The 228,009-nt window shown below is 42.4% G+C and overlaps 9 protein-coding genes across 17 annotated transcripts; 2 read left to right on the forward strand and 7 right to left on the reverse strand.

The window, feature by feature from the left end:
• Positions 1–93,045: 93,045 nt before the first annotated feature.
• Positions 93,046–129,416, reverse strand: LOC128755651 (RAS guanyl-releasing protein 2-like). Of its 2 annotated transcripts, XM_053859525.1 has the most exons (17): positions 129,167–129,416; positions 111,049–111,160; positions 110,866–110,968; positions 110,735–110,791; positions 110,425–110,556; positions 109,164–109,314; positions 108,622–108,795; positions 106,355–106,471; positions 105,352–105,633; positions 101,893–101,967; positions 101,691–101,813; positions 100,504–100,619; positions 100,287–100,428; positions 99,402–99,438; positions 96,049–96,207; positions 94,980–95,042; positions 93,046–94,351 (listed from the first exon to the last, which is right to left on the reverse strand). In XM_053859525.1, the coding sequence occupies exons 2-16, from the start codon at positions 111,149–111,151 to the stop codon at positions 94,984–94,986; spliced, it is 1,830 nt and encodes a 609-aa protein (XP_053715500.1). In that variant the 5' UTR covers positions 111,152–111,160; positions 129,167–129,416; the 3' UTR covers positions 93,046–94,351; positions 94,980–94,983. The 2 variants fall into 2 exon arrangements, with proteins under 2 accessions (XP_053715500.1, XP_053715499.1); XM_053859524.1 differs by lacking the exons at positions 110,866–110,968; positions 111,049–111,160; positions 129,167–129,416 and having other exon boundaries at positions 101,691–101,810; positions 110,735–110,813.
• Positions 129,417–130,211: 795 nt separating this feature from the next.
• Positions 130,212–138,216, forward strand: alpk1 (alpha-kinase 1). Of its 3 annotated transcripts, none has more exons than XM_053859689.1 (15): positions 130,212–130,253; positions 130,373–130,451; positions 131,121–131,277; positions 132,011–132,165; positions 132,242–132,440; positions 132,723–132,782; positions 132,856–132,942; positions 133,026–133,102; positions 133,179–133,274; positions 133,351–133,455; positions 134,426–136,058; positions 136,137–136,284; positions 136,923–137,085; positions 137,159–137,345; positions 137,410–138,216. In XM_053859689.1, the coding sequence occupies exons 3-15, from the start codon at positions 131,175–131,177 to the stop codon at positions 137,619–137,621; spliced, it is 3,225 nt and encodes a 1,074-aa protein (XP_053715664.1). In that variant the 5' UTR covers positions 130,212–130,253; positions 130,373–130,451; positions 131,121–131,174; the 3' UTR covers positions 137,622–138,216. The 3 variants fall into 3 exon arrangements, with proteins under 3 accessions (XP_053715664.1, XP_053715663.1, XP_053715662.1); XM_053859688.1 differs by having other exon boundaries at positions 130,226–130,297; positions 130,373–130,717; XM_053859687.1 differs by lacking the exon at positions 130,212–130,253 and adding an exon at positions 130,264–130,297.
• A 1,212-nt stretch (positions 138,217–139,428) lies between these two features.
• Positions 139,429–141,289, forward strand: epdl1 (ependymin-like 1). Its single transcript, XM_053860382.1, has 6 exons — positions 139,429–139,561; positions 139,636–139,670; positions 139,756–139,890; positions 140,029–140,215; positions 140,292–140,379; positions 140,636–141,289. The coding sequence occupies exons 1-6, from the start codon at positions 139,489–139,491 to the stop codon at positions 140,760–140,762; spliced, it is 645 nt and encodes a 214-aa protein (XP_053716357.1). The 5' UTR covers positions 139,429–139,488; the 3' UTR covers positions 140,763–141,289.
• Positions 141,026–143,046, reverse strand: cskmt (citrate synthase lysine methyltransferase). Its single transcript, XM_053860380.1, has 2 exons — positions 142,921–143,046; positions 141,026–142,236 (listed from the first exon to the last, which is right to left on the reverse strand). The coding sequence occupies exons 1-2, from the start codon at positions 143,000–143,002 to the stop codon at positions 141,563–141,565; spliced, it is 756 nt and encodes a 251-aa protein (XP_053716355.1). The 5' UTR covers positions 143,003–143,046; the 3' UTR covers positions 141,026–141,562.
• A 134-nt stretch (positions 143,047–143,180) lies between these two features.
• otub1b (OTU deubiquitinase, ubiquitin aldehyde binding 1b) lies at positions 143,181–151,938 on the reverse strand. The gene is made up of 8 exons (XM_053860379.1): positions 151,835–151,938; positions 151,116–151,157; positions 149,552–149,613; positions 148,623–148,721; positions 148,429–148,547; positions 147,014–147,098; positions 146,176–146,370; positions 143,181–144,155 (listed from the first exon to the last, which is right to left on the reverse strand). Exons 1-8 carry the CDS (start codon positions 151,875–151,877, stop codon positions 143,958–143,960), a joined length of 843 nt encoding a protein of 280 aa, XP_053716354.1. The 5' UTR covers positions 151,878–151,938; the 3' UTR covers positions 143,181–143,957.
• Positions 151,939–154,502: 2,564 nt separating this feature from the next.
• Positions 154,503–176,784, reverse strand: nectin4a (nectin cell adhesion molecule 4a). Of its 3 annotated transcripts, XM_053860800.1 has the most exons (12): positions 176,412–176,784; positions 176,166–176,254; positions 168,715–168,894; positions 167,690–167,857; positions 164,893–165,171; positions 164,306–164,423; positions 161,151–161,305; positions 160,922–161,072; positions 160,762–160,837; positions 159,826–159,888; positions 156,913–157,104; positions 154,503–156,666 (listed from the first exon to the last, which is right to left on the reverse strand). In XM_053860800.1, exons 2-12 carry the CDS (start codon positions 176,245–176,247, stop codon positions 156,280–156,282), a joined length of 1,851 nt encoding a protein of 616 aa, XP_053716775.1. In that variant the 5' UTR covers positions 176,248–176,254; positions 176,412–176,784; the 3' UTR covers positions 154,503–156,279. The 3 variants fall into 3 exon arrangements, with proteins under 3 accessions (XP_053716775.1, XP_053716776.1, XP_053716774.1); XM_053860801.1 differs by lacking the exon at positions 176,166–176,254; XM_053860799.1 differs by lacking the exon at positions 176,412–176,784 and having other exon boundaries at positions 176,166–176,404.
• A 1,775-nt stretch (positions 176,785–178,559) lies between these two features.
• fcer1g (Fc epsilon receptor IgFc epsilon receptor Ig) lies at positions 178,560–183,158 on the reverse strand. The gene is made up of 5 exons (XM_053860823.1): positions 182,975–183,158; positions 181,021–181,112; positions 180,690–180,755; positions 179,157–179,174; positions 178,560–179,078 (listed from the first exon to the last, which is right to left on the reverse strand). The coding sequence occupies exons 1-5, from the start codon at positions 183,039–183,041 to the stop codon at positions 179,025–179,027; spliced, it is 297 nt and encodes a 98-aa protein (XP_053716798.1). The 5' UTR covers positions 183,042–183,158; the 3' UTR covers positions 178,560–179,024.
• A 162-nt stretch (positions 183,159–183,320) lies between these two features.
• Positions 183,321–190,294, reverse strand: ndufs2 (NADH:ubiquinone oxidoreductase core subunit S2). The gene is made up of 14 exons (XM_053860822.1): positions 190,130–190,294; positions 189,409–189,512; positions 188,940–189,130; positions 188,704–188,824; positions 187,231–187,343; positions 187,070–187,144; positions 186,081–186,158; positions 185,915–186,000; positions 185,717–185,836; positions 185,353–185,482; positions 185,177–185,272; positions 184,953–185,036; positions 183,531–183,588; positions 183,321–183,459 (listed from the first exon to the last, which is right to left on the reverse strand). Exons 1-14 carry the CDS (start codon positions 190,234–190,236, stop codon positions 183,422–183,424), a joined length of 1,401 nt encoding a protein of 466 aa, XP_053716797.1. The 5' UTR covers positions 190,237–190,294; the 3' UTR covers positions 183,321–183,421.
• A 719-nt stretch (positions 190,295–191,013) lies between these two features.
• Positions 191,014–226,737, reverse strand: kirrel1a (kirre like nephrin family adhesion molecule 1a). 4 transcript variants are annotated; one of them, XM_053859741.1, is made up of 15 exons: positions 226,355–226,737; positions 206,227–206,376; positions 201,028–201,177; positions 200,812–200,969; positions 200,588–200,738; positions 200,332–200,437; positions 200,115–200,263; positions 199,681–199,808; positions 199,149–199,275; positions 198,365–198,465; positions 196,884–197,100; positions 196,278–196,382; positions 195,479–195,606; positions 195,161–195,274; positions 191,014–193,168 (listed from the first exon to the last, which is right to left on the reverse strand). In XM_053859741.1, the coding sequence occupies exons 1-15, from the start codon at positions 226,395–226,397 to the stop codon at positions 192,503–192,505; spliced, it is 2,493 nt and encodes an 830-aa protein (XP_053715716.1). In that variant the 5' UTR covers positions 226,398–226,737; the 3' UTR covers positions 191,014–192,502. The 4 variants fall into 4 exon arrangements, with proteins under 4 accessions (XP_053715716.1, XP_053715718.1, XP_053715715.1 ...); XM_053859743.1 differs by having other exon boundaries at positions 195,161–195,238; positions 226,355–226,736; XM_053859740.1 differs by having other exon boundaries at positions 196,275–196,382; positions 226,355–226,712.
• Between the last annotated feature and the right edge of the window lie 1,272 nt (positions 226,738–228,009).

Here is a 228,009-nt window from a genome sequence, read left to right on the forward strand (position 1 = left end):
TGACCCTTAACATATGCACTGGTACTTGCCCCAAGTCTCGAGGATAGGTCCCAGTCCTGCTGAGAGAATAGGAGAAAATTTATGAATAATAATTGAACGATATAAAAACATCATGTTTAATTCAGAAATGACTTTTTAAAGCCCAAGACATCCAGGACTGCCAAGTATTTGATGACATTGGCTATTTCTGGGGCTTCATAAGTTGTGTTGACTGCAACAAAAAGAGAACGGGGAAGTCAGAAGAAAATGTGGGCTGGCAGGGGTCTGCAGCTGAACCCTGACTTGTAATGCATGAGGACATAGTATGCGCCTTTGCCCCAGGCGTCGGCAAAGGGCCCAGAGAGTTGAATATTTGAAAAAAATATATATATGTTTGAAATGGCACAAGTGGAGCCTCATTCATTCTGCATGAGCTGAACTGAAGTGGGGGAGGGGGGGATTATAGTTTGTATTAAAAATTGAATATAAGAAAGAAAGCCCATCTTCTGGGACGTCAGGTGGAGTTTGAAGTCCAACTGAGGCAACTGTGGCACTTGGCTTTTATCTTAGAATATAGTCCCGACTTTTGGTTGCACTTCAGGCCCAATGTCAAAGTTGCACAATCAAAAATCAAAAATAAAAAAATGAAGAAAAAAAAGAATGAAATCCCTGTGCCATATGTAACAATTAACTTCAGACTAAATATTTCTTTCAACCCAAAGCAGAGCACTAAAACAGAGAGAAAACTGAGAGTCATTTGCAGTCAGCACACAGAGGATAAAAAAGACTAATATTAATAAAATGTTAACAAATCGAAGCATTAGGAGAGCACACAGAAGAATCTCAGCTGGAACAGTGTGATCTTTGCTCCGGGCGACAAGGTCGACTTAGTCTCTCCGATTAGTGTCGACGAGAAAAAATGTATCCAGAGTAAAAGCATAACTGTTAATTGTAAGACTGAAGTTTTGCTTACAAAATCTGAATTAAAAAAATATAGGAATGTGAAAGTGGTGGATATAACTTAACAAAGCACATTGCACACCGCATTTGATGAAACTGAATCCTAGTCTCTTTCTGCCTGTATGCGATAGCTCTGCGTTCCACAGTTACAGCTGCTTTTGGGGTGAAACCTCAGGGGTATATTCCAGAGAACCCTTGATTTTGACAATAGACACGCTGAAGGGGTGAGCTGTGATGAACGTGGGTCACATATCAAACTGTGTGGTCATCTTGTCAGAGTAGTACAGTAAGTTTCCTGACAGCCATGCCAATGAATGTCACAGCTGCTGTGAAGAGAGACAGATGACGTAGCCATCCGAGCTCTTGACTGGCAACTATCCTAACATTACACATTAAACACTGAAATCCTTTGCGTCACAAATATGTCAAATGTGAAAAATATTCATAATTTACTGCTCGAGTTATTTCATTCATTTGGAAGTGACCCTGTGATGATACGTTCGCCATCTCCGAACATGAAATGTTTATTAAGTAGGAGATGAGAGGATAAAATATGATCATGAATTCTGTCTTCATTATGCAAGGACGTGTTCAGTGCAAATGAACGCCTTCAGTTGCACTGCCAATTCCTTGTGTCTTTTTCCCTCCATAGAAAAAACTTTTCCATTTGAGCCACATTTCATCAATGGGCTGTTTGAATGAACATTCTTCCTGTTGTCTTTCTACTTGAGAATATGGTTTTACTGTTGTTTTGAGAGATGAATCGCTGCAGTAGTTAACAATGTTGTGTTTTATTCAAGCTACAATCTTATGTATGATAATCATTTTTAAGACACATTACAAAAAATGTGTTTGCACTCCACAGTGCTCTATATATGCTTTGGATTTCATACTTTCAGAATAAAGTCACAAAGAAAGGTTTGGAGACAACGTTAGGGTGGCCAGACTCAGATGGTTTGGACATGGGACGAGGGGAGATGAGGGACTGGGTGGCTGGACAGTGTTGGGATAAATGAGGGCATGAACGGGATAGGGATGATCTGGGAGGTTGATCACAATAGTTCAAGGAGGCGTACGCTGACTTGCAGTGGCAAACCCTGAGAGGAAATGCAGAAAGACCTGGGAGAAGAGCCGAGACAGGTTAGAAGGGATGTAGTGAATGAAAGAAAACTGGTTTTCGAGATTGATGAGAAACAAGGCGAACACACAAGACAAAGACCCATCATGACACATCCTTACTCCCATGAGGTAAAGTTCACCTCTGCGTCCAATGCTGACTACCAAGGCAGCCTTCAGTGTTGCATGTTGACACAGCGCAACCTGCAATGAAAATGGAGGAAGAGGGGCTAACTTAGCCATGGGATGGTGCTCCTTTCATTGTATGTTTCCCAACTGACGTCGGGGTTAAGTTGTACTGAGCTTCAACTCAAAAACACATTACTGCATGACACTCCAAGTGAATTAAGGACATTGGGGTTTACGAACTGGATCAGTTCTTGATACCGATCCAGTCATTTTGCCAGGGTGGGACACGTTTATGATCCAGGCCAATACCGATGACCATCCCTGTGGGTGCCTTGTCAAGTTTTCTGTCGATCTAAGACTTAATATTTGTCAACGTATCTGTGTGGATCCAAATATGAACTAATCAACAAGCAGCACAGTCTTGTCAAAACTATGTTAATGCAGTAGTCACTTCCATCTGTAAAGACACCAAGCAAACACTTGGCGCCGATTCATATCAGACACATGGATAAAAATTAATACTAAAGGAAAGTGTTTCTTGACTTTACATTTCCCTGGAAGCTTTTCATTATGCTGTCAAATAGAGCAGGATCAGACTTTAATATTCGTAGCAGAGACTGGATTTCTCCTACAAGAAGATGAAAGAAAAAAACTAGTGCTTCAGTGGCGCCCGGAGGTGCTGAGGACCATCGTCTGCCTCTCTGCTCCCAGCTTCAGTCAGACATTTCATAGCCTCATGCCGCATCTCTTTGATCAGACTTTCTAACAGGTTTATCTGTCGGAGGGCAGCTCAGCCTTTATTATTTTTATTATTATTATTTAGAGCCTCTGAGTGCGCAGAGCCACGGCGCTGTCAAAGCACTTTGCGACCATAACTGTTTAATGCCGGGGATCTCTATGAAAATGTCAAGGTGCTTAGATTTTATTATGCACTGCCGTGATCGGCCTGTAATCAGTCTTCGGAGGTGGAGATGGAATTGACAAGTTGCTGACACGTAGTTCGTTTTTATAACTAAGCACTTGCCAGCAAGGATGTTAAAGCACTCTTGTTACCGAAGCTCACTTTAAATTGATAGTTCCTACCAACACTTCTGCCGCCTGCCTTAGTGCGACATATCTGAAGCAGCTTGTAGGGCCAAGGACCTTCCCTCTGGGGCCACACTGCTTACCAGAGAGAGAAGACTTCCTGCGCCAACTTCTGACTTCTGCAAACTGGTTAGTTGACAGTCGTCCCCTGCTGCAAACACAGGGACAAGATGATATTTTATGAGTTCATGTCCTACAGTTCCATGTCCTTACATAATGAATGGGAGTCATACACAGCAACATGCTTCAATGGAAATGTCCCGAAAGCTGACATTGCTTTAATGTCAAGCAAGCACTAAAAAGAATCATGGTTATCGGCCATGTCTTTATCCTGTTCATCAACTTATTTTGATGCTATTTGTCGTTGTGTGAAAGTGAATGGATTTAATTCAAGCGCAGTGAAATAAAAAGTGTTTATATAACAATATGTTGTGAGCAGGACATGTCAAACTAAAATGCTGTTGCCTTGTATGAGCAAAGGATTTTTGATTCCTTTTCATTGTTCTATTTACTATTTGGTGAAGACATTTTTATTGAGATTTTAAAGGCCGGTTTGGAAATCAATGTGTCTTCAATCGTTTCTTTGAAGTGTATTGACTAAAGAATTTAATAAAACATACAAGCAAAAAATGTTGAATTAACCTTGTCTGTAAAGTGAATGAATGGAATATTTTAGTTTTTGTTTTTTTTACTTTTTATATACAGTGTGAAAATAAGGTATTTGATTTCCTGAAGATGTGGTCCCTCCCTTCAGCGGTTTTACTAACTGGTCATGGACAAATTCCAAGGTTCAAGTGGGTGAAATAAAGGTCACTTTTCTTTGTATAGCTAAGCACAGTAAGTCATACAGTACACTGGAACATCGAGCAACAGGCTGAATGCAGCGAGGACCCTGCAGGACTTGACCTTCATAACAATGGATCTCTCTTGATCTCCAGCCAAGTAGACAATACTTTTCATTTCCTCCACAGGATTAATGCCAGATCTATAAGGTTGGGATCAAAGCGACCTCCTTTAGGTTTGCCTCTCCACTAAAAGTGACCTTATTTAAGGACTTTCTTTAATCATTGTATTGATCTACCCACTGTCGTAGGACGAATTGTCGCACCTCTCCTCCGTCCGCATGCTTCAACTATTCGACTGAAAACATTTGTTGGTTTATTTTTAACATGTACTGTACGAACAAACAAAAACCAAATTCTTAATCATAACTATAAAAACAATTAGGACCAGGCAAACCTGGCTTCATTCTGTGTCACATATTTCATGAAAATACTTATTTTTGTATTTTGATGGACAGTAACCATGTGCACTTCGAGATCCAATGTCTGGAAGCAAATATTCACATGGGGCTCCTCATAAGCATGTAATGCTGCACCATCTAGTAATGATTGTCCAGGTAGTGGTATAACAACATGCTGTCAAAGTAGTTCTTTAAAGAATAGCCATTTAAATTCAGTACTTTTGAGTAAAATGCCTAAACATGCTGGCTTAGTGTAGTGTTAACTGGTGCTGTCATGCTATTAATCCACTGGGTTGTTGTGGATTTGTTTAGACAAATCACATTTAAATGTCAATCATTTTCAAACTATTTTAATGGTGTTTCCTTACACATGAACAAAGCAAGATTCATGATGGTGCTTCATTTATAGACAATTAATAAAATCATTCCCAGTTGAATTCTGCCTTCTTTCATGGCAAGCCTCACTGTGATGCTCGCAGCAATGTAGCCCCAGTGACCTGGAGGCTTGCTCTTCCCAAACCTCATGCTCGCCCACTGTCGGAGGATAGATCACGTGTACAAAAATTGTTAGTCAAACTGATGGTTAACATCATCACATTAAAAAAAAAAATTCCACCAAGAACTCATTCTTCACAATTCTGTCAATGTTTTATGACTATAATAATATTAATAGGACACTAACATGCTTACATGACTACATTGTGCCAGCAGAGAAATGACATGTCAACTACTACCGTTTTGGATTGAGCGCATTACTGAGACTGATTTGCGCATATTAATTTTCTTCTCCTTGAAAGCGTTAAACCAAGAAGCTCAGAAGGCGGGAAAATAATGGGATGAACCTGAGATTTATGTTGGCGCATAGAGAGAGAATTTACGACAGCGTTGACACGCAGCAGCACACCACCAAAAAGGACAGAAATGGATTCCTTTAATTCTCTTCTAAACACTTACATGCACACACAGCTTTGGTGTGGAACGGCATGCTCAAATAAAGAGCCAGAGGGACTGATGGACTGTCTTTATTACATCGCTGCTCCCTCCTGAAAACCCCTGAAAAAGAGACATGGAGGAGGAAGAGGTTTTAAATCACCGTAATCCGTTCTCAGTGCTTCCTCTCGCTTTAAAGCCCCGCTCTTCTTTCGTCACATTCCTTGCACTTATCTGTGTCACACAGTGAGAAGGGGACGAAATCATAAAGAATTTGAGAGTCAAATGGGCCCACTCAGAACCCCATACAAGGTCATTCATACATTTATAGGTGTTCCAGATTCAAAATATATAATTATCATGATGTCTCTTAAATGTTCTTTCCCGGTCTTTCTGCCTTGGCCATCAGGAGATGCCACAGCAAGTCTGCCTCCTCCACCAAAACCGTCTTGTTACATGTGTCCTCTTGAGGGGTTTAAAGGTTTTCTTATTACAAGCAGCTAGCACCTTTCCAGTCTCTGCATTTGACACAATTTTACATGTACAATTCGAGAAGGTCATCTTGTTCTGGCATAGAAATCAAAATTTACTGCAACAAAATGTGACCAAATACTGACTCATAACAAAGAAAATGCAAGCATTACACAGTGTGAAATGTTGTCCGACGAACCAAGGATCAGCCACACTACACCAATCGTCTTGTCAATTCTCTCCTGTTCCCCAAATAGTCAAGCATACATTGGGAATCTTACATCCCTGAAACAATGTTGCCATTACACTTACGTGGTAGTTGTTTTATTCATGTGATCCGACATGCTACTTGCTGTATTTTATTCAGTCTTGATTAAGTTTTTTTTTTTTTTTTGGTAAGTTCTTTATGGTCCACGGTACGTGATCTGCACCAGACAAAGTCAAAGACAATGATTGAAAAACGTCATCATTTGTTTTTCGATTATGAATCTGATTTCCTTTCAGAACTCTCTTCATTACCAGCAGATGATGGATAAAAATCACATAACTGCCTTACAGTTGCTTTTCTTGGAACTCTGGGACATTATACAGATAAATACAATATAATACTTAATGAAATACAAACTTTCTGTCTTCTTTGTTCTGCATTTTACATCAGGGGTGGCAATATCAAGTCATCCACTCTGGTCACACATGTCCTCTTTAAGTCATCATCTACCACATCCATGATCCTCATCGATTGTCTTCCAGTCATGGTTACTCCATCTCAGACAGTGAAGAAATGGGACATTTGTGCACAATGGGCTGAAGAGAGCATCAAAAATGGCATTAACAGCAGGCTTTATTTATTTTAATTTTTTTTTACCTATGTATGGCGAAGCAGCACAAGAATTTTACTTTTTACTAAAACATCGCTCTTGACTATCTAAACTGCTCTGGACGAAGTAACTGTTAAAAGAGGAATTACCTGACAGCTGCTGTTGGACACTCATGGCAGTTGATGATGACTCCAGAGTCGAGAAAAGGTTGAACTAGTCTGACGGTTGAGGTACCTCCCAATTATCTGCAGTTAATCCTTTCTACGGTACATGAGAGGAGAGGAAACTTCAGGCAGTTACACAAACATCAAAGACCATAGCTGTACTGTAGTATCAATGCTCAAAAGTTTGACACATGAGCTCAGTGATATATACAGCACATACTGTATATTACATATTATTTACATTCATAGAATTTTATTTCAGAAGCTCTTCGCCTTGATCGAACACTATTATATCTATTTTACCAAATAATAAAGATGAAAAGAATGAATGTCCTTACACGTAATCAACCTCAAAGATATTCACATCTACATATTTCTTTCTCCATTCCTTCTGTGCAGTTAAAACATTGTAAACATCTACATGCTTTGCACTTTCTGCACATTGAAATGAAATCACACACCTGGATTAAAATTAGGATCAAACCACAAATTACATCATATAAAACACTCCATTTCGTAATAAACTGAAACTAAACTATTGAGGTATTTTTCACATTGTCCAGATGGATGTTTTTATTATTTTTATTTTTTTAAGCGATGTCACACTTGTTCATCCCACCTACGTTACCTCAGTCAAAAGTCCTGCAGAAAATCCCTTTTAATTTGTGAAAAAATGTAGCAACTGGCACACTGCTATTTTGGCATGTTATTTGCAGAAACAAATGGCAGAAAATGTATTTGTTTAAAAATGTCTCCAGAAAGTGGTCGGCAATATGGGAAAAAAAATATCATGACTTATTTATTCATGTCTTTTGCATGATTTCATTTTAGTTAGGGGGGATTTCCAGACAAATCTTTCACATTCTTTGCCTCAGCTTGCAGCTTGCTCTTTATTTGGTTCTGCATTTCATTTTTAGCCAATTTTTAAACAATGAAGCAAACTGCTAGTATCAATAAGGTTTTGAAGTGAGACATCACATTAGCTCTGTTAGCTCAGTGGTGCAGACAGTCTTCGGCGCCGTGGGTCCCATAAACAACACACCATCACTCTATCATGCAGGTGTGTGGTCAAGATAGGGGCACATCTGGTTTGAAAACAAGTCAAAGTTGCACATTTGACCAGCTTCTTCACTCCGAGTGTGTGTGGGAAGAGGAGCGCAACGCTGCCGCGACTGATGCACAAATCGCCACATCAGTATAGATCTACAATGTATAGAAAGAATCTCCTCATGTTGGGAGATTGTCAACATCTTCCACCTGTTCATGATTCAATGCCATCATGTCACCCATCTCTACCTGTAGACTAGTGTGCAGCGGCACATCGGTTGAAAAACACTGGTTCATATGAACACCAGAACTGTGACGCCTAAATGTATGTAATAGATAATGTTTGCGGATATTTTGTTGATCAGCTTTGTCTCGGTGTTAAATAACATGACCAAGTTTTGGGGACGGTGAGGGTTCTAGCTGGAGCCAGAGCTAGACTGCTCCATGTTGGAATCCAGCTCTCATCAGAGCAGCTTTTGAGGTGCCAGAACACCACAAATAACATATTTAACTTGGCACCCGGCCAGACTTGGAGAACACCTGCTGTAGTCACACTCTTTTTTTGACATACAGTAATGTCTCATCTTGGATCAATAAAATACATCTATTTGTGCATTGAAAGTGGATTATTCACTGACGCTCGTTCACAGTCACATATGCACGTGTGTAGTCTCTCTCCCTCACACATACCCAACATCCAGGACAAGAGGGATCACTGCACACCTGATGATACATTGACGTCACAACAAAAGAGCACAGTCATATAACAGGAGACGGAGGCCAGCCATGCTACAGTGACACCCTATGGCTGAAAGCTGCATCAGTATGTGGAGCCTTTGAATCTACATTGTTTGACTCTGAATAATCCCAGCAAATTATCTTAACATATCCAAGTAAAAAGATTATTTTATTTATCAATGATTAATTACTGTTTGTTCCTGTATGGATTGTAATTCCTCACAGTAAGATGTACGTTGTCGCATCACTGGACTGCAGAAAGACAATATATACTGACTATCCCAAGCATAATCTAACACTGAATATGTTGACAAAAGAGTTGTTCGTCTCGACGCGCCGCAGGGCTTCTGTTCAACACATTCCGCCAGACTCATCATTACAGGGGAATTTTTTAACTCAAAAACAAAACAATTATGTGATGCCGCCAAGAGCGATTCAGATGTCCCTTTTTACCTCCACACAGTCCTTCATATCAACATTTACTTCGCCGCACCTGCCATTTACACATTACCGCGTTCATAAATGACAGGCAGCACATCAAACACCTGCCTCGGTAACTCAGCAAAAGCGATGCGTGCAAAACAGCCACACAAACAGATGCAAATATTTCTGTTTGATAGCATTAAGGCGTGATGAGAAGAGAGGCAGACCGGGCTGCAGCCCTCTATGGTTGTGTATTAAGTGGAGGTAGCCAAGAGACATCGCCCTTTGGCTTAAATTGATTGCTGGAGACATATGCTGGCAACGCTGTATTTCACTCGGTGTGAAATCTCCCCTGTGGGGCGGACAGAGTGAAAAGAGAGGTTGGAAGAGGAGGGAAGGGTTGTAGAGGAAGCAGGAGGATGAGGAATGATCTTCTGAGACCACAGGTGTGTGCATGCAAAAGCACACATGCAATGCTGTGAATGCGTAATGCGTCCGCATGTCTGGGTGCATTTGGCTGGGTGAAGGAGTATGTCTTTTTCGTCATACTGAGCGCACCATTTGGCAAGACTGTCATCTTCCTAGCCCTGCCACGCAAAGAAATGCGGAAGGCAGTGGAAGCCGAGGGGGTGTGCAGAGCGGGACTGGAGGGGAAACAAAAAACTGCCAGCGGGAGCAGTGAGCCTGTGCATTCATTTTTACTTCTAATGTGAAACAGAACATTCATACATGACTTCAAGAAAAAGCCGGCATGCAAATACATTCACAACCATAAAGAGAAAATCCCACCTCCAGCGAGCTAAATATACAGGCAGTCGTTGAAAGCATTCATGTCATAAAACCCTAAATCATCCCGTCAACTCCGGTCTAATCTGCGATGGAGCGATCTGCTGTAATTGCACATTTCACATCAGAAAATCTCTTAAATATAATTGAGCCAATATGCAAAGTGCTCTTTGGAATGCATGAACACACATGCTGTCATCAGATAATTGGCTTGTTGCATGTAATAATATATATATATATATATATATATATATATATATATATATATATATATATATATATATATATATTTATTTATTTATTTTTTTTTTTTTATATGTATTCTTTTCCATTTCTGACCTTTGACTGTAAACCCAACCAAGGCACAGCCCGGCCCCGGGATACATGCTGCCCTCTGTCCAGCCCCAAAAGGGAAAAAGTCACAATAACAATTCTGCTGGAAATATGCATAAGTTTGCAACATTTGCTTTGTTGTCACTTGTAGGATGTACTGTAGGGCTGACAGCAGAAAAGCACTGGAACAGACAGCTTTAAAGTATCTTGTTTAAACTTTAATCCATTGCATCAATACATAAAAATGTCAGTGCCTATAACCGACTATACCTACTCTCATTATGTATGGACTTGAAGTGCATACATATGTGTAACTGTCCACACATTACATCTATGATACTTTTTAAATCAATGACCAGTAATGTGGAAATGAGGGCTTCCCTTCTGTGGGATGAACAGTTTAACAAGTGAGAGCATCAATTAGTTGTGTTGTTTATAAATGTAGCTGTTGCTGAACTGTTGATTCGTCTCACAAAGACAGCTTTTAATACTTCATTTTTAACATTTTGTGGGCACTAATGCAAGGTCTACAGACCAGAGGCTTGTGTTTAACATCTTCTATAAGCGTGGTTAGTCATGTCTCACAGCATGCATGTCTTGTGTGTCTGAGGCTGGAGTCTAGAATTCTGAATCTTGTTTTTTTTCTTCAGTGCTGTTTGTGCTAAGCCTGGTAAAATTTAAATTCCTGTTTCCATCATTTACATTTTGCTGTCGTGTCTCTCCATACTGCAAATCAGGTGCCTTGCTTTCCATCAGCACTGGAGGATCATCAACTGGCGAAAAGGAAATGTTTCAGTCGCTACTTGACAGGGAACTGGCAATCAAAGTGAGTGCAGCTGCTGATCATGCGTGATAAAGCAGACAGCAACAGACTAGAAACAGAAGACACTGTGCAATTTAAAAAAATGTATATCTTTCGACATATTTGGATTGAACAGCCTCAAGCTTACGCCACCTTTGTTTTATACAGACTGCCACAGTGTCCCTTTTACTAGTTGTACTGCTTGAGGAGTGGACTCTTCTGTTTTATGTGGAGTCCCACAGCAAAGCGTGTTTTTATTTTCATGCTCCCACAGTGAGTCAGTCATATTAATGTCAAGATAGCTTGCTGCATTATTGCAAACCAGAAGAATCACCACTGAAAGAATCAAGAGGACAATGGAGGAGGATTGAAACCACATGGTAGAGGATATCAATGAGTTCATAGGCAAATATTGCAACCAATGTTTGGTCATTTCCCAAAAACTTCTGAGACATATATTGATATTGGTCACGTGAGTCTCATTCTGTGCTTTTATTTGTGTGATTTCCGGTATTACTTGTGTTTTCCGTTTCCTGGCTTTTCCCCAGCTTTCCAAGCCACACGGCTGGCATTCATTTGCTGATCATGCTCCCACGGATATCAACACCTCGGTGCCATCTCATGTCACCAGATGGTTACTTTGCGTTTCAGCGGTAAACTCTCCCACGACTCCACTCTCTCGTTTTGCCTTCTTGAATCTTCTAAATTGTGTGCGTGCACTTGATATCCTTTTCAACCGCCTCCGTAGTTTCATTCTTCTCTCTCTGTCCCTCAAATATTCTCCTGTTGGACCGCATGTGAGTAAAACTCATCTTTTGTTTTCCTATCACTAACGTCATTTACTTGTGTGTGTGTGTGTTTTCCACCACACAGCGTTTTCAGTTTATTGGGCCTTGTGAGTTAATTTCCGAGTTAGTTTGCATTGTCCCTGTTTGCTAGGCTTGATGATAATTCAGCTCTATTCTGCTTCAGGTTCTCCCCCACCCTTGAGTGTATTTCCCATTCCGTGTTCTAGTGTTGGCGCCCTTGGATCTCTGCATCTGTTCGTCTTTGTACTACACATCATTGTCGAATAAATCTGTCATTTTAATCTCGTTCTCCAAGTTTTCTGTCAGTCAGTACACACACTGCACCTGGGTGTGATTCCATAGTCAGCCATGACAACATGATGTAGAACTACAAAAACAATGCTTAATGTTGTGGTAACTTGTTCACAAATCACAGTCCAACTTTCTATTGCAATGTCACAACACATAAATGTACTATCTACATCCTCATGGGATAATCATGTACATTTATTTGGGATTTATTTATTTGAGGCTTGCTAACCTCGGAAACTGAAGTTTTGTGTCATATTAATCTCAGAATTGGAGCATACAGGAAGTAAGTTTTAACCGAGAGAGTCAGGTTTGCATAAGTGACAGTGAGTCATTTTCATCTGGAGGAACTCACTTTTCATGATAAAAAAAAAAACACATCAGCAGATTGTGCATCTGCAAAGGTACAAAATCGTAAGCCAGTGTTGAGAAAGGGTTGCGACTAAAATACGGATGTGAAGAGGGACACCGTGTTCAAGAATCAGCCAAGAGGCTGAGATAGAAAAAGAATCTGTGTAAAAAGGATTGTAAAGTAGTGAGATGTCAGCAAAAGCACTCAGGAGAAAAAAATATATTCATACCATCTCTCCGGCTCCAGCTTATTTTTCAGTTTGTGTCACTGCCTCCTTCTTTTCTGCCAGCGGAGTAATTGAAAGGGCAAGCAGGTGCGAGCCGTGATGAAGACCACAACACAATAGTTTGATTAGTACCTCCTGCAGCTCATTAGTCCCCGATATATGGTTGGCAAGCAGTCGCTTCGTAGTAATCTCTGGCAGAGTGACTCGACAAAAAACATTTCATGAGCTTTCCTCCACAACAAAAGGTGTCCATCGTCTGGAGTCACTCATCCGGAATGAAACATTTCCTACCATTGTTTATTATAGTGGGGTTTAGAGATTTGTCATGGAAGACAAAAGTCTAAAAAGACGGATTCAAGTGAGTAATTCCTGAGTACATGATAAATATGAATTCATTCTTGAATGAAAGCTTAAAACACTACATAACCATTACTCTTAGTAGTGGCACCATCTGGATTGATCTCTCTCCTTGTAATGGGAGTTGACTCAGAAAATGTCTTGCATCATCATTTGGAATTTGTCTTCAATATGGTCTCTTATTTGTTTTTACTGAGAGCGATTAGAATGTTGAATAAGAAACTTCATCCGATAAAGTCTGTTTGAATCTCAAGCGACAATAATGGAAGAAGTACAGAGTGAATCAGCTGGATTTGCTAGAAACTTCAGAGCTGCAAAGACTAGCTGCCCAGTCACTAGGCGAACACGGTAACTCCTTGTTTGTTGTCTATATGTCTACTTTGTAATGTAAACCGACAACCGACAAACCGAAAGCTGAAATCGCCTTCTCCTTTCAATCAGTTTTCAAGGTGTCTCCAATACATCCCAAAGAGTAATAAAAGATTGTTGTGGACAACAGTTGTGACGTGGATTTACTGACTGGCAGTTATACTCCCGTTTTTGGTATTTGTCCCATCTTGCCAGTTGTACTTAGAATGTATGGGCCCAGTGTCGACGCTCCTCACAATGTTGGTTGATGGGCTGTTGACAAAAACACATCCTCACTTCCATGGCGTTATAAATTGACATTGGGAAAGTGGACTTTTGCGTCCAATACTGACAACAAAGACATCCTTCAGCGTTGAACATTGATGCATAAGTGTTTCAGTGGACTAAAAGAATGTTTTCCTTCCCGTGTGCGAGAATGCGCGAAGCTGGCGAGCGTCGTGGGGAGCCGTGCTGAAGCTCTCTTAACTGAATCTGTCCGCCAGTTACTATTTATAACCCCTTATGTGGCTCTCGTGGAATGAATGGAGTGCCCTCCCATGGCTTGCCTAACGCCAGTCTGCGTATTTTTTCACGCCTCACGCTGCCAGTGCGCCAACATGCAACACTGAAGGCTGCCTTTGGACACAGAAGGCAACTTTCCCAACGTCAATATATGACGCCTTGGGAGTGAGGAAGTGTTGGTTTGCGCATCACAATAAATCTGAAAAGTGATTCAATGAAAATGTTTGCATGTTGTGACGTTGGTAGCAGGCATGTGTTATAGACCGCTCATCGATGTTGACTGCTGTTGTTTGGAAGGTGCCCCTTTGCAGTATGTAGTTCCAGATACTCCTATACAGAGTGTTGTTGAAACATGGCCGCCAGGGATTGTTTCGATCAGGATGAGCAGCGTGTGTTGCTTCATTTTGATATAATACAAAGCCATCTCGATGAGGAGTAGAAACGTGTGTCTCTTGAATCATAGTTCATCAGTATTCATGTGTCTGTGATGGGATCACCTCCAAGTGTCACCAATGGACCTGTTGATACTTGCACACACGAGCTCTTCGGAGAGCGAACGCCTCCATTTTGTGCATGAGGTCCTATGCCACTGTTGTGGATGAGTTCACAGCTTACTACTGTCAGACTCAAAATATCACAGCTCTCGCTCCCTTAAGCCTACTGTATACAGAAAAATACAACGCTCAAATCTGTGTCATTTCTATGTGCTTGACAGAGCAGGGTGTTTTTCTGTTTGCAGTACAAATCACACGAATCAGTTACAAGGTGAAGCCTCTTCTGTTTATTTCTCCTGAGTTCACACTCAGCCCTTAAATGCCCATCACACAATCGACAACACATAAACATTAGTGCTCTGTTTGCAACATGAATGTTTGAAGGCAAACTGAAATGTTGCAAATTATAGTTGTAATTTCAACGTCACCTCCTGTGGGCTATTGATGGTACCAGCATGTGGTGCCAGTCATGAAAGCAGGTTCTGATTGAGCTGACACACACACTGCTTTATCATGACTCAATTCTTTGAGCCAGGCGACTTTTGAGAAAGTAATATTTGAAAAAAACAACAAAATAAAATGACTGCACGTGGTGACAGAGGTAAAATCACAGCTCTATTCAGCTTGTTCATCTCTTCTAATGGCTTCCCGCCATTGTCTGAACTAGTTAGCAGTTTGAGGTTTTCACTTTTTCTCTAATTTGAAAAACAGAACAATGTTTGCAAATGGTTCGACATGTATTCTATTAATTTATGTGATGACATTCCCAATTCCCCATGGAGATAAAGAAATGAGGACAAAACCTGAGGGTTATGTGACATTACAATGTATTCATCCGTGTGTGTGTCCGCATCAACACAGCTGTCTAAATCAAGCCGATACAGCTATGAAGCATTGTAAAAATACGACCGCCAAAGAGATGACTTTTTAGATTCAAACTCCTTGGTCCTTATTAAACCTCAGTGTGGGGCAGCCCAAAAGCTATTTCAAAAAACATCTTAGCCTGTGTCATATTTCTTATGAAATTCTAATGAACGCAAGCATGCATCAGATATTTCTAGCTCACATTGACAACTGAGACATATCTTGGAAACAGTTTTGCATTGTAAACGGACGCCCGTTTTCATAGAACCGTTCCACTACATGTGCTGTACTGTAATGTTGCTTGACAGGAAAGCAGTTGAGTTCCAGCAGAATATTTCACACATGCATGCTCATATAGACACCACCAGTCATGCACCCAATTCCCAATGGTCTTTTTCCCACAACACCAACCCCCATATATGCTCACCATCATGCATGAACCAATTTGATGGGAGTTCATGTTTGAGTGGCCACAGCCAGCAGTCAGGTGGCTTCATCATCTGACATAAGTGCTTCCCTTTACGTTGCACACAAACTGCGGCGTTCCAGGAGCCGTCAGAGTGCTGAGCACAAAAATATTCCTTGCTCACCTTCGTCACACATGAATTGGTCAGAGGCCGCTTGTCAGTGATGACCCCTCAGGCAGAGCACGCACCAAGGAGAGATTCATTTGATGAACGCTTTTTACAAGCGGATGAAGGTTGCTCAGGCTTTTACACCTATTCATTCAGCTTCACCTCGATCAGTGCCGTGACTACTGGCAGTTCAAAACATGGAAAACTGGTCCTTTGCAGAGTTTCCTGCTACTTGACATTACAACATACATTTCTTAAAACGTGTTGATGGCAATAACAAGATTTAAAGTTTCATCCGTTTCTGCAGAATGGGGTTAAGAGTGATGTGTAGCTTCTCGTGTAATTGAATGTACAGTACAGAAGGGAAATCTGGGTCATGTCGTGTCACGTCTTGTTCGAGAATCTGAATACATCAGGGTCTTTTTCCTACTATTATTTTATAAAGAAACGTCAATGAATATGCACAATTGAAAGCATTCAGAAAGGGCTCCTCTCGTTACATTTTTGTTCTGTACCATAACTTAGAAATGTCCAGTATGTTTTAAAGACACATATGATGGACATAAACATCCTCAGGAATAAATCTCAATATATCTAGTATATTAAGTATTTCCTCACTTAGCGTTACAGCTGAAGTTTTAGCAGTTGTCTAATGCTATGCATTATGGGGAAGTACGGTTATTTATGGGGTGGTCCAATAAGGATATTTGGCAGATATTGGATATGCCAATATTTTTCACATTTTCTGATTACTATGTGCACGGGGCAGTTTTCCCAAAAATTTGGCCTTTTTGCGTATTCCTTACTTTTAATGTGATGCCCTACACAATGTGATCGACTAGCCACACTGTCTTTGTTTTTTGTTTTTTTTTTGTTTCATCAGGTCCTCAATCCTGCCGATAAACACCTCTGGACTCATCATTTATTCCAGCACATTTAGCAGAACTCATTACATTACATTATCAGGTTGTCACTACAGGTAGAGTACAGGTATCGGTGGGCCAAATGTTATTGGACATCCCCACAAACAATTCATATCAAATTGTGTGGGAACTAGCCGGCTGGAGATCTTGACTTCTATGAGGGTTTCAGTGACGTAATCTGCTGTAAACCAAGAAGCAGTTCTTTTGAAATAGCAAAAACAGAGGCGTTTTCAAGAAGAATCCTCAAAGAATAGCTAAATAGCTAAATGTTCGTAACACGTCTGCGAATCATTGAAGTTCTAAAGGAATGAACTGAAAGGAATGAGACATCCTTCTATTGATTAAAAACTAGCATTTGTATTGCCATCAGTTAAAAAAGTCAACATGTCCTCTTTCTACTTCTTCATTGGCTGCAGTCCATTCCGTGTGACTGGTCAAGCTGGGATCAACCGGCTCTCCCTGCACACATTAAGATTTCTGGTCAAGAATATTGAACATGTATTACAGATACGATAGTCTGCCCTAACTATCCTTGTCATGTGTGCGGTCCCTTTAACCAAAACTGGTGTTGTACACTGAGAATGAGACAGTTCATGCAGTGTAGGCTGAAAAGCGTTGATGCCAAAGTGGCTGTGATATGTTGTTGTAACCACACAGGCGGTGTCACTGTTGTGTTTAAATTGCCATTCAAACTCAGTCCATCAATCATAGCAGCCATTTAAATGTCAATGATTGAGGACCAACGGCGCAAAGCTCAACAGCGCAACAGTGTTTGCGCTTTAATTGCTCGCAAGGCCATGCCGCAAGGAGAAATCCAAGCCCTCCTTAATTTTCTTTTCTAAGCATGGGAGATCAGTGAATAAAAAAATCAATCTTCACAGAGCGGTTTCTGTATTTATCATCACGTGACAGCGATATATGTCATGCAGGGGAACAGTGCACATAAAAGTCATTATCATATGTCACGTCAGAGTGTTGTCTCCTGCGCAGAGTATCACCCTGTGATCTATATTCAAAATATCAAAGGAAGCGGCTGTGAATCACACACTCAGCATGTGGGAGCCAATGGCTATCATACAAAGTCGGGAAATCATACTGATAATTTCTCATTAGAAGCGGACAGCCGTGTCAGGCAGCAGCTCGTGACAAGTGTCCGGGGATTTCCATTACAACGGCTTCGATCATAAATCACCACTCAAGTTCCACTTTTCCTTCCATCATATTCATTTTTTCTTTTCCTTCCCTCGGCTCTCCAAATAAGGGCCTTCCTACTTACACATTAATAGAAATTCCATCTGCATGTTTCGCCTTCATCCTTGTGCCATGCCCGACAGGTTTAAGGTCAGAAGCTGTTCCCCCATCACTTTTGAATAAATCACAGTGGTAAAAGCTGACCCTGAACTCATCACCTTTACATAATCCTTTGGAGGGTCAACCGCTTGGCTTGCTTGTAAGCAGGCCACAATCTGACCCTAAAGCACAGGACACGTTGCCTCTGTGTTATTAAATGCGTCTCTTTTGTCTGAAAAAAAAAAAAAAAACATTTATGTGGTCATGACGTTTTTTTTTTGTTTTTTTTTTTATTAGAAACGATCACACACAGCCAGTCATTTAGTCTGTTGTTTATAGACTGTTGTAGATGCAATACCACAATTTGATTCTTGGCATCATCAATGATGGAGAGATTTGGAAGTTATTTTCAATTGGAAACAAACCATAAATGTTAGTTCTGAAAAAAAAACAAACACATAAAAAACACAATGGATTGAGCATGGTTACATGACGACCCAGAAAACCGAATTATCACATTAGTTTGAAGTGTTCGGTCCGACTATGCAATCTGTATAATGTGGTTAATAGCTCAACTAAGCCAGCGTGTTGCCTCGTAGCCAGCAGAAGTAAGCAAACTGCTCCTCAAAAGTGAAGACGTAATATGAGACTGAGAAGTGTAGCTGTGTGTGTAACTTTCTTTTCACCGCGTGTTGTGTTTCCAGGTTTGTGTGAGTGTTTCCGTTTCCTGTTAGTCTCCCAGCTTCCTCAGGCTGGCTCCGATTCAGCTCGATCCTCCGTACTCCTGTTGTATATATTTCTCTTTGATTGTTCCATGTGCGTTCTTGTTCCTTTTCAGCCTGCTTCTCTGTTGTTCTCCTCGCTTTGTTTTCCGTTTGTCTAACTCCTATATTTGATCGTGTTTTTTGTAACTCACCTTTAGTTTTCGCCCAATGGTTTTATTCCTTGCGTCTGTGTGTCTATGTTGGTTGGGCTACGTGAGATTATTTCCGAGTATGTTTTTGTTGTCCCTGTTAGTCAGGTTTTGTCTTCCTCTCTCCACTTCTGGTGTTGACTCCTTCGGTTCTTCATTCCTGTTTGTGTATCATTTATTGTGTTTTTGTATTAAAACTCATTGTTTAGACCTACTCCCGTTGTTCCAGGTCTTTGGTACATTGGTAACGATTCAGCACTTGGGTCCGACTCCTTGTTGTCACTCGTGACGACGATGTTGGTTTAAGGGTAAAACCGATTACAAGCAACCGTTTGCATGTTTGCTAAGGTTAGTCGGAACCCACATCTGTGACCAAAAGCGCAACTCTGTCAAACTGTTATACAATGCTGAGGATGTTTTATGAGTGGTGGGGGTGAAACTGCACTCCTTTACGGACGGTTATGGAGAGAAGGATGCTCCTGAAACGGAGGAGCATCCTGGACAACATCACCCACCCCCTCCATCAGCTCCTGGTCCAATATTAAAGCACATGGACCAATAGATTGCGACCACCCATCTCAAAGACCGAGCACCACAGGAGGTCCTTTCTTCCTGTGGCAATAAAAACATACAATTCATCCTTGGAAAAATTGCAATGAAGGATTCTTTGGGACACTTTTCTGTTTTTGAACTGCATTTCCTTGCACATTGTTTTTCTAAGCTCTTTTGTATCGCTTTTTGGCACTTTATAATATCATTTCTTTTTAATTTATTGTGATATGTTGTGTACAGAGCATGTTATGGACACAATTTCTCTTGGGATTAATAAAGTTTTCTGATTCTGATTTTAGACACCAGACATGTATCATTCTTGCAATTTAAAGGAAGCAGAGTCTCTCAAATAGCTAATTATATATATATTATAATTTTAATTATATAATAATTTTAGCTAAGTTTAATCACAGCCCCAATAAGGTGGTGGTGCTGTACTGACATTGTACTGCGTATAATATTGCCATTTCTTTTGCTACCTGTCAGCTTCACGTGTTCTACCTTGACTGTCAGTGGAACCAGAAGGACTGAGAAGCTTACGGTGCTACCCGTCATCATGGAGCTGACCTTACAGTAATTTGGCTGTCTGTCTTGAGCATGTAAACCATGAGCATGTAATGATATATCAGACTAGTCGGCCTAATAGTGCTATTGCCTTTGTACTAGTCTCTGAATGTTGGATCACTTATCACACATGACTTACCACTAAAAGCAATCCCCACATTGGGAACTCATGGCAAGATTTTTAATGTTAAATAAAAGATATATAGCCCTTCTATCCTGAGTCTGGTTATGCAAAGAGGCTCATTAAAAATGAATGATATTTAATCGTAAATCATCACTATGAAAATGAAACCCCTCGACGGGTGAAGAACCGTAACCATTTCACATCACTAGTTGAAGAGAGGATTGCAAAGGTCAAGTGTCTGTATATAGAAATTGTTCGATTTCACTCAAATTGATCTTTAGTAGTATTGTGTCATGAATAGTGTTTATATTGGGGAGATAAAAAGGAATAAAAAGTAAATAAGAGTCATGTTACATTGACATCAAGCCACTGAAACTTTCTGTTTGAAATGTATTACACAGTGTGGTATAGCGTGGTTGAAATATATAAAAAGGCACACGCCAAGTCTGAAATCAAACCAGTCTTCTAGCCTCCATAAGAGATCTTTTGGGTCAACACTGAGGACAATGGTCGCTTCTGAACTCATCATGTTTCTCAGTCAGTCAGTTCTGAAGAGGATTGTGTTTTTAATTTCAAGGGGTTGAAGGAAGTCGATTGTCTTCTGCACAACAAAATTAACCACAGCAGTTATGCAATGAGATGCAATGCACACAAGAAGGAAGGCGGCTGAACACCAGGGTAAACAAGATGCAATGAAATACTGGATTGCAAACATCCTTTGGAGGAGAAGAAAGAGCAGGAACAACGTTCAAAGGGTTTTTTTTTTTTCAAGCATTTTGCAAGAGCAATTTACAACAAGCAGACATGCAACATGCTCCAGTGAGGCTTTGAAGTGAGAGCCGACACGTGAAGATACCGGCGCTTACATGCCTTGATTAGCGAGCGACTTTGGCACCTCCCGGCTGCAGATGTTGTTGCTCTGATACCCTCACAGAACAGGGGACCCGGTGATAGCCAGCTGCACAGCTGGAGTCTTCTTCATGGACAAAGGATGTGTAGATGAATGTCTGCAGCCACTGCACAATAATGGTGTGTGCGGGCCTCAGGTATTGCTGCGTCTCAGTGCTGGTGTAATTGAAATGAGAGTGCCGACTGTGAAGGGTACGGCCGAGTCAACTTCTGTTCCCAGCTACCCGTGTTCCGTACCCGTGTACTTTCTTTACAGTGGATCCTCTCCTCACTCCAACATCCTCCCATGTTGTAATCATGAGAGATGTATGTATGAATCTGTCATGGCTCCGCTTCCAGGCTCCGAGTCCTGGTTTTGCTTTTTTCCCCTCTGTTCCTTTGGCACACGGCTGGAACCGATTTACCTCTGATGACTTGCCTACAAGAACACCTGGGCTCCAGCAACGTGTGCCAGACCGTTATATATTGGTTTGTTCCCAGTGTTGTTCTTTGTTTCCATGTTCCTGGTGATGTGTCCACTCGCTCCTGTCTTTTTTGGACTTCTCGTTCCCCTTGGTAACTCCTGGTTCTCGTGTCTCTCCCTCTCTGTTCAGCTTCTTGTTTTGTGTGCTAGCTAGCTCATTTAACTCCTGGTTCTCATTGTTTCGGTCTCTCATGCTAGCCAGCTCATTTAACTCCTGGTTGTCATTGTTTCGGTCTCTTATGCTAGCTAGCTCATTTAACTCCCGGTTCTCATTGTTTCGGTCTCTCATGCTAGCTAGCTGGTTCTCGTGTCTCTCCCTCTCTGTTCAGCTTCTTGTTTTGTGTGCTAGCTAGCTCATTTAACTCCTGGTTCTCATTGTTTCGGTCTCTCATGCTAGCCAGCTCATTTAACTCCTGGTTGTCATTGTTTCGGTCTCTTATGCTAGCTAGCTCATTTAACTCCCGGTTCTCATTGTTTCGGTCTCTCATGCTAGCTAGCTGGTTCTCGTGTCTCTCCCTCTCTGTTCAGCTTCTTGTTTTGTGTGCTAGCTAGCTCATTTAACTCCTGGTTCTCATTGTTTTGGTCTCTCATGCTAGCCAGCTCATTTAACTCCCGGTTGTCATTGTTTCGGTCTCTTATGCTAGCTAGCTCATTTAACTCCCGGTTCGGTGACGCTTTCAGTTGTTTTCTAGTTTGGTTAATTATTAAATGTTATTTATAATTCCCTCCTGCCTCCTGTGCCTATAACCACTCGCACTTGGGTCCACCACGTCCTCTATACGTGGCTTTAGCTCCCTTCGTCTCGTGACAGAATCCTTGATGTTGTTTGTTCCAGTGTTAATATTCTGACCTCCTGACTAATATTCTCGTTCTTTCTATGGTCCAAACTGCAGCTCTTGTAAGGCACAACCAGGCCACACGAGTCAGGATGTGCAGGCAAGATGGTGGCGACAATGCAATGATGGTCATCGAAGCCATTCAGGGTTGCAGTCGGATGTTACCTTCCAGACATGGAACTACTAGTCACAATTCAGCTTTGTCTTGACAAAAAAGGGTCACCCCGACACTTTATGCGGCATGTTCATCTCCATGATGCCGGATTGTGCTACTTGTGTTGCTACTTGTCTTCGATCACTCATCTGCCAGACCAAGTTGACCTCTGCCCAGTCCTGAATGGACCATCAGTGGTAGACTGAGAACAAACCACTGAGTACCACAGTCATGATGCCTCATCTTGTTTTGGATAACGTGAGAGTGTTCAACATGCCGTGACGAACAAATGCCATTGTATGTGTTGTAATGTTTACGCTATATAATGACAATGTGAAACTGTTCGCCATTTTGTATGTGAATGCTTCTAGAAGGCACATGTCACATTTTAACAAGCCATATCTCACAGCAGGGGTCTCCAACTCAGTCCTCAAAGTTTTTTTTTTTTGATCCAGCCGATCAAGCGATCGATTAATCTTCAACCTCAACCTTCAAAGATGAGCATTCTCGCGAGGAGCAAGGACTGTCCCAATTCTTCGGAAGTTAAATTGAGGAACAAGATTGAGGAACGGTCCTCAATCTTGATGACTTTGGGTAGTCATCCAAAAGTTGGATGATTTTCATAAAATAGTTGGAACGTTCCTCAATCTTGAGGAACTGCGCGACCTCTCTCTCAGTATTGAGGAATATCCAGAATCCTTTGTGTAGTGTCAAGGATGGCGTTGACAACAAAGAGATGGCTACAAATGTATTTTTTTAGTTGGAGATATGAAAGACATAAACAGCTGCAGATGTCGCTGATCCTGTAAATGCTCATCCCATCTTCTTCTTCTTCTGAATTGATAGACGGAACGCTGCTTTGGCACAATGCCGCCCCCAACAGGCAAAAGATGCACCTGCATTCCCCATTTCTAAGGAACAGAATTTTCCTAGAGCCTTGGGCTTGAGGACTGAGGTTGAGGGGTAAAGATTGAGGTTGAGGAAGGAATAGGTATTCACCCATTGTTTAACCGATCGCGCGTCATCTGAAACAAACTGCAACAAAATGAGAACCAACGGAGTACAGTCTTCAGGCACCTGACTAGCTTAACTACGGTATGCGTCCCGCTGTTAAATGTGTCCTTCAGTGGTTTTCATCTGTTCTATGTGACTCTGAAAAAAGTAAAGCCACAGTAAAGCGAGCTGAGATTGCAATTGGGATAAAGAAGGTAAGGAGGAAGAAGTAAGTTTGATGCAGCAAACTAGAAAGGCCGTTTGAAGAGGATAATCACTGAGGCAGTGTGGATTCTGATCTTTGAACTCAGTGGAGATGAAATAATGAAGACTATCAAGGTTCTAACCTTCTGAAGGCGTGAGCTCAAAGAAATGAGGATGAACGTTGCTTTGCGTGGCTTCATCTTTGCCTTCGGTTACTTGAGCGAGTGCAACAGACTGTATCTGTCTCCGTGTAGTTAAGGACACTGTTGTAATGGAAGTTGAGCGGCTGGGTGCTACTTAGCACCACAGCGTGTGGCTAATGCATGTGGCCTCCAAGGATCGTGGGTGATGTGAGGTTGGTTTTGGCAAGATCAAGGATTGATTCTCCACTCTGCTGTGTTGTGACCCATTTTAATGATTCTGAGAGTGTGCTCCTGATCTCAACCATGTTATTTACTCAAAAATAAAATCAAATAGTTTATCTATCATTTTTTATTTTGTATCACAGTGGTTTGCTGATAGAAATGAGACTGATTATGATTTTTTTTTTAGACATATTGCTGGTAGCTAATGAAAAGCAATTTGGGATGAGGCAGCACAGAGCAGGAGAGAATGCCTCGTGGTGATGCGGGGTGTTCTGACATCATCACCTACGCTGTCATCCTAATCTCAAGAGAGGCCAGAGAGCAAGGGAGCACAGCGAGATGCCTGCAGTTGCTGCTGACCCTCTGTGCCCGCCTGACTTCCACTTGGCTCCCAGGGCATCAGAGAGAAAGTGGACAGACACTTGATGAAATTTGTCAGCAACCTCTTGCTATTTGTCTGTCAAAAGTGATGAAGTTTGACTGCTAAGGCAAAATGTACGCAGAAGTCAGTACAGTACAGTGTGACTGATATTTTTAAATCATTATTATCCATGACTTGGTGAGGAGAGCATGAGCTATCCTCGCAGCTCTGACCTACGCAATAATGTAATGTAATAATAATAATAATATTCACAGTAATAATGATGATGATGCTGGTGTGTGAATCAGTGTCATCCACGCAGCAGTAGAATGATCCATGGGGACGTTGGATGACTTGACCAAGAAGTAGCATGTAGACTGAAATAAGAAGCGAAGAATAAAAAAAAAACTTAAACAAAAGCTTCATTTTGTGAGTTAAATATTGTAAAAAAGCAAAATGTTAAATCGCAAGTTATTTCAATGTATGTTTTTAGAATTGAGTTGAATATTCTCAATGTAAATGGACAGTCTTATAAAGTGGTGACTATCTCAGCATCAGAACATTTTAAAGTGATTTTAAAAGGCACTTGATCCTCTCGATGTGGAGGAGCAGCGGCTCCACACCGAGCTCCTCCCGGATGACCGAACTCCTCACCCTATCTCTAAGGGTGCGCCCAGCCACCCTGTGGAGGAAACTCATCTCAGCCGCTTGTATCCGCGATCTCATCCTTTCGGTCATTACCCAAAGCTCGTGACCATAGATGAGGGTGGGAACGTAGATTGATCGGTAAATCGAGAGCTTCGTCTTGTGACTCAGCTCCCTCTTCACCACGACGGTCCGATACAGTGACTGCATCACTGCTGCCGCTGCACCAACCCGTCTATCAATATCACGCTCGATTTTTACCCTCACTCGAGAACAAGACCCCGAGATACTTAAACTCCGCCACTTGAGGCAAGAACTCTCCACCGACCTGGAGAGAGCAAACCACCGTGTTCCGGTCGAGAACCATGGCCTCAGACTTGTAGGTGCTGATCCTCATCCCGCTTCACACTCGGCTGCAAACCGACCGAGCGCATGCTGAAGGTCCCGGTCCGATGAGGCCAGCAGAACAACATTGTCCGCAAATAGCAGAGATGAAATTCTGTGGTTCCCGAACCGGATCCCCTCCGACCCCTGGCTACGCCTAGAAATTCTGTCCATAAAAGTGATGAACAGAACCGGTGACAAAGGGCAGCCCTGGCGGAGACCAACATGCACCGGGAACAGGTCTGATTTACTGCCGGCAATGCGAACCATGCTCCTGCTCCGGTCATACAAGGAGCGGACAGCCCCTAGCAGAGGGTCCCGCACCCCATATTCCCGGAGCACCCCCCACAGGACATCGCAAGGGACACGGTCGAACGCCTTCTCCAAATCCACAAAGCACATGTGGACTGGTTGGGCGAACTCCCATGAACCCTCGAGCACCCGATGGAGGGTATAGAGTTGGTCCAGTGTTCCACGACCGGGACGAAAACCACACTGTTCCTCCTGGATCTGAGGTTCGACTATTGGCCGAAGTCTCCTCTCTAGTACCCTGGAATAGACCTTTCCAGGGAGGCTGAGGAGTGTGATCCCCCTGTAGTTGGAACACACCCTCCGGTCCCCCTTCAGGGATTTCAGATACTCCGGACGGATCTCATCCACTCCCGGGGCCCTACCACCGAGGAGCTTACGAACAACCTCGGTGACTTCGGCCCGGGTGATGAGAGAGCCATCCGAGTCCTCAGTCCCCGCTTCCTGAGTGGAAGACGTGACGACGGGATTGAGGAGACCCTCGAAGTATTCTTTCCACCACCCGACAACATCACCAGTCGAGGTCAGCAGTCTCCCCCCCGCTCTGTAAACAGCACTGGTGAGGCACTGCTTCCCCCTTCTGAGGCGACGGACGGTTTGCCAGAATTTCTTCGAGGCCGACCAATAGTCCTCCTCCATGGCCTCTCCGAACTCCTCCCAGACCCGAGTTTTTGCCTCCAAGACTGCACGGGAAGCGGCATGCCTGGCCTGCCGGTACACGTCAGCTGCCTCAGGAGTCCCACAGGCCATCAAGACCCGAAAGGACTCCTTCTTCAGCCTGACGGCATCCCTTACTTTCGGTGTCCACCACCGGGTTCGGGGATTGCCGCCGCGACAGGCACCGGAGACCTTGCGACCACAACTACGTGCAGCCGCACTGACAATGGAGGAGGAGAACATGGTCCACTCAGACGCCATGTCACCTACCTCCCTCGGGATCTGGGAGAAACTCTCCCGAAGGTGGGAGTTAAAGACCCCACGTTCCCAGCAGACCCTCACAATACGTTTGGGCCTGCCCGGTCTGACCGGCTTCCTCCCCTGCCCCTACTTTTGCTCTTGGCTTTTTTAGCTTTAAGTTTTTTCCATTATTTTGTCCAACCCCTGTACATGAAACAGAGCTCATTGGTGGCGCATAAAGTGCCATCTGGTGGGCTCAGAAAATGTGTGCACTGCTTCATGGTGCAGCCCATCACCACATGATGCGGCTTCTTTCAGCGGAAAAAAAAGCAAGTCTACAAGAGTTGGGCTCCAACGAATAAGCCTGCTCACATCATAAACATGAAAGGAAAAACTTGACTTGACTGTAATATATTTTTCAGGTGAGTCCCACCTAAGTTTGTTTCTCCTACTATGAAGCAGACGTATTCCCAGCTCTCATCGTCGCCAGCTGCACCAACAGATTACTGTTTTTCCGGAGTCCTGAAGAAGATAAATTCTGATATATGTATGACTGTGGCCAGACAGAAACGGTTTCACTTGGTGGGACAAATTGAAAGTTTTTAGCATATTGAGGTTACGCGAATGACCAGTTCAGCTCTGCAGCATGAAAAAGTCAATATGCAGCCCATATTTTTGGCAGAGAGGAGCACAGATAGACAGCACGCACAGGTTGTCAATGCCACCAGCTTCCTCTTAATGGCTTTGCTGTCCCCAGACTGTCCCTTTCTCTACACAGGCGTCTTGTGCAGTGCTTATTATATTTCTCTCCCTGACAACTTAATTACTACTTTCAGCAAAACACTGACATACAGATCGAAAAACTGCTATCGGGATTTCAGCTGCTTTCTGACAGAGTCTGGTTTATGAGACGTTCCTGGACTCTTTTGTTTTTCTGCCTTTTGTTTTTCTTCCTCAGTATCACTGTTTATGCCGGCGATATTTATTTATATTGCTTCTGTCTGAGAGGGAAATAAGAAGAGGCATAGCCCTGATTACTTTGTGCACCAATTTACAGAACTGAACCGCGCAGACAGTAGAGTTCCTCTTGACCCCAGCCACTTGGAGATCTCATTATGCTATAATCTAACTTTTGGGAAAGTAAATATCAGAAATATAGAAGTCTTTACACCAATGTGAGAATAAATAAATAAAATAAATGACAATAAATAAAAGTACACTCGAGCAACCCTCCTTGTGAATATGAAATATACAGTGTTAGTATGTTTTTTTTTTAATTAATATTCATTCCATACTAGGCGTCATGCATACATAATCAACGCAACATCTCCACTGTCCTGGATGTGACTGAAAGGGAGGAGAATGGAGACGAATTAGTTCTGCTCCTTTCTAGTGTACCTGGCTATAGCTGCCTTTCAAATTCAGGTAAGCCGTGGTTTATTCCTACATATTGAGACATACATTTGTAATATATAAAGAGATCACGATAAAGTAATATAATGTAATATATAAAAAGATTATGTATTACTTTTTTTGTAATGTCTTACACGTTTATTCCACTCATAATATGCTGAGCTTTAATCATACATTTATTTTGTTGTTATTATTATTTTTATCTTTTACACAATGACACTGTGGTACTGTATAGGGGAATGTGCTGCAGAATAATTCATGAGCATAATCTCTGCAACTATTGCTGCAGTAAGTATCAGATAAGGAAATTGACGATTTATACCCTTAAATTCTTTAAACTATGCTAAAACTATGTTCCTTACTGCTTAATTCAGTGATGAAATGTTTGTAAATGTGCTGTGAAATCACAATAAAACTGATAGCCATTGATATTCAAGGCGCAGATGGAAGTACTTGTCTTCTTTCCTTTCATGTATCTCTTTTTGCTTCTCAGAGTGATTTTGATTTTTTGGACATTGACCCTCTCTTCTTTGAAGAATGTGCAAGTCAAAAGTATTCACCTGAGAAAAACTTTTTTTGATCAATCTTGTCCATTACATGTAGTTGAACATTACAAAAGACTGCTGAGAGATATCTCATCTAACATAATGATAAGATGAGTTGTTTATTTATTTGTATAGTTTATTCATATTAGCAGTAACACTGATCTGCATTCCGTTTTGATTGTTTAATAAAGAACCGTTTGCCTCTCTGTAGTGCCATTAAACACATTTAACTTGCACCCTAGAGTAGAGGAACACAGATACAGGCCTGAAACGAAAACAATGACTTGTTAAAAATTGAGTGTTGCATAGCCAGTTCTCTTCAGAGACGATGAGATCTCTCCCTCAGTGGCAACAATGTAAACAGCAAGCAGCCTAAAATAGATTTTTTTTTTTTTTTTGGATAAGAAACAGAGCAATAGAAGCTGAACAAGGATCAGCTTCTGTTGCTCTTTGTATTAAAATACATTTCTTCTTTCTTCAGTGTTTTTTTCTTCCCCGATGGGTCTTTCGGCACTTCCACCGCATACATAGTCTTGAATGTCACAGAAGCTAGGTCTCTCACTTTCAAACTTCTTTTTGGAGAGCCAGACATAAACATTAAGTCCATCGTGTCAGTAGCTGCAGCAAAAAAAGAAAGAAACTCACTGTGAATTTTGCTCTGAAGTTAACAATATTCCAGTCAAATGACAATTACAGTTTGCCATGGTAAGAAATCGCAGCAGTGATTACATCTCAACATGATGCTAATCTGCACTGGCTATGTGAAACGCCAACCGTAAATAGAGTCTGTATGACATTAAGTATTTCAGCTCTTGTTAATGACCCTATCTGAATATACCAAATTGTCTGTCAGAGGTCAGATGCCTCCCTCGACAGCATCAAGGAAACAAAGGCTGCAGGTTTGGATTGAACACAATGCTGCAAAGGCGTAGTCAGACAACTTCAGGCCCTCGAACCAAATGCTGAAAACAGACTTCTCTGGTCTGTGACCACTCTTTCCTCCTCCTGCACATTTAAGAAAGAAAAGGAAAAGCAGTTTGGACAAGTCGTAATAAGGAGACATCCTGAGTCAACAAAAGCCAAACTTAGTGGGGTGGAAGTTTTGTTTCAGCTGAGCTGTTGGCTCAGTCTTCTCTACTGTGCAATAGTCACTGTTCCGCTAAACCTTTCTGTCATCTCCAGAAGCCTAATATTGTGACCGTATTTGTATTGACCGGCTCCCTCTCCAGGGTGTCCCCCGCCACCACTACTTGGTTGGCTGTTGTGCTGAGAAGCTCACAAGAAAATGAACTCACATCACATGAAATCATCAGCATATTTCAACTTGCATAAACTTAAATTGAAATGCATTCTTTTTTTCTTCTGAAAAACTGTTTATTCATTGAGTAGACATACACATTTTAAACAAGATTACGAGTTATCATATTAGTCCATTCAAACTTAAAATGGAGCATTATTATTATAAGAAACCAGTCCTTGTAACTGCTAACTGAATACATCTTTGTGGATGCACTTTTATTCTGTCCTGATTTAAAACAAAAAAATAAACAAATAAAATGGAAATGGTTTTCCGAGCCTGCAAATGCTACTGTACAATGATATGGTGTATTAAAAAATATTTCGAAACCAAGCTAACCACCACTGCTCCTTCTCGTTTGACTGTTTCCCTCCACATGACACTGAACTGTCAATTTTACACTCTTTCAGGTGGTGAGACAAAGAGAGCGGTGGCTGTAAAGTTTGACAACCATCACTTGAAATATGTAAAGGTCTCACATTTGACATGTGCATTAAATGCCCAAATGTAGAGGATAAGTGTGTAAATAACTGGGGTCTCGTTGAATTATTCCTAATTGTAATACTCATTGATGTATTTACGTAGCGAAAGCCTGTTGTGCTCTCATTTGCACGGTCTCAGTTTCATATCAGAAAGACTCCAATGGCCACAGTTTGCCGACAGAGTAGAATCTCAAATGTTTAAGCCACAGGCTTGGAAAAACAACGCTGAGATATACTATGACATGAGTATGATTATTATATATACATTAAATAATACATTGAATATACATTAAATAATCCATTAAAAATGAAATTCACTTTTGCCATAAATATGCTCATGATTTCTGGTTATGTTAGGCCAGCACAGAAGGCCTTGCTGGCCCTGACGGCCCGCCACCATATACTGTATATATATATATATATATATTACACTTATTACACTTAGCCTGTGTAGAAACATTCCATTTCTTATTGACTCAACCCATCTTTAAAACAAACACAGCATTGTCTGCAGCCACTTTGTACTGCATGCATAACTGCAGGGCCAACAAACTGCATCTAAGTGAAGAACACCAACTTCCCAACAACATTTACAACTAAGTGCGCCACCTATGTGGGTTCTGAAAATGAGGTCCTTATCAACCCATCGCTGTTTCATGAAACCTCATTAGCGCATCACTAACCCATCACAATGGGCTGATGCGGCTTCATGAAACAGTGTCCTCATTTTCAGGGTCCACAAAATGACTCTGTCTGCACTAAAATCTTTCCATGACACCTCAAAATGAGGACACTGTTCTACGAACCCATCAGTCCATCAGGTGCTGTGTTTTCAGTGAGCACGACCAGATGAATAAACTGTCGTGACAATGTTGAACGATAATAATGGAATCAAACACAATATGTCTTGAATGTAAAGCCTTGGCCAAGCAAGGCAAACTTTCCTCAGGGAATATGTTCAAAACACCAACTTGTCAACATACACAGGTGGTCTTGAGATCTGCTCGTATGGTCTGAATGCACAGCTTTGCTGCAACAAGCACATGTGTGTTTGACATGTAACATGAGTCCTTTTGAAGAGCAGATCACAGCATTTCTATTGGCCTACTTTCGCAGGCTTATTTTTAGACACTGAGACTTTAAGGTTATTTGGCGAAGCCTCCAGAAATGAACAAATATAGGTCACCATAGTGTCCTATGTGGTAAGGAAAGCGTGACATTGTATGTGTCTGTGCTCATCTCCGCAATACCTGCCATCATGTATCCGCGGCAGATTTTCCACTCAACATGATAAAAACGCCTTTGGCCAAAAAGAACACATTTATTTTCCACAGAGCCCCAGGCGAAGTATTGGTTTCCCTCCCTGGAATTTATTATAAATAGAAAGACTCAGTGTCCCTCTGTAAAGGAGACACTAGGGATAATTTCAGGGATTGAGGGAAAAGAGTGAGATGCATGAAAAAAGAGGATGTATTTAAACGTCACTAGTGATTTGTGTCTCATTGTTGCAGGAAGATCACGGATGCGCGTGTGTGTTGGAGGCGGCACATATGTATGTCTGGGTGTGGAGGGGCTAATGGAGTGTTGATTGCCTGGCGGGGAGCAGGCATCGCTGGGTAATTGCAGCTCTGCGGTGTAACAGCTCTGAAATGAAGACGCGTTTCACATTCAATCATCAGTATGGATGTGTGCGCACACAGCTGTGGGTGTGGACGGCTGTCACTTTTTGCCATTGATGGAGTGAAACTACGCAGTGGAGCTCATACCCCAGCGATCTGCATCCATACATATCACCTGTGGAATAAAAAGCAGCTATATTTTTCCTTGTGACTTTGAAGATGTTATCTATGATTAACGCTAACCAGGATGTCTGCGTCTTTCTTCATCCTTTTTTTCAGTAGCCTTCCCACTGAATTAAGGACAAACATTACACATAACATAGTCATTGTGTGTATGATCTAATAGAACTGTTTAACAGTATCAAGCATTAATAACACTGACTCTGGGTGTCAGATCTAAATGAACTCAGAGTGTTGTCAAAAGTAGCACATTTTATTTATTTATTTATTTTTGTATAAACCAAAGAGAATGATTACTCTGTGATAGGAGGCTTGTGTGACACTTGAACAACTTGGAGCCAACAGGTACCAGTACCAATTTGATGAGAAGGCACACAGGACTGAACTTATAGTCTCTTCAAACACACTTTCAACCAAAGAAAAATAACATAAATAGAAATCATTTTAAGAAGTTTTCGTTATTTGATAGGTGTTGAAAAACATCTCTTCCAGACATCGTAATTGTATTTTAATTAAAACTGTGTAAGTCATGTCTTCAAAAGCAGCTTCAATCAATCATTCCAAACTTCAGTGTTTTCAGAAAATCATTCAAATCAATCAAAAATGAGCATAAAAGGAACATGTTTTACATCTTCACTGCTGCGCTTAAGTGGGTAACAGCCTAGGAACGTTGCAACACATTCACATTCAAACTCTAAAAACTGTGAACAGAACTACATGCTGACATTTTTACACATCATTTTCTCACTTCAGTCTTTTACCTATTTTATTAACACGTCTATATCTATATCTATATCTTGCCACTCTTTCTATTCCAGAAATGCAAGGTGCAAAATTAACCCCCTACCACGTGCTTAACCGTGGTCCTCAAACTGAGGGTGATGCACAGTCATGGTGCCACATGAAAAAGTTAAACACTACAAATAAGTAGAATGTAACAAGAGGAAAACACTCACACATAACATTAAAGATAACAATGCAAACTCTAAATACTAATAACTGTACAACCCAACAACAAGTGGAGTTCTGCTTGCCTAAAAGCGTTCTGGGAAATCCCCATTCCCTCTGCCACCTCAACATGCTACAATATTCTTTAGAAAAAGATGAAGGATCCACTGTGTCAGGCGCTGTATGGGTAAGGAACATTTGCACGTATCTCACACCAAGAACGAAGAAAGTGAGGTCTTTATTCAGTCCGATAACATGGTAATAAGAACAACAGGCAACAAGTTCAAAGGGGAACTTCTCTGCATTGAGCAGCCAGAATCCAACTGGCGGCAGGGAACCTGTGAAGGAGCCTGGTACCATTTTCCCCCGCAATAGTTTGCCCCCAGTCAAATGATTTAATAATTTAAGAGTCAATTATGATCATGATAATATGTCACGTTACCTGAAAAGTTTTGCTACTCTCAATATTCTTAATGGAAGCCCTGCCTTTTCCTTCCCTGCTGCCTTCTCTCCACTTAAGCCTCGTGGACGTCCCCCTCGGTGAGCTTGCTCTTGTGTTGCCAGGCGACAAGGTTGCCTGGGAGCAGTGTTTTGATGAGCGGCATAAATGATGGTGGCACTGCCAAAATGAAGTTGACATATGTTGAGTCGAAGCGAATATGATAATTTTCACAACACATACATGTGTGTGCGACGCTGTCCAAATGTGAAAATCCTGTTTGCGGCTCATTTATGTTTTATGTGCCTGTTTTAGAACGACGGCATTGAAGTCATTTTAAAACTGACAAATAAAATGTAAGTGAGGCACACACAGGATTTTCTGAATCATTTTTTGGTTGTTTGTCAGAGACCCCACATATGGATTTGAAAAACAATAATAATCTGTACACTAGAACAATTTCCAATTCTGTATCAGCACCGATGGAAAAGTTTGCCCTCCAAGCCAAATTGGCACAAAAACAGCCTGTTTATCGCTATATGCGTGGCACCCTTTAATCACTGGGTCTCTGAATACGATTCCAAGTTCACCCACATCACCTACAGTGCATGCATTTGGGTGTCTGACTTGAATTTGTCACTCAGAGAAAGGTGCTCTTATCAAACTCTTGAAGAAACCTAATAATGGTTTCAAGTGTGTATTCAGGTCCAGTATACAGTGACGGAAATATTTCCTTAAGAACCCTTTTTTTTTTCACGAAAACGTGACAACCTGTATTTGTTGCCGACAATTACGTCCGTGAGTTTTCGTTGACATTCAGACATTCTTGTCCACCACCCGCTCGGCTGCAGTGCTTACTGACTCAAGGCCTGTTTTTAGGTGAGTCACAACACGCTATATGTTGATGCTATCAGTCGAGTATTAGCTGCAATACATGCACAACTTTTCCCATGTACCTCTTGGTGCAAATGAGCTTTTTCTGAGTAATAAGCAAATTACCAAATGTATTGTTAAGGCCATTCGTTTCTGAAAATTGTTGTATTTAGGCAACATTATGTGTTGAAATACATGATGTGATACGTCATAAATGTGTGTGTGAGTGTCATATACATAGTACTCCAATGCACCTGTACATTTTAAAGCTGTTAATAATATAGTTGATGTACCTATATTAATTTGTATACAGTGGTAAACACAATAATTCAAATTATCACTAAAAACTTTTCTCCCTGACTAAAATTGACTAAAATGTTTGAGTTGTAGTTGACTAAAACTAGACAATAACTAATACAAGTAGACATGACTGAAATGTGACTAAGTAGTGTTTTGCAATACCTCATTAAGAGTATTTTCGTCCAAAAGACTAGAACTAAGACTAAGACTGAAACTGAAATGGCTGCCAAAGACAACACTGACAGATAAATATATGACTGACGTGTCGGTCATGAATCCCAAGAATATTTCAGCATCAGTGATTTTCCTCTGTTTGTTTATGTTTTTCTGTCTCAGTCTGTTTTCTGTTCCAAGCCTGCTCTCGGGTGTTGAGGCCGTGGCCTCCATTGTAGGCCAGTGAGATCCAAAAAACATTATTTTCACTTTTTAGAAGGCTCATTTAGCAATGACTCCGCTAAACATTTTTTATTCACTAAAATACCTACATTTGTCCTGCAGCAAACAGAAGAAGAGTTTCGTAGCTTCAGTGACTCAAGAAATGTAGCTCTGGGCTCAGTATAACCGCGTACACCTATTTTGGGGTTTTATGATAAAAGTGTGCCGTGTAAATCATGCGGTTTCTGGTGAAGCACACGCTTATCTCAACCAGTAAGGTTGAAATTCTGCAGCATTTTTAGGTTGTGGGCACACATCGAGGCAAGAAGCTTTTCATATTTTCACATAGTGCAACGTGCATGCCTGCGAGGCAGCAGTTATTTCTGTTGGAATTTAAATAGTGCGTCTTTTGGCAAATGTCTGCCTACCTTTTCCCCCAGCAAAAATAACACTGTGCTTTCACATAACTTACCGTACCATCGGGTGATAGGAGGATGAGCTAAATGTTAGTATGAAGGCACATAAGGTGAACTGGCTCGCAGTTCATATAAGCGTGCCTCAACTGTTGAACACTCCCGAACCTTTGTGCACAAGAGGTGGCGCCCGGGCCATATCCAGCCCGCTGGGGAATTATTTGTGGACTTTGAACTGCTATTCTTTAACAATTTAATCTACATGTTGTCACGGTTGGCTCAGGTGAACAGACCCAAGTGCTCGGTTGCAGCTGACTTACTGAAGACTCGACACAGGCGAGGTTAAGTTTTAATAAGCTTTAATAAACAAAAAACAAAAATAACAGGGCACGGACAGGAAACGAAGAACTAAAGATGTCGCTATCCGAAACGTGGAGCAAGGGAAACACTCAAGGAAGGGGAATAACTGTGGCGAATAAATATTAAGCCAACTAACAGGGACAACAAAAAACGCACTCGGATACATACACGAACAACAAAAAACGCTCGGTGGTAGAACACTCAAACACGCACGCGAGGAAGAAGAAGTCAACAAGAGAAAATAAGACACGAGGAAGAACAACTCTCGCACAATGCACAAACGTGGCTAGAAAAGGGAGAAAATAAACTAGAAGAAAAACAAGGAAGCGGCAGAAACGACACGCACGATAGAATGTTTTCAAAGAACGCAGAAGATACTGATTTCGAGAGGAACTTTACCGGAGGCCGTGGAACAACCATCTGGCAGCGCAGACTGGAACCCAGGTGTAGAAATCAGCACGGCTTGATCATCGGGTGCGCTCTAGCTGCGCTGCCGTTAAGCTGGGGGGGAACAAAGAAAAAGGGAAACACAGACAGGTAATAACAAAATAAAAGCACAAGAAAAACACGCAACATAACACATGTGACACTAGATGAATAACACACCACTCTCAAGGCGTGATGGTGAACTCAAGAAGGAAGTATGTTTTGCAAGTATGTCATTATAATTTATATAGATCATCAGGAAATCAATCATTTTGATCTGCAATACAATGGATAGAATAGAGATGTAAATGTTAAATAGTTTTCACTTTGTTATAGCGAGCAACCCATATAAGGACAATGTCAGTTGTCATACCCATGAAAGTGGAACTGTATTTTGACTGCCGTGTCAACATAAAATAATCAATCCAACCTCTCAATCTCAAGAATCACTTTTGTTACAGAATCAGTTTGAAGTTGCATGTCAAAGTCAGTCAGTAATGTACAGATCCTTCCTCAAATAAATGTGAATGAGCTGCCATTTATTTCATTTCTGTGGTTTTCTCTGCCTGTGTCTGATGAACTCTCTGACTGAAGGACATTCCATTTTCCTTTCTAAGGAGTAAGAAGAAGCACTGACATCCATCATCTACTTGTCTTTATAACATGTCATTTAGAGCTGATTTCCATTCCAACTTCAGTCGCATGTCAGCGAGGCTCTGTTTGAAATTCAGACTGAAGGTTGAGGATCAGGATTAGCACTATATCTCCATGAAAAACCCAGAGTCTCTGGCTACGAAATCAAACCACTTCCGTGTAGAGTTAATTGTTCTTGCTACAATGATGCTATAAAACACTTGCACATGTAACACCAGCCACTGGCAGAAATCCTCCAACAGAGTCCTTGACTTCCTCTATTGCTGATCTTCAGTCTTTTGTCAACTTATAAAGAAAAAACACTCATTTAAATAAAAGAACAGTGGATGAAAAATCTGGTTGAAAAATGGACTCTGCATTCTCATTGTCCAACAAAAACACCACACGTGCACTACAGTAGCTCACCCACCAGCTTGTTCTCCTCAGAAACGTCTGTTACTCCTTTTCTTTCCATCTACATTGTTAAAAAGCCTCATTTAAAGGCCGGAAACAATTAAAAGCTCTCCCCACATATTGAAATACCCTGTTATCGTACTCTTCTTAATTTATATTTCTTTAGAAATTTTGATCTCGGTTGATCACACTACAGCACAGTTAACTCGTGATAAATTTTAATGACATTATACACTGATATCTTCCTTTAAGCTACATAGCAAACAGATGAAAAAAGTGTGATTAATGTCTGTCCTGCTCTATTGCTTGGTTCACTTCACTGTGAATGACTTCAAATACTTCATCGAACTGTTTTGAGCTCATGTGCAACCTATACAACTTTGTTTAACCATTAACTGATATTTCTTCATAAGTTATGACTCGGCAAATTATAAAATATGGTCGTTATTAACAAAGGTTAAAAATGCCATGATAGTTCATTATTGCCACAACAAATTATTATGATAGAAAAAGAAATGGATACTGTTGATAATAACAACCCAAATCACATAAAAATGTATTTCTAAAGTAGTGAAGGATGTTGAAGACAAGGTTTTTGACATATTAAGAGTGACAATGTTTGACTGAAATACAATACAAATAATGTTTTCAAATTTCAATGTACTCCAGTGCATTTCTTCTGCTGTTGAGCAGCAGGTCTGAACACAGACAAGCCTAAATTGCCAGCTGATCCTTGAGACCTTGAGCTGTGTGTCATAACGCGACACTTGCCCCCCGACACTCCAGCATCCAATGACTGTAGCATCTTGACCGATCGAACTTTTACCAGGACCCTGGTAAGGTCAGTATTGCCGCTCCTGAAATCATGTCCGGACTGTGATTTTGCACCATATCTGTTTTTGCTGTTTATTTAGTGCAGAAGATCCAAATGAGCTGTCAGTCACCTGATCGCGTCTTCAGAAGCACCTCATCATTTCCAAATGCGCATCATCTTGCTCCACTGTCGTTGTGCACTAGATAATATACATTTCAGATGCAAATTGGCAGCACTTCTGCTTGAATAATTTGATATTCCTTCCCATTATTGTCCTCAGCCGCCCGACCCTCCCCTGTTTTCCTTCCTCCTGTCGTTATTTGACAGCAACAATAACAGAGACAGACCGCGGCAGCAACAGCAGCAGAAAAGGAGCCAGAGGCCACGCTGCTCTGCCAGAGAGTGTTCTGGCAGTCTGTTGCCGCCTCCTCCTCATCATCATCATCATCATCCTCTTCCTCGTCGCCTCCCGCTCCGTCTTCGCTGACAGTTACCTGAGAAAGACGTGAGGTTTCACAACCTGTTTGATGGAGCATTTGTGCAAGTGTGTGTGTCGCAATGCAATGTTTGTGTATTGTCATTCTATCCTGCAGCCATGTTCGCAGCCATTTTCGCAGCTACAAACGGAAGATAATCTGTTGGAACAAAAAAAAAGACTCTTAAAGTCTCTTAATGAGGTATTGCACAGCAACGAGTCACTGGTTGAAATCCTACAGGCAGCCTTTCAACTGAATGTATTTTTGCAGCTTACCATAACATTATAAGGAGTAGAGTCAAACTCCCGGACTAGAAACACTTTTCATGTTACTCCAGATGGGGGTCATCAGAACAAGACCAAGCCCTGGCTCCATTGACCACAGGACGTGGTGAAACATGAAAACAGCCTCACAGACATGTAGCAAATGTGTTTCATATTTTGACTTGTCTAGCAACCAAATGTCGAGGTGGAGTGTAACTGTATTCTTACGATTTTCAATTTGAATCACATTATTTTTTAAAAACAAATGTTTTTCATGTTATCTAAGACACCCCTGCACTTTCCACCGGCATTTGTTGGATTGCTGTCGTACTTGGAAACAACTGGGAGAAAATTAGCTGTTGATGCCTAAGTGAGCCAGTGAAGTCCCTCAGGAGTCAGTGCAGAGCAGAATCAGAGCTAAACGAGCCTGACTATTGACATGGAATCGCAAACAGGGCTGAAACACAGCAGATCAATGTGACAGCACTTCTGAATCTCTATGGGGTGAGTTAAACCCTGCATCATTAAAGAGCTGCTCAGTGTGTTGCAAAATCAGGTGAAAAGGACAGGGTTGGCTTTGAAATAAAAATAAACACAGCCCTTGTCTTAACGTATACAACAATAATGACAATAATTGTTGACAATAATAATCACGCCAATGTTACTTTTCCGATATTATTTAGTTAGCTAATGTTTCCATGTGAAACAGCTGGCTTTTGCACTCAGGTGCTATTGAACAGGAGACACTTTGCTTTCTGCTAAACTTAAACAGAAAATACATAGGAAATACTGGGAGCAGTCTGTCAACAGTGGCAGGCCGTCGGGGCCAGCAAGACCTTCTCTGCTGGCCTAGCATAACCAGAAATCATGAGCGTATTTATGACAAAAATGAATTTCATGTTTAATGTATTTTCCCAAAATATATTATACATAGTATATATAATAATCTTACTCTTGTCATAGTATATCCCAGTGTTGTTTTTCCAGAGTTTTCATCCATTCAGAACTCAGCTAGCTTGTGTGGTCATGTCCAAAGCCTTCAGCAGCAACAGTGCAGGAGCAGGCGCTCTTAGAGTGAACAGACACATATAGTGGATGGATAGTTGCGATAGCCAATCAGATCACAAGTTGGGGACAGCGAGGCCTTCTAGCTGGCTCCACGTTGAATGTGACTTGTACGTGTCCTGTGATTGGATACTCATCCCTTCATTTCAGGACTAACCGTGACTAATTTCTCGCTCTCTGAAGCCTGTGGCTGAAACATATGAGGATATTTATGGGCAAACTAGCTTCAGATCAATGAAACCACAGATATTTGGTGACATTCCAGCGTGTATCACACTGTTTTCCGTCCCTGCATTTTCCCGGCATAGATAGCCAGGTGGCGAAAGTTCGCCACTTCCAGGCAGCCTCTGCAGGCTTTGCACTTGGTGAGTGCAAACGTTTGAGATATTCATTTTCTTCATGTTTAACATGTCAATAACAAGGCGCACTGGCGCAGCTCTGTGACTCTACTCTGACATGTTTCTTGTACCACTGTTGGCAAACTGTGGCCGTCTGGTTGGAGTCTTTCTGATACGAAACTGAGACTGTGCACACGAGAGTACAACAGGGCATGGGGGTACTTGACTGAAGGCGTAGTTGTAAAATGCATGGCCCGCCACTGTCTGTCAATATTTATGAAAAGGATATATAGGTTGATGAATAATTATGGTTGGTAAGACTTTAATATAAGAGGGTTAACTTGCGAAGACAGCAGCCACTCTGACATCTTAACAGACTGTCTGGTGCACTGATCAATGTATCTCCAAATTTAAGATGATGAAAAATATCAAAGCACATAATTCCTGTCACTCTGCGGTTACGGCTTTGTCATCTTCACACTGTGTGAATCCATTAGTGTCTGAATTTAGTTGCAGGTTGTCCATGAAGATAAAAGCACTATTCGTCTGTCACGCCATGATATATAAGGTACACAGTGGGAGAAACGCACTCTTAACCTGTGGGTCAGCCCTGTGAATCTCACGTTGACACATCTTTGATCAGGCTGCTAAATGGCTGGCTCAGGCAAAAAAAGAAAAAAAACGCTCTCACATAAATCCCATGTAAAAGCGGAGAGATGAGAAGTTGGTGTGTTATGTCTCTCGGCCTAACATCGCTGAAGGGGCCGGAGCCGGCTAGTAAATAATATGGTAAATACTGACGCTTTTATTCCTGAACACTCCCATCTGTCTGGCCCGCGGAGGGAAAATAAATACTGGTGGAGTGGGAAGAAGGTTTGGTGCGGGGGGAGCAGGGGGGTGATGACAGATCCCCCCACGGCGCTAACAACAGATGATAAATGCAAATTTGAGACTAAAACACATTGGTTTGAATGTGTCATCCTCTGGAGACGGCCAGACAAAGAAGTTGAGCTTTGAAATCAGGCGTTGGCAGTTAGTTATTTTCAGCCGTTATTTTTGCCTTACACAATCACATTTAGTGAACAATTCATACATAAGTTGAGACAAATGCATTTCTGATACACAGCAAAGGTTGCAATCTGAAAATAGCCCAGCTGGGTCTCAATATATGCTTTCAGAACATGCATCTCACCGATGCTGAAATGAAAACGGTGTCATGAAATAGTGTCCTCATTTTCAGATGCCACTAGGTGGCACTCTCTGCTCTATAATGTTTGGCTTTGAACAACTATTGAAATAAAACCCCACCATCAACTGCGCTCTGAGTACAGTTCTTTATGAAACATCATCAAATCTTCTCCACTTCTTACTTACTTTTACTTCCTTGACAGAAAACCATTTGTGTGTATTTATGGCTATACAGTACTAGTGATGGGCTGATGAGGCTTCATGAAACTGTGTCCCCATTTCCAGCGGCCAGTAGATTGTGCTCTTTGTTTAAAAATGATGTGAGGTTTCTTTGAAATTGTCTACAAATCCAAATATTTTAGAGCAGAGAGTGCCATCTAGTGGGCTCTGAAAATGAGGACACTGTTTCATGAAACCGTTCTCAGTCCATCATTGGTAGAATGCAGCAGAATTTATGCCTCCATCTTCAAATCCAGCGACATCTTTCTCCTTAATACAGGCTTCTTCCTGTCACGAAAAACCATTTGTGGGCAATCATGATCAAATGTTATCTTTGTCCGATGGTTTCTGGCCAGACATGTGGCCTTGAAAACCTTGAAATTCATCACTTCCGATTGGAATTTTTTTTGGGTTGCTTGGGGCCAGTCGTAGAAAGTGGTAACTAGTGGTCGAGGTTTCACGAAACACTGCAATTATTCTTACTGCTCAATAGGTGGTTTGCTGCATTTAAAAATAAGGTGAGTTTTCAACAAAATGGTCGTTCAAAGCCAGATATTCCAGAGCAGAGAGCGCCATCTAGTGGACAATTGGAAAAGAGCCAATACGGCCTTTTGTCTACTAACCACCTCACTACAGTGTGGTCCATTATCCATCTGTTATCTATTTAAGTTTGTATTTTCATTAATCTGCTCCCAATATGAGTTTCTAATGTCCCATAAATCAGACAAAATCTGAGATGCCAACAATCTTATCTCAATGAAAAATACCAGAATCACTCCTTGGCTTGCATATGTGGAACCCCTCACAATTTGGAGGGTAAATGTGCCTGGGCTCAGATAAAGCAACAAGTGGAGAAGGATCATAACCTTCCTTCTCTCATCAGTTTTCTTTTATAAAGTCCATAACATCCATTACCAAAATAATAAGAACCGGTCATTTGCTTTTCTATCAGATTTGGTCGGTGTGAACTCACAGGGTTTTCAAATCACAGGAGCTAAAGACAAGGGCAGTCCAAGTCAACTTGTTCCATTTATTTGATCAAAGAAGAAGATTCAGTATCTTATTGAGATCTCACTTGCTTCCCATAGTTGTGAGAGCACAAACTGGAAACCAGAGTCACTATCATCTCAGAAATTCAACCATTCACTGACCTCCATAAGTATAACTCACAAATTTGTCCATAGTTGGTTGGAAAAACTATGCCATTTCACTGTGCCATCCACTGAATGTAAAACGTCCATGGCAGCAAAACATTTACTTAGCTCTCTTTGTCTATGTCTCTTATTTCAAATGCCTTTGTGTTTAGTTAGGTGAACAATCAAAACTAAGTGAATATTAATGTGATAAATATCTGTGTATTACAGAGACGTGGCTATCATCGTTAGCACCGCAGCATCGCAGTGGTCGCGTTGGACTGATTCCAACTCCTGCGTGCGGACAGGACGTCAAACATCAGTAATAGGAAAGGAGGGGGCTTAGCTGCATTTGTGAACGATAGATGGTGTAACTCTGGGCACATCACTGTCAAAGAACAGCTCCGTACAAAGGAAAACCAAGCAATTAGCCGTTAGCATGAGGCTATATTACACCTCACGGGAGTTTTCTCGTGTTATCGCAGTGGTTGTTTACATCCCTCCCTCTGCTAATGGTGAAGCAGCTCGTAGGGTTCTGCTGTCAGCTGTGAGCAGGCTCCAGACACAGCGCCCTAATGCCCTTCTTCTTATCTCTGGAGACTTTTAACCGTCATCGGTTTCACCATGCCTTCACTCACCTAGCACGTCACCCTGCAAAACCAGAGACAATCCCTGGGCAAATCTGACCTCAACTTGGTCCTCCTCAAGCCAGTGTATAAACCATTGGCTGAAGAAGCTCAGGACTGTTTTGACTCTACTGTGTGGGAAGTCTTCAGTGATGCCCATGGAGAGAAAACTGTCATTCTGACTGACACCATCACAGATTATATCAGTTTCTATGCGGAGAACACTGTACCCACCAGGACTGTGCAGTGTTTAGCAAACAACAAACCATGGACTACACCAGACATCAAAGCTCTCCAGGAGGAGAAGAAGAGGGTTTTTGTTTCTGGAGACAGAGAGGAGCTGAAGTAGGTGCAGAGACGGCTGAGGAGGAAGATTCATGAGGGGAAGAAAGTCTACGGGGATAAGATGGAGGGTCAGTAGAGGAGTCTGGAATGGCTTGAGGACCATCTCAGGCTTTAATGAGACCAAGACTCAGATTGGGGGGAATGTGGTGTGGGCAAATGACTAGAACTTTTTCTTTATTCGGTTTTACCAGCCACCTGCCTGCAACCCCTCTCAGTCCTCCATGCTGCAGCCTCCACTGCGTCCAACAATGCTCCCCTGCACCAGCGTGCACCTGACTCTCCCCCAGGTGAGGACCCAGATCACCAACAGTTCCAGGCTTCTGAAATCCTGTGTGGACCAGCTGTGAGGAATTGTCCAGTACATGTTCATCCTGAGCTTGAGGCTGGGCATCGTCCCACAGCTGTGTAAGACATTCTGCAGGGTTCCAGTGCCAAAGACCCCCACGGAAGGAGCTAAACCACTACAGGCCGGAGGCACTGAATCTGGATCCTCACCCACCTGCGCCCCCAGATGAGTTCCTCGATGGACCGACTGCAGTTTGTAATCTATTTATACTATACAATTTATTATTTACATAGTGTATCATTATTCTCCCCCTGGAACTGCAACCTTATCGTGGTGGGGGAGTTTGTGTACCTTGAATGATCCTAGGAACTATGTTGTCGGGGGCGTTATGCTCCTGGTAGGGTCTCCCATGGCAAACAGGTCCTAGGTGACGGGTCAGACTAAGAGCAGTTCAGAAGCCCCGATGACAAAACCAAAAACATCGAGGACCGTGACGTCGCCCGGCATGGCGCAGCCGGGGCCCCACCCTGGAGCCAGGCCTGGGGTTGGGGCTCGAATGCGAGCGCCTGGTGGCCGGGCCTCTGCCCATGGGGCCCGGCCGGGCCAAGCCCGAACGAATGACATGGGCCGTCCCTCCTGCGGGCCCACCACCCACAGAGGGAGTCATAGGGGTCGGGTGCAAAGAGAACTAGGTAGCGGTCGAGGCCGGGGGGCCCGACGACCTGGTTCGTGTGGACATTCTCTGGCTCTTGGGACATGGAATGTCACTTCGCTGGGGGGGAAAGAGCCTGAGCTTGTGCAGGAGGTTGAGAGGTACCGGCTAGATATAGTCGGGCTCTCCTCCACGCACAGCCTGGGCTCTGGAACCCAACTCCTTGAGAAAGGCTGGACCCTCTACTTTTCTGGAGTTGTCCGCGGGGAGAGGCGGCGGGCCGGCGTAGGCTTGCTCATAGCCCCGCAGCTCTGCAGCTTCGTGTTGGGGTTTACCCCGGTGAACGAGAGGGTCGCGTCCCTACGCCTACGGGTTGGGGACAGGTGTCTCACAGCGGTTGCGGCTTACGGGCCGAACAGCAGTGTAGACTACCCGGCTTTCTTGGAGTCACTGGGAGGGGTACTCGACAGTGCCCCAACCGGGGACTCCATTGTTCTACTGGGAGACTTCAACGCCCACGTGGGCAATGACAGCAAGACTTGGAGGGGCGTGATTGGGAAGAACGGCCTACCCGATCTGAACCTGAGCGGTGTTCTATTACTGGACTTCTGTGCCACCCACAGTTTGTCCATAACGAACACCATGTTTGAGCACAAGGGTGTCCATAAGTGCTCATGGCACCAGGACACCCTTGGCCGGAGGTCTATGATAGACTTTGTGATCGTGTCATCTGACCTTCGGCCACGTGTCTCGGACACTCGGGTGAAGAGAGGGGCAGAGCTGTCAACCGATCACCACCTGGTGGTGAGTGCGATCCGCTGGCAGGGGAGGAAGCCGGTCAGACCGGGCAGGCCCAAACGTATTGTGAGGGTCTGCTGGGAACGCCTGGCGGAACCCACTGTCAGTGGGGTCTTTAACTCCCACCTTCGGGAGAGTTTCTCCCAGATCCCGAGGGAGGTAGGTGACATGGAGTCTGAGTGGTCCATGTTCTCCTCCTCCATTGTCAGTGCGGCTGCGCGCAGTTGTGGTCGCAATCCCCGAACCCGGTGGTGGACACCGAAAGTAAGGGATGCCGTCAGGCTGAAGAAGGAGTCCTATCGGGTCTTGATGGCCTGTGGGACTCCTGAGGCAGCTGACGTGTACCGGCAGGCCAGGCGTGCCGCTTCCCGTGCAGTCTTGGAGGCAAAAACTCGGGTCTGGGAGGAGTTCGGAGAGGCCATGGAGGAGGACTATTGGTCGGCCTCGAAGAAATTCTGGCAAACCATCCGTCGCCTCAGAAGGGGGAAGCAGTGCCTCACCAGTGCTGTTTACAGCGAGGGTGGGAGACTGCTGACCTCGACTGGTGATGTTGTCGGGCGGTGGAAAGAATACTTCGAGGGTCTCCTCAATCCCGTCGTCACGTCTTCCACTCAGGAAGCGGGGACTGAGGACTCGGATGGCTCTCTCATCACCCGGGCCGAAGTCACCGAGGTTGTTCGTAAGCTCCTCGGTGGTAGGGCCCCGGGAGTGGATGAGATCCGTCCTGAGTATCTGAAATCCCTGGATGTTGTAGGGCTGTCGTGGCTGACACGTCTCTGCAACATCGCGTGGCAGTCGAGGACAGTGCCTCTGGATTGGCAGACCGGGGTGGTGGTCCCCCTGTTTAAGAAGGGGGACCGGAGGGTGTGTTCCAACTATAGGGGGATCACACTCCTCAGCCTCCCTGGAAAGGTCTATTCCAGGGTACTAGAGAGGAGACTTCGGCCAATAGTCGAACCTCAGATCCAGGAGGAACAGTGTGGTTTTCGTCCCGGTCGTGGAACACTGGACCAGCTCTATACCCTCCACCGGGTGCTCGAGGGTTCATGGGAGTTCGCCCAACCAGTCCACATGTGCTTTGTGGATTTGGAGAAGGCGTTCGACTGTGTCCCTCGCGATGTCCTGTGGGGGGTGCTCCGGGAATATGGGGTGCGGGACCCTCTGCTAGGGGCTGTCCGCTCCTTGTATGACCGGAGCAGGAGCATGGTTCGCATTGCCGGCAGGAAATCAGACCTGTTCCCGGTGCATGTTGGTCTCCGCCAGGGCTGCCCTTTGTCACCGGTTCTGTTCATCACTTTTATGGACAGAATTTCTAGGCGTAGCCAGGGGTCGGAGGGGATCCGGTTCGGGAACCACAGAATTTCATCTCTGCTATTTGCGGACGATGTTGTTCTGCTGGCCTCATCGGACCGGGACCTTCAGCATGCGCTGGGTCGGTTTGCAGCCGAGTGTGAAGCGGCCGGGATGAGGATCAGTACCTCCAAGTCTGAGGCCATGGTTCTCGACCGGAACACGGTGGTTTGCTCTCTCCAGGTTGGTGGAGAGTTCTTGCCTCAAGTGGCGGAGTTTAAGTATCTCGGGGTCTTGTTCTCGAGTGAGGGAAAAAGGGAGCGTGAGATTGATAGACGGGTTGGTGCAGCGGCAGCAGTGATGCGGTCGCTGTATCGGACCGTCGTGGTGAAGAGAGAGCTGAGTCACAAGACGAAGCTCTCGATTTACCGATCGATCTACGTTCCCACCCGAAAGGATGAGATCGCGGATACAAGCGGCTGAGATGAGTTTCCTCCGCAGGGTGGCTGGGCGCACCCTTAGAGATAGGGTGAGGAGTTCGGTCATCCGGGAGGAGCTCGGGGTGGAGCCGCTGCTCCTCCACATCGAGAGGAACCAGCTGAGGTGGCTCGGGCATCTGATCCGGATGCCCCCTGGACGCCTCCCTGGGGAGGTGTTCCGGGCATGTCCTACCGGGAGGAGACCCCGGGGAAGACCCAGGACTCGCTGGAGAGATTATGTCTCCGGTCTGGCCTGGGAACGCCTCGGGATCCCCCGGGAGGAGCTGGAGGAGGTTTGTGCGGACCGGGAAGTTTGGGCTTCCTTGCTCCGAATGCTGCCTCCGCGACCCGACCCCGGATAAGCGGCAGAAGAAGGTGAAGGTGAAGGTGAAGGTGTATCATTATTTATGGTTCATGATATTGTCTATTTACTTATCGTTACTTATAGTTTATTTATTTTGTCATGAAATGTGTTTATATTTGATGGGTATTTATTTATGTGTCTTCTGTTGTTTGATAGCATGTGGCTTCCCTTTTTTCTTGTTGATCATTTGTGGACGTCTTTTATGTTTCTTGTGTTTCTTTCATATCCTTATATGTCAGTGTCTTGGCTGCTGTGAATTCCCCTCTGTGGGACTAATAAATACCATCTTATGTGATCTAATATTAATTTAATATCATTGAAATTATTAAATGGTTATCTGAAAACTGTAGTCCATTCTGTATGCACCTATTTTGACTAGCAAACAGAAATAACAATAGGGATATGTCGATATTATCCAAACACAATTATGATTTCCTATACCAAAATGTGCATCTAATTTCAGGCCACATCACGCAGGTACTGTATATGCTGTCCTGAAATTGACACATTAATTATTGCTATTGTAATGTCTATACTAAACATGTATGTCAAAGTGAGACCACTGAATTTACACAAAAACAAGGGTTTCTACGCACAGGGGCCCCCACTTTTTCCGCTGGTGAGCGACTTATAATTGGGATTTTCTACTTCCGCCTGAAGAGCACTTTTTAGCGTCCTGCCTCTAAAAGAGTTTATTATATCTTTAATATACAAAATAAAGCAGACAGGTGAAAAGGAGGAACCAAATGCGTCACCTAACTGTATGGGATAACATGAATGAAACCGAGGGAAAACTAGTGGAGGAACATGGATGGTCTGACCCCACGTACTGGAACCAGGAAGCTTAAATAGAGCTGATACCCAGGGATTGTAGGTTGGTTCCAGTCAGGTGTCATTATCTGTCAACAGAACAGAACAGCAACAAGGGAGCAAAGCCCTTTCACAGTGTGACACTGATGAGGTTTGCTGAAACGCTTGTTTGTTTTCATGAGTGTAAGGTTTCATTGAAATAATTGTTCTAAGCCAAGCATTCCCATCTAGTGGGCTCTGAAAAAAAGGACACTGTTTCATGAAACCTAACTGGCCCATTACAGCAAATCACATTGGCTGCGAGCAGCAGAGCAGGCCAATTACGGCAGCTGCTGCACCAAGGGACAAAGAGGTTTTCACTGACCAAGATGGTGAACCACATCAGCATCTTCAACTGATCACGTACTGATTCACACTTGGGTTCTAAATTCAGAATCATGGCAGGATTGAGTTGTGCACTCCTGTGTGTACAACAAGCATTGGATTCATTCTCTCAACCAACTTCTCACAGGGACTTTAAGAGACTGGATGTTTTTGTTTTCTTTTACAAGAACTGATTCACAGATCATTTAATTAGCTTTGTGTTCTTTTTCTTTCACATTCTTTTATTGATTACAGCCAGAAACTAATTGAGTACTGTGAACTTTTTATCTAGAAAATAAATAATTTCATTAAACTTAAATTGGATTAAAAAACTTACAAATGAGTCCACTTTAACAATGTTCCACATAATCAAGCTGGAACCGAATTATGCATCAACCTGCAGCGCAGAAGGTTGACTTCAGTGTCCACATTAATCTCTTAAGAATGGTCAACAGTACAAAATACAGGATGTAATGTGTCAGGAAAAACAAAGGGACGCCTCATTTTCCAGGTGAGTTTTGACACTGCTGTTTCTCTGATACGTCCTGTTTGTTTACCTGGTGGGTATCGGGACACGTTTCAGGCAAACTTCAGGGCTGAAAGGCTCCTGCCTATTTCTTATGACGCTGTACATCTTTTGAGGAGAACCATCTTATACCATACTTGGGCCTTAACTTTTACTAGTGTTACATAAGCACTAGTAAAACATTGTGCTTGAACATAAACCCTTAGTTCGGCAAGAACCGGGATGTTGTCGATACTCGCATTGTCATACTGATACCACAACAAATTTGGATTATATTCGGATTTGGCATCTTGAGTATCGATACTTTTCAGACTACTGTTTTTGACAGCCTTAATAGCCTCACAGCTTTGATGTAATGTACCACTGTGAGGATCCCAAAATGTAAACAGCGTCTCTCACGTCTATACCAAGGAGCTTTAGGTTTCTATTTCAGAGCAGCAAGTGATGATGAAAGAAACAGCAGCTCTCATAGTGCTCAAAATATTGGTGGAACAATCCAGGGAACACGGGACACGGTACGCTCATGTGATCAAGTGGTTGATCCAGGGTAAATAGCGGATGTGTTCAAAAAGTCGCTAAAATGAAATGGCCTGCGGTGCAAACTGCCACTTCTTCTCAGGTGAATTCTCCATGTAATGTCGGAGGCAACTGAGTGCGCCTGTCAATGTATGTTTAATTGCTGAACGTAAAACCCACGAATAACCTTCAGATGAACCGAGTTCTAACTTGAAACAAAGGTGTGTGGGTGCTTCAAGACAAGTGTGCATAGCTTTGTGATTGGGTGCGTATGATGTCGGGAGTGTGTAATTACAGACAGATTACTGGGGGAAGCAGAGAGCATCAAACAGCTTTTGATGGGATTAAGCTGGGATTGAACACCCTTTTACTCAGTGCCACTGCAACTGCCTTTATAACTCACAGGTTTGAATATTCAAAAACTTTGCACCCTCACAAAAAAGTATTTGTGTTCAGGTCTCAAGGTCACACATAGTAAAGCACAACGGATCACTTCCTGCCAAGGAATTGGCGTTGAATTAACCTTATGATGGGTTTCTTCCAACGGCTTTTCAACACTGCAACTAGGTTTCCCATGGCTGTTAATGAAACTCACTTTGCCCATATGAAACAGTACTTGACAGCCTGGTACGTGATTTGTTAATTTATTCAAATTGTGCTTCTAATGTTAGATGTCTTGGATTCCCTGTCGCGATCTTTTATCTCACAGGTTTTAATCTAGATCCACCTAATGCGTTAGAACAAGTTGTCTGCCATGAGTCTAAATAGTTTCTGTCGTTTTTATCTTTGAGGCCATTCATACCTGGTTGGTTAAAAACAATGTTCTGTTCGGTTCTGTTCCTCAATTGCGAGAAGGAGGCCTCGCCCTAGGCAGCCACTGGTGCATAATCTGCCCTGGTAGAGAATGTGGAGAGCACGCAATTCGTGCTACACATGGTGTAGTGATACTCCCTTTGGATGAAAGGTCAGCTGATTGCTGAATGACATTTACTGTACTGTTATTTCTTGTATAAATTGGATGGTCTTTGGATAATTCTTGTTTAGATCTCCATCAGCAAGCAGTTTATAGTTTTCGTGCTGTGATGAAATAAAACCACAACAAATATTTTTTACAACTAGCCATATGCCACATGCAATACAGATATGCGTATAAAAATAAATGCCAAAACAGCGCTCAATAAAATGACATAAAACCAGGATACTTCACAACTAAATCCCAATTACTCCCAAGCTGTCTGCGGTAATGGGTTTCCATGAGTGTCCAAATTCTTGCCATGGTTGGATAAAACCAAAATGGTCATTACAGCAGCAAGGGGCATTTGTGTTAAAATATCAGTGAGTGAAATGGGAATTCAAACCATTATTTCATCGGTGCATATCCCTGAAACAGTCTTTGGTTCAATTGCACTGGCCACTGCTAATAGAACCGGATTATTATTCGTGAAGTTGGTGTCTGGTTTGGCTGTTGCGTGGTTTTGCTGTTTTAGCTTTCACCTCTTGACTCACAGCTAAATCCACCTTGTTTATGCCCTCAAAACTCCATTGATGTATAAGACGTCTTCTTGCAAAAAATGGTGTGTCTTGTTGAGTGTGATGTTTTAGAAGTGCTTGAAATCGTTTTGACAGGCCATGCATGTCATTGAACTACTAAAATGCAAAAAGTCCATCCTTTCATCTATCAAATCCTCAACAGTGGGAGGAGCAAATGAAGGATATAAGGGCGTTGGACAAAACACCTTAAAGCTAAAATAAGCTTTAAGGTGTTTCCATTATTTTGTCCAACCCCTATATGTAAATGGTCAAGGGTAATAACTGAACACATTGACTATTATTTCACTGCGGCAAAATCTATAGAAAGTGTGTAGAATGTTTTTGTGTTGGTTCTTGCAGAACTGACATCCATAAACTGACTGACACCGAAGGAGGGTGTCTTTCTATTGGCATTTCCGCACAAATCCACTCTCCTGTGCCCCACATTTTATCCTTAACTGTTGTTCTTCAGACACATATGTGTTAGTCTTCAGCTTTACAATGTGTTTGACATTTGCTCACAAGCGCAGTACTCTATATTTGCTCGTGCCTGGCTGTATGTCCGTAAACGTAATGGTAGCTCAAGGGAATGTCTATTATCTGCTACGACAGACCTGCTGTCTGGATATTACAGACGATCAACTATATAAAGGTCATATCTTCACTATGAATGAAGGTTTTACTCAGTTTATCAGAGCGTTTCCAGTCCTGAAATCACAGCAGAACCTCCAGGGTTTTAACCGATCACAAAGGTAGCAAGAGTTGTGCATGAGGGCTGTGTTCCTTTGTTAGCAGAATACCACATGAAATGGGCAAATTTGTTTCTTTCTTCTTTGATATTCTGTATGTTCATTTGGTTTCACGAACATTCTTAAAAATTCTTTAGACCAACAGGCACATCTATTCACCTGCTCTGTTTCTTCATGGTGTCTGGGGATCCTTACTTTTGCAGTATTTGCGTTCCTGTTTTTTACGTTTTAAGCTGCAGTGGGTGACGTTGGAAACACTCCTAGTGGTTCTCGTCCTCTCTGGGCATTTTCTCATCAGACTCGGGCCAGTACCCTACCACTTCTGAAGGCTTCCTACAAGAAGATCTGTTTTATTTTTACAACACAGATTCCCTATTTTCATACATGATTATAATAGAATTCCCTTCCAATGATGCCCCAGTTGTCCTACCTTCTGCAGTCTTAAGGTTGCTTCCAGATGTTCTGTTGCTATAGACAGCATTGAAGTTGTTATACTTCGAGTAAGTTCAACGCTGAGAGAGGATCTACAGGGAGACTCAATAAGTCAACCTTTCAGCTGCACACAGTCCTCAGAAGCTCTGGATGAGCCATGCCACAGTCTCTCATCCAGGACAAGAAGAAAGCAAATATACAAAGACCTCAAACTGGAGTGCAACTTCATGTGGATGGGAAACTCAACCTCTCTTTCTCACCCTCACCCAGGAAGGCAAACCCTGCAGCGACTATGGCTGGTATATAAAAATCGATAGATAAAAGCCAGATTGAAGTGTGGAGGAAGTATGGCTTGGAGACCCCATCCAGGAAGAATCCTTTGTGATAGTTATCTCCCCTCTCCCAAACCTTTTCACTGGGTGCTTAAATAGAATATATTTGAAATATACAGTATATTCTTTCCATAGCTAAAACAACAGAAACAACTACCAGTAAAGCTTCACCACTTCACCACTAGCTTGCAACACAGACTCATTGGTTCATACCATACAATACAGATGTTAACATTTGGACCTCTATGTGTTTTTCGTAGGTGCAAGTGATAATAATATGCCAACTGTTTTTTGTTTTGTTTGTCATTAAATTGGAAAAAAAACAATAGTGCCCAGCAATGGAAAGGGTTGCACAGACCTCTCTATCAACTAGTCTGCTTTTAATAGCAATTGACATGTTGTAATGTAGAATGAAAGGAGCATGATCCCATGTCAATTTCTAACTCCAACCTCTGTCTTTTTTGTTTTTACAAAAGAGATTTGAGAGAGAGGTTACCATGTGGTCGTGAAGCAACCATCTGGAAGCGCAGACTGGAACCCAGGTGTAGAAATCAGTGGAGTCTGATCAGCGGAATGGGATCCAGCTGTGCTGCTGTGAAGCTGAAGAGAGAGAGAGAAAAGGAAATGACGAACAGGAACACTGGACAGAACAAAATAAAAGCACAATAGAAACGGAACATGACAGGTGGAAGTGAACCAAAACCCAGTTTACAAAAGAAAGTACCCTCCTAAAGTTGCAACATATGTCATACTATGTGACGCTCTCTGAGATTTCCTTTTGTCTTCGTAGAATATGACATTAACAAAACGTGATTTCCAAAGTGGAAGCTTGATTGTGAACATCCTTACAGGCCCCCTTAGTTGCTCATATGCACTTTGGTTGTAAATATATACAGAAATATGGCGTATCGCTGGTAGTATGCAATATTTTTATTTTCAGTTATCAGACAGTGCAGGGCCTAAAATAATAAATACCCAGCTTTCGAATCATGAATTGCATGGAAAAAGTCCAGAGAGAAAAAAACACAAAACATCCAGGTTCCTGCTGAGCTGTTTGCACTGTGTTGGCAGGATTTAGAGTAAATCATGAACTTAATAACTAAATCTTATCTGTTTCCGCTAACAATAAGTTACTCTAATTGTTGTGTGAAAGAGAAACAGGGTGTGTAGCCAAACCAGGGTCATTTAAGGGTGGCCAATCTTCCAATTATCTGGATAAAACAGGTGGCACCTCATTGGGAAAGCTCATTAAAACCCTGTCCAATCTTGGCTCTTTTGCAGCCTGTGGAAATGAAAGAGCAATTCATATATTCTGGGCTGTTCTGAGTTAGAGTCGGGCTGGAAAGAGAAGAGGCATTTTCTGATGCAGATTAATTGGATGTTTGGATACCTGCCAGTGGAGGATTACCAACCATTTCTCTTATGCCGAGCTTGTGCTGGGCTGGTCATCATGATGGAGTTTGCTCCCAGGCCCAGTGAGGACAGGAAAGAGATTCCCATCTGTTCCACGGCTGACTTAGCTAACATTTCAGCTCTCTCTGTTCAGTCTTATGAACTATTTCTGCGTGCATTGAGGTTATGTATCGAGCATAAAGGCTTGCTCGTAAAAACAAAAGTCTTTGGTGCGTATTTTGGTGTCACATGATGCAAAAAGTCAAGTAGATACTGTGAGGTTAGTACAGTTTTGATATGGATTGCTCACCGTTGCTGAATGGGGGGACTCATAAGTAAGATCATTGTATGTGCTTTATGGATGGTATGGTTATGGATTGTAGGTTTTCAATGCTGTTGGCAGCAAAATAAGATTTTACAGTCTCTGAGGGAAAGTTAAACCTGCTCCTTTCCCTCTCTACTCTGTCCTATCTGGTTAAAATCATTGCTGCCCACAGCTGTCAACAGGAGTAGACTTTTCAGATGAGTTCTAATGAGTGTGTTGCAGCATATCAATACTGAATTTAAAAGTCCAACAAAGGCCTCAGGCATAAAACGTTTATACTGTAATTCGTTTAAATACTGAGTTATTGCTCATGACTTCCTTCAGTGCAGCAGTTTAAAAATATGCTTGGTAAAAAAGTTTTGTCGTTGATGCATTTATTGAGAAACTATAATGGTAAAGAGTGTCACTGGCTGCTGATAAACTCCACTGATCAATAACTGCCTTTTTCTTCTATTGCCTTACTTTTAAATACATTTCTGATTTGATCTCAGATTTGAAAGCATTTTACAAATGTTCTCATTTTCATTTGAAGCTTGAGTCAACCCCAATAGGTGAGAGTGGACAATCACGGTGACTTAAAATTGCTCATGTACTACATGTTTGAACAAGAAAGTAATGAGGAAAAAAAATTCCGATTGGATCATGCAAAGCATCTTTACATCATTGCACGCCCTTCCCCTCTGTCCCTTCTTGGACAGACCACTTGTTGCCGACCTAACTGATGCGCACCGCTAGATATTGCTGAGTTTTGTTTAGCACAACAGACATGGATGGAGTGGGGATGGACGGATGTCAGAGCACTAAACAGTGCAACACAAACCTGTCCAATGGAAACTAGATGGTGTTGAGAGGTATAAAACCATTATCTCTTGGATACCAAGTTACCAACCTGGTTGTTTTTCATTGAACCTGGAATCAGTGTTCTGCCTACTGAAGCTTTGGCACTACAGCACCCACCCAGTTTAGATTCTACCAGTCCCCAGCAACATTTCTTACAAGGGAAATTTGGAGTGGAGTGGGAATGGGAACTACAATAACTCTTTATGTATCAAGCTACGGGACCCTCTTCGCTACTTTTGCGCTGTATATAACTCAGGAAATGTGAGAGCAGAATCTAGAACCCATGCCTTTGTTCAGTCTGCACCACACTAAACCAGAGATACATAAGCATCAGTGTCATTAAAATTCAACCACCAGTAAATCTCAATTTAATTTTTAAGCTGCAGTACCCAAAGTGACCAATGATGAAAATTCAGCAGTCTCTAAAACTCATGATAGCTGTTCTACTTAAAAAAAAAAACATTTATTTGATCAGCCACATCTGGAAGGGTAGTGCTCCGTCACAATAAAATAAATAAAAAAAACACAACAATAGAATCTGAATGAATGAAGCCCAAACTCAGAGACTTGCAAATCATCATGAGCACATCGCTCATCGTCTTGTACTCCTCAGTGGTCCCGGTTGGCCTTGTTATGTGTAGAACCTATAGAAAGCTGGAGCGAGTCATCCTCCAGAAGCGGAGTAATGCTCGCAGACAGCAGGGAACGGCTGCTATCCCAGCCTGTCACAACCACTCTGGGCCCTCGCGGCTGAGGCCGTCACGCCGAACGCCGGCTTTCTACCGAAAAGAGCAGGACAAGAAAGGAAGGAGGAGGGAGGAATGGATGTGAATGCAGTTGCTCGTAAATGTCATTGTGATCCAGTGAGACATTTACACACCCTCCAAATATGTCGCCCCGGAAGAGTGCTAGTTTCAAGGGTTATCAATTATCAAGCGGACTAATCTCAAGATACTTGTTGGAGGCTTCTACTTAACTATTCAATAGTCCAATTCATCACGATGTCAAAAGGCTGTAGCCTGGAAACGGTTACATATTAAGGCATACTGTAAATGGGAATTATCGTCAAGGTTTGGGATGGCAGCATATTCACTCACGTGATTTCTATATTGTGACATCAACAGGCGACAGCCGTATAGTGTATCACAGAGCTTTTACAGATGTTTATCTGATCTGCTGGAGATTCTCTTGACGGTGATGAAAATGGCTGATCATCATCACTGTTTACACCAGGGTCGTGGACACTGCTGCTGCCTCCAACGCTATTCGCACCGTATATTTACCTCCATATAGCCTCCTACAGAATGAGGATGTTTGTTGACCAAAAGGGGCCAGAAGTTAGGGATTTCAAAATATATTAAATTTGGCGAGCACCAGCAAGATCCATGGGGTCATTTTTCTGACCAAAAAGTTTGTGTTTCAAAAGCTTAACTGATGATCTATTTTCTTCTTTTATCCTTCAGCACAGAGTCACTTGCTTGAGTCTGGGAGTGAGAGCCATCTATTAACTAGTTGCACACGTTGTACTGCTATGGTTCCCATATGGTTGAAGGCGTTTCCAGGGTCTAGGACTTGTAAAGATAGATTAAATGAAATGTAATTAATCTATATAAGTCCAGAAGATGCAGCGAATCTGGTTTCAATTGGTTTGATGTATTTAATGTTTGTCTTGCACAATTGACAATTGATCGTTGCTCTCATTTTTCTTGGTGGGCAGACAGAGCTTTTCCGCTTTCAAACGCTTCATCCGCAAACATTGTTTCTGTCTCAGAACAGATTTGGGACACTAAAAAAGAATGCATTTTTACACTTTTTCTTTTGACCATCTGATAAAAAAATGATAAAGTATAGTAAACTAGGTTACTAGGTTATTTGCATATGGTATCATGATGTTGCCACTCTCAAATTGCTGATTCCACTTCTATTACCACGACTATGGGGGATGGTTCAGATGACTAATCCCAGTATTTTGTGATGTCGCTCGCTGTCTTCATCTGATTTTATTCAAGTCATCAAAATAGTCTTATGGCTGACACCAGCATGCTTTATTTGACTGGGTAGTCAGCTTTAAGTCAACTCAGTGGAATCGTTGCTCTTTCAATGTCGTGAAGTTGGGGGTTAAAATTCGAGTTGAAGTGCATTCATATCCCTCCACAGTTGCCAGTGCATCAAACATTTTACAAGCACTGGTTGAGGTTCAACTTTTTTGCTTAACTATTCTCTTGCTGTTGAGTTTCCTGCTGAATGAAATACAATTGTAGCAGTAGTAATGGAATGTCATGACTGATGTTTTCTGTCATCCGCTATGTTCGAGTTCACTGTTTGGAAGTAATTCGCACCGATAGAAAAGCAACACTGACAAAAATAATAGACCGGACTAACATTTCCACACAGCCAGCAGGAGTAATACCTGCAGCATATCCAGTGAATTTTGGGAATATCGCCTTTGCCCCAGAAGAAGTAATCTGTGCTGTTCTGTCATGCTGGACAAGTACATATTGAAGAGAAGATTGAAAGTGAAGAAGAAGAGATTGCGTGACGAAGCTGGCAGAAGAGAGAGGGCGAGGGAGCAAGGCACGAGTGAGACAATGAGGGCAGAGGATGAATGAAGCGAGAGTCCAGGGATGACAGCGAAGACGGACGAGTGAGTGAGAGAAGCTGCAGAGCTAATAGGAAGCACAGAGAGATGGATTTGACTGAATAAACGATAGATGTGAGAGTGACAGAGACAGCAGAAGGAGAAAGTGGAACCGACCCTGGGGGGCAAAACATGAACTGGAAGACAAGAGGAGGACTCCAACTCTGCTGCTCGCAATTCCAGATGTCATCTTTTCCAGTCCCTGCCGATTAGTGACTGAACATTTCTCCTGAGGAGAAAATTAAATATTGATCTTTTTTTCTTCTCATCGCTTTCAACTCTTGGTCTTTTTTTTTTACATTTATATAACATGGAAAAGCCCCCAAGTAAATGAGTGTGTGAGTTAAGAAGCTTTTCCCAATGTCTTTCATTTTACACGCCCCATCATTTGTCAGAGATGAAGCTGCTGCACCAAACTGGCTGGAGAATCTTCAGGTCACTCAGCTTTTCTTTATTGCATATACATTTAAAACAAATACAAGTCACTAATTCCTAACTCCAGTCATCCTTGATAGAGAGCTCTACTTCATAGCCGTCCGATGCAAATGTAATATCCAGCTAGGACACTTCTGTTAAATTTGAGCAGGAACACAGTTGAATGTTTTGTTTTTGGTGCATAGCAAATGTCCATTCATAACTAAGACATCATCAACTCATCTTAGGTGTGTCACATTTAACGTACAGGACATAATGATAATGTGACCCAGTGGTATTTTTTGGTAAATAAACCTGGAAAAGCACAACCACATATAAGTGCTGAGTTTCCACACTGCTGGCAAATGGAAAGAGATAAGAACTCCTGGGAGAGAGACCACCTTATCAAGTGGATGGAGAGGTTGTTCAAGGTTGATCCTGGCAGTTTCGACAGTAAATAAGCTGTGATGAGCACATACACACACTCACCTTCTCTCGCTCATTCACTAGCTCTCTCTCTGTGAGTGTATGCTGGGAGTGAGGTGTGCGAGTGTCTCGAGCGAGTGGATTTTACCATACTTTATTTCATGCAGTGGTAGTAAATAATTTCACTGGTGTACTAGTTAGACCACTTTACTGGTTAGCTTGGTGTATTCTGTGGGCTGTTTGGTGGGTTACAGGTATCAACTCCGAATGTTGGTGTCTGGCCAGCCGCATTGAAATCTTTAACCCGCAAACATGGGATTAAAATCACTACCACTTTCCCCTACAGAAAGTGGAGGACATTAGTCTGGCTGTGGGGGAAAAGGTTGGACACAGCAGCATTTGACCAGGGAGCTGTCTAGACATGGGAAAGTGATGTGCAGATCCTGTCTGGAGGTAGGTCTCCTCCGCAGACAGCTCTATATGATGCTCAACAACTGGTGAGAGGCGAACCTCCGCTTCCTGGTGAGAGCAGATGATTATAATTACGCCACTGACGGCAGTTCCGCAGTGTTGAGGTGCTGGGGCTGTGGAGAAGAGGGCCACATGGTGGGCTCTAGTCTGAACCGCAGTGCGCCTGACACAGCTGCAGCTCCCCCCACCACTCCAGGTAATGTCAGTGGGTGTGACCGACCGGGATCATGGCTGTGTAACTGTTACACACCGGGTGACTGGGCGAATGTTCTGAATGGGAAGGGTGGGGGTTAATTCAGGAGAGGAATGACAATAGAGAAATGGACCCACTTCCAGAAACTTCCAGAACACACTGCCCCCTCTTGATAAAATTCACGTATCAAGATAAGATAGCCCTACACAAAGCTGACAAGAAAGCAACCGTGTGAAGATCATCTGTCGAACTGAGCACACAGAGTCTCCGCTGTGTGGTCAGAGAAACTGGGAAATGCATGCTGCACACAGTGGAGAACACCATACAAACCCCCCATAAAGAAACGGACAGGTGACCTCCAGTGGAGAATTTTACAAGGCGCGATCACCTCCAACGCTCGTACCTCGGTTATTAATCCTGCCGCTTTTAACAATTGCTGTTTATCATGTTTTTACAGTGTGACAGACTCAGCAGCTTCTGCTATCTTTTAAAACACGTTTTTAATCTCTTTTTAGTAAATTGTTATAATGGGATCATGCTACAATAAGACAGAAAATGGAAAATTCCAACTGTAAAACTTTATTTCAGGTGTGGCAAAGATTGCGATTTATAAAAGCAGAAAGAACCAGATTGAAAGGACGGATGGCAAAGGCAGTGTGGCTCATTCCCAGCAGGGCTAGGCTTTGGCTGGAGTACAGGTTTTATTAACACTCGATTGATCTTAAGGGTTTTACGTCAATGTGCTGTTTTAAAAATATTTTAATACTGACAACTACGGATCCCCAGACCTGACATGGCAAAAAAAATAGTATTTTGTGAGCACGTTTTACTTATTTTGTGGCCATTATTCTATTTTTATTTTTCTGGGGCTCCAAAGAAAACATAACTACACTTGGCACAATTTTAAACAAACAGGATTTTATATTGATTTGATTTTAAAATTGTACCAAGCAGTTTGTGAAAAATGTCATGATGTAACCGTAATGTAAATGAAGTGTGTTCTCTCCCCAGTGACAACATGACCATGTCAGGGTTCCCTTTTACTTTTCACAATGTCACCCCAGCATCCATGCTCCTCTGGAATATTATTAATACCAAAGTGTTTAAGCCAGCGTGTCAGCCGACAGGTGCGTGTGTGCGTGCACAGGTGTCTGAAATGAAGCTCTTGGGGGATGCAAACAGAAGCAAAGTGAAATGGGGAGAAAATGTAGGAAAATAATGGAAATAAATCTCTGAAACATTCTCAACAGCATGATGTCATGTGTCTGACATATACAAAAAAAAGAAAAAAAAAAAAAAAGAGAATTTTTAAACTGAAAAAAACATTTTTTGCACTCACCTCCAAGTCTGAGCTGGTCAGTGTTGAGTCGACGGGCGAGTCTGGATGCACTTGGAGTTCAAGATTGATTTTAAAACAAGAGAATTTGATGCTGATGAGCACTAACTTAGAGGGTCATAATATGAATTAAGTTGGATACAGATTCACATTATGTAAAACTGGGCTGGGGATGGTGACGTGGCAACTCAGCGTCATGTCTTAGCCTACTGTTAATTTCAGTTATTTAGCAACCAGACCCATCCATTTACAGCTACGTTATAAGGTCTTCTGGTGCTACGATAATCTGTAAAGCAGCACGGGTCCAGAGTGATTAGGAAATAGTCCTGTAGAACTTTGGGGTATTTTGATGTTTGATGTTTGGATTTTCATAAAATTGTTTTGGCAAAAATAGCAGATATATGTTTTGGAATTGTTCTAAATCTGTCACACACCATAAAATTGCAATTTTTGAGCTCAGGTTATCTGCAAAGTTGAGCACAAACTATTATGCCAGCAATTTCATACTGAACAATTTCTTGAAATGTTCCAGCAGCTCCAACTTACTGAGACATCATAGATGTTTTTAATAAATACTGACATCGCACCATATCATATTCAATTCTATCATGCTTCATTGTGCTGCAGCCTCACCACTAAGATCATAAATGACCATTAAATATTATGCAAAGCTCCTTCTCTCCTTCTTGCAGAGACAATCTGACTCTCAATGTCACCGACAAAGTCTTAAGAAGACTTCAATTATCTTATTAGCGGTGCAGCACAGATTAATATTCATCCTCTAATGAAGCAAGATGGGGCAGGGAAAGCAAATCAGCTGCAGGCAACAATGGAGTGTCGGCAGAAGGAGCAGTGGAATGACTTCATCCATATTTTGGTGGGCAGCATCATTATACTGTACGTCATGACCATTATGTTGTGCCTGCACATCTTGGGCTGAGGAAATGGAGTGTGTTTTTCTGTATATGGCCTGCGGATCACACAGCTTCTTCTTTTGCCCTTGTTTCATTCCTCTCTTAGTCCAAGGAGTGTTTTGGTTTGGTTTTGGACTCGTCGTTCAACACTTGATCCTCCCTGCCTGCAAGCAAGCCGTGGAACCTCCGAGGCCGTCTTCCTCCGCCTCTTGCAGAATTTTCCTCATCGTCGCCTTCATTCTCCTCTCAGATAATTAAATTCAAAGCTGGTGATCATTCATTGTTGTACACAGCTAATTCTCATTTCATTACCCTTCGGTGTTACCTCTGCCTTCGACTTCTCCTCCTTTTTATCCTTTAATATTGAAAACAAAGGTGTAAATATTAAGAGAAATTGGGCGGAATTTGCGTTTGTGTGAATGTGTGTTTTTTAATGTTTTTATATTTTATATTCAGTGGTACCTCGGTTTTCGAAGAGAGATCTTTTTGCTTCGGATTTCGAACGAAAATCCAGAACTCGAACGCCCCCGAAAAAAGCGGGAAAAAACATAACATGCGCGGAGCGATCAGCTGACCCACAATGTTCTTTGTTATTGTGTATAACGCAGCCTCTGTATGCAGACGTGTCCCGTTAGCTACATTTACTGACTTTTTTTTCTTCATATTGAGGTGTAAAACCTTTCCTGTCTCCGCACTGGACCGTGGTAGAGTGTCACAGGGGAGGTGCTCACTCTCCACACCTCCGAGGCTGGAGCGCTCACTCCAGGGTTTGATGTCCTGTTGTGGGCTGGAGCTCAGACAGGGATGAGGCGAGTCTGGGACAGAGCGTGACTTGGTTTATGACTTTGTCACAGCCAAACTGCACAGAAGCGCACATTCAGAGCTGGACACGCACCGGGCACCTCTTCACTTCTGGAGAGACGTCACTCACTCGGCAACCGTACAATCACAAAGCGACCTAGAAATTTGAACAGATCTAACTATTTTCTTTCGATCTAGTTTTATTTTGTTGTGTTGCAACATAGCAGGTATTGTGTTGTAATTACACATGGGTGTTGTTTTATCTTGGAGGGATTAGTGGTCGTCGAGGTGATGTGTTTCCATTTGTCGAGAGTGGATGGCGTCGTCGTGGTGCGAGGAGGTGTCCCCCAGTGGAGCTTGGATACATGTGGTTGAACCTGATTGTGCAATCCTGTCCAACTGAAGGAGAAAAAAAAATACAGAACTGGAACAAATAAAGTTGCCAGAACTAGATGAAGTCTTGTCTTTAAAGGGGGCAACACAGGCACAAAATTAATGATAAGTGGAAAGCCGGAGTGGGAAAAGTCAGCGCCTCAGATCCATGTTCATGAGTGGAGTGGAGTCATGGAGGGCACTATGTATGTAGTGTCAAGACCAAACTGCAGCTGCAGACATTCAGCTGAAACTTCTCATGACAAACTGCAGAACATTTCTGGAAAGGATGACGGTCACAAAGGTCAAGCAAAACTTGAATAACTATAGACCAGTATCACTGTTACATCAAAAATACAGAATGATAAACAGTTTGGCTTCAGGAGTGGGAGATGAACAGTTATGGCATTGATGATTCCAATGGATCACAAAATGGCAGCTGTTGAACAAGTATGTGAAGCATTCAAGGAGGCATCAGTACGTGGAGGTAGATTATAAAACATCAAGAAAGAGAGAGATAGAATGTGGAGTGGCTCAATGCTCAGTTCTTGGACCCGAATTGCTCATGTTATATATTAATATTTGTGAGGTGACAAATGAATCAAGTGCTGTTTGCTGATGACACAAATTATCAACAGAGGAGAGGATCTGAAACATGAATTGAGAACATGGAAATGAAAATGAAGCAAAAGAAAATTAAATGGCCTTAGTATAAAAAGACTGGTCTTTAAATGTAGTAAAAGCTACTTTTGTGTTTTTTTTCAAATCGAAATGTGGACGGTAACTTGTCCTTGGCAATTAATGGACTGAGCTTAGATCAGAGAAGAAAATTCTGGCTTTCTCTATGGATGAGCAGCTCACGTGGAAACAGCACGGTGAAAATACCCAGACAGCTGTATAGAATGAGCAAATGCAATGCCTTAAGAGTGTAGTCGGTTGACTGGCAGTGTGGTCCTGCTTGTTTCAGCAGACACCTCATCTTAAAATGTGTTTTGTAGCAACAAAGCTCTGCACCACCCCGGCCCCTGAAGGGCCAGGTTGTCCAGGTCTACTGTATGGAGTGGGGGTTATGGGGAGCACCTCTCAAAGTAATGCAAGACCAAGGCTGCTGCCGATGAAGGTCTTATTTAGACGTAGTAATAAAGCAGCACACATTGGTGCAGAGAAATAGTAGTTTACAGAATGTGAGTGTCATTTCTATGAATACATCAGTGATGGGTTGATGAGGTTTCATAAAGCAGTGTTGCAATTGTCATTGCACAGTATGTGACGCTCTTGGTGTGAAAATGATGTCAGGTTTCATAGAAACATTTGAATGAATGAATAGTTTTATATTATTTAATAGTGTTGGGCCAGTAATTTTTAAGCGCATCCCTCATTATTATGATGATGATGATGATGATGATTATTATTATGCATGTATCATTTCTATTGAAGTATTGCAACCACCTACAAAGTGTGTATTCACTTGTGTGTTTTGTCAATTTTGTCATGACAGATAAAGAACTTTATTTTTCTCCTTCACTGCAACTAAAGCATAAATGAACTATGTGTTCCCTTTTTGGACCTAATGTCGTAAGCATAATAATAATAATAATAATAATAACTGTTATTTTTATTATTATTATTATTATTATTATTACATCTTGATGTGTCATAAGAGACAGCATATGTGACGCCACATAAAAATGGGAGGGGACATTTTCTATGAAATCTTTATTGTGGCAGCCATCTTTTTTTGGCTGCTTCTGTCGTACCGCTTTGTCTCCCCAAAACATTTTGATCACTCCGCCCTCTCACTCGCCTTCCCTCTGTTACCCTATGGGTTACAACTATAGGGGACAAAATGACACAGCGGTTGTATTTCGCTGCCCTCTTCCACAGATTCGACCAGGGCCATGGCAGCCTGCACTCTCGTGGTTACGCGGGACCCTTTGCCACAAGAATCGAAACAGAAATCCAAGGGGACGAGAGCATGGGCCTGTCACAAATTTTTAGTCATCTGTGGTGGGTTTCACTTAGACTGACACCGTATCTAACTGGCTGCTCCTGCAATCGAACACCCCGGTGTCATGATAAAGCCTGTTTGGATTCAGAAACAACAGCTGTCAGTAAGCTTCGTCCTCTCTCATCCGTCTCTTCTTCTAATTCCATCTCCCGTTGCTTTCTCCGAGTGGGGAAAAGAGGCTGATGGGATCTTTGCACCCGTGAGCTATTGACGCGAGATTGGACAAGCCTTTCAGACGCGAATCGACCCTGCTTTCTCAGCGAGGGGGTCACGCTTCATGTGCTCCTTTATTACCTGAAATTAGTCCTCTGTGTCTCAAGGAAAGGAACATCCATCTATTTATTCATTTGTTCTCCGTGTCCTATTTATTTACTCAGTAAGCTAGGCAGTGGGCTGTGTGGACATGGAGCAGCAGTTGCCCGAGGCAGTGACACAAATAACGTGGTATGCACATTAGTTACAAATTACCAAGTAAGGGTGAAGGTCAGGAAGCTGGAAATCATCTGTTTTGTTTCATTTCGCCTGATGATATGACTGAAGCCATGACAACATATATACGTTTGCAGATGATGTCATCATCTATGCTCGTACATTCATATAAGATTTTGATATAATGCCAACACAAGGAAGGTTGCACAATATTGAGATTGCATATTTGCACATCTCTAACTGCTCCAATGAAGGATTACTGTGAAAACAAAACCCACAACAGTTCCACTTACCTTGGCTGCCGACTCCAGCATCATTCTCAAGAAAGAACAACATGCACAAGTTGTAAAAGCTTTCGATGCTCATACTACAAAGAAAGCACAAAGGAGGCCTGTTACTCACGGGCTGTTCACTTGTGAAGACGTTCCAAAATGGAGAGTTTTCATCCTTTGAAACCTGATCATACATCTTTTCCCTCCCATCTGCATATCTCTTGCAAAGTCACTGGGTCTCTCAAGAATAGAAGTCTCTGGGGCGAATCACTGATCACAAGTTCTCTTTGTGGCTTGTAGCTAGACTCTGAAAATGTTCACAAAATAAAAGCAAAGAATAATGAACACACAGAGGGAATTATTGCTTCTAAAACAACATGCAGCTAAAGCAAGACTTTAACAGGTGAATGTTCAACAGGATCTCGGACAAGTTGTGCATGATACATGCATATTGAACCACCATGCAAGGCTTTTTTTCCACTTCAAACTACTTACTACCATCATGTATTTTGGGGGGTTTTCTTTCATCAAAGAGTCAGAGATCTCTCTATTGATAAGTTGTCATTAGTTCTTTCTACAGTTGATTTATGACTCAATTATTAGCTCATTAGCGTGGAGCATGGATGTATGGATTGATACATTGATGCCGGGGACCCAGAGGCAGCTGGGAATCAGGTCAAACAAAAAGACACTGTTAAACATGTGCGACACCAGAGTCCTCTCACCTTTCAGTGGAGAAGTGATCTTGCGATACAACCCAAAGGTTGTCGAGGTGAATGGAAGTGAATTTTATGAGGAAAGGACAAACACCTGTCATGACCAATGCAGTTATCGCATTTAAAAAAAGGATTGTAATCAAAGTACTTGCACCATCTATTAATTTCATGAAACTCACAAAAACACACAAGATGGGCTGATGAAGCTTCATGAAGTAGTGTCCTCAAATACCTGGCAATTGATATGATATTGACTGTCACTTGCTCAATTTCAAACTCTACAATAAACATAAATCCTGTACAGGCCAAGACAATGGTTGTTTTTTTTAATTAGTTTTTTGTTTTGACACCTCAGTTCTAAACGTGTTTGATAAGATGCTTCCATTACACATAAGTCGCACCCACATGTCACAGCCTTGTGATATGTTACAAGCCACTCACAAGTCACTAATGCAGTGAAGCTGATGGTTAGTCATTTTTCACTTCACTTTTGATGAGTTGCTATTGCTATTGTGCTACTGTAAATCCTAACCGTCTGCAACTGGTTTCATGTTTGGTGTTTTTCCATTTTCAAGGTTTCATAGATGCAGGCAAAAATAATTAATAATTAACTGTGACTTCTTTTCCATCTTTCAATATTTACATTGCCTCCACAATTTTATCACAAGCATTCAGTGGTTTTCGCGCTGAGGTGCTCAAGAGCACTAAGGAACACTAAGAATTTAGACGGCAAGATGGAATTATGCAGAGAAAAGTGATGGTTATTTATAGAGGCATGTGAAAAAGAGGCTCATCCTAAAATGAAAACCGCAAGTTGTTGTAGTACTCTGGTAGCAGAAAATGTCACCTGGCATATTTCACCCGGATGCCCTTTCCGCACATCAGGAGAGATTGTGTTGCAAATGTCACCTTTGGTAGCTAGGTGTGCGCTTCTTTCCAAAGTGCACACATAGATATGGATGGAACCTGGGGAACGTCTTATCTAAGTCTGGTCTTGTATCAAACCATGACTCACCCGACACCAAAAATGGAGGGAAGCTGAAGCCCTTCGGCAATTTCCATCGTCTCTCAGTTTCCCCCGACTTGTCTGTCTGTTCTCCCGCCGCAGCTGCCTGACTCCAGGGAAGTGTGTTGGCCTTTAAATTGGCAAACTTGTAATCTGATAATTAACAATCTGCTAAATTTCTCAAAAGGAAAACAGTCATGAGAAATGTCTGCCTCATGCCTGTGAGTCGGATGACCTTTTGTCGGGGCTGGAATGGCGGCCTCGCCGACTCACTCAGAAGCATTTAATTAGCTCGGCTCACGGCTGTGTGTGATGCCAATGAACGGAGGGAGGGAGTCGTGGAGGGGAAGGTTAGAGAGATAACTGAAGACCAGCTGAAGAATGAGAAATTTAAACTCTTATCTGTGACTGAAAGACCATTTTCCCAACGAAATTATCATCTCACAAACAGTATCACGCTTTATCTTTTGACATTACTGTTGTTGTTTATTAATATCAGATGCACAATAACACAAAAAAATGTTCATCAATAATCATCATTTCTACATATCTAGTAAAATGAAATGTTACACATACAGACACAGTTCAAGTAATTGTCATCTTGTCAAGGTCAACGGTCCGGTTTTTCGGTGGTTGCATTCACCGGTTGGGAGCCATGACAGGAAATCGTTGTGTACATGATACATGATACACCTGTCCAAACCAGATGGTCCATCAACACTGGTAATGACTGTGAATCGGTGAACCTCTTTTTTTCCGTCTGTTAAATGCTCGCAGACGTTTGCCGCAGAGATCAGGCGCTGGTGGCTAATGTTGGAGCTAACCCCATTATTGGCTATGTGTACACCATACCAGTGATTCTTCACCATAGGGCCGGAGCCCATGGTTCAGCTGTGAGCGCCTCCTAGAGGGCTACTAAAAGTTTTTTGTTTTACACATTTGGGAAGTGAGTGCCGCAAGACGCTCAGTTCTTATACATTAGCCTCGTATAGTAGCAGTCCTGCGTCCATGACAGCAGCAGTTGAAGCAGTTTTGAGAATTAATTGGCACATTTTATACTTTTTTGAATAAATATGGTTATTGATCAGGGTCCATTTGTTCTGGGAGAGGTGGGCCCCGGGATCAAAAACATTAAGAGCCCCTGCACAATACCTTCATAAACACAATAAAATAACAAGTCATTGTCGTAGGTAAACAATCCAGTTTTTCGGTGGTTGCGTTCACCATTTGGGAGCCATGACAAGAAACCGTTGTGTACACAGGGCCTGCAGAAATCTGTAGGAACAAGTGGGCAGAGCAAGGCTGGTGTTGCAGTCGTCGAGTCGCACCTTCATGATGTTCGGAAGAGTTGGTCTTCCAGTTTCATAGACTGCAAGTTGTACACAGCAACCGTGAGGCCGTGGTAATGACAAGCCTTCCTGGGAGACCTGGATGAGGAGCTTTACACCAGACTCCATCAAGGGGAAAAGCATCAATTTACAAACATGGACGTGAGGTCATTTTGATTTCTAAAGCTCCAATACGATGGTCCAAAGAATTTGACAATTTGTGTTTTTAGAAACCAAGATTTATATCTAATGGATTAGTAATGAAGACACAGAGAAACACATTTGAGCTCAGCATTTGACTGGTTGAAGGAAGCTGGGAAGATGGGAAAGCCTCCCATTGTCGTTGACCAATGTTCATCCATGTCTGTCCAAATATGCCGCTGCTCCATTTCACCACTTCCTTTTGCCTGCAGATCTCATTACATAATGATGTCATGAAAGCTCCTGTATGTGACCCGCAATGGATTATGGGATCGATGACGCACCACACTTTAAGGAGTTGTGGAAGTGTTTGATGTCTCGGAGCAGCTTGGTACTGGTCTGCAGGATAGTCCAGGTAGTCCATCAACACTGGTCATGACCGTGAATCAGTTCAACTCTTTTTTCCGTCTGATAAATGCTAGCAGATGTTAGCGGCAGACTTTATGTTGGAGCCCTTTGACTGGCTAATAAACACAATAAAATGACTCGTGGACACAGACACGTTTGATAGCATCTCAAAAATCTGTTCCCCACATTCGATAACGCACCAAATACCCGCGGTAATCACAAAGAATGACTTTCAAGTTCGGTACAAACACTGTTATTTCAGCAACTGAGCTCTTCTGTTGTCCTCAGTTCTCGCCAGGTTGTGAATGTGACTCCTGCGTCCACTTCCTGGCTCACCGGGCCTTAAACGAAAGACTGCCCCTGAGTTAGCTGCCATAAATTAGTCCGGTGGTCACATGGTGGGTGACTGTGGCATCACTCGCAGGACACGCCCACTGTCGAGTCGCCCAGAGAAAGTTCCATTTTCTAGAGGTTTGTCATACTCATAGCTACTGAGCCAGAAGCTATGATTTATAACTGTTCAATCTGAAGCCTACCATCACAGAGAATATGTAAATATATGGATGTTTTGTTGCTTTCATATCTGATCTGTGCCGTGCTTACGACGAGGGGCATTCCAAAGCTGAGGATGAGTAAACTAAAACCTTCACTCGCAATGAAAAGATGTCACAGTGTAAACATTGCCCCGGAGTTTCTCAGTCCAGCCGCCGCATTGATGCCCTATGCTGCAAACATTTCATAGTGGACAGTTTAACAGATATGACCTGCTACATTGCAAGGCTTTTTGCAAAAAAACACTCTTGTTCAGTCAAGGGGCATTTCAAACCCCTTTTATGTCCGACAGAATAAAGAATCCATATTCATTGCAGCAGGTTTTTGAATGCCTTAAAATTGATGGTGGGAAAGGCAGAGTCATGAAATACACTTTTCAAGTTTTAAATGACCATGTCCATGCTTCAGAAGGTGAACAAAGCAACGTGCAGCTACTGCGCTGCTACGAAGTTGGACCTTCTAACAGCTTGAACAACAATTTTTCACACCAGCCCACACAAGACGTACAAGTGGCCCTTAACACCTCCAATCATTCTCTTGGGGACTCATGGCTGCAATCAGTTCTTTTTGTGTTATTGTTGTTGGGGTGTTTGGTAGCACACTGCAGTCTATGAGAGTTTGGGGAAATGGTGATCAAAAGGGCATTCAACTCATTGTCAGTGAAAAAGCTAGCATGAATATCTTTTGTCATCATTGCACTTCATTCTGAAGTGTAAATAAATGTTTGAATGTTTAAAAAAACTGGGCCATTTTAACACCACATCAAGTGAAAGGTGTGGGGAATATGTTTGCAGTCAGCTAAATAGAGAAACGTAGATTGAACTTGAGCAGTGTGTCATGCTGAGCATCGACGAGCAAAGCGAAGAGTAAGAACTGTGTATGGATTTGGTGTTGATCCATGTCCATCCAAATGTGGTGCCTACACAAAACGTTTCGCCAGCTCCTCTTTCCTACTGTTCTCATTATGTAATTAGAATTAGAAGCTAAAGCTCTTTCATGTACGGATTATGGGATCGACTTCTGTGAATTAAGTTGGGTTTTTTTTTCATCGGAGGGAGGAAAAGAATATCTTGGCACATAAACAGTGAGAGCGCGCCTCAAATCAGTGTCTCAGTCAGGAGTGTGACGTCGTGTGGTTTCAACACAAGCGTACGTGGTGAAATGCAGCAACTACCGTCGAGAAAAGAGGGCACGTTACTTACTTACTTTCTGTTTTTATTAGCAGATTTTGTTTAAAATTGAAATGTCGAACAGAACATTTCAAGCAAGGCAGCCATTTTGTAAACTTAAGAAGTCTGCCAGAGTTTTGAGTTTTGTGTGAGAAAATGTGGCTTTTTTTTTTCTTCCTACTTACAGTGAGTCCCACCTGCTGCTGTGTCCCACCAGCAGCTTGTGTTCTGGCCATTCTTTTTTAAATAAAAAGAATATAAATAAAAATAAAAATACCTCCAGAGCGCCGCAAGTATCAGAGCAGAAATGATGAATTGATATTGCTGCGACTTGCTCAGCTTCAGTGCACTCAGCCTTGCTTGTTTCCATTTGTTACATCCGGCAACATCGCAATGACAATCTTGTCAGAATCTCAATTGAAATTATGGTTCAAAATTGTCTTGAATTCGTATTACATTCACACAAAATGAAATTGCAGTATTTTTCCTTCGAATGATGTATTGGCTGGATTGATGATGGTGCGTTGTCATTGAGTTGAGCACGCTGTATCCCCAGCTGCATTGATGGTCGCGACAGAGAGGGTAATGTATCAACAAGCCACACGACAGCCAGAAGAAGGAAGCAGACGTGACTCCAATCAAATCCATAAAGTGACATTATTCCACCTCATTTCAAGCACAGGAAGACAAACTGAAGAAGTGAGACTGGACGACGAAGTCGCGGCTAATGTACTTAGGGGGTTAATCACTGCGTTTGTATGCAAATATATTTAAATGTGTCTGCCCTCGTGGGAGGGTTTCATGAAGGAATTGGGCTCAGGCACTAGGTGACATTCAGCGTCTGTGTAACCTCGGCGGATAGCTTCCCGGACACTATTTGTGAATGTTAATTGCTTTTCAGCCACCGTTGCTGCCGCTCCGTCTACACCTGCCCCTCAGTCCAGCAGAAACATGGGACTTAGGCAGAGTTTTAGCCAAAACCTGCCGCACAGGGAACCAAGATACTCCGAGGAAAGGGATGTGTGTTTATGTGGAGCATTCTCCTGCATTCTCTCTGCATGAGCTTTCCTACCTGCTCTGAGTGAGTTTACATGGGAGACATGTAGATATCCATTTACACCAGAAAGCTAATCTGCCTGACCTTCTTCTGTATATTAATCTTCAGCATAAATCTGGTCCACAAGCACAAGACAAGTGCGATCAGGTGAGCAGAGGTGGAAACAGAAGCCGTGAGTGTGTTCTTCGTGTTTCCGCTTTGAATCAAATGAAGGAATCTCATATGTACAGAACAGATTTAATTCAAGGCAAACCTTTTGATCCAGCTTCTGAAGGATATTGCCCAAACCTCTGAAGATTAGCACTAATATCGTCAGAATTATCTCTCACTTCACACACAGATTTCTGACAATGACTCACTTCTCATGCTTGGTTAAGACTTCTGTTAGGTATTACGCTTTTGCACAGTCTCAGTGGGGGAGAGATGAGATGACAAAATCTATTTAATCTACATTTCCGAGGCAATCAAATGCATTTCTCAGCCTTTAAACACCGTAAAGCGAGCAGAGTCAAATGTGGTCCACATCCTAAGTGAAGAACTTTATTTCAATCCCACATCAAATACATCGCAACAACTCTTCCATCTCAACATGATCTGAGGGATTGAAGAGGGGCAGAGCGAAGAATACATCTTATGATCGCTGCCCCTTTTTTTCACATTGTCTTTTGCCATAGAGTTAGATTTCAATGTTTCTTGAAGAAGCCTGATTTGCAAAGTTCCATAAGATACAATGACTCTAAGAATAAGAGTGAATCATAAGTATTATTGACCATGTGGTTGCCTCCGGTGTCGTGACCTCGCCATCATCACATACTGCTTTTTTAAGAAAGCTTTTCAGTTCATTGTTTTAACTGTGTATTTTAGTATTTGAGATATCAGACACTGGTATCTGCTTGTTTTTATTGGTAGAGAGGAGCTACAATCACATCACATCACTCTATGAATGGCAGATTTCCAAAGAGTAGGAAATACCAGTGTTGATTTTGAACTGAAGAATTGAGTACAAGCACTAACAATTGACTAGTCATCATGCACTGACATGAGTATTTAATATTTCCAAAACAACCATTTTAAATGATGCTTTTTCTGCATATGTTTCCTGAACAAACATGACACCACTACCACACATTTCACTTTGAATGTTTCAAGTTCAAGTTATATGCTGATATATAATACCTGAGATCTTGGTACTGCAAAGTGGATGAAGTATGGGACCCTTACGGGACGGTCCGTGAAGCGCCATAGCGGCACCATCATGTAAACCGGGTTAGTGTGAGGTAGCGCAGATCATCAGATCAACCAGAGTCAAAGACGGTGCGTCTACAGTCAGATACAGTACAGGGGGAGCTATTTTACAGTAAAATGCAAATAATCCTTGGTGCTGCGCAGTACTCCGGGAAAAGTAGAAGCGTCACTGATATCACATGGGTATAGATGGGTAGTCATATGAGAATGGGTGCGTGTGGCATGAGACCTGGCGATCACTTTCATTTTCTGGGGAGTACACAGCCCCACAAAAAAACTGTAAAGCACTGAATCCACAGAATATACCGAATATAGCAAGGGAACACTGCAGTTGGTATCGGGTGTTCATGCCATGCAGCGAAATAGGCCAGTTCTGGTACGAGACATCCCTTCTTACAGGCATGAGGATGAATGCCCAGGAGACTATGTGGTGCAAGCAAACGTCCAGTGTAGCGTTTACATGGTGACCAATCCAGCATTCTGACTAAAAGTTGCGTCTCTGACCCTGTTAGTTGTGGGATTTAGGAGGCAACAATGCCTCCACTGTGTAAACTAATACTGCATCAGGCATTTTGAAGTTTCCATCTCCACGTAAACAACGCTTAATGCAATTTAAGCTGCTGAATACAGTTACTGCAGTTTGTCCTGGTTTACTTGAAGCGTAGAATGAGCTTCCGTGATGAGGGTTAGCGCTGCGACCTTGAGTCTCTCCAGTATAGCAGTGGTCAGCAGTTGATCCGTAGGTACACCTTACTGACATGTTCTGTGGCCGCAATATTCAGTTTGTTTCCAGTGATTTAAAAAAAATACAACAGGCACTGTTGTCTGATACAGTTGATTTCATCACCATGTTTCAGCAGGTGGAAAGGCGGTAACCTTAGCAATGGTGTTACTGTACACACTAACTCACGCATACATTTATATCTCAGTCTCTTGCGATCCTCTCATTGCCATACTACTTTCCCCTGCCTCTCACCCTAAACCTATCTATCCAAAACAAATGGCTAACCTTAACCAGGACTCTGAAACCAAATTTAATAACCCAGTTTTTCAAAACCTTATGAGGACCAGCCAAAATGTTCTCACAAGATCAGCGTCTTGTCAAAGATTGGTGCACACAGGAATATTAATACACACAGGCACACACATTATCAACCCCCAGTTCTTGTTGTGACAGAAATTCCTGTTGAATGTTTTGAATCGCGGCTCAAATTCTGCTCTCTACTTCTACGCAGCCGCTTTGGTTTAAATTGCTCGCCTGTCTGCTTTTGTAAGGCTGGAATATTCAAACAGGAGTTGTATAAATGCAAACAGAAGACGATCGATTTTCCTTTTGAGTGTGTGTGGAGAGATGTGTGAGCCGTCGCCTTTGATATATCAGTTTTGTTTGGACTGCTGGGGGTGGAATGACAATAAAATTGTACATAAAGTGCTGCTTATGCACGATCTAAACATGTAGCAGCTACAATGCTGGAGTTGGTCACTCAGACTGGCCACTTAATCTTCACACTGACTCGGGAAAACGCAGAAGGCACGTTAGCCAAAGCAGGGTCTGAAGACATTCAATCCCCCTTGGACTTTTATGTGTACGCACGGATATTTTCAGAGATCAAAAAATGGCTGCATATCAACTGTGCATACTGATATATGATTAAAATTATTTTTCTCGTGCAACAGGGTATCAGGGTGATTGTCGATGCTGTGGTTTTTGGTGAATTTTGTTTAAGTTAAAATACTTTGCAGTGGTATTTCATGAACAGATTTATCCCACCCATGCTCTCAGTGTAGTTTTATAAGAGTCTCCAAAACTTTTTGCAGTCATTTACACGTCATATCCATCTCTTATCTTCATCCACTAGTTTTGAGGTGAGAGATCATGATAAAGAATCTATGATTGTGAAACTATTCTGTGCTGCCACAGTTACCTTGAGAAAGTATTCGACCTATTCTACCAACCAAGAACTGGATGAACCCTTAAATGGTAACTTACTGGTTACTTTAGTGTTGTTACTTCTTGCCTGAAAGTAAATTGCAAGTTACATTCAACAGACGCCAGCAGTAGCCTCCCAATGCCTCATGACATAAAAATGATGACCAGTCAGTACTCGCTTGAGTGGAGGAGCACTTTGTAACATTAACATCAAAATATATTCTGACGTGATTTTTCAAATTTTGAGGCAGATCTGCTTGTGAATGTAGAGGGAAATTTTCATTTTGTCATACTGAAATAACACATTGGACCCAAAATAACATAGAAAAACACCAACTTGAAAGAATAGTCTAATGCAAAAGCCAGAAATATGAACTATTTTTGATCTACTGCAATGTGAATATGAAGTGTCGATTCAATAAAGATATGCACACATTTACAAAACAACAGCATGTTTAACAGTTTGTAGAGAAATGAAATACAATCTTCAGGTGCTATGTGTATGACTACAGTATATACAAGTGGCAGGCCATGCATTTCACACTTGGGCGTTCAATGATGTCCTGTCATAGTTTTCACTATGTGAACCACAGAGCTTCTCTTCTCTCTGTATCTAACTAGAGTGTATAGGATCGTTCAGGCTGGTCAGATGATGAAAAACAAAATGGAGGCATTACAATCTTAAAGCGAAAATGTATTATGGTGGCTTGAAAACACTCCTGGCAATGATTCAGGACTAATTTCATCCTTCATCCTCCAGCCTGGCAACTCAAGTTAGCTGAATTCTGATTGGATAAAAACTCTAACCTAGAAAAACAACAATGAATATGAAGAGAATATTTAGTATATATTATATAAAATATATATAAAATATTTTGGGAAAATACAATAAAAATTAAATGAACTTTCATCAGAAATATGCTCATGATTTCTGGGCAGAGAAGGCCTAGCTGGCCCTGGCGGTTCCTCTCCAACACAAGACAGCAGCTCACAGCCGCTGGGTGTGTCACATCTCCTATGGGCTGCCTGGAGGAAGTACCTGCACTTTTTGCTGTAGTAAAGCTGGCTTCTCCACTCAGTGCTTGCTCCAGAAGTCTTTTGGACTTGGACAAAAGAAGACACACCGGCACATCTGTCCCATTTCATATCGCACCAAATGATTAGGGTACATGTGGATTGCTTCATTTATCATAGTGCCATTTTACACAGTCGAGCAAGACCATTTTCTAAAAATGGTGTATAGTTTTGAGTCCCCACTGTCGACACAAATTGACATTTTGCGAGGCTGTCTTGAATCAGTCATTTCTATACGTAGTTGGGCTCTGCAGATGTTGTCATCTGCAGCTGACACAGGCTGAAAATAGCGACTGTATTTCTCCCGAGAAAATGCACATCCCTCTCCTCGCTCAATTGTTTACGTTTGTATTGCTGGCTGCTTGGCATGGGAGCTGTCCTGATGCTTGAAACATGGTGCCACGCGCGGGATGCAATTGAAAAATTCAAATGTATATTTTTGCTCAGGGAAAAAGACCAAAACAGGGACACACAGTGACTCGCATTAGTAACCTAAATCTGATTACTGGGTTGGAAATACATTGAAAATGCTATCTGGTAACAAAGAAGTCGCTGAAGATGTGTCAACTAGTAAACATATACAGTGGTACCTCGGTTCTTGACCACAATCCGTTCCAGACGGCCATTCGAGAAGCGAATCGTTCGAAATCTGAATCGATTTTTCCCATTGCAATGAATGGAAAAAGAAATAATGTGTTCCAAGCCTTAAAATAGTCTTTTGTAGGAGTGAATGTAGAGTGTCTGCTGCAGGTGCGCTGTTCCTCTATGTGTGTGGCCGCTGCATGTGGGAGGGGTTGCCGAGTGAGTGAGGTCTCTCCAGAAGTGAAGAGGTGCCCGGTGCGTGTCCAGCTCTGAATGTGCGTTTCTGTGCAGTTTGGCTGTGACAAAGTCATAAACCAAGTAACGCTCTGCCCGAGACTCGCCTCATCTCTGTCCCAGCTCCAGCCCACAACAGGACATCAAACCCTGGAGTGCTCCAGCCTCGGAGGTGTGGAGAGCGAGCACCTCCCCTGTGACACTCTACCACGGTCCAGTGCGGAGACAGGAAAGGTTTTACACCTCAATATGAAGAAAAAACAGTCAGTAAATGTAGCTAACGGGACACGTCTGCATACAGAGGCTGCGTTATACTCAATAAAAAAGCACGTCGTGGGTCAGCTGATCAGTCCGCACACGCTATGTTTTTTCCGGCTTTTTTTCGGGGGTGTTCGAGTTCTGGATTTTCGTTCGAAATCCAAAGCAAAGAAATCTCAAAATTTTTGTTCGAACTCAGATTTGTTCGAATTCTGGGATGTTCGAAAACCAAGGTAGCACTGTACTTCAGTTGTAAGTTTCATATTTTTGCACAGAGTCCGCTTTAGTGCGATTAAATAGTTTCCAATTTTAGGCCGACGTTAAACCAATGACCTAGCGTTTCACTCAGTCACTGTCCCGTCTATGCTCTCTTCCCCATTCCTGCTCAACATGGAAGACGAATGTGTCGCTGCACTCGTGAGGCTTAATATCCAGCATGAGAAATGGCTCACATATCTGTTAATTCTATCACTGCTGGCTATTCTTCCTCATTAGCCAACGCTATCACCCCTCTCCCCGAGCCACACGCAGGCCTGATCAATTCCTCCATCATTGTACGCCAGATCAATCGCTCTACCCTTCCTCCTTGTCCAACTTCAATATCTCCCCCTCCCAAAGAAGCACGTTACAACCTCCAATTAGTCACGTAGCCTCCGGGGAGTCCAAGCGGAGAAGAGGGACAAATCTGTACCTCCAAGCTGTGCCCCTGCTGTACCAGTCTCTATTAAAGAAGCAGCCACCATTTACTCTTGCATGGCAGAAAGGGCAACTACATAATGAAAGTCTGGTGGCGAATCACTTTAATTCCTTTTATCTTGTACATCAGCACCGTGTCAGTTCTTTGACTTCTTTTACTGATAGAATTGATGTCTTTCATATCTCTGGATGCTACTGGGCCCTTAAAAGCTAGTCTATAAAACCAGGGTTATGGTAGATACAAATTTAGACAATGAAGGGCCACTTTAAGAAGGCTGTTCTTCTTCTCATGACATCCTGAACAATATGAATGTTTAACGTGAAATTTGACGGCTGCTAATAAATGTCCAGATTCCATGTAAAAATATATATACAACCCCATTGTTAAAGGTAACGCTGTGCCAAAAATGTTTTCGAAAATGAACTCAGGATGAAAGAATTGTGAATCCCATAAACCAATACATTACTCTCAATTGAACATACTTATGGAAAACATAACCTGAATCACATGACAGCTGAAAAATGCAACAAAGCACTCCAAGGTTCAGAATGCTTCAGAAAAGCAGCTGGGTGAGAAATTGATGACTAAAGATGTAACTTGGCAACAGGTTAGTCATAACGCTTAAAAGGAGCATTTTACATCACTAAGACTTGGAGATGGACTGAGGGTCCATGATGAACAAAAACTGGTGGAAATCGTTCAGATGTTGCTCATGGAAAACAGAGACTTTAATGATCCAACAAGCCACTGTGACCGAGCTCATGAAAAGAATAGGACCGTTGCTGTGCAAGGGATAAGGATGAAGGAAAAAACTGGAAGCTTGTCATCTTCAGGCTCGTGCTTGGTGCTGCCTCATAAAGAGGCGCTGTTCTCTATTGGATGTCACTCTGTGAACAGAGACTGCTATTCAGAAACATTGCACATGAAGAATAAGCCATATGGGAACATGATCAAGAAACACTGCGATCTTCTGGACTGGTCTCCTCATTTACCGTAGTCAAAGCCAACATGAAAGCAGTTCTGAGATTAGGTCAACTGTCACACCACTAGCGGCCACAGCGAATGACTTTGGTTTATCAGCAGTCTCAGGGGAAACCTTTCTAATTTGGGTTAGAGACAACTCAGGTCACAACCAAAAATTTGGCAAGGAACACATTAAGTCCACACATTCACCACTTGTCTAGTCTCACCTTCCCAGGACCCTAATGCCCAGGATGAATTTTCCAATCATCTTTACTGATAAAATTCAACAAACAGATTAGGTGCATGAAGCTTCTGTGCAAGTCAACAAAAGACAACAGGCTCCTTCAAAATGCTTCTATTGAGATCTATTGCTCCCATCATACTTAACATGTGCGTCATCAACATGTCACTTGTGTAGACAGAGAATCTGCGAAGCTCAAAGGCCATTAAGTTCGCATCAGGCTCTAACAAGAAAAGGAGTCATAACACATCACCTTGGCATTAAAATGAGGAAATGTCGCGCGGGACAGGTGTCATCACTATTCACTCCAACAAAGATGTGCGAGGCTGCAAGCCTCCGATGACGACATGACAGATTGCTGCGGAATATATATAGCGCAGTCATTAGGGAGTAATGTACGAGGTTCTCACCCAGCATGTCGCCCACCATGACACCCTGACATGTGGAGCTAGGCCTGGGTTTCATATGCAGAATCAAAACTTTTCAAAAACATTGTTGAGGGAACAACGGAGTTCTTGATGTTTAATTTGTACATAGCATTGATCCTGTCTGACAGCTCACCCAAAACACCCGGCTGGAACACCGGCGAGCGCGTTCTCGACAGGGCTCGATTCCCACTGGCAACCTGTACTCTGTACGCTAATCCCCTCGTCCAGGTGTTTGGGTGAATGTAAGGTGAGACAAAATAAGAAGAAAACAATATTTTCGACAACAGGAGGTAGAAAGCCGCAGGTTTTTCTTTTCAACTGTTCAGCATGTCTCAGTGGGATAACGCTTCTACAAAACCTTCCATGTATAAAAGCCTCCAGAGAGGTGTCCTGCCTGTCCTGAGCTCACGGGAATTTTAAGCAACAGACATGCAACCCTCCCCAGGTGAGACAATTCCCACGTCCCAACAGGCAGTGACACCAAGCATAGAGGATGTCAGTGAACAGCCAAACTGAGCCCTCTCTCAGCTGGACGACCAACCCTCCCTCACTCCCGCCATTGCCCTTCAATCTCCCCTTGCTCTCCTCCCCTCTCTTAGCCTCAGTTTTAATTGCTTTGAAGCCGAGAACTCACCGCTGGGAGCTCAACAGGATGTTTTACAGAGCTTTGGGGAGACGGACTATTAATAAATAATACCTAGCCTGTCCGCCTTCACATTCCACACCACATTCAAGACCGATGGAAAGTGGCACGGCTCATGAGATTTCTAATACATTTTTGCTGCGTCTTCATGGCGGTGAAGGGAGAGTAAGCGCAGGGGTCAGGTCGAGATTGATTTAATCAATTACAGTGAAATATTAACATCCAGCATGTGTGTCACGTTTGTCTCGGAGCCAATACACGCTGGTTAGACAGAATCGTTCGAGGAGAAAAATGGCAAACTCCTCTTGAATTACTATCCAAAGTGTGCGGTTAAAGGTTGGAGGCAAGGTAGGCAGATAGATCCTTATATTACGGTTCACCAACATGAACTGATTCAAAATATACATTGATGTATAAAGGTGGGATTTTAGGCATTATACATACTGTATTATAGCTGATGGATTATCAGATTTATCAATGAACAGTCAAAAACATAACCCATTTTTGGGTTATGGTATGTTCTATGATGACTGGTGAAGGGATGTGGAGGAATGAAAAATTGAGTATTTAGGGATGGGAATGGGAATATTTCACGAATGACTGGAATGTTTGAGTGAATGAACACCTTGGTTTGATAGAAGACTTAGTGCAAAGTGTGGTCCTGAGGAGTCACATGAAATTATTCTTGGCATGGACAAAAAAAAGAGCGCTAGAGGATATTTCGAAAATAGCTTTATTGTCACCAGATCCCAGAACTAACTGGATCCAAATGCATGGTGACTGGAGATTCTGAGACTCTGAGAAGCAAGAGGACTCAATTCAATTACAATAAATATGAACAAAGACGGTTGGGAAGGAGGAACCAAGGGCAACCGTGAGGAGCAGACAAACAAACATCCGTGCGAGAAAACTTGAAACAAACAGAAAAACCGGATGTTAGAGACAACATGGAAGTAAAGAGAACAGAAACCTCAGTGGAACAGAGTACGCTGGGAGAAATAAACAAAAGCAAACAGAGGATAATGTTGTGGTCAAAAACGCACACACAACACAAGAAGAACAGACAAAAGTATGGGAAAGAACAAAAAGTGCGTAGACTGGAAAACAAACAAAAGCTCACAGGACACTATGAGGAGATCAAAGTCAACTGAAGACTGAAACCAAGAGCAAAAGCAACATATTCAAAGTTCATGCAATTCCAGAAGTAATCCATTTAAAACTGGAACATGATGATTAGATAATTACACTACAAAAAAATGACCTTAAAAAAACATTTCACATGGTCATAGCTTCTCGCTGATTCCGCGGGGGTCAGCTAAGGCTAGCATACAGCCGCAGGGCTGCGATACACTAATACATTATAATAAATTCTTCTTGTCATGTATAAATCTCACCAGTAAATAACTGCATATCACAAACCAAAACAACATTTATTGTCTTTCATCCTGAGCTGCAGGGATAAACCACTGCATTGGAGTGATAAAATCGTGAAAACAGTTGGTCTAATCATCATCCCAAAGGAGTATGTCAAAAGAAAAACCTTTGTTGTGCTCACGTGTTAGCAGAGTGCCTCACAGTAACAAGCTCTGAGGGACCTTGTTTGAGATCGCACACCTATGATAAGTGCCTCTATTGCAGGACTGACCTTTCCTGGCAAAATGGAGCTGCAGTTGCTTTTTATTGCCCTTCTGCAAATATACACATTAAACTTTTGTCCACTCAGAAGGCAACACAGTGTTACGACTGAGCTGTATGAGACATGACCCTCAACATCAACCAGGTTCATGGAACCTGCGCAAACACAGGTCACTGCCATTTTAGTCACATTCCAAAGGTGGACAAAAGACAGTTATGATTGAAGCATGTCATATTTGGTTTACTTCAGTATAAATACTTTCGGTTTTGATTTGGCATCATATTGTTCAGCACATTTTTGAGTTGCAATAGAGAATGAAGTCATGACTTGGATATTGATTTGGATCGAAACTGCCAAAACAAATTACAAAAAATATATTTTCTACATCTACATTGAAACTATATCTGCAACGTCATTGTGTTTGTCCATTTGTCCATTTGAAAGAAAATAAGGCAAAGATAAAATAATAAAAAATAATAATGATTAATATAGATTTGAAGGCCGAAGTGTGTCATGATTCACTTGCGGCATGCTTTTAATTTGATAATTCCACATTGTGCTTTTATTCTGTTTTCCAGTGCTTGACCCCGAGTTTTTGGCTGGCAGCAGCTGAATCCACACAATGACTGGGCTGTTCTTAAGATGTCTGGAGCCTTGCACAGGCGTCAGATCGCGACATTTGTCACGCAAATGAAACGTACGCTCATTGTTTTTTGCTCGAATCTTGACTTTTTGTCGTAAATCTTCTGTTTGTTGGAACATATCTTGGATCACTTTATCGTGCTTTTTTTGACTCATGTTTTTGTATTCCTGTCTTAGTATATTCATTTTGGCTTTTATTGTTGTTATTGTTATTTAAACCTTTTCGTTTCGCGCCTCTGGATCTCTGGGGACCGTTTGGACATTGCCCTGTTTTATGTTGTGAATTACTTTGTTATTTTGGACTAGTGATAAGCTGGGACCTTGGACTTTAGATATTAAATAGTATTTTTTGTGAACTGTGCATCAGCCTCGTGTTATCTACTTCTGCTCCTGGGTCTCTTGCCAGCTACAATCGTGACACGGTGGGATCGTGTTTAGTTTGAACTTGCTTCGAGCAACTCTGGTTTTGGAATGAAGCTGAGTTTGTATTGTGTTTGTGCTTTTTGCATGCTTATGTGGGTTTTCTCAGGGGACAGTCCACACACACATCCACATATTCTTCAAACTTATCAAACTTGACACCACAAGGCAGAAATCCAAAGTTTTAAAGCCATAACCTCAAGAGATTATGAATCAAATAAACATTAAAAAAAATGCCCTTCTTCAGCAAACAGGGAAGGTGGATCATATTTCAACCCACAACTGTCTTGTTCACCCAATTTAACCCTCTGTCTTCTGTCCTGATTCTGGAAACCATGACTTATGATCCAATGAAGGTCAAGTATGAACAGGACGAGTCGAGTTTAATGGCTTAATTTTTAACTGTTGTAAATCACTGAGTGGGGCTTTGTAGCTATGAGTGTAACGGTCTCTGGGCAACCCAACAATGGGCGTGTCCTGAGAGTGACCCACCCATGTGACCAAAAGACTACGGTCAGGTCACGGCAGCAAAGCGAACTCAGCGATGATCATTCATTGAAGGGTCCAGGAAGAGTTTGTGCAGGTCTTGTACAGTAAGTCATTCTTTGTGTTTATCACGAGTCATTGGCTGACTGAAGAGTGAGATTCCTGATGTTGAATGATACACTACATGGTCAAAAGCATTTGCTCATTCATCCAAATGATCAGAATCAGTTGACCTGATCACATGGCCTGGCCACGGGTGTATAAATCAAGCACCTAGTTCTTGCCGCTCTCAGGAGCTCAGTGAAGTCCAGCGTGGAACAGTCATAGGATGCCAGCAGTGCAACAAATCCAGTCGTGAAATTCCATGAATTCCATGTCAGCCTTGTTATCAGAACATGGAAGAGTTTGGGAACAACAGCAGCAGCAAGTGGTCGAACATGTAAACTGACGGGGTCAGTGGATGCTGAGGTGCATGGTGCAAGGAGGTCTTTCTGTACAGTCAATTGCTAGAGAGCTCCAAATGTCGTGGCCTTCAGATTAGCCCACGTACAGTACACAGAGAGCGTCATGGAATGGGTTTCCATGGCCAAGCAGTGGCATCCAAGCCATACATCACCAAGAGCAATGCAAAGCCCCGTGCAGTGGCATGAAGCAGCCACCACTGGACTATAGAGCAGTGGAGATGCCTTGTCTGGAGTGATGAGTCATGCGTTTCAATCTGGCAATCTGATGGACCAGTCTGGGTTTGGAGGTTGCCAAGTGTGAAATTTGGTGGAGGAGGACTCATGGTTTGGAGCGGCCCCTTCCTCTTCCAACATCACTGTGCACCAGTGCACGAATCCAGGTCCATAAAGACATGGATGACAGAGTCTGGTGTAATGAACTTGACTGGCCTGCCCAGAGTCCTGACCAGAACACCTTTGGGATGAATTAGAGCAGAGTCTGAGAGCCAGGCCTTCTCGACCAATATCAGTGTGAGACCTCACCAATGCTTTTGGAAGAATGGTCAAAATTTCCTATAAGCACACTCCTCAACCTTGTGGACAACCTTCCCACAAGAGTTGAAATTTTAGCTGCAAAAGGTGGACCATCATATTGAACCCTATGGGTTAGGAATGGGATGGCAGGTGAGCAAATACTTTTGATAATAAAGTGTAGATGTTTCTAGTTCTCTTTGCTAGTATATGCCTGACAGTGTTGTGTATGTTGCCCTTTATGATGAAATTTTTGCTGTTTTGCCACTGTCCTCATGAACAAATAAACAAGGGATGAGAGGTAGGGACCCTGAACCCAGCTTTACGACAGTTAACCCTGTTTTACCAGCAGCACCGCCACCAAAAACATATATTCTTAAAGTATCTGTTGCTGTTTTGAGGCCTAATTTTACTGTGTATGTGTAAGCACTCGGTTCAATGCAAAGTTTGTTTTTCTACGCAGTAAAATAAGCCAACTCGATTCAAGTTTTGACATTGAAAATGTTTCATCTTTATTCCACAAGGCGTCTTCAGGTTGGAATTCAATCCTGTCGCCTGACTTATATCCTCTGAGTATGGTAACCTTGATGAATGAGAAGTTGCACAAGCCAGAAAATATAGTACAGCACATCTACAGCTTTTATTCCCCTTTAAACTGAAACTGTGAATGTTCCAAGTCACCGTGAAGCGAATTTCCACAACCAGTTGGTGGTATTTCACAAAGGCCGCTTTTACATACCACTCCAGCACTTTCTCGTAAAAACCTTTTTATGAGTTCCTTAGGTCTACACGTGCATAATAACCGGTTAGAGAGCTCAGTTAATGTCCTTGCAGGACAGAAATGTAAAAGTTCCATTCATCTTTTGTGGATAATTAATAGACTGCAGTCGGAGTGTCTCGCCGAGGAGAACGTGTAAATACTTATGTTTTTCTCAGCGTCAAAACCATTGAGATGTTGGTGTCACTGTGAAGTTCTCTCTGAATGACATGACTTTAGACATGGTTGATTTTCAAGTCAGCTCCTCTGATATATCTTGTCTGCTTCACTCACTTTCGATTCTGCAACAGGTCATTTCATCGTGTTTATGTTTGAACCTCATTTGTTTTCCTAATGTTCCAAGGTGTTTTGTTGTTCATTCATGACAAAAGTATGTACTGTCTTCGCTGGCGTTGATTTGTCTGTGTTCCAAATACAGTGGCAGCTCGGTTTTTGAACGTCTCGGAATTCGAACAAATTGGAGTTCGAACAAAAATTTCGAGGTCTTTTTGCTTCGAATTTTGAACGAAAATCCAGAACTTGAACGGCCCTGAAAATAGACCGACCAGCTGACCCACGAGGCGCTTTGTTATTGTGTACAATGCAGCCTCTGTGGCGTGTCCCGTTAGCTTTTCTTCATATTGAGGTGTAAAACCTTTCCTGTCTCCGCACTGGACCGTGGTAGAGTGTCACAGGGGAGGTGCTCTCCACACCTTGAGGCTGGAGCGCACACTCCAGGGTTTGATGTCCTGTTGTGGGCTGGCGCTGGGACAGGGATGATGCGAGTCTGGGACAGAGCGTTACTTGGTTTATGACTTTGTCACAGCCAAACTGCACAGAACCACACATTCAGAGCTGGACACGCACCGGGCACCTCTTCACTTCTGGAGAGACGTCACTCACTCTGCAACCCCTCCCACATGCAGCGGCCACACACATAGACGAACAGCGCACCTGCAGCAGACACTCTACATTCACTCCTACAAAAGCCTATTTTAAGGCTAGGAACGCATCATTTCTTTTTCCATTCATTGTAATGGGAAAAATCGATTCAGATTTTGAACAATTCGCTTCTCGAACGGCCGTCTGAAACCGATTGTGGTCGAGAACCGAGGTACCACTGTAAGTTGAAATGTTATGGACGGTTGTGGATGAGATTTTCTGTAAATATGTAAATCGGGACAAGGAACAAAAGATTCACCCTTGGGACTGAGGTTTGATTACTTTCATTGCTTCTGTCATGTCAGTCATTATTGCTGCATGTTGACCGCCCTGTGATGCATTTAATAAGTCGACAAAATGGCCACTCTGGAACTGGTGAGAACCAGTATTGCAGTATAGCCATGACAGAAAACTACACCACGGCGCTCATGGTATATTTGAAGTGAACAAGGAAACAAGACAGGACCCAACTCAGTTTGCATTGACGACTCGCCTGCTTAATTTCAAATCTGCGTGGCATCAGTCGCGTATCAAACAGCATAAGCTAAACTACCTGTCTAATCAGCAAATGGATGGTATTTTTTATTTTATTATTATTATGTATTATTATAACACTTGCTTTTTCCTGTTGAATTAAATATGTTTGTGTCCAATATTCTAAGAGGCATCACAAGACACGGAGTGTTATTGGTCCCCAAAAGAGGTGATGTGTGATCAATGCTAAGTAAATCACGTTCAGGTGAAACCGTCCAGTGTCGCCTGCGACTGTCTATGTTCTTGTCACATCCACCATTGACATGGCATATGAAAGCAAGCATGGCAGCAGCGTGTGATGGGCTGATGAGGTCCTGCTCTGTAGGCTTTCACTTTGAACAATACTGGGGACGGGGACGTTTTCTGTTTTGATCCCTCGGAGTTTGTCACCATTGTATAAGCGGTGACTGTGATGTCTCTTTAACCATTGAGCAAATTTCTAACAGAAGAAAATGCAAAGATTAGATTAGATATTTTTGAATACTTTTGTTTGCAAACAAGTCATGATAGGAGGAGAGACCCAGAGCGCGCTGCTGGATTAGATAGACTGGCTCACTCGCTGAGTCCATTGGTAGGTATTTAACAAGATGTCTCCATTTTAAACCTCAAAATACACACAGAATTCTGAAATGACATACAAAAGTGTGGTCTTGCATGTGTTTTTTGCATGACAGGAAAATGTCCTGTCAGATTATCTGGAGAGGAAATAACAGATTTACTGCTGGAAAATAAGATTAGTAAACTCTGTTATCATTTTGTTATTGTTTTTTTTTTAAGTGCAGTGTTATAGAAGCAACATTATTGTAACACTGGCAATAAACCACTGGCAATAAACAGCGATCCATTAGAATGTTCTCCTCGTGCTTGTGCCGCTGTCCACCGAACTGTTCGGTTTTCTCCCCCTGAGTCCCAAAAAAGTTTTCTTCAAAAGGTTGCTATCTCTTTCTCATCACTTTTAGTGAAATGTATGAGAATTGCACAATGGGTGCCTTTGTTCGGGCTTGTGCACCTGTCCTCCAAGGTGCCCGAGACCATCACAGGCGTGTCCCCTGGCCCGCCCCAAAATCTCAGATTGTCGATGTTTTCTCTCAGAATTTAGAGCTGAACTACTATTAGAAGCTAAGTCAAACTCAGTGCCACTTGGAGCTCGCCCCAAATTTCGTCATCACTTCCTCACACATTTTAAAATATCTAAAAATTGTACTTAGCAATACACAGTGAATCAATGTCCAGACCCTTCTCGTTCTTCCGTGCCGCAACAAGATAAGTCCAAGGTGGAAGGTTATCACTGATGCCCGAGTCACATGATATTATCTCCTGGTCCAACGGTCAAAACACACTTGCCCGCTGCTCAGGTTCGCCTCCCTGTCTCCTGCAGCTTGAGGAATATTAAATATGTGAGCTGTCCCTGCTGCAGATGAGCAGTCATTGATTTTGTGTCAGCCCCTGGAGGTAACTTGATTTGGTATCAGTGATGACTAAATGAGACTCCTCCAAGGCACCGGAGGAGCCTGGTGACTGGAGAATGAGATGCACTGAAGAAAGAGAGGCAGACAACAGCTTCTGAACACGGCCATCGTCTCGGCTCTGCAGTATTTATCAGCCACAAGAAGTAAGACTGGAGTCTTGGCACGCCCACTGTCATGGCCGCTCCTCGCCTTGTACGTGAGGCCAGAGGGAATCATAATTTATGGATCTATAGATATCCTCAGTGCTCTTCTTCATTGAAGAAGCCTTTAAAGAGCATCAATTTCTGAATCTCCACATTACAAAACACTTAGTGTGAGCAGCCAACATCTGTGGAGTGTTTCAATGAGTGCAATTTTTTTTTGTTAAAGCGTAACTAGTGGCATTGAAACTGCTGCTGCAGCAATGATGGAGCTGGTGCAAGCTGACATGTGAGCACTGACTACCAAAAAACAAGCTTGGAAATTACAGCACTGTAGTTGGAGTGACAGCAGTGAGTTGTTATTGGTAGGACTCCAGAGAAGTTTTGAGCTAATAGATAGCCACAGAGAAGTAGACAACAAAAAAAGTAGACAGCAAAAAATCATGTATACATCAAAGATCTCTAAAGGACTCAATATCATGATTGGTTTATATCATATTTGCATGACACTACATTGTCAAGAGACTTATGCTTCCGAGACACATATTTCTAAAGAAATATGAACTGCCATTTTGAATTGACCCATTCAGTCAACCATTTTCAATTTAAGTAGCAATTTCAATAATAAATCAATTTTTCGACCACAAAATACGGTTAGGTCGTACTTGGAAAATACTTTTGTTTTATTTTTATTTTTGCCTTTTTCACATATGGGTTTGAGTAGTATAGTTGTGAGTTATATAGTTTGCTTTGTATCTATTTTTATTTTCTGCACTTCTGGTTATCTGAGCAAATTCAACTGCCACCATTTATTCAATGCCATCACGCTGTTATCAATCAAAACGGAAAGTGAAATGAAAAACTTGTTTAGTCCCATGTCTTCTGTACACCAGCTGTTATCTTTGAAGTGAATAAATAATTATTGAAACCTCTATTGAATGAAATCATAATCACAGAAACATAAAAAATAGATGAAGTAGCAGAGGGAGTGAAAAATGATGTGTAGTGTTTAGGATTGATCATTCAGAGTGTTGGCCAGGAGGCGATGAGGAGAAACTAGAGTGAAAGAAACTGAGTGACCTTGAAGAACAAGATGACAAAGTTGTACATCATATGGCTGCTTATTGTTGGTTGCTTGTTGGCTACAAACAACTATTTCAGTTATAATCCAAGAGAGCCATCTAGTGGCCACTGAAATGAGGACACAGTTTTATGACGCCTCATCTCCCCCGTCACTAACTGAGCTTCCTGGATGTGGAGGACATGAGGAGTAGCTGAGGAGGATGAGCGATTCAGGTTGTCTGAAGTGGAGCAGGCTCGTGTGCTTTTTGTAAATTAGAAGCAAGTGGTTCAGGTAAGAACACTGGGGGTGTCATGACATTAAACAGAAGAATGGAACAATAGTTGTTTTAATATTGCCGTGTTAACTAAATGGTGCTTAAGTCCTGTGGTTTATTAAACAAATGGTTTGTGTGAGTGAAGGCTTGGTTTCAAAACAATGTCATAAACAAAGGGAGAGGATTAAGAACGTCTTCATTTGTTTTATCTTAAGGCCCAGCAGAGTCTAAATTAAAACGGTGTGGCTGTACATTAGCATGTTAAATGAACTGAACTGTCTCAGTTAAAATGTTCAGTAAATCAAAAGATGTAGATGTAGCCTCACAGCTTTGAACGCGCAGAGGAATTGGTTTGGTTGAGAAAAATAGTTTAATTATGCTGTTAGAGAAACCCTTTTTTTAGAAGGAGCGTTTGCCCGGCTGCTGTTTAAATGTGGACAAAGCCGATAAGCTGAAGTGCTGGAGGCTTTTTGCTTGAGCCTATTTGACTTGTTTATTTTAACACAAATTAAAAAAAAAATCCCAACAAAAAACAGGAATTCATTTTCTCGAGACAAAATGAAAGAGACTAACGCAGAAGCGTGATGAGCTGTAGGTGTGTGTATGTGTGAAAAGAGGGACTGTAAGAGAACTGTCAGCTTAAGGAGAAACACTGCAGCTCCACTGAGTATCGGGTTTGTGCATTCGCTTCACTTTGATTTAATCGAAAGCAACGTGGAAGAAACGTGAAAGCGCCGCTTTCTGCGTTGTGTTGCTGCATTGTGATTCACCACAATCCCTGACAGCGCCTCTGTTTCCCGCCACAGCACTGGCAGTGCGCCCACCCCCAGCCCTCCCATCTCCTCTCCTCTGCACAGAGGCTCAACAGTGCCACTCTGTGGTGGACTGTGCTAGACTCTCGCTTCTGTCTGCCTTCACATACTCGGTATTTCCGTCTCACATGCATTCAAGTATTGTCTTTTTCTGAACAATAACCATTTTAATTGTTTAAGAAACGTTACGATTGTCTTTTGAGGTTCACGGATGACTCTGAGAACTGCAGTATTCACGGTGCCGCAGAGTAACCCAGGGGCCGGCTTTGATTACCACGGCTTGTCAGTATCTGAAGAGGATATTCAAGTAACAGCTCCTCACCTCTGCAGTTCCTCAGATGTTCTCAAGTTCCCACGTGAGAGCGTTTAGCAGCATCAAAGTTCTCCGGACGTCTGGCTGCAGCTGGATCAATGCCCTTTTATTGAGCCGGATACCAAGGCGGCGGCGGGCGCCCAGAGGCCGGCGAGATGTTCACGGATGATTATGTGAGGTCTTCTCTGTGAGACATGTTTGGGCCTTCCTTCATTATTTATACATATCTGTGTTATAGACCGAGGGAGGGAAACAGTGTGAAGCCTGAATGTTTCTTACACAAATGAGTCCTGGTGCATGTCATAACCGTCACAGTGAGACAAAATGTAAAACAAAAGCGTCTCTCATGGAGAGGCACCATCACTGAAAAAAAAGAAGAGGTAGTTTTCTCAAGAGTACTTAATTCCATTGTTCACACATGCAGGTGAGTTCACCTCCAACTTGTGTTTTTGTGTTCATTCTTGTCAGTTCTTTTCATGACTCAGCTGCTCATCAATCATCACACTCAAGCGCTCTCCAAGGTCCTGACAGAGGTGTTGCGCAGGGAGGGGTGGTTTATTGTGGGTTCATCACCTGTATCTCTCCAGACTTATCATGCTGCCAAACAGGAAACATGCAGCCTCTGAGTTAAACAGGTTTCTGAGTCTTTGCATCAGTTTATAATCGATTTCTTGGTAAAGCATAAGCAATCCTTTGCACTGACCATTGAGCTAAATTCTGACTCACACTAGCTGTTCAGTTCCTGTCTAGAACTTGAGTGGAAATGTAAAATAATAATAATGCTGAAAACATCTTACAATAACTTGTACATGTGTAAAAATTGGATTATTTATTTATGTTTTATTCTTATTCATTATTTATATTTTTCTCACCTTCTCAGTTTGACTAAACTGCAAAACAGGCAAGTTTGTAACATCATGTGGACTTTTGACAAAGTTGGAGGCGAGATCCTTCCCAGTTGGAAGAGTTCCTGCATCTTTGGGTCACAGGTGAGGGATCGAAAAGAGCATCGGCAGATGGATCAGTGCAATGGAAGCAATGAGTTGAAAGGCACAGCTCGTGACCACCCATGATTACGAGCTGTAGGTAAGGAGTTAAAAAAACAATTTCACAGATAGAAGGACTTGACTTGCCGCTCCCACAAAGATAAGGTAAGAAGCTCAGCAGTCCGAAGAAAGTAGTACCGCTTCTCCCTGGGATCAAAGCTTTAGTTAAGCTGGCTTCAGCAACTGGTCAAGCCATCAACATGTCATTGTCAGTCCAATGAATTGCCTCTAACCAGTATTCTCCTGCTGTGTCTCCCAGTTGGTACAGCAGTCACCCTCTTCTGTGTCAACCAAACCTGGACCCTTTGTTCAAAACTATTTTTTCTATCTGAAAACCGGTAGCATATTATTTCCAATCATATTCATATTATTGTTTAGCTTAATGTTTAGCATATTTGAATGTGAAGGCAATAAGCAAACCCAAGAGGGTCCAAGCCTTAGCAAGCAGATCTGTAATAGAACCTGTCCTGTTGAGGTGTGTGTGTGTGTGTGTGTGTGTGTGTGTGTGTGTGTGTGTGTGTGTGTGTGTGTGTGTTTTTCTTTTGTTTTTTTTCTTTTTGTTTGGAAACTGGTAAGTTTCTGTCACATTTCCTGTGTTTCTCTCAAACCTTTTTAGGATTTTTCTCTTGTCTTGGACAATGCCACAGATACCATCTTGAACAGAGCTTTACTCTTCACGCGGAAACATAGCTACCGTTACGAATACAGGAATAAGTATCAAAATTGGCACACTTTAATGTCAGTGGACAAATTTGTATCCTTGTATCCTTAAAATGAAATTTTAAATCGGCATATGTCACCTGGAAATTACCAGAATCATGCGTGTAAGTCCATATTTTAGGATCAAAGCGGCGGTGGAGAGACGAAAATATCCTTAAATGATGAACAGAAAGATCAAAGTAGAATATTCAATCTGAAGGCGAGATAGTTTCACGTCTCTTTATCTTTCATGATTTTCAAAAAGGCATTACACAGGACACATCAGTGTGACGCCAGATATACTTTAATGCTGGACAGTAACTCAGACCACAGAAGCACCTCACTGAATGACAACATTTACCATCCTCAGACATCTGGAAGCAAAACACAGTAGCCTTCGAGCCATGATGCAACAATAAAAATAAACTATAATAACTATTATGACTGAAATTCATCATGCTATATTTGAAAACTTAAAAATACACAAAAAACTTTGATTTTCATTGATCACTGACACATTCTTGAGTTTTGTTATTATTATTTTTTTAACTGATTCTAAGAATCTACATTGTGACTTGTGATCCCAGGTGAGACAGTCAGTGGATCATGGACAACTAGTCAAGATACTCGATATACATAGAGTGTTAATACTATGCTATGTGTTTTGGCTTTGTACTTTACCCCAGTTTGTTTTTTTTAACCCTCTTTTGCGTCTCTACAGGCATGTATGTGCATCTGGTTCAGCCTCACTTATGGGGATCAATTATTGACAAAACACTTCCCTTGTGAGAACCTTATGCCAATGTGGGGACCATTTGGCCAGACCCTATGAATCCCAGCCTCAATTTGAGCATGAATCATTGGATGGTTAGGCTTAGAGTGAGAGGCTGGGGAAAGTATCATGGCAATGAGAGACCACGCAATGTTTCCACAAGGATAGAAATTACAGTTTGTATGTGTGTGGTTATACGTTCATACTAAAATCTACACCTCTATTCCATTCGAAATAATGTTTGCAAAAAAAAAAAATCATTTGAAAACAACGCAAAATAAAAATACTGACTTCCAGAGTGTCAGTGAGTTCTTGGTCTGCTGGCAGCTGCTACATTCAGAGACATTTCTAAAGATGCAATAATATCTACAGAACAGTCACTGGAGTTCAGGTACACATGACAAAAATAATTTTCTCCAGTTGGATAGAAACAGTCTTCATGCTCACCAAATAATCTGTGTATTAAACATGGCATCAAACTTGGTCCTGTTATTGAGTCAACGAGTGAATCCTACTAAAAAAAGTGTCAACCTAGTTCTTGGCAAGGACAGCACCTACTTGTATTTGACACAAAATAGATGGTTATTCTTGTTTTTGTTTCTCACAAGATTCCACACGAACACTAACACGCACCAGACAAAAAAAAAGCATTCAGGTCGTGTAGACATTGTAGTTTCAGTGCATGTCCACTAGGGGTCAGCCGGCAGGCGTTCTGGCTGAGGTTGTTTGTGACGAGCTGCAGAACATTCTGTTTTCTGGCTGCAGACAGTGGAGGAGCGTTGGAGTGTGGCCCGTCAAACGTAGGAGGGAATCTAAAATAGATAGCAGTTTTGTCAGAATCACACGCGAGTCTTATTGGTGACTCATTGGTATTTTAAACGTTACAGCAATCCAAGATTGTTTAAACCAGTTTGCAAATATGCAAGATTCTGTAGGGAATTAAACGTGAGGAGGGGTCGTGACCTTCCCTCGTTTGGAATTTGCAGCAGACAACCACTCGTCCTTGTACTTGGAAAGTGGAATTAAGTCCTTCCAAGGGCGGTTCAGACAGAAACCACTCCGTTTTGCAACACCGCCTTCGCACTTAATCCATGTTGTGGAGCAGCTTGATCTGCCTATCAAACATCCTGCCCTCGAAATATCACCATCCAGTTTTCCCACCTATAGGTTGGATCTCAAGGCCAGAAGGCCTCACCAGGCATGTTAACAGAGATTCTGTTATTTCTAAGAATGTAGCCAGCAAGCAAGGAAAACAGCTTGCCTTCTAGCAGCTACACATTGTTTCTTTTTAGTTGCAGTTTCTTCAACTAAGACTCTGACAAGTAGCAATGTGGTCAATACACACAATGTTTTCTCCATCATACTCATTGTAACAGCTGAAACACAATATGATTTATGCAGCAACACAAGCTTGATCTTTGCGACTCATCGGTTCCTTACCTGGTTATAGATGGACATCAAACACTCCTTCCTCCACGGCCTCTATGTCCTCTTCCTCTATAACTGAGGAAAGAGTTCAACGTGTCAAGAGCAGAGGCGAAAGTGTTGGCAACTAGCTCAGTTCTCAGTTGGTTTAAGTCCAACTGCCAGCTTTGTATTTATAGAACCTATCAAGGGCCAGTGTAGATGTTTTTAAACAGAGACTTGAAATCCACCTTTTTTGAGTAGCTTTTCTAATACTGTGTGTCTATATTTACAGAAACAAGGGTGGTGGTGTTTGTGGCGTCACTTTTTACCCACTTTCTGCCCAAAGTGCTTCCCCTTGCGCACACAAATACGTGTACATGTGAGTGTGTATGGACCTTGGATGTATGGCTGGTTTCTGTGGGAATTCATTGAATGATTGCATTGTTGTTGTTGTTTTTTATCTTTAGTTTTCTGATGTGAATTTTATCGTGTAAAACACATCAGTGCATGAAAGGTGCTATATAAATAAGATTTCATTCATTCAAGAGCTCAACTCTGCCTATCGTCTTTTCATCCTATCTGTTGTTTTCTAGGCAAAGACTGCATCAAATATTACTGCAACACTGGGCCACCACTGTTGCTCCAGGGCCTGGTTTATTTGTTCATTTAGAATATCCTCTAAATGTCAGGAACAATGGTAACCTTTTGAGTATCAGGGGAGGTAATGGAATCAGAATAGAAGTTGTTCTCAGCAGCCTGAATGAAAACCGCAAAGATGCAGAGTTGGAAATGAGAGTTCACTTGAAGTTGATTGAAAAGGGTCAGGGTACTTCATTTAATCTGCGGTCCAAAATAGCTTGTTACTACAGCAGAGGTGGGTGTAACCAATACATGGACAAGAGGTCAAAGGGCAGTACAGTGATGCACTTCTCTATCACTGACTCTCCTTGTCTGCCTTCCCACTCCTGTCTCCCTCACAGAGGATTGTGGGTGTTTCATCGGTGTAGGATTCAGTTGGCTTTGTGAAATCTGTTGCACGTCTAACACAACTTGCAGCAGTGGGGAATTGAACCGAAAAATCGTGCACTTCTTTAACCTCTACCTGTGTTCTGCAGGCTGGGCGGAGTGTTGGCAGGCGGGGGGAAGCTGTAGGATCTAGCCTGCAGAGCGGGTGGCGTATCATGGCCGATACTTTTGGTCCTTTTCCTGCACTCCACAGCCAGACGGCTACGGCAGGCCTTGTGGCAGTTGACCCCGCAGGCTGAGTAAGAGGAGCAGAGGTCAAGAAAAACGGGGTCGAGACACAATCACAACGGTAGCACACAGTAATCCAAGATGGGTGTCACATCACAAGTTTTGTAAATTAGCTCTTGTGAGCGGAAGTCTGAGAGATAAGGAGTCTAATTAAAATGTGTGACCTGACCTACTGCGTTCTCAAGCGCGAAATCTGAACTCATCTTCTGTGTAGCCAATTGACTTCTATTATAATGGAAATACTTTGATTCTACATATCAAGCAGCTCCTTCATATCCTCTTCAGCGCCAAACACACATAGCATTTTCATTTGGTTGGTCATAACTGCTGCCTGGATAGAAATGGATAAGCCGACACCAGGTCATTCACCTGACATGCAAGCCTCATGCAAGTTTCATGCAAGAATTAAGACGTGTTTCAGCAGTGAGTGGGCGTCAAACCAACTCTTAGTGTTGCGCTGATGAAGCCTCTCGAATCAGGGTCCGTTTTTCTCTGAGAGCCCAAGAGAACGATTGGCTTTGAACCACTATTGTAGCAAAATCTTGCACAATGTTTGAGCCTCCTACTGAGCTCTGAGATCAGCAGTCCCTTGCTGAGATTTCTCTTAAAAACTGACACGAACACAGATAACAATTCCCTTTAATACCTACTTATAAAGTACATAATGGGGGGAATGAAATGCAGCAACTAAAAATGCAACTCATTTATTTTTAGATTTTGCCCTTCACACAGGGCTGATTCATCTCAGTTCAATAGTCGCAGCCCATAATCTGTCCAGACAACTATTCTGCTGTGGATGAAAAGCCTCTCGCTGAGTTCATTTACTCGCCCCGTGCCAGAGGAACAAGCCAGACGAGTCTCTCGGTAGACACCGGGGTTGTTCCCTGCATGGCACGCTTCCACCGACAAGAAGAAGAAGAAGAAGAAGAAGAAATGCACATAAAACAGTGTGCGGGTAATTAGGGTCTTCGTCAACTTCAGAGTCTGCACATGAGAAGCTGTGAACGTTGACGGGACCTCAAGACGCAGAGCAGTGCTAATTACCCCTGTTGCTATGCAACTCAAGGGCTTTATGACAACTTGTGAGATATTTAATGAGTTTCCAGGAAATGCACAGACACGGTAAAAACACAAGTCCAGAAGGAAAGAAGAGCAGACCTGAATTCAATTCCACCTCACAATCATTTCTGGAAAAAAAAGTGAAATCTTATCAAGCCACAGGCATCTGTGGGTAAGATCTCTGCAGCACACTGTTCCAGCCATTCTATACTGTCATTCATGTGGCGCAGCGCTCTGACAGGTGAACGTCCTCAAAAACTGTACATCCTATCTTACACTGAAGACGAATTATCGCTTTATTGTCAGGTGATATTAAAGGGTTATGATCAATGATGCTTCGAATGAAAGGTTTTGTGGATAATATGGAGCAAGTCATTTTTAGAAGGGATGATGTGTATGTAATCTGTGAAAAAAAAATGTATGAGGTTGCTGCCTTTATTCTTCCCCAAAGGGGACATTTTGGTTGTTATTAGGGATTTGATGATACCATGATACCGATACTGACCTACTTCGCTGTACTTGTCAAATACTCGCTCACCCGATGCTACAGTAGTCCCTTGCTATATTGCTCTTCACTTTCCACCTGGATTTTCACAGGGCTGCAAACTCTCTCGCAGGCACCAAGGGTGTCATCATCACATTATGTGTAGACACATTTTACTGTAAAAGAGCAGCAGGAACAATACCACATGGACCACAGCCCTGTGCCACGTGAATACCAAAGCTTAACAATGCTAGTGTGGAGGACCTGTTGGCGCTTTCACACTGCAGGTTCTGTCCCGAGACAAAGCTCTTTCGGCTCAAAAGTCCCCGCGGACTGGATCCCGGCTGGAGACCTGCACTTTGTCTCGGGAAACTTTCCATGGGGGGTGAGCTTCTCGCCTGAGCCGACTCGGCGCTAGATGCCGGAAACTAAGTGTACAGCACCACTCCACACATACATCATAAATGCCGGGCAGTAAAGGGTCTGATCGCTGTCTGGCCGGACAAAATCGTCAAACTCCCAGAGCACTGAGGTGTGCAGCTGGGAGCTGCAGGAAAATTGTGCGGATGTTTGATAACTGACATGTTTCACCTTTATTAGACTGATAAACATCTGATTTTATTGACAGACAGATTTGCTTAAATGAATAATGCTGCACTCTGCAGTAACTGTTTTCACTGTCATGATGTGGCTGCTGCGCAGCTGTCTGCATGAGGAGAACAGCGAAGAGGAAAGACGCCGATTTAAGTTACGAAGTTACTGAAGACTATTCATTGATCATTTCTGACGTCTGGATCTGTACTTCAATGATTAAAACTTTCTCGATCTGTGTTCAATGTGGTGAGAGAGCAGCGTGGATCAATCAAGACTCTCCGTATTACGCAGCTTGTTTTCACTATTTCCTTGAAAATTAAACTTGACAAGACTCTTTCATGTTTAGTTTTGGCTGTGAAACGGCACATTCTGTTACAGCCGTGGCGGACGTCCGTCATCAGTTCATATCTGAGGTGACGATGACTCGTTGTACTAAGAAGCGACAGGGAAATAAGGTGGTCAATGGTGGTGGATAGGTTGTCGCACAGCTCATGACGACTTCCGTTAGACGTGCTTTGTCGTGGGTCACAAACCAGCTATTTTGCACGGAGCGCCACTAGCTGAAGAGAAAAAAGGGACATCGCCTGAGGCGCAGAGGTGCGAGGCTGCACAGCAGGGGGCGAATCAGACTCAGGCCACCCGAGACAGAACCTGCAGTGTGAAAAGCCCCTTAGTTCAGGATTTTCCCGATGAGATTGCAAGCTTTGATAGCCGACCAGCCCCATCTGCGCAATGGAATGTACTCTTAAATGTGTTTAATTTAAAGCAGTAAGGGACGCATCTATTTAAATGTGGTGTAAACCTGGTATTAAACGGATAATTTGGGAATTGTTTGGGAGTTCCGGTCATCCATAAGTATAGCACTGCAAGTGCGTGCCAGCCAGTCATCCATCACCCTGTCACTTTGGCACGAACACACCAATACAGAGAAAGTTTCACTGCTTTACGATGCACTCTCCTGGACATGTAGTCCAATGGTGATGTGGTCTTCTGTTTGAGTTTGTCAGCATGTAAATACTTTTGGAGCAGATGGAAACACAACATGCAGAAAAATGCAGACTCACCTTTACACTTATAGCCTTGTTTGTAGAAGCCCCATATCTGAAAACAAGATAACAGCTCGAAACATCAAACCGGAAAATGACACATCGGCAAATGGAATCATAACAAGGTATTTGTGATGAGAGCTGTCAGCATTTTACGAGGTAAAGTGATTACTGCGGCATAATGCAGCACAAAAGAGTGCGGATGAGCGTGAAGAGGGTGCTGAGGCTGGCAGGACATTGCGGGGGTGGACTGGGACAGAGATCAAGAGGGATGCAGGGGGGAAGCCCAGCGGGGGGGAACAATGACATGAAAGAGAGGAGCTGGAGATCACACAGTGTCCTGGAACATCTGAGGAAGCAAAAAATATCTTGACCTCTTCATAGATACACAACGTAGTGGCACATTCAACATAAATAAGAGGCCAACTATCTGTGTCACTAGAGTGGAGATCCTTCCTAACTGTTACTCAGCTGAAAGGGCGTGTTTCGTGTCAGAGTGTGTGTGTTTTGGATGCAACTGTGTCTACATGTTTGGCCTATGTGTTATACACACATATAATATAATGAACAGCTGTGTGTTTGTACTTTCACAATTCCTTTTGTTTGTGCATGTGTTGAATGCAGGACTGTCAAAAACATCACACTTACCACCTTCGTCTCCCTGGATATGAGTGACTGATTCAAATATCTACTCTTTGTGCAACAAGTTTGAAAAACTCACAGCTAAGCGTCTCATGTCATCGACCGGGTCATCGAGTGGATCAGTGCGCGACGGCAGAAAAGCTGACAGAGATCGATGCTCGTTTGAAAGGGCCGCAGGCGCCGGCAGCATTTATGAATCATCGCTTATACAATGATCTGTAAGCAACAGAGGGGCAATACAGATTGACAGGAAATACTCACGAAGCCAGCGCAGTGCTCACAGAACGTCGGCTTGACGTAGGTGGCCTCTGTGAAGGTGTGGATGAAACCCATCTTGCAGTTGAGCAGAGAGCTGGCTTTCATGAAGTAGTCTATCATCTCCTCCCTGCTGATTTGGCCATCTCTGCCAACAAGAAACACACCACGAAGGATCAGCTCCATCTGCGTAAGTCTGTCATCCTGCTGATCAAAGTCTCACTGGTTCTTATCCAGTTCTCCAAACTTGCTGAGGTAAGGGAAGTTGTTCCTGATGGCTTCGAATTCATCTCTGGAGATGTGGCCGTCGCCATCCGTGTCAAAGTTCTTGAAGACCGACTGCAAAGTTGGAAGACATTTAGCATGTTCTCCTTTCCAACCACCACACACATAAACACAGGACTAAAAAGGATTCACATTTTGTATCAATATATTTCATAACTGTCTCACGCAAAGATTTGATTCTGTCACCTTGTCTGGGGATTATAAAGCAGAAAGACACTTGAATTTGCTCACCAACAATTTAGCTGTTAATATCAGAAGATTATTGACATGATATGCCTCTTTCCAGATTATAGTTTGTTGTAGGATACAAATTATTTTGTATGGGGAAGCATAAGACAAGCTAAGTTAATAGTTTTCTTCCGAACATGGATAACATAATGACAAAATTCACATCAAAAAATGACTGTGTTCCAGTGAAAATGTCACAGTAAAATATTCGGTTATACATCAATTGTGAAGTCAATGACAAAGCATTATGAAGGAACGTTTTTAAGATTCAAAAGATTTAAGATTCCAGCGCAGCGTGTTTGCTCTGCAGAATTCCAGAGTGCCTTTGAATCTTAAAGTAGCGTCGAATAAAGGTTTACAACACTTCTTGTCAGTCATAAGTCAAATGAAAGTTGATTCATTTCAGTGAGTTGGATGCATGTTGTGTTTCGTAAAGTCAGGTTTTCAGGTTTCTGCCTATTTTTCTTCTAAGCTGGTCACTTTACCCTTGGCGCCATAGGAAGCAAAAGGAATGTTTACAATGTTCATAGATACAAATTAACCCTCATCACTTCTAAATTGTACCATTTCCAGATGACCTTGAAATGTTATTGACATCCAATTGTCCATTTCAGACTTGAGCTGACTCCAAAAAAGTAAGAAAAAATGCAATGTCATCAAAGAAAAATTATGAAAATAATAATATTCGGAAAAGAGATTTCATTTAAGATACATTTTAAAATGGAAAGATGTAGCTTTTATCATCTTGGCAGACAGTTTTCAGAATGAAAGTTCAATATTATTTCTGTCTGGAGGTTGCGGTACTGAAGGCTGGGCAATGCCATGGTGTGCTGTCAAGCAACTTTTATGAGACGACAGTAGGTCTATTGCAGGGCTGAGAAAGGCCGAACCACTGACCTCTACCATCTTCTCGATGTGTTTCTTGATAATGGTGGGGTCTGCGTTGGGCTTCACAGACACAGACCACTCATCAATCATGGAGGGTTTGGGGTCAGGGGCAGGAGCGGGGCTGGAGTTCTGCTGCAGTCATGAAGCAAAGAACACACTCAGTTATTCAAGTGGTGCCAGAAAAGAGAAAAACAACAGTCACGTGGCTCACCGCTGGTTTACGAGGTTCCCTCTGCAATGACATTTGATAAATCTCCTCTTCGGTGTGGTATTGATCCAGAGAAACCTGTGAGAGGTGTTTGCACTCATAATTCCAGCATCATTCAGAAGTGTCCTTGAACACTTGAACGCTGCAGTGCTTGAGCTGCAGCCATGTAAATACACCACGACCTTAGAGGTAAAGTAAACAGGAGTCATGGTGCTTCAGGGACACTCTTTCAACTCAACAGGAGTCTTGCGGCGGCTGCTGAGGAACACCATTTGTATGGGAATGTCCATTGTTGTTTTTCAAAGACAGAAAGTGACGGTGTTGTTGGTGAGATCAAAAAACATCTGCTCGAATGTTGCTGTTTACTGAATTTAGACAGTGCCATATTGTAACATGGCACTGAATGTGTGCTGAAATCAAAGCAAGAGACTTTATTTTATTTTAGCCTTTGGAGCCCCGTAGTGTGTTTTGCAACCTCCAGGTTAGAATAGATCACATGTCCTTTATTTGTGCCACAGTGGGGGAAATGTGAAGTTTGTGAAATATTTTGTGATTTTTTTTGCAGGTGCATGTGATAGTGTGATTGAAAAATAAATTGCATTGAAATATCCACAACAAACGCTTCATGACTCATGATGTATGCACCCGAATTCAGCATTTTAATTGAGCATGAACAGTGGAAATATCAATGATGTATTGATAACTAAAAATAGATTTTTTGGTTCAATAAACAAAAACAATTTCCTTCCCTTATTCATTTCACTTGACAACAACAGCACTCTCTCCACCACCAACCCAAACCTGTGCGCTTCCCTTTTTTTCAGCTGGCCATGTGCTTATCTTACACTTGACAAGATCGTGAAGGTTTTATTGGCTTTCCTGAGCTGACCAGTGCTCAACGTTGATCAACTTCAATAAGTGCTGGCCTAAGATAATTGTGTATCGACTCACTGCTGCCCGTCAGAGAGAAATACCACTGGCGTAATCTGACACAAACAGCTATAGACAAATTGATGGCTTGGGGTGGTTGAAAAACTTAGAAGCGATAAGCGACCAACTAACATAGATTGGTTTGGTTTGTTTTATTCAAATAAACATTGGGAAACAAATCATGGAGGGTGTGGAGTTAAAAATGTTGGGTTAAAAACCTTGGGTTTGACTAAAGAGTGCATGATAGGAATACCAAGTTTTTGTTTTAGAAATGTAGCATGGTCAGTCACGTGTACTTGACAACAATGTTCAGTCCCCATCCATATAAATAATTCCTCCAATCGCATACACAACAAATACAAAAGGTAACAAGAACCTGGCCCTCCTTTGCGGAGACAATTAACCATCCAGCTGAAAGAGATTGATCTTTCCATCACTCGGTCAATAGTGCCGACTCTTCTGCCACTAGTTGTCAAATAATCGTAAATGTGCCAGTCAGGTCAGATTCTTCAGGGTTTATTGTGCCTGTGGTGAGAGATCATCATGAAAAATGAACTTTCAACTTCCCTAAACCATATAGCATGACTGCGTTATTACTGGGTCAATATGCATTTGGTCAGATTCGATATTTTTCCCGATAATTGGGAGTGGATTCGATTTAGATCATGAATCTAGTTCATATTGTGATTCCACTTGTGATTTCCTAATATAAAAATGACTAACAATAAAAAGGCTCATCTTACTTTTCCACAGATATTCGGTCAAAGTGGCGACCGTGCTTGTATTTATGTATTTAGAAAAGAGTATTGTGTAAAGTACTGTATCTGCATAAATACACAGTTCGTTTATGTGCAATAACAAGGTGCCAGAACAGCTGGATTAAATAAATCAATATACAACTACTTTCCTCGCAGTTCTACAGCCCAGAATGACCTTTGGTCCCATAGATGGTGTTATTCCATTATTTACAATTCTCCAGAGCTATACTCAGAGAGCGCTAACATGCTAGCACGGGGCTGCTAATTCGTAAAACTCTAGCAAAAGAGGCTTTTGTCAGACCACACTTACCATTTGTCTCACCTTGCTAGCCAAGTGACGTAATCTGTGTATATATTATGAATGTAGTAAATCGCACTGTGGAGCTGCCCGCCGTAAGCATGACCTACGTGAATCCAGCAACCAGTCCGTGGTCTTTGACAATAGTTTTTGAGAGTGTTTGAAAATAAACGTTTATTAAACTCAGCTCTGGAGATGTGCTTGAGCTCAGCTTCTCAACTGAAACGGACATGGCGTCGCGTCTTGCTGCCGTCATAGTGCGGGAAATAATTGATTCCGGACAGAAATATTGATATTTATTACTTACTAATGCTTTTTTTATTTCCCTGCCCTAGTTGTTAGCATCCTCAACACTGGCTTTCATGAGGTAAGGTGCTTGTAAGTGTGGAAAGTGCACTTACTATTTGTCTTTTACTGTTACAAGACTCATACTTTTGTGGAGCACTACTAGTAGGCCTGTTACTATTGCATCCAATGCGGCTTGCTCTGACCTGGGAGGATCCACAAAAGAACATGCGAAACCTAAATACAAAAACCCCAAGATGAGGAGCAGGGCACCTCACCCTTAGAATTAGTCACGTCGAAGTAGATAGTTGGCGAATATAGACCCATATACAGAAGTCTAACCATGTCTTGCAGATGGAACAATAAGAGGCTAAATACACAAGTTTGATGTTATTGGACCGACTAAATAAGCACCTTGAAAAAATGCGTGCTATTATTGGTTCTTGTTGAGAGCTCTTTGACAATTGTTGCATCCAGGTTAAATCCTGCAGTCTTGCTGGGGGCAACAACTGTGAGGTGATAGTGGACTTCTTGGGCGGAAGGACGCTTTCCTTCCAGGAAATCAACTGTTCCAAATGACACAATGGAAGCGGATGTATCCAGGAAGACCCTCCACTGTGTGCATTTAACTACCTGGTTTAGTAGGTGTTATGTGAACACGCACAACAAATAGGTCACAAAGTTCATAAATAAACCAACACCAAAAAACGATTCCCTATCATGAAGGGAGTGCAACGTCTTCTACATAGGCTTCATTCACACAAACTATTTTCACAGACCAGTTTCAAAAGTGAGTCAACGTGCAGTAGATACTATCGCTTCACCTGGGCTAATGTTTGAGCAGCCTTGATCACTAATGTCGTTGGATGAGACGAAACATTAAAATGTGCAGAGTGAGAAATATGAAAATGAGGAAATAAACTTGTTTTTTTTTTTCATTAAAAACTAAAGCAGCAAATACAAAACCTATTTACACTGATATTGAGAGACCAAGATAATAAAATAACAGCATGTTTTAAATGAAATCAAATGTAAAAGAAATTATATCCTGAAATCTTAAAACTGTGAAAAACCATTTCATGTTTCGATATCCAGGAGAAATCCTGCCAATTCTGCCACTCAGAGAACATTCTGCCAGCACAAGCTGCTTCACACACAAACCCCGACACTCTGTCGGGTCACTGTACTGACCGTGAGCAAGTTTAGCAGGTCAGTGTTGGCGTCCACGCTGGGCGGCATGTTCTGAATCAACGCCAGCTCCTGCAGAATGGCGTAGAGCTGCTGGGTCTTAGTCAGGTTGACCCTGGTCTTCTCCTTGTCCGTCCAGTCCGGCAATGCCACGTGCACTGCGATGAGGTCCTTCAGGTGGACACCAAGGATTGGGAAGCGGAAGCCGGAGCATTCTGCAAAGCGTTTGCGATAATGGCTGTAGTTGCCACAAGATGTCACCAGCTCAATAAGGCTGTTGAAGATCTAAAATGAGGAAAAAAGGGATGGTATCAGCGAGGAGGTTGTATTGGTTTATTCATATGAGAATGGAGTTGAGACCTTTACAGAAACTGAAGCACATTGCATGGAAACATCATATGTAGTGAGAAGAGTTGCCCCATATTTTTGCCATAGTAAAGCTTCACTGTGATCTCAAGCACCAGCTAATACATTCCTGCATGCCTTCATATTTGTATAAAACCCACCTCCCTAAAATGTAAGTGTGTATATATTCAGGTGTCATTATTTTTCAACATTATCTTTATTGCTGTATAATGTTGCTGTGTAACGTGATTGTGTAACCATGCTTGGGCACAACTGAGCAAATAGAGACAGAGCAAGCCGGAAATCTGCCTAAGAGGCAAGCCATTTTTTACCAACTTTGACACCAGGAAGCAGATCAGGATGGACCACAAACACACACTGGGACGGAGGAATGGGGGCAATTATAGAGCTCTAGCTGACAGAGTTATAGAGCATGAGGAAAAAGCCGGTAAAACAATAGGAAACATGGGAATTTGGGCACACCGGAGTGATTTTTCCTGAATGTTTTCACAGATGAACGGGAGCAATACTCAATTCAGGTTGGCTGCAGTGACTCAGTTAAGATGTTCAAAACAGTAGCAACATGTTTTAGGACTCTTAGCACCACATCAATGCACAAGGCTAGTAGAAACATCTCATGCAGATTCTGAGTCACGGGTACCTTGTTGGTCTCAGCGCTGATGTGGGTCTGTGTGTCTTTGAGTCGAGAGATGGAGCTGTTGCTGAGGCCGCCCACCACTGCCATCAGGGTGTTGAAGTTCTGCAGCTGTAGCAGTTTCTGTTGGCAAAGAGGGAATTGAATGAGTGAGGGGTAGAGTTGTGTTGTACTTATGAGCTTGTTTACCGTCCACAGGAGAATGGAATGCACCACTAGAGATATTTTGTGTTCCGCAGTTTTTCCTCCACAAAAATTACAAGTTTGGCTTTGCTCTTTTTTCATTTATTTATTTTAACAAGCCTTAGTCGCAGCAATATCAAGAGGCATAAATTATGATCATAGGTGAATTCAGCAGGGAAATATGATAATAAGACATTGGTGAATGCTCTCGCTACGGTGCAGAGAAGGTGTCACTTTGTGAATGGTTCACTGCAGGGCTCCTCAGTGCCCTTCAGCCGGTGTGGCATCTCCCTGAAAATCAATCAGCTGGCAGCTGAGTGGGAGGCCTGCCAGAGGGGACCATTTGAATCAGCTCAAACCTTCACTTGATCGAAGGGGTGAAACGATGCGCCTCAGCTCATAGCTTCCTCTGGTTTTATTTTCTATCTTGCTGTCGATGTGTAAACTTCTTTGTGACTGAAATAATCGTCAACTGTGGCGACGCAGTGAAGTGACAGCAGGGATCATGACTTCCTCTGGGCCTTGGGGTGGGACTACAAACAGCCAGGAGATCATCCCTGGCTGCTGCTCGCCGCCAGACGGTAGGAATGTCAGGGGTCGATTCAAGAAACAGTCGGAGAGCAACAACAGCATGTTCTCAAAGCTATTTTATCTCTGAAATCTTGGGGGAGAATCATTGATTGTCCAGCAATCATACAATCTTGTTGGGGCAGTGAGGTCATGTTTCTAACAAAAACAGATTCAATTAGCAATATAATATGATTGGACCCAAGGTGAAGATAAATTAATCCTCAAGAATACAATATAATTACCAGGCTGTGCACAGACACATAAGACTCCTGATGCTCGAAGAGCTGCTCGTCTTCCCTGTGTGACTAAAGTGACCCTCTTTATCCATATTTTTCATCCTCCTTCTTCAGAAATAAAGTTTGTGCCATTCATGTCAGTAACTTATGTGGAATTTATTTGAGTTCTTGTCAGAATCGTTCCCTCACCTGCACCATGGCGCTCACAAGCCCCTCCCACTCTTTTCCATGTCACAAAGAGCTCGAGCCCCTCTCTTGCAGCATCATCATTGTGGTCTTAGTTTAGATGTTTTCTTACAATATTTTATGGTTCTTCATTGTATTGTTTGTAAAAAGCAGACAGCAAAGCCATGTCATTGGTATATTTCAAATAAATATTTCAAACGGTATAATGCCATCTATTTAAAAGAAAAGAATGTTCAACGCCAAACCTGCGACCTTGTGTTCCTTGGTGTTGCCTTCTGAGAAATATACAGTAAAGTTGGGTTAGGAACATAAAAAAAGTATTTGAGTGAGTTGATTGTACGCTGTGCTTCATAAGGTCAGTTGTTTCAGCAGGTCTTCGTTTTCAAATTTTGGTGTATGAGGACATCTTTTAAAGGTTTGTAAATCTAAAGAAACCGTGGCAATGGTGACAACAGCATTTTTTGGGGGGTGGACGGGTGCCTTTTATATTAGTTTAAGCAGCATCCCCCAAAAAGAATATTGTTTTGAAGCTTTAGTAGCTGTCCATCATTTGGTTCACTGAAATATTTCAAGTCCAAAGTTCAGTTGTAGGAGGTGGCAACTCCTGGTCTGAATTCCTGGCTGAAACTCTTTGGAGTATAGTATTGTATGCCAATGTAGTTGAGGAAACACACTAAACAATATAGTCCATAGTATTTAGATTCATCCTGAAATTGTTTGTTCTTTTGAGAACCACGTGACACTGAAATCATCAAATATCTGTTTATGTCGAATGTTTCTCCTAGTCTACCTATGGGAACGTCAACACTCGTGCCTGCGAGTTGCATTCCAAACAATATCCAGGGAAAAAAAACGTGGGCTCACGTTACGCACAGTTCCATTGTAAGAACAATAAATCAAGGTTATCTGGCTCAGTTTGTTTGAATAAACACTTATTAAAAGGAAACCCGCCTGAAAGAACCCATTCTTCTGTAGAAGGAATGACAGACTGTTGACAAGACATGCCAACATGAGAGAAAGAAGGAGGTGCCGCAGCAGAAGAAAGTCAACTCAAGCTTGTCACGGATCACAACGCCAACAGGTGATTCTCTTACCCACCTGTGCCACTCGGATGAAGTGGGAGATGACAGCGGCTCTCTGGGGGGCGGTTGGCTTGCTCAGTACCATGAGTTGGATCCACTGGGAGACACTGTTGAAGAGTGTGATGAAGCGCTCCAGGATGGGGTTGTCCACTGTGCAGCCGTGCATCACAAAACTGTGGTAGTCCTGAAACTAAACACAGGAAGGAGTAAGTCACTTTTAATGGCCATTACTGATGCCTTGATGTTGCACAGTGCTTCCTCTTTCTCACGTTTTATTGTCAAGAAAGTTCTGCTTAAACAGTGTTTAACTGCTTGACACCAGGTGTGATACAGTATAGTATCGACCCAGATTAAGAGTCATTTGGTTCATTTCCGTGACTGATCTAAATGTGATATGAACCCTTCAATGAGCTCATTGTGTGCTTATCCATTCAGACATATTGCATTTCAATTATTTCCCAGTCCACAAATTCAATTACAAGGACTGCTGATTTCATTTTAGCCGATCGCTAAGCAACAACATGAAGGGTAACAACAGAGAGTGTGTTTGCCACTGACCAGGATTTTGCAGAAGGACTTATACTCCAGGTAAGTCAGGTGCTCAGCCAGTTCGCAGGAGTCCAGGTGGTCGAAGAGCAGGGACATTTTCCTCTTTTTGGACACAGACGGGACCCGCTGTGTCACCTGTCGCTTCCATTTATAAGACGGCCTGTGAAGAATGAAGAAATTGTTTCAAGTGAAAAAGTATTGAAGCAACATGCATTATTGGAGGTGAAAACACTAGAGGTGTAAAACAAATTTTGTGGCATCAGATATAGCAAAATAAACAGATATTTTTGCAAGTCTTCCTTCATGTTTTTTGTTTACTCTGCTCAACTAATTTTGGCGGACTCCGCCCATTGAACACACAGTAGTTTCTTCAACCACCGTTTGTGAACAAAGGTTGTGTCAGATCACTGTTTCCAGCAGAGAACCTTTGGGGATGAAATGTCTACAACTGGAAATAAATGAAAATAATGAATTCCTTTTGTAAACTATCTGTGAATTAAAATGTATTTCCCATGTACCTTCTTTATTTATGCAAATTATCCTGATTTACTTTTTACTGTATTTTTTTTACTGTATGTGTATCAGTTCAAACTGACGATATTTAAAAATGGGATATTCACATTAAATGTGAGTCCACAGTCATTATACTGTGTCTATCATTTATCAACGGTCAAGGAGTAAGGGACAGGAGTTTTCCGTAAAGTATCAGAGAAACTAATGAAATAAATGGAAGGTCAGGCTTGGGAATTTTGCTAATTTGAAATTGCAAACATTCCATTGTAATAATGGGGATTTGGGGAATTTATCAGATTTAATGGAATTAAGGTGTACTAACTGGGAATACACTATATCCTGGCATGAAAAAGCATAAAAATAGAGCTGGGAGAGTCAGAGGCAGAGTGGAGCTGGTTCACAAAACATGCTGTTAGTATCGTTGTATTGTCATTTTTAATGTGCCACCTTGAGTTGAACCTCAGCCCCACCTTGTACTTCATTGAAGAACAAACTCTCAAAATTAGCCCGAGATAATTTATCTTAAATTTGTGTTAGAATGGATCCCAGTTGATGACGTTACTAATGTCCGTTTGGCATGTACATATAAAGCCCCGGTCGACACACTCAAACCACTCATGTCCACTTCAACCTTCTTAAATACTGTCACGAGCTGCTTTCACCAGAGCAGAAGAAGCCAGCGACCCAAAATGTCTGAGATCAGGCGATGAAAAGGGCACGCTGACAATGACTGTCGTTCAGAATTAAGTCCACTTACACGCTGTCGAGGTCGATGAGCTGACTCTGGCTCTCGTTGCCCTCAGTGGTCAAGAGGTGTTTAAAGTCTTTGATTTGGTCTGCGAGCTCCGGGCTGAGGTTGAACTCAGCTGGAAACTCAGAGATCCAGTACCTGAGGAAGCAGAGATATGGACTCAGTCGGACAGAAAATTCTATATCAGGAGATAGCCATTCGAAAAGCGCATATATGTCCAAAGCCTTTTTAATTCACACAACTGTGAAGAGCTGGAGTAACTGCGGGTGGTGTGCCTCGGGCAATACCAGAGACAAAGCGGATGACAGTGTCTTACTTGACAAGGTGACAGATTCTAGTACGGCGCTCAGCACTGCAGCTCTCCTCTTGGGATATGAGCCAAATGTTAAGGTGAATAGTCACCAGAGCTCATTAATAAAAGTCCGATTCTGCACTGACAAAGGATACTTGAGCACCAGTTTCTTGGCCAAATCTGTGGATGGAATGTACCAGGGGTGCATCATTAGGAACATGCGGACCAAGGCGACGTCCTTCAAAGTGCCTTTGCCATCTGTCAGAGGACATCAGAAGTTCATCAAACTCATGATAAATGCATAATTCAACTGTTCTGTCGTGGCTGAGTGAACCGACCGAAAGCTGTGATACAAGATTCCACCAACTCATCCACAGTGGCCGACTGCTCCGAGGATCCAGACTCCATCTTGTTCTCCTCCTCTTTCTTGGTCGAATTCATCAGGAGTCACTGAGGACAGCAATTGAGAGAAGTTGTTTTATTTTCATAGTTTTATTTTAAATTTTCTATCCTTTGCGAGTCCACTAGAATTCTTAAAAAAAAGAAATTCAACAAAAAAACGATATCATGTAATTACTTGGATTTCAAATGTATTCAAAATATTGCATTTTTTTAACAGAAAATGTTACATTTTCATAATAAATACATTGTAAAAAGTGTTTTTTAAGTATGAACAAAGTGTTAAAAAGGCAATGTTAACAAAAACCAAACAGTTATATATATAAAAATATAGTAACACTCAGATCGGGGAACACATTAACAAGCTATTTACTTGCTTATTCGCTGTTAATAATCAGTAATTGCTGTGTTTGGAGTGGATTTTCTGTGACTTAATTGCAGTCTAATATGTTGCTCATACACGTGAAGTTAAGCAGTTTATTTGGTGTAATACTGCATATGTTCCCTCATCTAAAGTGTGGCCAAAATTATCGTATTTTTACGAGATAAATCAAAATACACAGCTGATCTTATTTTCACACTAAAAATACAATGACAATAGACATTTTAAACAGTGGACATCCTGAAGAATCATCTGGAACAGTTGTCACCTCAAGTCACACGTGACTGACAGGTCTTCAGTCTTTGGGATGTCAACCGTCATTATCCTCTGACAAGCCCCTTTCAACTTTGTGAGTCAGAACAGAATATAGTCTTCACATTCGACAGCATGTCAACAAAGAATTGTGTTGAGATGCATCCCAGTGACTTTTAATCTTTCCTTTTTAAAAAAATAATATGAATAAACAAAGTCTTTTTTATGATTTTATGAACAAACACTCACACAAGTCAGCAAAATGTTGCTCCCATCCCCAATGACACTGACCGCCAATACAGAAAACAATGGTTTAAATTAGCACCGTTGCAATCTTTGAGCCCATGTTGTAAAAAAAAAAAAAAGTTCAAGAGGAGCCAAAAAAAGTCAATCATTAACTGCGTGCACATTTAGAAGTCAAAAGATGGGGAAAAAAAGGCCTTTTAACTTGATACCTGAGAGCTGATGTTTTGCAAACTCTTTATTTGAAAACAAACAAACAGGCTCATCTTGTTATTACAAGCTGCTACATCACAAACTGGAGGGGCATAAACTAAAGTTGGACAAACTGACACCATTTGCCATTCTCAGTGGAGAGAACTTTAACTTCAGCATGCTCTGCAAAATACTTCAGATTTTAATGCCAGCCTGAGTAATGCGGGTCCACATTGGACCGAAAAAGAGATCTGATTTAGGCCTGTCGTCCAGCACATCTTGTGATGCATTGAAGAGATTCATTTCACCATTGGTGACCCGCCAGCTGCTGAGCCACTGTGAATTTGTAGTCCACTTTCCTCTTCATTCGGGGGTTTGCATTACATCATTTTGACATGGCAGTGAAGAGAGTGCAGGCCAAAGAATTCTGCACACAGACCTGAATCGCTTGCAGAGGTCCAGTGACTGGAATAATCCGACTACTGACTTGGGTCATGGTTACATACTCACTTTAACTGTGTGTTGATGCTGTTTCTCTTGACATGGTTCGTGACTGTTTTACATTGACTTTTTGTGCTCTTCTCTCGACCTCTTGACCTCTTCTTATATCTTATCATTACGTTCTCTCTGTGTTTTCTGGGATTATTTTTACCACTTCAAGCATGTATAGACTGCTGTGTGTGTTTCTGACCACAACATTTTTCAGGCTGTTCCGTTCATGTGTTTCTCTCCTGTTTCAGTGACTCCTTCAGCTCTGCTTTCTGTCAGTCTTCTGTTTATTTTGTGCATTACTAATGCCTTGCACGGCAGTAACCTCCCGCGCATACTTTCTACTTTGCTTGTTTGCTAACATCATCGTGAATGAAAAAACACAAAATGATGGATGCAAATCGTCATACGAGAGCCAACCATGTTTTCAGATGTTTTTTCTTATTTAATGGTGTGTGTTGTGAAATAAGATGCATACACAGTGGGGAAATTCAGCGTGTCACAGCAGCAACAGCCAATGACAACAAAGACATAAAGATGCCAAAGACATTAGAGATGCGCAACAAACATCAAAGACGTTCACAAAGCATCAGCAAACATACAAGAAAGAAAAGAAACTACAAAAAAGTGGTCAGAAACTATCAAACAACACAAGACAAAGAATAAATATTCATAATATATGTACAAATATCTTGACACAAATAATAAATAATTACTGTGTCTGAGAAAAACATGAAAAAGTTTACTACTATAGGACTGTGGCTACTTCTCAACACGACGCGACTGATTTCTTTTCAGCAAGGTATTTCATAATAATTGTCCCATCTTCCACTGTGCAGAGATGCCATGGTGACCCCAAGTGTGTGACACCGGGAAGGAAGCTGCTGTATTCTTGTTTGATCCGTCTGTCTCGACTGGTCTTGAATAGAAATCCGAAGTCTGCTCAGTCCAAGGCCGAGACAGGACCAAGTAAAAATACAAACATATATACAATACATACATATGAGACTGATACCCTAAAAATGCTATTTAGACTGGTCTTGAGACCAAGATCAATCTCGAATACTAAAACACGAGCTGGAGCGTCATAATAATGTTTGATGTTAAGAGAGTTGGAGAGCGTGAGAGTGAGCTTGTCAAAGGCAGATGAATCAACTGCATGTGGTCACTGTTTGGAGTCTCCACCACTCTAGTGACACGCCACTACAAACACATGGAACCGTTTTTCAATAATAACTTTTGGGTAGGTTCATGGGAACCACACTTACAGGAAGGCAGCAGGGGTCAGTTCCAGCAGCACTGAATGAGACACCCTGGATAGTAGACTCAGACATGCACTCGGTCTCACACCTCCTGACTATTTGGAGTCCCCAATAAGCCTTTTCCTTGAATTGTTTATGAGTGTTTTCACTGTGGCAAAAAAAACAGTAGAATAATGGTGCCAAAAAAACAGAAACAAGTGCTGTTTTAATGCAGATTTTGGGTGAGAACACATCATCGGAAGCCAACTAAGTAGGGTTTTTTTCTTGCCTTTTGTGCAGAAATGTGCTTGTGTTTGTGCAGTTCACACTTCTACTAAAGACTGTTATTGAGTGTGTCCACCCACCTCGCTGCACCATTGTGTCAGAAACAATAGAAGTGTGCACATCCTCATCAATTCCACCACACAGCAACAGCACAGGCGCTGGATTAATCAACATGGAGGGGTGTGCTCCGGCTGCGAGGCTTGAGAAGGACCTCGTAATAACCTCGACATTTAAAATACATATCGACTTGTGAATGTAAACAGCGCAGACGCCCAGAGGTCAGTGCAGAAGGTTAAAGTGTGGTTATTGTGTGCTGTTCATAAAATAAGTGCTAAGTTGCGGTTGCCATGGTTTTTGGATGCCTGGACATTTTCACTCACCCAAGATATTCCCTTTGTTCACCTCCAGTGCAGCCACACCGAGGAAAAGCCAGTTAGCTTCATGCCAGAGGTTAAATGTTTAATTTCACTGTTGGGTAAGTCTCTGTGTGGAGGTGTGCGTGCCTTTAAGCCTATCTATACTAGTGAGGTCCAACTTTGGGGAAAGCACCCTCATCCGGGGCTCTTGTGGGGCTTGTAGGGCTTTAAAACAGGTGGTCACTATAACTAGGTTTAAGTATGGTTCAGAGCCCTGGTTAAGGTGAGCCATTTTTTTGGATGTTAGGTTTAGTGTGTGCGAAGGATTGGTTTATCTTTTCTTGTTAGCACCAATTCAGGGAAAAACCTCTCCTTGTGAGGACTTTTGGCTTGTTATGTTTAGGGAGAGAGGGTTATGGCAATGTGCAGACACTATGAGGATATAGATTCAAATGTGTGGACGTGCTTGTGTGAGTGTGATGAGTCTCATATAAGCAATGCAAACATGAGTTACACAACATTCTCTTGACTCTAACCTCTGTTCTCACTTCTCATGACGGTAAGAGGAAGGTAGGTTTCCTCAAATCTTTTACTACAGGAGTCTTTATTCATGTCCAGAGTTGTCTGTAGTGTTTTTTTTTTTTACTTCTGCATTTTTTACCTCTGCGCTCAGAACACTCTGTCCGCAGGAGACAACTCATAACTCGGAATAGAGGTTCAGTTCTTGCTGACACTAGATCCTGACGCATGACTAAAAGAGGAAGATTCCCATCTGGCACAGCAGCACTGACAGGCTATTGTGCCATCCTGAGGCACGTATCGTCTATCATCCCTCTGACAGAAGCACTGTGATTCTCCCTCTTCTGAAAAACATCCTGTGTTAAATCTCTTGTGTTGTCGCAACTTCTGTTTCTGCAGAGTGTCTTTGTTTCTACAGTGTTGACTATGTTGTTGCTTTGTTTTCAATGTTCAATGTTTGTCCTTAATGTTTGTTATGCTGCTGCAACAACCCAAATGTCCCCCTTGTGGGAAGAATAAAGGCAATCTAATCTAATCTAGGACAATAACTTATCGTACACGATATACCGCCAAACACAATCTCCACGATGACAATTCTGCATCTCACGATAAATTCGCTAAACACGTGACACACTCGCTGCATTGGACTTGCACACGTGAACATGATGAGACCGCGACAGAGCACCACGCTCTCCAGCTCTGCGGTGTGTGACAGCTGTGGAGAATGTGGTGGACTGTGGTTCACGATCATAGTTTTTTACTTATTTTTAATAAAGAGAACCTTTGATAATGACACTGGTCGACTCTGAGTCTCTGGATCTGTCTTTATTTTATTCGATGGAGTGGTCCTCAGAGGTTCTCTGACGCGGCCGTCTGCCTTGGTTCACATCAACACATGCAGGGCTCCCGCTGCGCTGGTGCCTCGGCGGAACACCGTGGTGAAAATAGTTGGATATCGGATGGACCTCCGCTCTGCTATTGTTGGCGGCGTCCTCTTCCGCGTCCCCGATTAGGCTTCACTGATCGCGGACACACTCTCACAGGCGGCGCTAATGCTACGATCCGGCATCAGTTAGGGACCATCAACAAAACGTTAAAAGTATTCATGAAATATTCAATAAGACAAAGGAAAACAACCATTTTAGGAGAGAGAATTGTGAAAATGTTTTTCATCACACAAGAGAAAGGACTGACAGTTAGTATTATGTTTTGAGAATAGAATATGACTAAATGATCATTTATTGAGATACAGCAGACAGACGGCTCAATTTAACCCCTAAATAAAACGACCGGGTTCTACCAGAGACGTGAAACATTGAATTTCTCATCTCTACACTTGGTTAACTATTATATTCAGACGTAAACAAATAATGATGCTGGAGAAAAACTCCAATTTTCATCATGAAACAGTTTCACGAGAGACTGTAATGTGTCCAAAACATCGTGATAATTATCGTTAGCGCCGAAACTACTACATTTTGCGTGATAACTTTTTTTGTCCATATCGCCCAACCCTAATCTAATCTAATCTAATCTTCTCCTACAGTCCATCTTGGAAGATGTGGTTCAGTCTGATTGATTGTGTGGTCTCCCACAAGCGGTCGGAGCTTTGGTGTCATCCAGCGTTGCCTGGCGACGGCCATCTAAGCCCCATCGATCAGGTAGATTAGGGGGCGAGATGGGGATGAAAGGACCGATCAAACCTGGTGGTGATGGATCTGATTCAGTGGTCTCCGGAAATGTCACACGCCCTCATTCCAATGCCTCTGAGTCTTGACATCAGGGGCGGGAGGTCTACTTTCCCAGGGCGGCCATATTTCATGTTGGGTTGCTATTCCAGACGTTACATATTTCCGATGACATCATAAGCTAGCATTCCCCATCACAAGAGTTTGTTGTCTGAGCGTTTTGTACGATACACCAGCAGACAGGGGTTTCTATCAAATATTATTCTTCCCAGCCGGCTTCTTTTACAGCAGCGTAGAAAGCAGATTTATTTATTTATTTTAAAAGGAGCAAGCAGATATAATACATTACTGGGATGAATCCGAGTTATTTTTCTTGGCCACTGCCCCATTAATGTCACAGAAGGTGAATCAAATACTCTGTGAACCTGATCTTGTCACAGAAGTATAAATCTTGTAAACGCCCTCGCGCCTCTGTGTCGATAGCAGGATTGATTGATAATGAGACTAAGACAAACACAAAGGCAGCGAGCGCCATCCTACTATCGGCATTTCACTTACAGTCTCATTTCCTCCCTGGTAAATACCCCGAGCCCAGTTCCTCACTGAAATCGATTTCATATTGAATGAGGCTTCCACCAGTCGCTGCTCAAAACATGAGATGCAGTTATTATACCAACAACAACCTTCCTAAAAAAAAAAAAAGATGTGTTTCTGCCTGAGGTTCAAGCTCTGCCCATGTGGGAATAATTAGTTACCAATTTAAGACGAACATTTTAGGCTTAATGGTGTGAGTGTTTTCATTAGCCAATGGAGGAGACAGGAACAGGAGAGTTGTTGCCGTCTGCTAAATAGGCTTCATTCATTTATTCATCTTGGCCAAAAGGATGTTGCGGGAGTCGAGACAACACCAGTGTCTAGAGCAGAAGTGGGTGCCAGAGGTTCCGTGTAATTGCCAGAGCTACGTTTGTAGTCAGAGAATGTTGACCCCTCAGGGTATCAGTTCAGGCATCTCTTCTCTCCAGTCCAATCCAGTTCATTCACCGTATCACATTCAGACCATCTGTAAATCCTGGTGACTGAATGGCTTCAACGAGAATTTGAGTCAACAATGGAACCAAGTATACAGTTATGGTTCCTTGTTCCTGGGAGTGATTTACCATTCTGACAGCATCTGTGTATCATGGCTTATGGCAGAGTTGCACTCAATACAGGGGATTTACGAGAAGTCTCCACAAGACCAGCCTCGAGGCGGAATTTCCGTGTCGGAAAGTCTGTGAATCCTCGCCACCCAAACGAGACAATTTCAAGATGGGTTCCACGAGAGTAAAAGGGAAATAGAAAATTACAATCAATGAAATATGCCAAAGGCAAATTTTTGTGTTGTCTCTTCATCCAGCGGATTGTCATTGCTCATATTCGGACAAGTGACAGAATGGCGTTCAAGGACATCACCACCTGGTTTTCCGACTCGTGTAAGTGGAATGGGTTGACGCCGGCAGTGACAGCATTCCAAGAGCCCACTTCCTTGGTGAATAGAACACACCATCTTTTTTTAGTTGTGCATTTGCAAACACCACTTAAGAAGAGAAAATTTTCAAAAAGGGTTGGAATGGAAATAAACTTGGATGTGATTTGATTTTGGTGGTGTTCTATTGGTTCAAACATACTAATACATCATCCGCACGACTACCAACTGGGGACTGGTCAATCATGTGACCAGCTCTGGTGAAAACAACCACAAGCCAGAAAACGGAATTCATCCAACACAACATACACTCACATACACGTCTATGTGACTGGTGACACTGTGGATTTACCATCCAGGGTTTTCTCACGCAACGGAATGGGCCTTGTTGCTGTGCGTCCTCGTCCCGCCTGTTGCAAGTCTACTGCCACCAGCTGACCCAGCTCATGACACTTTCTCACTCAAATCAATAACATATATTGAAGTTCCTTCCACACACTTCAGTGTCCAATAGACTTTCTCCGATCACATCTTAGTACCTTAAGAATAAAAGTCTTCACTGCCATTTTACCATTAATTATATTGTTCTCCTCTGGTGTAATAGTGACAATGACCAATATAAATTTTAATTCAAATAAAAAATGCCGCCATACACAAGAATAAATTGTGAAGCCGTTTAAATATATCAAATGAACTGAAAATGTGTTTTAAATAGTTTTCAGCATGAATAGTAAGGAGAGTAAAAGCTTTCCTTATGTTCATTTTAATACAACACTTTCGAAAAACAGTCTCCAAACGATGAAATGTCAGTGCAGCAAGCAACGGCACGCTCATTCATGACACACACGCCAACAGCTGGGATGGCTTCAGGAAGTAGTAGTGAGTAAGCTGTTGCGTGATGGGACAGATCGAGCTCTCCTGAGGCGGTGACTTTATTCACAGACAGCAGGGTACTGAAAGCAGGAAGAGGGAATGCTTCCTTTTCCCTGGACTCACTGAATGCCACACTACTGACAGGGGCGGGGGGCGGGGGGAGGGCGCCGGCTGCAAACCCAGATTAGCAGCTGCAGTCGCTCCTCTGGGAGACGGGGGCAGCGATGCCATGAGGGCACATCTGAACAACAGTGAGTAAAAATCGGCGTCACAGCTGGTGGCGAGCGACGCGATGACAGAACAACAAAATTGTTGTGTGGAAATAATAAAGGGAAGCGAGAAAATGGGTGGGGTGGACTTGTAGATTTCACAATTTCGTTTGCGGCTGCCTGAGTGATGAGTTGCGCTCAGTGCGGGAATAATGTCTCACGCCCCGTCGCACATCTGGCACACCTAGGTGCCACTCAACCCTTTTCAAATGAACTGCAGAATTCATGTGATTAAAACCCTCCCCTCCCACCAACGCGGCTCACATTCACTCATTCATCATTGTGCCTTGCCGTTTCTGGCTGCTTTGTTATGAAACTTCCTGCCCGACTTTTGTTCGTTTTTATCAGATGTGAAAGTTGGGTTAACACAAAACACAGGAAGGGTGTGAGTGAAGTGTTTTCCCACTCATCTTGAAACAGTGTGTGACACTAAAGTCACACCGAGAGACAGGGACACTTACACCTCAAATCTCGTGATGCTCTGCTACTGTAAATGTTTTCGCCTGGTGAACAAGGATGAAGCTACATCAGCGCTGACTGTTTCACCACAGGTATTTCAAAATAAAGGTGCTGTGAGACAAACATTTGCGATACAACCACAGTCACCAGTCTGAGATGTGCTGAACCAGGAGGTTAACCCATGAACATGTGGTTGATGTGTACAAGGACGTGTCAATAGGCAGTTTTACAGCACAAAGTTTAGCGACAGCACTGTTGGACTAACTGTCCATCTCAGGTGTTCGTGACTAAGTACTGTCAGAGAGTGGCTGTGTGGAGCTCAGGTCTGAGAAGATTTAGTACACTCAAACAGGTGACACAAGGAACATAATGGGGCATTCTCACAAAGAACATTTTATTCATTACACTGGCAAAGATAATGGTTGAATTTTGAATTTTGTCAGAGACAATAGCTAACAGGAATTTTTGGCTCAACATTTCAGTATGAATCTTCTGCTCAACCTTTTTCCCCTTGGCATTTATATTTCACTTCACAATAAGTACAAAACCGCACTTCAGCATTTTTTTGGGGGGGTCTAAATCATCCTGACACCCGCAACCTCCGTACACAAAGGAAGAGATCACAAAAAATGTCAATAGACCACAGAGTTTCGCTCCCACGTGATTCGTGCCAACTTCGGCAGCTCAAGCCAAAGTTCATATTTCACAGCGCTGCTGATGTCTGACTTCCTGTTGTTACAGAGTTTTACTATGTGGATTCAACAGTTTCCATGAAATGACTTTATCTGACATATCAGTTTTGTACAGAGAGCACATGTGTCAGTGGCAGACGCCTGGAAAAAAAAGGATGCCAGGAATGTGTTGGAAGCAGTAGTGTCCTGGATGTTACTGATAAAGGACCATCCATCTGAAGTTACACAACAATATAGCTCCTCAGAAAACCAACGTGTGTCTATAGTGGTGGCACGTCTCCTAACCACTGACAGAAGAAGGAAGTCATATGCCAACTATCAATTTCCAAACATAGGGCTCCTGCATCCTGTGGCTTCATTTTTCGCGTGTGGTCACCATCGCATGAACTGAGTTATATGAGCAACCACAACATGGTACATGTTTTGGTGCTGAAGATCCAGCTGTTGGATCGGTGAAACGGTGCTGTGTGATGTTTCTGGATCTGAAATGAGGTATAGTATGTAAATACATTCACCTTGTGATCCAAAGTGTTAAACAAGGAATTGAAAGAGATATGAATGTCGACCATGAGGTAGGGATTTTATAACAATATCACACAGAACTCGGCCTGCACAATAAATCGTTCAAAAATCGCGATTTCGCTTCACCCTTGTGACTGGTTTAAGTTTCAGTGAATTTCTATTCACATTTAATTTACAAACCGACTGGATTTGCATCACAAATGGTACTTTCCTTTGTGAGTTTTACGCTCCCATGATGCTCATGGCTTCACCTTCACCTGTAGTCAAGTGTTTCACTTGTGACGTGGACGATTGGATAGCTCGGGGACAGGACAGAAACTGAAGGAATATGGATGACAAACCGGGAACTAGCTATGAGAATCAGCCCACAAAACGGTCTCAAAACAAACTTGTTCAGAAAAAAAAGGCTCGCCTTGGGTTGTGTGGCTGTATTTTGGATTCAAACCAGATGACAATGTCAATCTCAAGTGATTTGCAAGACGTGTTTTCCATCGTCCGTCACACCGCAAGGTAACACCACGAATCTTTATCAGCACCTCAAACGTTCTCTGTTTGGTGCTGCAACTTTGTTTTGTCATGGTGTGTAATAAACTTCTTATTTCATGAGAAAAAAATCATGGCTGAGAATCGTGATATCAATTCTTCGCTAAAAAACGGTGATTCATATTTTCCCCAAAAAATCGTGCAGGACTACACAGAACTACTGTAGAAATGGACGAGGACATGAGAGACAAGGCGGAGGGTGACACATGTTTTCTGTTTTGTTTCACTGTTGACATCACCGCAGGAGTAATTGATATGAATTTTTTCTGGTTTGATTGTGCTGTGAACGATCTATCTGGAACATAACTTGAGCAGCTATGACGTCTGTCTCCAAGTGGTCAGGGCCCCAAATAGCGCGAAGGGTGATGGGAAAATCAAAGTCCCAGCATAGGCGGACCCACCCACCCATTCTCAGCTCCATGGCGTAACATATCAATCTTGGGAAAAACTTGGGAAAAAACACATTGGATATCACTTTCCCTTGGTCTTATCAATGAAATTGCGTCTTTATTTACCATGTTCAGAAGGTAGTGCACATATTTTACACCGGTAACTGAACGCACCTGTGTGTAGCGAGACAATCACACCTTCGAGTCTGCCACATGCATCTGGCACAATTCTTAAATATGCAGTGTCATATGATCACACGCAGTCTATACAGGTGGTTGTGTTGAATTTCAATCATGTAAAACTATTTGCAGGAGAATCAAATTCAGCACAGTGTTGCACTAAGCGAGAACATGATCAGATCCTGCCGGCTCACCGTCAGAATGCAGCTTCAGCTTCAGTATCAGAGAACAGATGCCGCTTCATGACAGCTGGATGTGTTGCTGGTGCCAGTGAGCAAGCCAGCTTGTTCTTCTCACCAAAGATAAGGAGTGTCAGAAAAGTGTGAAGTTTAAAGAAAGACGGACACCATCGTCATCCTCAAACTGGTTCTGCAACCAACTGCAGTAGCCATGGTTTTTATAGGTAAACAAACAGAAATACCAATGACAACAGCAAAAGGCATGGAAACAACTCGTGTGAAAGTCTCACTGTTTAGCCACACACACCAAATGTTTTGTACTGCTGACCCTTCGTAAGAGAGGACAACATCCACTTCATTTTGACCTTCAGCTGTTATAAGACAAAGCCACCCATCTCGATCCTTCACCTTCAGACACTTCATCATCTGACAAGTGCTACTCATAAGTATGGTTTGAATAAAAATGAGTCATTTGCTTTCTTCCCCAGAAATCGCCCATTATTCACAGAGAAGAACCTTCTCAGTGTTACAATATAATTTATTTCATATATTATTTATATATACTGCATATATAATAAATAATCACATTTATTTGTTTTTATATTTCACAAAACGTCTCCCTCTTGCATTGCTCTGTAGATATGACTAAATCTCCTCTTTATGTTTCATAAATACCATGCTTCCTTAGTGAGATGAAACAACTGTACGTATATATATATATATATATCATTTTTTTTGAAGATCATCTAATTTAGAGTGTGAGTGAGGTGACACAGATCAGTGCACTCATACTCTCCACAGAGACTAATTTGCTTTGTGCCGTTTCGTTAACTTGTGTCTGTCAAACTTCTGCACCCTGCACTTTGCAGTCGGTCTGACGTGTTACCCACATCAGCAGGGCGAGAGCACTCAAGCGAGATGCTGTAGAAAAATAAACCAAAATTGCTTCTCAGACCACAAACCCCATAGTTTCCTGTAATAAAACCCCTTGCGCATGAGGAAGATTAGAAAATCCACTTTATGATTGCAGGTGCCGGAAATCAGTTATTTTTCAGTCCTTCCCTCTGTTCTGAAAGAGTTTGAAAATGAAACGCAGTTCTGCGATTTGCCTGCACAAACCACTTGGGTTTTTTTTTTCTGACTGCTGCCACTTGTCAACGTTTCGCTGCAAAACAATTTCATTTGCACCTCAGGCTTCAAACAGTGACTTTGACATTGTGAGTGCTAAAAACCAGAGTAGGAGTATGAAGCCCGAGAATGAAAGGTGGGCCATGAAATACATGAAAAGTCTCCTGCAGTGCTGAATAAAAAACAGCGCTACACACCACATTCTCACTGTTACAGTTTCGCACTGTGTCCTGTGTTTACACTAAGCCTTCACACTCACAAGATGACTTTGGGGATAAAAGAAACTTTCACTTTCTCAGAGTTGGATTCGCACTGTGGCAACTTACACCACGTGTGGAGCAACAGTTGCATTACAGGGTGAACAGGTCAATTTCAAGTCCATCTTCCTCCAGTTGTTATAGGTCTTTCTCTACTAAAATAAATGGCAAACGAAATGGGAAATAATGTGACATCTTCCTGCAATATCTGCTAAATAACAGGAATATTGGAAAATTCCAAAAGATAACTTTGTGAAATGACTCCTCAACTTATCTACTGAATCCAGCCAAAACAGACATCACTAAAATGAAGACCAACAGTCATCAAAAGGACTGACATAAACAGGGCACAGAGGGAAAACACAAAATCAAAACAACCATGACAAAAACCATTGATACACAGTCATCAAGTAGCCTTGGATGAAAGCAAAACATTTCAAATGTCCCCCGACGTAGCATCTCCAAGATGGAATGAGTAGGATTCCTCTCTACCCCATAAAGGTAATTCAAGATGGCATAAAGAATTTTGAATGAATAAAATAGGCTGGAAGAAACTAGCACATTCTGCCTTGTTGGGTTTCCTCATCATCTGTCTGGTTGTGCAGTCCCCCACCCAACACCCCATTTCTCTCAGGTGAGATTGAGCTCACATGAGCGGCAAATGAGCCGCACATGTTTTGAAAGCACCCAGCAAAGTTTAAAGAAACTATGGAACGTGTCACATCCACCCGTGATACAAGCCACAAATGTTTTTGAAAGAGCCAGTCGTCTTTGCACAAGGTGCTGGCTGATCGCTTCAAGTGAAACTCAATGTATCGCTCATGACCTTGAGAATTGTCCCCATCACCCAGTAAAATTACAATCTTCATCTCGCATAATCCTGTCAAAGAACACATCCTGCTTTCACAGGCTGCTTCGTAAGTTTCAGCGGAAACCCAAACCAAATGCTTAAGAGAAGCAACATTTCTAAACCAGAGCATTTTATTCATTATCTTTTCACACTTTTTCACCATCAGTATCGCTGCAAATTATATTGCATCTAACATTTTGTGAAAGTTTTCCCTCTGTTTTCCATGAATGTTTGTTAGAGATGCAACCTGTTGTCCTCCAGAACGACCTTCAGGGCTCTGGAGAGGAGATGTCACATGGTGTGTAATCTGACCTCCAGTCAGACTCCATAAAAGGCCTCTGGGGGAAATTAGGTGACCCTGGGTCAATACGCAGATCAAATGTAGGGGATTAGGCCAAAATGTAAGGAGACAAAAACATGGATAGAAACATAGTGTGCACGAAATGTCTTGTGTGAGCGTCCTTTGGTTGTATGCAGATAGATTTTTGTTTGTCCTTCTTCCCTGCTCTCAAGATATGTTGGTTCTCCCGTATGAAGCAAACAGCAGCCGCTCTTCACCATGCAGCCAATTATGGTGAGCAGCTCTGATAAGTGCAACGCCGCTGCAGGTCGAGGTGGAGGAGGCGGCAGAAAAGGATGTTAAATATCAAGGGTGGCTGCTCCAGAGGCCTGAGGTAATTGCATTGCGGCAGAAACGAAGAGAGAGAAAGGTGGAATGGAGTGTGAGGAGGGATGTGGATTTATTTTTCTTTCAGTTGTTTGTCAGAATTTCAGCAACTTTAATAAAAAATGTAGAAATACATTTGCACACACAACAAACTGAATGAGCTGAATCAAAAAGGTCAATGAAATGTGTTCTGAAAGTGATGGGCATGTAGCCAACATAAGAGGCTGCTCCTCCTGGCTCAGAAATAAAACAGTTAAGCTCGTAATTCTTGTCGCACATTAGTGAGAGAGAGGCTGTCGTTGATAGTAATTCAAAGTCCAAAATGACTGGGCGAAAAGCACTATCAACTGGGCTCGGAAAACAACGCCGCTGTCCTTGGAGCTTCTGACCAGCCGCTACTTTCGGTGTCGTTGGTGGACTGAACACTGTCTGTCGCCGTGAGCATCACACTATAAATTGTGATTTTTGAGAACCATGCCTGAACTCCAGAGAGAAGCTGTTGCATGTCAACGCTTGGCAGGTCTCAGCTGGCCTTGGCAACTAATGTTGCTAACTGCTTTCCAGTGATGAGCTAAAGCTATGTTTTCACCAAAGCCAAAACTGATTCCAGAATATATTGCACTGAGATCACACACTCTTTTCACAACATACACGGCCTGAGCTCTTCATGTTGCCTGCATCGAGGCCTCCAGGACGGGAGCCTGCCTGCTCTGGCCGCTCATGACATTGTAATGGAAGTTAACTTGATTAGCTGCCAACTGTTTTACCTGCTAAATCAGACACAGGGCGGTCTGACTTGATATATTTTCAGTGTCCACTTACAGACATTTATTGGTAGTTTTCATTATTTATGTCACTTTAGCTGAACAGTTTTAACTTTATCCTTCAAATGTGTCGGTTATTCATAGCTGTTTATTGTAAGAATGAGCAAGAGATCCAATTATTTTGTGTCTGCAACCTTGGCCAGCTGATAACTGTTGCTGTTGTTGTAACTGGATTGATCATCCTCATTCGTTTGCCATCTACTGAGAGACGATCCTTTTACTCCTCGCTTTTCTTGTCCACAAAGACACATTGCTGTCACTCTTCTTAGCAGCCAGAATAAAACAGCCTGATGATTTTCAATAGTCCTGCATCCTCCCTCATCTCCCATCACTACCTGTCATAGCCGATCACAACCACTGATCACGTGTGACAGCTGGCGCTGTGATGAAGCCCCGCTGGTTGTGATGCATCCGCTCCTCCCTACTCGCTGCTCACTGAGCAGCCGCATGCCTGCTGTGGAGTGTCTTTCAATCTTGCCATGTAAATTTTGCATCCTGCAGCACATGCACGGTAAAAAGCGCAGGGAAGCACCTTCAAGTTAAAGCAGCAGCACAGAGAGTTTTCTGGACTCATGAAAGTGAGAGCGCTAGTTCCTCAGCAGCAACACGCTTAGGCAGCACTCGCTGGTCCGAGCGTGACATTTGGAACGCTAAGCAAGTTGCCCAAGAAATAATCATTCATTTCACCAAGCTGCATGAGCAGCCTTTCTCAGGTGTCGTTTACGCGGAGACGGAAATGTCTGGATGGAGTCAGGTGCAGCGTTCGCCAGCCACCTGAATCAGAAACTTCTGAAAACATCTGGAGTGGAAACTTTCATAAACGGTATGTAAATATTTCACGAACATAGGAAAGTCTCAAGAGACTCACCAAACTGCGGCGTCCTACATCAAATTAAATGTTTTTCAGTCGTCCATTTGACAGAATAGTTGCTGCATTCCGCAAGGTTCTTTTCCTATTTTTTGCCTTCATGCCTTCTTATATTAAAACGTATGTGAATAAAAATGATTTAATGGTTCATGTTTTCACATCATGTACACAGAAGGTCTCATCATTTCGATTACAAATTCATTGTCAATCCATGTGTGATCGGCGCTCTGGCTGATCAGTATCAGTGATGCCGATGCCGAGCGCAAACCCTCATCAGAGCCTCCCTGGTTAAAAGCCACTGGTCATTGGACTAACTGGACAGCAGACAACACAGAGAAGAACCCAAGAGCAAATCTCCAGACATGCTTAGGAGTTAAATCGTGCTGCTCTTGCATCTTAACACGTGTGGATAAAGTGGGAGTGAAGCTGCCTCAGAGCAAGTAATCATCAGCTCTATGAAAATGCCTTGTAATCCCTGCTGAAGGCAGAGGTGGAGAAATCAACTTCTACCACAGTGGCCAGGAGTGCTTAAACATAGATGTGATAAGGAAGACATCTGAGTCATTTCAACTTCATTTTCCTCTCATTGATGAGTTAGGCGAGTTTGCCAACACCTCAGGTGACTATCCTGTTCGTGATGCTGTGATTGGCTGACGGAGTTAGATTCAATATTGAATAAGGAGCGACGAAATGCTCATAATTGAAAATTGAGATCCTCTGCCACGGTGGAGCTGGGCTCACCGCGGTTTTTGAAAAGCAGAGTGAGTCATCTTGATGTGCTGCCTGACAGAGCAGATCACTCCTCAGTCACTATCTATTGACTGTTGGGAAGCTGGTAATCATAGTGATGAAGATCCTTTCAGTGATTCCTCCTCTTCTTTCATTCAGTTGTGTCTTTCATCATGTTATTGTCTTGGTCGCGTTTTGTACTCTCAATTTACGCCAAACTATGACACACGGCCTGTTTAGGAAGCAGGACATTTCACTGGGAGAAAGACGTGTGTGCGATTTAGTAGCAGTCTGGTAATCCATTGCACTCCACTAAATAATAAATCAGTTTCACATCGCCAAGGAAAAGGTGACTTACAAAACAGCTTACCCATATCTGAATAAACGACTCCAACCGCCGCATAAAAAAATAAAGTAAAATGACAAGAACACAGAATTTGGGGTATTTTTGTTAGCTAAAAATATAAACCACTTTAATATTATTATTTGCCCTTTTTGACTATTTGCCCTCCTGTTGAATTCAATGAAAGAATATTTATATGTGACATGAGCCACATCAACATATATAGTTGGTGGTTTTATAGAGGGGATTAATGTGAATTTTGAATGAAAAAAACGAGGAATGTTTTCCTCCAAAACACATAAAGCCAAACATCAACCTCATGAATTGAAATTATCTTCAGACATTCACATCGGTGTCCAAGCAACTGACTGGATAGGAAGTCATGAGTTCAAATTTCTCAATATGGGTCCTTGAGCAAGGTCCTTGCCAAATTTCCCTTTGATCAACAGCTAAATGACATGCAAATAGATGAACTTGCTTCTCTTCAAGTTTGGTGAGTAATGTAACATTAACGTATGCAGATTCACTGCGAGCACTCAGCAATTTGAGTATCAATGATCTACTCCAGGGAGCCCTCTAGTGGACAGCAACATCCCATGATTAAAACTTTATAACAAACATACTTTTGGTGAATGTGGGTATCATCCGTACCTACCCATCTAATCTGGACTAAAGAGGCTGGGTTCTTCTTTAAAAGGTCACCATTAAATAAACAGGAAGGAAATGAGTGTAAATAAAACTTGGCTTGTAGAGTAACAACCACCAGAGCGGCAAACTACACTCTTGTTGTTTACCTTAACCCTCTGACCAAGACCATAGCAGGGTAAAAACCCTGACACTCCCTGGATCTATTTTGGGAAGACACATTCCTGCATCCTCCTCTGCTGCTCTCCCTGCCTCATAAATGACTGTCGGGCTCCAAGTCACCGTACAATTCAATGATCCCTGTACTCATGGAACAGGTGCATATTCTGATGTTCTGACCCCGAGCAACAGTTGTTCAATGAAGCCACCGCCACAACTGAAGTCCCCAGTGAATGGCAGAAATCATGCAACATGACAGGGCGATAAATCAGTCATTTTAAAAAAGCTAAACACCGAGATGGAGGAAGTCCTGGTTCCAAACATGCGCTAAGAGTAACGCTGATCCGCTTTTAATTGCTCTCATCTTACCTTTTTAGAGTTTGTCGGCTCCCATGTTGTTGGCAGAAGGACCGCAGTAACAACAGTTGTGGGTTCGGATCGTTACATCACTGAAGTCAGAGCCGAAGTGGGCTCCTGCAGAGAGAGTGGCATCAGACAGAGGGACCCCTTCTGGGCTGCTCCTGCGGATGTTTTGACGCTACATTAATCCCGCTCCAAGTCTCCTCCCCCTCCCGCTCGAAGCCAAGTTAAGAAGCTGAAGGTTGCCGGAGGAGCGCGGGCTGCGCTGCGGAGCTCCGTCATCTGGCAGCAGCTGGAGCGGAGAGCTGAGCTTCCGCTGGCCGCCTGCAGCGCGCCTCAGTGCAGGGCCATAGTCCCGCCTGCCGGCGGCGGCGCGGCGGTGCTGTTTCAGCGGCAGCAGGCTGCTCTCGATGTAGCTTTGTAATAACAGACAATTACGGTGCTAATGGAGCGGACCGACCGAGCTATTTCTGGGCTGCACTGACAGAGCCTGAAAAAGTTTGTGTCAACGTACTTCCGTTTTATTAAAGTCATGAATCCAATTTTAAACACATTTATTTTGTTGTTTTCTTTCTTTCTCACCATCCCTTAGTCGGTGTTACTATTCACCACGCGCATTTTTATCAGAATACCTTCATTTTCCCCTGGTACTATAAAAAAAAAATGTGTAAACACTATCCCTAATCCCACAGTCTGTTGGGTCTTTTTGGGGGGTCTTTGTTTAGTCTCATTAATCCAAATTCTCTGTGCAATTTCATTGAATTATTAAAGCTACACGCTCACGTTTACATAATTTGTCATTTTCGGATTCTTACACTTCAATAAATATATAAATAGATATCAAACCCTGCACCAAATCTGTCATGTTTGGCTGAACAGAAAGTACATTGTTTCACCAGCATGCGGCACTGAGTGTTTAGATATCGCAACTGAAATGAAACTGAAGAATAATTTACTGCCCTTCACCTGTCACCGTCGAGCCTCTAAAAAGCCCCGAATGCGCTGGTGTGGGAATTTCCGACAGTGACGAATGCAGCAGTCTACAGTCCCGCCCAACTCGGAAGTGAAGGGAGTTCATTTGCACTGTACTTTTTTGGTCAGTTATTGAACACACAGTGCGTTAACCAAGTTTCAAACCTGGTCTGCTTTTGTCTACATGCGTTTTGCTTAATGTTTTGTGTGTGGTTGTTTATTGTGGTTCATTTTATCGCCCAGGTTGTGCAGGTTTATCCCATGACTCTGAGAGAAGTTTCGATGCAACACAGTTCACCAAGATGAAGTATGTGTTCCCAAAGTAAGTGTCTTTATTCCTTCTTATGAATGAATCCACCTGGGATTCTGGGCTTTACGACCGGCTACTCATTGACCAATGGACTGGCTCTCACTATCACATCGGTAGACGAGGTTGGCATTTACTTATCAGGTGGTGATGACATTTGGACTTCTGATCCTGTAATTGTTCAGGTATTGGAAAAAGGTGAGTAACTCCAATTGTATCGTTGTTTTCAGGCATGTTTCAGCTTGCATCACTGACTTTCAGTCAACCTGAAAATCCAGAAGGTATTCCAGAAGTAGTCATTCACTTTAGTATCATATATATTAGTGATAACAGCAGAGATGTGGAGATCATTTCAATTCCGTCGACCGGTGTCATGACTCTTGTCAATATCTCCTGATCAGTTCTTGAGCAAGCTCAAGTGAAGTCAGTGGTTTATGAATATGCCTGAATGTGTCTAAATATGTCAACAATAGAGTTGAAGTTACAAACCTCAGACTGATTCCAAGTTCAACTGTTACTGGAAAAGAATAATGATGGTGAAATGAAAATCATTTTCACTCGTAATGATCCTGACTGTATGACCATTGTACATCTAGTGTGACAGCACGTGAGGACAATTCATGGAACAACTGCAAGTGTTTCAAAAACACATTGTTCTTTTTTTTCTCTTTCTGTGCTTAACAGTCGGGATTCCCCAATAATTCCAGTTATAAAGTTAACGTGGGGTGCGCCTCCACTATGGACGGTCAGGTGGGACAACTGCTGGAAGAGTGTCTGAAAGCAGCCGCTGCTGTGAAGAAGGACGGTGAGGAGGAGAGGAGGAACTACTGCGCCTGCAGAGGTCAGACACTAGATGATGCTGTGTCTCCAGAGGTGACAGTGTTTCATCATGGGTGAAGTAGCTATAGCTAGAATACACCCTGCTGGTGCTACTGCATGTTGTGTGGCATGTTTTGGGTGTGGAGTGGGTCAGTAAATGCCAAAATAGGCCCAAACAATGACTTTGACATGGTGATCACTTATATGGCATTGATAAGAAAAGTCTTTGATCGAGTGGCAATTGAGCTGCAAATGTCAGTCATGACAATAAACCCTATCAGGACTAGTGCAGTACACTGAGGAGACCAAACATAACGTTGTTGTTGGAAATGCAAAATATTACTTACGTTGCAGATCTGCTCCCTGTGGTATCGTGGGGATACATTCGCAAAATGGTTGTTAATGAATTCCAGAATTGACAATGTTACTGAGGATGTCACCTTTTCAGATTAAACTTCATCTTGCCAGGAAAACTGTCAGAATACTCGAAGGAAAAAGGGACATAGGACGAGACAGCTCAAGAACAAGTTACTGATGTCGTAGTTATTAGTTGACCCATCATGCTTGAGGGACTAGATTTAGCTTTGGTCCTGTCACAAGCAAACTGACTTACAAAGTGATAATAACATACTTACAATTGTTCGTGTGTGTGTGTGTGTGTGTGTGTGTGTGTGTGTGTGTGTGTGTGTGTGTGTGTGTGTGTGTGTGTGTGTGTGTGTGTGTGTGTGTGTGTGTGTGTGTGTGTGTGTGTGTAGACTCGCTATGTGCAGAGCTGGAATGTCTCCTGCAGGAGGCGCTGGAAATGAAGTGGCCCTTCGTTCCAGAGAAGTGGCAGTACAAGCAGTCAGTCAGTGCCAAAGACAAGACCAACCTCAGTGACCTCATCAGCCAGAATCTTCACCAGCTTCTGGTAACAACCTCAACACTTCAGATTTCACACCGCACTGTTGTCTTCCTCTCATCGCCATTTGCCGTTTTGGCTTCAGATTTTCCTGAGGTCATGCATCCTGGCTGAGGAGGTGCAGACCGCACTGGCCGTCGCCTTCCTCGTCGATCGCTTCCTCTACTGGGCCGACGAGTCCAGTCGCTTATTGAGGATTGTCAAGCTGCTTCACAGAAGACAGCGTGGGGCGTCCGTGGCTCCTCAGCTGGTCATACGCCAGGCGAGAGTCTACCTCAACTCAGGTATGGGGTCTGGCCGGCCTGTATCAGTAGCAGTCATATAATGCTCCACTGAAACTGGTGAAAACAGACCTAAATAAACTAAAGAGATGCATCCATTTTAATGTACATTTCATTTTTAGGCTGTTGAAAACACAAGCCCACACTTTCTTAGCAAGTGACTGATCTAACATCTGTCATGTTGAGATCTGCTTCATTGACTAGCAGCAGCAGCAGCAGCATTGGCTGTTTGCATCCCACAGTCAGGCAAAAGGCAGGAAACAAAAACTGTCCTTTCCTTGACAGGCAAACTACAGAAGGCAGAATTCATTCTGTGTCACCTGATCAGCAACAACGGCGCCACTGGTAATGAATCAGCTCCATAAAAGGTGACTAGTATTTTTGGATGTGAATGATGGTTGACGCCCCGAAATCTCAGGTTGCTGGGTGTACCACTCGGAGAGCGACAGGGCTCTGGTGCAGTCTGTTTGTCTTCAGATTCGTGGGGTGGTTTTACAAAAGCTTGGTGAGTATGTTTCTTATTGACTTCCGCCCACGATGTGTGAAGGCCAGAGCTGTTCACCTCATGATTTTGTCAAATATTTAAAGGACTGTGGTTGGAAGCAGCAGAGCTGATCTGGGCGTCTTTGATCGGCTATTATTCACTTCCTCAGCCAGATAAAAAGGTGAAAGGTCATGATCCTGGCCAGTCCAGCTCGTGACACAATGTTGATTTTTTTTTGTGTGTGTGTTACCGTAAAGGGAATTGGAACATCTCTTGGAATACTGGCCAACATCATGGTCTCAATGAACAACCAAGACTTCCAAGCTTTCAAGAGTATTCCAGATATCGATTTGGCAAGTGATATCTGATGTGTCCATGTTTCACCAGTCTTCAGCTTCTTCAAGCTTCATGCTGTTTTGGTGTCCACAGTCTTTACTGGGAGATGGAGGTCATCGTCTTCTGTCTGCAGCTGAGGCAGCAAAGCTGGCGGTGGTGTACAGCCAGTACACGTCACTCTACGTGCTGACCAACGTGGTAAGTTGACGCAGCCAAAAATGGCTCCTCTGACCTTTGTTTCATGTGTTTTATGATGATGTTTTTTAACTGTTCAATATTAATATTTAGTTATTAAAACACACATGTGGTCTGGCCGTTTGGTTTGATGTCAGGTCACAGCAAAGTGTGTTCAAATTGAAAAGAAACTAGCTGGATGTGAACCAGCTTGACCTGATTTTTAGTAGCAGTTGATCACATGACGGGGAGTATTCGTAACAAAGGTGGAAGTCTTTGGAACTGCCGTGAATCCAAACAAACACATCCAACAGCAATAAAATGACCAAGAAGAAGTTCCCTTTTTTCTGGCTCAACTACCTGCCTCCAAGGTGTGCATGTGCCTTTCGCCAAAATACTGTATACTCTTCCCACAGTTAAGTTAATTGTAGTCAGTATAAGCTTTCATTGTTTTTTTTTCAGGGTCATATCATTTGCTTGTTTAAGCTAAAGTAGTAGAAACAATTTCTCCCACACCGTCAGTTAACATTGAAATAATGGAAGCCATACAGAGACAGAGGAGTGTGCAAGCCACCCCACCCTTTAATGCTCCACTTCAGCCGAGCTCAACTCAAGGGCCATGACACGAATAAACAAAGTTCCGCAATGACAATTCCACTCGTCATGTAACAATGCATTGTAATAACTGATGCTCTAAAAAATCTGACTAAACGTGTTCAGTTGTGGAAATGTCTAGAATTCTATTTGGTGTTTGGTTAAACACACCTACTTTTACACCTACCTACGACATTGTTGCCGGTCCACATCCTTCAACATGTCAGCCTTAGGTCATTATACCTGGGTTTAGGTTTGGTTAAGCATCATGCCTCTTGTTTTGGATGGTTAGGTTTAGAGGCCAGGGAAGGCATTGTGTCAATGAAATTGTCCCCATAAAGTCATGGCTCAAACTTTCTTCTACAAGTGACATTAACTCTGCCTCCCCCGTGCTCTGCAGACGAGTCAAGGAACCTGCTTGCTGTCCTACAGCTTCTCTCTGGAGTGTACTCCTGAGCAAAGGCACTCATCCCTCCTCCAGGCCAGAGAGGCATTTGAGATCGGACTACTCACTAAATCAGAGGGAGAAGTGGTCTCCAGTGTTCAGGAGCTTCACACCTTTATCAAGGCGGCGTATTCCCTCGCTGTCACTCACAAGTGGCTCGGCACAGCCACAGATGCCGTTGAACAAGCAAAAGAAGCTTGCCAGAAAGCTTTAGCACTTTTTTACGACTACTGCAAAGCCCAAGCTCCAGACAGAGACAGCTTTTGTATTGAAATCATGAGGCTGGTGACTCAGGTCAAGCGTTTATTGCAAGTAAAGCCTTTTGTTAACTCTGACAAGGGATCGTTCATCCCCGACTTCTACCGAAAAATCAAAGATACTTCAGTCAGCTTTACTTTGCAAAGTTTCTTCAAAGTGATGCTGCGGTTCAAAAAATACCATGCGTCGCTTTGTGAGGCCCGGAAGACCGATTGTCCCGGCGCTACAGATGGCACCGATGGAGCAAGGTCGTGTATCACTGCACTGGGAACAACAGTCAGCACACTGAACACGGAATGTACCACAGAAGCCTGCAAGGTGTCAGAAGAACTGGGCGACAGATGTCTGAGCGATGACCTGGTAACATCTCCCGGACTTTCACCTCAAATGTCTGACCAATGTGGAGCCCTCAGAACCACAGAGAGTCTAGGCTCCTCATGGCAGAACGTCTCCTTTAATTGCTCTGTATCACCACAATCCAGCGGCAGCAGCGGCAGCTTGGCCTTTTTGCGTGCAAGAAATGCCAACAGGAAGCAGATCTGTCCGACCACAGAGACTGAGGAAGAAGGGTCCGAAAACCATGGAAACAATGCAAAAGACTCCAAGGCTGCCCCAGGTGCCTCGAGTCCCACAGCCTGCGCTGCTTTATCCTCTGGTTCAGGACAGAATTCAGGAAATGTAAAAGTGACCCAAGCTGACATTGGCACAGCTTGTACGGAAGAAGATGGAGTTACTCCGGAGTTGTCGGTTTCCCTGTCAGAGCTGCAAATGAGCAGCTCTTTGAGTTGGAGTTTTGGTTCTCACTCATCCTGGGAAAGGATTTCAGCCGACATGAACTCCCCTACATACCGAAGGATCCCCCACATTTCTAAACAAGCGGCCTTCCAACGAAGCAAATCTTCTGGGTCCAGTGGGAGCTTCCACCTCCTGGAGACGCTTGAATCTGATACCGCACCACCAAACCTAACAGAGGCCCGACCTCAGCCTCACGGAGTCTGCAATGATGACCCTGTCCTGAACTGTGAGGTCACTGCTCCTGCCGACTACCCAGACCAGCCGCAGCTTAAAGAAAAGGTCACCAACACGTTTTCTACTGAGAATTCATTTGAGGTGCTGGAGGAGAGCCCGAGTCAGGCCCCTGCCATCCTTAACTCTCCGTGCTACTCTTGTCGCAATCGAAGCTGGGGAGAGTTTGCTCCAGAAACACAATATTTCTTGACACCACAGGATTACTTTCATCTCTTGAGCGGAGTTTGTCATGAATGTCTCATGCGGAGACTTCACAGTGACCAGACGAAGTTCAAACTCAAAACTCATGGCGTGACTCTCAGTAAGTCCAAATTAAGTCTGCAATATTCATTGCCATTGGTTGTTAATCTCATTTTGTACTCTATTTATCTTTGTGCAGATGCTCTTCATTTGAAGTTCTCAAAAGCTAGCGGACTGTGGATGGCAAGAGAGACTTGTGTTTACATTGGCCAACCGATGGAGAAGGAGGGGAAACAAAGAAGAGCTATATGGGTGCAGTTTCTACACCAGGAGGAGAGACTGAGCAGGTACTTGGCTTGAAGACTGACACAGTCTCACTCCTTAGGCGTCACATATCGACTATCAGCAAGTGCGCTTTTGTGTCTGACATGGACGCTGAAGTCCGCTCCCCGTGTTGCATGTTGACACATGTTCATCTAATGCATCATCTGTGTGGATCATCCTGTGGCTGTTGTGGTGTCCTTTGGCAAGACACAACCCGCCTTCCCTCACATAGATGAGTCATGATCGGAGGTATATGTATATTACCACCACTGTCATGAATGGATAATGGTTTTGTTAAAGCACTTTAGTTTGATTCTTATGAATTCTAATGTTTCCCCACCTGCATGATGCCAACAAGCTTGCACCACGAGTGAAATGATCACATGAAATCGAATCTGAAGAGAGGAACCGAGACTGCAAGACTGCCATCCATTGGCTTAACGCCAAGCATCGACTTTGTTTGCGTGACATGCCACCTGCAGTGTCAGGAAACGCTCGAGGTGGAATGTGCGTAACTTAATTGATGTGTCAACATGCAGCGCAGATGGCGAAGACAAACGCATACCTGATGGTGGTCGATATTTGATGCTTTAGTAGTGAGGATGTGCTGTTCTGAACACATCCATCTGTCCATGTCTTGACGTTGGCTGTCCAACCTCAGTTATGTAGGGAAAGATTACTTGAATCCAAAGCAGCTCCACTTTCACCTGAAGGACGTGGAGAGGCAAATGACGGCCCAGTTTTACATCACTGAATTCAACAAGAGCCTTTATGACAAGGATGTCATGGCTCAGATTTTCTTCATACCTTCGGAGGCATTACTGGTGAGAAGGTCCCTTCACTTTACTGGTGATAGAAGACTTCACTCTGTCCGTATGTCTCTGCACTCGCGAGCAGCTCCTGAGAGACAACGAGATCGTCGGCTGCTTGACCGTGGAACCGTTCATGCTCGGGGACTTTGTCAAACTGACCAACAACACTGTGCGGAAAGACACAAGTTTCGAGGCCACCGAGTATGGGCTGGCCTTTGGTCACTTCACGTACCTCTTTTCCAACCACCAGGAGATTGTTGTGGACCTGCAAGGTTTGTTTGTTTTAGCCGTTAAACAAAGTCCCTGTGAAACAATGATTGTTCTCGTCCTTTCCAGGGTGGGTGACGGCGAACGGCAAGGGACTGACTTACCTAACGGACCCACAAATCCACTCCACCAAGACCTCGAAGGGACCCTCTAACTTTGCTGACAGAGGCATACGATACTTCCTGGAGGATCAACATGGACCCCAGTGCACCAGCATTTGTCAGCTCCTCCAGCTCCCTCCAGTGGCCGAAGAGCCCCAGATACTTCACTACAACTCTTAAACATTTTCCTTTTTCATTGGCAGCTTTCCACTTTATTTTTATTGTCTGAGCGGTGGTCCTGTGGAGTGTTTCCGTCAGTGCCATAGCTCTTCCTACAATGCATACCTGCTCATCTCTGCTGGGTGTTGCCTGCCGAAAGGCCACCAATGGGCACTTTATGTCGATTATATTTTTTATGCTTTCAACTAGTGGACTGAAGGCCTGTCAGTCATGTTGCCTTTGCTTCCTCTTGGTTCTTGAGAATGAGAAGTTAGAGCAAATAAATGCATGAATATGGGGCATGATCACAGGATTGACAACGAACCACAAGGGCTTTGCAGTATGGAGGGTTTCAGGAGTTCTTCTTTTCTTCACGACATTGTTAACCGGGGCATCAGACATGATGGCTGGATTTGTAACTGTATGGTGAGTCAGTAGTAGTAGTAGATGAGGTGAGACGTGTGCTCTGTGGCCTTCAAAGATTCATATTCAAACCCATAATCAAAAACTAACATCATGTCAGCTTTGTATTTTTGTGGTGAATGTGCTTCTCTGTTGACGTTTTATATTATTCAAGATAATAAATCTTATGATCTGTCAAAATAGAGAGTATACAAACTGGTGTGTCTTCATATATGCTGTATTTGTGCTCAGTCATTCTTCCTGATAAGCATGTGATTGTGGATTGTTGTCGAGCAGGATGAGCGGCACAGAAATCCCCTGGCAGAGACACGGATAAAGTTGAAATCTAAATTTACACTTGTAAGTATGCATGTCATAGACTGTTCCATGTTGACGTTTTTCACAAAACCATTTACATTAGTGAAGTAATAAGAACTAATTTATAGAATAAACTGGATTAAGATCCCCCTTCAGTTGCCTTTTATTGGCCACCCCGTACATGAAGTTTGTCATTTGCAGCTTCTGTGCACAACAAGTGGAAGCTCAACTTAAACTCCTATCAAACCACATTAAGGGAACAGAAAACGATCACATGCGTCTTTTGTAGGTCAGCGATATCAGGTGATGTTGAGTCACTGAAGACTGAACTATCACCTCAGTAAACCTGCAGTTTCACTGAGTCCATCTGGCACGCCTCTTGACACAGGTGACTTCATATTGCAGGCAGTAAACAAGGAAACAAAGACAAATAACTTCATGTGTTTTTATCACGCCGATTTTCTGTCATTTGACCATTGAATAGATGGTGCAACTGGAAGGAACCGTTGGTGAGGATGCTTCACTGGTGGGTGACCACAGAACATAATATGCAGCGTCAGAATGTCTGGAAGAAGCAAGAGAGAACTAAGTTGCAGAAACAAAGTAGAATACATGGTCATTATGACTGACTTGTTTGAAGCGTACTCGAAATCTCTTCCATGTCTAGAGGGAGATATCGCTGTTATAAAACAATCGTGTGAAAACAGAGCTCCAACAGAATAGAATTGAAATGACACCTGTCCTTTCACCTAGTCACATGACAATGCTGGCACAGGTTAAACGTTTCAGCTCCTGATCCGTACTCCATTTCTGTTCTTCTACGTCCTTTTAGCTTCACATAAACAACATTCTTCAGCCCTGACGCAGAGAACACATTGGCAGCCTTTAACAACAGAGATGTTGCGGGTACCGCGAAGCAGAAAGTAGTTCATTTGTATGTTTAACCACCTTGAGCTACAGTGGAAGCCTCTTTATGACTGTCAATAAAAGAACTTGTCCGGTTGAGATTTTCTGCCTTCACTGGCCTGCGATGACAAAGGCGCGACGTGCAGCGAGGCGAGGACAAATCTCCGGCAGCTGGACTTTGTCCTGGAGCTGGCGGTTGTTTATAAGGAAGTGGCTGCGCTCCTGACAGCAGCAGACACTTGCGAGCAGCAGTGTGGGAAGGATGGAAGTGAAAGGACTCTTGGTGTTGCTGTGCGCTGTGGTGGGCGGCCTGGCCCTCAGGCCTCGACGTTGTTGTGAGTATAAATTAAAAAAAAACACCCTGGTGCTACTTGCGCCTGCTGACAGGTTCACGTGTGTTTCCATACAGACAGCCCTCCGCTGCTGTCCGGGGCTATCACCGTGGTAAGAGTTCAGACTGGGCCGATCTGGAGATAAGAAGACGAGTGACCTGTATCACAGGGCTGACCTCGCTGTCACCTCTCCGCAGGCCACTCAGAACGAGCAGGTCTGGACCTATTCCCGGTACATGTATGACGCGCTCGGCGAGCGGATCCGTCTGCATGAGTTTGGAATCTACCAAAATGAGACGTTCACCCTGGACGTCCTGCTGCTCTACAGAGAGGTTGGTCTGTGTTTTTGAAATGTCTTTTTAAAGAACAAATAAACCATGAAAATGTGTTATTATCAAACATATTTAAGAAGCATTTAGAAAGTGCTGAGAACGCTCGTGTCATCCTTGTGTCTCCTCCTGTCGTCCCAGTCGGTCATGTTTGAGATTGACAGAAAGGCAAAGACCTGCAAGAAAAGACCGCTGCAAGTGGACTTCCAGCCCCTGGCCATCCCCAAAAACGCCTCTTTTCTCGGGCAAGCCATTGTAGGAAGTTCGTCTGGACCAGGACAGGGACTGCTGGTGAACACCTGGATGGGGCAATTGCCTAACAACGCAGGTACCTTCAGAAACATGCTTGCGATGATCACCAGGACATTTGTGCGCACACATTCATTCCACACTTGATCTTCCAGGAAGGTACCTCACAACTGTGACCGAGTTTGGATGCATTCCAGTCACCACTTCTGCCCAGACACCTCAATTTGGGTGGATGGTGCTGAGGTATGAATGGCTGAGTCATTTTCTTATTCTTATTCACAACTACAGCAATAATAATGATAATAATAATAACAATAACAATAATAGCAACAACAATAATAATCATAATAATAGTCTGGCAGACCACACGGGATGAAAAAAATCTGGACTGTTTCATGAAAACTGTTGCGAAACAATGTTTGTGTAATTGTGAAATTTATGAAATCCACATTCGGGAACTTGACCGTCTGAATCATGTGCTTTTTCTTTTGGTTCCTAGTTACATCAACAATGTCATCGGGATTATCGACCCGAACGAGCTGAACCCTCCAGCCTTCTGCATGGGAGATTCGGTTCAGGTGGAGGAGGAGCCGGGGCATTTCTTCAGCGCGTTTCTCAGGAACTAAGACAAGATTAGAAGAATGTCTGATCGGCTCTTAATCTTCATTGTATCCTTCCAACTCTTTTTTTCAGATGTGCATTTTGCACTCCACAGTGATTTTTGCTATTGCACCGATGCCAGGGTTACACAAGCAAATGTACTGTAACTGTCCCAATGCAGCTGCCTTGAGGTGTCCTGTCATGTCCACCGTGATTCTTTTGCTCGATGATGTTGAAGCCAAATTTCTTCCAAAAATCTCAAGAGATATTGCACAACAACCGATGAAATGTCAACAGAGGAGGAAGTGGAATGGATTCATCCATCATGTGAGGAAGAATGCAGCCGTAACACCTGTCGATACCTACACTGGGAAGTGTGCAATATTGGGAAATCAATAAACGGACAGTGAGGATAGAATCCGACATTTTGATTGTAGTTGCACTTGCTACTTTTGCAAGTTTAATGATTGAAGTGGATTATAAAGGCATTCATATGGTTTTTGCTGCCTGTTTAATTACAGAAATGTCCAAATAAAGTCATGTTTACTCACTGCTCTGCTTCTGGGGGTAACACTGCTCTCTTGTGGTCACAACTGAATAATACAGCTTAGGTGAGGATTTTGTGATGTGTAACAGCCTATCGATTTTAACTATGGGAGGAAACTTGAGTACTGCCCAACACAGAATTAAGAGAAGTCTCAGTCATTTTGGAAAAATTCAATGGTAAAAAAAACAATGATATTTCTGAGTTTCCTTTCATAAAAAATGTCAAAAGACACTCAAATCCGATCCAGCATTTTCTTTATTTCAAGCATGGCTTTACAGGTCACCTTTGCTCTATCACAGACCGAGGTGATAGATGATAGCAGTAGTAAGTCTCGCCTACATCCTGCACCCCTATATCTGCGAGCATCACCCCTCTTTCCTGGGCTTCAGTCTCCAGCCAGAGCAGCCTTGCATCTGGGTCCTCATCAGAGAACTGCACCATGGACCCTGAGCGACGCAGCGCTCCCAAACACTGCCTTAACATCAGTCCTGCCTTCTCCTTGCCATCCCTGGATCTGAGCAAGGCATCAATGGTGCCTTTGTCCACGATAAGGTCCACACTGCTGGACCTGTAGTGCTCGTGCAGCCGTGTGCAGTCCAGTTCTATGAATTCAAGTCGCGATGAGGGGCTCAGCGGCTCGGGGGTGGAGGCTCGGGCGTGCGCCTGCATCAGCTGGACAGCTACAGGCGAAATATCTGCGCACGTGATGTGCACAGGGAGGGGACAGTGTCTGTAAATGGATGGACCCAGCGCAGATGTGCCGCAGCCCAAGTCCAAAACGCGCAGCGGTTGGTCAGAGGGAGTGTTGGCTTGTAACAGTGGCAGAATGATGTCTCGGACCGAACTGAAGCCAAAGAACCAGTCAAAGTTCTCAAAGTCCTTCCTGTCCCTGTTGGTCTCGGCATAGAAGCGATCCCAGGTCGCCTTCTTGTCCATGTTCTCAAACAGTTCAGCTGCAGGACAACGAAGGCCCGAAAGCATTGAAATTGGAATGAAACATTTGCACCACTCCAGTAAACAGAGAGACACAGCTAACTTTCATGTCATTACATTTGTGGATAAGATTCGTATGGCAACACGATGAGACTAAAACTTTTACAATAGTCCCATGAAGTCTCCAGTGATCGTAGGCTGGAAGGTTCTGCCATGGTGAGACCAAAAGGCAGATGCTCATGATTGACAGGCCGACCCTGCGTTTCTGACCTACTGTGGTGACCACATCTACAGTCTGGAGCTCTCGGGTCGTGAGCGGGAGGATACGTCTGATAAGACAAGCCAGACTTGGAGGGTAGACCCTCCTTTCTGCATAGGCCTAATGCTCCTCCTGGCGGTGCCTCCAGGTTGTCCTGGTCTGTAAACCCCAGGTTAAGAGGACGCATAGTAACATAGTAACATACTTAAATGTTTAATATAACATATATATAATATATAAATATATAAGAACATAAATTGGGGCGGAAACGAGACAGTTGCAATGACATTCAAACCAATGCATGGTTAAAAGTACCACAATTCCAGCCAGGGGACTTTCTCCGTGCGGTCCGCTAACAGGTTAGCTTGTATGCTAAAGTATACGAGCAAAGACCTACAGCAAACAAACGAGCTAACGTGTGTTATTGACAGCTTTCCAAACTTACATGTCAAAGAAGAGCGTCGCCGCAGACATTCTGTTACTAACCCTCTATTTTTCAATATCAATGACCTCAAAAACGGATGCATCGTCAGTCAGCTTGTCGCGCGCTGTTTCAACATCGAGGTCTCACTCTGTCCGTTTTTTAAGCTTTCCGCAGGCGGTCTGAGAAAGGTGTCCAGAGAAGGTGTGCGGTAATAGACGATCTATGTTAACGTTCGTCTAAACGGGATTATGAACTCAAATAAATGGGATACATGGAATACATTCAATTCACATTGCAACGTATTTATTACATTTCCTTCATAGCACCGGTGCACATATTCTTCTGTTTCACGTTTTTTGTCTGCCTGCAAAGCTGATTTCGATTTCGAAACCTGTGTTCGGAGAAAACATTACAGTGTGACTATTGCATGAAAAAAGGCCTTAAAAAGGGAAAAAAAAACCTCCGATCCAAATTTTAAAGAGTAGTGTATGGTGTCATGCTCATACTTTATATACTATTGTTCGAAATAACTGAAAATGCAACTGGCAACATTAACATTCACAATTTTGCTTGAGAAATCTTTTATCTCTCAAATGACTCCTTGAATGTTTACACTTTGGCCATTTGAAAAACCAAGATCCAACCCGGTTAAGATGTAAATCCCTTTAATAAAACTCAATGAACGCAGTGTAACAAAGGAAACAAATCCATCATCATAATGCAAGTAGATAACATTTACAACCACAAAAGAAAAAAAAACTGTACAACTCTAAATGTGAGGAGTCACTTCTAAGATTCTTGACTTAACCATTTCGTGACAGTCGAGGGGGAATCGAGTATCGGGCATGTGTGGTGAATTATCTTTTATTTATTGATTCAATCACATGAGTGTAATCTCTTCCACTGATGTACGTCTCTTCATTGTGGCTGTTGAAGTTTTCCAAGCACCTGCCACTGCCAAACACAGCTGGAGGAGCATGACTATGATGAGTGTGTGTGTGTGTGTGTGTGTGTGTGTGTGTGTGTGTGTGTGTGTGTGTGTGTGTGACTGGAGTGTGCTATTTGTACAAGATGTCATAATGGCCGGGTCTGTACAGGAGGAAGATGCGAGGGTCGCCTCCTTCAGGGAAGATGTGGTGATTGACAGTTCCTCCCTCTCCTCTGTCCATGTACTCCACCAGGATGGATACATTCAGGGCCTGTGCTAAGGCGATGATGTGAATGTGGTCACTTTCTTTACACATAGGCTCCACGTCCTGAAAACAAACAAAAATAATCGACAAGCTGCTATTTTTTTCTCATGATTTGTACCTCACGGCTAATACAAATGACGCGGTTAATATACAGATTTTTACAGGCTAAAGAGCGTATGCTGCCAAAATATTGAGCTTCATCAGGTCAAAATTATGACATCACAGGTTTTTATTTACAGTAAAGTGCTCCAAATGCGGCTGCGGCCAAGTGTCCGCAGCTCTACCAACACAGCTGATGCAATGTTTTTCAACCATTTTCAAGCCACGGTACCCTTGGTTTATTGAAAAACTCCCAGGGCACACCACCAAACGAAGTTCAGCCAAAGAGCACTTGTGCTTTAAGTCTCTAATAATTTGTGAAAAACTGTAGCTACTGACGCTCAATTGTTATTTTGCTATGCTATTAGTAGAAACAAATTGCAGAAAATGTATTTGTTTCAAATGTGTTCAGAAAGGGGTGGGCAATACGGCAAAACATATCATACATACATTTATTTATTTACTTAAGTAACTATTTCGATTTCATCACTTCTCTTTTGCATGATCTTATTGTAGTTTAGGGTTTCCAGACAAATCCTTAGCATTCATTGCCTGAACTTGCTCCATAAAAACAATGATTCTTTCTCTCTTCACATTTTGGAGTGCATTTATTTTGTTGTGCGTTTAGTTTTTCTCCAACTTTTCAACCACAAAGCAAACTTTGACAGTCCATGAGCATCAATTGAGTTTTGAAGTGAGACGTCACGTTAGCCGTTAGCTCTGTGGGGCAGACAGTCTTTGGCGTTGCGGGTCTGACAAGGATCACTCCATCGTTCTGTTGTGAAAGTGTGTGGTCAAATTAGAGGCACATCAGATTTAAAAACAGCTGGAAGTTGCACATGAGAGTAGCTTCTTGGCTGTGAGCGTGTGGGAAGAGGAGCGCCGCGCAACACAGCAGCGCTGCTTTGACTCATGGACAGATCAGCGCATCAGCACACTGTCGTTCTACAGTATAGTCTATTGAAAGAATGTGAGTGAATCCATGTGATCTCCTCACGTTGGTTGGTTGTCAACACGTTCTAAATGTCATGATCTAATGTCATCACATCGCCCACCTCTATCTCTGGACAAATTAGGTCCGCCCCGGTTTGAAAAACGCTGTCCTATAGAACCGGAGACAAGAAGCAGCAGCTTCGCGCTTTAATGTCAATAAGAGACGTGACAAGTTCATGACTCAAGCTCAGAAGACTGCCGAGTTTGTCTCATGAGTGAGTCTCCATGCTGGACAATGTTTTAACTAGTTTAGGAGGATCCTCATGCGCTTCTAAGCTGGGTGCACCACTGACCTCTCTACTGCGCAGCACCGCTGCAGCTTATGTATGAACAAGATCTAGTTTCCTTCTTAAATTAAGTGGGTGCAGCTAGTATTCCGGTGCGCTCTACAGTCCCCAAAATTACGGTAATATATCTTGGCTAAGTGGAAAAAAAAGCTGCTATATTGGACTGACTGACACCACCCCATTCTTCATGACACCCATACGGCGAGGCAGTTAATAGCATAGCATGTCTCCACGGTGATCTAAGTTAAACAAAAGAACAGCGCAAAGATCTCTCAGTGCAGTTGTAAACAAACTTTTCAGTTGACCTAAAAGCCCACAATGCATTCCAGTTTTTCCACTCTGTGATGTCGCCCTTTGAAGCCCTATTTTGTCAACTTCTGTTCGCACGCACTAATTCACATGCAGTGCTGAACTTCCTCCCTGAGACTGAGGAAGAGTCAGCATGTATTACCTTGAGGGCTGCTGAAAGAATACATCTATAAACAGTGTTTTAAACTGAATCTGATAACTGAAGGTGTTTGAATACTTAGAATTGAGATGAAGAGAAATAAAGAAAGAAGGGCGGTCCAATTTTAGTTGAATTAATCATCAAATGTTTAAATCGGTTTAAGACTGCTGTGCAACATGAAGCCTTTCATCATCATCATCATCATCATCATCATCATCATCATCATCTGTTGGAATGTTGAACCTAGGCAGCGCACCTGTTGACAGAACTCCTTAACGGATCGACCTCCCTCGATGAAATTCTGAAAGAATTCGTGCTTTCGCTGCAGGTGGCCTGAGGTGAGCAGCCGCAGGTAGACGACAGCATAGTCTGACACGGACTGGTCGTTGAAGGAGCTCAGCAGCTCCTGAAGACTCGGCTGCTTCTCACACAGTTCAATCAAGTCCATGAGCTGACAGAGAAGAGCAGGGTGTGGGGGGTTAACTGACTGTGGACGAGCAAACTTACTGTTTGTGACAGTAAAAAGACAACAGAGACAACAAAAACATCAAAGACGCACACCTAACAACACAACGCACAATAGCTAACTTAAAACAATAAGCGGAAAATAAAGGGAAAAAAATCCCACATTGGATATTTACACAAATTTTACATGTAAATAGATAATAAAAAATATAAATAGAGATATAATAAATAAATGCTTAAAAACAGAAAACAGATTGCTGAAATTTTCAGGACAAACACCAACATTAGTAGCTCTTTAGTAACTGCTGCACCTGATTATACCTTCACATTACTTTAAGGGAGTAAATAAATTGCATGAGTCGATAAGCAGAAATAATGTTACCTGTCGAGTGAATTTCTAACACACATCTAGTCAAGTAGACATCACACTTATTATTAAGTGAGGCCACAAACAATATGGGACACACTTGTTGATGATGGCACATGGGCAAAGCAAACATATAAATAAGGTGATCTACTTCCATTATAGGCTTCACATGACAAGTGTCTTGTTTCAAAGAAAAACCCTTCAGGTGCAATACATCTGAAGTAAAAACACCCCATGACGTCTCGTGCAAGTGAGGACTCACCGTGTTGTGGAAGTCTTCAATGGTGAACTCAATGAATCCTTCATTAACAAGGTCCAGTTTACTCTTAGCTGCAAGTGCTTTGAACCTATGACGGAGAACTGCAACTTAGTACTGCGGAATATTGGGATGAATAAATGCCAGCATAAGCTAATATGTCTGAATGACAAGAAGAACATCCATGCCCGTGGTATGATATATTCCTTTATTCACTTAAGCTTGAGTGTGACTCCTCGAGCAGAATCTCTCTTTTTACCAATACAAATGAGAATTGAAACATAAGAATCCCTAAAACATGGCGACTGGGGCTCCCAGCGAAAAGTGAAAATTCACAATTTAGGATAATAAATGAAACCCATTATAAGCCACTACCACACTGCTCATCCAGCATGCAGGAATTCAAGCAAACCTTGGGTTTGCCTGGAGGCCCGTTCTCGGCACACGAGCGCACGCCGCTCACACTGTTCTTCGCAGCCAGGGGCCATTGAGGGTTTCAAAATCAAGGCTACCTGGTGGAGCCAGACTTAAGCATATGCTTGGCATATGCAGCCAAGTCTTAATGTACTAAACAGCTACAGTGAGACAGCAAACTCTTTCTGCTACTTCTACTACCTTTCCAGGATTTTTTTTCCCAGAGTGCCCGCAGGTGTGAGGGCGCATTGTACATCTTTCATGGTCCTCCTTAACAGACTACGCTAAAAGGTGGAGTCCTGCTCGACAGATGAGCGACGGGGGGGGCGCTTCATGTTGACATGCACAGATGAAGATGACCTATGCTGGGAATGTAAGGGGCCAAAATTCTTGTATATGGGCCCCAACTTCTCACTGTTTTAATTATTAGTTATTATTGAATTATTTTTTAGGTGAGGAAAAAACACAAATAATTAAAATGCAAACATTAATTCCTGCAATTGTGTAAAACACCCCACGTAACTGAATTGAAACAAACAAAAAATCTACAATATGTGAAAGTTGAACGTGATCTGGTGAGGGGTAACTGCAAATGCTTTCAAGAATGTATTTATTTTATCTTTTTAAACTTTTTTTTTTACTTGACAAGAAATCAGCATGGCTTCCAGTGTTTCAGCTGAGTAGTTTCAGGATAATAACACTACTATGTTGTTACATAATCGGACACTTATGGCACTTTTTGGTTTATATTTATAATTTTGGACATGATTTTTTTTCATGTGTTGCATTAACTGTCAGTCAAGCTGTCAATACTCAGTTGAATATTAAATCACATGAACATATTAGTAAATCACGATGGACATTTTCTTCTGGAAAACTCATCTAATTTTGTTTACGTACAGTCTTAAACTAATACTTTACCAAAAGCAACAACCGAAACATAATCTCATCTGACATTTGATGTGGTTCGTGGGCATGCACGCGCTTGCACAGTTACAAATACTCACTTCTGTAGCTCTTTGCTGTCATCTAGCAAGGACTCGAGATGTGCGAAACCGAAAGCTCTGTAGAAACAATTGCCATCTGGTCTCGTCTTACGAATGTACGAGTATTTTTTGTGTAGGTCCTGTAACAGCAATATATAATGACATGTCAGAAATGTAATCTTAAGTCTGGTTAACCGATTTGAGTTGAGACAGACCTTGATCTTGCGCTGATAAACTGTGTCATCCGCAGCATACTCTCCTTGAAGCACCGTCAGAAACTGTCTGTCTGACACTAGAGGATTTCTGTTGGCAATCTGAAGAACCCCAAGAGAAAAAAGGGAGAGAAAACAACATCATGAGAAACGATTCAAACGAAACTTCAAGTCTCACTGTAGACTAAAATTCATTATGTTGTTTACTAAAGGCCTTCAGGTCTAGACTTGGTGATGACAACTGTTCCCAAAACAGTTTTACCCATCAATGATGAAAGAGTTCTTGAAAAAGCAAGTATATCACCTAATTTAGAGGTATATTGTCTTTACATAAGAGAAGGTGTGATTCACACTGGAAATGTTTGCATTGTTAAAATCTGGATCAATAGACCCATTTGATCCAGTATTTTTGACAGATCAAAATCACCAGTTGGAACCCAAAGAACATGTGAATAGTAAAAGTGTTAACATGGTCAGAGCGTTCACCGACGACCCACGCAGGAGAGCGGTAGGGTCAAACAAGGCTCCCCTCCACATAAACAAACAGCGCACCAAGACATGATGCGAGAATTTTCACTTCTCAAACGCCATACTGTGTCATCCACGGACTTCATACGTCAGTCCTATTATAACTCACTGACACTTTTGCACTTCTATTTCAATTAAATGCTTGAAGGAAAATCTCAAAGTATTTATGCTACAACAAAGAGGTTAATTCATTTCGCTGAACAAACAATGTTATCCTGCAAGACTATTTACGTTTAATAGCAAATACGTTTAAAGTATTTCCTGTTTTTCTGACTTCTTTTTCTGATTTTATGTTGACCTCGTGTTGCCTTTTTTAATACACAATCATCAATAATGATGAAAGTTATGAAGCAAACAAAGCTCTGGTTTCGGATCAGTGTAAAAAATGTGGATCAAACACTCACCTCTTGTTGAATTCTGTCTTGTTGAGCAATAATGGCCTCATCATCCGCGAGGCAGTTCACTCCTGAAAGAACAAGAGAGAATAGATACAAATGAACGATGATGTCGGGAAACCAAAAAACAGTACACATCTGGTCTTTTTATAAACTGTACCGGTTGCTGGTTGCAATAAACAAATCTTTTGCAATTGCTTATTTGCACCTGTGTGCATGTGTGTGTGTCCTGCAACGGACTGACGACCTGACCAGGGTGTATTCCTGCCTCTCACCCAATGACCACTGGGATAAGCTCCAGCTCTCCCTGCCACCCAGAAGAGGACTAAATGGTGGGTAACTGAAGATGGATGGATGGATGGATGGATGGATGGATGGATGGATGGATGGATGGATGGATGGATGGATGGATGGATACAAAGGGGTTCCAGGAAAAAATAAGATGGCGCACTTGCTTCAGGCTGGTGGTGAGTAGCGGTGTTATTTAAAAAGAGGGGAAAATACATAAATTGAACTTTAAATGAAGAATCTGATGGCACTTCCCACCACATACAAAACCTAAATATTAGAAAAAGATATTTGCGAAGCATGGTCTGCTCGGGCGACACATCATGATTGGCTGACATGTACAACTTTATTACACCGCACAAAAAATGAGGAGAGTCCCTTTACCCGACAACTTAGCACCACTATGCGCCATTGCATATGAAAGCCTGGAATAAAGCCGTACACGTCAGCCAATCACTATACATCGTCAGACCACAGTGTGCTTGGCAAATATTGCCTTATGCTAAAATGTTTTGCATGTGGTAGAAAGAGTCATTAGTTTGTTTGAAAAATCCGAAACTGCCGAATGTGACATCACCGCCAGCGGCCGAATGAAATTTTTCCTGGAAGCCCCCCAGCGTATATACTTCATTGCATCCACCAGGATTGGGAAACAAATCCATTTACACAATCAGAAACACGAATTGCCATTCGGAGATACGGCTGAATCACAACAGTTTTTATTACTGAAAACTTTATTATTTTATGTGATTCTGTAGCTGAACAGTCATTTTGTTTATAAGCTACACAGCAAATTAGTGGCCAACGGAAGAGAAGCAACAATCAGGGCACTGTGTTCAGCATCCTGGGGGTTTAGTAGTTCAGCAAAATGCAATGAGCCAGGATCCAGCCTTTTTCAGTTGGCATCCACCTGCGATAACTGCTCATAGTTTTGCTGTACAGAGCTCTTTTTTTGTGTAGTGTGTGTGCAATTGTAGACTTGAGGACGGTGGTTACTATTGTAGGGGTATTCATCCACGTGTTAAAAGAAAGAAGGAGTGCTGCGAGGGAAATGCAGAACAAATATATGGGCGGCCTATATAGTATCTTATTCACAGACTTTCCAAGAATTTACATAATTAAACTGGGGACAAATAATGTAAACTTATGCATCTCATTACAAACAAATGTCACCATCAACTCAGGTGGGGAACCTAAAATGTTTCCAAAGGAAAGAATATGTTCTTTGCAATGATGCAAACACTAAATAACAGTGTATGATGATAGTATAGATAGAAATACTTAACTTTTTCCTCTGCGTTTGAAAGTACACAGGTGTGGTCTTTCTCTGAAACAGAGAAATAATCTCATATTAGACACATTCTGAAGACTTCATTATTCTGTGGCAAAGCGTGAATGGTCCTGTAAATTTTTGACACTTGTCAACCAACCCGTTTTAAAACACTAACTCAGGTGGTTCCGATTAATCTGTAATTGAAATCGTGTAGATGAAGCTCACCACCATTCTTCTCCTCAGTGTCACATTTGTAATGGGAACTCATCATATGATAATAGCGATTGTTACCATCCTCCTTCCGGTAAATTTGTGTATGGTACACAAGCAAACAAATGGGCATTTTTAAGTGACACCCGGCATCTACATTCTTCAACATCGATAGGTCGATGAAAACAAATACCTCGTAGCCCATTTGAGAGATCGAAAGGAAGAAGCGGGCATTTATTACGAACGATTTCTTCCGGCTATTAACAGAGGTGAAACGGTGAAGTGACTGTCACCGGTGGTGCTCTCGAGAGTCGCAAAACAAATGTTTTTTCTTTGTATAGCGGATCTAGCCTGAGAGCTGTGGCCTCGCTACAGCGTTGGGTCCCACTACACCTCCACCGCGGTGAGGTCGACCGCTATAAAATAGATGGGTCGAACTGTGAGACTTCAGCGGCGATATTCACCGCTGACCCCCGTGGGTTTTTAGGTTTCAGTTTGTGTGTTGTGACTGCTTTTCTCACCCTCCATCTCTCCTTGCGGCGATTCTTGCTGCTCCTCCGCCATCTTAGCTGTGTGTGGATTTCACTGTTTCCTCCCACTCTGTGACGTAACGCATTGCGTACTTCCGGGCGGATCAAAACTTAAGTCCTTGTTTTCGTGTTCTCGCGATTACTTCATTGCCATAAAAGCAGCTTCGTGTTTTGTGTTTTCCACCGGACACAGCATCAGAGAACAGAACATGAATCCGTTTTGGTTTCTTGTTGGGCCTACGTCATCATAGACGTGGGGTTTTTAATTTGATTTTTTTTTGCAACAGTTTGGTGAACAATAGTCAATACCGCTTCACTTGCTTCTAATAAGTGTAATAAATGACCGAGTCTCTAACAGAGCTACAGCAACAGCTACATGGTTACGCACCTGCTGGTCTTATTTAGGGACAGGCTCTTTCTTCGCTATACTCCCGCTAGATTATACACTTTCAATTGTAAGACAAATATCAACCTATTATCACAGATGACTGAATACATGGGTGTGAATCAGAGTGACTGTGCAGAGAGTAGAGAGGTGGTGTAGAGAGATCAGTGGGGGTGAAGAAGAGAGTGCAGGCAGGGTGGAACGGATGGAGATGACTGACTGGTCACAGAAGCATATTAATCAAGAATGAACAGGAGGCGTTGTTGGACACCAAGTGTTAGAAAGTGGTGCAGTTCGAGTCATTTCACACAGCGATTGTTTTGAACAGAACATAGAGAAACAAGACTTTGCCTCCAACTCACTCTCATATGGTGGACACAGACTCATCTACATGTTCATGGTACCAAAATAATGTCAGCTTCCTGAGCCGACTATTTCATTTCATATCATCCGCGATTGAAACTAATACATTAGTTGCTCGTTTTCACTTGCGGAATATTATGATATTACTCTAATATTACTCTTACTTGAGTAGAATCTTGGGCTACTCTAACCACCGGTGGTAAGTGCCGTAAATCAGAAACACTAAAGCCTATAAATAAGGCTTATAGTTGAGCTATTGAATTGGAAACTGCGCTCGGGACACAGCACATGAGTGTAGCCTCTTCACTGTCGACATTCAGCCTCTCCTCCTTGCAAAAATATGTTGTGCCACTCTTCTTTCCTGTAGACTAACTCTGTTAAAATGGAAGTATAATCTACCACCCACACATAAGCAATGGCTTAAGCTGGAAATTGTTGGACTGGTTTTATTAAAATCATTTTTTGTTTCAATTAATTGATCTGAATTTACATTATTTCCAGACAATGCTGCCACCTAGATGGTTGACCCTACCTTTGTGCGCTGAGATCATGGTGCAGTATATATTGTGACATCACATCACACTTCAGTTGTCTCAATGTTTTTACCACAAAGGGGAGGGGCATGGCTTTTTTAAAATACTTTAGCAGAATTGGTCAGAATGACTTGCGATTGTATATTTTGCTGTTCTGTTCTTCTCCCTTAAACCAATAAAGATGTCGCTGATCTAAATCCAAATGACAGAGGGCAACTGTTTCACTGCATTCATCAGGCCAAAGCAGCCAAGGCTAAAATATACAAGGATCTGTGTAGTGAGAGACTGAACCTTGTGACCGATATCATGAGTTATTGAGGGGAGAGATGGGTGAATTCATTTGCGCAGGGCAAGAATGTGACCGGGCAACTGACTAGCAGACCAGTAGTTTTAAGACGTGATTATTCTGAGTGTGTTCAGAATGTACAAAATAATGTCACCTATGACATTTGAACGTCTCATCAGTACAGCAGCCAATGACTGACATGGAATATGGCAAATGCCTGTTGTCATAGGGGCAACTGTGTGTGTGTGTCTGTGATGGAGGACACTATCAAAAGCTTTGGTCAATGACAATGATGGACACTCACAACACAGGATTTCACCTCACGATCAGTTGGATCTCCTCTTTTTACTCCATCAGTCAGAAGAACTTTGAGCTGGAAGTGAAACTACTTGATAGTCCTATAGTCAAGACTGCGTTGAGACCAGAGGGCTCGAGACCAAGTTTTGAGTTCTTCATTTATATTGGTAAAAACAGTAACAAATAAATGTGTTTATGTGACTAATAGACTTGTACTTATTTATTCAGTATTCATTTTGGTCTCGGTCTTGGTCTCTGTTTGCTCTGGTGTTGACACGGTCCTGACTACAATGCCACTACACAGATTCTAATTGAAGTGTTTGAGTCACTTTATTTTCGACACACTTTGTGATGTGATACTTAAAAATTAAAATTTTGAAATGTGTTCACAGGGAATTTGTATGGGTTCCTATCTGTGACAGTGTTCTGTGGTATTAAGGCTGGAATATTTGAAATACAAATAAATCATTAGGCATCTAGTACAAATGGCACTTTTTATCAGCATGAGCATTTATAAACAGAAGGGTAAACATTCTATCCTATAAGGCGACCCAAAAACAGTCTGGACATCCCAGCACAAAGATAATAGAAATAAGATCAAATCTCGTTACAAAAAAATGACATGTTTTAATAGACAAGTTCGAGAAATTAGCAGCATTGATCCAATATAGAAGACAAAGATCCCATGCTCTCAAGTGTCAGCAATAATATATATATATATATATATATATATATATATATATATATATATATATATATATATATATATATATATATATATATATATAAACACAATATAATACCCCAAAACAGCGACGTTGTGACGACCCCGCGCTGAAGCTGTTGGTTCTTTCTAATCCCTGAACTTGCCAGTCATGAACACAAGAGGTCGCTCTCTGTAGCATTTACAGACCTGCTTCGTGGTTAACCTGTCACCAGAGACATGCAAAATATACACGAGTACATTTTGTGTGTTTTCGCACATTCCGAACATTTTAAATATATACAGGAGACATCTGTGGCTTGTGTAACTGATTCGTCATGTACTTTCGCTTTATTAAACGTGAACAAAGAACAAAATTGTTATCTTCTCTACTGTACCGTTTTTCTTAATTCTGAAGTAAATTCACCTGCGTTGTTGTGGAAATCGACAGTTTTGACGTCATTACTAATTCAAGGTCCTTTCAGCCCACACCTTCTTCCATGGAGTAAACAACTCTCTACACTCCCTCACCTACACCTGGCATGTGATGAACCTCACTCTGACTATTGCTCAGTTGAATCTAGATAGAGTATAAAGGCATCTTTTTTTAAAGAGCAGGATGAAAAACATCAAGAAAAGGATATAAAATAATACTTCATACTTGCCCACAATGGCAAATACTTTGGATTTCTTGGCACTTTTTAACACAAGATCGAAGAAGCGTGACATTTACCACAGATATGATCCAAAATACAGTGAGAACAATGATATATTCGAATCCGCTGACAGGCCACATGAATCCCAAACAGTCTGCTAAATTAAACATATTCTATGGCCATACTCTTGACACAAAATCAAATAGATTGTTGGCCATCTCATGACAATGACAAAGTTAAAAGTGTATGTGGGCAACTATACCAAGCTTTGCGGTATTTTGATTAAAAAAAAAACAAACAAACATTAATGCCTTTGGTGTACGATACGCTTTAACCACAGCATTACCTGCCTCGATCAGGAAATAGTCAACACTCTATTCACATCCATATGACCTCAATCTGAGTAAGGTATTTAGCGGTCTTCATGCATTTTACTCTGGATGTTAAACTAAAAGTAGTGGCAGACAGAACTGAAACACAATAGAAATGTGAGAAGGAAAAATAGTCACAAAATTGTCATTAACCAAAATGGTGTATTGTGTGTTCGCTGTAGTAGTCTTGAAGTAGTAGACTTGCAGGGATCCAAGTCGCCCATTTGGTCGTTCCCTCAGTCTGATATCAAAAATATATTTCTGTTGTGTTGTAGGATACATAAACAAAAGTTTGTTTGTTTAAAAAAAGGGGGATTAAAGGGCTTTTAATCAGGTTGCCACAGTTGTGCTGTGTCTCTGCGAGTCTTTTTCTGATCACAACTGTCGCTCCGCTGCAGGCGAAGGCTCGACGACATTAAGATGAAGGTATGCAGGTGTGGCAGAAGAACAATTCTCTTGGATCAGATCCCAAAACTATGTTGTGCAAGGATCTGAACACATGCGAGCGAATCGGCTGATCACTGCTGAAGGACAAAGTTTCTGAAGTCCAATATTCCTGTGGCTCAGGTCCGTCAATGCTTCAACTCTCGCACCAGGAACTGTCAGTATTTGCCTGACAGACAAAATACAAAGGGGTCGTCCAGTAAAGATGAGCCAGCGTTTGCGGGCAGGTGCCTCAAGGCGAGCTGGTCCAACTGGTTGTAGTCCTTTGCTGTAGACCCACTGCACTGATGCAGACGCAGGTGTAGCACAGGTGCCCATATCTTGATCTAGTGTGCGTGATTTGAAGTTTTTTGCAACCACAGATAGAAGAGAGGCGGTGTTGCTTTTCCTTCCTCCCTCTAAACAATCTGAGCTTTGTGGATGAAGGAAGCGTGTGGGCTCACTGCCTGCGTGCTGGGTTTGGGTCTAATGGTACCGTTAGTCTGGTGATAGCGTGCGCTGTGCGCTTCAGACACCTGGGAGCTGTTGGTTTCACTGTCCCTGTCGTCAGGATGCTCCTGACTCGCCGGACCACCGAGACCTTCGTCCACCTCGTCCTCGTCGTCTGTCACAGGTGGGTAGCTGGAGCTGACCGGTGAAGGATGGTGATTCTTGCTGACACTTCCTGTCCGCGAGCTGCCGTCAGACGGGACGATGGCGCTGCCGTTTAACTGCCGGACAATCTCTGTGGAGTGGACCACCGGGAATGGTGACGGCACGAGGGGAGGATGGAGACGTGTCTCCTGCTGTGGTGAACAACAAAATCACTTCACTAAAAAACCATCCACTTCCTGAGCGAACAAATAGTGGAACAGACTTGAACATAAACCCTGTCCACGTCTATTCTCATAATGCCAGTGACTGCATGATGACGCTTCTACTCACTGAAGGAAGAAAACTCAAAAAACTGAAGGAGGAAACTAAAGCCGGCGTTCAATTGGGACTGTACTTTTGGGCGTGTGGGAACACAAGAATCCTTCTGAGACGCTCACCAGAGATATTGTGCTGTTCCGCACAAAGGTCTCCACCCTGAGTCTGGTCTCCTCCTCTCGATCCACAGACCTGTCTCTGCCCCTGCGTGAGTTGTTGTGCAGAACCGGTCGGCCTAGATAGTCCAAGGCCGCCCCACCTCCTCCCCTCCCGCCTGAGATGGTAGATCGACTGTCTCTGTAGTGGGCTTGCTCCTGTCAACACAGGATAACAGAGATGACATAAGTCTCACGATGTGAACGAAAACATGCGCAAATGTCATCCTTTTTGCTTGTTATAAACATTTCATTGGTCCGTTTCTCTTGTGCTAAATTAGAGAAAAGAATGTTTCTGCATCATTTATCGTCTCTAAGGGGGGAAAACTGTTCAAAAATTCCATTAAAAACACAAAAAAGGGGAACGTTGGAATGAATTGCGACTCAACATGACACACAAGAGCATTAACAGAACAAAAGAGGACACAACAGATACGCGAAGACACTGCAATACAAGAGAAAACAATACGCTGCACCAAAATAAAACTATGCAAGACCAAGAACAGACACAGCACAAACATTAAAAAAGTGGTAGATAAAGACACAGCTAGGTCTTGACCTCAAAAACTAACTTGAATTGCTTCAGGAATTCAAATCGCCTCAGTGCTGCAGAGAAGCTTTTAATATTGCAGGTAATGAAATGAACGGACAAGTCAAGTTCTATTACACAACATTTCTCTGTCTGACGTTCCTCTTCGTCTGTGATCTGGTGAAACAAATCCTTTGACTTTCGACTACTTGTCTGACTTCGTAAGCACAACCTGAAGGATTGTGTGTTTTTCTTCTCTCAAAAGCCAGTCACATTGTCTGGAGCCTCCACTGTGACACGAAGCTAACGCTCCATAAACCGTGATGACTAACTTCAGGTGCGGTATCGGTGTTGTTTTCAGCACATGCTGATGAGTTGAGTCAATTGCCAGATGACTTGAAAACAAGAGTGCAACCCAAACTGACGGCAGCGTTAACTTACACTTATCAGGAAATGTAGTATTAAAATACTGTATTGAAAGCTGAAACTCTTAAAAACTGAACACCGAAAACATGGAACTCTTTCAAAACAAGTTATTTTTCTGTTGAACTGAAGTGAACAGCAAAAGAAAGGTTTCATAAAATACCATTATTTTGTTTGCAAAAATAATGAAAATAAAAGTGTAGTTATTTGTCTATATTACATTATTTTGTTTAAACAGCATGTTTCCTTTTAACAGTAAAATACCTTCATCCAATCATCATCTATACTAGCTAAACCCAGCTACATGGGAAATTCAACTCAGAATGGACCAAGGTTAGTTCCAAACCCTTTAGTTGCCTAAAGCTGGTACCAAACCATCGACCTTCACACTGTGAGGCTGCATCCTGTCGGGACACTGTGAAATCATGCGTGGACTAAACTGACCCTATTTCATGCAACTTTGGCGCTGGGATTCGACCTAGAAACCTTAACTTGAACCACTAATCAAGTATTAAAACACAGTACAAAATCTAACCAAGAGTAACCTCAAAACCTAAACTAGTTCAGCTCAAGCTTAAAACCCCAGAAACACTCAATAATGCCGAAAGCACCAGCCAAAGGAAAATCCTTTCAATCACAATGTAGAAACAGTTCTCATTCCATATGAGTTTAAGTTCAATTGCAAAAAGCTTATTTGAGGTTTGAAAGCATTCAAGTCGACCAGAAAGAGAGCAAAGACTGCACCCATTTGAAAATCTCAACCAGGGCACCACATCTCCTGTAGAACTGATGCTGCTACTGAGTTTATAATCCGTCCACACACCCTCATCACTGAAGCAGAGCACATGCGAGAAATAATATTGTCATCACAGCTCACAATTACAAAGGTTGTTATTCATAATTGGCATCAGTTTTTAGTTGGTTTTTGTTTATCGATTTCAATCTTTAGTCCAGCCCAGTGGCAGGCAGATCTATTTACGAAGGGGCCACTGGATGACTGCTACAACTATGACCGCGGTGTAGCAGGGAAAAGTACTCCTGACATGTCGGGAAAAATTGGGGAAGAAGGACAAATTAGACAAAGTAAATTATTTCAATTATTCCAGAAACTAATATATAGTAATTTTCTTTTTTTCTTCTTTTCTTCAAATATTTGAATTGCTACAGCACTTGTATACAAGGAATATAATTAAAAAATATAAATGCTTATAGCCGGGAGAGCCTTAACGTAATAAAAATAATCACAATGGTGGATAATAATATTAAATGATGATTATTATTATTTTCACTATCTTTTGATTTAACACCTCCACTGCCTCAATTGCATGGCTGAGAGCCAAATAACAAAACAGAACGTCATGAGCTCAACTGAATTGGACTATTTGTGATATCAAATCACACAAAAAGATAGGCAAAAAGCATATGCAGCTAAAATAATGTCCAATACTTTAGGTGGAAATCATAACATGGGAGAAGCCAAAACTCTAGCTGCTTTGCAGAGATTTGTGCTCCTTGAGTGCTGCTCTAGTATTCATATTTGAGTCATCTTTTTCTTGTGTTTGCCATTTCATCTTCGTGATCTATTTCGCCACTTGTCTATTTGCTGTGAAAAGAAGGGCATTTTTGTTTCTGTTTCATTTTGCTCATTTCAAATTTTTATATTGGCCTTCATTTCTGGACAACTTATGCATTTATTTATTTATTTAATTGAACAAAATGTATTTTTTTATTTTCATATTGCTGTCTTTTATATGAAATAAGATCACTGGACAGTGATGCAACTGAAGCCACCTTGTGAATAACTAATAATGCAGAACGACTCTTCATGTACTCAGTGTAAGTATTCAGTACTTAGCCAAGCAACATCTGGACATTAGAACGTGCGTCGGGCCCTGCATGTATAGAGTTAGAGATAGATGAAGACTGACCCCCAGTGACGAGAGACTGGTCCTCAGCGTGCCCTCCACCCTCAGAGGGATGTTCTCCTCCGTCTGTGACCAGAAACAAAAAAATTAAAATTAGCTTCAGTTCAGCCTTCTAGTTTCCAGGACCCATGTCTGGATCGTAAAAGTGTAATGAAAGCCCGCACATGAGAAGTGTACAGCTTAAGTGGAAATGACAGTACCCATTTAGTTGTACAATCCCACAAATAAGACACTTTGATTAGATTCTGAATAAAACTTTAAACCTGGCGTCTCACAAAAAAAATGTCCAGGTTAAAACGTGACCCTCAAATCTACTTAAACTGCATTATAAACTCTTAATCACACTTATATTCAGGGAAAAATCATTTAAACCCTACTTTCAGTTGCAGCTTTCAATATAAACATCAACGTCAAAGATAATTCAAAATGCAATTCCAAAGTCTACTTGTGTCGAACTGAAAGAAAATTTGAACTTAGACTTATTTAAATTGAAGTTTCAACTCTCAATAATAAAATGTTGAAGGAAGGAAAATAGTGGAACTGATAGATCAATAGCAAATTAAATTGACGAGAAGAATAATGTCACACAGAGTTGAAAGCAAAACTTTGGCACCAAGTAAAACTTTTGCAAAAAAAGCAAAAAACAAAACCCAGATCCATCAAGAGTTTTTGAGCCGAAATTGTAAAGCCGTGACTGAGAACTGATACTTCGTCTGAGAATAGAATCACGTATTCATCACAGCTTCACTCAAGAAGCCGAGGCCTGTCACCAGAAAGATTCCATCATTTCAAAATGAAGAGGCTGATCTCAGTTCTGTTCCCCCATGGTGACTCAGTCAGGCTGCAATTCTGCCGTTTGTGATCATGGAACTGCCAAAGTTTGAGGCCTGAATCAGGTCACGCGGAAAATAAAACATTGAATGAGAGCAGCAACAGTACCGCTCCTCTGGTGTCTGTGCTGACAGAGTTGATCCTCCTGAAAGAAGCTTGTCTGGAGAGTGTGCTGATCTCCTCCCTGTCAGGAGGAACACAGAAGGCTCTTCTTGAACAAAAAGAACACCGTTTGAAGGATTTCACTTTTATATTAAACTTGACGTACTTCTTCTCCGTTAGCTCGCGCACCAGCTTCTTGTTCTTGCTCTTGTGGTGACATGAGACAATGATGACAATGATGAGCATCAGGATGAGCAGGCCGACTGCCACTGCGATGACGATGATCATCAGCATGTTCTCGTAAGACACTTGGGATTCTTAAAAGTCAAGACAAAGCAGATTGGTCGAGACAGAAGTAGGACATGTGACTGCGTCTGGATGCCCCCATCACCTACCGGCCACAGTGACTGTAATCTCTGCCTTCCCCACCCCGACTTCGTTTTTGGCGGCACACTGGTACGTTCCTGCGTCAGCCAGGCTAATGGGTTGGCTGAAGATTAAAGATCCGTTTGAGTGAGGAAATGCCCCCTCTGGCAATGCAGCACCTTTCCTGCAGACAGTCCAAACGAAACCTACTGTACTTTGAACCGTAAATTTTGGAACAGACACAGACCATTCTTTAGTATTTGCGGAGCTCCATGTTTCAGAGTGTCATGATAGGTCATGATGTGACAACCACAACTGCACAAGAGAGTGGATGGCTTCCCCCCTCAACAAAAAGTCACCCCCCTTTAAAACTGCCCTTCACCAGTAGCACATGTTGGGAATATAATGTGGCAATCTTTAAGACGAAAAACAAGTTATACATCACTACGACACCCCTCACCCTCAACAATTATTAACATCAATTGACTCAACATGGCCTAGTGGTTTGCGTCTGGCCTGACGTTTCTAAAATCAATAGATGGAATGATGAGAGAGTGTTTATCGTTTCTTATGAATCTACAAATGAAGAAAGGAAATAGAAATAGAAAAAGGGGGAAAAATTGCTGTTGCTCGAGCACCACTTGTGGTCGAAGTGTGTGAATGCTATCATAACGGAACACAGAAATACTGAGCACCAGCTGAAGTTTTAAAACTCGACTACAGCAAATAATAAAATGTTGGAATCAAGTACACAGTGATGGATACCAGAATATTTACACATAACTCAATATATATTGGGGAAATGGAAGTGGTAAGACAGAAGTAAGAAAAGATGCGTGTCAGCATTAGCATGTTAACATTTGATGAAGCAAAAATCATGCTTTTACTATCTCGGGACAAATGAATGACTTGTTCATAAATGAGTCACGTGAGGTAAGGTTAGTGACCACTGCTCAACAGCAGGTTGCTAGCATTGCTTGCTCCAGCAACATTAATATTGAATGGTTGAGAAAGCAAAATGAGAAACAGAGGGAAAAAAGTAAAAATAACAGTTTCTTAAAATACAAATGTAAGAATTTTATTGAACTAGGGGCAGAACTCAAATAAGAAAAATAGTCACCCAATTAATTTAATTCATTAATGACAACTGAATGATCACATTTATGTTGACTCTGTCCACACTGCTTCAGTGAACTCTTTGCTGTATACGTTTACACAAACAAGTGTTGTATCCATTTATTTATTTTTAAACTTAAATTGTCCGTCATCAATCTCATTTAGTCTCACAATCATCACAAACATTATGGTGAGGACATCACAGTGGATAATGCAGTGCACCTGCAATTGGTGCAGTGAAAAATCTCAGTGGAAGAAAAAAGGTTTACACACCATTAATCTCTTATTTGGCTGGATCAATTGTTTTTTTTTCTGTCAAACATGTCAAACTCAAACAGCATGTAGTCGTTTAACAATCATGCATTCTAGTCCCAGTACTTCTGAAACACAAGGTTTGCATGGGACCTGACCTCATCATGGCTAATTTGGGTGAGAGGCAGGTTGCCTGTCCACTGCAGGACAAACAAAAACAACACGACAACTCTACACACGCACACACACAAGCATTGGAAGAGAAATCAACTGACAAAAAACTCAAAATGCACAGCAACAGTATAAGCTCTTATGCGCTGCAAAAACTCAAAACCTTGCCAAGTTTGATAAGCCTTATTTTTAGTGAAAATATCTCATTCCACTTGATTTAAGATAAATTCACCTTATAAGTGACATTTCAGCAAGAGGGAGGGGCTTCTTTTAAGACAATGCAGCCTCTTTGACTTATTTCAAGGTAAAAGGACTGTGAAATAAGTGACAACAAAACGGAGTGAAACAAAAAAAACAAATATTTAAGACTACATTGTCTTAAAATAAGCAGCTCTATCCTGATCAAATGTCATTTGTAGGGTGCATGTATCTTTAAATCAAGTGGGATGATATATTTAAATTAAAATAATGCCAAAAATTATGTTTTTGCAGTGTAGCAATCAGAGACTACATAATATTTGGTATTCCTGATGAAACTTCCCAATGAAAATGAGTAAAAAGAAGCAACAATGGGCAAAAAGCAGTTCTATAGGCATCTGGAGAGTGATTTATGAATGAAAACCCATAATAACCAGAATGCCACGAGTATTTGTATCAAACTATATTATGATGTTTTTATAACATTTCAGGTCATTATCCACATAATGTCCACCCATTATTACTAATAATATTCTGCTTCTTGATTGCCGACTGTACTGTGTACTTTATCTCTAACAGCAAAACCAGAAGTTTTGAATAAGCAGTGTAAAACATGTTTCTCACAGTACGCTAACATGCAACACCTTTTTTTCGTGTTCTGGCAACTATTGACTGTTTCGTCTTCGCAGTCTTCATGTGAAAATATCTGACTGGCGCAGTGCACAAGCTGCAACAAGACCAGCTGACTACTGCTGCTGACATTTATTGACAGAGCCGACTGGTTTTAGAGCTAACAAACAGTTGTGAGTGAAGCTGATCGTGGTAACGTCAGAGAAAATGAAGAGAAAGTTGCGTAAGTAGAGCGTGTCGTGTGTATTATGAGGGGGTAGAAAGGGTTTTTTTAATCAGAGTAGGAGATGTAGTTATATGTGTAGATTTCCGGTCGAACAAGAACTGGTAAGGTGATAGTTTCAGTCAGTAGACAACTGACTGCGGTTACATGACGGCCCAGAAAAGTATTTGTACTTGCAGTCTCATTGCTATAGACAAGTTCAGGAAATGTTGTAAACCAATGAGCAGTAGGCGTACGGTATATGACTGACCACACATGGGGGAGATGGTTTACAGTTGATGAGCCACGTTCTATCACAGACTAGTCTAAAAAATGACAGGTGTGTCAATTAACATGGTTTGCATTTGATACTGAAACAGACCATGTTAAACCTCTGGTACAGTTGACCTGTCTTTCACCCAAGTGAGCATCATGACGACAGTCCCCTCCTCTATGTTCTCTACCATCAGTTATTCTAATATTGAATAACCATTCATGTATTACACCTGGTTTTTCAGTAGTGATTGTTCTCGAATATTTCAGGGTGGTTCTCAAACTAATACTCCACCATCTTCTTTACAAGGTAAACACTGGATGGTGCGGCGTCAGTCCTACCTGATCCAGGTGAAGGTGTTTGGGTTGGGGTTTCCTTTGCTCTTACACCGGAGGACAGCGTTCTCAAAACCCACGTACCAGTCTGCATTGAAGCCAGTGACCTCTGCATGGGGAGGGTCTGCCAACAAAAATAACTAATTTAATTTGAGCTTGTCAGTAATGCTAACAACAGCGCAACAGTAAGAACAGGCTGGCAGCTGCGTCATATCATCACTAGTATAAGACAATCTTGGGTCGAGACAGACTGTGGTCAGACAAACAGGCATTTATCTCTGAGTAGGCAACCTTTGAGGTTTCCATTTTGCCTTTGAATCCAGGTAGCCTTGGATTCTTCATATTTTTTTTCTGAGGTACAAAATGTTTAAAAAGCAAAACGTTACTTTCCTGCTACAACTCCTATATTATAAATTACAATAACGACAGAATAGCAAAAACCGATTCTAGAGCTTCTTTAAACTGACACTAATTTAAATAACACATTTTGTTACCGTTGTTTTTCCATCAAATTCTTGCTCAGTACACAGAATTACAGGAAAATAAAAGAACAAGTGAATATTTTAAAGTATACATTTTGTGTGAAGACTCACAGTGGACCACCAGGGTGTTCCGCAGCCGGCGGGGCTTCTCCAGGGTGGGGTGGGACACCAGACAGTCCAGCTTCATGCCATTCATACTCCGCAGTGGGTGAAGGGAGAACTGAGTGGACACGGCGCCGTTCTCAGACGTGCGGTTGGACGACTGTCCCGTCAGCTCCGTGTCCCAGGACAGGAGAGCGGGCGGCCGTGCCATGGAGCGGCAGACGGCAGCCTGTCGATACGACTGTCCCTCCACCAAAACCTCTGAGTCCAGAGTGGTGATTGGGATGGCTGTGAAGAACAAAACAGGTGACGATCACAATTCTAGCTCTCAGTCTCTCCCTGCAAACATGAATATCCTGGCCATGGACATCAAGCAACTGCAAAAAATTCTTAAATGTGCTCTTCAATGCTGTTTGAGTTAACTCTTATTAAGTCTTCTTCACACGAATTTTTTTAAATCCCACTTGAGTGCTCAGACATATTCAAGCACGTGTACACACTTCCAAAGGCCTAGCTAAACATGAACAATACCATCAGAGTCAAAAGCATACACACATGCAAGTTCTTCAACGGCCAGTTGCATTTCTATACCACACGCACATGCGTACACGCCAGAAACTCACACAGATAAACAAGAAGAGATTATGAGTCAAGCGCAAGTGGTGATGGCAGAGATACTGCTGTAGCACACACAGTTAAAATGATCAGTCAGATGACATATTGTGGTGTTGGCCAATATTATCACACTGGTATGAAACAGGAAAACAACTCAAACATAAAACAACTCATTTTTCCCCAACCCTAAAAAATTAAGGACTTTTTAGGAGGCTGGTGGGTGACTGAGTCGTGGGATGGTAATGAGACTCCCCAGATATCCCAGACAGAAAATTAGTCGTGGGAAAGGAATAGAGAAGTCCATTCTCCTCCATGACTAATAGTGACTTACCATCATTACTTTAATCGCGTCTCAACACAGTCACTCTCATGACACCTGGTAGGTTGTGCAATTCTGAGATGTGTTTTATGAACTCTGTTTCCTGGATTGAATTCCTTCGACTTCGTTCCAATATTACATAAATATACCGTATTCCCCCATTAATAGCATTTTTTTCAACTTTCCGTAGGCAAGAGTTGGCAACAGGTGTTGTGTGTGCAGTTATTGTCCAGTGAGAAACTGATGGCCTGTCCAGGGTGTTGCACACCTGCGTTCCAAAGTGGCTGGAATAGGCTTCAGCTCTTCAGAAATCAAATGAACAAACAATAAAACCACCAACTTCAGTAAAGAGGACTGATAGACTGAAATTTAACAAGGTAAAAAAATGTAAGATAGACCAGAAAAACAAAACAAAACAAAACAGCCTGATGGTTTATTTATTTGGAAACACTTCTATGAAGGAAATGGCGTAACTTGCTGTATATCTAACCCTAAGAATTGATGTTACATGTCATGAGACGCTGAGTTTTCCATTTCCTGTCATGGGCTGCCAGGCTGCAAGACTTTCAACTCAGCAGAGCTACTTAGACTCAAACTTGAATCCTTTTCACCACCATATTCCAATAATAGGGTCACAGATGGCTGGAGCCTGCACCAACTACCCGGGCCCACTGGCAGGGGACACCCTGGACAGGTCATCAGTTCTCACTCACACACACACAAGCACTTAAGTAAAACAGTGGATGAGCCGTGAACCTCAGTTTTGGGTTTTAGAAAAAAAGGTAAACGCTCGAGTTCATGGAGGCACAAGGTGCTCATACCTTACAACCCTCTTCTTATGTTTGAACCACAGCAGTTGCCTTTAACATCGCTGTCACAAGTAAAACTCACCAGTTTTTGAAGCAAGCGTCTGACTGAATAGGTTCCTCGAAACATTATTTAACTCATAAAAGATCATGAGGCAGTGCAGTAGTGTGTGAGTTCATCTGAAGCCACATATTTCAGGTGTCTAAAGGCTCATGGCCTTAAATAAGATGAATCCATGCATGTCTCATATTAAAGTGCTTTTCTTATGTAATATGGCATTTTCATTCTGTCATGTATTTCATCTACAATGTTTATGATGTATTCTTTAAAATCACCTTTCCATATTGCATTAAAATATATTTCACAGAATTTTCGGTGTTATTCATTTCATCGATTATTTGCCCCCCATGCATTAAGTTTTTCCATAATTATCTTACATACTGTCCGTCTTTTTCTCAGTTTTGATTTGACAGTTCATCACATTTTATTTCTCCACTTACTGTGTATTTCCTTTATTAAAGTTCCCAACTATTTTGAAAATGCAAAACATTAGTGTATATCTCATGTATAGAGCCATAAATTTGATTGTCCCAATTTTTCTGTTTTGTTTTTTTTTGAAGGAGAAAGCACTTGGACACCAAGCGACTTGTGTCGTCAAGTTAAGCTCATTTCAGCTCATAGTTGCTAAATAGATGTCTCTCTTGAGGGTCGTCCACACACCAAATCGCTTGCCACTCTCCCCAGAATCAGTCCACACACTCTGTGTAAGACTGTGTCTGAGCCGTTATCCATCATTTGACCCTGCCCTTCTTCCATTCAAGACTGCACCTAGCTCAAACCTTTCCCTGTCACCTCTTGCAGCTTCCAGCTAACCACTATTGCTTTCAATGACATCAATAAATACTCAACAAGTTAAGAGACGTCGAGTTGGGTTGCTTCAGGGTTCTACATGCACACATAACATGTTCCGCATGACATTCATGATGTAGAGGACATTTGCCTAGCTAAGTTTCACCTCATCACCACACACAGCTTGTGTTCGGCGCCATCCCTGTGTTTACTTACACCAAACAATCAGGGACAACTCCCGGTCGAAGTTGCCAGACGGGAAGGTGCTGATGTGGCAGATGTATTGACCTTCATCTGAGATTTCCGTGCTCCGGATGACTAGGGAGGAGTCAGCTGTGGGGTCACTGCTCTTGAAGTGTACACGGCGGAACCAAGTCCCAAATGCTGCAGAGGGATGAACGACCCATTAAGCACAATCGCACAAATAGAAATAGAAGAAAAATGGCTTCTGTTGTTGCTGTTTTGTTTTGTTTTTTTGACCCACACATGTCATTGGAAGGTAGTTGATCAGAGTGTGTGAATAAATAAATTACTTTAATAACTTGCCTTATTTTAACGTTGAAAAGTGGGTGTGGCTTCATTTTGCACCAGCGGGACGTTGTAAATAATTGACATTGCTTGATGCAAAATTAGGAATTCATGGAATGTTTTTTAATAATATTCATCACTGGAGTGTTTAATTGTTTTATGGAGTGTTTTATATTTATTATTACACTAGTGATATATTCCAACTACTTCACTCAAAAAAACTCACGCTCCATACCAACAACATTTCTCTCGAGATGGGGACTGAAAAAATGGACACTGGGGAAGTTTCTTTCAACTATAATTTTTCCGGCACCCTTAAAATTTGATACAATCTCAAATAACTGTGAAGAAAGAATGTGTTTCAATGTGTTTCACTGTGCGTACATAAACAAGCACAATTTCGGTGTTTTTGTAGTGGGAAAATAAAATCCTTGTCAGTCCCCAACATTGTTCTATCAAAGTCAACAACAATAATGGAGAATGGGTTCAAAACTGAACACAAAATAATCCATATCATATGATTAAATTTATATTTAGTAGCCATTGAATGAATGCATCCTGACATCCACTACAATACTTGGGGGGTCCGAAAACCTTCTTCCACCACTGTAATAGCTGAATTCAGAACACCAACATAGATTCTGCTATATGTATATTGATCTACATACTATATTTAACATGTCAACATCATGAATCATCATGTCTAAACTCACCTGTCTGTCCGTTTAGATGGTGGGCAGTGATGATCTGCTCCTTGGTGGCGTCAGGTTTCATCTTATACCATGTGACCTGCACTATGACATCAGTGGTCTGGTAGCGACAGGGCAGCACTGTGTCGTGCTCAGAGTGGGCACGGACGGATCCACTTGGAGGGTCGTCCACAAATCCTCCGCCTATCACCGCAACCACAAGGAGAGAGTGTTATTTACACCCTGTGGACGAAGCTTGTAGCTGAAATGCAATGCATTCCACCTTAAACTGTGACAGTATTGTGTTGAAATAAACTATGAGTTAGAAGTGACTGTTCGTTCGGGCCGAGGCTTGTCACATGAATCAGCTCTGGTATCTACCAATGGGTGTATCTACAAATAAGCAGCATGCTGAGTTACCAAAAGTAACTTCCACTTGTTGCCGTTTTCTGTATGAATATTTAAATCAGATGAAATTTAAAGTAGGTGAGTGGGATAGATATTTTCCAATCACTCAGCCAAAAGCAGTGAAGTGAAGTGAAGTGAAGTGAAGTGAAGTGAAAGGGGAAAATCTAAATTCTAAATCTAAAATCTAAACAAAAGAGTAAGTGCACTGTGCAGCCTGGGTGTCATCTTAGACCCACTTTATCTCAATCTAATAATAATAATAGATTTTCCCCCATCACATATAATATTGAAGCATATTTCTATTTATATCTACTATTTATTTCTGTTTATTTTTCCATTTTTATTTCCACTTTGTGTATTCCCCTTTTATTTCCATTTATATTTCCACATTTACTTCTTTATCAATCCTGGTATTCCATACAGGTCCAACACAGAAAGGTTTAATTTCAACTTCAGTCGCAGGAAGGACAGGCGTTTTCATTGGCTGCCAAATACACAACTATTTATGCATACATTCAACAACACTTGTGGAGTTCTGAATTAAATGTCCAAGAGACAATTATTCTGGAAGGATAAATATTGTGTCTGTCACAATGAGTGCAACAAACTGGAGTTCCACACTGGTGAAACAAAAGTAAATCAGTAAAGAAATCAACAGTGGCCGTTGTATATTCATCTGGCTGAGCACAAGCCGAGAAATGCAGTTCAACTAGTTGCTCTGGAGGAGCTTTCGACACCTTAAGACGTTTGTACAGGCATTCAGCAAACCCACAGGAAACAAGCGTGTCTCTGTGAAACTGTAAACCACAGACACCCGACATAGTGTCTACTTTCTTGATCTGTTTACATGTTAAATGAGCACGCTGGTTATGCAGACAGTCAGTGTGTGTCTAGCAGTCACTGCAAATAGATTCTGTCACGAGAGGCTGATGACAGCTAACTGCTTGTAAAAATTAAAAACACCATCTCACGAGAAGCCTTAATCTCTATATCTGAAGGAACACTAAGACACGCCTGCTTCTTGCAACACTAAATGAACGCCAATTGATGTTATTTACATTTGTTTTCATATTCAAAGGTTGAATGGTATTTGCACATCCCATTTCCTGTTGACAGTCCGGAGCACCTTTCACACCCAAGTGTATCTTAGGTAGAGCAAAGGACACAGGGTCTCCTTCGGTAACAAGAGAATCAAGGAAGCAACCAGGGATTTGAGGTAACAATTGTTTATACACCACATAAAGCATGACTTGTACATCTTGGACAAATAATCTTGAAACCCAAACGCTGACGGAATCACAATCCATCTGAACTCTATGCTACTTGAACAGTTGTGCTTTCATCTTCTGTCTCAAAAATGTCAAGTTGAAGTTGAAGACATACATTCAGGAGAAATATTGTTCACATCTTCGACCAGTTACTGGGAAGCAGTTACTGATGTGCCACGACTTGCCCGACGTGCACTCCCATTGTAGTAACCTCGTGTTATCCTGAATTACCAATCACATTAGGTATTGAATATATTTAAAGACATGCTGCTGTGCTCTCTGTAATACAATGACAAATGTGAAATTCAGATTTCACCCATTGCTGCAGAAACCAAATTGTGTGCTTATTTTCAACACGACAAATGACTATAACATTAGCAATCTCTTGAGTAGGTCTAGTTAGTATTGGACCAGCCCACTATCATTTTGATATTAAACCAAAGTGTCTTTGCGTGAGCATCCATGAATGTCTAGGACAGGGAACCAAGCAGCTCAGCAGCCTCCTATGTGTGGCTCCTTTCAGCATTGACAAAGGGTCAGTCATGACTAAAACGTCTTCAAGCTCTGAAAAAAGATCCAGCTTTGGTCCATCTCCATTTGCTTTACATGCAGGCACAGTGGGTGCAGTGCCTGCACAACACACTGGTGGTTCAGGCAAGGTTGAAACCAGAGCAGTACCTTTTCATGTCACCAGCTCAGAGGACGGTTAGAGAGCGTCTGGAGGACATTTGTTCATAATTGCAGGCTCAAAAATATTTTGAATCCATAAAACGCTCAGAAATTACATTAGTCGAAACAAAGGCTCCATGATCATCCAGCTTCACGGGCGGCACAGCTGGCGGGCGTTCATTTGATCATCAACCTTCCACAGCTATGAACCCGTCGACGCCAGCTTGTACGGCCAGATGGTTGCTTCCAGCTCCACGACTTCCAAATCTCTCGTTCCATTCCCTGAATTCTCTAAATCCTGTGCTCGCTCAAAATCCAATTCAGCCGCTTCCACAATTCCTCGTTCTTCCTCGCTTCGTTTCTATTCTCTCCTTTGAGCATTTTCTTAGTTACACTTTTCATTTCTCGTCGACATAGTTATTTCCTCGTGTGTGTGTGTGTTTTTCCACCACCAAGCGCTTTCCGTTTATTGACCCTCGTGAGCTTAACTCCAAGTGCGTTTTTGTGTTATCGCATTTTTCAGGCTTGAATTCTAATTAGTCTTTCTTTCCTTTCTTTCATACTGCACTTGGGTCCCTCCGTGAGAAACCATGACATGAGCGACTCAGTGGGCAGCGTCATTGTCGGAGTCTCATTCACTGGTCCTTGAAACATTTAACTCTTTTTCCACAGAAATGTGTCGCGTATTTGACGCTTGGTACAAGAGCGGATCTTGTTCCTCCCGTCGCTTGCTTGACCTCCAGCAGAACACTAGGTCTGAGTCTGTTTCTGAGTTCTCTTTCCGTTTCAGGGTCGTGGCTGTTGAGACTGGCTGGAACAAACCTGCTCTAAAGTCAGCTTTTTCTGGAGGTTTGTGTAGCGATATCCAACCCTGAGTCATCAGAGGACCTGATCACCTTCGCAATAAAGTTTGATAATTCTAACTCCTCGAGCTACGCCACTATCATCTGTCGGGCAAAGTACCGCATTAAACCCGGTGAAATGAGCTTGAGGAACCCATGCCGTTGGGAAGAGCACGTTGGGTTATGTTTACATTGTGGTGTTGTTGGTCTACAATCATTATCCCCTTCCTCTAATGGACCCTTCATTTGAACCTCTAAAGCAAGCCACTATTTTGTCCAAGCTTGACCTCAGAAATGCATATCGATTTGTACGTGTCCGGAAGGGGGGCGGCTTTTATTCTCGGTCAGGGCCAACTCCATCCTGATGCTGCCAAGATCCAAGCAGTGCTCAACTGGAGAGTCCCCTCCACACGTAGACAATTTTGGGGTTTTGCAAACTTTCATCCGTGGGTTTAGCAAGGTGGCTGCTCCCCTCAACATTTTGACGTCCACAAAAAGGCCCTTCCAATGGACACCTGATGCTGATTCTGCCTTCAAGGAGAAAACCAGAGTTTGCTACTCTGGTCTCCAGTAAGTCTTTTCATGAAGGCACTTGCGTCCCAGTCCGCTCGAATCCTCACATCTCTCGTGATTAAGTACATCTCCACACACCTCACACTGTTTTGTCTTAAAAAAAACCTGTTCATACAAGTGATTGATGTTAGTCTCCTATCCAGAGTCTCCTATCCTGGCATCTCCCTGAGAGGAATGACGAGAAGCCCTGTCATCACTTGTAAGTCAATGACTGTATGACTACTCAGCCAGGAAACATCTTGGAAACCCAAAACTAGCAAAGAAAAGCTGAATAGCTGACTAATGTATCAGTCAGGTTTGTCCCTCAGGAGTTGCTGTAGCTGGCAGGGAGATGTGTGACCGACAGGCTTTTAGCTAGAAATTACGTTTTTCAAAACGTGAAAAACGTAATTTTTCACGTTTTGAACTGCAAAACGTGAAAAATTAGACGACCATTCCTTTTTCAGACGGACGCCATAAATTTTTAATCCTGCGTAATGTCCTGATCATAGTCTCATCATATTTCAGTGAAAAGGAAGTTTCCGATTACAAGAAGAAAAGTCGGGTAAGTTCAAAACGCTAAACAATTGTTTACAAAACAAACTGAAAGTCTTTTAATCGGACGAGCTACATGGCGACAGCGCTGCATGCCGCCCTGCTTCAAAATCCTGGCTAAAAGCCTGGAGCCATCCTCACTCCCAATGGTGTAATATATTGACGTTGGGGAAGTGGACTTTTGCTTCCTATACTGACGACAAAGGCTGCCTTCAGTGTTGCATGTTGGCACATGGGTGTTTCAATGGAGTAAAAAAAGCATTTTCCTAAGCCTATTCCATCAACGTCAATATATTACGGTATAGGAGTGAGTGTAGTTTGCAACGACTAAACCACTGCTCAGAAAAATAGGGAAAAGCGGGAATAAGGGGCAGAAATGATAAGATCTGTTCCTCTCTCTGCCTCTTTCCAGTCTCTGTGAAACCAAAGAAGAGCATTGGCTGAATCAGATGCAATGCAATGAAATAATGTAGCCATGTTATAGAACGGTCATACAGATGTCACAAATTTACCAGGCAAGGTATTGACAATGTGTAGAGGAGATAAAGGAGAATAAACATTCATTCATCCATAATGTCACAGCCGTTAGGTAATTGTATCATGACTCTCTGGGTTTTTTACTAATGAAGCAGTGGAGTTTTTCCATCCTTTCTCTCTCCTCTTTCTTTCTAAAACTACTGCCACTCACACAAAGCTTAGATACCAAATACAGTTAACTACAAAATCAGCATCTCCTAAAAAGGACATTCCTACATAATGCTTTTCACCAGTTTTCACCGTTATTAGGCTGCCAATAATGTGGTTCAGCCATCAGTGTGGGAGAATCTGTGCCGGATATGATTCATAGTTTTACCATCACAAGCAATGACTGTTTACAGACAGGTGTGTTTCTCAGCGTGTGTCACTTTCCTCAGGAATCTGCCTTCGCTGCATTACTGGAATTACAGTCAGCGTGTCCCATAAGATGTTGAGAAGATCAACTAAATGACCACCAGACGGCTCTGCTGCAGGACCAGTCTGTAGGATTGCATGTCTGTGAAAACGCCAGTCAGCTGAGGCTCACTTAGGATATGCAGCCAGGCTAGAGTTGTGAAGTGCAATTGCATGATTTCCAGTTGGTTTGTAGAGAACAAAGCTCATCTGAATATCACCTTCCAGCTGAGATCTTTGCAGTATGGCATCAGCTTAAGACAGACACTTCAAAAACCAGTGACTGAAACTCGGAAGGTTTCACCTTAATTAATACTTTGCTCTGAAATTTGATCACACACAAAGAACTATGAAGTGAAAATCACACACAACTTCCTTAGATCTTGAGTTCCAGCTTCATGTTGCCTGTCAAGAGAAGACAATGCCCCCCAGAGAAGGGGGTGTGAGATTCTAACCCACCTCTTGAGATCACTATATATTCCAAAGGAAAATAGCAGCTCAGTACGCAACAACATTGGTACAGGAAACCCAGTGATCTGGAAACCTACAATGACTACTCGCCCCAAAATCTTTGCAATAACAACAGCAGCAGTTCAAGTGAAAAGTGTGGATGGATGTAGTCGTCAGTATGGAGCTGCAGAAGACTGCAGAAGGAGGTGATCTTTCTTGGCATCTGAAACTCAAGGTATATAGGTCACACCCTCCCCAAATTATGAGCAAATGTTGGTCTTTTGAGGTTTATTATTGATCAATGACCAACACTCTACTGTGAGTCCCAAAATGTACAGCTACAGCCAAAGCTCTTAGCTAGTGGTTGGTAGGAAGGGAATTCAAGAGAAAACCATGAAAGCAGAAAGTGGGTGAAAAATTTTCATGGGGACAGTTTACTGATCCTTCAAGAAGAAACGAGAAATCTATGTAAATAAATGAAAGTTATCGTCCGACTTAAATGTTCTAGAAAATGTGCATGTCATACTTGTGGCAAACGTTGTCTCTATTGAACCAAAAAAAGACAGGAAAAAATATCATCCCAGTGCAATATGACAGTATGAAATAAATAAAGTGTTGTGAAGGTTAATAATTCCAAGTGAAACATTTCCTTATTACTTAAAAATATATATATAAATTAATTTAAAAAAAGGCATTCTAATTGTGAAACCCACAGCTGATGGTAAATCAGTGATTCCCCATAATATTGATTTCTCATTCGGTTCATTGCCACATTAAATGGAACAACATCAACAGATCTGTCATCATTGATGGAGCAGTCCCAACCTGAATCTACTTGTCTATAGTGAGTCACTGGAAGTGTCGCTCACTGACTGCAGGCGGTACTATTCAACAAACAAACATTATTAACAGTGGACTATCGTGGCAATTGTAATCTTCCAAGGCAAAACACAATTACGTGACTACAGCTATCAGACAAGAGGACAAGATCACAACAAGACTCTCAAACTATGGCTGTGTATTATACTGTACTAGTTGAGTCTCAGGAGTACTTCACTGAAACATGTCGCAGTTTTGATCATACGGGAAATCTAAATAGTCACGTGTCTTACAATGACTTTTATAATGACTTAATGAGCTTTCTGACACACAGTGCAGGCAAGAGGAGGATGGTTAAACGGTGACTGGTTTTTCCAGAAATATCAGGAAACTGCAATAAACCCTCCTCATGGAGCTGAGCAGTCACCAAATCCCAAAAAGTTAAACCAGAACGGCTTTCCTCAGTTTAGATGTTTTCATTCCATGAATTGCCGCACATTAGTAATTGATAAGTAGAGAGTGGGATAAACAGTTTTTCTATTCATAAAAAATTCAAATCATGTATCCATGAATTATTCAGCCCCATTGAGCGTGTTGTGCAGGATCGCGAGTCTTGTAAAGAGATGTTATCAAATCCTTCTCATTAAAGGACTTGTTGAGGCCTCAGTAGCGTTTAGGGTGTTAGATCGTCAGATAATAACTGACTGTGCAATGTTCAATACAATGCTACAGTTATATCAGTAAGTATGCAAACTGCTTATGTGTCAACTTCTTTGACATCAGCCACGGTCCAAGCTTCCCGTTGTGTCCCAACCAAGTGGCTTAAAAGCTAATGTGGTCGACACTGGAACAAACATTTCAGCATAAATACTAAGACCTTGCTCACTCCGCCTGCCACTTGAACTCTCTGGAGGAGTTTCATCAATGCAGGATGGGGTTAAAGCAACAGACGGCCTGGCTTCAGACGCGCCAGGATGCTCACCTGAAACGTGGAGGAAGCAGAGACACAGAGAGACGGTGGTCAGCAGGGGCATCATCCTCCTCAGTACAGTAGATAAACTCATTCGGGTCCTGTCCGGGTGTCAAAGTCACACCTTAAAAGTTCGGCTAAAGCATCCTCTCAAACAATTCTTTGGAATCAGCCTCAAAAGTCGATTGAAATCCTCCAAGGAGACATGCTGTCACACCACTGCTGTCATGTTTGCCCTTTGGAAGGAAGCAGCTTTACCTGTTTTCGAGATCCACCTGTCGGCTCTCCACCTTTCTTCCCCCTCTCACTCGCTCTCACACTCGCTCCCGAAGTCGCCATTCCGGTTTGGTTCAGGCGGGATGACAGTTATATTCGCGTCTCCACTTGTTCTACTTGCAGGTGAGCCGAAAAAACAGTTTGGTGACGCAAGGTGACTGTTAAACTGAACCTAAACAAAAATACATAAACGTTTTCCTCAAAACTGCTTTTCTAAACACCAATCTATTATAGCCACAACTGAGCAAGCGGTCGTCAGCAAAAGGCGTGAGTCCTTCACTTGTTTCATTCGTTGGTTCAGCAGTCTATAAACATGTTTCGAACCTTATTTTAAATATGGCAGCGTCTGTTCGGCAGTTCGTCCGCGGAATGAGGAGAATACGCACTGCAGTTTTTTCATCACTGCCACCTGGTGGCAGTTTAAAAGCACTGCCTTGCGCGTGAAAGGCAAAACATAACACTTGTAGCGACTTAATATCGTAACATCTTAATATAGAGTTTTCCTTTTTATTAATAGTACTTTCTGATGTAATGTTCTGTTTCCTGTGGAATATTTATTTGGAAGAAAGTTCACTGAAACCTACCATGTGCCACCATGTGCCACCAACACTCTTCAAATGCTTCCGAGAATGTCACTTTAAAACTGATCGCATGCGTGGAAGGGTGCGAAAGATAGAACAGATTACATCTGTAGCATCCGGTGCAGAGCCACTGACACTTATCTGATTGTGTTGTGTCACAGAAGGTTGATCTAGTATTTTACCCTAGTTTTTAATAATTAATTTTAATGATCCTGGTCATCCTGGAAAACAGTCACTTCATGTTACAATCTTGATCAATACTGCGGAAATTTTGGGAAATGAGAAAGTTGAGTATTTGAAGAGATTATGAACAAGTATATGCGCATGAGTTTCTGTCGAAGTTGTTCTGGTGTTTTGGATTGTAGCTACACAATAACATTGAACAAAATCAAGGGTAGAAATATGTTCCAACATAGGTTCGACCCATGGTTCTAAAATGCGGATGAGGAGCCTGCAGCGAGATTGAAAGCCACTGGACGAAAAAAAATTAAAATAAATACTGTATATAAATATTACATAATATATATGTGTGTGTGTGTGTGTGTGTGTAATGTCTCAAATTTAAAAGCACAAGACATATTATACAGAATATAATTTGACACATAATACATGTTTTTTATAGAGAAAAAAGAGGAGACAGATGCATCAAAGGAGACTAAGACAAAAACAAAGACGCAGCCGTCAAAATGATAACAATATTCTGGAAAATATTGTGTATGTACAGGGATTTTCCATCAAAAAGTTCCAATTAAGTTCACAAATCTTTATTCATGGCAATGTTGATTATTTCATCCTTATTTCTTTCTTTCTTTTTTTTGTTTTTGTTATTTGTTTTTTTATGTGTTTTAGCATTACTAGTTATGGTTAATTACCATAAGAGGAATGTAAGGAAGAAGCCAATGAAGAAGTTCAACAACTCACATGGTGTTGATATAGTTTGCAGGAGGAACTGGGCGGAAAACATATTTGACAAATGTTGATGACTGAGAACCACTGCATTACAAAACACTGAGGTCGAATTTGAAAGAGAGAAAAGGGGAACACATACCTTGCTTCAGAGGGATCCCGGAGAATATTATAAAAAATGACAAATAAAAATAAAAAACTGGGCGGAAAACATATCTGACAACTGTTAGATGACTGAGAACCACTGCGTTACAAAACACTGAGGTCGAATTTGAAAGAGAGAAAAGGGGAACACATACCTTGCTTCAGAGGGATTCCGGAGAATATTATAAAAATGACAAATAAAAATAAAAAATAAATAAATAACCAATAGAGAATCCATACAGCAGTACGGATTCAAGCGTAGAAACAGCACCACAGAGCTCATATTACACTCACACTTGCTTAAGGACAAAGTCTTCACACGTCCTTTGTCTTTCAATAGAATAGTGGCGATACCTGCATTCATTCAAACCAGTCCAGAGAGTACTGACATGATGAACCTCATTTCACAAACCCCATTACTCACGACTACAGAAAGACATCCTGTCCCAAGATGGCAGGAGAAAATTCAAATCAACAAAAAAAAGAAGAAAAAGAAACATCCAGAAACAGAAATTTTATTTCAATTCCAAGTGATGGTTCACATTACATGATCTAAATCAGCACAAGGAACTTTTTACGAATAAAAACTTGGTTTGTGAGGCGAGATTTTGAAGGCTCTTGAAAAGACAGATGAAAGGATCAGGTGATGTTAAAAGAAAACAGAGCCAGATATTATGATACTGAATTGAGGACAACATATTTGTTGAAATGTATAATAACAGATGGATGCTAAAAACAGTAGATCCAATGGCATTCTGAGGACTTTTGCAGTGTAAAAGCATAATGGTTACTTAAACGTTCAGCAAAGAGTAACTTTAACTTCACATTTCTTTCAATTTCTTCACTTCCCTCTGTTCGACATTTCTTAACTTCCCGTGAGTTCTATACAAAGCGACAGCTTCAATTCAGGGTATTTCAAGAGCAGACAGACTGTTTTGCAAAGCGCTTGGTTCCGATTACGCTGTCACTTCTTCAAGCCAATTACTTCATAGGTATCCACAGGCCGAGGGTTCAAATCCTGTGAGAAAGAGATCCGACAAATGACGACATATTCTGAAGTAAGACACATAAATTACCCCATAGTCCCCCAACCTACCGTGTAGATGCTTTCAGACTGCAGAAGAGAAAAGTAGAGATGTGTTAAAAGAAATTCACAATTCAAGAGCGTCTCATCATCATTGGATCCACAGATTTAATATGCAGTATCGTGGCAATAGCGTAGACTGATTTGTTTTTGGAGCTGGTACTTTGAGGTTTCATTAGTAGACATGAGAACATGGAGACTTGGTGGAGGAGTGACGTGGTACAACAGAGTGTGAGGAAAAAGATGGAAGGAAAGAAATTGTGAGATAAGCAGAGAGAAAAAAAGAACAGGGAAGGAAGTGCGTTACCAAGTGAAGAAGAAGATGAAAGAGTACTCCAAGATTCTCACGAATGTATCCGGTATTTCATGAAATTTGCAAGGAGGATGTGAGGGTGGTTCTTAGGAGGATGAAACGTGGGAAGGCAACATCTTGGTGTCAGTGTGGAAGTCTTTAGGAGAGCAGGTAAGGAACTTTCCGACCAAGTGTTCAATGTAATCTGTAAGACTGAGCGGATGCCTGAGCGGGAAGAGTGTCCTGGTGCTGATGTATGAGAAAGTCAGGAGCATCGGAGAAGTACGCAAAGGTTGCACAGGACATGGATGAGTTCTGTAGTAGTGATAGAGGGAATCAAGGAGCATAGGGTTAAATCAGAGGTGAGCTCTCAGCCCATTCTTGTTTGCTATTGTGACACACAAATTAAGACATGAGGTGAGGGAGGAGCCTCCATGGACTATGATGTTTACTGACAATATAGTGATCTGAAATGAGTCAAAGAGGAGGTGGGGAGAGGAGGAATGAAGCTCAGCAGAAGCAATACACAATGCATTTGTGTGAAAAGAGAGAGACAGGAGGGTTGGTGAAGTAGCAGGGAGTAGGGGAAATGAAAACCTACCCAGGGCCAGTCATTCAGTGTGATGGACAGAGATTAAAAGAGGTGAAGAGAAGAGGGCAGGCAGGGTGAGCCAAGTGGAGACAACTATGAGGTGTGATCTGAGACAGAAAGGCAGCAGCTCGAGTGAAAGGGGATCTCAATAGGACAGTAGTGAGACCTGCCATGATCTATGATTTAAGAAATTGACATCTATTTCTATATTTTGTTGATCACATTAAATGTTTGCAGTATTTCCCAGTAATAACAACACATAAATAACAGTGATGTGCAATTAATTTTTCCCATAATTAATCAAAAATGAACACAACTTTTTTCCATCCAAGGTGTTTTTTGTTTACAATTTGACTGACAGGAATGGGCGCCATCTTCAGCTGTAACGCAGATGTTTTTGGTAAAACGTGCCGGAAGACAGGAAAAGCAATTTATTTGAGATTGCATAAAATAAAATTTCGCATTTAGTTTATCCTCTTTGAAGAAAGTCTGAGCCCATGCATCTACAGCTCATCAAATCTGAACTGTATTGTGACACTTTTTAAGTTTCTAAGAAATCACAAACAAACAAATCTTTCTTTTTTTTAATAAATAGAATAGTGTAAATAAATAGCATGGAAAGGGATTGGGCAATTCAGTGCAGAAATTCGAGCCATCTTACCGCAGCCTTTCCCTTTGCCTTTGGTTTTGGTTTCCGGGCAGCCATTTCTTTCCGAGCGCTAACGATCTGTATTCAGAGAAAATACTATTATTGAGCAGTGTTTTTATTATTTTACTGGGGTAACAACGTCTTGTAAAAATGTGTCTCATAAAAGTCAACCCAAAAATACAGGCTGTGGAATAATTTCCATTCACAGCTCTCAGTTAATATGTTCTCAAATCTTTCCGTACGCAGATGACGCAGTGATCTCTCCCTGTACGTTCAATTGAAAGCTGCGTCACCATCTCAAAAAGTGGAAATATTTGACGAACTTGAAGTCCCTCTGACGAACCTTAAGCCTGCAGTAGAGGATGGTCAGCACAAGTCCGTAGAGAAAGAGAATCCCGTCCAGAACATAGCAGATCTCTGGTTCATCAAGAGCCGCTACGGACAAAACAAAGACAAAAAAATCAGCCACGAGATATCTGGACTATCCCTAGCCTGATTCACTGACCTATGATATAGTGACTTTTGTTTTTTGATCACCCTGTAAACATGGAGCATCATATGTAGCGTTTCCTATGCGCTTAACTATGTTTTAAGTCCTGATTTGGTTCAGTGTCACATGGCAGTCCACACAAAAAAGAAATGAATAAACTGAAACAACAAAAAATAGAGGACAACTACTGGATAATATAATGTTGATGAAGTGTTAATATGTTTGCTTGAGACAAACATTTGTGTTATTATTATATTATTATTGTAAGTGAAAGAGAGAGTGAGGCATTACTATGAAAGTGCGCAATGTTTGGCAAATTTATGTTGCGTCATTCTTCATAACATCGACCAAATATCAGATGATCACCTTTTTTTAAACACCAAATGTTCTATTACTATTTTATTAATAATAAGCACCTGCATTTTCTTCCATATATGCAAGTACATACATAGTAATAAACTGTTTTCATTTCATTTATCTAAATTCACGAAAACAAAATTGTATTCCAGTAGAAACTGTTGTTATAAAAACTACATTTAGAACTAAAGATAGCCATTTGTTAACTTGTGAACGTTTGTTTCTTCGATTCATTTAATTGATTTTTTTTTTCAGGTAAATAACTCTTTAAATGAAACAATAAATATTCATGTGATGTGAAAAAATCATCACGAATGAATTTACTTTTTTATATGATTGGAACAAAATGGAAACAATGCTGTCAATGACCTGGCACATCAACTTGACGTCATTTACTGCTTCTTGAATTTCACAAATTATGATCACATGGTCTTAGTAACTCGATACTTCCTTGTCCACGATCTTGAGAAATTAATTTCAACAAGTCTAATCGTGGTTTGATGACTCGTGATGTATTATCTTGACCAGCATCAACTGCAGTTTCCGTTTCGGTTGTCAGCTCGCATGCAAGTTGTGCAACTACTCCGTCACTAAAAAAGTTACTTATTTCACCTCGATTTCTTCACTCAGAGTTTGAGGATGATTTTGGACCAAAAGTCTACAGTCCAGAGCGGTCAACATCTAGAATATATCTAATGACTTCATAAGACTTGGTGCTTTGCCAAATCAGGCCTCAACTCTGACTTATGACGCAGACAATAGTCAGTGTCCGATTTCGTCCAATGCGGTCGTATCGGCTTATTCAAGCAGTCCTCACCCGAGTGTAAAGCAGTCGAAATAAAGGATTGTCTGTGGTGTAGATGAGCCAATGTGCTCTAGCCATGAAATCATACAGCTTAGATGTGGCACTGTCGCAGTGACCCACTTGCTGTGCATCACATTTTTGATCAAGTCATGACAAAAAATACCTTTGAAGAGATTCAAATCCTTCAAGCACCGACTCAAGCTTATCAATGTCATTGTTTGAATGCTGACTGGGCACAGGCAAGTTGACTTGCCCATATGAGACAAAGGAATATCAGAGGGCAGCTTGCTTTCGTTCCTTAATTGACTTTCATTCAGTTCCAAATCGCCATCTCAGATGTGACAGGCTTCTCAGCTCTGATGTACGATTTTGTGTCACTAGAAACTGTTTCAGAATCTGGACAACTGCAAACACAAAATACATATTTAATTATTGACGTATAACACAGCAGTATCGCACGGCTGTGCGCAGTTTTTACGGAAGTGTCTTCATGCTATTCTTCTATCACACAGGAAGTAAAGCGTTGATGAAGACGGATGCTACCACTGAAATTCCCTTTGGGTGAAAGAAAATCACCACAAATGACAAACTCGAACTCTTTTTTTCCCCAAATTTTATCTGCCTCATTAAAAGCCCGGAACTCACCAACTCTTCCAAAGCACATCCACAGAGGAACGGCCAGAAGCGCCAGGCTCTTGGAGCGAGGCACCATGTCGATGGGGTCCAAATACAACGAGTGGCAGGAGAACAAAGTATGATGGTTCAACTACAAGCGTCTGCCTGCTCATCAAAACCGGAGTGTCATTATACCTCACCGCCCAGAGGGGAAGTTGTGGTCAGAGTGTGAGGTCCACTTGTCCCTGATCTCATCAGACCACTCCTCCTTTCTCTGAGTAAGATGAAACCAGAGAAACAACCAGAGTCGCAGCTTTTCTGCTTCACACGCAAATTCTATGAATCCCTTACACTTGAAGAAAAAAAAACGTCAGAATTGAAGGAGATAAAATATTTATTAGCATGATTTTAGGCATTGTACATCAGCTGATCTCAAGTCACTACAGCAAAACGCAGAAAGGACAATGAATCTTCACGTCAACGGTCGACTTCACCAAACACAATGTCCTGTGTACCTGTCAGAGGAAAAATGGTTATTTCTCTTGTCAGGAAACATAAATTTGATCTCCACTGAATCTTCACTTACCAATAATGGCCACCACATCTGCGAGCATGTGTCCTTGGGCCATCTTATCCAGACCAGCCTGAAAACAATGACAGTGAAATGACAAGGTTAAGACAAGGAGAATACAAACTCGGAGGCAGAAAATTAAGACGGAAGTGGAAACACCACAATAAATAGAAGACGGAAGTGACCAAAGTTATAATCACATAAAGTCAACAAAACAGTGAAGAGCATCAGGAAATTTACAAGAGGCCACATTGTTAGGATTAGACATGTGATCTCATGCTGACAAGAAGATATAAATACAGATGTAAATAGACAGAGAAATGGATACACAATCTAGTCACGACAAAAACATGTAAGGGTGTGTGAGGCAATGGCCAAAATCACCATAAACCAGTGACTAAAATGGTATAAACAGAAGTCCCCTCACACAAGACAGAAAGTGAACACAGCATTTTGAGGAACAGCAGTTCCGCAATGAGAAACAAGAGACAGCTTCTATTATATGGAATACAGTTAATTCTTGCAACTGTTCCACTTGAACTTTTTTTATACATAGATGGCAAATAAAAGGGATAGTCCTGCGAATTGACCTTTATATTGCTTTCTCTGCAGTAGTTCGACTGTTTTTCAAAAACATTTTTTGCCAACTGAAATTTACAAATGCAACAAATGATTTCACAATGTATTGTAGTGATAACAATAATGCACAAAAGGGCTGAACGTTTTGCATTCTGGCTCAGCTTGTTCCTCACTCGGACAGATAGTCCATCCTCATTGAAGCTGAGGTGACCAAACTCACGCACCATCCTTCCCTCATTTATGATTATGCATGCATGTATGTATGTATGTATGTATGTATATTTTGCATAGAAATGTCTTTTGTCTGATAGAAACAACCCAGATATACAGACTACAATGTTTAAAAATACTGTAATTAAAGCGTCTACACAGTAATGTCTTTCCATTTGGATGTCTTTTTAAAATGCACACCCGTCTTGTTCAGTGGACTAGAGGCGGTGGTACGGCTGGTAAAATCTAAGAGACATGTTATTTCAGGAAATGGCTGGGAATCACATCAGGCAGAATAACTGCAGAAAGTAAAACACGATATTCATGAGCTTATTGCCTGAAGTTAAAACACACACTACTCTAACAGTTTGTTTATGCAACTGTAAAGACAGTTTTAGCCTAAAAATAAATAGCTGCCTTTGACAACATGAGAGCGGATGAGAAGGAAGGAGGCGGCGTAAGATTGTGAGCACAATTTAAAAAACATATTTAATGAACCAAAAGTAGCCCGGAGGACTAGCCTTTAAACAAGCTGAATAATTAACGAGAGTGTGTGTGTGTGTGTGTGTGTGTGTGTGTGTGTGTGTGTGCGTGTGTGCGTGTGTGCGTTAATATTTCATGACAGTATGTGAAGTTTGAAGTGCTCACCAAATGAGCGAAGCCAGGAGCTTTGATCTTGCAGCGATAGGGTCTGCTGGAACCGTCCGACACCAGATACACACCAAACTCACCCTGGAAGCAAACACACAGGGAAGATTTTAAAATCTCAACAAACCCCTCGAGCTATCCGCATGCTTCTATTCTGCCTAATAGAACTCTTCTCCAAACAAGAGGAGATCACAAATTTCAGTTGGTGGTGGACAGCGGCTCACCTTGGGCGCCTCCACAGCCGTGTAAGTAGCCCCAGGAGGAACCTGGTAACCCTCCGTGTACAGTTTAAAGTGGTGAATCAGGGACTCCATGGACATCTAGTACAAAACAAAACACAAGCATGATTCACTTGTGCCATTCATGACAACATATGTCCAAACTTCTCTCCTCAGCGCACCTTCATCTCAGACCTCTTGGGAGGAGCCACTTTGGCATCATCCACCTTGATCTCTCCCTCTGGCATCTTGTTGAGGGCCTGGAGCATGATCCTCAGAGATTGCCTCATCTCTTCTACTCGGCACAGATACCTACACACAAACCGAGAGACAGCATGTTAAGGCTCCAAATATATGGAGCACATTCATGCCAAGAGTTCCAGTCACATGTGAGCAGGTATTTAACCATTCATAACCGAAGCACCGATGATGATGATAAATGGATGAATTGCCATGGAATGGGCTCTTTTCTTGGAAGCTCATCAGTCACATGAATTATTTTTCGTCCACCAGGAAGTGATGTCATTGTATAAGATTGAAGCTCACCTATCATAACAATCTCCGTTGCTTCCGATAGGAACATCAAACTCCACCTCAGCATACTTGTCATAGGGCTGACTCTTCCTCAGGTCCCACTTGATCCCAGAGCCTCTGAGCATCACACCACTACACGACAACAACAGCAGCAGCAATGTTTGTATTTGAGTATCAACCCAACCAAAAGGCAGACAGAAAAGCTGTTACCTAAATCCGTAGTTGAGCGCTTCCTCAGCTGTGACAACACCAATATCAACGGTGCGGTTCTTCCAGATGCGGTTGTTGGTCAACATCTGCACAGACAGACGCTTAACATTGAGATTGAAGTAACAGCATCAAGAGGAACCAGGGTGTTCTGGAGTCAGTGACGCACCTCCTCCACTTCATCAATTCTGAGGGAGAAATTCTTGCACCACTCATAGATGTCATCCATCAGGCCCAGCGGCAAATCCTGGAAACACAGTCATGCGAGCACTTCAGGGAATGCATCCATCACCATGAATATCACTCATCGAGACCACCATCTTCTGTACACGAAATGCTCTTTCAGGAAGGGATGGGACCGATCCAATACACTATCTATGTCACGCTCTTTAATATTTTCAATGAGGTGCAGAGTAACGACACACACCTCTGTTCATGAAATCCATTCCACCATATAGCATATGAGCATTTAGCACTCAAGGATAAAACTCTTACCAACACGTAGGCATGTGCCATTACAGTACCTCAGTGTAGAGGAGCGCTGTATTTACCGTACATGTGAGTCAGTTGAAATCCCAACAGCTCAGCTAGACGTCACGTCTGACGTTTTACCTTCTAAATAATAATAATAAATTGCATCATTAAATGAGTCAAATACACACACTTTTCTTTTGGTTCAAATAAAGGCTGTAGGAGAAATCTTCATTTTAATGACGCTCTGAAGCAAGTCTATGTCATTTTCCTGCTTAGGTGAAGCATCATCTTGGATTTTACCAACACCATTCATCTCTCTTGGTTATAATACATTTAGACTGTGAATGCGAAAACCTCAGAGTTGCAAATTAGGATATTGTTGTGAACCTAGTTTTCTGGTTTTAATACCGTACTTGCATCAGGTTGCCCTTTCGTATACACAATCAGCATTAATAATGACTTGCAACAGGAATAATGCATGCATCGGGATTCAAAGTAAAAAAATGTGGTCATGCATCCCAGGATGATTAAATAAGACCTTCAGAAATACAAAAGACATGTATGAGTCAGCAACTTTGATTGACACAAGACATACCACAGAGGAAAAACACCTGAAAAACAACCGTGACAGACTCAGTTCACTTCACTAATTTAAAAATAAACACATATTCACTCGGCTCCCACCTGATGAACTCCGCCCGGCCGCACATATGCAGCGTGCATTCTAGCTCCAGACACTCGCTCATAAAACTCAAACATCTGCAGAGAAAGAAAAAGAATTCATGTTCATGAGACTTCATGAATTATTAAATACAAGTTGACAAAAAAATGTTTTAATTCCTTACCTTCTCTCGTTCCTCAAACATCCAGAAGAAAGGAGTCATTGCGCCAATGTCCAGGGCATGTGTAGTGACTGCCATGATGTGGTTGAGGATGCGAGTAAGCTCTCCATACAGAACTAGAAGATGAAAGAGTGTACGAGGAAAAAAAATGCACATTTAAATGCATTTATCTTTGCAATTAAAATTTCACCTCTTAAGTAAAACCAATGTTGCAAAGAACACAAAGCAATGACAAGAAACACTTGACAGAGGAGGACTAACGTGAATGCTAAAGGAAAAAGGCTCAGATTAATAAAAACTGGTTTGTAATTGTGTTTCATAAGTGAACTCCAGGCCTGGGAAATAGCAGAGATGCATCGTATAGCCAGGATAGCGGGCTGGAGACACCCAAGCCGCACCTCGACACCATCGCTCGACACACGTTGCCGTGTTCATGGCATAAACAAGATCTGAATCGCAGGATGTGAGACCATATAGCTGTCGCACATGTTAGCTAAGCTAACGGCAAAGTAGGTCATCTCTCTTCACTCATCAGAGACTGATTTGGAGTTGACTGAATGTTTTTGAACATGTGGTTTTAATCAAATTATTCTGCTTCACAGGTATAACCTTGCAAAAGGGAAGGTGGTCGTTGTTTTCATTACTATCTGCTTATGCACACCAATACATACAATATGCAAAAAACAGAGCAGTAACATGAAATGAAATAAAGGTCAGAGAGGTACTATCAGTCTGTGTTCTTGATGTAATCCCTTGCTCTTTTCATTTTGACACGACGACTCCTGTTCCTGAAATGTGGATTGCTATACGAGTAGTTCTAAACTTGCCAGGTCCGGTGTCGCAAGGATAACAATTAGTAGCTCAGGAGCTTGGATTATACATCAGGTCACAGCGGAAAACGTGGTCATCGTGGAACACGAGTGTATGGACAATTTCCGCATGACCAAGACATCGCTTTACGGCTCTGAGCGAAGAACTTTCAGATTGACGGACATAGGACAAACATGAGGGCACGATCTACATAATGAAAAAGGTAGCAGCGGTTGAGATCGCATCAGCGTGTCCGTGTGGATGACAGAAACAACTTTATTGAAAAGACCACAGAAAACGATCGGATAAGAAAATGTGTGGCTCCATGGGCATGGGACCTTACAGGCCAAACATTTCAACACGGCATGTGCCTGTGGAAAGTCGACCCCAGTTGGTGATGTACAAATGTCAGACTTCAAATCAATAGGAATACTAGCAATTGATGGGATATATCTATGAAAAAAGACAGCTTTGCCAAAGGGGAAATTCAGATTTTGAACAACTGGAAATGTTGCCAAATACAGTGCAAACATTTTTTTTCCTTTCAGAAAAAGGTTTGAAAATAAAGGTTTGCCTCAAAAATTCAACTTGTGTTTCTGAATTGTTGAGCATGTTTCTGAACTCATCTGTGATACCTTCCAAAGATGTACAAGTTTTAGTCAGTACCTCTAATCCACTGTGCTCTCTCTGGGGCCTGGATGTTGAGAAGCTTCTCCACAGCCAAGGAGTAAGCCTGCTCATTGCACATCATGGAAACATAGTCCAAACGGTCGAAGTACGGCAGGGCCTGCAATTCACATGGAGAAAGGAAGACATGTTCATTAGGGAACTTCCACACCTGCCATCACCTGCCACATGATTCCACTATGACAACATGAATTGTGCTGTGGACTGTGAGGTACCTGCAGGTAGGTCTTATACTCAATGAGCTTCTCCGTGCCGCGGTGCAGAAGGCCGATGTGAGGGTCACATTTCTTGACAGACTCACCACTGAGCTCCATCACCAACCGCAGCACACCATGGGCAGCTGGGTGCTGAGGGCCAAAGTTGATGGTCAAGTTGGACACTTCTTTCTCCATAGGCGCATCTTTGTCTGGAGGAGCAAATGATAGAATCCAAAATGAGTCAAAAAAACCCAACTCCAAATAAAATAAAGCAAACGTGTGTTCAGGTTCTGTTTTTTTTCAATACAAGTGAGTAAATGTGTGCATACATCAGCGTAAGTTCATATTGAGCGTCAGTTATTAGTGGTTAAGGGTTGTGTAAGTAGGCATCAACTCGGTGCCAAACATGTAATTACATATTTGACGTTCAAGTGTGTCATGACACATTAATGCAAAAATCAGATCCATTTCCAAATGCCCAAGTTACCATTCCATGGAGGGGGCTTCCAGTTCTTATTTTCAGCCGTAGGATACATCACTGCGCCAGCGTAATGCTCCATCCATTCTGGATCTGGCTGCCATTGTTTCTGCCTTAAAATAGTAGATGAATTTGGATATAAGAACATTGCTCAAAAATGTAAGAAATAGTCATAGAAAGAAATAAGCAAATGCACTTTTACCCATCTCCTCATACTCATATATAATTTTATATTATGTCAACTCTCGTTATAACGAAACAGGATATTTCCATGAAACCCATGATGAACTACATACAGACATGGAAATGACACATAATATTTGTCACCTAATTATGGACTTGCCAAGTTCAATTTTCGACACAGCTATATTACACGACACATGACACTGCCAGCAGCAAGTAAAACAAACTATTGTGCTGCTCTTTACGCCACTAAAGAGGGTGATTTGACCTTAAAAGCCAGGTGACAGTTAGATAAACACGCGAGCAAGCACGGTAGGCTAATTGTCCAACAGCAATAACCAAATGCATTTGGACATTTTGTCATGATAGTCAACAAGCTACACCATAAAAAGGAGGAGTTTGATTTAATATCGACAGTGTGACGACGACATTCAGTGTCATAACAAAAAGAGGAGTCGGCATGTTAGCATCTCGGTGCTAAGGTGAGACAAACGGAGCTTTTGCACGAATAAATCAGCTGAGATCGGGCATTCCTGCACAAACTTACCTGTTCTGCAGCACACTACAGCCAGGGACTACTACACCTTTGTTCAATATTAATTTGGTTGAAGGACGTCCCAGTTTAGTAAGCGACCTCAACATCGTGGCCGCCATCTTGGTGGACGGGCGAACCACCTTTGCCAGATGACGTCATTAGCCTTCTTCTTTTCTGTTGTACATGGTGTGACGCCTGCCACCTTTCGGTGGCGGTGAATGCAGCGCATGCTTCTACTTGCAGTGTCTAAATGAAATTGCGATTTAAACGTTTTTGGGTCAAAAAATATCTTGTTGATAACACCTTATTTCCTTTCCCACCAGGGACCATGGCCTCTCTGGTCACACCTTATTTATTTATTTCTTAATTTATCACAAACATATATTCCTCTCCAACCTTCTGCACCCTATTCGTCACCTCCCTTGATCATTGCACATTACTCAGTGTGATGATTCTTAATTCTTGAAATGATCTGTTCTCACTACCTCTATTCCCTCCTTTACATACTTCCTACCTATCATCTACAGTCCTATCTTGTCTTAGTTCTCATGAGCTTCACTCCCCTTTTCGTTCATTATCGCAGAAGGTTGAGTCTCAATTTCTGAATTTTTATGTCATGGGCTCACCTATTTAAGCATTCAGAATTTTGATTTGTGAAGAGTGTTCAAGTTATGTGAAAATCTATCAAATATGTGGAGGTCATATCTCCATCTCCCTAGAATCTCCTCCAACTCATCTTTAGTCATCACTATAGATCACTATATGGTCAACAAACATCATAGTTCACAGAGACTCCTCCCTTAGCTCATCTCATACAACAATAGCCAACAAGAATAGGCTGGAGCTTGATCCCGGATGAAAGAACAAAAAAACAGAAGTACACAATTATGGTTTATTTAAAAAAAATGAACAGTGCTTTTATTAAGGTAATACTGTGGAAAAATAATTACATACAATTCTTTAAAAATATTGAGAAGAAAATGAAATAAAAAAAGATGGATAGGTTTGTCATCTTTGAACAGGATCCTCTGCTACGAAGAACAGTACAGGAACATAAAACGTTTCCTAAATTGAAAGACACATCAATAATAATAATTATAATAATACAGGATACAGTCCTACCAGAGGTATAAAAGTACTGGATTGTGATCAAAATGATATGGACATATACTGGAACTTACACACAGATATGCTGACACACACATGTACTGTATACACATGCATACAACAGTCCTGCTTACGCACACTGCATTCACACATCTGTACAAACACACTGTACAAATCAATGTGTGTGTGCCCACACACAAACATCCATACACACGCACACGCACACTCATGTCACTATAGTAGACAAGCCTTCATTAAAACTCTCCATACACATTCTCCTATAGCCGTTTTGGCAGACAGACAATGAGGAATGATTCAAAATGGAAATATACGACAAGTTCCCTTATAAGGCCACTCAGTTCTCAACCCAACGTCTGTGTGTTTTTCTCTCGGTCTCCATCACGCTTGGAGTCGGAGGTCAAAAAGGCTCTGGCCCGGGCAGTCGGGAGCCTCTCCAGCTCCTCCCCCTCCAGCCTGCTTGTACAGCAACAGTCGCCAACAGAAGGAGCTTCTACTGCATATACATGTTCTACTACGGTGAAAAACAACATGAACACTTGGCACTAGGTTTATTTATACATTGATATACTCTTGTGATGTCATAGAAAAAGGCCTGAACACACTCCATGTCCCACGAGCGATTCAGGTTGTTGGCACGACTCCTTCCCTCCGCTGGAAGCAAAAAGGCCCAAGAGCTATGTGCACTCAAACGTTTTGGTCCATAGACATTTAAATGTAGACAAAAATAATTCTGTAATGTTAAAAAATAGAATACAAAGCTCTGGTTTGGTGTGCAAATAAAAAGACATATAGGTGAAAAAGGGGAGGGGCCTTAAGCATTAATATTGGAGATGCAGTGCAAAAAATGACTCCCACCCCCCCACACTGACATGACACAGGGGCATTATGGGATACCGTGTGGAAATATGTGCTTGACGATGGTCGACTATGAGAACCCGCAAAACAAAACATTACAAAATGGCGGCTGGACTTCCCCTGGCTGAGGTCCTTCAGATCCGTTTACAACGAAAACTTAAAGTCTGTGGTTCTGAAGCTCTGCCTTCTTTTCCGCTCTTGATTGTGACTTGCACGGTCTGCTCTCACAGAGCTCTCGTTGACAATTCTAAAATTCTCTAAGATTCTAAAGTCACCTGGAATTTCCCCTCCTGGTTCAGTCTGTGAGGTTCCCACACTCCTCGTCCCGTGGGTCCTGTGGTATTTTCATTGGTGAGTAAATCTGCGGACGATAGATTCGATGACTTTTGTGGGGGGGAGATCTCACACGTGAGTCTGCATCCTCTGCGTGTGCCGGCTGTGGGAGTAGTCAGAGTGCTGTGAGGTGTAGGAGAAGCGAGTGGAACTTCCGTACTTCCCAAGTCCTGTGTCTGAGCCGGCTGGAGTTGGCCCCCCAGGACCGACTCCTACTCCAGGGGGAGCTCCAACTGCAGACCCCACGCCATACATTTCATAGGAGGGGCCGGCTTCCAGCGGCGCCAAGCTTGATGGGGCGAAACCCATGCGGTAGGTCTGGTAATGAGAGGGGTAGCCGTAATTGTCGTAGGCCAGCTGTGAAGCTGAGTCCAACAAGCTGCAGTCTCCGGGGAAGTCTCCGGCTGTAGGGGCAGGGTTTGTCGGGGGCTGCTGGTTCTGACCAGGACGTGTGAACGTGTTGAACTGGGCGTAGCTGATGTGGGACAGTCTGGAGGGAGGTCGGGGGTCGTAACAGGCCTGTGGTCTACCAGGGGATGTAAGGGGTCCAGGTGGGCCTGGCGCACCCCCACTGGCTGTAGCTCCAGAACCTCCGGCACTGCTGCTGAGGGATGCAGCGCCACCAGGTGTCCCGGTCGGGGAGCGATAGTCGGAGTAGTGCATGGTGGAGCGTGAAGCCGGGCGACCCTCGTCGTGCGTGGAGGCACGGACATTGTAGTAGCCGTTTGTTGGGTCCTAAGGGAAAGGCATAAATTGGAATTTAAACTGATTCATGTGGAGCACAATTACGTAAAAACAACAAATTATTGATTCATCATTGTGAAAAAAAGAGCCACAAAACTCATAATATTCTGAAATGTGCCACATTGCTTAAGACCAACCTGAAAAAAAAAGAGTTCCAGTGACATTTCTATTGTTTCAACTTGTCAGCGACAGGCACTGTTTGGACAAGCCCCTGGTAAATCTACAGGCCAGCGCCACCTCTGATATCTGTGATCTGTTATTTTGTCATGAGCTTTGGTGTGATATTGGCTTCAGCGGTGACCCCTCAAAGGTCATGCAGAGACCCCCGACATGATCTGAACACTGAGTTTCCGGCTTTTCCTGCTATTGTTACAGTGTTTGTGCTGCAGGCGGCAGGATCCAGAGAGGAGAACCAGCCGGCTGCCGATCCTCCCGGGTTAGATTCTCAGCAATCCCAGGCAGTGCTCTAGTTGGAGGGCAGCTGTATTTGCACTCACAAAATATTCATGGCAAGACTCAGCAGAGCGTTTTTGGCAACATAATGCGAGAAATTACAATCATCTCCTCAGTCTAACCTACAGTGTCAAAATATATGAATTATTCACAGCTGCAGAGAACCCTTGTTGTGTTTCTGAAAACCTTTGTTTGGTTTTAAATGCTCTCTTGAGCTCAAAGAGTGTAGAAGTTTTAGACTCGTACTTTTAAATGTCATGTTTTAAAACAGTTGAGTGGCTTACTACACAAACTAACAGGCTTGGATGTAATTGATAGCAACACCCAGATATCATGATATTTAGGACTAAAATAACTTTGTTTTTTCGTTATCGTTCCCTCTATTCTGAAGATAGAAGGTTTAAGGCCTCCATCCATGGATCCAATGGCGCAGCAAAGTACAGAAAATAACACTGAATTCCATCTATTAGTGACTCAGAAAGCTATGATGCTTATTTAGTCATGTGACATGGTGACCTGCAGCAAGACAGCCTGGGTCAGATCTTCTGGAAGACTTGCTGTATGAGAATGAGAAAAATATGAAACATCAGAATGAAACACGCCAGATGAGTGTTGCTCATGGTGACCTGAATGTTTAATGTGGTAGCAAAGAGACTGAACTACGTCTGGAGAGAAAAAGGTCACAGTTCCACCAGCAGCCTCTAGAGGTAGCAAAGGCACTGAATCTACGTTCAAGCGTGGATTTCATAATTATGCCTTTGTTCTGCAGATGCTCAAAGCAGAACGTGGTCATGATGGAAATCATGAGTGGAATATAGTTGGTGCAATAAAATGTATCTCTCTTGAAACGTACTGCTGCACTTGTGTATCACTCCCCGTATAAAATAATGAAGTCATAATGCAGCAAAAATGTATTTATTTGGAAAGGTACAGCAGTTCAACAGTACCAACTGCATTTCCAACTTTCAAGTTAAAGTGAATGGACAACCCATTTCTGCCACCAATGATGCTATTAGTGCTTTGCATTTTTAAATAGACTGTGGTTAACCACAGAATTTTAGTGAAACTCTCTCCACATCGCACCGTTAGCTTTTAATATTTATATTTGTCCTTTTTTAGTCTTCAGACAGGAAGTTTGGAATTTTTCATCAGATTGCTTGAATTATAAATAAATACCACATCTAAGAGTGGTGAGGGGTTTTAAGGGTGGAGTTTCCTCTCAGTACTGAGGTGAAGTACAAGTACATAACTTTCAATTTCTGTTCATTAGTATTAATGTATAAATATTCTCATGTGAGGGCTCGTGAACACATTAATTTGTTTTACAGGAACATTAATTCAAATATTTATTGACAATCACACATAATGTTTTGGCTTTTTAGTATGTATGACGTTAATATGGAAAACATGACGTTTTATGTGAGTTCACACGATGATATAATAGATATGAAAGCATTGTTCCATAATGCAAGGGGGGAAAAAACTGCAAGGGGCTATCACAAACTAAAAGGTCTTTTCACAGTCTCTCACCTTTAGATCGTACTCTTGGCGAGCGTCCAGCGTGTCGCTGCGGAGGTCGGACTTCAACTCAATGTCGTCTTTAAAAGGCTGATTGGAAGGAGAGAAGGAGACAGAGGGGAGAAACTAAACCGTCAAACAACAGAAAAAAACAAAGATAAGAAAAATAAATACAATGAAACAAATTTAAAACAGAAGAGGGAAGAAGACGACAGAGAAAATGAAATTAATAGTGTTAAAAGGAATGGAAGGGAGAAGTTATTTAAATACTCTGGTGTTGTCTTAGGAGTCTAGCGGCTGTGTAAACACTAACAACCCTAGGCGGCTTACCGAGTACATGGCTTTGACCATTCGCGAGGCGGTGGACACGCTGCCAGAGTCCTCCTCCAAGCTGTGAGTCTCCTTGTTGATGGTCTCCACCTTGATGTCGGGTTTACCCAGCGTGACTCCGCGCCGACCTGGAAGCAAAACACAGCCAGGTTGAACACAGCTGGACACATACACACAAATCGTGCAAGTGTTTTCCTAAGTTCAGAGGTGAACTGCATCCATGTGTTGCAGGAGGAAGTGGATGCTGAAAAACTCCATTAAAAACAGTCAACGTGACGCCACGTGGAGAACAGCGCATTTGCTTCATTCAACCAGAAAGATTTGCTTTACTTAGCCAGCTTCTTCCATTATCGCTTGCAAGGCAAGATATTTCTGGAATAACCTATAGAGAAGACTGAAGGTTGCCACAGCAGCTTAACTTTGCAGCAGTGACATCAGATGACATGAAGGTGTTAAGATTTTAAACTGCTAGTACAATGTACACAAGTGACGTTCCAATATCATTCAAGTTTTCTAATTAGTACTTACAGTACTAAAGGTTCCGAAAATTAAAAACAAAATGTCAATAATGTTAATAATGAACTCCGAGAATCGGGCACCGAAACAAGAAGAGAAGGGAAATAAATGAATATGACCATTCTCTTTGAAACAACTGTGAGTACTACTTCAATGAAATACGAGTAATTCTGTTTACTTAAAGCTCAAGACCAGGGCGAAAACAGACGTATACTTTACTGATTATAACTGAACAATTTGAAAACCCACGGAAAACATCAAGAAAACCAGTAGGACTCACTGCCTTTGCGCTGTCTGTAAAAGATAAGAACCAGCACCAGCAGGAAAATGAAGAGTAGGACGGTGGATACCACTGTTCCCGCGGCAATGATGCCCACTGGGACCTCCTCTGAAAGCAGATGGGTAATACAAATCGAGACACTAGAAACTTACACAAACATGACTGAATCACAAGAAACACAACTCTCATATCGATCAAAGACCAAAAATTGAACTTTTCAATGTTTACTTAGACAATATTACATCTCTTCTTTCAGCCAAATGAAATATTAGTCTACAGTGAACTACAACTTGTGCTTTTACTGCGTTATGTGATATAAAACTCACGACTGACTAAAGTTTTCTTGCATAATAAACTGTAAAGATCAACATTTTTACTTGGGAATGTAGAAATGAAGGACAGGCCCAAGCATAGAATTAGAGCAACATAGTGCAAAGGGTGGCATGGTGGACATATAAGAAGGGTTAAAAGGAGAATATCTATTTTCACAAGAAACATCCAAATAATAGCAATTTCCTTCCACCGAGCAAAGCTACACCATGCCTGACATTTTGCGTCACTATCCAATACTGTGAAAACGCATTGATTATATCAACATCTAAAACACACCAGTCTCTTCTAAAGAGATGATCATGGTTCCAGGACCGAAGGCGTTCCATGCCGTGCAGTTGTAGGTAGACAGAAAATCAGACTCCATCACGTTGTTGATAGTGAGGGTGGAGAGGACGCCACCTCCCTCTGCTGACGGTTTGCTCTGCTCCACCGTGTATCTTTCCAGCAGCGTACCTTTCTCCTTCTCCCACACGTTTTCCTTCCACGCCCACACCTGAGCACACACACACCACTCATTAATGAGTCATAACAGACTCAAAACAAAGAAAATAATATGTCAGACATCATTTCCATGATGGCTTTTACTGAATCATTCTAGCCAGCAAAAAGTCTTTAGAAAGATCTAGAATTTTGGGAAACACATAAATGACACACGTCCATTACAGCATAGACGCATAGAAACATGAAGGGAGTATACAATGAGTAGAAAGTAAGGCGTAGATTTTGGAAAAGAGGACCAGAAAAATGCATTCTTGTGATCTATTACCCATTAGTGCATTATTAAATGGTCAAACCCATGGACTTAAGGGGAAAACATTTTCAGCAAAGTGTTTGCATACAAATAAAACCCAAAACAAAATCTACAAATTAAAACCACAAAACACGGAGAATAATAACCCGAAACAAAACTATTGTTGGCAAATCTGAATTGAAAAGTTTTTTTTTTAGGTGAAGCTAATCAGGCGAGTCCATCAGTAAAAAGTAGGAACGTGTCAAATATTTTTTGTCTCACTTGCAAGTACTATTTAGCTCACACAAAAGTCAAAGGCTGAGATTTTGTTTGAGGGACTCAAGCCTCATTTTTCGCGTGCGGCAATCGTGTGACCTACTCTTTGGGGTGCTCCTGGGTGGAGGTGGGGGTGAGCTGGTGAAATATTCTCCATCGTCCGACTATAAAGCCACTAAAAGCAGCTGTATTATTCAGAGCAGACGAACTGTACCACGGCGGGTTAATAATTGACGAGGCCACATGTTCCCATAATCTGTCCACTTATTCCACACAGGGAGCATCTCCCGGCTGCAGCGTTTACCCGGACAACCCTTCCTCTCTAGTCCTTTATATTTTATAAATCTTTTTTAGCCTTCACCGCCTGCATTAACAGCACAAGTCAGCAAGGATGAGTCACATGGAGGAGCTACTACGACGCAGTTGACTGGAGAACGGGTCCGTGCTGACTTGGGAGCTAAAAGCGGAGCTGCTAAGCGGTGGTTTGTTTATGTGATGAGACAGCGGAGGATTCTTCTTTTAGGGTGAGTCATGGCTCGAAAATAAAAGAAGAAAGACAGTGCCCTAAAAGCATTTGGAGAGGAGACAGGGAAGACAAATCAGTGTGACTAAAAGCTACAACCTTGTGCTTTTTGTGACCAAAGCTTTTCCTTGTTTGCAGTTTTTCCCAGTGAATAATTGAAGACACGATTGTTTAAGAAATGTTCAGTGATGCTTTCATTTTTACATATTTTATTATCTTTTCACTTACAATCTTATCAGGCGGGGGAGTGCTGGCGATATAGCACTTGACTTCCCCGCGCTCGCCTCTGACCGCGTACTGGACCGGCTCACTGGAGATGATGGGAGGACCTGGGATGCAATGCAAGAAGGCTTTTAAAACAACATAAAGACCAAGCAAACGTCGAGAAAACAGAACCAGCTGTTCTATAAAACATAGTTGAGTCACATATAGGAGAAAACATATAAATGTTCCAGCTATATATTTAAAGTTTAATCAATTATTGAAAATGTATTTAAGATACATTTACAGCTACTGAGAGACATATAATTTTTTTTGACATTTCACTGATACATTAAAGTGAAAACAGTCATCATGAGTGAAACTAAAATATTATATGCACAGAAGTAAATCCCAAAATACCTATTTTAAGCAACGTTACGGTAAGTGAAGCAAAACATAAGAAGTTAATTCAGTTATGAATGTTTCACATAGATAACTGTCAGCTAAAGGTTTTTTGTGTTTGTTTGTTTTTTTCACATGTCTAGTCATTTTCATTTACATTTGCAGTTCTACAGTTATTTTCTAAAGATTGCCCAGCACTATACAGTATTTATGTCTAAAGGACTTGTCCATCTCAGGGTGAACCGTGAGCCGAGCTCAAAGTTATCAGTTCAGAAACCAGCCCCTGTGTGGACTCCTTTTGTTTTGTGATCAGAGCAAACAACACCTATCTGAAATGATTCAAATGAAACACTCCACTTCACATACATGACTTTATAATTTGCTAGGGAGTGCATGAACATGATCTGACCATTGACGGTGAGCGTGACCTCCGTCTCCCCGACACCAATCCTTGGGACAATAGCCTTGCAGACGTACTGACCAGCATCTGCCTGGCTCACTGACTTCAGATAAAGCTGATTGCTGTTACTCAGAACCTGAAATAGAGGAGCGGATGTCAACAAAAGACACAGGTGGAGACAAATGCAAACTAAATCATGGAAAGCAGACGTGAACATTCAAGTCCGTCAACTTTTCTTCAGCACATGAGCTCACAGCAGGTCAGACCAAAAGCAATATTTATCATTCAACATGGTAATAATAATGCCAAACTCATGGTTTCCTGGTAACATCCTACATTATTATACAATGTGAACTTTCACTATGCACGGAATTGAAATTTAAAACAGCACACCCTACCCTACATAAATTGCTTTTGCCAAATGAATTCATAATGACCCAACACTAGACTGAGCTGCAACAGAAGCAACCAGGGTCCTTAGTCAGCCTCTGCCACATCTCGAGCTCAGCTGTAACATCAAATGGTCAAAGGTTATTCCTACCATGTTGGAACCTTTCTTGAACCAGGTGAGAATGAGGGGAGGGTTCCCAGCCCACTTGCAGTTGAGTGACACATCTGAGTCTACGTCGACGGTTTTAGGCTGTGGCTCCACCAGCAGGATGGGTCCGACTGGAGTGAAGGGCAGACAGAGGAAATTGTTTGCCAGAAATAATAGGAGGCACTTTCAGGGCCGAAAAGTCGGTGAAGCATGCCAGAGGACTGAGAGGCTGTTTTGTAATGCGAAGGTTTTTGGCTCAACCATTTAATAACAGAAGGGCAGACACAGTCAAACAGGATTTATTTAACTTTGACTTGCATTCAATTGTCAACTGGCCCGGTGTATAATGCCAGTCACAAAAATGCAGGTCATAGATACACTTGTCACATCTTCAACCGATGTTGTTTCTCCAGTCTGTTACTCCAACATCCACTTACATTGAACGTCCACCAAGATGCTGACATTGGTCTTCCCCACTGCGTTGAACACCAGACAGGATACAGGCTCAGTGAAGAAGGAGTGGTCGGCTTTGGTGGTGAAGACGCTCTCACGTGCCCCCTGCAGCACAACGCCGCCTTTCGCCCACCTGCACTCACAAGATAGCGCATTAATGTGGCATGTGCCTTCTCTTAGTGTCTGCATTTGAATCCACACCTGTAGCCCATGATTGGTGGGTTGGCATGAGCTTGGCAGGTGAACGTCACTCTGTCTCCCTCGAGGACGGAACGGGGCTCGATAGATAAGGTCACAGTTGGTTGATCTGGAGTATAAAAGCTTCAATTATTTCAATCCAAACATGACACGGTTCATTTGACAGCCACATGAGGGTAGGAGACAAAACACAGAGACACTCTTTACAACAACCTTTTCTTATTATCCTGTAATTACACTGGTTAGACATGAGTCTTACGGTGAACGTTGAGGGTGACTGTTGTGCTTTTTCCAGATGGCACAGCAAGGTTGGACGCAATGCAGCTGTAGTTCCTCCCGGTGTCTGTGTCGATGGGGTAGATGGGCAGGTAGCTATGCGTGGTCACCCTCTTTCTGTCTGGTAGCAACTCCTAAAGACAATGGCACAGCGTGTTAACAATGTCTACAACTTGTAACTGTATGAAAAGGTGGCTCTGGACTCACAGTCGCACTAACAGCACCATCTATAGGCAGGCCGTCTTTAAGCCACTCGATCGTGGATTGGGGTTTGGCACCTCTTGACACACAGCTGAGGTTATAGGACTCCCCTGCGTTTAGAAGAACTTCTGGACTTCCGTCAATCACTGGGTCATCTGGAGGGACTGTCCACAGACGGTTGTTAGAGGAAGGCCAAACACTTCCGAGTCCATCAACACTTACTCAGAACTGTTAGCTTGGCTCTCCTGGACCTCAGTGCAGCGTCGGGGGCTTGGCACTCATAGAGAGAGTCATCAGACAGATCAGCTGACAGAATCTCCAGGTTGTACTCGCCCAACTCTTGCACACGCAACACTCTGTATCGGGGCCAAGCTGGAGCAAAAGAAGGACATTAAAAAAACATTAATCCAATAACAATGTTTGCCAGACATTACAAATGTTAAGATTAATTTCTTTTAACAGTTGTTTTATTCAGCACTGGGATGGCTGACCACTTGTTGCCAAGATGCTTTTCCCTGGCCACCTCATCAAAAAGATGCATATGGCATCAATAGGCACTTGCCCCAGGTGATGGTCTGGGCGAGGGCACAAAATTTCATAGCTTGACATTCATGCCAGATATCTCAAGAGGGTTCGCCCCAAGATTTTTTACCCAGCATGCCGGGACATGTGTCGGAGTTTTAGGGGAATGAGGGGCAGACAGACGGACACCACAGAGTACATTGTGTATTTGGTCATGGTCCTCCATAACAGTTTACAGTACCTTAAAAGGCGGAGTCCAGGTGGACAGACAATGAGGGAGCGCTTCATGTTGAAAGTGCTGAGTTTCTCATATTTTCCCATCATAGGGTATACCGATACCGATATCAGGTACTGGTCCGATATTGGGCTCTCATAGAATGGCGACCGTTACCACAAAACCGATTTAACCACTTTACTTTACAGTATTTGAATGTTAGCTTATAAGAATTTTGTAAAATTTGTGTTTCTACTGAAGTGAAACTTGGGACCGTCACTCATGTACATGAAAAACATACCGAGGAATATTTTTCAAATAATGATTTTTTGAAATTAAAAAAAAACCTCAAGTAATGGAGTACTTACGCCATTACACGTAGTATTGGTGAGTACTCAAATGCGAGTACTCGAACACTACTCGTTCTGGAAAAAAATGGTATCCGTGTCATAATAATAATAATAATGAAAAAGTAGTTGTTTTAGCATTGTATTATAAGAGAATGTAGAAAGGCAGATGTTTGCCATTGACTGGCTTAAATTGTCGATCAAGGGCCAGTGGGAAATGACGTTCGTGGTTGGCTGGACGTAGCGGTCCATTAAAAGGCAAGAACAAAAGTGACGGTTGCCGTTGCCTTAGCTTTACACGCAGGACAAGCGGGGAAAATTGATACAGCTGATTTTGTGATCACCTTGAATCTTCATCTCTCTCTATAGAAACAGAACCGATTTATCTACCAAGCCCTGGTCTGGACCTTTTCTCCATATGTCCCCTGACCTCCCTATTTACATGGGCTTGCACAGTGAACTTGTTATATTTGGGGTTTATTTTTGTTTTTTATCCGGCGGGCAACCTTATGATCCAGTATCAAGAGAGACTTTCGCCAAAGTGCTGTGATTTCTGCACTGCCATCGGTGATTCCAAAATAATCTCAAGATATAATGGACCTGTAGTCCTTGTCTAATTTTATGCGATGATCAATGTCTTCCTTTGTTTACAGTGGAACAAAGGACATTGAAAGCATGCAGACAAATCTCCATCAGAGAGATAGGAGTCGCAAAGATCTCCAACAGGTCTTAATGGAACGAAACACCTTTGCAGGATATTAAAAGTAAACTATCATAGCGTGGCTCAAACAGAATTCCTCCGGTCATTGTAATTCGAAATCACTACATGGTGTGAAGATATCTAGAATCCACCAATAAGTACGCGGTGACTAAGAGCAAACTAAATCCAAATCACACCGGGCCACATGATGCGATAGAAACACAAAAACACCAGCACATGACCAAACATACACAGTCGGCTGCGTTTCCCACTGGTCCCTGTCCCTCCCCCCCATCTGGCCCAGCTGCTGCACATTCTGCCCATCAGGTGGCGTCCCCGCTCTCCATCACCAGCGGGGTGAGAAGACAAATGCATTATGACAGCAGCGTTTTAGAGGACTCAAGTCGACTCTAGTCCTCGGTGTGGAGTTGGAGGCTGCTGCCCAGACACATGTGAAAATCTCTGCAGCTCGCCTCGCCTTGTGTGTCCTTGTCTGTGTGCGCGAAAGTGTGTGTGAGGCGATATCTAAGTGCATTTGCATGTGAAATGTTGAGGAAAAGAAAGAGGACACACAGAGAGGATGTGTGCGCATGAAGCGGCCACTGTTCATTCACATGTTTTCATTTTGAAAGCCTTGGCTCTGAGCACTGGACCGTTATAGTAACAGTATGATGTAGCGAGAGCAGGGGGAGCAGAAGGGAAGGAAATGATCATTTACAGGACAGACAAGGACAATAAAAGGACAGAAGGCTGTATGAAAAAATAAAGGGTGGGAGGGGGTTGAACATCTCGCACGCAGGTGGAGCAGGCGCACATGAGAAATTCAATTCAATTACATTCTTCCATTGAAATGTTGATACAGTTTTGTTGCATAGTAAAGGAGTGGCAAAAACTGTCCTCAGTCAAATTGGTGCACAGTGGGAGATAGAATTTCACTAAAGCGAGCAGATTTCAACTGAACATATTTTAACAAAAAATCACCGCTGTTCTATCCCCGCATAATATTTGAGTCTCTTGGAGGCTAAATTGGTTCTCTCTTTGTTTGTTGTCCCAATGCCTCCCTTAAACTGAAACTATAAACACGGTACACCTTTTTTTTTTCTACTTAACGGCGAACAAAAATGCACTATGGGAGCTTTCATTCATTATCCTTCCTATCGGATCAGTTGCTCCTGGACAATTTAGCATTCATTGTTGATAGTTATTCGCTTGGCTTGTTAGGAAATGGACACTTGTTGAGAGGATTCGACACATGAAAATGCAAAAGTTAGACATATTTACAAGTGGTCAAAATACCACACACTTGATCCAAGACCAAGTCCAAGAACAACACAGGGGCATTTGTTAATTTGTCATATTGATATGGCAAATATGCCTTTTATTTCATAGTGTTGGTAACTCAAATCAAATCAAACCCCTTTTTTCAAAGTTAGGAATAAAATCAAAACTTCAACAGATCACACACGGGCAAAAACACAGGCAGTAGATCAAAATGAAAGACTAAAAATCCCTAGTCCAGCATGACGGAAAGAAAGAGATAAATTGAAATTGTGGCCTTGAGTCCGGTCATGTGACAGGGACTGACCTCCAGTACTACAACAATGCCATCGGGCGGCAACCAGGTTGAGTGTCTGGATGAAAAGAAATGTAAGGCAGGCATTTACATGATAATGGCGTAAGGTACAGTGCCTGAAATATAGACAAGAACATGGAAAGAAAATAGGTTTAAAATTGAATGGTAAAAGAAGCCAAAAAGGAGAAAGGATGCAGAGATTGAGGAGGAAAAGGTTCACAAAGCAAGAAGCAAAATCCTGTCTCAAATGATCAAGTTGCCTTGTAGTGGAATCAGCTAAAATACAAACAACTGTTCAGTCTTGCAATTGTGCAAATGCTTTTGGGAAAAAATGGTGCAGCCTGAGTTAATGGTATTACAGGGTTGATCATTTATTTCTGAATACAGACAAGTGCGTCATGACGCTCGTACTAATCTGGAATGAAAGTGGACATGCAGGATCAGCCGCAGAGGCATGACAGAATGAGAATGAGATTGTAGTTGAGGGGTGATCTTGAGCAAAATACCTTCAGGAATACTTGGAAATTCCCATTAAACATTTAATGAGCATGTACAGCTGCAGCCAAATTTAACATCAACCTACATCATATCACGGTCTGGTAAAATCATATCGCTGGTGTAGTGGATGTTTACTTCATGGCTTACATTTTGTATTTTTGAGGAGTCCATTAATGTTGCTTGAGTCACACATTCCCCCAGAAGCCCAGTATGAAATTACTTTACTGAATGCATTCAAAAGGACATGTCAAGTATCACTTAAGTTCTTTTGCTCTCTCAAGATTGTCCTGAAACGCATCACGGCACCAAATCAAATGAGCCTTTTTTTAGATTATTAAATCCATAAATAGTATAAACATTTTTTGGCTAAACGATTTCGTATACATACAATGTGTAAAAGTTAGATAATTGGTTCCTTAAAACATCAGGAAAGGGAGCAACCAGGAGGGGTGGTAGGGAATATGAATTTAGTCCATAAATTGTAATGAAGATTTAAAATGAATTAAAAAACACTCTCCTGTATCTGAACAAAGGGAAATTATCTACATTGGACATGAGAAACACAAACTTAGAGTAACATCAGAAGCTCTGTGATACATGGAAAGTTGTAAATAATGTATCAAGAAAGCCAGAAAAGAAGCATGACTGTAGGCGTGGTAATCGGTCAAAGGTGAAAAAGAGCAATATATGCGTTAGATACAGAAACTCAAACATTAACATACAGGATAGAAAAGGTTACTGTGCGCATCAAAGCAAATCTGGGCAAAAAGACAAAAAGAGCAGGAACCAAAAAAAGGACACAGGAGACAGAGGGTCTTGGGAGCACAAAAATAACGCTGATGCACAAACCTCCCTAGGCATGAGGAAGTGTCTTTGTAACATGAGGGAAAATAATTGCCTTTGGAAATGTATAACAATTTAGAATGAGGACAATGAAGTTCAGAAGTAAGGAGCAAAAGGGAATGGGACAAAAACACTATGATTTACAGATGGTACAAAAAAAAAGTAAAACAAATTTAGGGCATTAAGGCTAAGATGACTAATATTCACATTTCATTCTGGAAGCTCGAGAACTGCAGCAAGTGTTCATGAACACGCACTTTCTCTATGACACTGTCTGTCACTGTCTGAACTGCATGACTCAGGTCTCCGGGTTCATACAGAGGTTCTTCAGCCAGGAATTCAACTTTAAGACTCACATGGGAGCAGTACTTCTCCTGCTTGGATACAGGGTGGCACTTGGGACATATTTAGATACATTTTTAAAAGCATTGGGGAGCTTGGGAAATCAACTGCGCGAGGAAGCTCAATGTTTAGACAAGTTACCATTTAAATTCTGAATCTGGCTCATTCAAAATACAAATGCTGCCCAGCTGGACCCTATCAAATCCAGCTCTGAGACCAATATATGTACAGCTTAAGCCTCAAAACAAAGCATCAAAGACAACTTAGAGACGATAAAATATGATCTCTACCTTTGGACTGCGTACATCATTTTGTGATGCAAAATTTTGGCTGCAGTTTGACCAGATGGAAGGAAGCCCAAGATTGTGATATGATTTCTTACCCCACAGCTCCTCTCCTATTCCCAAAGCCAGGCCATCCTTGGTCCACTGAACAATGCCAGAGTAGTTGAAAACAACACAGGATAGGAGCACCGTCTGGCCCCGGACAACCGACTGGTCTGCTGGCTCCTGGGAGAACCTGGCCGTCCATGCTAGGATGAAGAGGAAGACGCACGTTAGCTTATTGTTTACAAAGACAGAGAAACTCCCACTGAAAAAAATGCAGATCAAACAAATAATTGTATGTGTGGTTTCATGCTTGAGTGATGTAGAATACAGTCCCCAGGCCGTGCCACAAACTTTGATCAATGCAATGGCTTGCGGCCATTAACTAGCGCCGTCTAGTTAGTGTGGAGCAGTGTGGAAAGACGGCGTTGTCACAGGAGATCAGAACAGAGCAAGAGGAAGAAGAGAGAATGAGGAAGGCGAGAATTAGGCAGTTATTGCTGACTCAGGAGAGACACAGATCAAACAGACACTTTTTCAGCCATGGGGTGTCTTTTATTTTTTCAAAACTCCCTCCCCCTCCGCCCTCCCCATTTGCCTGTTTCTCCCGTCTTCATTCCTCCCAATGAGTCATCTCTCAAGCTTCCATTGCACAAATCTAACTTACAGTGGCTTTCATTGTGTACCCTTCACTCCAGATAAACCATAGTCCAACAGGCTTCCACCTCAAATCCAGATATTTCCGAAACTCCTCTGTGTTGTGTTTATCCATAATGACAAGATGTGATTCCCCTTCTCCTTGGGGACTTCAGAATTGCATCTCTTTAAATTTTCATTCCTTTACTTCGAAGAATCGGGCACACTCATCGCTGCATAGCACACCCTCCCTCTGTCCGGCTCCGGCTGTTCTCATTGTAATGTTCCTTTACCTAAATAGCCAAGCTTCACTCTCCGCTTCCCCTCTCCATATGCATGCATCCCCAGTCCTTCACGTCTATAATGCTGTCTTTGAACGTCCCACTGACCCTCCACATACCCGTCCCTCTGCTTCTACAGTACGTACGTGCCTGCTTCTTTCTATATACATACATAATGCTGTGCATGTCTCTTTACCCATAATGCTTTCTATTTCTGTGTTCCTCCTCCTCGCTGGTTAGAAGGGGGTTAGAGGCGGACTGTCACAACTCATTTATCACATTAAATATCAGTCCTCCAGCACTTTCTCTCCTGCTCTCTTCTCATTTCCCCCAATCAGACCGTCTCTCACTAACCCCCCTCCCCACCAATCCCCACCTCCGTTAGCATTTCCTCACATCCCACCATTTACTCCCTCTCGCTTGTCCTTTGTCACTTTTCTGGCCCCTCGCTTTTTTTTTTTTTGACACTCCCTCACACTTCTCTGGCAACATATTTTTAAAACTTCCATTTACTGACAAAAGACATCCCTCTTCCAGCCATGACCCCCAGTTGCCATTACCAACCCTTTGTGCACTCGGGGCAGCCAAGTCTCCTCCAATCGTGTCAAAATTTTGGGTGTGATTTGCCGAGGTACAATATGCCGGATAATATAAAAGAATCCAGTCATGCAAAAAGAGCTCCCTACCAATCATAACAATGGCTTCTGACAGTGCAGCACATTATTATTCCGAAGATAAAGGAGATGTGCGAGGGTACACAGGAGACACAATCAGATGCAGATGGAGCGGTGCAGCATGCATACCTTGGATAATCCAACGCAGAGCCAAAAAAAAAAAAAAAAGCTCGGGCTTAATTTGCCCCCTGAGAAATTATATTTTTAGATTGAACCAAATCATTTCTCCATTCTTTGTCATGAATGTGCCGCAGGAAGACTATTCCTGTCTATATCTGAAGGTGTGATTTCATGGCTGGGCGCTATAAGGAACAAACAGTGCATATCCTTTGAACTGTGATAAATCCAAAACTTCAAGCGTAGCTTTGAGAGCAGCTTCTTTACAGATCGAGGTGCTAAGATCAAGTCATGAGGTTATCACAGGCCCACATTCGTTTGGAGGTTTTCTGGGCATTTATGATGTTGAAAGATTACATCCCCAGTTATGCTCTGGACTTGAACTAACTGGTGGTGTCCAGAGGCCAAGTCAAGTGCAAGATCAAGGAGGGGCGACCAAGAAGATCAAGACTATTTGCTGAGCTGATTTGCAACCTATCCTGGAAGCTTTGTTGAAGCCTGTCCACTTTTGAGCTGTTGTATTTACAACTGGGAACCCAGTTACATGAGTTCCATGGTTGGCAGCGGTAATTCATGATGATTTTCTCCCTTCATCTGTGACATTCATTAATGGGAACAAAGGCAGTATTCAGGTGATGGTTTTCAAAAACTTTCAAAAACACAAGACTTAGCTGATTGGACTTTAACACGTTTCAGAAGAAACACTGTGTTCTTGACCAGTCTCGACTAGTAGTACAACACTACTACAGGTGGAACTCAAACCCATGTACAGAAAGTTGATAGGAAACCAGTTTCAAAAATCTGCAATATGAAGTCCTCAATTCAGGATCCCTGGATAGTAGCACAGTGGTTCCAAACCTCCATCAGCTACGTTTGCCTCAGAGACATTTACGTGCCATAACTGACTTCTAAACTCTCCACTGGATCATGGATGTCCTCTTCAGTCCCCTTTCACAATAATGCCCCCTCCAAACCTCCAAAGGTCTGTGACCGGATAAGAGGAGTTGGTAAGAGGAGTGTTGCAGTCCGCCATGACGCATGGTGAAAGGTAGTAACAGTGACATCACACTGTCAGCTGCGGGGGCACTAGCCCGTGTTAAAAACCTCAGCAGTTGAGTCAATCTGAAAATGAGTTGGGGCATGATAAAAGACAATGAAATTCCAAACTATATGGACATACATTACAAGTATTATTAGTATAATGAGGACCTTTTGTGGGTGTCCCTGGGCTGTCAGTGCAGAATTAGGTCAGGATAATTCTGAAATGTCTCTTTATGAATTCCATCTCGCTTCCATCTATGATTGATGGCTTGTTATTCTCCTTCTCTACTATCTCGGGACTTCTTCTTATGACGTGCATTATCACAGTCGTAAAGACTCGGAATGACTATGGCAACTATATATGGAATTCATCCTACCGTTGTCCTCAAAACCTCGAACACATCACCCTGTGAAAGATCCCATCATCCATCCACGGTTGCCATAGCAACCAGGAATTTGTGTTTTTAACCATCAGCCGACCACAAATTGAAGTGAGAGTTGGGGAGTGCACTAATTAAGTAATTATTCTAATGGCTACTGGAAAACTACGCCCCCGCAGATGTAAATGGGAAACTCTCACACAACAATGAGGGTTTTCTTCCACTGGAATGACAATGTGGTTTCACTCCATTTGACTCCGTTAAATGCCTTTAATGCTGACTTTCTTAATTGACTTTAAAGGCTAAAAAATGTATTTCTACTGCAGAAGCATCTTGAGAAGAGAGCGGAAACCTTCTGCTGAGGTCTTTCACTGTCATGCACCGTTATAGAAACATGGCTGAAGAGTGACGTCTTGAGGAAATAATGAAATCATCATGGAAACCTTAAAATACGTTTTTCACCATGACCATTAGCCTGGTTTCATTTAGTCAAATGGTGATTGGAAGAATCACAACTTACCATTCTAGAGTACATTAGGTCGAGATTACCTTTGTTTGCACTGTCCTTGAGTTAGTCTCACCCTGGCCTTCAACGTGCACAATCCATCACGCTGCTAGTCACTAGACCTCAGCTGTGAAAATCCAGCCACGCAAAATAGTTTGTTAGCCTCTATGGGCTGCATTCTTGGTGAGAAGATTTAGATCTAGCAGTTTTTTGTCTTTTTGTAAGCGAGGCAGTTTTGAAAGCATGTCTTCATCAAGATAAGGTAAAAGAAGAATGGCGGTATTCGGTGACTAACCCAGCCGTGCCTCAGAGGAGGGAGCTCATGTGTTTACGTGGCCAGAGTCATTCAGTGGAAAAGAGCGAAGCGGCAGCTCGGCAGACTTGCAAAAAAACCTGCTTGCTAGAATCCTGGTTGGCGCACGATAGTGAAGATTCTTCCTCTTCTTTTCCTTTCAGATTCTCCCAGCAGGGGTCGCCACAGCGGGACATCTTCCTCCACCTCACCCTGTCCGCGGCTTCCTCTTCTCTCAAACCTACAAACCTCATGTCCTCCTACACCACATCCATAACTCTCCTCTTTGGCCTTCATCTTGATTGTGAAGACCTTTGAGGGTAAATTAGTCCATGGATGCCACACTCAATCATAAAACAATATTAGGTCTCAGAGGCTAAATTTAGTCCTTAACTCACCTCGATGTGTGTTGTTGAAACACCTACCTAAATTGTTTTCCTTAACTGGTTCATCTAGTTTTTTTTGGTACAGTCAATATTAGCACAAAATCTTATTCCAAGCCAACTGCATGCATCTTAGACTTCTGCGGCCATGAGAATTTGGATTAAACCACCAAACCATGAGCTTGACAAGCTTTACACCATTTACATCAGGGGCAGACGCCAATAGGGAAGAGGTGACTATCTCCAGTAACAATAAAAAAAAAAACCCGGCATGCAACACATGCAAACAATGTCGTTTGTATGACAGCAGAGATTTGAAAGTCTGACCAACCCAAATTATTTTTTTTATGGTTAAAACAAAATGTTTAAAGGTCATAAAGAAAGAACTGTAACATTTAAACATTCCCATGGGCGACATTATATAATGCTAACTTTACTACGTTCTATGAAATCCTTTCATTTTAAAGGGCATCACTCCAGTATTGTGCCCCTGTTTTTGCATAACCTTTTCATTACCCGTAAACAGAATTCTGGCCAAACCAAATACTAGCATGGTACTAAAAGATGATACTCATGGATTGTTTATTGAGACTGCAAAACATTGCTCTAATTTCATTGGAATCTTCATTTCTGCCCGAGGGACGATAAAACAGGAGGCTTAAATGTTGTCCAAAATAGAAGAAAAACACATCGAAGCAGATCGAAAAGAAGAAGTTTGGACTCAAATTTCCAATGCCTTTCGAGTGCTCGCATGGTTTTCGGGCTGTGGGAGGAAACCCGATTACTCATAGCAAAATTATGAACGCACTGGGAAAACATGCAAACACCAAAAGGCCGCAGCACTGATGGAATACTGGACTCCTCGAGTTGTAAGAGAGTCACTTCTCCTTGTCAAAGCAGATAACTAAAACCGAAAAAAAGCATGCTGTTTGTAATACTGACAACTGGGACGTTAAAAATCCTGGAGGCCTTTTCACTGTCAGACTTACACAGATACAAAGAGATGTGGACAAGCCAGAAACCTCGACAGCAGCCCGAAGGCCGACAAATCCCTTCCTGAACCACCTCAAACATGTAAACTGCAGGTATTCCCTCATTAAACCAAATAATCCATCTTAACAGAGTATGAGATGCAACAAAAAACCCGTGTGCTGACAGAAAACACTGACTCATTAAAACATGTGCTCCGATTTACATATAAGCCAGTTAACACTTGTCAACAACAGCTCTTGACGAAGGACATCTTCAGTGGGCCAACATGCAGGATGCCAGGGATTCTGTTATTATGTGGGTTACGCTGCTGCAGTGACAAATTTAGAGAGTGTCCTGATTTCCTTGAGTCACTTATTCTCCAAGATACCACTCAGTGAATCTCGGTCCGCTCAGGGAGGTCACACCGAAGCTGTCGCCACACAAACACAAAGCTGCACCACAAGGGTTAACCATTTCCTGTCAACGACCGGCCATAAACCCCACATGTGTAATTGACACGTCCAGGCGGTTTCCCCAAAACACCACCATGACAGCACAGCAGCCCAAATGGGAGTTCGGAATATGAGGAACCTCAACGCAAACGGTTTGCTGAACTTTAAAAGAAGGCTGGACGATTAAAAAAGGGACGGGAAATAGAGTACATACGTCATACCAAAAGCAAACTAGAATAGTACTATTCACTCTAGTGTTGTAGGACTGATCAACAATAATTTAATTTTTTTTGCAGAAGTAGTCTGCAGCCTCGAAGTCATACCACAAACTTTAGTCAAACTAAACAAATCTCTGACAAGCAGGACTGTGCACTAGCAGGAATCTGGCAGTACAATGGGTATCCTGATTCAGGAGCGACATTTTGCATTATATTTCGCTGTAATAAGTATGACGATATATATTTGTTAAAAAGAGCCCAAAAATTCCAATGTACACTTAGACTAGATTAGATTAAATGAAATGTCTAAAATGCCCAACAATGACTGGTGAGTCCATAGTGTCAAAGTTCACCACTGTGCAATGTGACAGCAGTAGGCAAGCTGGAACCCATCAAACCCAAGAGTCGCATCCACCGCGAGCTATGGCTCTGTGACTAGCATCATGCTACACTCTCCCACCGATGCCGGACCAGCACCGGTGTCCATCATCCTGTGGTCGCTGATGTTGCTGGGGAGAGACCCCACAGTGATGGCCGGCCTGCATCGCTGTCTCCTCCTCACTTGGTGCCATGTCTGTTCCTCCCCAACTCAGAACCACGGGAACACGAACTAGACCACTTCACCGGCATGGAGTTGGCATGTATTGTTAATTGTGATCTGAAGTGCAGATATTGGCACAATGGCAACCAGCAGCGCTCCCAGATCGCAGTCCATGTTGAGTCCATGCAAAAACAAGACAAAAATGCGACAGCAGACCAAACAAAAACGCTCAGAATGTGCAGGAGCAGCCGAACTGGCAGACACTCGCACAAGTGCTTTTACAGCATGGTCTTGCAACATTCTTTGTTGTATAGCAAATGCAGCTATCTGCTTTGAAAAAATAATCATGAACTATTTGAAGACTCCTGAAAATAAACCTACACGCATACAGGTAATAACAAAAGACGTTTGCACCATCATCAAAGTTTAACAGACAAACAAACAGAGCCGTTGAAGATGTAAACATATTGACCGAAAAACCCACAAAGTATTGCGTTTTTTTTTTCACTCTGTGACATCAACCTTTTGAGCGTTATGAGAACATCCCCATAATGAAGCGTAGCTACTAAAGTGAGACTACCTTTCGTCTCAGATAATGTCATCAAATAACTGATCTATAAGCCGCAGAGAATCCTAAAACATACTTAAACTGATTATTCAGTCTTGCAACATGCAAACCCGTTAATTTTAATGGAATGATATTTTGGATTTACAGGTTACAACTTCAAATGTGTCTGAGAGGCATCCACTTGTTTCATGTTTGCAGCTAACTACAATGCTCTTTCAGTATTTGACACTATCGCCTGAATCAACCATCAAAGTAGTTAACATATGGTGACATTTTAACCCAGACTGGAGCACTTGCCAAGTCTTGTTGCCTCTAACATGGAACTGAAGGGAAAAGTTGAATTGCATGTTACAACGTAACTCAGGTCTTTTTACAACTCAAAAACAAAACGTATCCAAGTATTCAACATCAAAACAGCATACTTAAACTATCAATACAGTATCTCACCATCAAGTATTTTGATATTTAACCTCTGAAGATCTTAGAGTTTTTGCCTTTTGCAAGGAGCAATGACTGAACTTTGAAAAGTTCTGAAAAGTTGTTTTTGAGAAGAAAAACAACCTTCTTTGTGGACAATTATTCACAATGCACAGTTAGTTATATATCATATCACTAACTCGACTACCAGTCAGATTTCTATGCCATTTGAAGCTGGATACTTTATTGTCCATATTGCATGTACACTAGATTCATTCTCAAAACTTGAACACAATGTTCTATCCTGTTCCGTTTTCATTCTGGAGTTCGTATGCTTTGTATGTGCCTGCGTTCCTTCTTTTTTCTCACTGAAATGGCTCCAATGTTAGTGCGGGCTGTGTCCCCAAATGTGGCTAGTTGAAAAATGGAATAGGGCCTATTCCATTTTTCTCATTTTAGGCACATATTTTTGCCCAAACAAATATGTGCCTATTCAATAGGCACATATGTAAGAGTTAATTGAGGTTTTTTGGACGCCTACTGGCCGGCAAAATTTCTCCCAACGCAGGATTTCGGCGGGAGTGTAGCACGATGCTAGTCACGGATCCATGCCTAGCAGCAGATGCAACCTTTGTGTTCGACAGGTTCCACCTCTTGTAGCAAGGCTTCTCTCTCACTCTGGTGAGGCTGGGCAGACGGACTTTGACCACCCTCGCTGTGTGAGGGAGCGAATCCGTCGTTCCATCTTGCTTAATACTGTCAGGTTGCACAGTGGTGGACTCTGACTGGAATTTTTGTTTAATGGCAAAAGGAGACCAAGACTATAAATCCCATAGTTTCTATCCCTGATTAAACATGGTCTGTTTTAGAATATTCATTAGACACTAATGCTGTTTAGTTTGTTTTCGCCCCCCCTCATGATTGACCTCACAACCTTTGATCCTCCTGTCAAGTGAAAATGCCTTGATTCTCTGCTGAAAGAAGAGAGGCCAATATTAAGAGTCTTGGTGGGAAATAATCGACATCATCTTCCATGAAGCCCCACACATTATGAGTTAAGCTCTGCTTACACAATAATTGCTTACGATCAAATACGACGCCTCGAATTGTAAATTGAATGACAGAAGTTTAGATGCTGTGCTCAATCAATGAATGTGAAAAGCATTAAAACATTAAACTAAAATGCGTGTGGAGCTGTCATGATTATTGAGAACGTCAACGCAATCCATTTTATTATTATAAGCATCATTATTATTGTTTATAATGGAAAGCTGGCGGCTCATATGCAGGTGGCTGCAACAGAGAGGTGCAGCAGTCACATCAGTCCATGGACCGGTCAGACGAAGAGGACAGTGAAAACAAATGACTGAACAATCTATATGTACAGGTACAGGAGAGGAAAACTGATATATTTTAGTCAGACGCCATGTGTGTCTAGTTGCAATACATTGTCATGTGGTCAGGGTAAATCCACGGAGGAATAAATCAATAGACCAAAATGTCTGGAGTGTATCGCTCACAATATTAAAGAGAGTGAAACCACCTCTCCTTGGTGACCTCATGTCTAGAAAAGGACGGTCACCGAGAATCGTCTAGACTGTTCCACCGTCCTTGTCGAGAGTAAAATTATGTGAAGCTTTGCAAATGAATTTTACTCGAAGAACACCACCGAAACTCCAGCGGAGCATCTCAATTTCTCCAGTTTGAGTTTAGTCAGGGATTAAATACAGCTGCAGTCAAAGTTTAGAAAGGGATTAGCAGTAATCCGAGGGGGGGCATGGACAACAGCCCCTGCAGTCACTGTGACACCAAGCTCGTCAAAGTAGACACAAAAAGCCCAGGGCGAACATGCGCTTGGGTGACTCACCAAAATCACGGCCACATGCTGCCACAAAGTGTGAGCCACCATTGCTGCTTTGCCTGCGAGCACCTCTCGCACCATGTGATGGTGCTCTAACAGCAAGCTAATGGACCATCAGTTCATCGCTGACAATTACTGAGAGGCTATTAGCATTCATGCTATTTTTAGCAACTGCTGCATTTCTTAATTTGCCTCACGCCCTCCTGTGAGGTGAGCAACATCCAAGCATCCCGTTAGGAAAATGTTGTGTGACGGGACGGATGACATGTCATTCTGGGGAAAATTCACCTCATCAAGACTCAGATGTTAATTGTCGTGCGTCGATATTACTATCCTGGTTGGACCACCTCCCTCAAACAAAGCCCTCCTGCCTACATCTCCCTCGCTCCTCAGCAGCCAATCCTGCACCTCTGCTGGATTATAGCCTTGCGTCACCATAGCAACAGCTGACGTGCAAAGTATCTTGCCCAAAAAAAGTTTTTATGCACAAGTGTGTGAGCATCTGTCTGGTGAATCCATGCTGGTGTTCCAATGACCTCATCGTCTTCTCCTCACTCACGCTTATTAATTCTGATCTCAGTCCGGTTTCATATCATGAGCGAGGCGTCGGAGCAGCTAGGTGCGAGGAGAACAAAGGGACGGAGGGGTCCAATGACGGAGGACGAGTGATGGGGACGAGGTGACATCATCGTCTCAGGACAAAGTTTCGCTCGGACATGTCACACGGCTGTGACTCATCCACTCACTCTTGACTGCATGCAGTCTGACAAACAGGTGAGACAACGCTCACCACAAACTGATAAAAGTGCCACACGCACAATGCTGGGAGCAGAAAACGTGGCATCTTGAAAACCGATAATCTCAGTAAATCCTTTTATTAGTCAGGAGAAACCCCTCGGTTTGACGTGCTGAGCGTTGAAATTGTGTATTTTCTATTTACAATATTGAATTAAACATTTGTAAAAGTGCTTGTCACTAAGGAACTCTGTCAAGAATGTGTGATTTTTTTAAGTTGATTTTTTTTCTAAAATTCGGCAAACAAAATTTCCAATTCTTCAATCCTGATCATGAAAACATACATATTTTACCCTCTGCTTTGCTGACAGTAGGATTCACAACATTACCAGAGGTCTTTTTCCACATGGTGAAGTAACAATCTTGAACTGACGAATTCTGAGGTCAGAGGAGAGACTCAACTGTCTACTTAATAGCAAGTCTGACTGCCCAAAAGAGACCCAACAAAGCAGCAATGAGTGTACTCCATGTTGAAAGCAAAAGACTGATCCCCTCAACCTCTCACTGAGTCCCATGAAAGTCTTTTTGACCCCGTTTATCGGTGGTCCTTTTCTCTGGGTCATGACCCTTGACCTGAACAGCACATTTGAATGTCGTTTTGCTCACAACTTCATTGTCCCAAAAACACAGGAGTGGATCTGATCTCGTGCATAAGAAACTGTAAAAGTTCTTAGCTGACTCATCCACCAGCTGTGTTCAGATGATTGTGAACTACACGTAAGCTGGCATTTCCAGTGACTATTTTCAAAATCACATGGTCAATATTTTATTAGCATAAAAAAATAACGTGATGTGACTGGACTTGTGATCAACAGCTTCTTTTGCCTGTGGGAACTCCAACACCTGTGCCTCCTTTGTGTCTACAACATGGCCGCCCGGCAGGATGGCCATAATAACCCGTCGTCGCCATGGTGATGCTGCTATATGAGAGCAATTGAGAGACGTGGCGGGCCGTGAAGTGAAAGGAGGCAACCCACTGAGTCCGCTGACATCATGTCACTCACATACAAAGATGACTCCTGGAGCAAGAGCGCGACTAGAGAGTCCTGTGTCGTCAGCTACATTGTTGTGTGCTTCTCTTATAACCCTCTTATCCGATCTTAGCAGGCCCCCGTCCACGAGCGGTCCTTGGTCACCTCCTTTTGTCGAACGGATCACTTATGTCTTCAGTTCACTATCAAGATTCAGTGCTTCTTGATGTCTCATTGTATTTATCAAGGCAAGTAGAAAACAAAGCACAAGCATATTTCTATATATATGTGGAGATAGGCACAACGCCAGGCGCAGGCTCATCACTATACACACAATGTAAATCATACGGTTGCATGCACATGTGAAGAAACACCTGAAGCATACACACAATACACAAAAATCATTTTGATCATCGTTTCAGAATGAATATGAGCATTGAATCCATGAACATTATGGTTGGATGGACTATCTCAAAGTAACACAAATGCCTGTCTATGTATACACACACACACACAAATGTTTGTCTCTATCTCTGTGGGAATTTTTCATTGCCATATTGCTTTCCCAAGCCACTCACCCTAAACCTAACCATTCAAAACAATCGGCCAACCTTAAGCAGGACTCGATTATGCCTTATACCTTATACCTTGTTGTTTTGAAGTTTTCTTTCTAAAATTGAGTCTTCTTCTTGTGGGATCCAGCAAAATGGTCCCCACAAAGACATAAGGTCACCACAAAGCAAAATGTTCTTACAAGGAAATGCTTCAAAGAAGTAGTTCCCACAACGCTAGCTATATATATAAGTACACACCCACTGTTTCGTACCATCTTTGTAGGGACCGCTCATTACCATATTGCTTTCCGCAGCCTCTCACCCTAAACCATCCAAACTCTGACTCTGAACCAAACTAAAACTAAGATCTTATTATAATGACCTTGTTGTTTTAAAGTCTTCACACTCAAATTGAGGCTTAACCTTACAGGTATGGTGTCTGGCAAAAGGTCCCGACAAGGAGGTGTATTCCCCAAAATTGGCCCTCACTCGGATAGACTTGCTTAAACACACAGACACAAAACATACATACTTTACTACTATAAAGGTAGAAAGGCAGTGACACATAAAAAGTAAGACAAACCCAAGTACACACATAACCATACTGGTGTACACGCGTGCACACACACTTCACCTCTGAGGAGTGTTTTGAACCAAGTCTGTGTCGGAGTGGTGGTTGCCATGGATACTGACACAATGATAAAAACAGTGACCATGGAAACTCAGGATAAGCGTCGGCTGATATGATAATTCAGCGATGAGGCTTTCTGACACATGACGAGCAGGAGAGCCGGGTCGGCCGCCGCTAATCCACCAGTCACGCGCCAAGCTATTACCACAGTAACCACGGCAACCGGATCAAACAATAGCTGTCTTTTTGAACAATCAGCACACTATCAGCGTAAATACAATTCTGTTTGTTGTTGGCTTCACCCTTCTTCACATGCCAGGAGAAATAAGGTGTCTTGCTGAGAGCCTCTTTGGCAGCCAGAGAAGGAGTTTGGTATTAAATGACCTGTCAATTAAACTAAGGATTCTCTCCTTAAGCTCTTAAGAGATCTAACTGGGGTTTTTCACATAAATTGAATGAAACTGGAAGCAGACCAGCCAAAATAGATTACATTAGGATTCATTGTGTTCAAGCTTTTATCCAAAAGTGACAAGGATGCCTGAATAGGTTGCAGTGATCTCTGCGTTTCATGGCGAGGTGTTGCGCAGTGAAGTCAGGGAACCGGCTATTGGGTCGCTTGCTGACCCAGTTGGCGTTGCACGTTCGGCAGCGCAGCCAACAGAAAGCTGTTAACAGCCATTAAAACCTGTCTGGAACCTAAACGGAAGGAATGCGGTGGAAGACGGGCTGAATTAAATGCAGAAATGATCTGCTTCTATCAATACCACAAAAGGATCGATAAGTCACAGTGGCATCACGTGACGGTGAGGAAACGGCAAAGAAACAAAACCCACCCAACAGCTTTCAACTGCTCTGCCAATCAAAAGAGCGGTCCGGACGCCGACGCTGATGGAACCCAACATTTTACAAGCAACGCTGCATCAATAAATCACCCCCTCCAAGGTCCGCTTTAATTGAATCCAGCGCAATCTAATTTTATCGGAATGTAGGGGAGCATCTCGCAATGTCATCTGTCACAGCGCGGCCCATTAAAGCTCTGGGCCTTGACCTCAGAGGGACCAGGAATATTCAGGCCTGCCAGCAACCACGCTGCGACCCTTTGATGGAAATATCACCAGGAGCATCAACACCAATGAAATATAAAAAGCTGAGGTAATAATTCACTGTTGTTTAGATGAGCCAGGGTCAAACCAAAGACCATTCATCACGTCATTTAAATGAAGTGAATTTGGGTGGTTAGGGCATCTCATTAATTCACCATATGGTCACTTTCCTCTGATTTCCAGAGAGACCCAGAATGAATACAGTCGTGTCACAGGAAAGCGTATACAGTTAGGAGGTAAACACATTTAATATCAGACTTGTAGCCAGTAGCTCAAGATGTTTCACAACATTTAAGGACACACGCTCAATGACACCGAGGCCTCTGGGCGATGGCAATGAAACTATGCTCAAGCAATCGCTTCAGGGTCGCCACCGCTATTGGGGGCCTTCCTCAGTAATCGTATTCAGAATCGACTCTCTGGCCTTTTGATCACCTCTCAGTCAATTTAAGTGACTCAGCTTTTTTGGAATGCACTTGAATAGAAATGAGTCACTGTTCCAGATGTTTGATCATTTCCATCTTAATACACAACATATTTAGGGTTATTTCTAGAATTACACGCATGTACCACTGCAAGTCCATTGCTTGGTAATATCACATAGCAGCGGCTCGATGCGGCATCGTCACTTAGTGAGCTTGACTTGCTGAAGTTCAAACCGTGTGGTGGTTGGTGCCAAGTGGGTTGTTGATCGACTAGGATTTTCCCACACAATCAGTTGTCTTTAAAAGAGAAAATATCTTGTGTGGACAACCACCAAGCTTCACTCCAGTCAGGTCAGAACTGGAATCAGCAGCTACAACTTGCATCGGCCCATAAACGCTGGACAGTAGTGGACTGAAAAAAATCTGGTCAGATGAGTCTCGATTTCTGCTTTGACATGGAAGAGGCCGAATTTGAAAGTAAGAAGAAAGCAGGTATCCACCCTTCCTTGCCTCAGTGGTGGTGATGCTGGTGTAAGTTGTGTCACACTTGGGGCCCATCAATTAATCACTAATACTGTTTAAAATAATACTTGAGTATTGTTGCTGACCACGTCCACTCCTTCATGATGAGAGTATCTCCTCATGGCAACTTTGGATGGATAACTTTACCTAAATGCCCCTAAAAAAAAAGCGAATTTGGCATGGGTTGGAATGGTAGATTGGCATTTTGGGCATCCAGCCGACACGTCTGAAGCAGCTGAAAGATGCTTTGTCAAAATGGAGCTAAATCTCAGGAAATATTTGATGATGCCACAAAGAATTGAGGCAGTTGAAGGCAAAACCCAGACTGGCAAGGTGGGTACGAGAACATGTGATCTCTTTGGTTCATATATACATTAAACCTTCGGAGGCAATGTGACACAAGTGAATGAAACAGAAAGCCTAGGAAAGAACACAACTTTCAGTCATCACTAAATACATTTATTGACCACCGTGCTTGATTACACTGTTTTGCAGAACTGAGTATTGTTGCCAACAGTCTTCGACTTAACTGTGTGGACAGCAAAAAAGAAAAAAAAAACTCTGTTATTTGTGGGAAGATTTACTTGACATTTCTTGGACTTCAAATTAATTTTGCCCCAGTGAGAATCTCCCGAAGTTTAGAAAGCACTGAATTGGATCCAGATTTCATCATCGTTAACATCACGGGCTGGACTTTACTGGGGCTGGGGGTTATGAAAAGGACCTCGGCCGAGATTCTTTGCACCGTCTCTGTCAACAAGGAACACAAACAAACTGACCAGAGGTCCTGGGGGAGAACTGGGGAACAGATCATCTGTGTGTTATTGTCCTAATGAGTGTATACGCCAATGATACTCGCTTGATGTTTATAATTCAGCCTGCGGGCAATTATTTTACATGGCGAGGCAGCAGAACCGAGGTCAGAGCGCTACCCTCATGCTGTTATGTCAAAGATGGATGGAGAGAGTCAGCCCCCACCCTCCATTCCCCCCCATACCTCACTCCACCTCCCTGTCTCTCCCTGTCCCTGTGGAACAGCAGAAACTGGGCGAGTGGAGAAATGAAGTGACATCATCAGTGTCAGCTACATTCCTGCGGAGGGAGGAAGAGAAGGAGGGGGTAAGGAAGAAGGGGGAAGGGGAGACAGTTCCAAAACTTTTGAGGTTACAGGATCACCTACCTACCCTCCCCCTCTATCTATTCTCCATGAATGTCGCCACTGTACCTCATTTTTTTTCATCTGCCATTTTGCAGTGCTAGTCCCACACTCCTTTGTCTCTCACCTCCATCACTTCACCTGCCCTTCTCATACCACTCCTTTTCTTCACCCCATTTGACTAAGATGACACCAGGACCTTTCTATTCCTTATATTCATTTTTCTGACCTGTCCATCAACACCGTCTTCAATCTCAGATCCTTCATCCCACCCGAAAGCCTCCCCCTTTCCCCTGACATAAACATTCTTTCTTCAGGCGCTTATATTACGCCACCTCCTCTCCTTCATAACCCTGTTTTAATTCAATTGCTTTCCCTCGTCACCCCCCCACCTCTTTCCACTTTTTTTCAGTCCCCAACATGAAACCCCACCTCCTCCTTCTTTTCCCCCCTTCCTCCTCTCTACACCGACCTAAGGAATGCAAGAGCCACATCTGGAACTTATTAAAGAAAAAAAAAAAAAAAGAAAAAGAGAGTCCGGGGGTAAGATGGAAAGAGGACGGACGGGGTAGGTGGTGGTGGAGGAGAGAGGGGAAGCCAAAATTCAGGGGGGAAAAAAAGAGTTGAAGGGAAAAATGAAAGTCAGGGAAATGTTGTGATCCAAGTTAACTGTAACACTGATTCATGCGCACGAATCGCGATAAAAGTTGTGATCCTTTGATCTAGCCACGGCCACATTCTGTCCTTAGTGAGGGGCCAGTCAAGCCTGAGTAATGGTCCCTTTCTCTATACCACACACTCCCCCCTTCCCCAGTCTCTCGCTTTGCCTTTCAACCCCCCCTCACCCTCTCCGATCCGATATTACAATACAGCCTGCCCCCACCACTTCACCACCTCCAGAACAAACAACCAAGAAGGAGCCTGGCTTCACCCACCTGCCCGCAAGAGTACCCCTCTTTGTCCCAAAGACTTTTCCCAACTCCCCTTTTCTTGCTCGCCCCAGAACCACAATAAGTGAGTTTTAAAAAACAAAACAGTTACGTTGTTCTCACCGCAAGTTCAGCATGTAAACTTTTGATTGAATTAAACTGCATAATTAATCAGGCGACGATGGATCAAGTCAGATCAAATCTTTGATGCCCCAAAAACAAACACATCAGCTTAGCGACATAATCAACATGTCACACGTTGACAAACACCCGCAGGGAGAGATATGCCAAGTATTTGTTGAATGAAGGGAACCGGAATGTGTCCAGGGATAGATGTGAGCTTCGCGGATTTGTTCGGTGACTGGTTTCCCTGACTGATGTCTGTTAGAGCCACTTCTCGGTGAATAAAATTTGACCCAAATCCATGTGCTAACGCTACAATGCTCCTGGAATTGCATCTTGGGGAAATTAAAAGCACATTTCCTTTTCCAAACAGAACACTTCAGAGCTGAGAAGGAACATGATTTGTTATCGCTTCACTAGCCACATTATACTTTTAAATCGAACAAACTCAACAGTCGTGAAATACTAGCATTTACGGTACACCGAGCACTGCTAACACAGCTAAGCTGTCCTTGGTTTCACACTTGTGAATCCAACTTTGATAAATCCAGGACCTACACTTCTACTTTTAACTCCTACAAACTATTCATCAAGCAAATGAAAAAAAAAATGAATACATGAGCAGCTGAAATCGATTATTGTTTCATGCTAATGCGACTGTGACACTTAGATGTGTGCACATGGAATCAACAGAGCTAATGTACACGTCTTCACTAACATTTACACCCCATGCATCAATATTGAACATACTGACTGCAGACTGACAACTATACTATGACTAATACTTCTGCAAGCATTAACAGCCCAAGACCAGCGTTCACGTCCACAGCACTGAAACCAATGACCACGTTTACATTGAGCACTAACAGTTTTGAGATTCTCCTGCACTCAAATTCAACCACTGTAATACAACTTAAATTCTCATTGTATATACTGTATGTGGCACAAGTGTTCACAAAACATGTGCCAGTATCCACTCCGCCCAATCCTTTACATGACTACTTCAACTCCCTCAGGATTTACTCTTGTGTAAATTGTGGCAACATTTACATCGTACATTGTAGCAGTTAGTTATTCACACTACACGCATCAACGCTGCTACTGCAACCGCTTATGTGGTGGGACCTAACTTAATGCTATTAAATTAATGCCAGTATACTACAGGGGAATACTAAGCTTTTGCCATATTTAGTGTTACAATTCCAACCAAAATTTTGGTTGCCATTACATCTGAACCTCAATCTTTCTTTTTAATCTGGTTAAGTATGCCACATTATTCAATCTAATTCAGCCATATTTCAGTGACCGTTTTACGAAAACAGAAACCTTTTCAAACGTGTGTGAGAAAATTCCGTCCCGGAAAAACAACCATCCCCATCCATGACGTACTGTATTTGGTTTGCGTGCTTCAGCTGTATTGTCTTGGTTCAAAGACTGAAAGCGGAAAGAATTGAATTTGTTGAGATGAGAATGTCAAACGTCAGGAATGCGTAAAATGTTTAATCGCAGTGATGAAGCCTCCATGATTCATCTTCTGTCATTTCACGCTTCTCCGGCCGAGGGGTGAAACGTCTCTGGGGAGAGTGGGTGGCTGGTAATGGAGAGGTTACTGGTGCAACTCCAGGCACCCCCGGTAATACTTACACCACACATGTTTGCAGCAGAATCTATATGTGGTGGAGTGAGTAGGCTTTGTGTGGTGATGCGATTTATGAGTAAAACATGATCAGATAAGATGAAGTGGGCCTTGATTTTTTCCATCTATAAAACTGGAAGAGCTTCTCAGAATATGAACTATAAAAAAGAATAACACCAATGCATGTTGTTGACACAACTGCGTACAATAGCACAGTCCAGTCAAATACAGCATAGTACAACAATCTGACATTCATTCAGTTCAGAGGTTCAGTTCAGAGTGACAAACACCGGGTGATGCCACATGTCATGTTGTTCGCCAACATCGATTGAAGGGGCTCGAGGAGCAGTCGCAGAAGTAGAAGGTACCGCAACATATGCAAATATGCAAATGATCTTCAGTCATAGTCTGGATTCGCCCCATTGCTTCCACCAGGAGAAGGAGGCCTTTTTGAAACCCAACATATAAAGAGGACCAATACAACCGATTCCTCTTTGTCCAGCAGAGTCTCCACAGAGTGCCAACTCCTCACTTATTGATCTGCCCTACGAAACTTGTTTATCCAACAGGGTTGTTGCTCCTCAGTCATGAACAGATTTACAACCACCCATGAGGGGTTTATACAAAAGTCATAGGAAAATAAAGCTTTTAGCTCAGCTCATTTTTGCCAATAATGGACACCCAAGCAAGACCTTCACGGATGATCTGCCCAATATTCCATAACCAGAAGATACAATGTAGCGGATACATCATTATTTTTTCTTTGACTGTGTGACATCAACCAACAGCATACATGCCTTTCAGCAAATCTGATTTTTCCTTCCTGACGCATATGACGTCATGCTGTTTGGGGGACAGATGGATAGCTTTCTTTTTGCCTCCTATCTTTGCTAACGAAAGACCCTGACCCTCAGATGAAGATTCATTGTCTCCAAGAGGATTCCAGCGAGCAGCAAGACGGTCACAGCAGCGAGCTTCCTCTGCTAAATATGAACAAAATTTTGCACAGGTAGTGAACATCTTTACAAAAAAAAAACCTTTGTCCATCTCATAAACATTTTGCGATGGAGTCCTTATTAGCTGCGGCGTTAACAAGCATCCTCTCATTACCACTTGTAAATTACACGCTGTGGAATGCTCTCTCTGTGGTGAGGAGATGAGGAGATAAGATATTTCAGCCCATCCTTCCTCCTCTTTGTGTCACAACGAACAAAAACACACGCCTTTGAGCCGTTACACGCTCAGCCCAGCGCACATCAAAGATTCAAGTCAAGGTTGGAGATATAAGGCTGCTGTGTTTAGGTCAGTTTGTGGGCGACAGCCTTTGGCTGAAGGGTCATGTGCCACCACAAGTTTGCACCTTCACTAGCAGATGAGGTGACATCATCCCTTTATTCCATGTACCTTTCCCCGCACCGCCCTCCACTCTCCATTGGACACGCCTCCTACCTATGATGGACAGGCGAGGTAGACAATGGAGGGCACACACTCATATGCAAACAGGTCGCTCAATGGAACCACAAGCATCCTCTTCTCTCCTCCATCACTGTGTCGCCTAGCAACAACATCATCATACCTGACACCCCCCGCAGGTACAAAGGGATGCTGCGGTGAAGCTGGGGATAATGTGTTAGAGGGCGTAGTGGGACAGGTACGAGCAGACGGCTGAGGATGATGATGAGGATGAAGGTGGAGGGTGGTTCAGGCGGGACTCGAACACTGTCATTCCTGTCACGTCCTCTGCACTCGTCGACTCGTCAGGGGTTTGTAACAAGCAGGAAAAGGTCGTAGTAGAACCGACACACGTCGTTAGGAACACACAAATACACAACGTGTTTGCACGCTGCGGAGAAAAACGCGTGCGGATGGTGTGAACATGCAGGCGCGCACACGGTGAAGGTGGGCTCATGCAACACACACACGGGACCAACGGAGTCCTGTTCATGGCTGAGAATGATGACACACGAGGACGAGCTGGTTCCGACAGGTTCGGGAACTCACCGGTGTGGAAAGTCAGCAGCAGAAAACTCAGCAGCCTCTTCATGGTTCAGCCGACCAAGAAGTCCGTTATTAGCTCACGGTTCCGTGAGGACCGCATCAAAAAGCGATGACAACGACAGGGGTGACGACAGTAACTGTTGTAATTCCGCCTCCCTTTTGGAATGACTCGTTCGGGTCTCACACCATCTCTCTGCGTGTTTGGGTCAAGCCCGCTTCTCTCCTTCGCTCCTCAGCGACTCGCACTTCTTTGCTGCTGCTGCTGCGCTCCTTCACGCAAGGGTCGGTGGCGGCAGCAAGAGCTTCCGGTGCGGAATTTCAAATTAAACTCTGTTGCGCCACATGGCCCATTGTGCGCTGCACGCTGAGTGGAGAGCACATGCGAATGTTTCAAGCTCTTATAACAAATTATCTCATCATCATTTTGTCAGAGTTGAAATCAAGAAACACATCCTAGTTGATAAAATTTGCAAAGAAATGCGCACGCACGTCGTTGTAATACATGGAAAACAATGTGCAATACTTTAAATGGCTAACTTCTTGTTTAAAGAGTCTTAAAAGTTGTTGTGGCCTCTGACAAAAACAGATCAATATGATGTCACAAAGTTGTCAACATGTACTTCCGTTCTTGTTGCATTATGTCCAACTTAATCAGTTTCTCCGGCGCATTCCTCCCTCTCCTTCGCTCTGACGTCAGCACAGCCACAGTCCCGCCCCCTCCGCGCTTGTCTTGGCTCGCGCTCATCGGTAACATAAAGGAAACTACACGAACGGCCCTGATGATGACACACAACAAACATCACCAGTTCTGCATCCGTCATTGAACCATTTGCGCGCCTGTACAAAAACGAGTATATTCATTTCCCGAAATCATCCTCAGTTTCCCGTCACAACTCCACACACAATTACATACGAAGAGCGACGACTTCCTAAATGTATCGACTTAGTTCGAGTCAGTGAAGAATCGGCAGTGGCGTCACAGAGGCCAACTTGAAAATACGAAGAAGTACGCAAAACAGTCTCGCTCGCCAGTGCTGATGGAGTCATTTTAGTTTTTCATCCCACAAATTCATTGAGGCAAACGCACAATAGATGGACAATGATGTTAGAGTGACCTCTAGCGATGGAAGAAATAACTGCAACTGTAACGTCACGCACAGATGAAGTATTTTTATTTTTTATATTATTATTTTTTATAGCAAATGTGTCGTTTATAACACATCAACATTACGACAAACATTTGAATCAACTGCACAATAAAACGAAATCATCATCCGGTTGTTATTCATAATAAAAGATTAATAATCACTTAAGAGTAAGTAATAGTTTCGTTATGACAGACCGTTGATGCGGACGTGAGTGAGTAAAATGGGCAGAGAGTGGTCGTGATAAACCAGAGCTTTGTGTCTGTTGCTCGACTGTCAGTTTTAGTTTCCCCTGTGTAATACGTGAGCTTCGCTCTCCAGCTGCCATTGTTCATGTGTCATGGATGCAAGTTCTCATCGTAGGTTTATAAAGAAAGACTCGCAAAAATGGAAGCTACTCCATTTAGAATTGTAGTTATTCTTTGAATGACAGTTAAATGGTTGCTATGACAGATACACGAGCATTGTGTAGTTAAATTGGTTGAATTACTAAAATGCATTTGTCTTTGTCGG

Source organism: Synchiropus splendidus, chromosome 3, assembly GCF_027744825.2.
Source record: "Synchiropus splendidus isolate RoL2022-P1 chromosome 3, RoL_Sspl_1.0, whole genome shotgun sequence".
Classification (NCBI taxonomy): Eukaryota; Metazoa; Chordata; class Actinopteri; order Syngnathiformes; family Callionymidae; genus Synchiropus; species Synchiropus splendidus.

Bases quoted from the DNA above. Each gene is read 5' to 3' on its own strand.
- otub1b (XM_053860379.1), bottom strand. From the start codon at position 151,877: ATGGCGGAGGAGCAGCAAGAATCGCCGCAAGGAGAGATGGAGG. The intron at 148,722-149,551 runs GTGAGTGTTTGA...GGGGTTCTTCAG, and splicing joins AAGACAGAATTCAACAAGAG to ATTGCCAACAGAAATCCTCT. The intron at 144,156-146,175 runs GTGCGCTGCCTA...GTTTGTTTTCAG, and splicing joins TTAAGGAGTTCTGTCAACAG to GACGTGGAGCCTATGTGTAA.
- alpk1 (XM_053859689.1), top strand. From the start codon at position 131,175: ATGGACGGTCAGGTGGGACAACTGCTGGAAGAGTGTCTGAAAGCAGCC. The intron at 136,059-136,136 runs GTAAGTCCAAAT...ATCTTTGTGCAG, and splicing joins AACTCATGGCGTGACTCTCA to ATGCTCTTCATTTGAAGTTC. The intron at 137,346-137,409 runs GTTTGTTTGTTT...CGTCCTTTCCAG, and splicing joins GATTGTTGTGGACCTGCAAG to GGTGGGTGACGGCGAACGGC.
- kirrel1a (XM_053859740.1), bottom strand. From the start codon at position 226,397: ATGAAGAGGCTGCTGAGTTTTCTGCTGCTGACTTTCCACACCG. The intron at 200,739-200,811 runs GTGAGTCCAGAG...CATTGTCTTTAG, and splicing joins ATGGTGCTGTTAGTGCGACT to GAGTTGCTACCAGACAGAAA. The intron at 197,101-198,364 runs GTAAGTGAAAAG...GTGTGTGCTCAG, and splicing joins CTCCCCCGCCTGATAAGATT to GTGTGGGCGTGGAAGGAAAA.
- ndufs2 (XM_053860822.1), bottom strand. From the start codon at position 190,236: ATGGCGGCCACGATGTTGAGGTCGCTTACTAAACTGGGACGTCCTTCA. The intron at 185,273-185,352 runs GTGCGCTGAGGA...GTTTTGTACTAG, and splicing joins CCAAGAGGTCTGAGATGAAG to ATGTCCATGGAGTCCCTGAT. The intron at 185,037-185,176 runs GTGAGCCGCTGT...GTTTGCTTCCAG, and splicing joins CGGCTGTGGAGGCGCCCAAG to GGTGAGTTTGGTGTGTATCT.
- nectin4a (XM_053860800.1), bottom strand. From the start codon at position 176,247: ATGAGTTTATCTACTGTACTGAGGAGGATGATGCCCCTGCTGACCACC. The intron at 167,858-168,714 runs GTGAGTTTAGAC...ATCCCTCTGCAG, and splicing joins CCATCTAAACGGACAGACAG to CATTTGGGACTTGGTTCCGC. The intron at 156,667-156,912 runs GTGAGCGTCTCA...TGTTCACCACAG, and splicing joins GGAACAGCACAATATCTCTG to CAGGAGACACGTCTCCATCC.
- fcer1g (XM_053860823.1), bottom strand. From the start codon at position 183,041: ATGGTGCCTCGCTCCAAGAGCCTGGCGCTTCTGGCCGTTCCTCTGTGG. The intron at 181,113-182,974 runs GTGAGTTCCGGG...TTTTGTCCGTAG, and splicing joins GATGTGCTTTGGAAGAGTTG to CGGCTCTTGATGAACCAGAG. The intron at 180,756-181,020 runs GTTCGTCAGAGG...CTCTGAATACAG, and splicing joins TCCTCTACTGCAGGCTTAAG to ATCGTTAGCGCTCGGAAAGA.
- cskmt (XM_053860380.1), bottom strand. From the start codon at position 143,002: ATGCATCCGTTTTTGAGGTCATTGATATTGAAAAATAGAGGGTTAGTA. The intron at 142,237-142,920 runs GTAAGTTTGGAA...GTTGTCCTGCAG, and splicing joins GCGACGCTCTTCTTTGACAT to CTGAACTGTTTGAGAACATG.
- epdl1 (XM_053860382.1), top strand. From the start codon at position 139,489: ATGGAAGTGAAAGGACTCTTGGTGTTGCTGTGCGCTGTGGTGGGCGGC. The intron at 139,671-139,755 runs GTAAGAGTTCAG...ACCTCTCCGCAG, and splicing joins TGTCCGGGGCTATCACCGTG to GCCACTCAGAACGAGCAGGT. The intron at 140,216-140,291 runs GTACCTTCAGAA...TTGATCTTCCAG, and splicing joins GCAATTGCCTAACAACGCAG to GAAGGTACCTCACAACTGTG.
- LOC128755651 (XM_053859525.1), bottom strand. From the start codon at position 111,151: ATGAATTCGACCAAGAAAGAGGAGGAGAACAAGATGGAGTCTGGATCC. The intron at 109,315-110,424 runs GTAAGTGGACTT...CATTCTTCACAG, and splicing joins CTCATCGACCTCGACAGCGT to GCCGTCTTATAAATGGAAGC. The intron at 101,814-101,892 runs GTGAGCCACGTG...TCATGACTGCAG, and splicing joins GGGAACCTCGTAAACCAGCG to CAGAACTCCAGCCCCGCTCC.